Raw genomic sequence first — 288,358 nt, 5'->3', positions numbered from 1 at the left:
ACAGATTTTCTTTGAGACTATTTAAGTTCTGTCTGTCCTTCACCTTCTGTTTGCTCATGAGGGGTTTTCAGTAAAGTTGATTTGGGGCAATGGAGGTCATACACTAGCCCATGCAATATATATCCACTTGTTTTAGTGCTGCTTAATACAATAATTAGGATAAATGAGGCCAAGTTACAGCTAGTAGTTATGATGCTCCTCCCGTAATGCCATTTTTAAAGTCCTCTGCACATTTCCATACATTATATGCTCAGTGAACTTGAAATATCAAAGCAGCCAGTTTACATTTTTAAGTTAATAAGATTAATGTTCAGAGTGGAGTAGATTTGCCTTTTTACAGAGATTTCAGGCGCACACACACACACACACACACACACACACACACACACATTTTTTCTGTTTCTCTCTTTCTCTTCTTCTCTCTTTCTGTCTATCTATCTATTGTGCTGTGCGCATTGCACTTGCTTGCCCTCATGCGCACCCCCGGCATGTCACTATTTGTATGAGCCAAGTCATAAAACATTATGATAGCTTTGAACACTATTGATTTTATCCCAACATAGAGATGAGAAAAAGACTGTTTTAAGACAGCCATTCTGACCACTTCACACCAAATGATCGAGATGACATAACCCAGAATAACTCTTGCAAGACTGATTTTATTTTGATATTGCAAATTTTTCTGTGACAGTGAAATTGCTTGAAATATTGTTTGGTGTAAGGCTGGCATAAGTGAAAATAAGTTGCACATCCGCTACAGAGAATACACATCTGCACATTTTAATGCACAATTACTGTTTAATTAACTGTTAAATTAAAGCTTTACATTAAGTTAGGTCAAACCCAGCAAATATATACACATAGTGCACACAAGTATTTACTTACCCATCCAAATAATTGAATTTAGGTGTTCCAATCACCCTCTCCATGGATCACCACCTTATCGTTGTGGAGGGGTTTGTGTGCTTGAATGATCATAGGAGCTATGTTGTCTGGAGCAAAAGCTCCTGGTAGGGTCTCCCATGGCAAACTGGTCCTAGGTGACAGGCCAGACAAAGTGTGATCCATAATCACCCCTATGAAAATAAGAAAGCAGGACTTGTGTACCCTGCCCGGATCAGGGTTACCGGGACCCACCCTGGGACTCGCCAGCGAGCGTCTGGTGGCCGGGCATTCACTCATGGTGCCCGACCGGGCCCAGCCCGAAGGAGCTACATGAGTCCCCCCTCCCATCGACCCACCACCGATGGGAGGGGCAGTAGTAGGGGTTCGGTGCATTGTGGATCGGGCAGTGTCCAAAGGCATGGGCCTTGCCGTTCTGATCTTCGGTTGCTGAAACTGGCTTTTGTAACTTGGAATGTTACCTCACTGATGGGGAAGGAGCCTGAGTTGGTGCGCAAGGTTGAGAGATAGCGGCTAGATATAGTCTAGATTGTGAGCAGGCTGTAGCTGTGGTCACAAGGTAGTTGGTGCCTGTCAGGGTGGTAATCCTCGAACCCGGTGGTGGACACCCCAGGTGAGAGATGCTGTCAAGCTGAAGAAGGAGTCCTACCGGGCATGGTTGGCCTATGGGACACCAGAGGCAGCTGGCAGGTATCGACAGGCCAAGTGATCTGCGGCTTCAGTTGTTGCCAAGGCAAAAATCCGGGTGTGGAAAGAGTTCAGTGAGGCCTTGGTAAGTGACTAAGTCGGCTCTAAAAAGATTCTGGCAAACCGTCAGGCGACTCAGAAGGGGAAAGGAGTGTGCCACTAGCACTGTATATAGTGGAGATGGTGTGAGGCTGACTTCGACTGAAGACGCCATTGGGTGGTGGAAGGAATACTTTGAGGACCTTCTCAATCCCACCAACACGTTCTCCAGTGAGGAGGCAGAGTCTAGGGACACAGGAATAGGCTTGTCCATTACTGAGGCCAAAGTCGCTATGGTAGTTAAAAAGCTTCTTGGCGGCAGGTATCCAGGGGTGGATGTGATCCATCCCGAGTTCCTCAAGGCTCTGGATGTTGTAGGGCTGTCTTGGCTGACATGCCTTTTCAACATTGCATGGACATCAGGGACGGTGCCACTGGATTGGCAGACTGGGGTGGTGGTGTCTCTTTTTAAAAAGGGGGACCGGAGGGTGTGTTCCAACTACAGGGGAATTACACTCCTCAGCCTCCCTGGTAAGGTCTATGCAGGGGTACTGGAGAAGAGAGTCCAGCTTATAGTCGAACCTCGGATTCAGGAGGAGCAGTGCGGGTTCCACCCTGGTCGTGGAACACTGGACCAACTCTTTACCCTCTCCAGGATTCTGGAGGGTTCATGGGAGTTTGCCCAACCAGTCCACATGTGCTTTGTGGATTTGGAGAAGGCATTCGACTGTGTTCCCCGGGGTATTCTGTGGGAGGTGCTTCGGGAGTACGGGGTACATGGCTCTTTGCTACGACCAATTCAGGCCCTGTACAAACAAAGCAGGAGTTTGGTTCGCATGGCCGGCAGTAAGTCAGACTTGTTCCCAGTGAGAGTTGGGCTCCGTCAGGGCTGCCCTTTGTCACAGATTCTATTCATAATTTTTATGGATAGAATTTCTAGGCGCAGTCAGGGGATGGAGGGTGTCCGGTTTGGTGACCTCAAGGTCACATCGCTGCTGTTTGATGTGGTCCTATTGGGGACATCAGGCCGTGAACTTCAGCTTTCGCTGGATTGGTTTGCAGCCGAGTGTGAAGTGGCTGGGATGAGGATCAGTACTTCCAAATCCGAGGCCATGGTTCTCAGGCGGGAAAGGGTGGAGAGCCCTCTCTGGGTCGGGGATGAGCTCTTGCCTCAAGTGGAGGAGTTTAAGTATCTCGGGGTCTTGTTCACGAGTGATGGTACAAGGGAGTGGGAGATTGACAGTCGGATTGGTGCTGGGTCAGCAGTGATGCGGGCTCTTTACCGGTCTGTTGTGGTAAAGAAAGAGCTGAGCCATAAGGCAAGGCTCTCGATTTACTTGGTCGATCTACGTTCCCACCCTCACCTATAGTCATAAGGTTTGGGTAATGACCAAAAAAACGAGATCGCGAATACAAGCGGCCGAAATGAGTTTCCTCCGCAGGGTGTCTGGACTCTCCCTTAGTGATAGGGTGAGAAGTTCGGTCATCCAGCAGGGACTCTGAATAGAGCCGCTGCTTCTCCATGTCGAGAGGAGCCAGCTGAAGTGGTTCGGGCATCTTGTTAGGATGCCTCCTGGACGCCTCCCCGGGGAAGACCCAGGACACGCTGGCGTGACTATATCGCCCAGCCAGCCTGGGAGCGCCTCGGAATCCCCCCCAGGGAGCTAGTGGAAGAGGCTGGGGAAAGGGAGGTCTGGGCCTCATTGCTTAGGATACTGCCCCCGCGACCCGAACCCCGGAGAAGCGGAAGATGATGGATGGATGGATGGATGGATGGATGGATGGATGGATGGATGGATGGATGGATGTTCCAATCACTTCCATGGCCAGAGGTGTATAAAACCAAGCAACTGCGCATGCAGACTGCCTCTACAAACATTTGTGAAAGAATGGGTCGCTCTCAGGAGCTCAGTGAATTCCAGCATGGTACCTTGATAGGACGCCACCTGTGCAACAAGTCCAGTCATGAAATTTCCTCACTACTAAATATTCCACAGTCAACTGGCAGTAGTATTATAACAAAGTGGAAGCAGTTGGGAACAACAGCATATATATATATATATATATATATATATATATATATATATATATATATATATATATATATATATATATATATGCTGTGTATATGTGTATGTATATATATATATATATATATGCTGTGTATATATAATATAAACATGCATACATATACACCCCATCATACACAAAGTTTTCATGATAATAACACATTATTTACAAACTTAAATATAGCATTTTCTACTTTGACCTAACTTAATGTAAGGCTTTAATTTATAATTGATATATCCATCTGTTCAGACAGCAGCCATTTAGACCACCCAATCACAGTGAAGATTCACACTAAAGTTAGAAGATGAGCTATGTTTCAGCCCAGACTGCATTTTTAAAGCGACAGAATACAGGGCAATCAACCAGAAGATAATCTATTAACATAAAAAACAGCCTGTTTAATTCAAAGGGATAAAGAGAAGTTGGAAAATGGTAATATATTATCACTGTTATTGTTTGCTTGCATTATATGAAAAAAAAATTGGGACATACCTCATAATCATTGAATCTGAGTGTTTCATTTAGTTACATTGCCACATGTGTATAAGATCAAGCACTTAGTCATGCAGTCTGCCTTTACAAATGTTTGCAAAAGAAGGAGACATTCAAAAGAGCTCACTGAATTTGAGCGTACTGCTGTAATAGCAGGCCACCATTGCAATAAGTAATTTCCTGACATTTCTTCCCTCCTAGATATTCCACAATCACCTCTGAGTGGTTCTATTGAAAAGTTTTAGTGTTAGTAGTGGTAGTGTTTAGGAACCACAGCAACTCAGCAATGAAGTGGCAGACAACGTAAAGTTACAGAAGGTCACTGAGTGCTGAGGCACATAGTGCATAAAAGTCGCCTAACCACCTCTGGCATTAACATTAGCACAAAAGCGTTGTGATGGGTTCTTAGTGGCTTAGTGGCTCATGTTTCCATGGCATTACAGCTGCATGGAAGCTTCACATCACCAAGTGCAATCATGAGAGATGAAGGGGTGTAAAGCACATGGCCACTGGAATCTGGAGCAGTGGAAACATATTCTGTGGAATGGTGAAACACACTTTTTATCTGGAAGTCTGATGGACAAGTCTGGGTTTGGCAAATGCCAGGAGAATGTTACCTGCCTGACTGCATTGAAAACTGCAACTTTAAAGTTTGGTGGAGGAAGGATAATACTATGGGGTTCTTTTTCAGGGTTCCAGTAAAAGAAAATCTCAGTGCTTCACCATACCAAAACATTTTGAGTTTGCATCTCTCCAACCTTGTACGAACAGTCTGGGCAAGGCCCTTTTCTGTTCCAGCCTGACTGTGCCCTAGCGCAAAAAACAAGGTCCATAAAGGCCTGCACAGACCCTGACCTCAACCGTATCGAACACCTTTGGGATGAACTAGAACAGAGATTGTGAGCCAGGTCGTCTCACCCAACATCAGCATCTGACAAAAGCTCTCTAGATAAATGGGCAAAAATTCCCACAAACAATCTTGTAAAAAGCCTTCTGTCACGCATTCAGCTGTCTCAGACGAAGAAACTGACTTCATCTCCCAGAATGCTCTGGGAGATCACATGACAGATCATGTGCCTTTGGACTCCATCTTACCGAACTCAAACTCCCAAGAATCCATGGAAGATCACGTGTTTCCCCAACGGTCCTATCAGCAATCTCAGTCACCTGATTACTGACTCACTACACCTGTAAACATTAGTCTGTTTAGAGTATTTAAGCCCGAGCTTCAGATAGACACATTGCAACGAATTGCTATGCGATCACCAAGTGTTTACATTCTGTCTTGTTTGCATTTCCTGTGTTTAGACCCTTTGCCACGTTTATCTCATTTTCGATTCTTGCCTAGCCCTCTTTTACTGTTGCTTGTTTGTACTGATCTGTGTATGACCTATTTGGATTGGACTTTGATTTCTGTTTTGCCCCTTTTTGGATCATCTCATTATCTGGTGACTAAACTCTATCTCCCTTTCATCTGCAAGTGTCTGGTACTCTGTCCCACGATTACACCTTCCTAGAGTGTAAGCTGTAATATGTACAAAGGGGAGACCAACTTCATATGAATGCCTATAGATTTAGAATGGGATGTCATAAAAGCTCCTAGAGGTGCAATGTGCAGGTGTCCCAGTACTTTCATCCATGTAGTGTATATCATAAGCAGTCTTAAAAAAAAAAGAAAAAGAAAAAAAAGGGGTATACACAAAAAAGTACCAAACTGTAAGTGGGGTGATACCCTCAAGATTATGTCTTGTAAGTAACATAATTTTATATCACTGCAGTTCTATAATTTTAAGTTGTTACGTTGATTCTATACATCCTGTCTTGACTTAAGCACTTTTTATTATTATATTTTAAGTTATGAAATGTCACAAAAATTAAGTTATGTTATTAAATGGCACAAATTGGGAAATTAATGCTCTCTTTAATGTTAAACCAAAACATTGACAAAGAGCTTGAGGATTCCATTTTTTTTAGGTAACCTGTAGACTATAGACTGCTTAGGAATCATAAACATCCCTGTTCAAACTGTCCAGTTTCTTGGAGGAAAAGTATACAATTATGTTTGCACAACTTTCTCAGGGGACCTTCCTCTTAATTTGATGGTATTGGTTTTTCGAGGGATCTTTTTGTTGGTCCAGTGATTTGTGAAACTGCACCAGGGACACAGAGCTCTGTTCCTTTTCCCTTTGAGGGTGCATGACAATAGATTGTCCTCCAGAGAGGCAGAACAGCTCACAATGTGCAAATGAACTTGCAGTCCAAGGTCCGGGGTGAAGCTAGTCTGAGTCCTGGCCTGGAGGCTATGGGCATCAGGCAATCAGGAGGATGGACAGTTTTAACGTGGACAGTTTTAGCCTCCTGGCTCTGCAAAAACATTGTGACCCAAGGCAAAGCTCTGAATACTTCACACTGCTGCTCGTAATTCAAGAGAGCACACTATAGAAATTTGTTTTAGTGCTGCTTAGTGGAATAAATGTTTTTTAACACTTCACACCAACAAACTCAAAGCAAGATGAGTAGTGAAACTGACATTTTTATTTAACATTTAACTTTCTGTTTACTGTCTGTGTGTTAAGATTTATACTATAGTACATTGAAAAAAAAGCATATTGTTACTACATAAAGGCAATGAAGGGAGTACTAGGTGTGCAGTTACCCTGAAACATGAATAATCCTTCACCAAGTTTTAACATTGAGTAATATTTTAATGTGATCACAATCATCAGTCCCATCTGCTCTGTGAAGGCGTCAGAATCAAACCAAAGTACCCATGTCTGAATTTTTTCATGTTCATACAGTGGCCCCAAAATGTATTTGGACATATCACACGTCACGTTGACCATCGGGTTGTACCCTATCTGTCCAGAGTGACTTTGTGAAGAGTTGAGCAATGATTCAGCACCCTTCTGTTCCTCACCCTTCTGTTCCTGCATTTACCTCCATTTAAATGACCATTTAAATGGCTAACTGCATGTGTACAACCTAAAGGTTTCCCTCATGTCTATAAAATTAATGTTTAGCTCTGTCTTTCAGTTTACATTGATTGTGAATATTAAAATTTTGCAGGCGCTAGGTACATTTTGGATCAAAAATGAACCCAAATTCATAAAGATCTAAAATTTATGTTAGCATTTACATGTCAAATAATGCCATATCTGAGTAGCCCATGATCTCCAGAAAATAACAACATATGGCGTGGGTCATTGTCTCATGTAAATACTTTATAAGTCAGTTGTAACTGACCCAAACAATTACCCTAAATTACCGTGGGCTTCTAAGATTTAATCAATGGTAAACTTTGAAGTTCTGTAGGTTATTTTATAAGATGTTTAACAAAATATTTGTTTCATAATACTTATTACTTTGAGCATCAGTCTGATGTTAGGTTCACTGATAGTATGGAGAAATTCTGGAGCGGAATTCCAACTGGGCTGAACTAAGAAAACTGGAAAGCACAGTGGTGGAAACATCAAAGACTGGGGCTGTTTTTCTTTTAGCTGTGTTGGTGAGCTTGTGTTCATAAATGAGGTCATAAATTCACAATTGTATTAAGACATTTTGGATGCAAGCCTGCAGAGGTTTGCAAAGAAACAACTCAAACCATAACAATCTGAAACACAAGTCTCTATGCTGAGCCAATTTTTAAAAGAATACTTTGCTGGAAAGAAAATGACAGCGTTGGAATGCTCTGTTTAAGATTTATATGACTTGGTTTGACATTTTCTTAATACAATGAATGTATTTAAGTATGGCACATGTGTCCAAGTACTTTTTGGGGCCACTGTATCTGTAAATGTAGTAATTGGGACTTCAGTTTACAAATACAGCAAAATAAAATGGAGACAGCACAATACACCTGAATCTGTATTCTTGGGGAATAAAATAAATGCAGATTTCATATCAGTTTTCAAAATGTATTTTATCTAAATGTGTCTGATGCTGATATGCTTTCTTAAACAATTATCTGCTCATGCCAATGATCAGACATCATTGTATATCTCTTTAGCTGGTGCATTTTGGTTTGAGTGGTACATTGTTCAAGACCAACTAAACCAGTGATTCATGAGCAGCATTAAAAGCTGTTTTTCTTTGCCTGACTGTGTAACATATTGGTGATCACTCTCATTTGGCCTGTAAGATAATCTTTCAGTTTGTAATTTGTCAAACTGTTCATTATAGTTCAGGCTCAATCTGTGTGTTTTGTTTGTCTATTTGTCTGCACCATTTTTTTCTACATTCAGTTCATACAAATGTGGTCAATGCATTAGCTTCTGCTGTAGATAGCTGAGTGTCCTCACAGCACCAGCAAAAGCATCACCCTGCCAACACCACTGCATAAGACTCGTTTGAAAGGATTTATGGAGAATGAACTGGAAAATCCCACCACTGTGCTGTACCAACAAGACCAAACAGTAAAAGTAAAAGTTTGTGGGCTTCCAGGGACTAAAAGTAACAGCTGTGCTATAACTGTTCAATGTATCAAAGCCACACAGCCTGTAACAAATCTCCTGTACAGTTATATTCCTAATCATAGATTTGGGTTTCAGGTACTTATAGCTGTGTTGTAAGCAATTCAGTCAAAACAGACATAAAGTCCTTTCTATGGCTCCAAAACTCAACAAAGCTTTAATGAATCTGTGTTCTCTAACCAGTGCAGTCTAACTACAGATGGGCGACATCCATTTTCATCCATCCTATAACTCTGCAGCAGTGTGTTCCTCAGCCACTGACCATTAGAGAACAGGGAAAGGTCATCACTCTGTCACATCTCTTCTAGGTGGCCTAACCTTTGGTTGGCATTGTCTAATCCAGTAAACCTCTACATCACTCCTATGTACTGTATATTCTCTCTCTCCATCTCCATCTCCATCTCTCTCTCTCTCTCTCTCTCTCTCGCTCTCTCTCTCTCTCTCTAACCCTGTTTTTCACACACACTTTCATTCTCATTCTTTCTTTTCATCTCTTTTTCTCTCATTTCACTTTCACTCATCTCTTTCTCTCTCATTCCCTTTTCCCTTATATTTCTCTTTAGCTCTCTTTCTCTCCCTCTTTTTACTTTGTTTTTCATTTATTATCACTTCATTTCTCTTTTTCATCTCGTTCTTTCTTCCTCTCTCTCTGACTTCCTTTCCCTCGCTGTCTTTCTTCCCCTCCTCTCTTTCTCTCTCTTCCCCTCCATGTTTTGCTTGCTCGCTTGCTCTTCTCTTTTTTGTTAGTCTTTTTGCACTCCCTCTTCCAATTTAACTTCCAGTCTCTCTCTTTTATCTCTTTCTGTTTCACTCACGCTCTCTCCCTCCCGCTCTCTTTCACTTATTTTTTCACTTACGTTTTTTTCGCTCTTTGTCCTTTGCTCTCTTTCTCTTTTGTGTGCTTTTGCTCTTCGCTTTCTTTTTGCTAGCTATCTATTGCTCTTCCTCTTGTTCTGTTTCTCTGTTATCATCTTTGTTCTTCTCTCTTTCCTTTGCCCTTTTTATCTTCATTCTTTCATTCTCTTTTGGATTTCTCTCTCTCTCTCTCTCTCTCTCTCTCTCTCTCTCTCTCTCTCTCTCTCTCTCTCTCTCTCTCTGTCTATCTTTTCAGTCTCGCTCTTTCTATGTCTCTCTTTCCCTACCTCCCTCTTTTAACCACTCTCTCTTTATTTCTATATCTTTCTTTTGCTCTTGCAACTCTCTTTTGCTTCTTCTCTTTTACCTTCTCATTTTCTCATATGATTTCCCTCTCTCCTTTTTCTCTCAATATCTATCTTTGTCCTCTTCCTCTCTTTCACCCATTCTCTTTTGCATTCTATCCATCTTTCTCGTTTTTCTCTCTCTCTCTCTTCTCCTCTCCCTATAGTTCCTATATGATTTTTCTCTCTCTGTCTCTCTCTCAGTGTCCATGCCCTCTCTCTGACTCTTTCTCTCTTCTTCCTGCTCTCTATGTGTTCTGGCATGTGAACAAACCTGTCATTAGCAGCAGGTGTCCAGGAGTGGACGTCTGGCTCAGTTGGCATGCATCTGCACACAGAGGACAAACTGGACACAGACTCAAACAGGAACCGGAGCGGTGCTGAGCTGTCTCAGCGTTTAGCTCTGGAGCGCGAGCGATGATGTCAGAAACCTCACTGTAACCTCTTGCTTTAACGTTAGCAGCACACAAACATTAGCAATATCGCAACACTTCAGAACACTGCAGGCAAGGAAAGGACAAAAGTTTTCTCTTGTCTTCCACTCGAATCTCTCCCTACAGCAAATGAGTGGGGTTGGCTTAGTTGAGTAGGTGGATTAGGCAGAAATCATAAGAGCACTGTTTTTGAACTGTTATGATTTCTCATTCATATTTCATGCCACAGCTCCTCAATAAATAATAACTTTCAATGCTCATCACCTTCTCCGTTTTTCATGTACAAACATTACACGTTCCTGCATGCTGTGAAGTTCCCACCTATGTGGTCAGTCCATGCATTAATATTCACATCACACCTATAGAGACAGCTGCAAAGCATTTAAACACATTCATTTAAAATATCTGTTTTACATTCCATTTCCAGAGCAAATTATTGGCATAACGAAAGGACATAATTCATAATAAAGCTCAGTAATGGCCAAGAGAAGTAAAGCAGAAGACTGGCACAGCATTACAATACTTTCCAAAGCAAAGTTTACTGTGGGCACTATCTATTCTGGTAGGTAGTGATCTTCTGCGTCCAGCAACCCAGTTTTGCCCAGCAGATTGAAAGATAGTGAATCATGATTCATTGCTCCAGAAAACACATTTACACAAAGCCTAGTGGTGACAATCTCTAAACCATTTCAGGCAATGTTTGGCATTGTGAGTAGTGTTTGTATGATTGTGTGATTGTGTGCAGTTGCACAATCATGTTAAAGTTGCTTCTATAGGCAGTTAGGGGTGCCATAGTGAGTGATGGACATTTTTACAGGGTATGTTGTTCAGCGCTTGGCAGCATTGCTTTGTGAATTTGGATGGCCTACCATTTCATGGCAGAGCTGTTGTTTCTTCTATACACTTTTTACAATATAGCACTTACAGTTGACTTGGACAAATTTAGCATGGTAGAAAATTCACAACCTGACTTGTGAAGGTGAAATGGCCACTGCAGAAAGAGGCAAAGTAAAATGTAAAAAACTAACTAATGTAACAAGTGCATATTTACATACTTTAACACTGAACACAGAGGTTCGACTTTTAACTGACTTGGACTTCAGGCTAAAATTTTTTGCTTTGAGTGACCCTTATTGTATTAAAATAAAAGATTGAACATTAAATTTTTCACTACCACAACAATAACAGCACTAATAAAACTTTACCAAATGCACGACAACACAGCGTTGAGCAGTTGTACACACATAAAATCAAATTTTTCATTAAAACACTGAAAAGATTTCTTAATTGTGGAAATGTTTTTCAGTAATGACAGTTCTAAAATCTTACACACAGATTTCCAGACTTCAAAACAAGGAAATCTAACTCTTACTTCTAAGTCTTACTTCTGGCTCTAAAATGCAGGGGTGTGAAATTAAGGCTTTGCCCATTAACTTAGACTCTTTGTTAAACTTGAGATAAACTAAAATCTTGTAACTTTCCTTGAATAAAGAAATAAAAGATATAGAAAACATAGAAATTCAAAAAAGGAAAAAAAGAAAAAACTAAAAAAAATAGCATTAGGAATTTTTTTTCCTTTTTTTCATGATTTTCAAGTATTTTTGGGGTTAATTCCTGAAAATATTTTTTCTAGTGCTGTTTGTTTTAATGATTTTTGGGGCACAGACTCCTCCCAATCAAAAGTACCTTATAATTGATTATTTTGATTACAATTGCTTACTGTTGTCTTATTTAATGCCCTAGGGTTTAAATAAATCAGAACGTAATCTTTGTAAATACCAATGGTCTGAATACTTTATTGTTTTTCAAAATAGTTTACTTACTATAGGACCACGAGCACTTAGCAGAGTCTTTGTAGCAGATAAATGTATGTGCCACAAGTAGATACATTTCTTCTCATTTTTATGGGATTATATGATAACTGGCCACCACATGATTCTCTTGCCTTATTGCTATGTTTTGCTCTCAGAGGCACAACCATGCACCATTGTACTGGCAGAAGAATAATTCTCTTCATGCTCTCACCTATGGAATGTTTTGCAGTGGGTGGAGGGATTTGGTGTGCAGCACTGCAGTGGTACTGTCTGCTGCAGTGATAAGGTGTGCATGTGCTGCTCTGGGTTTGGGGCATAATAACATAAGCTCTCATGATTTTATACAGCACGGGCCCAGCTCTGTGCTGCAGGCCCCTGCTTCTGAGCACTGGTTGCCATGGTTACAGTTGCCCGCAGCGGATGATAGCAGCACAAGCGGTTATGCTGTGCGGACTGGACGCAGTACTGACTTCACATACCTACGCTGTAAACCATAGAATATTAGTTCATTACAGTACTGTAAAAGTCACCAGTCATTCAGTAAAAGTCATTTAAAAAAAAGTCAAACAAAAAGTCAAAGTAAAAAAAAAACATATTTAACAGAAAATTACAACAACTATATATAATACAATTTTTAATGGTTTGTAATGTTTTCATAATTTCTGGGAGACTTGCTTTCAATTTTACAAAGAACGGGATACTTTTCTATACTTGCGTCGTTCAGTCTTAGAAGTTCCATTTTCTGCTTCTCATGGTTTAAATAATCTCAAAGTAATTCCAGTAATGTTGAGGTGTGTTCAGTCCATTGTTCTGAGAACCAGTGGTGGACAGTAACTAAGTAAATGTAATTCGTTACTGTACTTAAGTAGTTTTTTTGTATATCTGTATTTTACTTAAGTGTTTCCATTTTGAGTGACTTTTTACTTTCACTCCACTACATTTCAAAGTCAAATATCTTACTTTTTACTCCACTACATTTTGAGAAATCTGTCGTTCCTTTTGGTTTTGTGTGTATAAAAACGTAACATGTCAAAACAAAAGAAGTGCAAAGCAAGAACACCAATCAGGGCACAGCGGTCACTTTGTTCTGAGCTTGTTTTGACCTGTTGGTCATACCAACCCAGTGCAAGAACACGGTTCAATGTCAGTGCAGCAGCATAAAAATTTGGGAGCAGGTACGTCTCCCTAAATGATGGAACTAACCTAACTTTGTGTAAATAGATCACAATATAGAAATATGTACACATATGCAGTTGTGATTGGCATGTTTCTTTTTGTCTGAATTCATACAAACACTTTCATTTTATAGTAAATTATTGAACTGAAAACAAATAACTAAAGCTCAGGGCTGTTTCCTCTGGGGTCTTTTCAAATTAAACTTTGAAACCCACTGTCACTTGGAGACTAAATATTATGAATAGATATCTAAATGAAGCTGTAATCCTGTTTGCAGCTTTCCTCTCTTTAATCTGATACCCAGCACTCAGTAGCTACAAAACCAGCTTTCTTGTTGGGTGAATCAAAGATCTGATCATTCAAAACCACTTTAAAAATTACTAAGTTTAAAATTAGCTATTTATATTCAAAGCACTTAACATGAGCATCTAAAAGTAGTTTATCATGCTCAAACCACTCAACCAATTACTACCCTACAGGAATAAAAACATAGCTTATAACTTCACACCACACAATGTCAGTGTGGGTTATTTCAGACAAGATTTGTTACAGGATTTGATCAGATTCTTTTCCTCCCATATCTGATCCAGCATTGGTCCAATACTAATACCTGTACTCTCAATTTCTAGTTTCTCTCAATACTGTAATTCTCCTTTTAACTTGAAATGCCAAGCAGTAAATAGTACTGAAAAGTAATACTAGGAAAGTTGGCTTGTAGTGGAGCAATCTTCAAAAAAAAAAAAAAAAGGTTATATATAACTCTGCTGTCATTACAAGCCTAGTCACGAGTCTTATGATCAGAAGTAATGTAGAACTGACAGCCCAACTATTAAAATACTACTTATTGCTGCTTTAATGCCATGCAGTGGTTTTTGGCGTGTGTTCTGAGCTGGAGCTGGAATCCAGAGGAGACTGGAGGATTTGTGCTGGATGTAGAAGGTGAAAGTCTCTCTCTCCAGCAGAGAGAGAGCGCTCACTCAGCCTGCTGCAGACAGTAAGCTGACAGGCAGCAGTGATGGGGGAGGAGGGGGATGTAGCGCACTAAAGCTCATTCTAAGAGCAGGAGAGGGGTCCACATCATCTCAACCAGCCTAAACCTTCTCTGTCAGCTTTACCGGAGGAGAGAGAGAGAGAGAGAGAGAGAGAGAGAGAGAGAGAGAATAGACAGACAGAGAAACGCTACACACAGTTTGGGTGAAACTCAGAAAGGAAATCCAGAAAGGATTTGGTAAAAATCTACAGCTTTGTTTTAGATAAACTCCAGTCTGAGCTGTGATGAAATACTTCTTTACTTTTTTTTTTGGCTTGGCAGGAAATTCTTTGCAAGACTTCACAGGAAAATCTTTTGACTTAAGATATGTTTGCAGGGAAATATAGGGATGTATCTTGCTCTAAATGGCATAAACAGTTGGCTGGCCTCTCTGATTTGTAGTATTTGTAGTATTTGTGTTTTGTTTTCATGTTAAAGTAAATAAAATTTATTGTTTTTTACTTGAGGTTGAATTAAGCATTTATGATATTTCATTTTTAAGTGTTGATTTCCCAAATTCTTAAGACTGATATGTGTAAATGAGGCCTGTCCTGATTGGTTGCTTTGTGCTTCATTCGCAAAGCAGTGAGGGCTGAAACACTCCACATTCTCCTTATGAGATCACATCTGGTCCTGATAGCATGTTGCTTAGGATGTTGCCCCAGATGTTAAAATATTACCCTGGGCTAACATCTAAACAGGATCTGATGCAATATAGTGGAATGATGTTGAAGGCAGCCTCACTTTTTGCATTTGTCCTGTGGATGTTTGTACAGGTCACTCTTCATTGCCTCCATGCTGGCTGGAAATCAGTGGCCAGTAATGTTGTTGTTTGGAATGCTCTCACAGATCTGCCCTTCCTCAGCTTTCTGACACATGATCTTCACAAGCAAAAGTGACCTCCTGAACATTGGGGTCACAACCTGAGAAGAGGTGATATTACATCAACTCTGAAACTACTACAGTGCAAGATTACATGCCATCCCATCCCCTTTCTCTGTGTATGAGCGACTGAAATAAGGTCAGAGTTTGAAATAAATAACTCTAATCAAATTAATTATGTGATTGCTTATGCAATTCCCATTTTTGGATAATGAGGGCAGGGGTTATTTAAAGTCCCAGGAATTCATAGAAGTGAGAGAGAGCACAAGGGAGAGAATAAAGAAAGGGACTGAGGGGAGAAAAGCCCTAGGCTTTTTGTCATGGCTAACAGTCGTATGAAATATTAACATGTCACCAAGAACAGAGAGCAGTACTGTTATACTTTTAATAAGGGCTGAAGGTAGGGACATTGTTATTGTGTCTAAGAAAAGGGCAGTGGCTTTGCTCCAGGCTTTCCTTCTCCACTGTTCTGTAGACAGTATCCACAACCCAGTGGGGCAACAACTATTGCCCTGCCAAAACTCCTAAATAATACACCTCTGCTAAAATAATACACCTCTGCTTTTAGCCATCTGTACAGGGGAATTCCACAGATTTTACCAAATGTATGTGCAATTTAATTGTTTAAATGTGAACACAGTCATTCAGGGTGGCTGGATATAAAACATTCTGTTTTAGCAAAAATTGCCAAGTTAGACCTTTTCAAAATGGGGGGGCTTGTAACTAAACCAAGTTCTGGTAAGTGTGACACCAATGGATCTTATTATTTTCACCTCAAATTTGAGACAGAATTAAACAATTTCAGTTTGACTAAGAGTAATAGAATTGTAATTATTATGGCCTGCTGCTACTTACATGGACTATCTAAAGGAAAAAAATCTTCTGACAGTGGCCCTGGACTGCTGGAGGCCATGGTGAGACTAGCCAGGACTGTGGTAGCAACCGTGTGCCAGACACAATATCAGCTCTTCATGGTGATGTATGCTTGTTTAAAATGGAGATTAGTGACACTATTAATAGAAGGTTCAAACAGTTCTCAGCAAGACCTGGCCACTCTTAAGACCAAGACTAATGCCATAATCTCCACCCTGAAAAATGCCCAAGGACCACCAAGCTAACACTTGAACTAATTGAGCTTGAAAGCAGTTCATCAGACACGTCAGACTGAACTGCAGGAAAGAAAGGAAGTGGCTGACCAGCATAGACTTACATTTAGCATAGACTTACATAGACTTACATACTCAACTTTAAGCAGGGTGCCGAAAAGGACAACTTTTGCTGGAAATTATGCTTAGACTCCACTGCTGTCACGAATAGAAAGACATCAAGGTAGCACAAATGAATCGATCACCTTCAGTGGACGAAGAATTATGATCTTCCCTGACTATCCTCCTCACTGTAGCTAAACAACAACCCCACATCAACTGAGCCAGGGAACTGCTATGAGGCAAGCCCAAAGTTCGATATGGCTTTCAGTACCAAGCAAAATTTTGGATTACTCACATTGGCAAGGAGCATTACTGCAGCAATACCAGGGAAGATTGTGAATGTGCAGGGTGCCATTTTGGTGCTGGTAATATAAATTGACTCTAACCCTTGGGTGAGATCAACTGAGTGAGTTGAGTGAGTTTTACTCATTTCTTATTCTGTTGGCATGACACTCTTATTTCTATGTTGATGCAGAATGGCTAAAAAAGGTTTTAGCTAGGCACCAACTAAGCCCAGTTGTGGGCTGCTAATCCTTAAACCCACACAATTTAAACTGAGTAGCTTTTGGGACATTGTCTGAGGCACAGTAATTTCCTTTTTTCTTTAAGACTTTGTTGCAGATCTATCAACGTAACTATCAATATGGAGATTTAACCCCTAGATGCTAGAGGATTCAAAGTTTTGTGAGATTACTCCACTTTTGCATCCTTCACTGTCCCTCTGATCTGCTCATTTCTAATCTTGCCCATCCTTGACACTTCCAACGAAAATCTCAGCATCTTCATCTCTGATACTTCCAGCTCAGCCTCCTGTCTTTTAGACAGAGCCACAGTCTCCAAACCATACATCATAGCAGGATGCACTACTGTCTTGTCAACCTTCCCTTTCCCTCTTGCTGCTATCCTTCTGTCACACATCAGCCCTGACACCCGTCTCCACCCACTCCATCCTGCCTGCACCCTCTTCTTCACCTCTTTTCTACACTGTCCATTGCTCTGGATGGTTGACCCAAGATATTTGAAGTCATCCACCTTTACGACCTCTACTCCTTGCATCTTCACCTTTCCACCTGCCTCCCTCTCATTCACACACATGTATTCCATCTTGTCTCTACTGACCTTCATTCCTCTCCTCTCCAGTGCAAACCTCCACCTCTCCAGATTCTCTTCCACCTGCTCTCTATTCTCACCACAGATTACAATGTCATCTGCAAACATCATGGTCCATGGAGCCTCCTGCCTGACCTCATCTGTCAACCTGTCCATCACCATTGCAAACAAGAAGGGGCTCAAAGCTGATCCCTGATGTAACCCTACCTTCACCTTGAAACCATTTGTCACTCCAACTGCACACCTCACCACTGTCTCACTATCCTCATACATGTCCTGCACCACCCTAACATACTTTTCAGCTACACCTGACTTCCTCATACAGTACCACAGTTCCTGTCTTGGCACCCTATCATATGCCTTCTCTAGATCCACAAAGACACAATGTTAGCTCCTTCTGACCTTCTCTGTACTTCTCTACCAACACTCTCAACGCAAAAATTGCATCTGTGGTACTCTTTCTGGGCATGAAACCAAACTGCTGCTCACTGATCTGAACCTCTCGCCTTAGCCTTGCTTCATCAACTCTTTCCCATACCTTCATGGTGTGGCTCATCAACTTTATACCTCTGTAGTTACTGCAGCTCTGCACATCACTTGTTCTTAAAAATGGGGACCAGTACACTGCTTCTCCACTCATCAGGCATCCTCTCAGGACAACCACCCTATGCTGCCTTGCTACACTTTCCCCTGGTACCACTTCACAGTCTCCAATCTCCTTTAGGTGGCATCTCCTGCTAAGGATATAATCCACCTGTGTGCACCTCCCTCCACTCTTGTATGTCACCCTGTGTTCTACCCTCTTCTGAAAATACGTGTTCACCACAGCCATTTCCATTCTCTTTGCAAAATCTACAACCATCTGACCTTCTGCATTTCTGTCTTTCACACCATACATACCCAGCACCTCTTCATCCCCTCTGTTCCCTTCACCAACATGTCCATTGAAGTCTGTACCAATCGCTAATCTCTCCTCTCTAGGGACACCATCTACCACTTCGTCCATCTTACTCCAAAATTCCTCTTTCTCCTCTAACTGACTTGGACACACAGAATATCTACCTTCCTTCTCTCCCTCATGTCATGTCATCATTGTCCCTATGTTCAGAGTCCCTACTCTAACCTCCACACTCCTGCCTTTCCTTCTCTCTCGCTGCCTTCTAACCCACCTTCCTCCTCTCCTCTTTGATGGTCTTCGACCTACAGTAGTCCAATTTCCACTGGCACCCTGCTGGTCAACAGCACCGGGCGGTCGTTGTTAACCTGGGCCTCGACTGATCCGGTATGGCAATCATATTTGTGATCCGCCTGATAGTTATGGCACAAGTTTTATGCCGGATGCCCTTCCTGACGCAACCCTCACCATTTATCCGGGCTTGGGACCGGCACCAGAAGTACACAAAGTACACCCCTAATGGCTGGTTTGAGAGTCTGCACAATCAAATTGTAGTATTTTTAGAAGCAAATGAAAAACGTAACACATCTCCCTCACTAATATAGAACACTCTAAAAGCTTATATTAGAGACTGTTATTTCTTTTAAAATAAATTGAATAGAGCTGTTTTGCAGGAGTTGCAGAGAACCATACATCAATTGGATAATAAAAGTACTACTGCTCCCTCCTTACAATTGCATAGAAAAACATTAAAGCTCAGATATCAGTAAAATCAGACTACCTCTAAGAAAATCTTCAAATTATTCTTACATGCTAAAGTATTTTGACTTTGGCAATAAGCCTCATAAGCTACTTGTTAGATCACTGAAGGGTGGGAGGACTCCTAATCCTGATGGACTACCCAGTGAATTAGACAAAACCTTTAATGATTTACTCTCTCCTCTTCTGCTTAGGATGTTTACAAAAACCTTAGATAATGAGTCTTTCCCAAACCCTTAATGAACCAGTTATTGCAGCCCTCCAAAAACAAAGACGTTAAGAGGGTAGGAGAATTTAGGCCAATCTCTCTATCTCTTTGTCAATCACAAAATTCCAGCTAATAGGCTGTGATGTTTATGCCAAATTAGTTCAGCCAGAACAGACTGGTTTTACTTTGCTGCCATTCATTTCACAATTATAGGCACTTATTTTAATATAATACAACTTATTCCTCTCTGACTATGTCCCTTTACTCTAAAGAAGCCTCTGACCAGGTAGAATGTCTGTTTGCAGTCTAGCAGAGGCTTGGTATTGGAGATAGATTAATAGCCTGCATTAAACTTTTGTTTAATGACCCTCACACATAGTTGTTCACAAACAGAATACTGTCCTTTCCTTTTCGCCTATACAGAGGCACTCAGCATGCACCATCGTTCTTCCCTTTTGTTTGCTGTAGCCAGAGATCCACTAGCAGAAGCTGTTCATTCTGATGAGACAATAGATGGTTTCTTCACAATCTTTTATATATAACTAAACCTCATTTAAACATCCCTGAAATTTTAGATAAAATAGAAACTTTTGCCTCCTTTTCAGTTTTCAAGATCAATTGGAGCAAAAGTGAATTAATGCTAGCTGGATTTAAATATTATGCTAAGTTCTTATATTTTCCCTTTAGAATGTCCATGGAAAAATTTACTTACCTTGGGATTAAAGAGACTAGATTGCCAGGATCTCTCTATTTATACAGAAAACTATCCCTTTTATATATATAAATTGCAAGTAAATATAAATTTTTGGAAGAATTAATTCCATTAAAATAATTTTTCTCTCACATTTTCTAAACCCCTTTTAAAACCTTCCTGTATATCTTCGCAAATCCTTCTTTTATCAAATAGACTCAATTATTCTACATTTTCTATGGAATTCTTATAATTCTATGGAATTATAAAGGTTGCAGGATTACGTTCACACTTGTAATATCAAGGGCTGTCTCTCCCAGTTGTCCAACTTTACTATTGGGCCTCTAATATCAGAATTATGTCATTATGGTTGAATTATTCAAGAGTACCTGGGAAATAGTTGAACCTAGAACAAGAGGAGTGAATGCCAGTGTGCAAAATACACCTTGATATTCAGGGTGTCCAATTGGGCAGCTGCTAACTCACTCATCATAGCAGCGCTGATACTTTAATGGGAGTAAAATGTCTGTTTTAAGAATTATTTTGGAAATGCTCTATTCTACTTTGGTAATGGGGTCTTCCATACATTAATTGAGATCTCATATATCTCCTATTTTGTCTGAGGTTTGAGAAATTAGTAATAATTCACTCTTTTTACCAGCTCTTGGGAAATTGGGCAACATTTCAGTTTTGCAAATATTCATCGGTATATTATAATGTTTTTCAGAGGTATTCTGGGCGTAGTTACAAGGCTATAAAGGACTGACTGGATGAACCAATTTGTAACAGCGCCACCCTGAGTCAGACCAGTGCTGCATCTATAGTTAATTTATTATTTATCTATATTATCTATATTATTTATACAGTATGTTTTTTTTTTTTTAATTACATGCAAATTTCTGGAAAAAGACACTATCTATTATCTGTAATTAAATAAGTACCACATAATATAAAGGTTTATGTCCATAACAATTTAATGTTTTTCATTGTATTTTAAAGGTAAATCTTATTAGTTTAATATTTTGTATAATTTTTCATTCAAACTCTGTAATAGATACAAACTTAACAAACATGTTTCATTAAATCAAATAATGAAATGCAGTCTTATTTAAATAATGCTGTCTTTTTTAAAAAGTACAAAGCCACAATGTTCTCAAGTTTGCAACTTTCTGGTCACACCCAGCCAGTGATGCGAAGGTGAGTTTGAGCATATATATGCCAATTAATCTGAAAAAAGTAAAATGAGCAACGCCAAAGTCAGAAAAACAAGGCATTGCAATAGTCCAGGCAGGAAGCAGGAATGACAAACTCCAAGTCCTTTAGAACAGTAACATGCTACAAAGTTTAAACCTCAAGGCAGCAGTGAATTTTTTTCACATATTTACTGTGAACTTATTATCAGTTTCTGCTTGTTGATGGTAAAACTTGATTACCGGTGAGCTGAAAAAACATTGATCACTGCAAAGCAAAAGGGTAAGAGTGGGTTAATATTTATTAAGTCTAATATATCTTTAAAATAATTTCTTTTCAGTGTGTTGCATTAAACTGGAATCTGCAGTTAAAAAAATCGAAAATGACAATGCTATGATTTCCACACTCCAGGACTTGAGAGTAAAAGTGTTTTAAATGTTTTTGCTATTTTGTATTAGTAAAGTTAAGTCATCAGTTTTACTTATATAGCACTTTAAACACAACAAGGTTGATCCACAGTCCTCTACAGAGGAAATGGTGAACAGAAATGAGAACATTTTTATTCATACACTGCAATTAAAACCTTATTTCAACAATTAGTCAAATAAAAACGAAATACGCTTATTTTTTACTTATCTTTTCGAAGTCGTATTTTCCTACGGTTGCTATGCTACCACGCTGTAACAGTTGCCATTGGCTGTCTCACCGCGTTTCTTTGAGCATGATTGGCTATTCTGACTGTCATCCAGGAAACTGGCCAATCACAGCAGAGCGCGTCAAATATGTAAATCCGTTAGAGCTGCTGCCCCACTCGGTTTATCAGTCGTTTATCAGTGAAAGCCGTGTACTCATAATATTTGTCGTGAACCGAAAAGCGCCAGGTCATTTAGCTCGCGGCTAATCGACGTAGCTGGCTAGGTTAGGGGTCTAGTTTAGTGCTGGATTCCTCAGAAGCAGATTCTCAACACGACGAACCAGCAAAGCGGATCGGTAAACTAGCGAACATCCACCCCCTAACCACCGCAGCTCGGTCGGAGCACAGCAGTCTGAAACACGCTAACGATACTCGTTTGAACCACAGCGATTTTACTGCTCTATTTAATGTCATTTACAGCGAATAAACCCCCAGAACGCAGATGAACAGTAAAGTAACTAATTTCTAAAGTAGTTAACTTCTGCAGATAAAGTGGAACTGAATCAGGAAGTGGAATCTTGACTAAAAAAAAGAAAATTGACTAAAACTCATGTCAGTCTAGGGCACAGCATTGAGATTGGTTTAGATCCGTATAATTTCAGTAAATTTAAATATTTGGTCAGCAAACAGATTGACATCAGGAGGGACTGCATCCTAAAAAGTCTTGTCATGTATTTGAACGCAGATCAGTCTTTTTTCAAGCAATAGTTGGTCCATTTATTATAATACAATTTACATTCAAGATTCAAGAGCTTTATTGTCATGCGCACAGCAGAACAGGCAGTTGCACTGTACAATGAAATTCTTACTTTGCTGTTCCTCCATTCACCATATATACTCTTAAGAGAATAAAAAAAAAGAGAAAATATAAGAATAACTCTAAAAAACCATAGTAAAAGGTAAAAGCAAAAAGTGTACAGTATGTGCAAAGTTGAAATAAAATTAAAAGTTACACGTGCGTATGTGCAAATAAGTGTAGCAGCTGTTCATAAAGTGCATGTACATGTGTTTATTATAATACAGTTTACGTGTACAATTTGTCTGAAGTTATTAGGCATAACTAGATATTCAGGATATCTCAAGATACCCATGAAAATTACATCGTGCTATTTACAGATTAGTGGTAAAATTGCTGCATGTCATGAAATTGGGGAGATTAATAATTTACCAAAAGATGCACTTTCACTGAATCTGTACAGTCAATTAAAGCAGTAGTTTCATGAAGGTGGTGCTGTACAAGCTTTAGAACTGACAAACCGATTTAATGATTCAGCACTTATTCAGCTTTATTAATTGCCATGATTAGATATAACCAGGAGGAGCCTTTCCTTTACTGACTTGAATAGTCTCTGAATTTTACAGGTAGAACACATAGCGCTGATGCTGAAATAGCATCTCAAATGTCTAGAGCCATAAATACGTAGTGTACTTAAGGTTTTCAGAGGCACTCAGATGAGGTTAACATGCCAGTACATGAAAGTGCTTTAAAAATGATCATTTGATGGAGTGCCTGCATGTTCAGCTTATCGGAGTCCCACTGGAATTTGAGATGCTACTTCAACATCAGCAATATGCATTGTACCTGCAGTTGATTCAGAATCTAAATCTTATCTAAAGATGGATTACTTTAGGGTTATTGTTGGCAATTACATCAGTAAATTAGCACTTTAAATTTCTAATATTATTGGTACAAAATGCACATCAGCTAACATCTGATTTTGATTGAATTTGAGCCTTGAAAATGCAGACTTCTGCTTGTCCACTTCTCTGACCTGACAAGGATTGTGTTTGTATTTATGTTCAGGTCAGTCATTGGTGATGCAGAGAAGGACATGTGAGTGAACACTGAGGATTTGCACAATTTGAAGAGACAACAGTGAGGATGATGCTGAGCTATGGGACAGTGCCGTTGTGATAGAGGTTTGGAAACAAGTTTGGAAATGTATTCATCATGGTATTTGGACTCCTTTATGTCTTTGTTTTCAGCTTTCTGACAACTTGAATTTGTCCAGAATACCTTGATGAATTTGGATGGACACGAGCTAAACAGAAAAAGTTTTACATGTGTTGGAAAGTAAGTTCCTTTAGATTTTCTGGTGTTACAGCTCAGGTTAAATTTTTACCAGATAAACTGCTTTGAGTCTTTATGCTCATGTTGCTTTTTGAAATTGTAGTTGTCTTCATGCTGGTATTTGAAATGGTATTTTAACGGAATTGGTTTTGCACTATAAATTCTTGACTATGCTTAAGGTTAAATGTTAGTGTTTATCAAACCCCTCACCTTTGTAACACATTACAAGCTACTGTATTAACCTTCTCACAGCAATTTCAATTAGAGCAAACTGGGAGAATCCGTTAGGAATTATGATACCTGATGAAATCTGGGAAAACGGCTTGAAAGAACTAAACTGACGCTCTTTAAACTCCAGGCGCTGTCTTTTTCAGTTCAATATTATCCACAGATTCCACTGCTCAAAGACTAGAATAAAATATTCTCAGATGTCTCGCTTATCTGTGATGAGTGTCATGCAGCAGAGGCTACTTAAATCCATAGTTATACATTCTGACATACACTACAGGTTTACTGGCATGACATTTTCAAAGTCTTCTCAGAAGTCCTTAAGTGTCAGATTGAACCAGCCCAATGCCTAATAGTGCTTGGAGTTTCAGAGCACTCAGCTGGGTTACAGTTCAATAGCGATTTCTTTCATATGCATTAATGAAATCCAGAAAGCTTACTTTAACCCTTTTGGAAGAAGAAGGAGTTTCCCATACTCATGTTATGGCTCACTGAATGAACAAATACATAATAGATGATAACAAAATCTTGAATGAATATGATTTTGATATTTAATGATATGAGTATTCCTCTAGTAAGAGGTAGAGGATGATGTTTTGACAACATTGGCTTCCCTTTATCTGATACAGTAAGACTGTATGAAGTAAAAGTGATGTCTTCCTCCCTCTCAGTGTTGTACTAACAAGCGAAGGGGCTGGGGATTGTTATAGTGTTTTTTTTTCTTCTTTTTTCCTTTCCTTCTTTTTGCTTTGTTTTATGTGTTGCATGTTCTGGGGAGAACAAAACATGGATACAGTAACACTCATGTCAATACTCCTGTTCCAAGAATTCTTCAATAAAACTTGAATTGAACCAGAATTGTTCAGAGTGGTGGTGATAGGAATCAGAGATCTAAAGTGGTTAATGCCTCTAAAAAAACTACATTAGTATATATAATAGTAGTATATTAGTAAATACACTGGCTTTGGCCTAAAATGTGTTTTTTAAAAAGCATTCATGATGGAGAAGTACATGCAGGACATTGTAAGACAAAATAATAATACCCACAGAAAGCTCTTTTTACCAGATTAGCATTAGTGACATTAAACACTAAGATGACATGTGTAGGTTCACTGGTTGTTGTAATAGTAAATAAAATGGCTATATTTGTGTAGTAGATATTGCACTCCCTGGTTCCTCTCAGCCAAGTTGAGAAGTTTGTCTACAATGCAGCATTTCTTGCCAAACCACTCTGGACAAATTTGTTTACATGTCAGTTATTTAATTGCACAAAAATCACAGACATTCCTTTTTAAACTCTTAAATGATGGACGTTTGACCACAAAAGGAGCAATTTACAGGACTTCACATGGAAAGGTCAGTGTTGAACGCACATTCCTATGACTTCATTTGCCCAAATTAACTTGCCCTCTTACAGTTGAGACCAAGTGGGTTATCAGCGCTCCACCCACCAACGCGTTCCGTCAGATCAACTGTAGGCTGAAATTCCACCAGAGCTTAATGAGAAATGTAGCAAGCTTTAGCCCTATCTGAGCTCCATGGGTAGGTGCTATAATTTGAGTGATCACCGCAGAGGCCTGTGATTTTAATACAGTACAAATTATCCAATGTCTGGAGTTTTTACACATCTGCTAAATATTAATTCCGGAGTTAATTACCTTCTATAGTTTGCAGAACTTCTGAGCTCCTGGAGTAACAGTAGTCCTGTTTGAATCGACATCACAGTAATGTAATAATAAAACCAGGGAATAGGTTTTTTTTTACCTAAACACAAAATGGAGCTTGACTTGACCCAATCCCTATTGTTAAAATTCTACAACTTTCAATTATTTTATGAAAGATTTAATGAAAACAGTCCTAAATTTCCAAAGTCGTCTCAGGTGTTTGGGCCCCACTGTATATCTGCACTCAACATCTTGTGAAGCCAGTTTATTTTTAGGTACAGTGATTTAACTCCTCTACAATGCTTTAACTCTTTTGCAAATAGTGAATGTGAATTGGTCAGATCAGGTTGGTGTTTAAGGCAAAAGGGGAAATGGGTAATGCTCAGGAAAAGGAGACCAAAACTGAAAAATAAATGTGTTGATCAGAATTTGGTTTTTCTTTAAAAGAAAACAAGCTGTTTAATATATTCATAGTGTTTTTGTTTTTTTTTGCAACGTGCTTTTACACGCATGGCTCATAAGCCTCAGTCACCTCGGTATGTGACAGCTCACAGTTAGAAATGATAAGATGATTTCTGAGCAATTTAATTTGGCTCATTTTCTGCATTTGTGGATTAGCATTAAATTATTTTTCTCCAAAAAACAGTTCCAGTTTTCCCCGGAGGGTGACAGAATAATTGACTAAGACTTTCTTAATAACGATAATATCAGATTTAATTCTGCTTTAAAATTACATGCAAAAATAGGTATGCGTTCTTATCACGGAATCACCTGTGTGCTCTTCCCTCCACGTTTGTGAATTAACATGCTCACAAAAAAGATGTGAAAACCAGGTTCTAATTAAGCCTTCAACCAATCAGCATTCTAACTAAAACTGACCTTTCCCCTGCCTAACGCTTCTAGAGCTGACGCCCAAAACTGAAGACAGCTGAGGTCGCATGCAATTAAAAAAGGTACTAATTGTGCATTTATCCACTCTGTTCTGTCTCATGCAGATACCTGTTGACCTCAAGCTGGAGATTAAAATTCAAATCGATCTTACCAAATGAATCAAACATAGATTATTTTTGCAAGGTTTCATATTCTGAACCAGTGGACACATACAGGAGTCATAATAGCATTTCACAGTACAGCCCTGCTAGCTTCGTTTTAGTAATTTGAACTTATTGAGCAACGTGTCTTCAGTTTGCTTCTATGTGTGCAAGGCTTACAATTTCCTGTGATAATTCCAGAGAGCCACCATTTTTCCACTTAAATGTCACTGAAAATCAAGAGTGAAATTGAATGCACTTTCCACTGCACATATCCATTACGCTACTCAATGAAGTGAGACCTATTTGTTTTGCAATGTTTAGAGTTTCATGTCTCATGTCCCTTTTGATGGGATGCTGAACCCTTTTTGGGTAACGGTCTGTCTGTGAAGTAATAACAGTGGTGATTCCAGTAGAGGTCTTTTATGTGTCAACATAAAATTTTCACTTCCTTCCCTGGTTTTGAATTTATAGTGGATGAAACTCATGGAAAATGCTTTCTTCTTTTCTACCGACAGACCATTAAAGAACCTGTGGAACAACAATGTTATGGGTACATTTAAAGAGATTGTCTTGAAATGTGGACATGCCATAGCAGGCAACATAAAGAGATTTTTTGGCATTTGATAAACCACATAAAAAATAGGAATAATGTTACAAAACTCACTTTTTTAATAAAGAGGTTTGACGTATTATGTAAACATTGTTTTGAATTCATCACTTCTGTGATGTCATGAGAACTAACTCAATTACATACATCCACCAAGTCAGCCTAGGGCAATATAGCTCTGCCTACTCATGTTGAAGCTCTAGAGAGTGTTTCAACTCTGAGTGCTTTATGAATGAGGCGCAATACAAGACAGCCAATCAGAACAAAGCTCAGTCATCTTATATTAGTCTTAAAGGCATAGTAGCAAAAACAGCCTGTTTAATTCTAAGGGATAAAATGGTCATGTAAAAATGAATTGTGACCATTATTGGTTGGTAAAACCATACAAGTGTTATAAGTAGAACTGATGGCTACAAATGTAGGCTATTTTATCTTCTATAAAATGGGAGGTGGGAGGGGCAAGTGAAACATGAGAATATTGGTTAATATTATTTTCCCCACCAGCTGGTGCAAAATAATGTAATCAAAAGTCAGAAGATGTTTCAGAGGTGGGTAAAAGTCTGTAGTCTGGACAATTATAGATGCAGTTGTAAGTTTAAGAACCCTTATGTTGATTTTCTAAGGAAAAATAAGTTAACACATTCTCCAAAATTTCTGCAAATTGTGCTGCGCAATTTTTGTTTATTTGCTGAGTTTACAATATAAGAAAAAAGAAAACATCACATTAAATGTGCCATAAGTAAGTTTACTAATAGCTGTAGTTGAATCACAGCACCACGAAATAGCTGTTATTGAATTGCTAATGACAGCAAACAAAAAAAAAGTATATCTCGGCAAGAGTAATCATCTTAAATCTAGTCAGTAAATCTAATACTTGTCATTGAAAGAATCTTCTAAGAATATGTTGAGATTTCAATACAACTGTTCTTACTTTAAATAACTTTATCTAGTAAAATGATCTTATATTTGCGGAATGTTTTGCTTCTTTCTAGCAAAGCTCATTTAATTTGCCAAGATTCCTTCAAGATTCATTCCTTTCCTTCTGATTGTCAAATATCAAAAGATCAGCCTGTGTCATGGGCTGATGATGTAAATGAATTTAACATGCATGTTTTACATATTTGTACTGTTATTTATATACATTGTCTGAACTGCTAGAGAAAGAGAAGGAGAACATTACAATCTGTGGAATGAGTCATACACTGTAAGCCTTACACTGGGGGAAGGGTGGTTGGTAAGGTACAAAGGAGATCTAATATAATCAATATTATTGAAACTCCATAGATCCTGTTCATTATTAGGTTAATTTAGCTTATATATATTAACCTTGATTACTCCCAGTGCCATGCAGGTCAGAAACAAATAAGCATTTGATTCCCAATAGGGTACCAAGGTTTTGCCTTTGAATAACTATGGCCTACTTACAGTCAAAGACAAAGGTCTTCTGTGGCTCATGTTAGGAAATGAAGCAGCCTGCTTTGATCAGGTTTGATAGTAGGGAGAGATGTGCTGGTATGAGAAGCAAAGGATGTATTTGTGAGTGAAAGTGCTTCGTCTCTCTCTTTTTCTCTCTCTCTCACAACAGGGCGCGATCATGACGACAGCTTTATTAATCACATCAATCATCCTCCATGCTACGGCAGCCACAGGGAACTCTAATCGCGTCTCAGTGTGCCACCATTTCTCTCCTTAAGCTCACGCTCCCCTCCACATTAGCTTTAACCCTTACAATTCAAGAGCTATTACTTTTGTTTCTATTAGTTAAATGTAGTTATGTAGTTATATACGTTACATACGTAATTACATAGATAAATAGTTAATACGTTACAATTACATGTGGTTTATATTCTATGTCAACAGATTTGAGTCTGCACTCAAAACACACAATAAGCAGAATACACAATAAAACACACTCTAAACATGCAATAAACATAGAATAAGCATTCTCAACAGAAATCCAAATTCCATTCATTGTTGTGCAAAAGATTTTTGAAGTATTCCTGTCCATGCCACAGCTAGGATCTTATGGCCCTCAGTGCAAAAATAGTCAATGCCCACCAATGAAAATTATACAGCGTAATTGGCGTGTGGATTCTTATTACTGTGTCTCAAAGGAGTTGATGCTCTCAAGGTATAACTTGGGATAACTTCTCAAATATGCATCGTGTGTTTCCTTGTTTATCCTCTGACCTGCAAGTCAATACTTGGCAGGTGCATCCCTGCATACATATATATGTATATAAGTTCGCCAGACAAAAAACATTGTTGCATGCATCATTTATTTTCTAATATTTTGTTACGTGTCTTCTTGCTTTGATAACATTACCAATCCTGTCAGATAAGGATTACACCACACTCTTGAGTTCCCATTCCTGAGTATTTGAACATGTATGCTTATTGTAGCTTTTAACCTGCTGTTCCACACTGAAAACTAGTATTGAGGTCTGGTGCTTTTTCTGGTCAATCTGTGTCCCACTGTTTCATCATGTCTGTTGAACTAGTCACATACAGACACCCTACAGTTGACATCTTGGAATGTGGGAATGTCAGTTTTGTATTCTGCTTGGACATGAAATGTAAAGTTAGTGGAAGAGTGGGCTAAAATGAATAGGTGCAGACCTACACTTATAGGATTGGTGGGGTTATTAACGCAAGGGTATATGTAACAAATATTAGAAAAGAAATGATGCATGCGACAGATTTTTTGTCAGTTGTCCACAAGTATTGAATGTGGTCAAGATCCATCTCTGACCACCTTTGAATGTGGTTTGTGATCTGATTATATTCCAATCTCAGTGTGTCCTGACTGCGTGTATACTTGTGTATACACATGCGGTCAAGTGAAATCTGAATCTGAAAGGTGTATACAGCCACTTTGAGGGTTCAACAGTTTCAGTTATATTGAGGCACAAAAAAGAAATAATTAGGTCACAGCTTTAGCTTTGCATGTTTTTGTTGTGACTGGCAGCTTCTAATGGTTAAGAATAGTGTACTTTGAAAATGCTAAGAACCACCTGGAAATGGGTTTAAACATTGTTTATTTAACTGTATTCAACCACCTGAATTAAAAATGTATATTACATCAGTACAGTTATTGCCAAAGTGAGTAAAGAGAAAAACAAAATTGTGTGGATGTAAAATATTTTATTTATGAGGAAATGATGCCCGCACTTGAATCAAGTGAATTCAGTGCATCACTTTTTTTTCTTCCCAGTGTGCAATGATCTAGAGATCACCCTATAGAGTATATCATTAGCCTGCTTTGCATGGTGGGATATCCAGTGGAGAAGTGCTGCAGGCCAATTCATTTAACATCACATTATAGGCATTCCTCATTTCGTGTTTCATTTCAGCTGAAGAAGCACATGGCTCATCATTTCTTCAGAAGAGACCTGATATAAGACATGGGGTTACAGTGCTTTTACTCTGGCTACTTTCTCAGATAAACTATTCTCTGAAGATAGAAGTGAAACACAGAAGTGACACACTGAAGTTCCAAAGAGACACTGAGGGTTCTTTACATATGTACTATAGAGAATCAGTTACCAAACTTTCCTTTAAAGAGTTTCTTTGCTAGTAATTGAGGCATGTACAGTAGCTCAGTAAACTCTGCTTTCCCTCAGGGATGGAGAAAGCAAGTTTCAAAGCTACTCACCCATTAAGGGTGCACTGGTTTTGACAGTAAGAAAACACAGAGGTCTATGAGTGCCAGATAACTGTGTATATACACTGATTGCCTTTTAGACTTTGCACACATATTCTCAGTAAACAACAAAGAGCGAGAAAGCAAGCAAAGAATAGATCCATAAATTCTGCTGAACAGTAATTACCAACAGTCTTATGGCCTATTATGATAAGACAGCAGAGAGAGGATGTTTTTCTGTAAGGACGAGCAAATTTCTAACATAAAAGTTACAGTCAATTAAGAAAAGCATTGACAGTCAATTCATGCTTCTATGTGCGAGTGTGTGCATGTGAACTCACTTGCACACACTCTGAATGCTTCCATAATAATAAAAAAAAAAAATCATCACACTGTGCTGAGTTTTGTTTGGCTTTTTACTCCAAATTCAGTTTCATTAGAAAAAAGGTGTCACTCACCAGTTTTAAGCTACTGCAGAACTAGAGTTGTACTGGCACATATTTTCAGGGCTCATACAATTCTGAGGTCTGTATTCAATAACTTGCTTCCTTTATTTGGCACATTAAACTGAATAAACTAAAGTTATTTCCAGCCACTGCAATGCCGTGAGAATACATACTGCTGATACTGGCAATATCAGTAATTCATCAGACTACAGTCAATGAGCAGCAAACTACCAAAGGCAACAGTAAAGTAAAAAAATCTCCAGTTAAGAGGTTTACAGTTACTGAGGAGTTGAAATATTTTGCTCTCACTGGATGTCAGTCCCTTCCTGGATCGGGGCCTTGTCGTGGCGGAAGGGCTTGTGTGGTCTAGGGATCTTCAGAGCTAAGTCGTCGGCAATATGCTCCTGGTAGGGTCTCCCAGGGCGAACAGGTCTGGAGTGAAGACCCAGACTAACACGATCCAAAGTTTATTCTCCATGAATATGGTACATAAAAAATCATGTACCCTGCCCGGGAAAGGCCGGGCAGCCCACGTAATCCGGCCGGGCTCAGCCCGAAGAGGCAACGTGGGGAGGCCATGTGGGCCCACCACCCGCAAGGTCCAGCATGGGGGAGCGGTGCAGTGCCATATTGGCAGTGGGAGATGGCGAGGAGGCCCTAGTTGGCCTAGGTCCCTGCAGGAGAAACTAGCTCTTGGTACATGGAACGTAACCTCACTGGGGGGGAAGGAGCCGGAACTTGTGCAGGAGGTTGAGAGGTACCAACTAGATATAGTTGGGCTCACCTCCACCCACAGTGTCGGCTCTGGAACCAAACTCCTGGATAGGGGTTGGTCTCTCTCCTACTCAGGGGTTGCACAGGGTGAGAGGCGCTGGGCGGGTGTGGGGATACTCACAATTCCCCGGCTGATGACCAGGCAGTTGGAGTTTGTCCCGGTGGACGAGAGGGTCGCCTCAATGCGAATTAAAATTGCAGAGAGGAAAACTTTGACTGTTGTCTGTGCGTATGCACCAAACAACAGGTCAGAGTATTCGGCCTTCCTGGAGCGAGTGGGTGGGGTTCTGGAAAGGGTCCCGCCTACAGACTCCATAGTCCTACTGGGAGACTTCAATGCTCACGTTGGCAATGACTGGGAGACCTGGAGAGGCGTGATTGGGAAGAACGGCCTGTCCGATCTAAACCCGAATGGTGAGTTGTTATTGGACTTCTGTGGGTCAAAGGTCAATGATCGACTTTGTTGTCGTTTCATCTGACTTGGGACCATATGTTCTGGACACTAGGGTGAAGAGAGGTGCTGAGCTGTCAACTGATCACCATCTGGTGGTGAGTTGGATCAGATGGCAGGGAAGACTGATGGTCAGACCCGGTAGGCCCAAGCGAATAGTGAGGGTGTGCTGGGAACGACTTTCAGAGGCCCCTGTTCGGAATGATTTCAACTCCCACCTCCGGGAGAGCTTTTCTCACGTCCCGGAGGAGGTAGGGGACATGGAGTCTGAATGGACCCTGTTCAAAACCTCCATTGTGGAAGCTGCCAGGTGTAGCTGTGGCCAAAAGCTTGTGGGTGCCTGTCGGGGCGGTAACCCAAGAACCTCCCGGTGGACACCGGTGGTGAGGGAGGCCGTCAAGCTGAAGAAAGAGGCCTTTAGGAACTGGTTGGCCCGAAGGACTCCCGATTCAGCAGATAGGTACCGACAGGCAAAAAAGGTGGCAGCTGCAACTGTGGCAGAAGCAAAATCCAGGGCATGGGAGGAGTTTGGTGAGGCCTTGGAAAAAGACTTTCGTTCGGCCTCAAAGAGGTTCTGGACAACTGTCCGGCGACTCAGGAGGGGTCGGGGTGGCTGCGCCCAAGCTGTATTCGGCAAGGGTGGAGAAACTCTGACTTCAAATGAGGATATTGTCGGTCGGTGGAAGGAGCACTTTGAGGAACTTCTTAATCCGGGAGACGTGCCTCCCTCACGGGAGTCAGGGCCAGAGGCTTCTGGGGTGTCAAGTTCCATTTCCCTGGTGGAGATCACTGAGGTAGTTGGTAAGCTCCTCAGTGGTAAGGCACCGGGGGTGGATGAGATTCGTCCAGAAATGCTTAAGGCTCTGGATATTGTGGGGCTGTCATGGCTAACACGCCTTTGCAATATTGCATGGACCTCGGGAACAGTACCCTTGGACTGGCAGACTGGCGTGGTGGTCCCTATTTTTAAAAAGGGGGACCGGAGGGTGTGTGCCAATTATCGGGGTATCACACTGCTCAGCCTCCCTGGGAAAGTCTATGCAAAGGTGCTGGAAAGGAGACTCCGACCGATAGTTGAACCTCAGATTGAGGAGGAACAATGTGGATTCCGTCCCGGCCGTGGAACAATGGATCAGCTTTTCACCCTCTCACAGATTGTTGAGGGGGCATGGGAGTTTGCCAACCCAGTCTACATGTGTTTTGTGGACTTGGAGAAGGCTTATGACCGTGTTCCTCGAGATATCTTGTGGGAGGTCCTCTGGGAGTATGGGGTGCCGGGGCTACTACTCCGGGCTATCCAATCTCTGTACTCCCGGAGTGAGAGCTGTGTCCGTATACTCGGCATTAAGTCAGACTCTTTCAGGGTTAGCGTTGGACTTCGCCAGGGTTGTGCTCTGTCTCCACTCTCGTTCATGATATTCATGGACAGAGTGTCCGGGCGTAGCCGGGGTCAGGAGGGCATTATGTGTGGAGGCCGGAGGGTGGCGTCTCTGCTATTTGCAGATGATGTTGTTCTTTTGGCGGAATCACATGGATGCCTCCAACGCTCGCTGGAGCGGTTTGCAGCTGAGTGTGATTCGGTTGGTATGCGGATCAGCACCTCCAAGTCTGAGTCCATGGTCTTGGCCCGGAAAAGGATGGCATGCCCTCTCCAAGTAAGGGGAAAGGACCTGCCCCAGGTGGAGGAGTTTAAGTATCTTGGGGTCTTGTTCACGAGTGACGGGAAGAGGTATCGTGAGATCGGCCGTAGGCTGGGACAGGCGGCAGCAGTAATGCGATCACTGTACCAGACTGTATTGGTGAAGAGGGAGTTGAGCCAAAAGGCGAAGCTCTCTGTTTACCGGTCGATCTACATCCCAACCCTCACCTATGGTCATGAGCTGTGGGTAATGACCGAAAGAACGAGATCGCGAATACAAGCGGCGGAAATGAGCTTTCTTCGTCGGGTGGTGGGCTACACGCTCTGCGATAGAGTGAGAAGCTCGGTCATCCGGAAGGAGCTCAGAGTAGAGCCGCTACTCCTCCGCATTGAGAGGAGCCAGTTGAGGTGGTTCGGGCATCTGATCCGGATGCCCCCTGGACACCTCCGGGGGGGGTGTTCCAGGCACGGCCTACCGGGACAAGATCCCGGGGCCGCGCTAGGACCCGCTGGAGGGATTATGTCTCCAAGTTGGCCTGGGAGCGGCTTGGGGTCCCCGGGAATGAGCTGGAGGAAGTTGCGGGGGACAGGGTCATCTGGGATTCTCTGCTCTCCCAACTGCTACCGTGACCCTGTTTGGACTAGCGGGCAACGATGATGATGACGATGATGATGGATGTCAGTGATGAAAACTATTTACCCTGTCTCCATGTTCATCCTGTATTCACATGATTTCCATGCTTAAATGTGAATCTTGCATTCGCCTGATGAAAATATTACTGAATCATCCATCCATCCATTTTCTAAGCCGCTTCTCCGTCAGGGTCGCGGGGGGATGCTGGAGCCTATCCCAGCAGTCTTCGGGCGGAAGGCAGGACACCCTGGACAGGTCGCCAGTCCATCGCAGGGCAGACAGACAGACACAGACAGTCACTCACACACTCACACCTAGGGGCAATCTAACATGTCCAATTGGCCTGACTGCATGTCTTTGGACTGTGGGAGGAAACCGGAGAACCCGGAGGAAACCCACGCAGACACGGGGAGAACATGCAAACTCCACACAGAGAGGACCCTGATCACCCGGCTGGGGAATCGAACCCAGGCCCTCCTCGCTGTAAGGCGACAGTGCTACCCACCACGCCATCGTGCCGCCCATTACTGAATTAGTCATTGAAAATTATATATGTATCTACATTTGTGCCGATTTTTCTATATCATTTGAACACAGCTATAACATAATATATTATCATGCTATAGCTGTAATATATTTAACTATATTAAAAATTAAGGATGTTTTTGCCCTGTCCTGTAAGGTGGCAATATTTATTCTCATGAAGCTTATTTTTTCACTCAAATAGCTAAGACAAGAAATTGCTTTTTTGAGCAAATAAGACCAATGCAATTCATTCCAATTAACTACACAAAACAATGCCATTAATCATAATTTATTGTTTGAAAGCCTTATTAAAAACTGGATTGAAAGGCTGCATGTTCTTTTGCAAAATATTAATCTAACAAAACATCCAGGTACCTAGTTTTGATCATTTACACTGGTTTTCAAAAACGTCAAATGAGACACCCTCAGAAAAGACCAGGGGGTGTATATGGTTTTACATTTTCATAAATGAACACCTAAAACAGAAGCAAAACCCATGTAAAAAATAGCACAAGTGTCTGTGTGTGTAACTGTTTGTGTCAGGGGGTGGGTGTGTTCTTGTGCCCGTGGGGCTGCCCTGGGCATCTGGTAAATAGATGTCCATCTGTGTGGCCACTCTACACACTGCATGCGCTGTCACCTACTCCCAAAGTGATTTCTTTCTGAAACATTGCAAAACTGTAAAAGACACTTTCTATGAAGAGTACAAAAACTTTGTGTTTCCTTTTTCTGAGGGTCATCAAGTGCTCGCAGTTTTCAAATTTAAATTTTTACAGACAATATCTGTGATTTGAATCTAATATCTGCAGTGTTCATAGTTTTATATGTAATCCTTATAAATGACCTATATTTCACAGAATCAGGATCTCCTTTAGTTATAGTAAGCCTGTTCGAATCAGCCTCCCAGTATTGCCGGTTAATAAACACACACCATATTGTTATTGACAGTGGTGGACAGTAACTAAGTAAATATATTTAGTTATTGTAGTTAAGTAATTTTCATGTGTCTGTACTTTACTGAAGTATTTTCGTTTTGATAGACTTTATTTTCACTTCACATCACCAAAAGCAAGGCAAAGCATCAAATACAGTGGTGTAAAGCACCACCACTGGACTCTAGAGCAGTGGAGATGTGTTCTCTGAAGTCATGAATCACGCTTCTCCGTCTGGCAATCTGATGGATGACTCTGGCTTTGACAGTTGCCAGGAGAATGGTACTTGTCTGACTGCATTGTGCCAGGTGTAAAGTTTGGTGGAGGGGGGATTATGGTGTGGGGTTGTTTTTTCTGGAGTTGGGCTGGGCCCCGTTTGGGGAGTGCCCCTTCCTGTTCCAACATGATTTTGCACCAGTGCACAAAGCAAGGTCCATAAAGACATGGATGAGTGAGTTTGGTGTGGAAGAACTTGACTGGTCTGAGTCCTGACCTCAACCCGTTAGAACACCTTTGGTGTGAATTAGAGCAGAGACTGTGAGCCAGGCCTTCTCGTCCAACATCAGTTTCTGGCCTCACGAATGTGCTTCTGGAAGAATGGCCAAAAATTCCCATAAACACTCCTAAACCTTGTGGAAATCCTTCCCAGAAGAGTCCAAAGGGCCAGTTGCACACCTTGCAAATTACAATACAGAACCTCTGGTAAAACTCATCTAGCTTGAATAGTGCTTTTGATCACTCTGTTTTATGCATAGTGTTAAAGGATCAAACTGTATATTGTTGTCATTTGGGTTTATAGACATTAATGTATTTAATCTGTTTCTCTCCCCGTATGCAAACCCAGCTGTGCCTTGTGCTCTTCAGTCACTGCAGACGGCCCTCAGACCTCCCTGCCCCTGGTGCTTTTCCGACCTGCCTTCCACCATATGTTCATTTTCTGGCCAAAGGGATTTTCTCTCCTGGAGATGGTCCATTTTGGAAATGTCATATCAACTCCCATCTAAACAAGTGGCGTCATTTTAAAGCACAGTGTGCCTCTGGTTATTTGAACAACATCTCTCTCTTTCTCACACTCTCTCTTTCTGTTTCCTATTCTACCAGTGTCCCACACTAGAAGCATCACTTAAAGCCAGAGCACCACTGTATATCTCTTTACTGGTCCGGAATAGCTGTGTTGCTTATGACATGCCTCCTGCATTGTGAAGCATCAGTCGCTTCCAAGTCCGCTGCCCCACTCGTGTCCACACCCTGAGTTATGACAGAATTGTGTGGAGCGTAACTGTCATGTCCTCTTCAGGCTGCTTTTTAATGGGGTGCACCCTCCTCATTTGTTGGAGATAGGGGAGGATTCTAATAACAGCCTTATCTCTTTGCTGCTGCAATTTGTCTTCGTCCCTCTCCCTGCAGGTGCTCGGACTCTATCTGGCGACAAGCTTTGTCCAATTTGACACAGCCAACTGACAGTGGCTAATGAAGGTTAGGGGGGCCAGTCTCTCTCTCTCCTCTGGCTAATTCACACGAAGCCTCAGTTCCCCACCAACCGTTCACTGCCTTCAATAGTGCAGATAACTTCCACTTTTATTACTTTCATATGCAAGACAATACTAATGCATGTGAATATTACTTAATTCCTGTGTCAACCCTCTCCAGCTCTAATTTGATACCGCAGAAAGCTCACACTGTTTCCAAATATCCTTAACAGATGAAGTTTATATTAGCTTTGTTACTGGAGGGGTTAAGCAATATTGCTTTGCCATCTCACTCTAAAGCTGTTTTCACAGTGCATTTAGAACATTATTGCAGGGCTAATATAATCTGATTGCTATAATTCATTCTCCATGGTGTGGATATGGCATCGCATTCTGGTTCCTTTAATTGTTGTATTACAGATGTGAGCAGTGATTAAACAATGCTAATGAGGCTTTGTTGGGATACTGCCGTGTCATTGCTGCTCCCAGCGTAACGGAAGAGGCAATGACGTCTCCACCATTTCCATTTAGCATTTGAGGCAAAATCTATTTCCTATTAACACTTGTTTGACCTTTTCTGTCCTTGGTGGTTGTCAGCGCTCCTAGATGAGTTGAGAAGACAGGCCTCTATAGCTGAATCTGTGTAGTTCTCTCTGGCTAAAGAGCCACTTATTTCTATAAACATAAATGTGTAAAAAGTGAGTGGTATCCTCTGGAGAAAGAAAGCTAGATGGGTCACCCACCTTTTCCTCAAGGGGCTACCAAGGAAACTTTTGTAGACGAAGTTTGTTGTTTGTATAATGGAGTTGGGATGTAATATAATCTGAGTACTTTCCTTTACATTTGAAGGACATGTGTTTAAATCTGTCTTAATTAAAGCCAGTAGGAAAATGACTTCAACAATATAGCTTTGACTTAATCCCAACACACAGGAAAAACACACTGTTAAAAGAAAACATGCACAAAATAATATTATTTGACATATTATAGGTGACATTATCTTCTGCACTTTGTGTGTTGGTTACATCCATGAATAATCCATCCATTCTGAGCTGTCATGAAATATTTCAGGGGGTTAATTGGGTATTCAAATGCATGTGTAGTCTGAATGAATGGAGGAAGCAGCTGATACTGAGTCTATACAAATGAGCATTTATCTTATTTGACTATAGCAAATGTATAAATGCAAATTTAAGTCGAACAAAAAGACAAGTGTAAGTTTACAGTGCTGTAAAAAAGTATTTGCTCCTCACCCAATGTCTTATATTTTTGCTAATATGTCACATTTAAATGTTTCAGATCATCCAACTAATAATTGTTATATTCGATACAGACAACAGAGTAAACGCAAAATACCGCTTTATCATTTACCTTTGGCATTGCAGTCAAACGCTTGTGATAACTTGCATGAATTGCCGGTTTAAGGTCTTGCCACAGCATCTCAATGGGGTTCAAGTCAGGACTTTGACTCGGCCACTCCAAAAACTTTTTTTTTTTTTGAACCATTCAGTTTTATGAAAAAACGCTAGTAGCTGTAGTGCCTACAAATTTTTTGTGTAGCTATAGCGATAATTTTCACTACAATTTCGCTACAGGCTTCAGACAATCATAAAACATGGTCGTTTACTGGGCTGATGGCAACTGTGCAATCCTGACTGAGATGCAGACAGTTCGAGCAAACGGGCACCCCTTAGTAAGCTTAGCTCAGGGGTCGCAACTGAAATGTTAAGAAGAGCCATTTTGTCCTTTCAACAAAAATGTAACCACCTTGGGAGCCACATTTCATGTTGTGTCCATTGAACCATATTGGCTGTAAATATGTGTCAGTATGTGCAGATGGTCTAGTACAGGCTAAATGTATAAACGAAGCGCAGAGTCACTTTGCTCTGTTTTAACCTTTAGCTCAGCTGTAGCCACTTCGTAGAGTCAGGGTCACTGATGAGAATTTTGAGGCTAAAGTGTTGCTGAAGTTTATCAAAGGACTCTAAATGTCATGTCTGTATAGGTCTTGCTAAAATGTTTAAATTGGAGTAGTTTCATTTCAACAGTTGAAGCTTTGCACAAAGTTGTTTGGTTTGTATTCAGTTATTTTTGTTGATTTTTGTTAGGAAAAAACTGGAATGATTGACTTTGCCTTTAATCTATATTCTTGTTGGATATCATGCCTTTGGGCTTGTAAGTTTGATTGTTGGTAACACTTTTTGGTGATCTTTTTGTATATATGCAGCTTTTTAATTGTGTGTTTCTTTCTAGCACATGATTGAATGCAGTGTCTTGTTCACAAGTTCACATTGGCTTGTTTGGTGTGTCAGATGGAGATTCACAAACATTCTGACAGTTGTGCTTTGAAAGTAGCTAAAAAGTAGCCACTACATTTTCTGGAAAAGTAGTTAAATTGCAGTTTGCCACAAATTTTGGGAAAGTAGCAAGAAAGTAGATAGCTATTAATTATTCAGTAGTTATCCCAAACCTGCTCAAATATTGTGTACCTTTAAATTTTCACAATTTATGTTCTTCCTATTTTGATAAATTTATGATTACGTGGACTGTGTGTATTTGAAATTAGCTTACTACTGCTTACTGTTGCACCAAGCTAACAATGGTGCACATTCACTTTCTGAGACTTGGTTTAATGCTATGGCAGCTCTAATTAGTATTCATGTAAAAAAATGAAAAAAATTAATCTAACCTATTATATTTCAGAGTACATTTGGCATTAAACCCCTTGACACATTCATTTTTACCACCATCACTAGTGTTTTGGTCCAGTCTGTTCCATTTATATTTACTGCTTATAATGAGCTTCTACCACTGAGTGGATGCAAGTTTCAGCTAGAAGTGCTGCCAGCATTTATGTTTGTAAGCATTCTGTCTTGATGTATGGTTTTGGTATGTCATATCACATTTATCTAATACACCAATACATAAAGATCTTCATAAACATATGCAGTTAAAGTTTGAAACCATACTAAACATACCCCAAGCAAGAGCATGATTTTGTTTAACATCTAAGCCAGCTTGGCAAATGCTTTGTGTGGTTACTATCTATTTCTTTGATTACATAACACCATTACATGTTTTCTGTTACTTTCAGAATCTGGTTATAATACATGGCCACAGGTTTAAACTGTTAAATGTCTAATACAGAAGCATTTTCACCTGTTGAAAGAAAAAGCAGATTTTTCTTCCTTCCTGAGTTGCAGAGCTGTCTGATATTTCAAACACTCCTATTATATAGCGTCCACCCAAGCTGAGAGAAAAGAAATATATTAGCTAAACAAATCAATAGTGCATTAAGGACTCAGGGTAGCTGCCTGAAGAAAAGCAATGTTGAAACCGGCCATGAGACCCGGCCAGCACAGGCAATGGCTGCCGCTCTTGAAATCGGATAAAGTCTGGAGATGATCCATTACAGGGCTGATGGAAGATTTTATTTTCAGAGAAATGAAAGAGAGGGGGCACACCGGGCCAGATGTGCCATTGTATGAGAATATAATGACTCAGGTTTTGTATTAAATGAAATGCCGATCTTTAAAAATTCTTTTGGTGCAGGAAGTAGGACATTCCGCCCCAAAGTCATTAAAAAGTCCAAACAAACCGGCTGGAAATATTACACTCATTTCCCATTTGTGCTGAATTGATCTTAAAGATTTTCTCCCAGTTCTGGTTGTTTTTAATGTAAATCTTGATTTAATACTGGGGTTTTTATTAGTCCAATCTGTGCCTTGTTATTCAGATTTGTTGAATAACTGAGCTTGTTTTAACCTTGTTTTTTTAAATGCTAGATATTATATGGGTTTATTACTCATGTGAAATGAAGATTGACTCCATTAGCTTTAATCTCACAACCCACAGGCTTGGAAAAATGCTAAAGGGCTAAAATGATGTGGATAATTACAGAAAAGTTCATGTCAGTGGCAAAGGAATATAATGAAGTGTCACTCCATCTGTGGACAGGTTCACTGGATGACTGTCCTGGGATGACTTAACTAATTCCTCAGAACTTAAGAGCACTTGAAAGGCCTTTTTTCCTATAAATCAATCAAGCAAGTTTAGTTTAGCCTATTCTAAAAACAGTAGACTCTATAATACTCACTTCATCAGAATCACCTATGCTCTAGGTTCACCTTGCTGGTGTACAGTTAGACAGTGGACAGTGTTGGGATAGCTACTGCAAGATTAGTAGTTAGCTACTTTTTAGCTACTTTTCCAGAAAAAGTAGTGGCTACTTTTAGCTAATTTGTGAAAAGCAGTCACTATTTTTTAGCTACTTTCAAAGCGCAACTGTCAGAATGTTTGTGAAACTCCACCTGACACACCAAACAAGCCCAACTGACAATGTGTACAAGACACTGCATTTAATCATGTGCCAGAAAGAAACATACAAAAAATATACATGAAAAGCTGCAAATATACAAAATGATCACCAAAAAGTGTAACCAACTATCAAACTTACACAACCAAATGTGTGATATCCAAAAAAATGTAGAATAAGCAAAGGAAACGTCAATCATTCCAGATTTTGCCTAACAAAAATCAACAAAAATAACTGAATACAAACCAAACAATTTTGTGCAAAGCATTGTCAACTGTTGAAATAAAACTGCCCCAATATAAACATTTCAGCAAGATACAGACATGACATTCAGAGTCATTTAAACTCCAGCAACACTTCAGCCTCAAAATTTTCATCAGTGACTCTGGCTCTGTTTGGGTGAGAATCAGGCCTGAAATATCTCTCCATTGCTGCAGAGCTGCTGCAGCTGCACAGCAGAACTAGATTTTTAGGTAAAATAACACAATTGTCCTTTGCTGTAAAATCATTATAACACACAGTTCTAATACAGTTTTCACAATAAATGGTCTTAAACATTGGCATTAACAAATAACTGCTAATTCACCAACCTTTAATGCTGAAGACTGTCACGATTGGCCCCTCCCAGTCCTGTCCATGTGTTCGTGTTGTGTTTTGGTTTAGCCCATGTGTTTTTGTTTTTGTTTTTAGTCCAGCCCCTTGTTTCGTGACCCCACCCCTGATTGTTCCCAACTGTGTTTCCCCCTGTGTTGTGATCCTTTGTTAGCCCTTGTGTATATAAGCCCTGTGTTTGCCTTGGTCTGTGTTGGTCTTTGTTGTTTGTTGGATGTACTGTTTGATTGTGTTTGACGTGCTGTTTCATTCTTGTTTGAGGTTCTGTGTTTCTGTTCGTCATGTCTGTCCCACAATGTCTCTGTGTTGGTTCTATGACCCTGGACTGTTCCGACCCTGACCCTGGATTTGCCCGAAATAAATCTCGCTTGACTCCGCACATGCGTCCACCTCCTCACTCCATGTCACAAAGACTGACGTGCAGACTGCTGGTCACATATCAAAGCAGATGAAGAAATGGCAGAGAGAAAGATTTAGGACAAACATCAATAATTTGGAGATGGATGGACTTATTTGCATCTGCAACAAAGCTGAAAAACTGAAGTTGCTTCTCATTTTCCAGCTTCTTGTTCAAATCATCCTGTTCCACCTTAAATGGTGCACCTGAGGCACCAGATTGTACTGCAGTGGCACAAGAGAGCTTGAACGAGAAGCCAAGGAATGAGAAACAACTTCAGCCTCGTAGAAATAAAACATTGAGAGATATTTTACAAGAAAGTCATGGAGACGTTTGCTGAGGTGCGAGAAAAGCAGCTATAGTTGAGTTAAAGGTTAAAGAACGTTAAAGTGAATCTGTGTTTTTGTTTATATTATATTTTTAGCCTGTATTAGGACATTAGCATATACTGAGATGTTTATAGCCAAGATGGTAAAACGAATATAAAATGATGTGCCTCCCAAGGTAGTTTTGGTTGCGACCCCTTTGTCGGCACTACAACTATTAGCTACATTTCATAAAACTGTAGTGACTACAGCTATTAGCTACAGAAATTTGTAGTTAGCTGATAAACATAGTACGCTACTTAGCTACTCCCCATCCCTGAAAATGAATCATCTGTTTTGTTAGCCATTCTCTAACACTTCACCAGTGGTTAGTTTCTGATAACAGAACTTATCAACTTGTAAGTCTGTAAAATGCCATAATTGTAATCCATTACAGTGACAGAAAAAAGTAATCAGATTGCGATTACTGGCAGGGCTATTATCACTTACACACCAAACAGGATTTTCCAGATGGCAAAAAAATGGCTATTTTTATTTGTCCTTTGGCTTTCACATGTGACATTTGCTCTACCAGAGCTTCACCTGTTGGCTCTGTGTTTGGCAAGCTTACTGGAGTTATAGCTTTTAACAAAAATAAGTTTGTCTTCTGCCTCGTCATATATATGTACATCTCCAGAATCAGCTCAAATTGGGTTACAGACATCTGAGCTAAGAGGAAGTGTCCATGATGCTTTTCCAAAATGGAAATTAGTCAGGCCTTTTTTTGACATTTTTGTGAGGAACAATGGATGTCTTTGTCTTTTGAAGACATTCTTTTGTTTGTGTCTTTTTATGGTGATAACAACATGGCAGAATTAAATATTTTGCATCCTTGTGTCTTTCAAGCGAAATATAGTGACTACTAAAGCAGATACTATGTTCATAGTAACATTTACATTTATGTTGAATATGGCCATTCATGAGGCAGGGAACAATACCTTTTCCAACAGCAGCTTGTAAACATCAGCATTACCCTGCTCCACTGTTGAAGTAGGCTTGTTGACTAGTTGTTTGTTGTCAAACTCCCTGTAACAATGTCTCTGGGTAATGCTCGTCACATACAATATACCATCTAGTTTCATAAAAATAGCTTTTGCATTTGCCCTGTTTAATGATATTTAATATTTTATTGAAACTGAGATTTGATCTCATCTTCATGTAAAATGGCTTAAAAAGTTCCAAAGTAATCAGAAAGAAACAAAAGCTGATCAGATTGCATTACTTTAATATAGAAATCATTAGGATTGGGTGTAATAGTGGAGACATTCAAAACAGCAGTTAATATATCTGAGGAGATTGGATGTAAGATAATCCATGTATATGAGGAAGAGAAAAGTCAAAGGGAAATGCTCCGTGATCTGATAGACCACCAAAACTGTCACCATCAGATTAACAGTATTTAAAGCTTTCATATTTGAAAGATAGAACAAAATCAACGCTGGGGGTCTAAAAGAATGTGTAGGTGTTAAGAAGTTATTCATTCAGAAAATGTAATGGACAAAAGAGATAAAAATATGTAAATCAAAGATGCTGCTGGTAATGTCAGAACAATGGATTGGCTACCCCAAAGCCTAGTCCTCAATAATATTGAATGTGTTTGGGATTATTTGGATCCAATGCTACCAACTTCTAGGACAGAACTTTAGAGGTGTGGAAAAATATCCCTGCAGATTTCTTAGGAAAACTGAAAACAAGTCTCCCATGAAATGGAGGCTGTAATAAAGGCACATTCAATACTGAAAAAGTAATGTTCTGTGTAGTTTAGAGGCTTCTGTGCATTTTTCTGCTAAATAATAGCTTTCTGCTTTTTTCTTGATTCTGAAAAATGAATAACTTGTATTTAATGCCTGTTTTGACTGGAAGTGAAATAAATGAGGGATAGTCTCTAACTTTTGCATGGAACTGTATATAGTGGATCTATAAGATGGATGGACCCCATAAAGTGTGAAGCTAGTGGAGGTATTGGGTACATACTTCTAGTTTCAGGTTTATTTGTCATTTGCACAACATGATATATATATCCACCAAGACATAGAGACAGTATTCATTTTAAAGTGAGTGGCCATGTTGTTGTTCTTTAAAGTGGCTTAGTGTTAAGATTATTGTCCATAGCAGAGATGATATGATAATAATACTGACAGAGTGATTGAGTGAAATGGCAGTTGGGGAAGGACCCACAGCTTCACAGCTTGTTCAGAAGCCTCACAACCTGTGGGTAGAAACTGTTCATTACCTGGGTTGTTCTAGCCTGGATGCTGCTGAATCTCCTGTCTGATGGCAGGATGGTGAACAGGCCATGTGCTGGGTGGCTGCTGTCTGATCGGATCTGAGGCGGTGGAACTGGTACATGTCCTGTAAGGCTGGTAGTCTGTTGCCTATGATGGCTTCTGCAGTGCAGCTGCTGTACCAGACAGTGCATGCAGCCCATGAGCCGACCAAACTTCCTGAGCCTACGCAGGAAGAAGAGATGCTGACGGTCAGATCTCACAATAGTGTTGGTGTGGTGGGTCCAGGTGAGGTCATGAGTGAGGCCGAGAAACTTCACACTGCTGAGTCCACTTCAGCTCCGTTGATGAATAAGGGAGAGTGACCACCCCTCTGCTGTTTTCTGTAGTCCTCAATCATCTCCTTTGTTATTCTGATGTTGAGACAGAGATTGCTGTCATGGCTCCATTCTGACAGAGTGCTGACCTTGTCTCTGTAGGCTGTTTCATCTCCGTCAGTGATGAGGTCTAGGATGGTGGTGTCATCAGCAAACTTGAAGATGATGTTAGACGTGTGTTTGGCTACACAGTCATGTGTATACAGGGAGTACAGGAGGGGGCTGAGCACACATCCCTGGGGAGCTCCTGTGCTCAGAGTCAGTGTGGAAGAGAAGCTGTTCCCAACTTTCACCACCTGGGATCTGCTCATCAGGAAGTTGATGAGAGTTCAAAGCCAAGTCTGTGAGCTTAGGAATGAGTTTGGCAGGGATGATTGTGTTGAATGCTGAGCTGTAGTCTGTGAAAAGCATTCGTACGTATGTGTTCTTTCTGTCCAGGTGTGTGAGATAGCGTTGATAGCGTCGTCTGTGGATCTGTTGGAGCGGTATGCAAATTGGTGATGGTCCATGGTGGCTGGAAGTTTTGAGCAGATGTGAGCTTTGACCAGCCGCTCGAAGCATTTCATAACTGTAAATGTTAGTGCAACGGGGCGGTAGTCATTCAGGCAGGTGACAGACGATTTCTTGGGGACTGGAACAATTGTGGTTTCCTTAAAGCACTTGTGAATCACTGACAGTCTTAAGGACAGGTTAAATACATCAGTGAAAACCTCAGCCAGCTGGTTGGCACATGCTATTTGGGTTCCTTGTGTGGGTTAACTGCCCTGAAGGATCTTCAGCTCACCTCAGACAAAGGAGAGTGCAGCTCTCCTTATCTACTGGGAGTTTCTCAGCAGGTGAGGTGTTAGTTGCCTCAAAACAAGCATAATGAGCATTGAGTTCATCCTCAAGTGAGGAGGAAGAGCCTCTATCACAGATCACACCTACTTTGTAGTCAGTGATGGTGTGCAGGCCACTCCACATTCGTCTGAGATCAGAGCCAAGATAGTTAGATTCCACTCTGTCCCTGTAGCTCCTTTTTCTTGGCCAGCTTGATGGTCCTTTGAAGGTCGTATCTGGCCTTCTTGTAGCTAGCCGGGTCACTGTAGTTATAGGCAGCAGCCAGAGCTCTTAGTTTGGCTCGAACCTCAGCATTGATACAGGGTTTTGGGTTGAGAAATGATCTGACTTTGATTTTTGGTGCAGTGTCTTCAGTGCATTTATTGATGTAGCTTGTGATGGAGTCAGTGTGTTCATTAATGTCTGTGCCAGCCGCATCACGGAATATCATCCAGTCTGTGGATTCAAAGCAGTCTTGAAGTGTGAAGATAGCCTCCTCACTCCATTGATAGACTGAGAACTGGTTTTGCCTGTTTAAGTCTTTGTTTGTATGCAGGCAGGAGAAGAATAGAAGTGTGATCATCTTTGCCGAAGGCAGGGCGGGGGAGGGGTTTGTAACGTCCTTGATTGCGGTGTAGCAGTGGTCAAGAGTCTGTTCACCTTGGGTGGGAAATTTAATATGCTGGTAGTATTTGGGCAGACCTTTCTTCAAGTTTGCCCTGTTAAAGTCCCCAACCACAAAAAAGTAGCTTCAGGGTGAACATTCTCAAGTCCATTAATAGTCGTGTACAAAATCCCCAATGCATGTGACTTATCTGCCTGAGGTGGGATGTAGATGTTAGTGAGGATAACAGAGCTAAAGTCCCTGGGCAAAAAAGGGTCTAATATCACAGATAGTGAGTATAAATAACCCTACAGTTATTTTAGTGCAAGCAATATCCCCATATTCTCATAAATGTTTTGCATTGACTTCTGATTTATTCTCTTCTGTTCTGGACAGAATACACAGTGTATGAGGGATTAAATGTCTGCACCAAAGCTCTAGTGGCTAAGATCAACACAATCTTTTTTTTATTTGTTTTATTGCAGCACTCACAAGCCAGCGAGCACGCTCGTGCACCATTAGTCCTGCCTAATCCATTGCCACTGAGGATTGTACAGTGTGGGAATGCCTGATCTTAGTGCTCGTAATTATCTCATTTGTCCTCAGTTCCCCTGACTGTCTCAAGAGGAACTTCTTTCCACTGTAAAAGGACAATTAATTTTGGGTCATAGCTGTGGGCCACAATGAAATTAAAACCGTCTCCCTTGGATTGTTCCAGAGTGTTTTTTTTTCCACTCCTCATTGTAAAAGGGAGAAAAAAAGCCTGATTGTTCCCAGTAGAATAACAAATTCTTAACTCGTTTCTTTAACCTTTGTGACATTGGTGGGTAATAGTGTATTCTGCATGGCCTGCTGTGTTATCGCTGTCGTACATGGTTATTTAATGACCATTTTGCAGCCTCTTTCTCTGGAGTGATCTGCTCCAGCCATTGGGCCCCAGCAGGTTGCTGTATTTAAGGGCTTATCTGAACGTTGTGCATGCAAAGCTCACACTGTGAACTTTCTTGTCAGTTGAATTTATAATATTGGCAAATCATAGAGTCAGCAGCCAGGTCAAGTATGGCTGGACAATTTCTTTGTTCGACTCCAAGCACACTGCCATTATGTAATAGAGCACCTCTCATGCTAATAAAGAATACTGAGCTGCTCTTTTTCATATGACATGGCAATTTCAAGCCTAGCCATGTATTTCCTGGCTAAAAGTATGGGCACAAAGTCCTCCATATGTTATTTTGTGCATCCTCAATGTGTTTACAGTGGCAGTGGAAGTGGCATGCGAGACTGCAGAAGTCCCCCCTTCTGTAATTACACTCGTGTCAGAGGAGCATTGCCCTTGGCACGGAAGGGGATTCCTCTGTGACCTCGCATGAAATATTTACCTGTGAGTTATTTTAAACTCTGGATTGTGGTTTACACTCAGCACAGGCCTTTTGTGTACTACAGTCAGAGTTACAGCAAGGAACTCCAATGGATCACTTTAGACTGTGTAATTGACCTGTAAATAGCCAGGAATTCTATACATGGGTTGAATGTAAAACCACCTACTGAGCTCCTTGTGACTGAAACCCATGGCAATTCAATCAGAACCTAAGATTTCCATTGTACTGTATATGTCCTATTAAAATGAGCTATATTTCTGCCTCCTGTAATATCTTTGTAGCACTATATAATTTGTAAAACTGTGTATTTAGTCAAAATACTGTCTAAACATACTGAAAGATTCTTACTGGTAATTTTTAATATTACTTTTTTCATGAGGGACAGTATCACACTCAGTTTAGTGTTCTGATGAAACATCCAAGCTACCATTTGTAAGTTTTGGGTATTTGGAGACCTCTTTGGTGGAAATATGTAATTGCATGTAACATGCAGGAGAGCATTTTGTAACTTTGCTTGTGCTTCAGAAACCTTCCCCAAGCAGATGAATCTGATGATTGCGAAAGCATTGAAGAAGTATTCAAAATATCTACTATTATCATCATATCTTCATTAGCATAATGTTGATTTTACATTTGAGACAAACATTGAGCTGAACTTTCTTTTTAGTCTCTATAGGTGACATAAGTAAAAACATTTGCCATGGTTCGAAACCTCTGACATTTAAATTTATTTCAGGCTAAGTTCGATCCATCTGTAGGCGGTTGTAGAAAGACAGCACAATTGGCCTCGCTCTCTGAGTGGGTAGGATGGCACCCCATCACTCAACCCAATGCTAGTCATCGCAGATGTCTGTTAGCTGATGTAATAGATCTGGCAGTTGACGCTTTCCTCCAAGCACGTTCAGCTATCCAATGACATTTCGTGAGCGGCAGTTTGAAAAGATGCAGGTCTCAGAGGAAGCCTGTGTTAGCTTTCACCCTCCTAGCATTGATAGCACTGTGTGATTGGGGGAGTCCTAACTAGCGGGTAGAATTGGAGATGATTAAATTGGGGAGAAAATTGGCTGTGTGTATATATATATATATATATATATATATATATATATATATATATATATATATATAAAATAAAATTAAATATTTCAGGCTGTTTGGGGAGATTCAGCAGCAGAGCACACCCAAGATATGTTAGCATGTTTTCTTATCCTGACTCAGCAATGCTACTTCTTTCAATTTTAACAAAAATCTTAGTGCAGGTTTAACCCAGACAGCATATCTTTGCTGTCATGACAAAACCTCAATCTCTAAATTGGTAACATTACAGGAGAAAGAAAAAACATTCTTCACATTTAATGGACAATTTGGAGCATTGAAACGTTTAACAGATTGCAAAGGTCAGTTGGCATTTTCAAATTATGTTAAAAAAAAAGAAAAACAAAAAAATATACAAGGCTTTGTTCTGACAGCGAGGATATACTCACATGTACACAGTAAACCTATTGTAATACGTTCACATTGGTGGAGAACCCTCAGAGCCTTTAGGTCTTCACTGAGGGCCTAATAATTTCTGGGAATTAAACGGTAGTTCCCAAAATTAAAAATGCCTTTTTAGTTCATTTCTAATTAATACAATCATAATTTCATTCTATTTAAACTCTGCATGCATTGTTAGAAGACATAATTTTTTGCGTGGTATCTATATTTAATCACATTTAATCTACAATGGCCAAAAAAACGTTATTTGTAAATCTGTGTTAGCTTAGTACTAGCTTGCTTTTGACATGTATAGCATGATGTGAAGGCCTAGCTACAACAATCGCAGTTCATCACTGATATATGTATACATATACACATATACACAATATAACAGGGAACCGGTATTTTCAAATAGGAAAAAAAAGAGTTATAAAGTTATGATAGATTGTGATCTTGAACTGTGTAAAATCCTATAGCATAGTGATACACAATGTTATTTACCCTGACTGTACTGTTATTGTACATGTGAAGTAAGCCTGTCACATGTAACATCTAAAAAAAATAATCTAAAACCAGATTTCTAAAGGAGAATGCCCTGTAACTTTGTCCACAAATAAGCATAATCTGACCATTAAAGAAAGCCAGCTAAAAGGGTAAATACAGAGGTTGAGATGAATCTCTGGGTTCGTCAGGGGACCCTCTTTGACAAAACCACTCACTACAAAATTTGTTCATGTTTTCTCATTAATTCAAAAATTCAAAATAGTTCTCTGTTCATGACTAATCTGAGAAACCATGTAAGAGATCGGCACCCTTCTGTAAAGCGAGGACAAAGTCTGCCTTGGGCAGTGCTCATCTATTTGTGACCATTGTGATGACAGACAGGCACTCCTGGCTCAACTTCTTTGTTTCTTGTGCATAAGTAAACACCCATTATGCATTCTTCCATGCTTTTGTCCCCTTGCATGATTAAAATAAACAAAAATATATAAACAAATAAAATAAATAAAATAAATAAAATTATTAGGAAGGCTTGCCCTGTTGTAGGAGTCAAGCTGGACTCTTTGGAGGTTGTGGCAGAACAGAGGATGCTCAACAAGCTGTTGGCCATAATGGATAACACCTCACTCCCCCTGCTACACTGGATAAACAGAGAAGCACATTCAATGACAGACTGTTACAGCTGCCCTGTGTTGAACAGCGTTGTGTGAGATCTTTCTTATCTACTGCTATAAGGCTCTACAATGAGTCTCCTTCCTGCAGAGACGGTACTGATCCTCTGCTGTCTGAACTGTGCTGAACCAAATCACTGTATCTCCTCTCCAATTAATACACACTGTGCAATATACACTGTAATATTTATGAGTTAGTTATGTTTATAATATGTGCTTTTAGTTTACCTCATACCACTCAGTGCCTGCTGTCACGTAAATACAACATATCTATCTATCTATCTATCTATCTATCTATCTATCTATCTATCTATCTATCTATCTATCGGGTTCTTTGTATCATGAAAGGGTTCTTCAGACTGATGGAGAATGTGCTGTAGATGGTTCTATATAGAATATAAAAAACAATCCTTTCATGATGCAAAGAACCCTTTATTCATGCATAAGAATCATTCATGTTCATGGTTCTTTATAAAACCGTTGTCTTTATTAAAGAACCTGTGAAGCACCATCTTTTTAAAGTGTGTAGCAGAGCATGATTCCTGGCCTTCGCTCCTTGTTCACACTGACTCATATTAGATCCTCCACTCCAGCAGGTGAGATTTTGATGTGCTGGCAGCCAGTGTTCCGAAGATAATGGAATCACGGGCTCAAAGAGAAGAATGAAAAATATCAAGATAAGTATTCCAATCTAGCTATCACACATTTAATTAAACCAGTCCCATTTTGATCTGGTGGCTGGGCTTTTTGGTCTAAATGAGGGTAAAATATTCAGCAAGGTCAGTCTGACTTCCAAGACCCATCAGCAAAATCTCATTATGGAGAAGCTCTTATTTAAGGAGTCTGCGGTTCAACCAGAGAAAAAGAGCTGTATCTTCCTACAGATGAGAATGTGATTGGGCAGTAACCTTCTGCCCCTGTCAAAGAGATGTAATAAACAGAGACTAGACATGTAGTCCCTTTGTGTAATGTAATGAGGAGGACCAGGGTCAAATACTTTTGAAGAAATGCTCTATGCTCTTAAAATTTGGTTTATGACTTGGCCCGTTCCTCATTGCTTTCAGCATGCATTATGCAAATACATCATACAACCACTGGGAATCCCTGCACTGTCAACTAGTCCTCTACTACTAACATAGCAACTGATCTACATGCAAACAAATATAACCAAGCTAGGGGCTTGTCATGGGCTGGAGGTTAGGGATCCAGCCTCGTGACTGGAAGATCTCATATTAGAGACCACAGTGCCACAGCTCTGGCAAGTAAACATGTTAACAGCAGACATAGAAATGGTTACATTTTTTATTTTGAGCTCAAACGCTGTTGACAAAATCCATCATTAAGTTGCAAAGACAGGAACCCTAAAATGAATGAGTGCGATGCACATACTATCATCACATGATCATTGTGCTAGGATGTTTTAGAAACCCAAAATCAGCATCAACACTTGGTCATATAAGGATCTAAGGCAGGGGTTGGCAACATTTGGCTCTGTTACTGTTCTTTTGCATGTCCACCACAAAATTTGATTTTTTAGGTAAAAGTAAATTAATGGGAGTTAACGTAGCCTATGTCTGCTAATTCACCCTTGACCCCTGAAGATTGGCATGCAGACTGTTGGTCACTATAGCAATGCAGACAACAGTCTCACCTAGCTAGTCAATAACAAAAAAGGCAAAGAGAGATTTAAGATGAACATCAATGACTTGGAGATTAATGGATTAATGGACGTATTTGCAATATAATCACTCCAGCTGGTTTCCTGATATGTTTAATTTGCAATGAGAAGCTAAAAGTAAAAGTAAAAAGTCACAAAGCTGAAGTCACTTTCTCATTTGCCAACTTCTTTTTCAAATTTTCCCATTCTACCTTAAATGGTGCAACAGTTATGTTCTGACACATCAGGCACGATTTAAGGTGGACCAGGAAAATTTGAACAAGAAGCTGGTGAATGAGAAGCTGACTTCAACATTATCAAAAATGAACATTGAGAGACATTTTAAAGAAACTATTGTACTTTTGATGAAAGATATCCTACCGGAGATGCGAGAAAAGTGGCTGTAACCAAGTTAAAGCTTATAAGTGAAAAGTAGTCGCGTTTTCATTTATATTTTCTAGCCTATACTAATGTACTAGTATGCTAGCATATACTGAGACATATTTACAGCCAAGATGGTAAAATGTTACTTCAATAAAATGAAGTTTGACTTTTATTGAAAGACAAAATGGCTCTTCTCAACATTTGGGTTGTTGACCCCAATCTGAGGGATGAAATGAGTGTACACATGTTTTTTCATCAATGATTATGAATATCATAAATAATACCTAAAGCCTAATAAAACAAAGAGTACACAATAGCTTGCATTCTTTTCATTATTCCCTGCATGTTAGAACAGCAGCAGATTTTCCGTTTTTTCTCAGAAGCCACGTTAGTTTGTTGAATCTAAAGGGAAACAAATCATGTGATAATTTTTAATGGCATAAGCAAACAGGAAAAGGACCCAAAAATATTTCAGAATTTTGAATGGCAGAATTTCTACAGTATATCTGAATCACTTTCCATTTATTCCTCTCACATGAATTAGGTATAATGCATATTGGGAAAAAAAGAGAGCTCTTTTTGCAGCCAACACTCATTTCCAATTCCTCATGGTTGCTGGTATGTTTGGATGTTTGGATGGTGAAAGGCATAAGTATCCATCATGGCTCCCATCAGAGCAGTTAATAGTGAGCAACAGTAATGGGGTCCAGGTCCCTTCAGAGTTCAACAACTGTGCAGGTGCTACTCCCCTCTAATTGAACAGACTGGAAGCGGCATGGAGGGGCATTAATGAACGAACTACTCCAGCCCCGCTTCTCAGAGAGTGAGAGGGTAGAGCCTGCTGCCCTGCCCCCATTCAGACCACTGAGACGTGCTGACTTTCATCCTAAAGCAACATGCCTGCCAAGACCCCAGTAAATAATTCAGCCTCCTTCTGTACTGTTAATTATTCTACCATGCTCGGCTGCAGGCCAAAGCCATGGGGTGCAGACATAACTGTCCACTTGTTACTCACTTTTGTCAACTTTGTTGTCACCCCAGCTTGTTAGCCTTCATCATTTATCGCGTTGGCACTCTTAATATTGTCTGTAATAGATATTTAGTCCAGAAGTCAAACACTTCTGGGAACACTTTACTTGAACCCTGCTACATAATATTGAAGTAATCATGCCATAAACATGTCACAGCAGATGTCATATGTTGTCATAACAGCTTTTGTTCACTAATATAATGCTGTTAAGTTGCCATTACCAATAATTGTCATGATGTCATTAGCTACACGCTAATGTTGCAAAGTGCACTTTAGTTAGCCATCATGGCACCACACATTATGGCTCCAGCACCCCCTTGACCCAGAAGGTTAAGCGGTTTTGAAAGTGTGTGAGTGTGTGTGTGTGTGTGTGTGTGTGTGTGTGTGTGTGTATACAATGGTGGCAATGGGAACCAGAGACCACAATGCCTACAAGGCAAATATGGCCATTTTGTTTGTTATCCGAACCTACACGTCTCCTGAGTTTTATGTGTGACATTGATAATGATAAAATAATGGTAAATATTTAGCACATAGGTACTTAGCCATATGTTTCTCAGGATGGCATGTGTACATATGTCTTTGCTTACTTCAACCCCAATTCCAATGAAGTTGGGACGCTGTGTAAAACAAATAAAAACAGAATACGATGATTTGCAAATCCTTTTCAATCTAGGAAGGTTCAAGGAAGCTTGCAGTTGAAATGTTTGAACAGCAGCTATCTGTACTTTGTAGCGCTAGTACTGCAAGTGCTGTGTCTTCTCATGGTAAAACTAATTCTGCATCACTGCTGTTATGGTAACGTAACATTACTCCATGCATTATGTAACGTTGTTATTTAGTTGATTTATATTTATCCATTTACCTCAATGGTTGCATATGGGCAAGAGAATAGCCTAACCTAAAATCATAGCCTGTACATTGTTCATTTTCCTTCCTCTACACAATACATTTGCCAGTGATTACCTTAACTACATATTACCCCAGTGATGAAATAATTCCAACTTATAACCAGGTCTAGTATACAGATAATGCTAATGCTAACATTCACACTGGAGTGGAGGAGTCTCTGGGGGAGTCTAATGGCTGACGACAAAATAGAATAGTGCCATCTAGCAGAGTTAAACTGCAGCACAAAAGGCGCTGTTTGTCACTAATCTCGCATGTAAAATTATTAAAGATCAATATTTTGTTTTTGAGAATCGATAGTATCGCGGAACATATCGCAATTTTTAAGTGTATTGATATTTTCTTACCCCCCTACCATTTAATCTCTGCATATTTCAATTAAGATGCATATTTTATGTACATATCGAAATTGTCCAATCACCCAACCCTAATGTGCACCTGTGTTTGAGGGAAAAGCCCATACTGTACTCACCAGGCATGTTGGAAAAAGCTGCTTTGAATTCTCATGGACAAATATGGGTAGACCTTCCAAAGCTGGTCTCTTTCGATGCAGTGCTATGTCAGACGTCTGTAAATCAGAAAAAATGAAACAGACTAATACACAAGTACTCAATAGGTGGACTCCAATCCAGGTCCAGACCGAAATAAATTTTATTGCGGACAGAGTACACAGTCCGAATAAACTTCACTGGAGGAGTTGGCTGAAATACTATGTTTATACTACCTAAGAGAAGAACAAAGCTTGTGTGCTTACTTTGTAATAAAACATTCAGAAGAAACAACAAACAGACAGGTGCCCCAGTATAATGACAATAGTGTAGTTCTGGACATTTGAGGACTATACTTTCGGCCATCAGCTTTGTTGTACATGAGAAACAGGGGATTTATATTGCTTGGTTGTGCTCTATGGAGATTCAACCCAGTGGAACCCAGTGGAAATTGTGTAACAGGACCTGTAAGATACATATTTGAGTATCCCTGTCCTATCACAGCAGTGATAGAAAGCTATTCTTGGCATATTTGACGTTCTCTGCCATGGTGGTGACTGGCAAATTCAACCATTCTGCAGTGGAATATATGGAACAGCAGAGACGACCTGTAGAGAGACTATCAAACTACACACTGAATTATTTTGAATGGTGGGGGATATGGTGGCACACCTTCCCAATCACAAACAGTGATTTTTAACCCTTTAATCACTATTTAATGTTCAACTTTATCCACATGATCCAGCCTATTTTTTTTTACAGTTTGCCATTATTCCTTCAAAAAACAAATACAATGTGTAACAGGTAAGTGTACCTGTTCGTCAAGCTTTTCCAAGAGGCTGTCCATGTCTTGACTGAAGTATCCCTTTCTTGCACAGAACAGTCCAAGCAGTCGAGGCGAGTACTTGTCTAAGGCTGCTCTAAAGGTCCACAAGAGGTCATTGGTTGTGACATGACAGAACTCCTCACAAATCTGCAGCACAAATACAAAAGCACAAAAACATTTAATGATTGAGTTACTCATTTTGAGATTTTACAAGTTTGTACCTTAAATATTAAACCCTTAGGCACAGTTTCCCCAGACATGGAATTAAACCTAGTCTTTGATGACACAGCAAAGAAAAATTTTTTTATGGTGAAAAAATCTGAAATAAGGAGAAAAATATATAAATGGCATAAGATTCCATTAATAAGAAAATATTAATATTACAACAACATTGGCATGTAGTCAGCAAATATTTTAAACATTATTTAATTAAACATTAACATTTAGCTCAATTTAATACTAAGTGTTGATTCTTGACTTGAAAAGCACACAGAAACACTACTAAATATTGCAGATAAAAAAAGGCCTTACTTGTTCTTCAAGAAATAGAGCAGGCCATCTCTCCTGGACTTCCAAGACCATGGGCTCAACCTCCACAATCTCCTTTCGCCTAAGGGAGAACATGAGATCCATCTTCTGTCTGATGAATTTCATATCTTTCTTCTTTTTCTTCATTGCATCCACCAATCCACATCTTTGTTCTTCTAGTGAATCATCATCAAAGTTTTCTGGATGATCAGGAACATGATTGACCGGACGACGCTTTGGTTTTTTCTAAATTGACCTCCATCAAGCCTCTCTGATCTGAACCCGAGAGGTGTTCAGTTTTTGGACTTCTGTGCAAACCACAGTTTGTCCATAACGAACACCATGTTTGAACACAAGGATGTCCATAAGTGCACATGGCACCAGGACACCCTAGGCCGCAGTTCAATGATTGACTTTGTAGTCGTGTCAGCGGACTTGCGGCCATGTGTACTGGACACTCGGGTAAAGAGAGGAGCTGAGCTGTCAACTGATCACCACCTGGTGGTGAGTTGGATCAGGTGGTGGGGGAAGATGCCAGTCAGACCAGGCAAACCCAAACGTATAGTGAGGGTTTGCTGGGAACGTCTGGCAGAAGAACCTGTCAGATTGATCTTCAACTCACACCTCCGTCAGAACTTTGACCAGATATCGGGGGAGGTGGGGGACATTGACTCAGAATGGGCCATGTTCCGCTCCTCCATTGTTGAAGCGGCTGACTGTAGCTGTGGTCGCAAGGTAGTTGGTGCCTGTCGGGGCGGTAATCCTCGAACCCGGTGGTGGACACCCCAGGTGAGAGATGCCGTCAAGATGAAGAAGGAGTCCTACCGGACATGGTTGGCCTGTAGGACACCAGAGGCAGCTGGCAGGTATCGACAGGCCAAGCGATCTGCGGCTTCAGTCATTGCCAAGGCAAAAACCCGGGTGTGGGAAGAGTTCGGTGAGGCCTTGGAAAGTGACTTTAAGTCGGCTCCGAAAAGATTCTGGCAAACCTTCAGGCGACTCAGAAGGGGAAAGCAGTGTGCCACTAGCACTGTATATAGTGGAGATGGTGTGCTGCTGACTTCGACTGAAGACGTCATTGGGCGGTGGAAGGAATACTTTGAGGACCTTCTCAATCCCACCAACATGTTCTCCAGTGAGGAGGCAGAGTCTGGGGACACGGGAATAGGCTTGTCCATTACTGAGGCCGAAGTCGCTAAGGTAGTTAAAAAGCTCCTTGGCGGCAGGGCTCCAGGGGTGGATGAGATCCGTCCCGAGTTCCTCAAGGCTCTGGATGTTGTGGGGCTGTCTTGGCTGACACGCCTTTTCAACATTGCATGGACATCGGGGGTGGTGCCACTTGATTGGCAGACTGGGGTGGTGGTGCCTCTTTTTAAAAAGGGGGACCGGAGGGTGTGTTCCAACTACAGGGGAATCACACTCCTCAGCCTCCCTGGTAAGGTCTATGCAAGGGTACTGGAGAAGAGAGTCCGGCTTATAGTCGAACCTCGGATTCAGGAGGAGCAGTGCGGGTTCCGCCCTGGTCGTGGAACACTGGACCAACTCTTTACCCTCTCCAGGATTCTCGAGGATTCATGGGAGTTTGCCCAACCAGTCCACATGTGCTTTGTGGATTTGGAGAAGGCATTCGACTGTGTTCCCCGGGGTATTCTGTGGGAGGTGCTTCGGGAGTACGGGGTACATGGCTCTTTGCTACGAGCCATTCAGGCCCTGTACAAACAAAGCAGGAGCTTGGTTCGCATGGCCGGCAGTAAGTCAGACTTTTTCCCAGTGAGAGTTGGACTCCGTCAGGGCTGCCCTTTGTCACCGATTCTATTCATAATTTTTATGGATAGAATTTCTAGGCGCAGTCAGGGGATGGAGGGTGTCCGGTTTGGTGACCTCAGGGTCACATCGCTGCTGTTCGCAGATGATGTGGTCCTATTGGGGACATCAGGCCGTGAACTTCAGCTTGCACTGGATCGGTTTGCAGCCGAGTGTGAAGCGGCCGGGATGAGGATCAGTACCTCCAAATCCGAGGCCATGGTTCTCACGCGGGAAAGGGTGGAGAGCCCTCTCTGGGTCGGGGATGAGCTCTTGCCTCAAGTGGAGGAGTTTAAGTATCTTGGGGTCTTGTTCACGAGTGATGGTACAAGGGAGCGGGAGATTGACAGGCGGATTGGTGCTGGGTCAGCAGTGATGCGGGCTCTTTACCGGTCTGTTGTGGTAAAGAAAGAGCTGAGCCATAAGGCAAGGCTCTCGATTTACTGGTCGATCTATGTTCCCACCCTCACCTATGGTCATGAGCTTTGGGTAATGACCGAAAGAACGAGATCGCGAATACAAGCGGCTGAAATGAGTTTCCTCCGCAGGGTGGCTGGACTCTCCCTTAGAGATAGGGTGAGAAGTTCGGTCATCCGGGAGGGACTCGGAGTAGAGCCGCTGCTTCTTCACGTCGAGAGGAGCCAGTTGAGGTGGTTCGGGCATCTTGTTAGGATGCCTCCTGGACGCCTCCCTTGGGAGGTGTCACAGGCAAGTCCACCGGGGAGGAGACCCCGGGGAAGACCCAGGACACGCTGGCGTGACTATATCGCCCAGCTGGCCTGGGAGCGCCTCGGAATCCCTCCCAGGGAGCTAGTGGAAGTGGCTGGGGAAAGGGAGGTCTGGGCTTCATTGCTCAGGATGCTGCCCCCGCGACCCGAACCCCGGAGAAGCGGAAGATGATGGATGGATGGATGGATGGATGGACCTCCATCAACATTTTCATCCCTTCCTCTTTTCCTATTTACAACAATCTCGTTAGAGCCAGCCTGCCGTAGCTTTGCTCGGTAGTTTCCGAGCTTGTACCTTATGCTTGTTGTCCAGCCATCATATCCTGTGCCACAACCCGGCTCCTTAAGGCATGGATGTTTCCTGACAAGTTCCGAGGCAACAGATTCCATTACATATTTCTCAGGGTAGGCTTTCAGAGCACATATTTCTTGTGCCAGCTTGTCCAGAATTTCCACCTTCAAGTCTCGTTACACTCAGACATGTTCCAGTTTTCTCATGTACATCATTTCCCTTATGGAGCTTTAACTCAACATCATATGAAAAAGGAGGGATTGGAAATGGAGAAGGCCACTTCGAAATGTTTCGCAGATAGGTCTGAACAACCAAAGATGTGCTGTGTGAAGAGGCCGGCGAACTAACGCTGGAAGAGACGGAGAAGAGACGAGACGGAGGACACGGACAGCATTTGAGAGTGTGGTGGTGATGGTGTTTCTTCATTATTCCAAACAATGTGCAAAACAGCCCTTTCTGCAGGCAACTCTGCAATGTCCGTTAATTTACAAAGGGCTTCACCAAAATCTGGGTCTTCATACTGTACAAAGAATTCACCTTCCAGTGCAAGTCTTTCTTGTAGTTCATCCTGCAGTTGCTCCACAGATTCCGGGGTCTTGGTCAACTTGATTTTCCGGATGAGTTTTGGGTTTATGTGAACTCGCAATAACAAAGCCTATGAAAGCAAACATAAAATAAGAAGAATTATGCAGGGCAGAATTGTGCAGGATTTAAGTGATCGTGGGCAAACAGAGACAATATACAACATGATCAAGTTCAATCAAACCTTGTATATCCAATGCGATAAATGGAAAACAAAAAAGAAAAAAAAATAGGCAAAAAGATATAAAATAAAATCCACATATCCTCAAAATTACCAGTATAACAAAATGTGTGTTTTAAAAACACTACTGTGCCTGAACACATACTTACACACCACCACCACCACCACCATGCCAGTGTCACTGCAGTGCTGAGAATGAACATAATACCTGCTCTGTGGTGGTCCTGAGGGGTCCTGACCATTGTTGAACAGGGTAAAAGGAGGCTAACAAAGTATGCAAAGAAACAGATCGACTACTGACTGTAATTAGAGAACTATGAAGTGCTTTTGATAAGTGAAGTTGATAAAATGGACAATAACTGTAGAAATTAGGAGGCGGTATTAATGGTTGATCGGTACAGCACATATAAATATACTTGACACACACGTCATACACACACATACACACATTATATATATATATATATATATATATATATATATATATATATATATATATAAACACAGCAATGTGTGTACAAGCCCACACACAAACAACTACTACTATTATATTAACAACCACACGCATTAAAAAAGTAAACCATCACAGATTAATTCTGAAATCATGTACATCCATAGTATTTACCATTATAATCAAAGCAGCAGGCACGTCCTGGGGTCACCATCAACGTTCCTGCTACTGGGTATGCAGCCAATGGGTGGTAATCATTCAAGGTCTCTGGGTCCAGGATTTCTATATCTGTGTAGCTGCTTTCAATAAGCTGATAAGACTGTAATGTTCCATAAACCAAGATGAGAGCTTTACAGCGACAAAGGACACCTTTGCAAAGTCCACCAATATGTTCTGCATTGCCCAGCAGAAATGACCATGCCCTTTACATACTGCGTCCCATACAAACAAACATCTTTGGCAAGGGACACAGTTTCTTGATTGGGACACCTCTTTTTTCTGCCCTCAGTTTTTCTTCTAAAGATGAAATTTTGATTGTGTCAACATTCCCAACGTACAATTTTGGTTTGAACAGATTTTGGCCATCTAGGTAGTATGCCATCATTTGTTGATGTTTAGAAGAGAGCGTTAGAAGCACATTTTTGAAGGTGAGAGCATTATGCACCCCTTGTTTGAAGAAGTTATGCTTTGATTCAAACCAAATGGTCCACAGGTCCACTAGAGGTCCATAGCAGCGTACAAGATGTACATAATGTTCAATAAAGTGATGTAATGGACGCAACTTAAAGTCAGGAAAAGTATCAAGAAGCAACTTTCGATGGTCAGATATTTTACTCTCCAAGTAACACAGTATTTCCTCTGATAGTGTAGTAGAGACAGCAATCTCAACAATCTCTTTAAGGTCCATCAATATTTCCCATGAGGGTTCCTGTTCTGGAATAGTGCTCCCAATCATAAGAGGTAGTAAACGCAAGAGCCACTGATTCTTCCCACTCCAAAGCTGGCTTCTGTAATTTGTTGTGGCTTGCTAAGCTTATCAGAAAATATGTAAGGGAATGATTTTATTCTGTCTCTTGAATCCTGACTTGAAACACTTTGTAATGTCTCTACCTCAACAGAGATATCCATTGGCTGGTCAATGGTCTCAACAGCAGAGATTTCATTTTCAGTAGGCTCTCTAGACATGTTCTAATCTCCTTTGAATTTTTGTGCTTTCTACTTCTGTGTGAACTAAAAGTTTTTATATTGTTAGTTACAAACTTGCACCGCAGGAAGGGTCTCTTGACTTTTTAAATGATGTCCAAGGTGCATGAAAAAGGTGCGTTGAGTGAAAATTTCTCTAAATTCACACAAATCACAAAAAAAGGTCAAAGTCTCCTGCCATTTTACAGTCCTGCAATGTGACCTGTTGTGATGTGATCGTAATGCTCCATGTCTTTTGAAGGTACACACACAGTCACTGTAGACACAGGGCCAGTGAGCTCCTCTTCTGTGTCTAAATCGATGGTGCCTCAATAGACCTTCTTGACTTGAGCTGACAAAACCGCAAAACTTGCACTTCATTCAATAACTGCAACGAGAATGAGAAATAAGGTTTAAAAAATTACACACATACATCCTTTTTTAAAAAAGTTCATTTTTCATGTCCACGTGTTTTTGGGCGCGCTTTTCCAAAGTTCGGTAACACTTTATTTGAAGGCTACCTACATAAGGGCTTTATGACGCATTCATAAGCACTGAATAATATGTTTATGAAGCACTACTTGAACATTTATTAAGTGCTTATGTTGGTTCTCGCAACCTGACATAGGATGTTTTATGAAATAAGCTTATGCCCGTATTCACAACATGACATAGGATGTTTTATGAAATAAGCTTATGCCCGTATTCACAACATGACATAGGATGTTTTATGAAATAAGCTTATGCCCGTATTCACAACATGACATAGGATGTTTTATGAAATAAATTACATTTTATTGGCATGATATGAATAAGTGTTGAACATATTTAAAGCACTATACATAATTATCTCTGTCAGCATTCTCAAGATATCATTGTATTGACATTTGGTAAAATATGCATGGAAACCATCCCCTCTTCCCTTCATGGTATGTAATACATAAAGGTTGCTTTTTTACAGTTTATATATGAATTTGAACTTAACATTATTCTTTTTCCCTCTTAAACCAGGTACATGTAGTCTTGGTCTCATAGTAGTGTCACCAGGACAGCGCTTACCTGTTACGAAGTACGTTTGATGGCTTCATGAAGGAATTTGATGCCCTTAAACTAAAGTGATGGATATTTACTTCATTTATAACACTGTTATGAAGTATGATTCCCACAGGACGTAGAGTTTATAAGACAGATGGCTATTTATGAACACTACATATCTGTTCTATGAATGATTTTAAGGCCCTCAAACTAAAGTGGTAACACATTTTCCATTCATAACACCTTTATTAAGAAGAATTCACTAGACATGATGACTGTGAAAATGAAGATAATGTTAAAATGAAAAAGAAAAAAGACAACAAATGGAATGCTACAACTTTGTTTATATCAAACAGATAAATGTCACAAATACAGCTCCAAGTCACATCCTTATCCATATTACTGACTACAATGGGCATCAAAATACACACAATGTGACTTAGAAAACAAATATATGCACCTTATACATTTTTGCCTGTATATTTCTGACCTTTGCAACAACAACAACAACAAAAATAAAACCAGCAGCATCAAGCTCACAACTGGTACCTTTTACTGGTTATAATAACTGGTTAATTTGTTTGATACCATGAAAGAGCCGTCCTAATACATAATGACGATGACTTTTGGCCAGTGGTGCCACTCAACAACCTTCAAGTGGTCTTTCAAGAGGGCTGTTGTTCTATTCCCTCTATGCCGCCAGACCTCCACTTTAAATGTACCTTATGCCCGTTCAATGCTGGGTGTGGGCTCCAGTATCAGGGTCAGCAAAGACATTTTTGTGGCGTACAGTGTAGTGTCTGTAGCCAGCTCTATCTAGTTGTCCTGCATATGCACGCCATTCATCGCTTATTATAGCTGTCCTTCTTCTCACATGGGTCCTGATGTGGTGCATTAGGACTGCTCTCGAGTGGGTGCGCACTAACTTCAAAATGGGACGGCTATTTGTTGGGCTGACTTCTAAGACCCACTGTCGATTCCTTCGCCAAGTGTTGCCACACCGTCAACGATTGTACTAGTGAAGATAAATTATCAGAATACAAACATTTAGTCATCAACAATATCAACAATATTCTGAGAGCGTATGACCAAAGGATACTGATATTCTCATTCAGGTTTTACAGAATGTTTGAATGTATTCTTGTACAGAATTCAATAACATTTGGAGACTTGTGTTAATAAACTTTACAAGAAGAAATTAGAAACTGAAAAAAGAACCATTAATCCAATGAAATATAACAATAACAACAAAAATCATAATTATTAGCCAAAGATATTAACCTTTCTCTTGTGAGTGAACTTGCTCTCATCAATGACAACAAAGGTCCCAGGGCCACCCATTTTCATTCCTCTCTGTTTCATGCGAGTGTGAGCTGTAATACAAACCTTCAAATAACAGTGCTACACTTAGTAACACTTCAAGTGGTCTTTAGTCATAGTAATTCAGCATACAGTTGACAACAAAAATATGTGAGGCAGTCAGACAGGTATATAGATGTTATGTATCAATTTTGTATAATAAAAGAATGTTATCACACTAGGAGTGTGGATACATGTTAACCTGATAAATTATGTCACAGTATGTTTTTGTGAGCGCATTGTGTATATCGTTAGCGATTAAAGAACAATGGTCATGTTCTTTTTACAAGTAGAACATAATTAATCCTGTTTAATTAGATTTAGCACAGTAATCACTGTATTTATAGTATTTTTTATGTGGCTCTTCTGGACCATTTTTCTCTTTCAAAAAAAACTAAAAAAGTAATGCACATCAAGTGTCTTTAAAATGTCTTTTTATATTGTGATATTATATTTAAGACAGATCAACCACCTCTTGATCACACTGTCATAGCTGCAGTTTGTGTTCCATTGAAATCTGTGTGTGTTTTAACTTATTTATGGTCAGAAATGCTTCACATATACCTTTCTCATGATCTGTGCCATTCTTGTCAAAGTAACAGAGCTTCCAGCAATTCCATCACTTATCATGTCCAGTTGACGAAGGCGAAGTCCTTGTGAAAACCTAATGACAAAATATTAAAAGAGAACTGTTCTACACCATCAGGACCTTGGCCTCTAAGACATGGTGTTCTGACATCCCTTGTCACCACCAAAAGCAGTATATGTTGTGTTTTAGATGCTGGTCAACCAGCATGACTATGCTCAGTAATCAGATAAACCAGCACTAGATCAGCGTACACTAACTTATAGAATTCATGCTGGTCTAAGCTGTTTTCAACAGAGATCTCTTAAGGGGAAGCAGATGAGTCAATGACAAATATGTACACTGCTATTTCCAATTAGTCAGCAAATGACAGTTAAGTTAAAAAAAAGTCAAAAGTCACTTTGTAACTAAAATATGAAATGTAAGTGAACAGGACAAAGTGAGAATAAAATTATGAAATCGAACCTGTAAATGAACTGCATCCATTTTTTCAAACTTGAGTGTGATTTGTAGAAAATGGAGTTCTGTCGTACAGACTTTTTCACTTTTTTGTGGAACTTGGTGCATGTCCTAGAAAGGAAATAAAACCATTTTTAGTTATACCTAGGCTCAGCAGGCTATGCTACGTAAACAACTAGATTTTGCTATTACCAGCATAATCCATCAGCAGTCCTGCACTTCTCAAGCCTCATATGCAGCTCCACACTTCATGGTCTTTTTTAGAATACCTTTATGTTGCATCCATCTCACCAGTTTTCTTTTAGACACGTACATTGGCCTCAAAAATTCGTTGTTAAGATTAGTCATTGTACATGCTGAGGTTTAAAAAAAGGTAACTAATTTAGTGACGTCACAGCAGTAAAGATGAGCAATAAACCTATATTTCTAATACAATCATTAATTAATCAAATACATCAATACAAGTGTCTAAACAGCATTTTTAAAGATACTTAAGACACTTGAGAAAAAGTTAATGCTGTACAAGGCATTTGCACTTTTACCGACGCCACCCACCCACGCAGTCTTTACCAGCCTGCAGCAACAAGCACCCTCCATCCTGAAAAGGCACGAAAAAAGACCCTAAAGATGTAAGTATGCTATGCATTACACTTATTCAGCTGTTTTACACTTTTATTTGCTGTTTGATTAATTTGATGTTATTATGCTTGAACACGTATTCGAATAATTGAGCTGATTAGCTAGCTAGCAAGCGTTAACCAACTAACGTTAGGTTAACTAGCTTGTCATGCATGCCGGAGGAAAATGCCAAGCATTGCCTGTAATGTTCCATTGAGCAAATAACCTATCTGCAGAAACAGAGTTATTAGTTATATACCTTGCTAATTTAAATGTGTATCTCTGGCTTAACTTTTAACTTCATTAACTGATGTTAGCTAACCTAGGTTTGAATATACTTTTAAGTGTTTGGCTATGTATATCCCAGTTAGCACCATATTATTTCATAGCTAAACTTTTCAAAGAATCCTTATTAACGTTAAACAACGTGTTTATTTCAAAGAGCAGTCGAAGATGGATACCCGAAAGCGTCGCTACGTAAGGTCCACCACAGCTCTGGCTGAGCCTGAGGCTGAACCGAGAGCTGCAGCGGGAGCAAGTTCCACCGCCTCAGACCAGTCATTTGCTAAAACTAAAGCTTTGTGTGCTGAAAATAACAAAATTACTCTGCTCTCTGTCCCATTTATTAGTCTTTCTAGTAAATATCAGTTTAAAAATTTATATTTATTAACACTGCAGTCCAGAAATGCCTTAACCAACAGCTTTTTAACTTTTGCCTTTAGTGCTATGGGCATTTCACTGAGCTTGGCACCATGTGTTAGCCTGGTTATCTGATGTTCTTATTTCTAATTTGTTGATTGGCAGTGTCTTTTCACATTATTACCTACTTTTACGAGTATTTTCCCCATGTCAGATTCTCCATCTGCAGTTTTGGAGCTGCAAAAAGTGAAGGCCCAGCTCCAGATTGAAAAGACAAAGTGTTCTTTTCTTGAAGAGAAGGTTAAAGAGCTTCAAGCTGATAAAGCCTTCCTACAGAGCCAGCTGACATCACAAGGGAAAGGCCAGTCTTCAAGTTCAGGTATGCCGAGTCTTTTATTTGTTTAAAAATTCCAGTACTACATTGATTCCATTTAGGAGACAAGTTGTGTGGATTTTATTTAAACAGTTTATTTTCGTTTAGTTTAAAGCACCAAACCCATTGTATTGTGTTTTTATGCTAAATATTGAAACTAAAGATGGTACATGATAGGGTGCCAAGACAGGAACTGTGGTACTGTATGAGGAAGTCAGGTGTAGCTGAAAAGTATGTTAGGGTGGTGCAGGACATGTATGAGGATAGTGAGACAGTGGTGAGGTGTGCAGTTGGAGTGGCAAATGGTTTCAAGGTGAAGGTAGGGTTACATCAGGGATCAGCTTTGAGCCCCTTCTTGTTTGCAATGGTGATGGAACGGCTGACAGATGAAGTCAGGCAGGAGGCTCCATGGACCATGATGTTTGCAGATGACATTGTAATCTGTGGTGAGAGTCGAGAGCAGGTGGAAGAGAATCTGGAAAGGTGGAGGTTTGCACTGGAGAGGAGAGGAATGAAGGTCAGTAGAGAGAAGACGGAATACATGTGTGTGAATGAGAGGGAGGCAGGTGGAAAGGTGAAGATGCAAGGAGTAGAGGTCGTAAAGGTTGATGACTTCAAATCTCTTGGGTCAACCATCCAGAGCAATGGATAGTGTAGAAAAGAGGTGAAGAAGAGGGTGCAGGAGTGGGTGGAGATGGGTGTCAGGGCTGATGTGTGACAGAAGGATAGCAGTAAGAGTGAAAGGGAAGGTTTACAAGGTAGTAGTGCGTCCTGCTATGATGTACGGTTTGGAGACTGTGGCTCTGTCTAAAAGACAGGAGGCTGAGCTGGATGTGGCGGAGATGAAGATGCTGAGATTTTCGTTGGGAGTGACAAGGGTGGACAAGATTAGAAATGAGCAGATCAGAGGGACAGTGAAGGTGGAGCAGTTTGGAGATAAAGCCAGAGAGGCCAGGTTGAGATGGTTTGGACATTTGTTGAGGAGGAATAGTGGATATATTGGTCAAAGATTGTTGGAGATGGAGCTGCCGGGTAGAAGGAGAAGAGGTAGACCCCAGAGAAGGTTTATGGATGTAGTGAACGTGGACATGGAGATGGTTGGTGTGAAAGTAGAGTAGGCAGTGGATAGGGCAAGATGGAGGCAGGTGATCTGCTGTGGTGACCTCTAAAGGGAGCAGCCAAAAGAAGAAGATTGAAACTAAAGATGGGTTATACTAGGAATGTCCTGATAAATAGTTATTCAATATATAAAATATTCTGGCCTTAAACACTTGCCTTAAAGTCCTCCAATAATATTTTTAATTATTAAATCAAATAATATTTTTTATTTTATTTCCTACTCAACAGATCACATTTATAATGCAGCATTATGACAGTGTTATATTTGACATATTTATTTACTTTAATAAAATTAACTTTTATATAAAAAGGTTCACCAATCTCAGCAATGGAAAGTTGTCATTACGTGCATTTTATCATCATAAGGTCAAGTAAACTTATTCAATACAATACGCTTCTATCCAAAAAGCTAATTTTGCCTTCTCCTTTGGAATACATGGATGAAAGAGAGATAATAATAAATATAGATTAGAATCATATAGGGGATTAGTGTCATATTTTACTAGAGAATTGTTCAATTGCTTGTTAACACAAATAGCTAATCAGCCAATCACACGGCTGCAACTCAATGCATTTAGGCATGTAGAGGTGGTCAAGACAACTTGCTGAAGTGCAGGCCGAGCATCAGAATGGGGAAGAAAGGGGATTTAAGTGACTTTGAACGTGGCGTGGTTGTTGGTGCCAGACGGGCTGGTCTGAGTATTTCAGAAACTGCTGATCTACTGGGATTTTCACACACAACCATCTCTAGGGTTTACAGAGAACGGTCAGAAAAAGAGGAAATATCCAGTGAGCGGTCAGTTGTGTGAACAAAAATGCCTTGTTGATGTGAGAGGTCAGAGGAGAATGGGCAGACTGGTTCCAGATGATAGAAAGGCAACAGGAACTCAAATAACCAACCAGAATTTCTGAGGAATGTTTCCAACACCTTGTTGAAAGTCTGCCACAAAGAATTAAAGCACTTCTGAAGGCAAAAGTGGGTCCAACCTTTTACTAGCAAGGTGTACCAAGTAAAGTGGCCGGTGAGTGTAGTTGTAACAGATATGCATATGTTGTACAGTATAATTTTCTGTATGTTTGTGCTTAGTTGTATGTATATTATACATGTATAACATTTTGTCCTTGACACAAAAAGTTCTAAAGTCATCTAAAGTTATTTTTTGTTGCTGTTTGCACAGACATATCACTGATCCACTGCTTTCAACAGATGAATGTAGTGTCAAACAGATACAGGTCATGTACACATTTATATGTAGAAGGTTTAACAAAGTAATTAGCTAAACATACTATGTTACACAGGAAATCTGCTAGACCTACTACACTAGCTAGCTAGCGGTTGTTAACAGCTGCAGCATTTGTTTTGCCTAGGGGAGGACTACAACTTGCATTGCACTGAAAGAAATATTCATGACAATAAATTGGAAAGTAGTTGCACACAAATAAAATATCTTACATCAACGCAATTTCTCTATTTTATTTTGCTTGAAGTGGTACAGAATTACCTGGTACAAAACAGTTTTGCCTTTTGTAAAGTTACTGTTTTGGAAATACATATTTTTTCTTTCTTTTCTTTATCACATAATAATAATAATAATAATAATAATAATTAATTAACACAACAATTATTGATTCTGTTGTCTATGCTATAGCCATGTCTTCCAGCATAAAGATATCTTCTGACTCAGAGTCTGCTGGGTCCTTCAACTTTTCGCTGCCATCTGATGAAGAGGCTAAACCACGTGTGAAAAATGAGAAGTCATCCCACTACGACAACCCACGGATGAGAAGTGAGTTTGAGTAGTTTGTCCATAATGTACATGGTGACATGCTTTAGATTTTATGTACAGCATTCTCTTTCATAGCTTCTTGCTGGCTGCAAATTGGTGATGGCCATAAACTGGTGTTGTAAACTTATCAAACTAAGATGATGATAAAAAGCCTAAATATTTGTGTATCAGTTTTCATGCAAACTAATATGTTTGATATCAGAATGACATTAGATGGCTGATAAAATACAGGAAAGCCACCAATCCCCTATAGCCTATAAGCTCATTTCCAATGCTATAATACTTAATATTTCAATAAGCATTTTCTTATTATGTTCTGAGGCAAAATAATTCTTTTTAACTCTTCTTCTCTCGTAGCTAACGTAGCTACGCGTTGCCGCTAGCTAGCCCGCGCGCGGGGGCATATCTAGCCCGTTAGCAAGCTACCTAGCGTCACTTAGCTACACGAGAGAAGAACTTTGGCATTAGCCTACTGATGACCAGAATGCGGTCGTTGGAACGATATATCATCGGTATCACCGCTTACCGGTGTCAATTCAATAAATAAACGTTAGCAAAGTGCTGAAGTTTACTGCTTAACAAGAGGTTATGTAGCTAGCTAGGTAGATATATATATAAATGAGCTAACTGGCTGTTGGGCTGGCTGGTACAACGCTGTGTAGTATATCCAAAAAAGAATATATTGTACAAATTTCAGCATGTAACTAAAACAAAGGTAGTATTTCAACCAAAATACTCACATTTGGACGTTAATATTCAGTTCAGAGTAGCCCAAGTCGCTGCTTGCCGCAGGTGAAATCCATTTCAAGATGGCCGGAGTCAAATTCTGGCAGAAATCGCAAACCCGCCCCGTTTCTCAACTAAGGAGTCAAAGAGGAGTTGGCCTGGCCTTAAGTAGGGTTCAACTACAGTTTGTATATTTTGACAATGCAGGTTGTAAGGTCATATCAACTTTTAACATGAAACTCAATAAAGTTAGCTGATCCAATTACTTTGTTATAGTTTATGGTGCAATTAAATATTTAAAAAAATTTGAACATTAAATATCTTGTCTTTGTAGTGTATTCAATTGAATATAGGTTGAAAAGAATTTGCAAATCATTGTATTCTGTTTTTATTTATGTTTTACACAACGTCCCAAGTTCATTGGAACTGGGGTTGTATTCTCCTACAACTGTTGGAGTTGCTCTTTCTGCATAAGAAAACACTTAAATAGGTCAATATGTGTGATAGGCTGCACAAGCTCCATTCACAATCTATTATCTGCTGACCCTGTTGATATCCACTGTACATTCAGTCAGTGTAGTGGAGTATATTCTTTTACTGTCATTTCAAGCTATTATATCCCATTTTTATGTTCCTACACCACCCTGACCTGGTCTCCCCATTGGTCACTGCCTTGGTTAAGGGCAGTTAAGTGTTTCCCTGCAGAGGGTGGTGACGCACGTTGCCTTGGAAACATGACCACAGCTTGTACGTCATCCCATTTGTGGCTGTATGTTTTGTCACTTGTGTCATGCTGGGTCTGAGACCAAGGCTTTAGAACAGGCTTTGGAACACTCCAAACAACCCTTCAAAAACAGTTGTAATTGCGAGGACATTTCAGACAAGTCAATTAGTTGACCGGATTTCATGGCTCTCCACGAATGCTTATTAGGATAATAGCACAGTCATTACTAGCATTAGTCGTGGCTCAATTAAAAGGCTGCCCCAGTTAAACATAACAGTTCTCTAAAACAGAAAAAAAATTATCCTTGATGCACAAGGTTGCTGAATACCTATCATGCAGTTCCCATGACACAAAATAACGGCAAGAACAGAAAGTTTGAAACGTATATAACGTAATGTTTTATATGATTTTTGCTTTCGACTAGGAGTATCAAACTCAAATCAACTGTAGGCCAGGTGGTCTTCTCCATTGAGGGTTGTTTGAAAAAAATTTGGGCTAAAAATTGTGTCCCAGACTTTTAGCATTACTTTTTAAAAGCATAATATATTCTCAGGGAATTGCAAATTAATTAATGTTTTTTAGTAATTCGTCTGTCACTGCAAAATACAAGATAGTACTACTATTACTACTAATAATACTCATTGTAATTATAAAAATAATAAAAACATAAAGTATTAGTATAGTAGTATTAGTAGCAGTAGAATGAACACATGGAATAATAATTCAATTAAATCAAGTAAATTTACATTTAACACAATTATACAGGACTTTTATTGTGATAGCACTGGTGATCCATCAAAACTTGAGTGAAGTGTTGGCCAAACTAAAGTGATTAATTCTGTGTCCTGAGTGGATTCATTTCCTAATTCCGACAAAAAACAGCTTTGATATGATATTAAAAAATCTAAGTGATAGGAATAACTGGAATAATAGCAGCATTCAGTGTGCTGCCTCAGGTTTTTTTGTTCAGTTGGTTCCTCTGGTTGGCAGCATTTTTGGTTTTAACATCATAATCATCAGTCTGTGCTGATATTATATAGTTTATATTGGGAAACCAGCCACAGTGTTTGCAGTGTAAAGCCAATTTACCTAACAGATAATAGAATATTCATTCATTCATTCATCATCATTAACTGCTTAATCCAGATAAGGTCACAGTAGCAAATGGGAGAGGAGAGAATCCCAGATGAGCCTGTCCCCTGCAACTTCCTTCAGCTCATTCCCGGGGACCCCAAGCCGCTCCCAGACCAACTTGGACATATAATTCCTCCAGCGGGTCCTAGGACGACCTTGGGTTCTTGTCCCCATAGGCCGTGCCTGGTACACCCCCTATCAGGAGGCATCCAAGGGGCATCCGGATCAGATGCCGAACCACCTCAACTGGCTCTTCTCAATGCATTGGAGTAGAGGCTCAACTCTGAGCTGCTCTTGGATGACCACCCTAGAAAAGGCATCAACCTTGGCAGAGTCCAATGCTAACACTGAAAGAGTCTGATTTAATGCCAAGTATACAAACACAGCTCTCACTCCAGGAGTACAGGGACTGAATGGCCTGGAGTAGTAGCCCTGGCACCCCATACTCCTGGAGAACCTCCCACAAGATATCGGGGTCGTAAGCCTTCTCCAAGTCCCCAAAACACATGTAGACTGGGTTGACAAACTCCCATGCGCACTCAACAATCCATGAGAGGGTGAAAAGCTGGACTGTTGTTCCACAGAATCTGTATTGTTCCTCCTCAATCTGATGTTCAACTATTAGTCAGAGTCTCCTTTTGAGCACCTTGGCATATATAACCCCAATTCCAATGAAGTTGGGACGTTGTGTAAAACATAAATAAAAACAGAATACGATGATTTGCATATCATTTTCAACCTATATTCAATTGAATACACTACAAAGACAAGATATTTATTGTTCAAACGGATAAACTTTATTGTTTTTTGCAAATTTTCACTCATTTTGAATTTGATGCCTGCAACACGTTCCAAAGAAGTTGGGACAGGGGCAACAAAAGACTGGGAAAGTTGAGGAATGCTCAAAAAACACCTGTTTGGAACATTCCACAGGTGAATAGGTTAATTGGAAACAGGTGAGTGTCATGATTGGGTATAAAGGGAGCATCCCTGAAAGGCTCAGTTGTTCACAAGCAAGGATGGGGCGAGGTTCACCACTTTGTGAACAGTTACGTGAGCAAATAGTCCAACAGTTTAAGAACAATGTTTCTCAATGTGCAACTGCAAGGAATTTAGGGATTTCATCATCTACAGTCCCTTATGTCATCAAAAGATTCAGAGAATCTGGAGAAAACTCTTATTTATGTTTTACACAACATCCCAACTTCATTCAAATTGGGGTTGTACTTTCCCAGGGAGGCTAAGCAGTGTGGTACCCTGGTAGTTGGTACACACCCTCCGGTCCTCTTTCTTAAAAATATGGACCACCACCCTGGTCTGCCAGTCCAAGCGTACTGTACTGTTCCTGAGGTCCATGCAATATTAGAATTTTGCCAACTGTGTTTTGCACATTGTGGAATTAGACCTCCGCATTTAACCCATCCGTGAAACACCCACATGCATGCACACTAGTGAACACACACACTAGGGGGCAGTGAGCACACTTGCCCAGAGCAGTGGGCAGCCCTATCCATTGCACCCAGGGAGCAACTGGGGGATAGGTGCCTTGCTCAAGGGCACTTCAGTTATGGGCCGAGGGGATCAAACCAGTGACCTTTCGGTCACAGGGCTGGTTCCCTAACCTCCAGCCCATGACTGCCCCTTTGAGGAGGAGTGTCAGCCATGACAGTCCCACAATATCACCCCTGGTGCCTTGCCACTGAGGAGTCTGATATGCTGAAAACCTCTGGCTCTGACTCCCATGGGGGAGGCATGTCTCTCAGATTAAGGAGTTCCTCAGTGCTCCATCCACCGACTGACAATATCCCCATTTGAAGTCAGAGTTTCTCCACCCCTGCCAAATAAAGCTTGGGTGAAGTCACCCCGGCCACTCCTGAGTCACCAGACAGTTGTCCAGAACCTCCTTGAGGTCCACTGAAAGTATTTTTCCATGGCCTCACCAAACTCCTCCCATGCCCTGGATTTTGCTTACATGAGAAAAGCTCTGTTAGAGGTGGGAGTTGAAATCTTTCAATCTTTCAAAATAGATGTTCCCAGCATACCCTCACTATTCGCTTGGGTCTACCGAGTCTGACCATCAGTCTTCCCTGCCATCTGATCCAACTCACCACCAGGAGGTGCTCAGTACCTCTCTTCACCTAAGTGTCCAGTACATATGGGCCCAGTCCCATTTCATCCCTTGCGCCTACCACTTAGCCCTTAGCTTTGCGCGTTCATGTCTAGGGTGAGTGTCTCCCAATTTTTGTTGAGAGAGAGGGGTAGTGCAAAGTGTTAGGCCACATGGCCACCCAAACAGAGGTTTTTCAGAGGCACACTCCAAACGGAGTGTTATGAAAAAAAAAAACAAAAAAAAAAAAACGGCAAGATGGCTGCACAAGGGACCAGAGAAACCCACAAATATAAGTATATTTTCAGATACCATAAAGTATTAGGGGCAGTCCTGGGCTGGAGTATATGGAACCAGCCCTGTGACCAGAAGATTGCCAGTTCGATCCTCTTGCCAGTCCATGACTGAAGTGCCCTTGAGCAAAGCACCTAAATCCCAAATGCTCCCCCGGGCGCCGTGGATAGGGCTGCCCACTGCCCCAGGCAAGTGTGCTCACTGCCCCCTAGTGTATTCAGTAGCATGCATGTATGTGGTTGTTTCACTGCATGCGTGGGTTAAATGCAGAGGTCTAATTTCACAGTGTGCAAACACAGTGACAAATGGTTGTCAATTCAATAATGAATTACGATAACTATTATCTTAGTTTAACGTTGTTTAAATGTATTATGGTCGTTTTCTTCATAACAAGCACAAAAAATTGCTAATAGCATGCTAATGTCTTGGTAGCTAGCTAGCTAACTTTCCCATTCCACCTTAAAGAGTCCCAGCAGTATTGATGCCTGAAGCACCAGAATGTAACTGCTGCACCTTTTAAGGTGTAAGAGGAAAATTCGAATAAGAAGCTGATGAATAGCTGACTTCAGCTTTGTATCACCAAAGAATTAGGAGTGGGTGATAATAAATAATTGTCTTAAACCCCCTCTTTGAAAGCATATGATGCCCTAAATATAACTAAAGGCCAGCACAGAGGTCGCTGAACTTTTCCCTTCTCTGCTACCACTGAAGATGGGCAGGATCACCTGCAGAGCAGTGCTAGTAGCCTGTTAATGAAGCAGTGTTGTTGTTTTTTTTTCCTTTAATTTGAGGTTTGTCCCATTTTGTAGGGCAAGATTTCAACCACTACCCCTTGTAACTCAGTTCCAAGGGGTTAGGGTGACACTCGAAAATAAGGGGTAGGGGTAAAAAGAAGAAATGGGATTGGGCCATGGTCCCAAGTAAGATGAAACAACAACAAAGTCGATCATTGACCTTTGACCTAAGGAGCTCTGGGACCATGTACATTTATGAACATCTTTATGTTCAAACTTGGTGTTCATTATGGACAATCAATGCCTAGCACAGAAGTCCAATAACAATTCACCATTTGTGTTTAGATAGGTCGTTCTTCCCAATCACATCTCTCAAAGTCTCTCAGTCTCTTTCCAACATGAACATTGAAGTTTCCCAGCAAGACTATGGAGACTCAAGACTCACTCTAAGAAGACTGAATACTCCAACCTGTTGTTTGGTGCATAAGCACGCAGAACAGATAGTTTTCCTCTCTGCGATTTTAATTCGTGTTGAGATGACCCTCTTGTCCACCAGGAAGTATCTCCACCTCTCACCCTGTGCAACTTCAGAGTAGGCGAGGGACCAACCCCTATCAAGGAGTTATGTTTGGGTGGAGGTGAGCCCAACTATATTTGTTTGCTTAGGAACACTACCCCCAGGCCTGGCTCCAGGGGTAGGTTCTGGTAACCCTCTCCTGGGCAGGGTACACAGTTTTCTTCATTCCTTTATCATGGAGGATTTTTGGATCGAGTTAGTCTGGGTCTTCAGTCCAGACCTGTTTGCCTTGCGAGGCCCTATGAGCAGCATATTGCTCCATATGACTTAGCTCTGAAGATCCTTAGACATTGCAAGCCCTTCTGCCATGGGAAGGCCCCAATCCAGGAAGTGTAAATGAAAAAAAAGAAAATTTGAATATATAATATTTTGCCATCATAAACGCTGTCTCCAGGACCAGGGAACCCACAATAACCTGAAATATTTGCCCTATTGCCAATGCCTTGTTCCGACATCATTTTCCAAATATGTTTCAGGCTCAAGTTAGGTACCAAGCAAGCAAGCAAGCAAGCAAGCAAAATGTATTTATATAGTGCTTTTTACAACAGATGTTGTCAAAAAGCAGCTTTAAAGAACAATCAGTATTACAGAAAGTAAAGAGAAGAAAAGAAAATCGGGTCCAAGCCCCCATGAGCAAGCCAGCAGCGACGGTGGCAAGGAAAAACTCCCTAAAGAGGAAGAAACCTTGAGAGGAACCAAGACTCAGAAGGGGAACCCATCCTCTTAAGGTCGACACCGGATAGCAAACATTATTCGTATAAAGTATTATAGTACAAAGTGTGAAAAAGAAAAGATCTGAGGGTGAGGATTGCATAGCGTTGTAAAGCAAGAAGCTCAGGTCTGGCTGCCTCCCAGTTTAACAGATTATTAGTTTAATAGTTGGCTTAATACTTTAATAGTTTAGTTTTTCTCCTTACTTCATTCTTCCTCCATAATTTCATTACAGACAAACAACTTTTAATCTAGCAGGCTGTAGTCACCCACTTATGTGCAATGATTTTAGCATCGTAGTCCACGAAGTCCAAGCTTGTGAGAAAATAAATGTGCAGTGAATAAACTGCCAATTGATTACGGATAGTACAGTTTGGTGCGGCCAAAAGGACAAACTTAACAAGAGAAGTCTAAAACTTTTAATGTATTGCTTTTATGTACTTTTAATGTCTAAGCTCAAGGGTCTCACTAAGTCTAATCTATTAGTACTAGCTAATAGATAATCCTTATCTGCTAAATACCATATATAAATGGAAATGGAAAAGTGAATCTCAAATAATACGACTGCATGATATTAGTATTCCCAATTTGTAAAGATCCCTTCCTGCCGTATTTGTCACGCTCCAGCAGACCTGCTGTGCTTTCTGAGACAGGGAGAGATGGTGTGAGGGAGGTATGAGGTGAGAGTTTAGGTGGTGTTGACTCAGACCTGAGCACAAGCAGAAAATAACTAAAGGACTGCAGGAAAAGGAAAGGACAGAGACTGACGGAAGGAAGGGAAAAGACTTTATTACTGAAACTCCAGGCCGTCGGGCAGGGCGAACTGCTGTATGACTCACACACATCGCTCACTCTGAACAAATAACATTGGAGACTATGCATCACGCAGACGCACGCACAAATATATCTGAAAACACACAAAGGCAAGTGCTCAGAGGGGAGGTCGTATTTGTGATTCACATGCATAATTATATGAATTCTAAAAGGAATTTGCACCTTTGAGATTCTGCAGCTTGAGACATGCCATATAAAGGAATCATAGGATGCACTTGTTGTATTCCTGTTATAAAATGAGCATCTCCTTGCATCTTGAGTCTTGCAACAATTTCCATGTGACTGTCAATGTATACAATACCTCTGTGGAGAAGAAAACTCCACTGAGTTTTATAAGCCTGCATCTCCTGTGCCTCACTAGCACTACTAACACAGGTAATAAGTGATACAAAGAAAAAGCCAGAAACCATAGAGAATTACTCATCCCGTGTTATGCCAGCCCTGTCCATATTAGGGGTGCAGTGCAGTGCTCAAAATATCTGTATTTGTCTTCCGATTTAAACTGGACATTTGTGCGTAACTGACAGCGTCCAATGTGCCCTATGCACACACAAACCCTGAAAAACAGCCCCAGATAATCCTCCCCCACCAAACTTTACTGTTGGTACTACACATTTTAGTAGGTAGCATTCTACTAGATTCACTAATTAGAATGGCAGATAGTGAATGTGATTCATCACTGCAGAGTCTACTGCTTCAGAGTTCAGTGGCGGTATGCCTTACACCACTTCAGCTGATGCTTGGCATTGTGCATAAGTAATCTTAGGCTTAGCTGCTCAGCCATGGAAACTCATTTCATGAGGCTCCTGGCACACAATACTTATGTTGATGTTTCTTCCAGGGGCAGCTTGGAATGCTGTATAAAGTAAACTGCAATGAACTAAATAATAAGGAGGGGTGTCCCCATATACATTTTGGCTATGTAGTGCAGCAAGTTGGTATGCTGAGTTTTGTGCATATACTTGTGATAATTTGCTCAAGCAAGAAAAAAACCCAATGCATAGAAGGTTTTTGTGAATTTCTTTTTCACCATTTAGGAGAAGGTTCCATTTCAGTGAACTGAAAAATATATGTATTTAATTTTTAGTTCATGTATGTTTCATATGATCATCGTGTTGGTCAACTCTGTCAGTACTGTAGTAATGCCCTTATTTCTTTCTTAAGCTTTGGTTGGAAACAAAAGGTTAAGATCTTGACAGAAAATTTTCCAATCAGGATTATTCCCATGGTATCTTGGTAGAAATAGCCTATTGAACTCTCCTATTGTTTAGGACTTCAGGAGCTGGGGAGAAGGTCTGAAATGTCTGACTAGTGTCATTCTAATTAGGGAGTGACAGATGTTTAAACCAATCACATTTTGAAAGTGGGCAAGGGTTTCTTTTATATTGCTGATTAAATCTCCTTGATCTGGTATCCCTTCGGATCCACACACTAGACAGCTCTGTGGGTATATTTGGTGAGGTTATGAGAAACAGATTAGGCTAAATCCTAATAAACATAGGAAGGAAAGTTAACTAATTGGCTGCAGACTAGGGCTTCTGGACTGTGATTGAGACATAGTTTTATCAGATTTTTTGTTAGTTGTTAGAAATGGAAAACAACAGCTCTCTGTAGGGGCTCCTTACCTGAAATATTAATTTCGAAACTGTCATGTACAAGGTAAAATATATGTTCATATCTATTACAAGCTTCAAATAAAATATATGGAATGTTTTTTACAAGCTTCAAATGTTCATATTTAATCTAGGGTGGCCAAAAAGCAGCAGGCAAATCCCATAGGAGTGCTTGCATAAATTATTATAATTTTTAAGGTGGGTTTTTTGCATTCTTTGAGAGTTTTTAATAGTCTTGATTTTCCACAGAATAGAACCATAACATTAATTTGTTGATTAATAAAGCTGTTGGCAGGACAGAGATCATGCTAGCATAGAAAAAGACTGAAGAATGATGAATTTGCAGTGTCTTGCATGGGGATCCATTCATTTTTTGCATTTAAGTCTATAATATTCCTGTATCTGTATTCATATCTGTTTAAAATGCATGTGTGTAATATTTGTATTCAGTTACAGCCATAGTCCATATGCAGCATGAGCATGCCAAGATGGATTTCTGTGATGACATATATGGCGAGGCTCTGTGAGTTTTGGCTGGGCCGCTGGAGAGCAGCTGACCCGTGGCAGACGGCCCCTGGAGCAAACAGCAGCAGCTCCCAGATGCATGGCCTCAGGCAGCTGGAGGAGAGGCCAGCCCCTGCTCTTCGCTGTCAGCCAAGACCAGAGGATAAGATCCATCCATCATGCTTATGCCATCATCATAACAAATGTGCTCTCATTTATCCCTTGTTTTCCCCACCAGTGCTTTTTCTTTCTCACTTTGTCTATGCAGGAGGATGGGGCGAGAGCCCAAATAAAAAGGGGGAAAAAAAGAAACTGAAGGGAGTTTTTAAGTATGTTATAGAGCACACTGTCTCTAGTTATTTAGCCTATATAATATTATTAATAATCCTATTTAGTTCTGTTGGTAACCTATAGATCATATTCTCTATCATCACCATTGTAAGAAACCGTCATCTTTACAATAGTAACTTTGTAAGTTACTTACTTCATAAGTCTTTTTGAACCATTTTTATTGCTCCATTTATGATCAAATCTTCACACAACATAAAGGGCAGCTCGTGTTCAAATGGTGTAATCTTTAGACAGTGATGATATGGAAAGACATTCAAATAGGACATTTTCTCTGGAGGCAGTATGAATCGCATTTGGCAAGCCTCAGCCCAGCTGTCCAATAAGAGTAATGGCATCATGTTTCACACGGAAACTGTGACATGACACGTTCACCTTCACTGGCCCTGGTCTAAAGTCACTAGGCTGTGTCTGGCTCTATGGCTCAGCACACAATGTAGCCTGGGACATTGCTTTTACAGTGAACTGCAGAAAGTGCAGCAAGGTTGGCCAGAGTTCACACCAGCCTGCTGGACATGTTGACCAGTCAGAGTGCTGAGCAAGGAGGACAGAGTGGTAAATGTTTAATGTGAATCACCAAGCGCTATTGTGTAGGATCATCAGCATCATCATTCTGGCTCCATTTGAAAGCAACACATTAACTGCTGTTCTTGATGGGCCTTATTTACTGCAGCCTCTTAAAACAAAGGTGCCAAAAAGACTTATTTGGAGTAATGCCATTAAAGAACCACTTTGGGTTCCCTAAAGAACTGTTTACCGGAAGAAACCACTTTTATAAATGAGTTGTTCAAGTGTGAAAAGCCTTTTTAAAATTTAAAGAACCTCCATAACATTGAAAGGTTATATACAGGTTCAAAGGTTTTTCCTTGAACCAGATGTCCAGGGAAGTGTAGGTGTTTTGTGTCTAGTGTTGTAGTTCTGTCAAGTCTCTGACTCGAGTCTGGACACAACACATCTTGTTGTATGTACAGTTTTATTTTGAAGAAGAAACCTCCTTTACTTTTTGCAATATTGTTTCAATTCCTGACATCAAAGATTCCATACTAACAATACAGAATATGAATTTAATGCATTCCCTGACATTCCTCACACTAAAGATTTTAAGCTGAATATAAATTGAATAGAATTACTGACATTACAGCCACTGAAGACTGGAAACTGATAGCACAGAATACAAACTAGATCTTGACTTGATTTAGTCATAGTCTTGGACTCGACAAAGGCCGTCTTAACTACAGCCCCATTAGCACAAAAATGCTTTCTGTACTTCATTTCTTTTGGCACACAGAATGGAATTTCTGAGTAAAAATCATTGCAAATCATCACAGGTTGAAAGAGGCAATCAATGTCATGCACCAAGGCAACCGTTTTTTTTTTTTTCATTTGATGAATGCTTGTTTTCTGTTATACAGCATCATCAGTTCATTTTCTTTTTCAAAAAAGTGCTCTTTTGTTTGGAGAAATTAGTTTTCACACAAAAATACCAGCAAATGATGCATATAGATGCACCCTGATTGCAAGAAACTTGCACAAAGTAGCATGCTGTACTTTAAATGTCACCTTGTACTGCTAGACATTTGATCGGAGTAGATAAGGAAACAGATACATAATATTCACTGCTTAGACATGAAAGAAAAGATTGGTGAAGGTGCACTACACAGGATATATACTTGGTACTCAAATTTACATTTCTTTTAAAGGCAGTCCAATAGCTGTCAAAATGTAGTATATATTAAAAGAGCTTAATTACTGACAGTCTAGCAACACTTTGCACCACTGCAAATTCATAGTTATTTACATAATAAATGCAATACAATCAAATTGTTTGTATGAAAGCCTATTTCCACCAGACAGCAGAGAAAGGTTGCACACTCTACAGCATGAAATAGTGTGTAAAAATAGTGTTAGAAGTGCATTTATAAGTGTAGTAAGTAATATATGTGGTTTTGGGACCAATGCAAACAATTTAATCAAGTAATGAGTAATTTTCCCAACTAGGAAAAACAGCACAGACTGGCATAGCTATAAATCAGCAAAGCTAACATATGTTTAAGTAAGTGAACATGAGAAGGATCACGAAATAACGTCAGGCTGTGATTTGTACACCATAGATCATCACAGCTGTGATGTTATAGCAATAACACTTGACATTGAGTGTTCTGTTGCTTTTATACAACAGTTAAATAAATAAAATAATAAATAAATAAACTGCTGTGAACGTCTCATTTAATACGTTTTCATGTTCGCAGTTCCTTGCACCAAATTATATTTCCTCAACAAGCAGCTTGTTGTGACGTCAGAGTAACGAGCTCCGCCCACGTAGTTCGTTCTCCAGCTCTTTACTCAGAACAACTGACAGTCTGGGAGTTTATTGTAGTCTCTTCAGTTTCAACATTTGATATATAGTCTTTGTACTATTTTCAGTTAAATATTGGATTAAAATGATTTGCACATCATTGCATTTCATTTTGCACAGCATTCCAATTATTTTGGAAACAGGGTTGTAAAATGAAAGTCATTTCAGTTTCAGCCACCCTGAATTGACAAACTATTTCATATTATCAGCATTATCTCACTGTGACATTCAATGAGTTACAAAGTCTGTCATTTCACCTCAGAAAGTGTTATGACTCAAGCTAATGCTAAAAAACCTGTATCTGAAATACATCAACTGGCCGCTTGACTAAGTACACCCCCCTGTTTCTCCACTCATTGTCCAGTGTCACTGCAGTGCTGAGTATAACCCACCATTAAAATGATACCTGCTTTGTGGTGGTCCTGCAGCATCCTGACCATTGAAGAGCAGGGTAAAATGTGGATAACAAATTATGCAGTGAAACACATCTGTAACACATACAGTGAACTACAATTTGTAATTGGTAAGTGGAGTTCATTAAATGGACAATGAGTGTAGATACAAGGGGGTGTAAATAAGTGGCTGTTCGGTGTAGATGTTATGTCAACTTGGCATCAAAGTCACATATGGTAATATCCTATTAGACTAACTGTATATATTCATGTTGGTCTATATGAGTTGTCATGAAGAGCTCATATGAGTGTCATGTAGACTTAAGTCTTTTTAAATGAGAGCCTGTAAGCTACATCTTGCACTGAGCTGCTGAGTAGAGTCTCTTTTACTGACCTCATTAACTCAAGCACATGCACCCACACGCACATATACATCCAGTCAGGAAGAGCGAGGGAATGTGTCTTACACTAGCACGGGGGAGAGAAACAGAGAACGACTCCGTGCACATTAAAAGAGTAATCAAAGGTGGGGAAATTGGCTGTCTCTGTGGCTAATATTAAAGTGAAAAGTCGTCCCTTTCTTGTCCTTGCGCAGTTGTAACGTGCTGGATAAATAATGCAGAGCATCAGCATTCGCTTTCACAAAAACAAACTCTGTGGCGTAACGGCTGATTTAAAGAGGAGGAAGTTATTAGCATGCGCAGTGTAGCATCACTCTGAATGAAGCTGCGTTTTAGCCGGTCAAAGAAAAGCGATCACAAGCACACAAGCTTGCATTAGCATGTGTCTTGTCTCTGTGCTTCTGATAAGCTGTGGCACAAGACAATATGCAAAACAGTAACAGCTTCATGTGATCTTCACTGTAAAGTGTTCTTCATGTGATCTTCACTGTAAAGAACAGACAGAAGCACAAAGGGCCTGAAAAACTGCTGGAAAACTGGGATGAGGTGTATTTTTGTATGTTTATCTGAAACGCCTGGATGCAGTAACAAGATAGGAGTCAATCCATCATCATTAGGAATCACCATCAACTTGTTAGAGGAGTATTTGCAGCAGCTGTGTTCATACATACTTAAAAGACAAATTTGCAACAGCAATATGAAGATTCCAGTCTAAATTTCATGCTGATTATGTTGTTTACTGCCACCGAACTGCGTTTCCTGTTGATTGAGGCAAAAGCAGAATTATTCATTTGTTGCACAGAGTTTTGGCCTGTGTATAGTCTGTGCCAGGGTTGGACTGGCCACTGGGAGGCTCAGGACAATTCCTGGCATACTGCCATGTGTGCGGATTGCGGAGAGAGTAAGAAAGAAAGATATGCATGGTCTCTAATGTAGCCCTATATTAAATTAACGGAGACCGCCTGATCGTCTACTGGACTGCACATATTAGGGGCCCACTGTATTCTCATTGTGTGACCATTTGTGGATTTTGAGGATTGTGGTGGTAGTGAGGTCACTGTAGTTGGTGTGGGTTGGTCTGGGTGTAGGGTTGTCCAGGCCTCTGTTTAGTCTCCAGTCCTGCCCTGGTCTAAGCCTGTGTCCATGCAGGTATGAGACACCCAGAGCTGGACAGAATGCTTCATGGACAGTGATGGCTATATAGTGAATACCCTGTCCTGAATATATTCAGTAATGCTCTGTCCTGTTACAATGACATTAAAATGATCTTATTTAGAAGACATTTAGATCACATGTATAATACATTTAGAATACATTTAAAGCATATTTAGAATATACACTGTATGTCAAAAGTTTGTAGACACCTTCTAGTCCAACATTTTTTCTGAAATCAATAGAGCGTTTGTTCCCTCTTTGCTGCAGTAAGTGCCTCTGCTCTTCTGGGGAGGCTTTAAACTAGAGTGTAAACAAAATAAGTAATTTTACTTATACTATAAAATGTACTATAAAATGAAATGCTCTAATGAAGTTTAAATCCAGCAACCCATATATCTACTATATTTAAGGCAAAAGAGGCAGTCTTTCTAATAAATGATATGACTGTAATTTTACAGGTTTTTACCATCTTTGAGAAAGCATAGTTTTACTCTGTATTAACAGGTTTGGTCTGGTAGCCTTGCTGCCAGATTTTAACTTTTTTTACCATTTGGTCTTTATATCCCTCTAGCCTTTTAATGGGGTCTGGAGATGGTGACCTTAGCACCTAAAGCATCTTATTCTGTTAGCAGTTCTTTTCTATTGAGATTACACAAGCTGTTTGTGTGTTATTGAACATCTGTGTCACCAGTGGATGCAGCCTAAAGTAGCTTAAGTAAAGACAAGTGATTATAAAATATTTAATAAACAAGTATTGATGATGTTTCAAAGATGTTTTGTTTAATAGTAACTGTATTCTGAATACTGCTGTTTCAAATGTCTAAATACAGATGCTTCTAATCTGTATTACAAATACAGATTCCAATTGTTTATATACCATTCTCAACCCTGGAGAGACCACTTTGACCTATCCATGATCTGCCTGCAAATGTACCCTGCCATAGCAATTATATTGGACAAGCTTAACATAACACTGGCATTCGTATTCAGCCTAAGAAGATTTGTTATGTAATGTTGCATTTCCAGTTTAAAATGCTACAGTTCCAAACTAGACTATGTTGTTGTATTTCAAAATATCCATACAGACTGAAACTGACAATGAATTTGCCACCATTCTAACAGTAGCTTGATTACCCATCAGAAAACAATGTAACCTTTTACATGCACAAAGTACATTATTTTTAATTTAATAATGCACAGAAAATGTCTGTCCAGAGTTGTGCACTCTAATTTCTCATTAGGTTGAATAAGATTTTTGCCAATATTCTGCAAAACTTGTTTTTCCCATGTCAGACGCTGTGAAAGATGACTTGGGAAATGTTTCAGGGCAAATTCGTTTTAATGAAAGATTTTAGGATGTTTTGGTTTTGGAATTTTATCCATCATCTCTTTACATTGACAAGTTTGTGCATTGTGTTGTGCCATCTTTCTCTTTTAATAAGACTTTCTGATTCTTTGTTGACTTCAGACAAAAGCCTAAATCAATTTTCCATGACTCAGTCCGGAGGGTACTATCAGTGCCCTTTGTGGGGGGTCTGCACGTCACCGGTGACATTGTATGGATGAGGCTTCGGTGCATCACTGTTCACTAATGTCTCACTTGCTTCACGTCACCGACGTCTATTTGTCAGGGCTGACAGGCTGTGGCAGCAGCATCAATCCAGCCTTTATCCTGGTTTGGCCTCCAGGACAGATGCCAGCACAGCTCAACTCATATACCCAGTATTTTAAATGTAGCTGCAATAACACCAGTACAGCAAGCCTAGTTTGAGTGGCAATGTTATGTTCTTTCTGCTGGCTCATTAACCATAACATAGGCAATTACAGAAGGGTGATGTAATTTGACAGGGATTATTTCTCACTTGTAGGTGATTGGAACATGCTGTAAATGTGAGGATTCTAAACTGTCAATTGATACCACATTTTTGTATATAGAAGAGATGCTGCATTATGATCTGAATTTGATGAAAGTCATTGTGAATATAGTCTTGTTTCACTGGAAAAAAAAGCACTGTTTACATTTTTGGCCCATGTTTGTCGAAAGAAACAGGAAGAAGTCTACAAAGACTTAAAGTGGACCTATTAAGTTTTCCATTTACTTTAGCGTGATATGTAGCTTTTCTTGCATATAAATGGTCAACAAAGCTCAGTGTACACCCCAGAGGGACCAACTCTTTCCCACTTTGGTCAGCTGTCTGAAAGGCCTCATTGGAATTCCATTCCTTTTTCTTTTGTACAAGATAACATAATCTTAGAGCACACAGTAGGTGAGTTGACCAATCAGAGGCCACTGGGCTCGTCCTCAAGGAGGGCTTAAAGACACAGGAGCTCTAACAGTGTTTTAGAAAGAAGGAGAATAGAGATGTTCAGTATGAGATAACAATGTTGAATGTACTGTAACAAGTGCAAATATTATTCATTCCTTAACACATTGCATTGATTACGTATTTAAATTTAGGCTGTCAAACAGTGAAAATAATGAAGCATGATTAACTGCATTAGTTTGTGCAATTAATTGTAATTATTTAGATTTGCCTTATTTGCTCAAAAGTGAAAGTTGTTTTTTTTTTTCATTTTAAAAGCAGTGCTTTTTGTTATAACTGTATGAGTGGATAAAGTAAGCTTAATTAAAATGCATTTACTACTTTGAATAATTCAGTAATTCACATGAACCTGAATATGAATATTGGATGTTAAAGAAATTATAATTGTAATTATAATAGGACTGCAAACAGAATCGTGGCATCAGTAAAGAAGACATGGAAAACACTGCACTTTAAAGGTGAAAGCTCTTTTATTGAAAAGAAAGCAAGAGGAAATTGCTACTTGGCACTGCTGAAAAGGGCTGAGATCACAGGCAGTTTACTTTTAGCCTTAGACTTTCTCATGACAGGAGGCACTAATACTGCACTAAGTAGCCCACAGCCCAGCACAGAACAGCACAAATAACACATGCACATCATCAAGCCAACAACAGCATCGTATTTACAATAAATGTCTCTCCTACTGTGAGTGCAAAGCCTCATGGGAGCCTGTGTGCCTCCTGCATTCCCATAGCAATGTGAGCCAATAGCAAGATGCTACATTATATTTGCAATATTACACTAGGATATGACAATTTGAGCAAGATTATGTCCCACCCTCATTTGTTTGGATTGCAATGCACATGTCAGTTATTCTTTCCCTTTCAGCACAAAATTAACCCCTGCAAATGTGTCCCACATGACCATCATTGCTGTTTCTGTTTCTCTTCACTCAGTGCCTTGCAACATCATTGTATCTTAGCTGATTCCCATAACAAAGACATGGTACAGGAGAGAGATGCAGGCAGTGTTCTGTTTCTTCTCCACTGTCCAGTACAATACAAGGGTCATGTTCCTCACTTAAATATTCCCTGACAGGGACAGAGCCATAATCCCCAGAGCCTCTTCCTCTTTTTAATCATGTACCCAGAGACCTGTGCCAAATATTCATACAAAATGAAGACAGCCTCATTGTCATAGAAGCCTTACATGAGGTAAAGCTGGATAAATACACAAAAAGTGGCCTACTTCAACACATGTATCGACATGTTGACCTATGCATTAGGGGCACTCGGAAAGCATTTTCCTAGAACATACTGTACTAGCAGCTCCACCTAATGTCTTTAATCTTTACTGAAGCTGTTTGTCAAAATGATGAGGAGAATTTGACAGGGCAGGCTGCTTTGACAGTCTTCTTGAGTAATCCCGTTTTGGATGAGGTGCTCCTTGACAGAGGCCACTGCCAGAGTCCTGGGTGCATGCATGATTGTGCAAAGACAGGTAAAGCGTTTTAAGATTGAGCGCTGTGGGAGAATTCGGCCTTGATAATCGCACAGCAAGCAAGCTTTCAGAAGACATCTGCTCTAATCTTGCAGAGTCAGCTGGGTTAGGCCACCATGTGTGAAGACAAGACAAGACAAGACGAGGGAAGACAAATTATAAAAATTCATTCACATCACTCAAATCCTCCTTAAAGAGTCCATATCATAGAAAATCTAGATTTCCTTACATTTACTCTGTAAATAAAAGAGTCTGGTGTAGTATGTAAACATTGTCATTATTTCCAAACATACACATAAACTCTGGATGAAAAAACGGCCCATTTTTAATTTGTTGTTTTGTGACTTTGCATGTACTTGTCTATTCAGCCAACAGTGGTTCAGCCAACCAATCAGTACAGAGGGCTTGTACACAAGCACTGTGCAAAAGTCAGTCAAATTCAGTCATTTAATTTACAGTCAAAATGGCCATGAAAGACAAGTTTTTCATTTTTCAAGCATCTGGAAAAAATAACAACTAGATTTTCAAGATGATGGAAGAAATTAAAGCAATGATTATAAAGACAGTTTACAACTTAACAGCAAATATCCAAACAAAACAAAAACAAACAAGTACAAAAAAAATGTACATAATGTTCACAGTTCACTTTATATCAATCTGTTACATGGCAGTCATGTCCAGTTCTTTTGCAGTGCTCCACTTTAGGCTTTACATTATATCAAAGTGCACCACATTGAATTGTCCCATCAGTCAGCAAGTTCCCCCTTTTCAAGAACATTCAGGAACACCTCCCATATATTTCTGAATTCATTCATTTTACCCTTGATAAAATATGTTATTTTTTCCAATGCAAGACTTGGTAATTCCTTTTATCCACTGTGATAGACTAGGGGCTTCTTCCTTTTTCCAGGATCAAGCTATTACACGTTTAACTTCAAGGAGACACAGGTTAATCAAGGGGCATTCTTTTTTATGGATTTTAAGTTCATCTGGGAATATTTGAAAAATGCACAGCTTAGGACTAAGAGGAACATCCTTGTCAATAATCAATGACACTACATGGATTACCCTTTTCCAGAGATCCTGTATTACCGAGTATTCCCACATACAGTGGAACAGTGTACCTCTACTCTGTACTCTACTCTGCACTTAATACAAGTATCTGGAATATTTGAATTAATTTGGTGTAGTCTGAATGGTGTGATGTACCATCTGCCTAGCCATTTTTATTGAAGAAGCTTCGAATTAGTATTTAATGTTTGTGTCTGGGCCTTCTCATTCTTCCTCAGATATTTCCTCATTTAGGTTAGTCTTCCAGGCTTGAAGTTTACAGTTAGAAGATTCTTTTGATTTTCCTACCATAAAACTACAGAGAATGGAAATCTGGCCTTCTGAATGGTCTAGAGTTATTTTTTCTAATGAAGATAGTGGTGATATATCAAGAGATTTGTGCCTCAAATGAATAAAGCTTCTTACTTGAAGGTATTTATAAAAATGCTTTTGAGGGATATTATACACGTTCCTGAGCTCCTCAAATGTCATCATTTTTGCATCTTTGTAAAGATCCAAAACACTGCTTATGCCTTGTCTTGACCATGTCCTAAAACCTAGATCAGAATTCCCAGGACAAAAGTTATTATTACCAAAAAGTGGACTGAAGCATGAAAAATGTGATGTCTCTCCAAGGTAGCAGAGAACTTCATACCACACAGATATTATATTTTTGAGAGAGAGTTTTTTTGTTTGTTTTTTTAAGGGTTGTACATTCAGATGAGAAGAGATACAGCTTTAATGGGAGATTCTTTATATCATGTGATTCAATTAACATCCATGCTGGTGGTAAAACACTGTGGCACATATTTGAGCTGCCCAGTAATACCACTTAAAATTGGGTAACATCAGCCCTCCTCTATCATATGGTAGGTAAAGTAGAGAATATCTCAACCTGGGACGTTTACCGTTCCATATGAAGTGTGTGATTGTTTTTTTGAGAAGGTTAAATAGAGACGGTGGTGGTTGAAGAGGAATTGCACCAGCGACTTCTTTGTTTGAATTGTTCATTTTCTTCTTTATTGTATATTGTCTGTTCTCAGTAAGGGCTTCTTTTCAGACTTATAGTGGTGAGTTCTCTTCCCACAGTGGAAGGATTGACATAAACACCTGGGGATTTTTTCAGCTCTAAAGCAACAGTGAATCTTGATTATCTGCTCTCCCAAAGATGAAAGCTTGAGGTTCTGGTCATCTGATGGTGACTAATTTGGTGGTCATCCGGGTCTTGCATAGTTGTGAGGATTCCCATTTTCTCTATATCTTTTAATCATTTTAACTCCAGTTGGGGAAAAGTTGTGTTTTCCCTTATTTTCCCTTGACTTTTCTCTTCCTTGTGCAAGTGGTTTATTTTATCTCTAATCTCTTCAGAAATGTCTCTTGAAAAATGAATAACTTGTACTTGATGGCTATTTTGACTGGAAACTACATAAATGAAGGGTGGTCCTGACTTTTGCATATTAAAGTATATCAGTCTTAATATCTGTTTTATTCTAAGGAATAAAGAGAATTCAAAAGTTAATCTCATTGGGAAAGAAATTAAATATGAGAAAAAATAAGGATGTGAGCCTTTTACAAGTAACAGACCTCAGACAGACAGAATTCAGTATGAGGAAGGACCTTGGTGTATTGTCAGACTGAGTTACACATAGGATTGATCTCAAAAAGGGAAGTTAGAGTCCAGCAGCCAGGAGTTGTTCAGTTTCTATTCAGTCCAAATCTCTGCTGCCAGAGCAGCATGGACACAATGTGTCCTTTAATTCCCCAGTCAATTTAACCTCAGATGACTTGTGATCAGAAATTATGCAGCAAAGATAAATCTGATGTCAGAAATCCTTAACAGATCTGACAGTAATGTAAAAAAGTATAGTAACACGACACTGGGCTCTCTCTTCGGGTGGAATACATCCATAACATTATTGGTTTGAATGTAAAGTACCTGCTGAGAAATGTTATATAAAATACACAGATTAAGCACAACTCCAGTAACTGGAGATTATACATGTCGTTTATGTGCGATTGAACACCTGTATTAGCAATGAGCTTATCTTAAGGTAGCTGAACTAATTAGAAGGAGCATTTGGATACTTTTGAACATGTATATGTTGCCTATATACCACTGAATTTGTATAAGACATTTTACATCATAAATGAATACATGCCACAACAAAATGTTTTCATGATTTATGCAATACAGAGTTCTCTACTGAAATAGAAAGGGTTCTACACTGGACAATGTCTCTCTTTCCAGACTTTCTTGCTGCATGACTTTGTTAAAGCTGATGATCTCTAAATTTCTAAAGTTTAGCATCTCTTTCTATAAAATCTGACTGGTCCAATATAGAGTTAAGATTCTAGCAGTGTAAGGCCTGGTTACAGTAGTTCATCAGACAGTTGCAGTACTCTAGCACTGCTTGTGCAACTAATGCGTCAGTGGTTGCTGAAACAGCTGACCATTCTATGGATTCTATATAACATCATAAAATGGGCTATAACTATGTTAGTGTCCCTCCGGTTAGTGGGAACAATGGGATCAGTCTCACATCACAGCCAGAAAAAAAATACAGCAACTTTACTGGTCTCACTCAATACTAAGTGGTAAAATATCTGTATTTTGTCAGAAGCTATGACTCACAGTTTCCCACTGAACCTAATAAGCACATCAGCAGTTGCTGAAAATAAAGAAGAAGAGAAAAAGATTGAAGATAATGTTTTCTTTTTTGTGGTGTTAACACAGTGCAAACTACAGCACTCTGGAAATAACCCTACAAAATGAACCAACAGACTTAACAAGCAAAAAAAATAGCCCAGCAGTTTTTAGAGTGTAGTATCTTATGGTGGGGGGGAGACCTAGCTAGCCGGTGGAACTGGCAATGATTAAATTGGGAAGAAAAATGTGTTGGTTGGATTGATTGCTTTAGTACTATTTAATATTATATTGTCTATTTATTTAATAGATTTTTTTGTTTGTGTGTTTTGTTTGTACACCAACCTCTTCCTCAGCTCCTTCATTATAGAATGAATGACAAAGGTGCCTTACATTTGCATGCATTGTCAGGTGCTAAAAGTTAATTAGAGGGTCCATCAGAGTGAAGACTTAACTGATATACAGCATGTGAGTGTACTGTGCAGCCCATTATCCTAAGTAAACTTCCCATGGCTAAAAGGCATTGGACAAAAGCTCTCCATTAGGGTTTTGTGAGTCACTGCACTGACTGGACTGCTCTTTAAGTAGGGTCAACTTGTTAGCCTATCATGAAAAACACTCATAGGAGGAAAGGAGGTAGGCCCAGAGTTGAACAAAGTACACAAATCATGTACTTGAGTTAAAGTAGAGACCTCAACTTGAGTAAAAGTACAAAAGTATTTGCCTTCAAATGTACTTAAGTATCGAAAGTAAAAGTACTAAAAGATTAATTATGGCTCTGATGTCCTGTTATCATTTTTGTAACAAGACTCGCTTCATGAACTCATTTTAGGTGAAAATACTCCAGCGTCTCTCTTGGTAAACCAGTCTTTTAGTAGAATGTCATTAATTAGTGACGCTGACATCTATTAAAATGATCATAAGCACAAAAGGCACTGAAAGCAAACAATTTCCATCAGGTAGAATCAAATGGCTCTGAAATCACTTTTACAAACAAGCAAAGTTTCAGTTTAAGATTACTTTGTAACTTAGTTACATGTTGAATAAAAACTTGCTTTAAACTCAGGATCACAAATATGTTTTCCTTTACTTTATTGATCTGTAGGTCTCTGTTCATAAACATAAACTAACCCAAACTAATTTACTGTAAAGATAAAGTGTTTGTATGAATTCAGAAAAAAATAAACATTCCAGTCACAACTGGGTATGTGTACATATATTTATATTGTGATCTATTTACACAAAGTTAGGTTAGTTCCATCATTTAGGTAGAAGTATGTGCTCCCAAATTTTTACCCTGCTGCACTGACGTTGAACCTTAGTGCTTGCACTGGGTTGGTATGACCAACAGGTCAAAACAAGCTCAGAACAAAGTGACCGCTGTGCCCTGATTGGTGTTCTTGCTTTGCACTTCTTTTGTTTTGACATGTTACGTTTTTATACACACAAAAACCAAAAGGAACAACAGATTTCTCAAAATGTAGTGGAGTAAAAAGTAAGATTTTTGACTTTGAAATGTAGTGGAGTGAAAGTAAAAAGTGTCCAAAATGGAAATACTTAAGAAAAGTACAGATACACGAAAAAACTACTTAAGTACAGTAACAAATTACATTTACTTAGTTACTGTCCACCACTGGGTAGGCCTAACCACTCCCCCACCCCCAGAGCAGTTGAAGTGAAGTGTATTTTTTATTTGTACTTCAATATATTGTGATTTGTGAACCTCAGATGCACTCCAGCACAAACGTCTTCACAATTTCTTTTCACCCTGCAAGAATCTCAGACAGAAACACAGTGACAATAGTCAGAGTCAATTTTGTATCATGGCAGCCTGCCGTAAGATGATGGATGAAGATATGAATTCAGCTGCGCACAGTACACATTGGCCCAGCTACATGTATATGTTTAACCTACAGTGCACAATAAATCCAGCACCAACTTATTCGTACATACCAGCACGGTTGTGTAGTGTGATGAGGATTGCCTTCAAGTCTGTCCTGTTATTTTTTCATTCTTCAGAAACACAGAAAATCAGATTGTAGGACATGGAGGGGCGAGTGAGGTGTCAGAGGAGGCAGGAACAGCTCACAGAGTGACGACGAGAGTGGCACTCATAAATCACATGTGACAGGCACAGCAGAGTGGAATCCAGGCCAGCCTCACACCAAACACACAGCAAGACGAGCAGAATGTGTTCTCTTGTAGTGGAACAACAACACAAGACCTCATTAAAGAGAGGTGTACAGTAGATAATACAACCTCATTTCCCCCAAAAATGGGATGCTGTTCAAAAATGGAAATTAAAAACACAATTCAGTGATGTTAATCATTGATCATTTAAATAATTTAAACCATATATTTAATTGGAAATAGTACAAAGACAACAAATTAAAAGTGCAAACTGAGAAATTGTATTTCAACAGTTGCTCAAGAGTTCAGGGTCTCTTTTGTCATATTTTTAATTTTATAATGTTTTCTTATGCCAAATGTTTTCAATGGTGAGTTTAGCACCTGGACTCTTTTAGTACAGAGCCATGCTGTTGTAATACATATGTACAGAATGTGGTTTGACACTGTCTTGCTGAAATAGGAAAGGCCTTCCCTGAATAAGACATCATCTGAATGGCAGCATATGTTGCCAAAGCCTGTATATATATATATTAGCAAGACACACCCAATAAAGGAGTGGTTCTGGAGGTGGGGACCACAGACCACTTCTCAGTACCTTTCTGCTTTCTGGCTGATGCTTTGGTCACTTTTGAATGTTGGTGGTGCTTTCACACTCGTGGTAGCATGAGACGGACTCTACAACCCACACAAGTGGCTCAGGTAGTGCAGCTCATCCAGGATGGCACATCAATGCAAGCTGTGGCAAGAAGGTTTGCTGTGTCTGTCAGCGTGATGTCCAGAGCCTGGAGGTGCTACCAGGAGACAGTTTAGTACACCAGTAGACATGGAAGAGGCCGTAGGAATGCAACAACCCCATCAGCAGGACCGCTACCTCCACCTTTGTGCAAGGAGGAACAGGAGGAGCACTGCCAGAGCCCTGCAAAATGACCTCCAGCAGGCCACAAATGTGCATGTGTCTGCATAAACGGTTAGAAACCGACTCCATGAGGATGGTATGAGGGCCCGACATCCACAGACGTGGGTTGTGCTCACACCATGCAGGACGCTTGGCATTTGCCAGAGAACACCAGGATTGGCAAATTCGCCACTGGCGCCCTGTGCTCTTCACAGATGAAAGCTGGTTCACACTGAGCACATGTGACAGACGTGACAGAGTCTGGAGATGCCGTGGAGAGCGATCTGCTGCCTGCAACATCCTTCAGCATGACCGGTTTGGCAGTGGGTCAGTAATGGCTCCATTTCTTTGGAGGGGCGCACAGCCCTCCATGTGCTCGCCAGAGGTAGCCTGACTGCCATTAGGTACCGAGATGAGATCCTCAGACCCCTTGTGAGACCAAATGCTGGTGCGGTTTGCCCTGGGTTCCTCCTAATGCAGGACAATGCTTGACCTCATGTCGCTGGAGTGTGTCAGCAGTTCCTGCAAGATGAAGGCATTGAAGCTATGGACTTGCCCGCCCATTCCCCAGACCTGAATCCGATTGAGCACATCTGGGACATCATGTCTCGCTCCATCCACCAACGCCACGTTGCACCACAGACTGTCCAGGAGTTGGCGGATGCTTTAGTCCAGGTCTGGGAGGAGATCCCTCAGGAGACCATCCGCCACCTCATCAGGAGCATGCCCAGGCGTTGTAGGGAGGTCATACAGGCACGTGGAGGCCACACACAATACTGAGCCTCATTTTGACCTGTTTTAAGGACATTACATCAAAGTTGGATCAGCCTGTAGTGTGTTTTTCCACTTTAATTTTGTGTGTGACTCCAAATCCAGGCCTCTGTTGGTTAATAAATTTGATTTCCATTGATGATTTTTGTGTGATTTTGTTGTCAGCACATTCATCTTTATACAGAACGAAGTATTCAATGAGAATATTTCATTCATTCAGATCTAGGATGTGTTATTTGAGTGTTCCCTTTATTTCTTTGAGTAGTGTATATATATATATATATATATATATATATATATATATATATATATATATATATATATATATATATATATATATATATCATTCAGCATTAATGGTGCCTTTACAGATGAGACAGGAACCCATGCCATGTACACTAATGCACCCCTATACCATCATGAATACTGGCTTTTGAACTGTGTAATGATAACAAGCTGCATGTTCTTTAGCCTGGAGGACATAGCGACCATGATTTCCAAACATAATTTCAAATGTTGATTTGTTGATCTACAGGACACTTTTCCACTTTTAAGAGCTCAGGCCAGGAGAGGTGGCGTATGCCTTCTTTTTTACATTTAAGAGTTTTAACTAGCATTTGTGGATGAGGTGATGAACTAGTTTCATAGACAGTGTTTGTCAGAAGTGTTTCTGAGCCCCTGCAGTGATTTCCACTTTTTAATGCACTGCCGCCTGAGGGCCCAAAGATCATGGCCAACAAATACTGTATTTTGGGCTTTGCCATTACATACAGCTATTTCTCCAGATTCTCTGAACTTTTTATGTTATTATGTGCCATAGATGATGAAAAGTAAAAGTACATTGCTATTTTGTGTTGAGAAACTTTATTCTTGAACTGTTGCATTTGATCGTGCAGTGTTTCATAGAGTGGTGAACACTCTCTGGTATGCTCATTTTATACCCATAGATAATTTCCACTATTGAAACTTTGGATATCCCTCCATCTACAGTAAATAATATGATCAAAAGAGAATTCTGAGAATCTGAAAAAATCTCTGTACACAAAGGACACGGCCAATAGGCCAATATTGGATACTCGTGATCTTCGGGCCCTCAGGCAGCACTGCATTAGAAACAGGTATGATTTTATACTGAAAATCACTGCATGGGCTCAGAAACATTTCCAAAAATCATTGTCTGTGAACACATTTTGTCAACCAATCCACAAATGCAAGTTAAAACTGTATCATGAAAAGAAGAAACCATATGTCAACACGTTCCAGAAATGCCACTCTCTTCTCTGGGCCAAAGCTCATTTAAAATGGACTGAGGCCAAAAGGAAAAATTTGACATTCCTTTTGGAAACCACAGATTCTGTGTCATGCAGACTCAGAAATAGAGAGACCATCCAGCCTGTTATCAGCGCACAGTTCAAAAACATGTATCTCTGATGGTATGGGGTTGCATTAGTGCCTATGGAGTGGTCAGCTTACACATCTGGAAAGGCTCTATCAGTGCTCAACAGTATATAGAGATTTTATATGCTCCCATCCAGACAACATCTCTTTCAGGGAAGGCCTTGCATATTTCAGCAAGACTACATACTAAACTACATACTGCATCCATCACAACAATATGGCTTGGCAGAAGAAGAGTCCAGGTGCTGAACTGACCTGCTTGCAGTCTAGAACTTTCACCAATAGAAAACATGGCATATCATGAAATGAATATCTAGCAAAGAAGACGCTGGACTGTTGAGCAGCTAAAATCCTACATCAGACAAGACAACATTCTTCTCCTGAAACTCCAGCAACAGATCTCCTCACTTCCCAGATGTTTACAGACAGTTTTTAAAAGAAGAGGAGATGCTACACAATGGCAGACATGGCCCTGTCCCAACTTTTTTGAGATGTGTTGCTACCATCAAGTTCTAAATGAGTTAAGATTTTTCTGAAATGTTAAAATGTCTCAGTCAAAATATACGTTATCTAGAATAAAATGTTAATACACTGGCTTACATTAAATGTTAAGAATGTTTTGCTCTCTCTTGTAAAGCTGAAAAATTACCATTATAAAGATTTATGCCTGTTTTTTGTTTGCTTGGACAGTGCCAAAATGATATGGTTATTGCTAATTTTTGTGCCTTGTACATGTTTATTTTTATAGTCTACCTGAATAAATAAACAGAGAAACATGAGGAGTGCAGACGCTTTCAGACAGGTGTGCTGCATAACACATTTAAAACAATTAACATCCCACTGTGCTCTATGGAAAGCATAAAAATACTGAGCAGGCCTTCAATTTTGGATCAATATGGCAAAAGTAAAACATCCGAGTGACTGGAGAGTATATTTTTGGAGCACAGACAGCGGGAGTTTGTCACAAAGCCTGACTAGCATTTCAGTATGATTCCTCCAGTACACATTAACAGGGACAACAGATGAGAATAAGAAGTTTGCAAAGTCTGGCACATTTACATCATAAAATAATGATGCTGGTTGGTGGGTAGTGCCTGTTAAATGAACAAATTAAGTCCATTCATATAAGAAACACCGTACCACCATGAGTTTTACTAACATCATAAGCCCAGTACATAACTACACATTTATGCAGCCTCGCTATTCCTTTGACCATTTCTAGCAAAATCTCTTCAAATTGGAGGCTTTTGGAAGGTCTCCAAATGTTTGTACAGAAATATCACCACAAATGTTTATGAGGTCTCAGCAGCGCAAAATAATGACAAATGTGGAGTTGGATTGATGTAAAAAACGCATGAATTCTGATCTGGCTGTTCAGACTGAGCATTGCTGCAGATCGGATACAGATTGGAATTCAGTACCACATATGAATGCATCTCAAATCGGAATTGAAATTGTCAGATTCAATGCATTTTTTGCTGTTTACACAGCCACACAGATGAAGGAAAAAATCGGATTTGGGCCACTTTTACCTGCAGTGTAAGCATAGTCTTATTGTCATCCACTTTCCAACCACAACACTAAACATATGACCACTGTTGACCAGGTTTTATTTGGATGGGACAACAGTTACAGGCACTGTGATGGAACTAATGTGCTGTTTACACATCTCTCCCTCTCTGTGTCTCTGCTGGGTTGAAAGTTGTCTACTACTCAAAATTATCCAGTCAAGCACATCTTTGTGTCAGAAACTGACCACTGAGGAATGACGAGAGGATGCCGAACACAAATTATGTATGGCAACAGTCTCTATTTATACACCATCAAGGTGAACCAGAGGTCACTATTAGGTGGACCGCGGTCCGAGTCCAGACCCAGACGCTGTAACGGACCTATAACTGATAAACTAAGGAGAATTATTTAATTTCGACAAGCTTCTCCTATTTTGAGCGGCGTAGCTTTTCTAGCTTTTACAGTACCACTTTAGTGGTCCAGTAAATTTACAGACCAATAACATGTTTTGTAAATATCACAAGTGACGCTACACAGCCAATCAGATCTGTGCATTACGATGAGCACTGAGACTTGAGTGAGTGACGGAGGAGTCGGAGAAGAAAGTGAGCCAGAGGAAAGTTGGCGTGGCCTAAAAAGAGAAAGCTGACAATAAATGTTGTTGAAATACAACTGAATTGTACTTTATTTGATTTGATATTCAGTTGTTGACTACATCAGATGTTGATAACTACTAGGCTACTTCAGTAAACAGTATATGGCACTGAATCATAATGCAAGGTAGACGTTATGATGTTCCGGACATTTGCTTGAGGAAATTTTCTATAACTGGACCTTATTGAATTTTAAGAGCACTGCTGTATACAGTACATATTGTATATGTGCGCTCAGTATGGTGGCCAAAGCCTAACCATTCATCCCAGTTTAACCTTTCCACATGCTATCGCAAATTCAAACGCTTTCTCTCCACTGCAAGCTTGATTGAATTAGTCATTTTCTTGCTCTTTTCTTTCCCTCAGTCTTTGTCTGTTTGCCATTGTTCTTTTCTATTCCCTGCCTCCTGATTCTTGTGCTACCCATCACAATTTTGGCCCAATTTATTTATTATATTATTATCTTTTTCTCCCTCTTGCTCTTTCCTGCTGAGTAATCCCTTTATCTTGCTTCTGTCATCCCTCACTCTCTCTTCTGTGTTTCTTGGGGTATCCTTTCCGGAACTAATTTCCATTGGCGGTCGTTGCCTTTGAGAAAACTTTGTTTTTCATGCTCATTTCTTTGCTGTATGCCACATAGCTTGGCTGTCAGTAGACTTTGCAGTATTCAGCACTATTCTGATATGGCAAAGGCTTAAGCTTTGCATGGCAGAGCTGCCCTTGTGGCTTAATATGTCTGTAATGCTCAGGCCCAGTCCTGAGGGACTACTGTGCTGCACAGTTTAGCATTTTCTCTGTATCACACCTGACTGAACAAATTAAGTGCCTGCTGATTAGCTAATGACTTTAATAAAACTTGTTAGAACAGAGGACACTTGATTGTGCGGTGGAGGGGACTCTTAGGACCTAAAGTAAGAATCACTGTCATATACTTGTACAGGTACATCTGAGAGATGAGGGGCATACACTTTTGACACGTTTCATTCAGACTTCTTTGCTTCTCTGTCTCTTTTTAGCAGCAGAATTGTAAGAGAAAGATCAGTCAATCTTGCTATCTGAAGGGGTTTCTCAGGGGCAGAATCATATCATCAGTAGTCAGAAAAACTGCCTTTGTTTAAATGAAGCATTTTAAAGTGAACCCAACAGGCTTCATGCTCTTGGAGAAAGACTTTTCTGTGTTAGAAATAAGTGAGACAGTCTTAAACCTTTGGCTTTTTGAGTCCTTGTGAATGAGAAGAGGTTTCAAAACAGTTCAAAGTTGCAGTTCTGTGCTTCATCATATGTAGGTTTCAGTTGGCACCAATTACATATGCTTATGTATAGAGTAATATAAGTGTTTTATTCCTGTGTATATCTGACAAATATTTTTTGAGAACAACAGGAAGAAGTGATCACAGATTAATCTTCTTCTTTCTCAGCACTCCAATCATTGTTTAGCACCACCAATGTTTGAATTTAAAGCTCCAGTTGTGATTTTAAAATGTAACTGAGGATGTTTGTCATTAAATCTTGTCAAAAACACATTTAAAAACATTGTTGCCATCAACCTTCTTTTTTTCAGAAGTTGGTATTTGCAATGCTCTTTTACTACAAAAAAGGCTGAAATTAACTTGGTGAAAAGGTCAAACATCAAATGTTACTTCAGTACATCAAGTCATCACAGGTAAGGCATAAAGGGACCAAACATTTATAATGCTGGCTATGGCTGTATGCTTTTGCCTAATCTGATTAGGTTTAGGGTTTTACATTTGCTGTTTTATTTTTCCTCATCTTTATACATCACAGTTTGCTGATTTGATCTCAGTTATGTTGGCTTCCTTGGGCCTGTTCTGAAGCAAGGTTCAAGTAAAGTATTACTGATTAATTTTATGCTTCTATATAGCATAACATATCTAATTTATGAAAGGGGCATCACATTTGCACAGAAGCTAAAAGTCAGATCAATGAATATCTGGACATCATGTTATTGTTGTGAATGTGATGAAGGGAAGAGGGAAGTATTGAGAAGTGAAGGAACTGCTCATGATCCAAAGCATAGTACCTCATCTGTCACACATGGTGGAGGTAGTGTTATGGTGTGGAGTAGTAGGAGAATTTTGACGTGTATATGGCTGTATTATCTGTTCACATTCAGACAAATGTTTCAAGGCTTATTGGATTGGAAAACATACTGGGAATGCCACCCATGACTTTTTTAAATCAGAGAAATCAATGGCCAATTACCTGACCTCAATCCAATCATGCATGCATTTCTATTACTGAAGGCAAAACTGAAGCAACCCAAGAACAAGCAGGAACTGAATACAGCTGCAGTAAAGGCCTGGCAGAGCATCAATAGGCAAGAAAGCATCTGGTGAGGTCTCCAGATATCATGCAGTCATTGACAACCTATACAATGACAATTTCATTAATGGTTATAATAATTTATCCAATTACTTGTAATCTCCTAAAAATACCAACCACCTAAACCCTCTCCCTAACAGTAAGTTCAGTCCCCTTTTCCAAGGTCTCTCTCATGTGTATTCAAATCAGAATGCTTCTGATTGGATGCCCTACTATTCACACAGTCCTGATATTGGATGTTGAAAACAGTCAACAATATCTATTTATTCTGGTTGACTGCATTTTTTCATTGTAAAACATAAGGTGATATCTTGATATGCTATCAGGCGAAAGAGCTGATGGAAAGTGTGAAGTGTGGGCCATAAATTTTAGTTTTGCTTGAGGGATTCTGTCTGAGACACTGCGAGCATGTGGTTCTCTAAGCCTTACCGTATGACCTAGTATTTGATGATGAGTCTCAGCAAAACCTCCACGCCGGACTTCAGCCTCCAGAGCCCTGTAAACTTGTGTTGTGGAACCCTGATCAAGATAAGGCATGCAGTTTCACTGCCAAATGCAGAGCAGAGAGTGGAGTCTACTCCAGTGCTCCATACTCTACATGTGATTTGGGTTCCAGTGTCAGTTTGATGAATACTTTGATAGTAAATGTTTTTCTGCAGCCATTATGTGTAGGGAATTCATTTTTCAGTATCTGGAACAAAGCAGAAAACATAACTGACAGAAAAAAAACAAGATAAATGTAATATAAAATTTTTGTGTCCACTTTTTGATTTTATTGCAGTTTCCATTCTTTTCTGAGAAAACATTTTCAGTTTTTTTTCAAAGAAAGACATATTTGAATGCCTTCAAAGTTCAGTCTAAGAAGTTGGTCACATGGTCCAGGGTGGTCTGTCCATTGTTCTGAGAACAAGAGGCTTTTTGATTTTTTTTCTCAGTAGCAGCTTCTTGACAGCTATATTTTCACACCCATAGTGTTGAAGGTGTCTTCTCACAGTTTGGTTTTCTCCACTCTCTCAAAGATCTTACTACACTGTATGCCCAATTATTAGGCAAGTCTTATTTTTGAGGATTATTTTTATTAATGACCAACTACAGTGCTCTCAGTTAATCCAAAATGTTAATAAACCTCAAACATGAATGTTTAAGAAAGTAAAAGTGAAGTTTTGGCTTTCTTATGAGAATATCTATATGTGCACATTTATTGGGCAACTATAATGGTGCAGAATTATTACGCAGCTAAATAAAACACACATTTTCCCATCTCACTTTTTTATTTTCATCTGTTCAAGTGAGAATTATAAACAAACAACTCAAAGCTTTCCAATGAACATTTCTGAGAAATAAAAAAAATAGTGACCAATATAGCCACCCTTCTTTTCAGTAACAGTGATAAGCCTTCCATTCATGCAGTCTGTCAGTGTCTTGATCTGTTGACAATCAACTTTTTGTGCAGCAGCAACCACAGCCTCCCAGACACTGTTCAGAGAGGTGTACTGTTTTCCTTCACTGTAAATCTCCCGTTTAAGAATTGCCCACAAGTTCTCAATTGGGTTCAGGTCAGGTGAGGAAGGTTGGCCATGTCATAAGTTTTTCATCTTTAACACCTTTACTGGCGAGCCATGCAGAGGAGTACTTGGAGGCATGTGATGGAGCATTGTCCTGCGTGAAAATCATTGTCTTTTTGAAAGATGCAGATTCTTCCTGTATCACTGCTTAAAGAAAGTGTCTTCTAAAAACTATCAGTATACTTGGGAGTTTTTGTGCCCATCTTCAACCCGAAAAGGTTCAACCAGCTCATCTTTAATCATACCGGTACCCCACCTCCACCTTGCTGGCGTCTCACTCTGTCCGTTACTGATCCAGCCATGGGCCCATCCATCTGGTCCGTCAAGAGTCACTCTCATTTAATCAGTCCATAAAACCTTTGAAAAATCTGTCTTCAGATTCTTCTTGGACCAGTCTAGACACTTCAGCTTATGTGTCTTGCTCAGTGGTGGTCGGGTTTCAGCCTTCCTTACCTTGGCCATGTCTCTGAGCGCTGAACATCTTGTACTTCTTGATACTCCAGCTAGGCTGCAGTTCTGGAATATGACAGAATTGGAAGATTATAGGTTCCTGGTAGCTTCACGCTTGATTCTTCTCAAATCCTTGGCAGTTAATTTGCGTCTTTTTTCTCAGCACGTTTCTTGCGACCCTGTTGACTATTTGCAACAAAACGTTTGATGGTTCTGTGATCACGCCCCAATAGCTTAGCAATTTCAAGAGTTCTGCATCCCTCTGAGAGACTTTTGGTCTTTTTTAACTTTTCAGTGTCAGTTAAATCTCTTTTTTGGCCCATTTTGCCTAAAGAAAAAAGCTTACAAATGATAATATGGTCAAAATACTCACTTGCCTAATAATTGTGCACACAGTGTAAAGTACTTTATGCTAAGAGTTTTGGTGGTCTACTAGGTCTTGCATGTTTGTTAAGAGTCCCATTTTCTTTAAATATTTAAATATTTTTTAACTCCAGTTTTAGAAAAAAAAAAGACAAAAAAAAGAAATAAATAATTTAGCTTCACAACTGTCAAGAGCTCAAAAAATTATTAAAAGAAATAAAGAAAATGGAACTCCTAACAACTGCACAAAAGCTGGTAGACCACCAAAACTGTCAGCATCAGATAAATGATAGTTAAAGCATTCATTTTTTGAGAGAAAATCAAGCTCCACTCTTGCTTCAGATCTGAAAAAATGTACATATGTTTTTGTCCATTCTTCCACTGTGAGAAGACAACTGAACACTGTGAGTCTGAAAGGATGTGTAGTTGACAAGAAGCTGTTACAAAACAAAAACTATATAACACAAAGCCAAAATTGCAAATGATTCAAAGAAGCTGCTGATGTTCATCCCACAGTCCAGACCTCAACTTCATTGAATGTGTTTGGGATTACATGGATCATGAGAAGCAGAAAATACAACCAACTCCTAAGACTGAGATTTGGAAGTGTGGAAAATTTCCCTTTGAAAAAATGAAAGCAAGCCTCACAAAAAGAATAGAAGTTGGTAATAATGGAAAAGGGCAGACATTCTACTTACTGGAAAAAAAAGATATTATATTTAGGTGTTGTTGAGGTGGTCTTCTGTTAAACTGTTTCTGCTTTGTTCAGAACTGTATGCCTATCATTAAATATTGCATATCTTACTAAAAAGTGTCTTGATGTGCTACTGTATTTAGGCACACAGAGTCCAGTTAATGTTCAGCCCCTCTTTGGAGATGTAAATATAGATAAGCTGTGTACAGAAAAAGACGACTGGCCAAAAGTGTGATGTTGATTTGTTATGTATTACCTATTTATACTTTCACAAGAGAAGCTGTTTGTGAAGTTACTCTTGTGTCAAACCAGTGAGTTTAAAATTTAATACTATTAGGCAATCAGCCACCTTTTTATAGGGTCAGAAATAAATTCAGCAGGACAAAGTGGCCCAGTGTTGATGAATAACAGACAACTCAGACAACTGTATGGTGTTTTTCTTGATACGTGTTTGTGACGAGGCTACAGACCAATTTTCTCTTTGTGAGATAAGAAAGAAGAAACAAAGAATAAAGGCAACTTGCTGACGTCACGCTACGTGTAATCTCAGCCTCAGGGGGTCCACCCACAGAAGTAAAGACTGATTGATGTCTATTACATGTTAAGCTGGCCACAGCGATTAGATTTTTTGTAAGCTGCACTCTGAAAGCAGTATGTGTGTATATCTTTGCAAATGAAATCATAAATCTTCAATAATTATTTAACTTATTTCTAGACATCAATAATTAAGTGAAATGATCTCACTATTCATAGTATTTGAATAGGTCATTAAGAAGACCATGTTGCGATGTTGGTAGGCAAGCTGATCTCATCATCTCATCACCATTAACTGCACGAGGTGGATTAAAAACCAAGCAAAATAGGACAGAATAACCACAAAAAAGATGTGTAGGTGCTATAGATGCAGTCTCCAGAAAATGCGACCAGGATAAGATTAGCTAACCTGATGGACTGGATCCATATAACCTGCATATCTCCAGAGAACATTCCAGTGTGTTACATTTTATAAAAACGAATAAAAGTGGTTAACAAAACCATCATCAGCTTTCCTCAATAACTGCATCAGTGTACCTCAACAAATGTATCCTTAATCAACAAACCTTTGCTTGGAGATTGTGGCATGCGCCCGGCCCCGGGCCCCATGACGATGACGGCCGAGAGAGCCGGCAGAAAGGCGGGGCCCGAGCACTCAGCTCGGCGAGGACGCCAGGGAGAGAGCCGCGAGTGCGGAGGGGGCGGAGGGCAGAGCCCGCGCTACCCCGATGGACGCGAGTCACAGGAGGGACAGCAGGAGGAGGGGGACGACGCTGGTGCTGGATACGAGAGGCACCAGAGGGAAGAGCGAGTCCTGAGCTCCGCCGCCCGGGCCTTGCCCCCTGTTACGCAGTGAGGCCGCTACGTTTGACCCAGGCGGTCAAGCTGCCAGTGGGGGGTGGTGACGAGGAGGTGGAGCAGCGAGCTCTCGTTCCCTCTTTGTGGACGCATGCCACAGAGATGTTTACTAACAAACAGCACAATGAAGCTCATCATTAGCTGCTTAACACGTCTTACTGGCTGATCTAATGTCACGTCCCAAACCATATACACTTCTACTACACCTACTGCATTAATGAGTGCTCTTCTAATGGTACATGCACTATTTTTTGCATACTATTTAGCGTACTGTAATGTGGTTTGGGATGTGAACATTAATATTAATTAATTCATTAATAATTATATTAATATAGAGGGAAATTTAGAGTGTGGCTTTCATTTGTTATCACTATAGCAACAAATCAAATAAAATCAAGTTAATACATTCAAATACACTGGTAAATACACTTTAAAATGAGAGAAAAATATGTTTTGCTGCCTTTGCTGACTTTATTTCATTACAAACAGCCACAGCTCTGCTGAATGAACTTGATGTTGCCTACCATAACGGCAGCGCGATTGTGATGTCATCAGAATACTATCAAAATTTGCTAGATCATGTGGATGTTTTGAGGAGTAATGCTAGAAACAAGCAACATTTGGTCCAGAACAGCAACATTACTTGTTTACTTGTTTTAGTAATAAGTAACATAATCATTAAATTTTAGAAATGTAATTTGTAACTTATAATAGATTACTCTTTTTGAGTAACAACATGGAATAGTCCATTAGAATCATGACTGGAGGAGGGTGGGGGATTGGGGTGAGGCTGCGTTAAAATAACTGAAAATAATTGCTACACTCACAAATAAAAGCTTTTTTTTGAATGGCTGTGTTTTTTAGAAAACACTATATATAACATATAATATGCCAAGGACCTATTGTTGCCTTGTGTAAAGACCACCCCTGCCTGCGCTACCCATGACAGGTCTACTATAGAGCTGCTGCTGCTGAGGCCTAGGCTGAGGCCAATTTCTCATGAACTTGTTCCAGCCTAATGGAAATCAAAACATGATTGGTTGATTTTTTCTGTCACTTCATAATTATACTCATATCCTGTGAAATTTTGCAGCAACTCACCACAAAATGTACCACACTGACTGACATGTTAAAATCCAGCCTAGCTCTGCTTACAGAAGATAATATTAGTCACATTAAAATATCGCAGAAAATCTCCGTTTTGGGGTTTTTGACATAATTTAAAAATGCCTGTTGTCCTTAACATTGTTTGTAAATTTCATGAAGAGTGGATCAAAAGAAAATGACGTGGAAAAACGTCTGGTGCCAGGTCTGGTGCCTTCTCCTAAAAAGTTACTATTTTGGAGAAGCAAGGTTTTCTTCTGACAGCAGCAATATGCTCCCTACACATTCTATTAGCATAATAAAGTGACCTCTATTGCATTCATTATATTTGCTTATGTAACCTGATTGTTAGGTTTTTCATTTTTCAACACAAGTGCTTTAAGCAACACAGACATTTGAGCTATTACTTTGGGCATAGAAAGAAGAAAGATCTTTGAAACACTTGGGGGGAAAAACTTTCCAAAAGCTATGGTTCAGGAAAGTCAAATTAGTAGACAGTTATGCCTTTGATTAATAATTAAACACTTGAGGGCTTTTTCATATTTTTGTTCTCTTTTCCACCCTGCAGAACGCAAACAAATGACCCAGGCATTAGATAAATGGTCTTTTGATGTAATCTCAGCATTTAGCACAATTCAGAGAAGGAGTGTTAGTTATGCAATCCATGAATCATCTCCAGTTAAAATGTCTTCAGTTCATGACAAATGGATAAGAAATTCATAATCATTTTTAGTCACTTGGGTGATGGTGAACAGCACCACTAAGTGCACAGAGGGCCAATGGAATAACAGGGGTTGATTAATGGCTGTCCCGTCTTGAGGCTGGAAGGTGGCAGGTTTCTAATACTCAGAGGAGGGTGCCATTGATGCCTGTGCTGATATTTCCGCCAAATTATTCACCTCTACATTACAGCTGTTATGATTTTTAGATTATACCACAACACTTAAATTGGATTCTGTCAGAGGACTGAGATGAATTCCAGACTGATCACATTTCTTATGCTCAGGCAGTCACACTGATTCATAAACAAAGGTCATTTATCTTTTCCACCCACCCCACTTATATCAAATGTGTGTCAGATTTACTGTAAAACGCGTTCAAAAAAGGGAGCTGTTGCTCTTAATCTAGAATGATATCAGCCATTCAGTCTATTTTACTGACTGTAATTACAGAAGCATTACACTAAATTTGTTTCCCTGTATGAGAGTAATGAAACTAACCGTTTGTGCAGACACATGCACATTTGTGCTCCTCCTGTTCCTCCTTGCACAAAGGTGGAGGTAGCGGTCCTGCTGCTGGGTTGTTGCCCTCCTATGGCCTCCTCCACGTCTCCTGGTGTACTGGCCTGTCTCCTCGTAGCACCTCCAGGCTCTGGACACTAAACTGACAGACACAGCAAACCTTCTTGCCACAGCTCGCATTGATGTGCCATCCTGGATGAGCTGCACTACCTGAGCCACTTGTGTGGGTTGTAGAGTCCGTCTCATGCTACCACGAGTGTGAAAGCACCACCAACATTCAAAAGTGACCAAAGCATCAGCCAGAAAGCAGAAAGGTACTGAGAAGTGGTCTGTGGTCCCCACCTGCAGAACCACTCCTTTATTGAGTGTGTCTTGCTAATTGGCAATAATTTCCACCTGCTGTCTATTCCATTTGCACAACAGCTGTGAAATTGATTGTCAATCAGTGTTGCTTCCTAAGTGGACAGTTTGATTTCACAGAAGTTTGATTTACTTGGAGTTATATTGTGTTTAAGTGTTCCCTTTATTTTTTTGAGCAGTGTGTATATATATATATATATATATATATATATATATATATATATATATTATAACCAAAATAATAATTTGTGACGGCACAACACAAAATAGGTAGGGGGAAGGTTGCACTTGTCAACACTTTCTGATGGGCAACAACCTTGCTGTTAGCCCCAGTAGTTTTAGAAGAGATTACTAGACAAGTTATAAAAATTCTAAAAGCAGATGTATGTGGCCTCTGTCTGCAAAAACTTTTGCTTTATACATTCTATTTGCTCACCAAAGTACCACCACAAGTCTTTTTAGCACCAATTTTTTGTGCTGGGTCTGAATCACAAATGTCGCTCTGTTCCCTACATAGTGCACTGTGCAGAAATTGAAATAATGGTAAGTAATAGTCGTGAGCCACATTCTTACTCAATAAATGATGCACTGTAGGCTGTAGATGCTAGAATTTCTACACTTCTGACACTAGTACACTATTTATGGAATACATTGGACTTTATTTATATTTATTGGACTTTAGCCTGAGTTTGACGCTACTTCTGACTGAACACAGACATTTAAAGCATGTAATCCAATCATTTTTTTACACTACAAGCCTGTGATGTTAATGATGGAGCTGTTTAGCCTGTTAGCCATCTGACCAGCCTAGTTCTAGTTAAGAATGTAAGTCTCCAGCCTCTCAGTTTAAACGAAAAAAGGTTTATTAATTGATCAATATACTTGGTGGTCCATACAAGCAGTCAATTATTCCATTAACAGCAAAAAATTTTGTTTTTGTGTAGCACCAGAGTAATACACAATTCAGTTGTTGTGAGGTGATTATAGGTGTATGTATATTGTGGATTTTTCAACAGATTCAAATACAGCTCAGCCAAAAGGATTTTAGGACTGTAACTATCCATTTTATAAAATAAATTTTATAACAGTAGTGTGGTGCTTTGCAGAATCACTAATGATAATGCAAATTTGATTGAATTTGTTTCCCATTATGAGAATACTGAAAAACAGATGCTAAATGCATTTCTCTTGCTGGCATTAGTATAATGCTCTACCTTTCTCTTTTCCTCTATAAAGACAGACCTCACTTTTCCAGCTGCCAGAAGATGGATGGACCTTTGCCTGCTGGCCTGGCAGGTGCAATATAAAGAACTGTGACTCTCTGAAAAGACAAAGACTGCAAGGGGTTAATGAGCAAGGGAAATAGCGGCCATGACAAGAGAGGGTCCATTATCGTGCTGCTGAGATGGATATTAAATTGAGTCATTTTTCCCTAGTCCAGCTGGTAGGTTGTGATAAGGCCCGTTCCACTGAACCTCTGAACCCTTCAGTATACATCAACCACAGTGCCTGGCTCTTTAAACACAGCACACACCTTTTCCAGGGCGACTCCCCAACACTTCAGCATATGCTAGGAGTGCAGGTCTGGGTTAATCTACAGTGCTTTGGCCTCCACAAGCTTCAGATACAGTATCTCTGCTGAAGAAAGCTCCTACATGATTTACAAAGCCTGTAAAAGAGCAAAGAGTGATTAATGACATCACACAGGACTGTGCCTGGTCCCTGACTGACCTTGCAAAAATGAGCTGTCCTTTGTTTACAGACAAAACTGTCTTGTACATATTTTGACGTTGTTAGGCCACTCCTGAGCTCAAAGGGTCTGATGTTATGACAGCAAACGCTTGTATGTGTTAGACACTGTCTCATCTTTTTTGCGCCTCGGCAGCTGCAGAGCACAGCAGAGGTGAAATATCTTCTCAGAGATCACAAGCGTAATCAGTAAGTTGCCATAAAATGCAATTTAGTGTCCAATTAAAAAACATCCCAAATCATCACTGGTTTCCGTTCATTACTGTATTTCCACTCTCTGCTGGGTCAACAGCCCGAGTGTTTAGTTAATCATAACAGTGCACGCCATGCACATTTTTGCCAACATGGTAATTACCACAACTGGCACCAAAGACAGAGAGGCAATAAACCCCTGTGCCAATGAGGAGACAAAACTGCAAATTAGTCCCACTTTGTGCTGCAACAGATAAAGAAGAGCTTACTATACTGTGGAAGCTCAAATCAAATATTAGCATCAAATTATGCTGTTTTTACAGGAAGACTATGTGCCTGCATGTGTGTTCTGTATGTGTTATAATGTAGGCAAGTGGTAAATCACAATTAATCAGCTGGCTCAGAAAATTCTAAGGGCTTAGGCCTTCAATAGTAGACACATACATCACTCACTCTCCCCCTGCAGCTCAGGCCAAGATGAACCCTCACATCCACTCCTGATTTATAGCACCTCTTAAAGCCTTGTGATCCATGACACTCATGATTTACACAAAATGCCAGCTTACACAGGGCTTGACTGTAAACTAGTCAGCAAAGTTTTATCGCAGTATGAAAAATTGTAACTGGACTGCAAGTGGATCATTTTAATTGTGCGTTTTTTTATACACAAATATGACTTTTGTTGATTTTCTAAGTGAAATGGTGGAGGATCCAAGATGGCGCCACGTACGGCTGCCCTGGCGTTCGGGTGCTCTTGTTTTGTTTGTTTTTGTGCGTTATTCGTGTGTCTTCGTGCTCCTACAGCCGCGAGGAGCTACTAAACATCAGAACAACAACCCCTACAGACATTTCACCAGTTTTTCTAGTGCCTGCTGCATTATTAGTGCACTTTTGTGTGGTATACTGGGGCCACTGCCAGGGACAGACAGGCATTGTGCGCTCCGCTGAGAAGGTGATAGGCTGCAGCCTCCCATCTCTCCAAGACCTGTACATCTCCAGGACTGTGGGGAGAGCGGATCGTATTATAGCAGACCCTTCTCACCCCGCACACGGACTATTTGATCCACTCCCCTCGGGCAGGAGGCTTCGGTCTGTTTGGACCAGAACCTCCCGCCACAGGAACAGTTTCTTCCCCTCTGCCATTGGCATGTGTATAATCACATCACTTACCTCTTTATAACCCTGCCTTGGTCACTTTACTTGAATTGCAATACTCCACCTGCATTGTTGTTTATAGTACTGTTGTACATGCCTTTTGTATTTTTATTTTTATTCATTCTATCTATATATGTGCATAGAGTATTTATTTATGTGGACTTAATTTTGCATGCCTATTACTACTTGTTTTTATGTTGCACCTTCATGCCGAAGCAAATTCCTAGTCTGTGAATCCTGTTCATTGACAATGGCAATAAAACTTCTTCTGATTCTGATTCTGAAATATGTTTATTTTCTCGGAATGTAGTGCACCATTTCTATTTATGTGCCAAGTTTCAAGTCATACTGTTATTATTATATATGGAAACTAAAGTGGCAAAACAGTCCATTTTCAATTCACTTTGCATTGCCCCACCCGTTCACTTTGCTAAAAGTAGTGTTCCACCCCAGACTGCTTTCTGAATGAGACACAACATACAGGGCAGCCAATCAGAACAGAGGTTTATTTATATTTGCATATCAGTAAAGACAGGATGAAAAATTACTGTATTTCTGTATGTTATTTTTGGCCATGTTACTTTTGGCACTTAAAACTACACAATTGTCAAAACTGGATGAACTTTTATTTTGCACTATAGCATTTCTTCAAGATCACATAACCTAAAGATTGCTAAGGGTGAAACATCAGCAATGCTTAGAAAATGCCTATGTTGAATGACGAGTGAAAATCTGTCGAGTGAAAAATAACTGGCAAATATTCCATTCACAGTTAATGATAAACCAGAATAGGCAGCTGTGCCCTATATAAAAGTGGCCTATACCTTTTTGGGGTTTTTTTTTTTGGTGAACGTGCATTAACCTGTGTTCTTCCTTGCTCACCAACAGGACTAATAAGTGTAGATGGCTTTGATGCTTCACTGCTGAAGGATCTGTGAGTGCCGTGCACTAGTCAGCACTGAAGGAAGTGAGAGGACAGTTAAGTGACACCTCAGTGTTGTGAACGGCTTCAGCATGCATTACCATGTCGAAGCCTAATACCTGGTGTCTGGTCAAAAGAAAACATGTCTGCTCAGGGAAGCAAACAGGTCAGATTTGGTTTAAATTCTGTGTTTTATTGCCTTTGTTTAATGTGCATAATTTCTTTCTTCAGTTGGAATCTACAGGTGTATGCATTTGAATGTCCCTGAACAAATTCTATGTTTTAGTGATTTTCCGAGTGACACATCATCTACAGGGAACACACTTCTGCACTTTTTAATACATGGTTACTGTTTATTTGCTGAATTAATCACAATAATATAGTAACATAATAATAACACAGGAACACATCAAATGTGGCCTGTGCAAATAAAACATTTATTTTCTTTTCTAATGTTCATCTAATGTTTTCCTATGTTAAACTCAATGATTGTGCCCTAACACTAGTGGAAAATGTCACATTTACATGTGTTCTCCGTAGAGCATGTGTTAACTTATTTTCAATCAGACAATAAACAAAATGTCATTTGGCAGGGTGTGTTCAAACTTGTGCATTCAACTGAAATGTATGTGTTGGTAAATGTGTTATTTGATGTTAGGCTTGAGATAATGGTGTGTTATTAATGTTTTTATATAGTGCACAGCTAGACAGAAATTCAAATCTAACAATGAAATGGAGGATATCTTAAAATACCTTAGTTTGCTGGAATTGGCGTTTAAGGTAAACACAGAGTTTCTAAATACTTAAAAGTGTTATCTTAGGGCCATTTTAGTCTGTTATCTTGTCAGTATGTCAACATGATAAGGCCCTGGTTCACCAAGAATAGAGCTGGCCATGCTGTGTTTCTCTCCTGCTAATGTTCAATTAACTGTGGGAATCTTATGTGAACATGACTTAGATAGTTAGTGTTCTCATCCAGGAGCATTTAGCTGCTCAATGATGCTTTGAAAAGATGCTGTGGCAGGTTTAGCACTGCGGATGTAGATATATGAGCAGTTACCCCACAGATCACAGATCCAATCAATGGCCAATGTTACAACTGAGACGATGTATGAAAGGGAATAAAAATGAATAAAACTAAATAATACATTTAGAAAGTAATGGCATTTTTAATGGCATTATGGCATAATTTACATATTAGTTACAAATTTAATTAAAGCAGTTACTGAATACTGACTGGCGACCTGTCCAGGGTATATTCTGCCTTCTGCCCGATGACTGCTGGGATAGGCTCCGGCACCCCCCCCCAACCCTGAGGGAGAAGCAGCTTAGAAAATGGATGGACATTTACTGAATAGTAAGTCTTAGGATTAATGACTGAATAATAAAATTAGGGCTCAAGTGGTGAAAAGCATGTGGTATGAACATATAAATGAATATGTGGTGAATGAACATACTGCAAACATAAGCGAATGAAAGAATGATAAGAAAAGGGAATTTTTAAAAGCTTTTTCTTTTATTGTTTAAAAGATTTGTCAGTTAGCTTTAGAAAAAGTTTCCCATCATGAAACAGAAATAAAAGATTAATGTAAATGTTTGATTCCTACAGCTCTAAAGCTGTAGAAGGTTCATGCAAGTGACTGGAGATCTGTGGGGAAAGAATAAAAAGGGCCTTTGATTGCCACAGATGACTTTTGTATCCACTAAAAATTGCTTTATACTGCTTTATGATACTGTATTTATGCTATGTCACGAACTGGGTATGTGTTTTTGGCCCTATTAGCGATTTCACAGTCCTGTGCTATTACCCTAACCTCCACCGCACTTATGACTAAGTGCTTGGAAGTCATACATCAAAAGCTTGCATTTGTTTTCATTTGTTTTAGCTGCGTTCTCCAACTGCTCATCAACTCTTCAACATGATCTGCTACTGTGTGCCAAAATTCTGAGCGCTGTTAATGATTCACTTGAGCTTCTGTTTTAGTCTGCAGTGTTGGCTCCAAAAAGTGCTGTTGAAAAGTAGAGAAGGGATAAACAGTAATGATCTAGCAATAATCATCCATTAGCATATTTGTTTAAAAGATATGTAATTTATTCATCAATTTTCCATTAGAGTGAAACTCCAGCCACAATGAACAATTTAACAATCTATGCTACGTCTGTAAACATGCCTACTCACATCATACAGTGATGAGTCAGTAGGCCCTCGCGTGAGATTTTAAGATTTATAGACAAAAAAAACTTTTGTTGATGCATCTTGAAGAATTCTTAGCACTAAGCTAAAGGCGATTCACACGAACACTTGGAGCTGAAGTTAGCTTCTGATTTGAATTTTCCATTATGCCTTAAACAGTGCAGCACAGTTAGCACATTTAAACAGCAGAATATTAATACTGCACTGTTTAAAGTGGACTGGAAAATCAGATTAAGGCCGTTCTAGATTAAACAGATATCTGAAGCTTCTAAAAGACATTACATGTTTTACTTGGAGCTTGTGACAAGCATATTAGCATATAGTTTACCTTGTAGCAGTTTCAGTTTGATTCCTTCAGTAGAGAGCTCTGTCATACAGCTGTGGCGTCTGTTGTGCATCTCTGACAACCCACTGATTAAGATGAAGCAAAGAGTGGTGGTTTTGGTCCCACCTATTGAAATCAAAACGTAATCAGCTGATACTGCTGCATGCTAGCAAAATCTTGACATTCTAACCAGTTGGAGAACTGTATCCACCAAGATGCCATGGGAAAAAAACAAACTCCTGATTGGCCAATTTTCTGAGCTGTGTTTCAGGAATTTCACTCTTTTGTTCCGATCCTATACTTTACAATCAAACAAGAGTAGTGCTGCAATCAAGGGCATAGGAGTGAGTTTGAGATTGGGTGGTGGGGGAGGGGGTGGGTTCATTTGCTGCTATGAATCTGTCATTGCCGAGCAAACACACGACACTGAGTGCATTTACATGCACTTAATAATCAGATTTTGTCCGTAATCTGATCAACACGTTTACATGCACTTGAGTAATCACATAGATTTTTTTACAATGGTTGAGAAAAAAATGAATGAGATTGGGAGATAACTACATTGTAAGTTTTTATAACAACATTACACCATGTTCGGGCACCCAGCCTATAACTCCTGCTTGCGTGTTAACGACACGCTTTCTAAATGGCCAGCTGGCAAGGGATGCAATTCACTTAAAAGGCAGCATTTAAAAAAACTATAAAAGGCACTGATACTGCAGATTTTGAACATATAAACACAACATAAAAATACAGCTTCAACCTGCAAAAAAACAAACAATAGCAGTACTTTTATCTAAAAGAAGTTGCTGCATATATAATTACCAGGTTATGAAAAATAAATATATTTCTTTCTGTTGGTGCGCTCATATAATCAGAACACTAATATGCATGTTACATTATTGGGCATCCTTCTGTCCCTTTTCTCCTCTGCTGTTTCTGTTGCTTGTAAGGTCAGTTCGGCCGCTTTTGAGTTAAGCTACTGTCCAGCCTCTTGTTTTTATGTTGAGTTGAGTCAAAAGTTCTCATTCGTTTTTTAGTTATCTCAATTAGATAAATAAAACAGAGACTTTTTATACTCAACTAGCCAGGACTCTTTTCATCACACAGTCCTGCTAGACATTTTTTCTTCATGGGTGAAAACACATGGATGGCATTGTTGGGGCTCGACTCCAGTTAGGGGTGACAACTTAGTCCACTGCACCACTCACAAACATGAAGCAACTCAGATTTTGTGTCTACAAATGTTTAATACACTGGAGAAAATATTTGCTGTTTTAACATTGCATTATCTCGTCTTGTGTGGTGCAACAGCTTAATAGTTAATCCCAACATCAGGAGATTGTGAGTTTGAATCCCAGCAATACCTCCATATGCATGAAGCCAAGGTTTCATCATTTCAAAACTTAAGTTAGCATGAAATTGAACATAAAGTTCAAACACAGCCTCATGGCTCTAATGGTATGCTTAGTTATTGTTCTGCAACCTTGAAAAGGATTTGGTAAGTGAGTCCATGTATTCACTCTAATCCAAAGCAAGCTTATGTTTAAACAGCTCGCCCTCTGCACCAGACGAGATGAGCTGTTTTTCAGCTGCCAAACATGCGATACAGCAGCGATAAACGCTTGTAAGTGTTTCTCTGCACACTTCTGACCTCGATAAGCCACTGAGCACCCAAGCTGGATCTGGTTGTATGGAAAAGTTTAAAGAGGGCCTTATCTGAGCACATGACTGACTGAGTGACTGACTGACTGAGTGCTGATATAGAATGAACTGGCTGAGGAAGAGAGCATGGATCAGTGACTAAACCTGCCATCAAAAGAGCTTTGCTCTCCTGGATTATTTTTTGGGGGAAAGCTAAGGCAGTCTGCTCTGGGAGAGGCATACAAAGGCAGCCAAAAAAGGGTCATTGAGAATATGGAAATGACTGGAAATGCCACACAGCACTGGCTTTACAGTTCAGGATGGCATTGTTGTGGTTGTCTGTGATGCTGACATTAAGTGGCATTTTAGAGGGAATACAAATAACAGTACTTTGGCAGACATAATTAAGCGTTATATATTAAGCTGTGTATATCTGGTGAATAGCAAATAGCTGTATTCACTCAAAATGAGAACCAAGGGGGCTGTTAGACTCACAAACTAAAAATATGTTTATTGCTGAGTTAGAACCTTAAAAATAAAGGTGCCAAAAAGGGTTCTTTGAAGTGATACTTTTAAACTTTCAGCTTCTCTAAAAAAATATTTGAGTGAAAAAATTTTGGAGATCTATCCACTGAAGGTTCTTTAGGGACTCAAAAGTGGTTCATCTATAGCATTTTTGCCACCTTTATTTTTAAAGGGTCCATATCATGGAAAACAAAAGGCTCCTAATTTTATCATATTAAAATGCAGAGATCTATGAATATGGACGATTATGCAAACTGTAAATGCTCCCTTGAACTGGCATGGTTGTGTAAAGCTTAGGCCTTTTCACTAGGCTAGTGCTAGCTTCTAAAAAACTTGGTGAAATATAGAGGGCAGAAGTAGATTAGGCTAACATGTCCACACTCAAATATACAGATTCCTCATTCACGTTTAAGTTTTCATGATCAAAATTTGTGTTTGTGAGCCTTTAATAAGCTTGACTGAACCTGTGCTGTAATGAAACTGTGGCATGCTAAGCTGCTGCAGTAGAATTGCTACATGGCACTACAACAGGCAGTCCCTGAGTTCCAAGAGCCAACAAGAGCTGCAGGAAGCAGCATGAGTCTTGTGATTGATTCCTAGCCTCGCTTCATGTCTAGCCATGTGGCCAGTGGACCATGCCCTTAAATATGATCATTGTGGCATTGCCATGGGATGTGAGAACTGAGGCAACAGGGGATTGAGGAACAAGTTAGTTCTTTCTCTCCTCTCAGGTCAGGTGCTCATGCTTCCAGCTGATGCTGGTTTGGCAACAGCAACACAGGCTCATAATGTTTCCTGCAGTTTTTGCAATGGCTTCGTGCTGCCTTTTGCAGCTCTCACCAGTGTCTGATACATCCTCTCATTAGCGAATGAGCTTGAATCATGACATGTTCAAGGTAATTTGTGACATACAAATCTAAGCTGCTATGGATTGCCTCACAAATCACTTTTTGGATATCATGAGAAAAAGCCTTTTTATATATACATTTTTGGGGGTGGAAAAAAGGGTGAGATTTTTCAAAACAAGGGACCTTCACATCAAGTGTGAGTGCTGTTTGTTATTTGTGTTAAAACCCTGAAAACACAATAAGATGAAAGATAAAGAAGAATACATTCCTTGAGCAGCTGCAAAGATTAATTTAGCATTTTTCTTTATACTGCAACTAAATAACACACAGTAGGTACACTCCACTGTATAGAAAAGAAACCAGCATGGGGAGTTGGTGACTCATACAAGAGCTAGGTACTTCCATATTTCACTGGGGGAATTTGAGGCTCTGCTTCTGCTTGTTGCTTATCTCATTAAAAAGCATTGTTCATTAGTGAGGAAAGCTTACAGTCACTGGTATTTTATAGGCAAGGTTCACTTAGATTAACTAAAACATGGCTTTATACAGTTGTTTTAACATTCTTGCCATCGTTCCCCGGCCTTTCACATATGGTCCATCATATATTTTCTTTAACCTCTGCACTTTTATTGTCAGCTTTTCATAGCTTTTCACTCCAGCATCCTGATGCACATTAGTTTGGGCTGCAACCATGACAATGGAGCTCTGATTGGTCAGCCTAGTTTTTCAACACAGTCATACATTAAATGATCATAACAACCCATCCAAGAGCAGCTAACAATTTAATGAAAACACATTTTTGAGTGCAGGAGGAATTTAAATTTTCAACATAACTGTCCCATTTATATACAGTGCTGTGAAAAGGTATTTGCCCCACACTCGATTTCTTTGTCACATTTAAATGATTCAGATCATCTAACTAATTTTAATATAAGATAAATTCAACATGAATACATATAAAATGCAGCTTTTATATGATCATTCCATTTACTGAAGATAAAGATTTATTCAAAACTCATATAACCCATGTGAAAAAGCAAGTGCCCCCTTAACCTAATAACTGCATGTGCTACCCTTGGTAGTAACAACTGCAATTAAACGTTTCATCAGTCCACAGATAATTATTCCCAAAAGTCTTGAGGGTAATCTGGATGTTTTTTGGTAAATGTGAAACAAGCCTTTGTGGTCTTGTTGGTCAGCGTTTGTTTGAGCCTTGCAACTGTCCCATGGGTGCCATTTTTGCCCAGTGTCTTTCTTATTCTGGAATTATGTACATTGACCTTAATGGAGGCACGTGAGGTCTGCAGTTCTTTAGATGTTCGTCTGGGTTCTTCTGTGGCTTTGTGGATGAGTTGTTGATGTGCTCTTGAAGAAATTTTGGTAGGCCGGCCAGTCCTGGAAAGGTTCACCACTGTTGCAAATACTCTTCATTTGTGGACAGTAATAATAAAATAAATGAAATCATCATTAAAAACAGCATTGGGTGTTTACTTGAGTTATTCTGGTCTTGTATTAAATGTAGTGTGATGATCTGAAACATTCAAGTGTAACAAATATGTAAAAATAAGTAGAAGTAGAGAAGGGTGTACATACTTTTTCACAGCTCTGTAATCCATATACGGAAGCTATGCTAAACAGCCCAATTTGTTGTTTTTTGTGCAGTCATGTAAACTAAAACATTTGCATAACCCTATAGCAGTTTAACTCTGTTCAACCACATAGAATTTACAAGGAGTGTCTCAGCCTTTTGAAAGAGGCTCAATGCAGATGGCAATTAAAACAGAGATAATATATATGCACACATCAGGCATTGCATCATTCTACAGGAAAACAGACATGTAAAAACAATATATTACAAAATAAATTACAAGAAAATTAGTCCTTTCGAAAGAATGGTGTGGTGACATGAAGTTCATACACAGGTCTGGGAGCTTTTAGTGTTTGAAAAGTTTGACTCAAGGATCAATTGATAGTTATGTAACATGTGGACTTTTAAAAAGGCTGTGTGCAAATCTGCTCAGCCTCGCTTGAAAAAGCAGGACAAACCGTATTCAGAGAGTAGCTGCACACTGTCTCTCCAAGGCACAATTACAAAGGTGTCAGGTGAGGAGCAGTGACCCGCTTCACACACACCGCTGCGTGCATGTGTGAATGTGTCTGCTGGCTGACGCTACCTTCGGGCTCAGGTGTGAGGAGGCACATCGGCGGGACAAGGCTGCGGCCCTTCTCCATCAAAAAGCAGGTACAGTAGAAAGATGGCCCTCAACACTGAAATTGAACTGACCTGCTTCTAAACTACTACCTGTTCTGATAACCCATCTGACAGAATCCATACATAAACATCTAATCCATCCGGTTGAATTGGCTCAGATCCACCTTTCATGCCTTTCATTATGTAGAATGATACATTTAACAGCACGAAGCTTCCACAAAGCAATGCACAAATCTTGTGCATCAGTAAATGAGATTCGTTTGAGCAATTTCATCTTCAGAAAGCATTCGTCTGCAATTTCACCTGATTTTTATCTAATTTATGAGGCTGACGGCATCAGCTCAACGGTAATGCGGCAAGCAGCCATTAGAAAATCACCTGAGATAAATGAGATAAAAAAAATGTAAAAAGCAAATCTTGAGTATGGCCTGCATTAGAGTTCCATCAGACAAACTCAAGCACATTACTCATTGTCAAATCTCCAATGATTCAGCGTGCTATGCATAATGCATCAGTGGATGCACTCCTCACTGTAGGTTAATCTATCCTCTACTCACCAACAAATGCGAGAAAGCTGTTGCTTCTGTATGAATGTCGCCCTCCCTCTAAATCACACATGGTGCATGCTAAAGTAGCCGCATGCTCAATCAAGGGCACATGTGGCTATTTTTCAGCCCTAGCAAACTAATCATTCATTGGCGTTTAAATGCCACAGACATGTTTGTTTTTGTGTGTTTTCACTACTGCATATTTTTCTCTGCTTTTTTTTTTTTTTTACAAGTTGCCATGGGCCTCTGAGCCACTGAGGCTTGCTAATGGATCATCACAATTATTCAAAGCTTTGGGGGGTAATTTGAAACAGTATCACAGATGTAGTGGGTGCCTGATTGTTCTTCAGCCTGGCAATCAGAGATTTTCTTAGGAAGATGCTATTCTTTTTTTCCCCTCTCCCCCCTGCTGACGAACTGGGGCTTCATTCTGGGCTCCTGAAGTAGAAGCGAGAGCTTTGCTGTCCTCCAGGGTGAGAGCTATCATCAGCTCCTCTCTCTCCTCTCCATGTGCTTCTCTGCTTTCGAATGAGTTCCCCCTGAACTGCCATCCTTCACTTTTATTCTTCCTCCTCGGCCTCCGGGATGGCTGAGAGGGGAATCAGAGACAGAAGAGGGGTGACTGAGTCTGAGCAATAACAATAAAAAACTTCTGGAGAAGGAGAAGGAGAGCAATAGGCCTAGAAACACTACACAGCCCTGGTGAGCCTGCGGGCCTTGAGACGCCCGAGAAGCAGCCCATCTGCCACCACCCCACTGTTATTACCGAAATGATGAGAGAATCAAAGAATTAAAAAGGATATGGCTGCTAATTGGTCTTGAAATCTTTGGCTCTGGAGTACCCAGCAGCTTTCAGCTTTGTGCGCTGTAAAATGGTTTGTGTCTGCAATCTCTCTCCAGTGTAACGGAGAGGCGCCATAAGTTTGGTGGTCTCTTGTCTATTGGGCACATATGCTCATGCATATTATTCTACTAAGTAATGGCACATGTGAGATTTCTGGAGTTTATTTATTTAACGCATCTCTTTCACTCGCAGTATTGGCAGTTCCTCTAGATCTGTTCTCTACGCTGCTGGTTATGCACACAGTATCTGGTCCAAAATTACATTTCTCTTTTTCAGAGTAGTATTTTGGAGGAAGTTCCTCAGGTGATTTTTTTTCTTTAGCAACATTGATGGAAATGTGTTTACTTTGCAAAACTGCAAGGGAACTACATTTCTGTATTTGCAGGTAAGCAAGCAGATTAACATTTATAAAGTCCTCAGCCCTCAAGCTGCCAAGGGTGTGAAGATACGTATTGTTATTTTTACATCATGATATGAAACATGCCCTGTGATGGACTGGTGACACGTCCAGGGTGTATCCTGCCTTCTGCCCAATGACTGCTGGGATAGACTCTAGCTCCCCCCGTGACCCAGAAGGATAAGCGGCTTAGAAAATGTGTGTGTGTGTGTGTGTGTGTGTGTGTGTGTGTGTGTGAGTGTGTGTGTGTGTGTGTGCGTGCGTGTGTGTGTGTGTGTGTGTGTGTGTGTGTGTGTGTGTGTGTGTGTGTGTGTGTGTGTGATATAAAAACATTTTTCAGATAATTAAAAAAGGAATGCTAACATTACTTCAGCATTCATACTTATTTACTTTCAGTAATTCCCAAAATATTTTAAGTTAAATTTAAAAGAATATAAACAAACAATAGCTCGGGTGAGCCTTGGGAGCAGCCGAGAGGGTCTTGTTTCTGTTTGTTCCTCCAGGTTAGTACAGCAGTCCGTACCTGGTTTTGTGCATGCCGCCCAAGTTCCTGATTCTATGGCCGCACCCAATGGCACACCCGTTCCCGTGGCCGCACACGACTCTGGACCTGCCGCCTGTCACCACACCTGCCTCCGAGGACATCACTGCAGGCCCATCTGCCTCAGAGGATGTCGCTGCAGGCCCACCTGGCTCCGAGGACATCGCTGCAGGCTCCTGTTCTGCCTGTGTCTGCTGTTCCCCCTGGGCCTCCTGTTCCGCCTGTGTCTGCTGTTCCCCCTGGGCCTCCTGTTCCGCCTGTGTCTGCTATTCGCTTTGGGCCTCCTGTTCCGCCTGTGTCTGCTGCTCCTCGCCTTCCTCTGTTCCTGGTGTGGTTTTGTTCCCTACTGTTGTGTCTGTGCCCGTGCCTGTTCCTGGTGTGGTTCCTGTTCTTGTCTCTCCTTCTTTTTCTGTCCCGGTGTCTGTTTGTGTGTCCGTTTCTGTGCCTGTCTGTTTTGTTTCCTGTTCCCTTGTCTTTTCTCTGGCCTGTCTTACATTGTTGTTTTCCTCGTTCTGTTGTGCCTCTGGTCATCCCTCGTTAGGTGTTTTCTGTTGTTCCTCCTCGTCCTCCCTCCCAGCCTTTGTTTTGTCCTCGGTCTGTTTCTGTTCCATCTGTTCCATGTTCTGCGCCTGTTTCTGCTCCTGTTTCTGTGTCTGTGCCTTCGGCTCTTGTTCCATGTTCTCCTGTGTCTGCTCCTCGTCCTGCCTTGTCTTCTTTCTTGTCCTCTGTTTTGCCTGCCCTGTTTCCTGGGTTTTTCATCTTGTGTTTCTCGTGTTTTGTGACCTGTCTTGGTTTTGTTTTGTTTTTTTTTTCTTTTGTTGTTTGGCATGCTTTGGTGCTGTGCTTTTGTTTTGATTTTTGTCTTGTCCATGTGCTTTTTGTTTTTCATTAATGTACTCGACTGGGAAACCTTGCCATTTCAAACAGCTTGGCTAATCAGCCATCCAAGGAAGGCTAACCAAACCATTTTTTTCTTTTTTTTTTTATCTTTTCTAGGAATAATATGTATTGTGAACTATACAAACTATTCCCATTATGCTTTTTGTAGCATGAAGAATCATTAATGATGTACCCATGAAGGCTCTATGTTCAACAGTTTTGACTGAAAATGTCTTATACTTAAGGCAGACCACTTCAAAACTTCAAAACATAATGTTAGATAAAAATAGAAAAGTGTTTTCCTGAAGAAAATGCCGTGTGATTGCTCCACGCAGTAACTATGATATTTTAGGAGAATGCTAGGTTGTTACTAGTGAGTTGCAATGTTGTTCTATGTGGTTGCTATAGGGTACCAGTGTTCACTAGGGTTTTGCTTTTGTATTTTAAGTGGTTGCAAGGATATTACTAATTAGTCTGCATGGTATCTCTGAGGGTTGCTAGGGTGTTGCTAGATGGTTGTAATGATTTCCTAGGTGGTTGTTAGGATGTTGCTTAATGGATTGCTATGGTATCACTTGTGTTTTTTTTTTATGTATTTATTTATACGATTTTCATATTATATGCTTCCATAATATTAACAATGATTCAGCATTTTTAAAGATAAAAAAAATAAAAAAATAAAATAAAATAACAGACACAATAAAAAGCAAGGGGCACAGTACAGTAGGCTCACAAACATCCTCAGAATCAACTGAGCAGTGGTAATAAATAAGATAGATTAAATAATAGGTAAATAAAGCAGCTACGGTGAAACACCTAGTGGTTATGCGCATTGGCTAAGTACTCCAAAAAAGGGTTCCATATTGTACAAAACTTTTCCAAACTACCAGACAACACTTATCTGAGCCTCTCAACATGGAACACATTTACTACTTCTGTCAGCCACATTTTAAATGTAGGTGGGATGGACGACTTCCACAGCCTTAAAATGATCTTCTTAGCAACTATCATACCATATGTTATAGCAGATTGTATGCAATTATCAAAATTTTGAAATGCCATGGAATAACCAAACAAAGCCATTTCAGGGTCAGGAGACAACATTAGACCATATACTTCCCTATAGAATCCAAATATATCACCCCAATAGGAATCATGTTTAGGACACATCCAAAAAAGATGAGCAAGGGAACCCTCTGCTTCTTTACATCTGTCACATAATGGCATCACAGAAGGAAAAATACGATGAAGTTTTGTTTTAGAATAATGGAGTCTATGTATGACTTTGAATTGCAAAAGCTGATGTCTGGCATTGACTGAACAAAACTTTATTCTGGCAAGACTTTTTTCCCAGACACTATTATATATCTCAATACACAGTTCTTTCTCCCATGCAACCCTCAGATGATTTGTAGAGAAACTTAACAAGGCAAGTGACCATTTGCCTTGCCTCAGGGTGTTCAGCCAAAATTTGCAAAACAGGATCCTCAGAGGAGAGGGATTATAAAGTTGTTGTTGGTAGTTCCTATGGTATCTCTGGGGTTGTCAGGGTGCTGCTAGGTGATTGCTCTGGTATTCCAGGTGGCTGCTAGGGTATTACTAAGTGTTTTTTATGGTATGTCAGATGGCTGTTATGGTTTTCCTGGGGCTTGCTAGGATCTTGCTAGATGGATCCTATGGTAACCCTGGTGGCTTCTCTGGTATCACAGGTTGTTAATAGGGTATTGCTACATGGTTGCTAAGTGATATCTAAGGTGGTTGCTAAACTATTGGTAGGTAGTTGCAATGGAATCCCACATGGATGCTAGGTTGTAGCAGTGGAACGTTGTAATATCACAGTCTAAGCGGGGCAAACATACTTTTGCCTACACATTTCTACCTTTTGTTTCTGCTGGAAAAAAAAACCTTCAGTTAACCATCATTGCAAATATGCCCAAACAAAAAGCAGTACACACGCTGTTGATTTCTCGAAGGTGTTGATTACAGGACAGGTTAGCAAACCAACATACAGCAAATCCAAAAATAGGATAAAAGAGCAATTACAATGCATAGTCACTAATTTATTACAGCTTTAAATTAATTAATCATAAAAAAAAAAACTCTTTGACTGTCTGATAATGAATGTGATGGTGTCCATTATTAAAAAATGCAGAACCACTGCTTCTTGGGTCCTCACTTTCTGAGGGCCCACATCTACCCACCCAGCCCACACTGTTTATCAACCTCAATGCCATAACACCAGCTCCCAGTGAAAGCTGCAGGAAACGTAATGGCTTCAAAGAGTTCCTTGTTGTTACCATGGCAACTGAAATAAAAGCAATTAAAGGTGACATAGGGGGATGGAAGAGCCTATCATTTCCTGAATGGCCCTCAAAATTCCATCACAGTTGTCACTCTGCCTGGTCGTCTCACGCTATCAGGTATGGCCAATTTTTGCCAGGCCAATTTCTCCCTCTTCCTCTTATCTCCTCCATCGAGACAGAGAGCAGCAGCCATTTTTGATGCATTAGTGCATTAGTGAGCATTTGCATAATGGCTTCAGGCCTCATTAGGGCCATGTAAAGGTGCAGTAGGGAGGGCCTTTTTGTGAATGTGCTAATGCTCTGATACTGCTGTTTCTTACCTCCCTGGACCTTCCTCTGCAAATGAATCCAGCATGTGAGCAAATGACAGTGGGAGCCATCCATCAGACCCCATCACTTTCTTTATACATCTTCCTCCACACTTAAAAGATTGTCATGTAAGTTTTCCACTTAGCTCCTCTGCGGCTTATCCAGTGCTCCTGCTCCATAATCACAACCACTTGTGTTGTGTCCTTGGTGTGACCTTGAGGCTTTCATTCACAGTTTCTGAGCCCTGCTTGAGTGGTAGAGCTTCGCAATGGCTTGTTTTACTGCAAAGCAGATGGGTGATGGAATAGTGTATTATGTCAATCAGCATTTTTCCACATGCTCAGACATAGGATTATTACAGACTTACCTTTGCAATTCAAGTTACCAAAGCCACAATTCTCTGACCTGACTTTTAAGCTCAGACTGTACCAGGTGTATAAAGAAGAGCGAATACAATGAAATGACATTGGAGGCGGACTTTTTTGTAACCATGCATGTCGTGTAGCAAAGTATTGAAGGGGGAAAAAAGAAACTGGGAAAAAAATCTATATCTTCCTCTATTTTTCTTTTGTCAGATTCTCTCACTTTTCTCTCCCACTCAGTTATACACTGAGCGTAACGGAGGCAGCTCTCTGACAGATGCTGGTGCTTTGCTGTGTTTGCTGCCCACGCCTGATCCAGGGATGAATTCATTTTGCAGCAATTAGGAGCCTCTCCACAAGCCAGGAACACGCAGGATCTCCTGCAAGGGGAGCATCAAAGGATCATAATTCATCACATGAGGTGTGCTCAAGGGGAACACGCTCCGAAGTTGTCAACAGTGTGTAGACAAATGGGCGAAAATTAGAATCAATATAAATGCATGGAAGGAACACGTATGCATGACCTTCTCCATGGTAAACACCCTGGTTTTGAGAGGTAGCTGTTTATTCTCATACCAGTGTTCTTCACATCAAAGCTTCGACCCGAGCCAGATTTGGTTTATTTGATTAATAAGTGTCCTTGGAAGCCTGCATATTGTATGTATGTAAAGTCTTTTCTCTTCTTAATGCCTTTTTCATCCCCCAGTGTTAAAACCTATTTCAGGACTAGCATGCCAGCATAAGTAAGGTTTTCCTCACAAACAGAATAGGAAAATACCTGCCTCATTGCTTGTTTTGTTTTTGGAAATACCTGCTGCATACATGCTTATATTTCACAATATGCCATGATTTTAAAGGGGAATTCCACTGACCTTTAAAAATCCAAGAAATGAAATCACTGAGATGAATGAACAAAGTCATTCAAAATGTTTTGATGTCAAAGTGATAGGAACCAGGAGTCACTACACAAGTATAGATATTTTATTTGCAATCCAAAATGACCACTGAATCTATACATATCTTCTGAGGTTTTATCTGTAATGTTAATAATGGTAAAATGATAATACTTATTTTTTGGGTGCTATTTTTCCCTGCTAGACCCTGCATGTACATCTCTGCCATGCAGGTTTTCTAAAATGATGTTTTAAGCCAAAATATGTTAAAACTATCATAAAATAATGTTTAAGAAACATATTTGTAAAACCAAGTAATTTGTGAATGACTTTGTTTACATCTTTGATTAAAGACTGAATTACGCAGAAGTGTTGTATAATCTGTAGAATACTTCTTTAAGGTGTTTTTTAAACAGGAACCACAGTGTTATTTGCCATAATCCCAGCACATATATGGTTATCCTATCAACAACTGTGATTTACCCCAAAATACACTATATGGCCAAAACCATGCAGACACCCTCCTAAATTATTGAGTTCAGGTGTTTCAGACACACTCATTGCTAAGAGGTCTATAAAGTCAAGCTCATAGCCGTGCAATCTCCTGAGGCAATCATTGGCAGTAGAAAAAATTACAGAATCAAAAGCTCATTAGAGACTTTAAATGTGGCACTGTCATTGGATGCCACTATTGCTATTATTGTGAATAGGAAGCATCTAAGAGCAACAAGTATCCTCTGTTACATTATGTATTATAGAATTCTAAAGTATGTCTGGAAGCAACATCAGGACAAGATCTGTATGTCAGGAGCTTCATGAAATGTGTTTCCGGGGCCAATCGGTTGCACACAAGCCCAAAATCCTTATGCACAATGCCAAGTTACGAGCTAGAGTGGTGTAAAGCAATGCACCACTGGACTATGGAGCAGTGTAACTGTGTTCTCTTGAGTGATAAATCACCCTTAACTACTATAGTACCAACAGTAAAGTTTAAAGAAGGAGGTATAAAGGTCTGGGGCAGTTTTTCAGGGTTTTGGCCCATCAGTTCTAGTAAAGGGTAATGCTACAGCATACTAAGACATTCAAAACAATTACAATACCATTTCCAAAAAATTTGGGACACTGTGCAAAATGTAAATAAAAACAAAATTTGATGATGTGCAAATCATTTAAACCCTATATTTCACTGAAAATGGTACAAAGACAACAAATCAAATGTTGAAACTGAGAAATTTTATTGTTCTTTGAAAAAGCACAAGCACAAGCGCTAAGTGGTCTTAGCCTGGAGGACATAGTGTCCATGACTTCCAAAAATAAATACAAATGTTGATTCGTTGGACCACAGGAGACTTTCCCATTTCCTCTCAGTCCATTTTAAGCTCATGCCCAGGGAAGGTGGCAGCATTCTTGGATCCTGTTTATATACAGTTTCTTCTTCTTTTAATTAGCATTTGTGGATGTAGCGCTGAACTGTTTCCCTGGACAGTGGTTTTCAGATGGGTTCCTGGTGCTATGCAGTGATTTCCTCTATAGAATCATGTCTATTTTTAAAGCAGTGCCATCTGAAGGCCCAAAAATGGCCTTTTTGGCCCTGTCCCTTGCATACAGAGACTTCTCCAGATTCTCCGAATCATTTAATGTTATTATATACCATAGATGATGAAAAGCAAAAATTCTTTGCTATTTTATGTTAAGAAACTTTATTCTTGAATTGTTGCACTATTTGATCATGCAGTCTTTCACAGAGTGGTGAACCCCTCTTCATCTTTAGTTCTGAAAGACTCAGCCTCTCTGGGATGCTCTTTGTATACCCAATCATGTTATTGACCTGTTGCCACTTAACCACCTGGTGTGTTTTTAAGCATTACACAACTTTACCAGCCTTTTTTGTCTTGTTCTACAGCCCTGTTTTAAAAAAATTAGGACACTCTTCAAAAATTAAATAAAAACCAAATGCAATGATGTGCAAATCATTTAAACCCTATATATAATTAGAAATAGCTTATCATTGTGCCAAATGTTTTTAGTCGTGGCAGGTCTGGACTGCAGGCAAGTCTATTGTGGAGCAATGCTGTTGTACTATGTGCAGAATGTGGTTTGACATTTTCTTGCTGAAATAAGAAAGGCCTTCCTTGAAAAAGACATCACCTGGATGGTAGCATAGGTTACTCCAAAACCAGTATATATCATTTAACATTAATGGTGCCTTCACAGATGTGTAAGTCACCCATGCCATGAGCACAAGTGCACACCTATACCACCACAGATGCTGGATTTTCAACTGTGCGCTGATAAAAAACAGATAGTCCCTCTACTCTTTAGCCCGCTGATGACAGAGTCCATGATTTTCTAAAAGGATTTCAAATTTTGATTCATTGGACACTTTTAAATGATCTTGGGCCCAGAGAAGGATCCTGTTTATATGTGGTTTCCTCTTCTGCATGGTACAATTTGAACTTGCATTTGTAGATACAGTGACAAACTGTGTTCAAATGATTTTTAGAAGTGTTTCTGAGCCCATGCAGTGATTTCCACTCCAGAATCAAGTCTGTTTTTAATGCAGTGCTGCCTGAGGGCCTGAAGGTCACTGCCAGCCAAACCGGTTTTCTGCCATGTCCTATACATACAGAAATTTATCCAGATTCTCTGAATCCTTTAATGATATCATGTATCGTAGACGATGAAAGGTCTTTTGCTATCTTGCATTGAGAATCGCTATTCTTGAATTGTTGCACTATTTACCTGTGTAGTAAAGACTCAGCCTCTCTAGGATTCTCATTTTATTAATTAATTGTGAGATGTTCCACCAAGTGTTTTTTTACATTATGAATTTATGAATCTTTTGTTGTAAACCACGCCTTCTTGTCCAATATCTGCGACTTGACCTCACGAATGCTCTTTTGACTAAATGGGCAACAATTCCCACAGACATGCTCCAAAATGTTGTAGAAAGCCTTCCCAAAAGAGAGGTGGCTATTATGGCTGCAAAGGGGGAACTCCATATTAATGCTCATGATTTTACAACAGGATGTCCAACTCATATGCCCATATAGGTGTATTATGAGTGGTTTAACCTTTTATTTAGTGTCCTGCACATTTTCCGCAAACCCATTTTGCTAGTCTGATTTGGTTCCATTGAAACCCACACCAAAAAGGCCAGTCTTAGCATACAAATCACATTCAATTGAAGTCCATTAACCCCTTAATGGTCACTGTGGGCAAATGTTTAATTATCTGCAATGATCTATTTTAATATTCCATTTGCTATTTGCCTGATTATCCTCAAATATGAAGGATCATCCTGAATGGTGAGCAAACACAGGATGTTCAGTTTTATATAAAGCACGTAAGCGTGTAATACATGGTTGCAAATCAAATATTTGCAAAGCCATTTTCTTTAAGTGTGCCTGAGCACAAGAGGCAGCGAGCAGGTGTTTCTGTGATAGACCTCCTTATATCTCATCCAACTGTTCCATATGATGAAAAGTGTGATCACTGAGCGAGCTGACTGAGCGAGCTAACTGCATATCCCTCTGAGGAAGGCAAAAAGGGGTCCTCCTCTTCTCTCCGCTGTCTTTGACGGCACTGTAGCAGCTCCCCCATGCACACTGAACAGAGCTGAGTCTTCAAAGAGTTGCAGTCCTTCATTTGCATTTTAAGTGCTAATGAAAGCACTGAGAGATGGCTGTTCTCCCTATCATCTCCACCCTCCGCCCCCCTGCTAACAGTCTCCCACCGCACCCACATCCCCACCACCATCCCTTCTCCTCAACATATGTTGTATACATTCAGATCACAAATCTTATTGCTGATTTTAGATTTTTTGCTGAGATTCAATATTTCTCTTTGGAAGTGGCCTGTATCTGTCAGTGTGAGCACATTTCTGCCCCTAAAATTACCCACATGTGCATATTTTAGAATGGTTTTTGTTAGCCTCTACTACATACATGGTGGATGACATTGACAAACACGATATGCACATGCAGGCAAAGTTTTCATGCAGGTTTTCATGCAAGCATGAAAACTGTTTATTATGCAAGCATGAAAAAGACTAAAGTAAGTTGTGCAAATAAAATAAATCACATTGTGTAAGCAATCTTACTATCAATGAATGATTAAAATAGCTATATATATAGCTATTTTAATCATTCATTGAATGATTAAATATATATATATATATCCATCCATCCATCCATCCATCACCTTCCGCTTCTCCGGGGTTCGGGTTGCAGGGGCAGCATCCTAAGCAATGAGGCCCAGACCTCCTTTTCCCCAGCCACTTCCACTAGCTCTCCGGGGCGGATTCCGAGGCGCTCCCAGGTCAGCTGGGCGATATAGTCACGCCAGCGTGTCCTGGGTCTTCCCCGGGGTCTCCTCCCGGGTGGACTTGCCTGTGACACCTCCCAAGGGAGGCGTCCAGGAGGCATCCTAACAAGATGCCCGAACCACCTCAACTGGCTCCTCTCGACGTGAAGAAGCAGCGTCTCTACTCTGAGTGCCTCACGGATGACCGAACTTCTCACCCTTTCTCTAAGGGAGAGTCCAGACACCCTGCGGAGGAAACTCATTTCGGCCGCTTGTATTCGTGATCTTGTTCGTCTGGTCATTACCCAAAGCTCATGACCATAGGTGAGGGTGGGAATGTAGATCGACCAGTAAATCAAGAGCCTTGCATTATGGCTCAGCTCTTTCTTTACCACAACAGACCGGTAAAGAGCTTGCATCACTGCTGACCCAGCACCAATCTGCCTGTCAATCTGCCGCTCCCTTGTACCATCACTCGTGAACAAGACCCCGAGATACTTAAACTCCTCCACTTGAGGCAAGAGCTCATCCCCGACCCAGAGAGGGCTCTCCATCCTTTCCTGCCTGAGAACCATGGCCTCGGATTTGGAGGTACTGATCCTCATCCCGGCTGCAAACCGATCCAGCGAAAGCTGAAGTTCATGGCCTGATGTCCCCAATAGGACCACATCATCTGCAAACAGCAGCCTTGTGACCTTGAGGTCACCAAACCGGACACGCCAATGAGCTTTTTAACTACCTTAGTGACTTCGGCCTCAGTAATGGACAAGCCTATTCCCGTGTCCCCAGCCTCCTCACTGGAGAACGTGTTGGTGGGATTGAGAAGGTCCTCAAAGTATTCCTTCCACCACCCAATGACGTCTTCAGTCGAAGTCAGCAGCACACCATCTCCACTATATACAGTGCTAGTGGCACACTGCTTTCCCCTTCTGAGTTGCCTGACGGTTTGCCAGAATTTTTTCGGAGCCGACTTAAAGTCACTTTCTAAGGTCTCACCGAACTCTTCCCACACCCGGGTTTTTGCCTTGGCCACGACTGAAGCCGCAGATCGCTTGGCCTGTCAATACCTGCCAGCTGCCTCTGGTGTCCTACAGGCCAACCATACCCGGTAGGACTCCTTCTTCAGCTTGACAGCATCTCTCACCTGGGGTGTCCACCACCGGGTTCGAGGATTACCGCCCCGACAGGCACCAACTACCTTGCGACCACAGCTACAGTCAGCCGCTTCAACAATGGAGGAGTGGAACATGGCCCATTCTGAGTCAATGTCCCTCACCTCCCCCGATATCTGGTCAAAGTTCTGACGGAGGTGTGAGTTGAAGATCAATCTGACAGGTTCTTCTGCCAGACGTTCCCAGCAAACCCTCACTATACGTTTGGGTTTGCCTGGTCTGACCGGCATCTTCCCCCACCACCTGATCCAACTCACCACCAGGTGGTGATCAGTTGACAGCTCAGCTCAATGCACCGAACCCCTACTACTGCCCCTCCCATCGGTGGTGGGTCGATGAGAGGGGGGGACTTATGTAGCTTCTTCGGGCTGGGCCCGGCCGGGCACCATGAGTGAATGCCCGGCCACCAGACGCTCGCTGGAGAGCCCCTCCCCCAGGCCCCGGTAACCCTGATCCGGGCAGGGTACACAAGTCCTGCTTTCTTGTTTTCATAGGGGTGATTATGGATCACACTTTGTCTGGCCTGTCACCTAGGACCAGTTTGCCATGGGAGACCCTACCAGGAGCTTTTGCTCCAGACAACATAGCTCCTAGGATCATTCAAGCACACAAACATCTCCACCACGATAATGTGTATATATATATATATATGAAAGATATAATAAAATATTTATATGTATATTTTGTATATTAGATCAGACACATAATAATGATCTACCACCCAAATAATACCTGCTCAAAAATCTGCTTATTTGTATAAGGTTTGTCCTGTAAGACAGAGCAGAAAAAGGATGTGCTTCAGTGGTTTGATGTGTCAGTTATATTTATATATTGCTATCCTTGGCTTAATATAGCATGCTGTGACACATACTGTTAGGTGTAAATTATCAAAAAAAATGCATTTAGCTTTGCATAATGTCATTCATATCACATATGTGCTCAAAATCTCAACAATGTGTAGCCATGTCAGCAGTGATGGTGAAATGCATTATAAAGTAAATAGTTACAGTAATGTAATTGTAAACAAGTAGTGCAATGCATTGGAGTTTACGTGTTTGTAGTCCCAACTTAGTTATTGACATTGTAAGAATTTTGCTACTAGTGTTACTCATATGTCTCTAAGAGAGCAATATTAATTTTTGAGATATGTAAAAAATTTGAACCACATGGGAAAGTTGTTCAAATCGCATTTTTGTGCCCTGTAATGTGTAATCTCTCTCTTTCTCTCTCCCTCTCTCTCTCTCTCTCTCTCCTTCTCCTGCAGTCTGCTAAATTCCACACCTCAGCACCATCTTCCCCAGGGCATCATCATGGTTGGGACTCCTTTACCTGTAGTCACAAAGCCGGGGGAGCCCCTGGATGCCTCACTAATTGGGTCAGCAAACAAAAGATGCCAGCCCACAGCACACCCCAAGGAGGCTTGATAGGCCTAGGTGAAGAAATGAGGACCTGAAAGGTCTAGGCATTCTTTCCTTTCCTGATGGAAAACCCACATCTGCAATCCACATTTGTTCTCTCAAACCGACAGCTGCCATTACCCTCTGCTGGCGGTTCATACACAAAGCAGAAGCTTTTGAACAGCGGCCAACCTCATCCCTGTTGCCATAGTTGCATTTTCACTCGCTCATAGGCCTTATCCCACCTAAAGTCTGCTGAAGTGAAAGGGAAAGCAGCATGATGTCAGAGGTGGAGAAAGAATGGGAAGAAAGAGAGAGAGAGCGAGAGAGAGAGAGAGAGAGAGAGAGAGAGAGAGATATGGAGATATGGATTGTCCTTAGGGAAAAGTGTGGCTTTCCTCTTTGTCAGTCTCCTGCAGTGAACACATTATTCACCTTCTGGAGCACACTGTGCTGATGTTTACAGAACACATCTTTGTTTCTAATAATTTACTAAAAGACAGGTGTGCCTTTATATATATCACCGTAATGCACCCTATATGATTTGAGAAAGGCATTTAAATTTGAGGCCGATCAGCTGAAAAAGGTTTCTGCCTCCTTGTGGACGACATAGCTCGATCGAACATAATAAGGATCAATAACATGAAGCCAGATTGCTCAGTGATGCTGACAAATGGAGCTCTCGTAGCAGACATTAGGCTCACAGGCACATGGCGGCAGTCCGGGGCCTGACTGGGGATAGATTGAGGATGACATACTTCTGAGTCACTGATGCGTGCACAACGAGAAAAGGCTGCACTGAGTAAGCCGAGCCGGCACTCCGCTGCATGTCCTGCGTGCTTCTGCAGGGTCTGACAGTTTCTCCACTGTGCTGGGTCTATTCCCTCTTAACAATTCTCACCTGTTTGCTGATGTTTGACACAGGTGTGACCAAGAACTGCTGACTTTGACAGGAAGGGGCCATTTGACTGTGTAATGAGCGCAAAAACAATCTACATGAGAGTGTCAGTGTAACTAGGCAGAATATCTAAGCATGAGAATATGCCACTTAAATACTGATGATTTAATTCATTATTACAAAGCCAGTTCCAAAAAAGTTGTGACAGTAGGTAAAATGCAATACAAAAGAAGATATTCATGAATTTACTTTGACCTGGATTTTGAGAAAAACAGTACAAAGACAAGATACGAAATGTTTTACCATGTCCGCTTCATTGATTTGTGTAAAAGGGGCAATTACAGACTAAAAACATTGGGAAATATTCAAAAACATCTTAAACAGGTCATGAAATCATGCTTGGGTATAAAAGGAGCGCAGAAGAAAGGCCTAGTCCTTCATAAGCAAGGATGGGTCAAGACTCATCATTTTGACAAACATGCTCGTCAATCAAGGATTGCAAGGATTTTAGACATTTCATTCTCTATGCTGCATAATATAATCAATTCAGGGAATCTTGAGAAATCTCTGTGCATGAAGGAAAAGGCCAAAAAACACAGATAAATGCCCATGAACCTTGACTCCTCAGATGACACTGTATCAAAAACTCCTATGTTTCTGTGATGGATATCATTGTATGGGCTTAAGAATGCTTTGGAAAAATGTTATCTTCTTCTTCTTCCGGCTGCTCCCTTTAGGGGTCGCCACAGCGGATCATCTGCCTCCATCTTGCCCTATCCACTGCCTCCTCTACTTTCACACCAACCATCTCCATGTCCACCTTTACTACATTCATAAACCTTCTCTGAGGTCTACCTCTTCTCCTTCTACCCGGCAGCTCCATCTCCAACATTCTTTGCCCAATATATCCACTATTCCTCCTCAACACATGTCCAAACCATCTCAACCTGGCCTCTCTGGCTTTATCTCCAAACTGCTCCACCTTCACTGTCCCTCTGATCTGCTCGTTTCTAATCTTGTCCATCCTTGTCACTCCCAACGAAAATCTCAGCATCTTCATCTCCGCCACCTCCACCTCAGCCTCCTGTCTTTTAGACAGAGCCACAGTGTCGCTGCATACACAAATTTACATTACCACTGTTCTACTGTACCACTCACAGCAGAAGTTATATGGGGCAATCATGGGCTGGAGGTTAGGGAACCAGCCTTGTGACTCCAAGGTTGCCGATTCAATCCCATGAGCCGCATGATGTGACTAAAGTGCCCCCCATCTGCTCCTGGGGGTGCTCATACCTCCAGGTATGTGTGCTCAATGCCCCTTATTGTTTGTGTGTTCACTAGTGCATACATGGTGTTTCACTGCATGAATGGGTTAGAATTCTGAGGTGAAATTTCCCCATTGTGGGACTAATAAGCATGACTTAACTTAAAATCCAGAAACACCGCCAACTTTTCTGGTTTTGAGCTACTCTGAAATGAACTGATGCATAGTGAAAATGTGTTGTGGTCTGATGAGTCAACCTTTCAGATTTTTTATGGAATTAATGGATGTCATGTTCTCTGGACCAGAGATTATCAGAGTGTTACCAGTGTAAATTTCAAAAGCCAGGGACTATCATGGTGTGAAGAATTATTAGTGGGTAACTTGCACTGTGAAAGCACCATTAACACATTTTGGAGCTACTTGTACAGTCTTCTAGAGCTACATTCTGCCCATGTACAATGGCACGACTCTGAAATTAGAGCGTGATGGTGTAAGACTGGTTTGCCTGAAGTCCATATGTCTCTCTTTGAAAAAAAGGGGTATTTTTAAGCTAAAAAATGACAACAAAGGCCCTGCATGTCTGCACAGCTGAAGACTTGTATAAGTGAAGAATGGCAAAAAAATTGCTTTCGAAATTGCATCAGTTGGTGTCTTTAGTCCCTAAAGCATCAAACTGAAATAAGTATATTTGCATATATTATATTTACAAATATATTTACAAATAAATATAAGGTTTATAAGGTAAAATCTCAAATAGTGTGTGTTTATACCATTTTAACATTAAAATCAATCAAACACAATTATTTCCTTACATGTGCAAGCAACCCAGTCACAAGCTCCACTCTATGACTATGAATTTTTTGTATTTGTGTTTTTTCTAACCATATGTTGTTATTCTAAATAAGGCTGTTTTTAAAAAGTAGTTGCTTGTTTTGCCTTCACCAGTTTTTGTTTGTGAACATAGTTTTTGCCAGACAGATACTGTATATAGATATCTTTTTTCTTGTAAATGTATACCCAACCCCCATCCCAAACCCCCCCTCCCCCCGGAACTCACACCATCACCACCACCATCTATGTTCTGTCTCATTCTGACCATCATGTGCCTGGGTAATACGGTTCACTGACAAAAGGAGGTCAATAAAACTCAAAAAAAAATTTCAATGGGGAGAAATGGGTTTTTTGTGGCGGCGTGCATACACTATGATCACCAACAACTGGGGACTTGAATGCTGACCTTTTGCCATACACGGCTCCCCTACTGCCATTTGAAAGGTTTACAGGAGGCCCTATATGACACACTCAAGGAGCGGCAAATTTTCCAAGGTGCCCTTTGAAGCAATCACTGCATGAAGCATAGCAGGGTGACAAAAGCTTTTATGTGGGTCTCCTGTAATAAGCACATCTATACTTTTACAGAGCCAGATTTTCACCATCATATGGATGTGAATTTTTATAGTCTCTTAAAACAGAACAGTTGTGTTAAAAACATGGTTTGTTATAGGTAACATCTCTGTGAGTCCTGTTAAGCACAATTAAAAAACATACAATCATTGAAGGCCATATGCAGGCCACCCATTCTGCCAGCAAAAGGCAAATAGAAATATTCCTTCCCTGCAATTCTATTATCAGGCTAACTGGGACTTTAATGTTTATCTGTGTTTATCTGTGTAATGTTGTGCCTGTGTTTTGACCAGCTAGGGAGCAATGAAGGATGAAAGTGGAGGTGTGAGAACCCCCTGCTATAACAAAACAATCCATACCTCTGCACAAAGATGGCTGTATGAGATGAAATAGATAACACAAATGCAGATTTCTTGATCTCAAAAATCTTGTACCCTATCAAAAGAAAAGTTTGGTGGAGGAGCGATAAATGTCTGGGGCTGTTGTAGTTGTACTGAAGGGTAATGTTAATGCTCCAGCATTCAAAGACAATTTGTGTTCAAACACATTTTGATGTCAACAAAGACATGGTTTGATGAGTGTGGTGTGGAGTAACCCCAGTGGCCTGCACAAAGCCCTGACCTCAACCCCACTGAACATCTTTGAGATTGCGTGGAATGTTGGCGGCAAGCCAGGTCTTTTCACCCAACACCAGGGCCTGACCTTTTGACTGAATGGCCACAAATTCCCACAGACACACAATATAGTGGCCATATAGTATATTTGTAAGATGTGAAGTTACATGAAGTCACATGTTCAAAAGGTAGTGTATTCTAGTTATTTGATTGTTTTGATGAAGAGTTCCTATTAAGGACATTTCCAACTGTGGTGTTACTCAGCATGTCATTGTTGATAATGCATATGTCTATCAATTTAAGTATGAATCCCATTTGTTTAGTCTGAGACTAAGTTGTTTAACCATCTTGAGAACGAACTGGATTCCGTATAGCCGCGGGCTCACTGGGGGAGCCTATAGAGTTGTGACAGCCATCATGGCAGGAGTCATCAGCAGTGAGTCACTGATATTTGGCATTGTGTGCATTATACGAGCCAACACATGATCTGAAAGGCAGTCATTGGAGTCCTCAGGTGCTTTGCCTGATAACACAGAATGCAAACCCATATCACTACGGATGTTCCTCTCATATTAAACCACCTGCTTATTCATAAAGCCTGTGCTTGTGTGTACATAAGCGAATTTGTAAAGATGCATTATGTGCGACCTGGTTGAATTATTCTAATGAAGGCAGAGCTGATGCATTCCGGCGTACGCACTGAAGATTATTTCCGAATTCTCCAAAGAGCTTTTTTTTACATCACACTCTCATATAGAATGTAGGCCACTGGGAAGACAAAGAGCATTGTGGGCCGCCTCTGTGCTGTTAAAATGATTTCTGCTCTTTCGCTCTTGCTTTGTAAGTCTCAGGAAGCAACGGAGCGATGTCTTTGTAAGATAAATAAGTAAACAGTGTTTAGATGCTTGATGCTTTTGTACAGCAAGGGTTTGATCAAGGACAATTTCGTTTGAAGTTTACTTCCTTGGGTAAGTTTGGCTCTGTTCATCTGCATTATTAACCACACTGTGCAGCAGTTGGTTTCAGAACAGAGGTTTCAGAAAAAGACTGGTGAATTGAATCATTGTACTAAATACCTTGGTTGAAGTTGATGTGTACAAATTCCTTGTTTGTTTTAGAAACAGGGTTTATTTGGTGCAAATGCACCAAACACATTCTTCTTGTAGATGATTTGTTGTCCATTCACAGCCCACATTATTTTCCCCATTACACCCTGTGGCTATTGCGTGGTGATGGGCAGTACTGTTCATTTTGATTTACACATACAATTAAAAGTGAAAGTCCAGACTGTCAGCTGTTTTGCGTGGAGCTGGAGAGCGAACTGCGGGCTGTGCAGCGAGTGGGCGGAGCTCGTTACTCTGACGTAGCAACAGGCTGCTTATTAAGGAGCTATAACTTGGCGGAAGGAATCGCTAACATTAAAACATTAAATGAAACGTTCACGGCCCAGTTTATCTATTTATTATTTTTATTTATTTAACTGTATAACAGCAATAAACACTCGAGGCCGTGTGTTATCGCTATAACCTCGCCTTCGGCTCGTGCCTGCGACCAAACCACAGCCGTGATGTTATTTCGCGATAACTCACTGCTTCTCGATTTGCTTATATGTACATCGCCAGCCCCACTGGGGTGCTTAAATTCATCAAGCAATGCTTCACTGCTGACCCTGTCCACCTTTCCATCTTCCCTTTTTCATGTGTCACTCTCTCTTTGTGGGGAACGTTTCAGTCAGATGGATCACGAGGAGGGTTTTCGGAGCAGGAAGCACTCGTGGCAGCCGTGAGGCGCTGATTTCCACTTGGCCCACATCCCTGCTGTCCATCTTAGCTCATGTGGCTGTGAATGTGCTGCCGCTGCATAAATGTTCGCGTGAGGCGTGATGCAGTCATTCCTCAGTGCTGAGAAAACCAGGCTGCTTACCTCGCAGAGGCCTCACGCCAGAGCGACTCCTCTGTCACGTCAAGTAAGTTGCTTGGCAGTCGCTAGCAAGAACAAACGAGATGTCTCAGCAGCGTTTGAAATCAGAAGTGATTTCCGAGGCACATCACAGAAAAAGGATGTAGGTCTACCTCTTGTCATTTTCTGGTGAGTAAATCTGTACAGCAGAAAGCCACAGGTGTGAGATTTGCTCTCACTCTAGTGCTATCTGTCAATCATACGTGTGTCTTCCTACACACTAGGGTCAGCATGATTGTGAAGGATGATTGGCAGCAATGAGTGGTGAGTGGCGTCCATTAATAGTCTAGTGACTGCTCTCCTGCAGTGCCCCAACTCATTTAGCCAGAGCCAGTAATCACTGTCAGTGTCTAATTTGTTTTGATTGATTTTTAATGCTCGTCTAATCGTCGTATCAGGCTTGATGAAGCACCAGCACTGGCGATGTTTGCTTTGTTCAGCCCTCCACATCCCCACACATCATCGATCATATTTCTTCCCCAATTTCCTCAAGTCCTGTCAATAGATAATACCTTTGAAGACTCCTTAATGAATATATAATGTTATTTTTAAGGCTTAACTGAATTCAGTTTCCCTGTGGCTGCATTTTCATTATAACCAAACACGAGCACACCTCATGCAACTCACTAATAGGGAGATTAAACCAATAGTAGGGAATAGGTCACAACAGTAGTGGCATTTATAAATGAGAATGTAAGGAAAGTTCTCATAAACCCTGCTGAAACAAGGTTTTTTTTATTTCCCTTTTTGTCAGTTTTTGACATAATTTGAAAGTACCTGCTGGCCTTTACATTATCTGCAGATTTCAAGAAGAATGGACCAAAAGTCTGCTTACATTGACTTCCATTAAAGTAACGTATGTTTTTTCCTCCTCATGTGTAGTTATCATGTGGGAGGTATAGGGTTTTTGTTCTGACAGCAGTGATTACTTTTGATCAGTATGATAACTTCCATTGCTGCTGACCAGCACTCCAGCATCTAAAACATAACATATTCTGGTTTTGTTGGTGACCAACTAAGCTGTTTTGCTGGGGGGGGGTTGCTTGTTTTTTTTTGTATGTTTGTTTGTTTGTTTTTTTTGTTTTTAACAGGGATGTAGAAGGCTCACTTAATTTTATGTAGTTCTTAAACCTTGTGTGGTGTCCACATCTGTGGGACACATTTTCTATGATTATCAAAGGCAACAAAAGATGTGATTTACTGTTACCTACCTCAGAACCTTGGCCATATAAATAACACATTTTCAGTGCCTTCATACTGTTCATGTGGTGTTGGGGTGAACCTCCTGGGAATAAAAGTGTGGAGGTGCTGTGTCCCTTCACTCTGTGTGTGTGTGTGTGTGTGTGTGTGTGTGTGTCAGGGTGGACAATATGGACATGGCTACAGCTGCTAAAGGAGAACCCTACACTGACCACTTGTGATATTTTAAACCTTTTCTTTTCTTTTTTTTTTTTTACAAAAATTGTTTATGGCTGTATTGATTAAAAAAAAAAAAACAATATGGTGGGTCCACCAGACCACTGAGAAACAAAAACATTAACACCACACAAGGTTTAGGGTATTTACCTCAAACTTTCATGAAAGATGTTTCTCATTTGGTGGAGACATTTTTCAGAGAGCAAAGAGAGCAAGCATTTCTTGAATTTACCTTCAAGCATTACCTGCTAATCTCATGAAATGTTACTAAACGTGTGATTTTGTGAGTCAAATTAAGATTAAGTCAGTTTTACTTGTCTTTTATAAACCTATTCATGAACTGTGTTTTTGACACTGTGTTTCAATGGGTTCACCCTCAGGTAGCAAACTTTGCTAGCTAACATCTCTGAAGAATATCAGGTTTTTATACCTAGTTCATTTTCTAAAGTCCACATCAGAGGATGGATGTGACGGAGACCTTAGTGTAGTGGAAAAAAATATTGAAATTGACATTTAGTAAATAACATAGTGAAATAACAAACGTAATGCATTAGCTAATAGTGCAGTAAAAAAAAACATCCATATGAAGTAAGTGAGCTGCAGCACAGGGTTTAACAGTTTGGGAAATGTCACACACCCTCAGCTGAAATAAGGATTTTGAATGGTTTGACCTGCTGTCTGTTCGAGTCTATAGGTTCGCGCTCTGTGTGGTTTAGGGAGAGAGGAGATTTTTTTTCTTTTGCAATGTCAGTGAAAAGTCATGTCAGAAAGTAATGAGTTGTTGCCCCAGTACTTCAAAAGTGGTTTGCCCATAACCTGCTCACCCCTGTGGTCCTGGTGGCCCTAAACGCCATGCAGATCACGCACACATTTTACACAGTCCACCTACAGATGTTTTCCCTACAGATATTTATCTGTAGTGTGACTTACCTGTGTCCCTTAATGATCAGTATCAAATATGTGTCATCTCTCTCTGCACTACCTTTCAGTGTTTACAGATATGAAATTCAACCTTGTTGAACCTAATATCTCTCTCTCTCTCTCTCTCTCTCTCTCTCGCGCTCTCTCTCTCTCTCTCTCGCGCTCGCGCTCTCTCTCTCTCTCTCTCTCTCTCGCTCTCTCTCTCGCTCTCGCTCTCTCTCTCTCTCTCTCTCTCTCTCTCTCTCTCTCTCTCTCTCTCGCGCTGTCTTTCAGAATCAGAATCCATATTCCCATTACCTCAGAGTGGTGTCCTTCTTGTCTTGTTGCCTCCCCTGTTCTGAATCCCTAAAAGCAGCACAACACATGGCCGACGCTGTGGCACACGAGTTCATAGGTATTCACAATATTTCCGTTTGCCCAGAGGGAATTCATCATGAGGCCGGCGATTATAATTTGTTCCCCCCGAAATTTGTCATGTCTCTGTGCGGGGGTGCTTGATGTTGTGGAACCAGGCGAAGTATCGACTCCATCAATCAGCATTACCGTGGTAACATTCTGAGAGCCCTACATCCCGCCGTAGGCAGCAGAATGGAAAGGCAATTACGCAAGGAGCATGGGGGAGAGAGAGTTAGGACAGACAGAGAGAGAGAGAGAAATGGACAAGACCTGGATATGCACGTGTGAAATAACATTTTATTGCTTTTTTCATCAGCTTGCATATGTGTACGAATTAATATGCGTGCGCGTGTGTGTGTGTGTAGCTTATTTGTTGCTGCAGTTTGTGTTACTCACCCTTTAGCCCAGTCTATGCAACATAACCGCTAATACTACCATGTCAATGTCACTGCAGTGATGACAATCTGTGGTGAACAAAGGAGGCTGGGGGGGTTAACTAAAACTACAAAGTTCACCTATACGGAAAGTGGACCTGATAAAATGGACAATAAGTATGCATGTATATATGTGTGCATGTCTTTCAGTTGGTAGTTTTTAATAATTAAATCTAAAGCTAAGTGCCAGTCACTGACAGATTGGCTCAAAAATCTGCTCTCTCTGATATATTGTTTTCTGGCCTAAATTAATATCATTAATACAATTATAAAACCACTTTACATAGACATGGCCACAACGTAAAACCCATCTCTCGTACCAGTTTCGCATGTCCTTGAGCAACAGCCTGTAACTAAATGCCAGTTTGTTTATTTGGAGCCAGTTGTGGCTCTGGGTAAAAGCACTCTCCTGCTTTATCTATGGAGGGAAAAAAGGGCTGCAATCGATCACAAAGACGACTAATTAAGCCGCACGTCAATGGAACATCACAATTAAGACACAGAGTTGAAAATTAAGCATGCGTCCCTGTTTCGCATTGATTTCCAGCATCCAGGCATCAGTCCAATGAGGCGCCTGGTGCCAGCTCACTGACTGTCAGTCAACAAGTGCTGCTGCAGTAAGCCCAAGAGGAAATGATGAAATATCTAATAGCGTTGTGTGTTGGTCCATCTTAATGTACATCAAACATGAATCTTCCTTTTTATGTAAGCTGTAGGAGGTAAATAATCTTTCATTTCATGTTCTCCTGCTTCACCTGCTTCTTCCCTTGTGAGCAAAATGATCACTTATAAGCTACAATTGGAATTCCAGCAGGGCATAATGTGACTGATTTGAAATTTTTCATCTTTATATGATTAATGAAAGACATTGATGATGAAAATCTAAATATAGTCCACACTAATAGCCATATAGTGAGATATGAGTAAGGCTGTATTGGCATATTTTATTTCAGGTTCATCAATGCAGTATGTTCATGTCTTACTTAAATGACAGACTGTTATAGCTTAGAGCAAAAACTTAGAGCTGGCACATGACTGATAATGTTCCAAGAATCAGCTCACTAAGCAGGGAATTAGGCTTTTGGTTCCGTGACAGCAGTTAACATCCTTTGGTGGTAGCATTAATAATGTAGCTGAGCAGAGAACATGCAGCACAGTCTTCATGGAGAGAACATGAAGCATGTACATTATGCAGAATGTGTTAGGAAAGATATCTAGTCTCAGTTTGCAATTCCCAAGATACACGGTTTCCCCACATAAATCCCAGTGGTACAGCTTCTCCATCTGAATGGAACAAGCCTTGATATTATAACTGAAATTCTGAGAGTAGATGAGAATAGATCTCCCCCCCTCCATACTCAGTTTAAAATGAGTAACAGACACCTTGCTTCTGATTGCTGCCAATACACTCTACCTCTACATGCATGTGTAGAGATTGCATTTCTGATTTGGTCGTACCATTAACGATTATTTTAATTAACAATTTTAGGAGTTAATTAAGGTTACAAGCAAGGTAGAGTAATTTTGTGAGATTGATTTATATCATAGCTGTTCGCCTAAAATCTTGTACATCCATAATGGTAACTTTACAAGAGAAAGAACTAAAAACACAGTTTTAACTTTCAATGGAAGTTAATATAAGGGACTTATATTAATATAAGGGACACGTAATTTTGGACCATTTTTATTGGTCCAGCATCATGAAATTTTCACACAATGTAAACAGCAGCTGATATTTTCAAATTATGTCAAATGAATACAAAATTATACAAGGTTTGGTTCAGCAGTGCTGATAATTCATTCATTTATGAGAGTTCTATATAAATTTGATACCAGTTACTAATATAATCAGTGCCACTCACCAACATCAATTGGCTATAGCCTACCTACAATACTAGCACCACATAAAACTTAAAGATTTCTTTAGTAACTTGGCATTCTTTGTTTACCTTTATATGTCTACATTAACCCCTAAAAGGCCAAGGCCCACCAGCGGGCCCAAAGTTTTATTAAACACCTCTATAACCTAAGAATATCTCTGCCAGATTACATTGAAGCACCTACAGCTACTGAATCATAAGCCTTAGTATGTCTAAACCTGGGATTTTAAGGAGTTAAAATATAAAAGCAAACAATATCATTAACAGGTCTTACATATGTGGTTATTTAGTGTAGGTATATAATAATCGTGTAACATTGTACAATCAAAAGGTAGTCATTATAGCTGTTAGGCATCCTACAGCCCAAAACCTGAAATATATAAAAAACAGAAATATACTGGTAAATTTTCTTAGATTTTTTTAATGGAGTAGATCCTTCTACTTTGTAAACTTAAAGAAGTTCTTGTAGAAATTATTTGAAACATGTTTCATGTTTTATTTTTAGCTGTTCAGCTCCATTTACCACCTTCACTAATAGGGAGTGATTAGATGGCCAAATTCAGGTGCTGAGCCCATCAGGCCCATTTCATGGCCCACCCCATTTTCCCTCGCCCTCCAATCCAATCATCTGCTGCTAGAGTCTTTTCAGCACTTTAGCAGCACACACAGATATATTTTTGTCAAAAGATGTCCCTGGGTGATTTTTAAAAGATACCCGATTCCATAACAGAGTAGAGGGTGTTGTTTTTTACCCATCTCTGAAGACAAAAGCTGTCAGATACGTGTTTGTCTGTGTGGTAAACTTATGTGTTTTCCAAAGACACCTGTTTCCAACATTTGCTAAAAGGTCAGTAATTATGATCACATTCATATTTATTAACATGAGTTAGTTGACATTAGTGGTGTGACTCCACATGTGATGCTGTGCGGATTGTTAGGCTGAGACCAACTTGAGTAAGTTACTGTTTTAACCACGTTATCTATGTAGTAAGTTAACTTTAGTAAATATAAATATTGAAAAAACAGCAAACTTAAAAACCCAAACTGTAAAGCATCCTAACTAAAGCATACTGCCACAGCAGGCATGGAAAAAAATGTTCTACCATTTATGTCTTACTTCTGACAATAATTCACAGGTCACTGATGATAAGCACGATGCAACTTTCTTATTTGTTTTTGGTGGCTGACATTTCATATTTGCTTTTGGAAATAGGCATCCTCTACTCCACCAAAGTACTGGGTCTCACTTTTACAGACCTTCCCAGCACAACTTTTGTGGTTCATTGCATTCAAAATACATTCAAAGAAATGCAAGCTTGTTGCTGAAAACCTGAAAGCTTGACCAAAGTAATGGAATGATTGATGAGCAGTGATAAGTGGAGAAAATGAAGATACAGAGAGCATCATTAATATGATCAGCCATAACACCACAACAAATTATTTTTTTTTCCTTGTGCCGCTAGTTAAGTTCCCAGCATGTGTCAAAACAGCCATTTAGATTCTCTCCTAATTAATCGTGGGAGCCCCCTAATGGCTCAGATCCCTGAGCTCATGCCCATAAGACCAATCGGATGCTCCAGGCCTGCCCAGCAGTTACGTCAGTGATTGCATCCTCCTGAAATGACTGTGTTGCATTTTGGGATGCAGTGTACCACAAAAATAGCTCTGGTTGTGTAAAGGCATATTTGTCCAGTATATCGTCTTAATATCTTCTACATACTAGAGACATTCATGTTGGTCACATTCTGCATACTACCTACTATTGTTGGGCACAGTCAATGCATGAGCAGTATGTAGTCAGTTATTTCTAACACCATTGCCCTCTGCATCAGCACACTGATGACATCACAGTCTTGGAGGAGCACTGCAAGGCTTGGAGTGCCATTGGGACAGGGTTAATGTCTCATGCAGCAATACATGACAGTACAGAAAGAAAGTGCGTTATGATTATTAATTCAGGTTACTTTACTGCGCTGTGTGGAAACTCATGTTTATACTACTACTCTTGTTTATACTACTCACAAGCATATACTACTCTCCTTGTTTCAGACCCACATGCTATTTTCCACACATTAATCCAGAGTTCTCTTCATAATTCCACAGTAATGTTTGTAATCCACCTCCTCTCCTCTCAAGGAGTCACTGCGGACTGCCATTATCTGTGGTTCGTCATCCGTGCCCTGTGCCTCCTAAATTGAAAACACAAGTAAAACACTTCTTTCCCCCACTCTGCATGCCTGTAATCGCTTAAATTTCATTGTCTGCGAAAATATGCTAATGCACTTCGCTGTTTTGCGTGAAACAATAATAAGGAGAAAAGCAATTTTACCATTAGCCAGAGGAACGAAATTGCCTGAGTCTGATAAATGAGCTTATCCTTAATCCTAATTGTGTCAAAGGCAGGATTTACTACCTCCCTCCACAAACAAGTGTGGAGGTTTTATATCGTAATGTGGATTGCAATTACTCCCACGTGCAAATCAGAGGTTCAGCACAACCTTATAGTTGAACTCCTGAAGCAGTGTTACTATGTGTGTTCCTGAGGGGGATAATTGCAAAAGCACTACACAGCATGGCTTAATGCTGAATGATAATCCATGGCCATGTACTTTCAGTGGCAGTTCATGGCAGCAACATTTCAATGGGATTATGTACAGTATTTCCTGCAGTCCTGCTACCTACACATGCTTTTGCTGATGTGACAAATGCTCACCCACATTTAATACTTGCTATTTGGTGACATAAGGTCTGTAGCTGGCATACTTTCCGCTGGAACTGGTGCATAATCTAAATCACACTGAAATTGCGCTGGTGCATTAATCATTTACATTTACATTTACAGCATTTAGCAGACGCTCTTATCCAGAGCAACTTACAAGAAGTACCTTGTCTATCTAGAGAAAATATCTTTGCTAGTTACCAATAGGTTAGAGAGAAAGACAGTCCTGAGCTCAGATACTGCTAGAAACAAAAAGTCACTGTTTTCTACACAGAGAAAAAGAACAGAGTTGAACACAGAACTCTGAGCTCAGATACTGCTAGAAACAAAAAGTCACTGTTTTCTGCACAGAGAAAAAGAACAGTGTTGAACACAGAACTCTGAGCTCAGATACTGCTAGAAGCAAAAAGTCACTGTTTGTTTTCTACACAGAGAAAAAGAACAGAGTTGAACACAGAACTCTGTACAATATAATACAATACAATACACTACAATAAAAAACTACAATACACAGTGTAATACAATAAAATACAATATATAAGTGCAGCACAATATATTGCAATCGATACTTAATTAAATGCTCATTTAAGTGCTGTGTAAAGAAGGATCAGGCGCGTGGAAGACAATCGGGTCAAGCCGAGCTGTACTCGAAGCTCGAAGGGCTCGTGGTACAGTTTGAGATTTCACCATTGCCATCAAGTAGGTAGGGGCTGGTCCATTTTGGCTTTGTAGGCAAGCATTAGGGTTTTAAATCTATTATGTGCAGCTACAGGAAGCCAGTGAAGGGAAAGCAACAGTGGGGTGACGTGGCTGAACTTGGGGAGATTGAATATGAGCCATGCTGCCGCATTCTGGATGACTTGCAGAGGCTTGATGGCCTGCATGGGAAGACCAGCCAAGAGCGAGTTGCAGTAGTCAAGCCTTGAGATGACAAGAGACTGCACTAACACCTGGGTCGGCCTCTCAGATGAGGAAGGGTCAGATCCTACAGCTGTTGTACATCTACATGTGTAGATATCTGTATGACCGAGTTAGGTTTGTGATGTGAGTCGAGAACGATAACTGGCCGTCCAGAATCACCACAAGACTTCTTGCCTCTACAGATGGAACAATCAGAGAGTTCTCGAATGAGATGGCAAGTTTATGATGAGGACCTGTAGTTGCAGGGATGAATATCAGCTCAGTCTTTATAGGATTGAGCTCAGGTGGTGAGCTGCCATCCATGAAGAGATGTCAGACAGACATGCCGAGATGTGACTAGAAACCTGTGTGTCAGAGGGTGAGAAAGAAAGCATTAGTTGAGTGTCATCAGCATAAGTGATAAGAGAAGCCATGAGAAGATATTACATCACCAAGAGAGCTAGTGTAAAGAGAAAAGAGAAGAGGACTCAGCACCGAGCCTTGTGGGACACCAGTGGAGAGCCTGCATGGAGAGGTGGTGAGCCCTCTCCACGTTAGCTGATAAGAACGATCCTCCAGATAGGACTTGAACCACTTCCATGCATAGCCAGTAATTCCAAGGTTGGTGAGGACATCCAGAAGGATTGTGTGGTTGACCATGTCAAAAGCTGCTGAGAGATCAAGAAGAATCAGGACAGATGACATGATCTTGCTGATTGGAGCTTCTCTGTCACTGCTATGAGAACAGTTTCCATACATATTCAACAAATATATTTAGCAAGTGAAGGAGAAATGCCACAGAACTTGTTCTGATTGATCAAATGTGATGCAAATTTGTATAGTTATATCTTTGAAGACTGCTAGGATAGGCTCCAGAATGATAAACGGCTTAGAAGGTGTTTGTGTGGGATGCACATGTAACAGTAAAATAAAATCAAATTGTAATCAGATTTTCTACTGTTCTATTAAACATCGATGTGAGCCATGAGGCCTCTTTCTGTTATTATGCTTCTAAACTGTGTCATTTCTTCTTTTTATTAGACATTCAAGATTATTGCACATTTAAAAAAAAAAAACATTTGAAAAAATATCTCTAATTCAGCTTTTTAATTAAAATTCTACCTTTTTTGTATGTCTTTTTAAAATTTTGTCTGTTATTGTCAGTATAATTTAATGAAAACTTTTAGCTTTCATTTATTCTACTCTTTTATTCTTATTTCTTAGCTTATTCCTTTATCAGTTTTGCTAGTTAGTTGTATTATTATTACTGTTATTCTTATTCTTCTTATTATGTGATAATATTTTATAGATTTTTGCTCAGGTAATTTCAGTAAACATATTTGTGGACCAAAAATTAAACTCAGAAATTAAAAATCAGAAATCTTGACACATTTTCCTTCGGCAGACATTTTGCAGGGTGGGTCTCTGAGCACTTTCATTCAATGAGAGTTGGGGGTGGTGGGAATAGGAGGGGAAAAAATAACTGATAAGAAAATAATAATTTTATTCTTTTAAATGATATGATATAAAGAATGATGTGAAATATGACCAGGGCCATTTTCTAAAAAATTCATTTTCATTTCATGTTGATTTTAAAACATCAGATAAGGGCATTAACTGTTGGTGCTGTGCCTATAGCGTACATTCACTCTGTCATGGCCATACATTTCTGGGAGCTAATAGTACTACATTTTCTGTGAAGACTAGTGAGATAACCATATCACACTTTTCTTTTTGCAGAGTAAATCTTTGCTCTTTTCCCCACAAAACATTATCTAGCTTACTTTCAGTGATGACTACATCTGGCTTACTGTTGATATCCATGATAACAAATGAGTCATCCATAACCACTAAACACAGTTAAATTCCCAGTGCTGAACTGACACCTACAATGTTTACATAAGTCCAAATGAACACTGTGGGCTAAGAGTCAATTCAACACTGTAGGTGTTCATTCAACACGGGGGGATTTTGCTGTGTACACTCAGCCTCCGGTTAGAGCTGCAGAGATCTGCTGAAGTTGGAGGTGGAACGGAGCACTGAGACGCTGAGACAGATCTGCTAGCCTGTATTGTGAAAAACAAATTAGATGTCAAAAGGGGTTGGTGAACCCCTTTTAAAGTCCCATGTTTGGTGTCTCCTGACTCTCAAGACACTGTTTAACTATATATCAGCAAATACTTGTGTTATAAAGATATTACATCTGAACAGAAGGTCCACATGCAGCACAGAACTTCCAGCATGGTGAACATGTGCAGGCCATGCACAATCAATCCTGCAGTCCAAAAAGTGCTGTAAATTGTAGACTGTGTCTGATATTCTCATGAAAGTACATTCGGAACGATTTTGAAACGGCAAATTGTAGCTGAAATGATATAAGGGTAAAATAAAAAATAGCATTAATACATAATAACGTGGGAAAGGTTTTCAATCTGAAAAACTGTGATTTCTGTCCACTTATTATTTATATACACATATTATATATTTATATGAATCCAGAGCTATTTATGCCCTTGCTATAACACATGCATGTAACAAAGTTAGTATAAGAAGTGTAAGTCCCGAGTAAGAAAACAAAAACCCCTTGCATTTGTACTTTGTGCAAACCAAAAATATGTTGGTTAGGAATAAGTAACGTTTTAAAAGAATGCAAATGTGTCGAGTTATCAATGACGGTATGTGTACATTTATAATACAGCACCTTTCTACCAACAACTTTGCTGCTTTTTACAGTATACGACATAATAATAATAACAGTATAAGAGAAAAGGCATGTCATGCTATTGGTTGAGTTCGGGGGGGAGCGGGGGGGCGGTTGTTGGAGGTGGGGGGGGGACAATATCCTTTTTTTTCACGCGATACTGCGCCCTATGTCGACTGTGTCCGGATGCGCGCGCGTGCGGAGCGGAGCTGCTGTGGAGGAGGCAGGGCTGCAGGAGCGCATGAGCAGCGCGCGGCGCGCACGAGGCTTCAGCTGCTTCTCTCGCTCCTCCTGCACACACCGCGCTGATGCTGCTGGGAGAGCGCTGAGCACGCGAGCTTCGGAGGGCGAGATTTCGTGAAGCACGCGCGACACTCGTACACCCATGCTTGGGACCTGGCCGCGTCTGCCTTCGCCAATGCAAAAGGAAATATGCGGCGAAGCCTCGCTCTGCTGTGCACCGGCTTCCTGGGACTGTGCCTCGCCTCCAGCTTCCCGAGCAATATCAACATAGGTGAGTGAGTGACCGAGTGAGCGGAAGGTCCGAGTTTCTAAAGAGCAGCGTCCATCTGGCTCGTTGAAAGGCTCAGCGGTGTCAGCGGGACACCGTTAAACCCAGCGTCGCGCGTAATAGCTTCATTTTTCTTTGTCGATCTCTCTTTCCCACGCAGGTGGATTGTTCCCTACCGAATCCCACGAATATGAAGTGTTCCGGTTCGCGCTCTCGCACCACCAGGATATTCCCAAACTGGTGCCGCAGGTGGACATGGTGAAGACGGGCAACAGCTTCTCCATGACTTACGCCTGTGAGTACGCGCTGCTTTTGCTTCGAGAACGCGCACGACTGAAAGACTGCGCTACATGCCCTCGCGCTGCTGCTGCGCGAGCAGTTCAAACTTTAGCTGCGCTCCCTGTTGCACATCCTCGGGCTTGCTGTGGTGACCAGTGGGTGCACAAAGCTTCCTTGAGATATAACATAGCAGTGTCCAGGCAGAGGCTAGCCCACCTGTCTGTGGGGGGTTTGTGTGGAAAGAGAAGGTTGTACGAGGCTGAAGTTCCTTTTCTTAGCTTCTTGTTCGAGTATTCCCGTTCCACCTTAAATTTCCAAGGGGCCTGAATGTAACTGCTGCGCCATTTAAGGTGGAACGGGGAAATTTGAATATGAAGCTCACTTGTTTGGAACTGTGAAAGGAAAGTTGCCGTCTAAATGCAAGCGTCTGAACATGACGCAAAAGTGCCTGATGAGTGGAGGCTGGTCTGTTTGTGCTGTGGGGGTCTTTGCAGAGCCGCTTTGTTCAGCCGGTCATTATTCAGCGATTACACTCTGGGCTGCGGTACAGGCGCCTCACTTGGCTCGCATTGTGGCGGTTGAGGCTCCTGATGGCTTTGCTGGAGTAAGATTTCGATTATTGACTCCTTATTGCGGCGGAAGCCGCTGTTCTCCAGCGCTTTGCGGATGGATCAGTTCAGAGCGACTTAAAAGCACCTTCGTGCGTTTGAGGTCAGAGTTAAAACGCCAGCGTGGTGAGATTCATCTTCACAGAGCAGCGCAGATGCGTTAAAGAGGACTTGCTGCTCTCTTAGATCCTTTTTCGGAGCCTACACAGGCTTCTCGCCCTTTTCCTACCTGTTCACCAAGCAGGAGTGTGAGGTCAGTGGGTCTGTGTGGACAAATGATCCAATAAATTGAATAGTCGAGCGCTGTTTTTTTCCCTGTGACTTCAAAATCCAGAGGTTTTGCTCATCCGCATGACGTATATGGCGCAGAAATGCTTTACCTCTGGAGCAGATTCAGAAGAGAAAATCTCAAATTAGGTTTAATCCCCCAACCTTCTCTCTCTCTCTCTCTCTCTCTCTCTCTCTCTCTCTCTCTCTCTCTCTCTCTCTCTTTCTTGCTGTCTCTCTTGCTCTAGCTTTTGCTTGCTCTTTCTTTTTTGCTCTCTCTCTTTCTTGCTCTCTCTTTCTCTGCTCTGTCTTTATTGCTTGCTCGCTTTCACTCTCTTTCTAGCTCTTTCTCCTTTCCTTCTGTCTTCCTTGCTCTCTCTCTCTTGCTCTAGCTTTTTTCTTGCTCTGTCTTTTTTGCGCTCTCTCTCTCTCTCTGTCTCTCTCACTGTACAGTTTGTACATTGTGTGTTAAGATTGATTGATTGTGAAATTAAAAGGAATAGGATAGTTTTGTTGGTGTGGCTGTATTCAGTACAACATTGCCAACAAAAACAACACTGACAGGAAAACTCAATAACAATAAGGACATCAGAACAACAGTAACAAGAGTTGGAAAATCTCACTCTAATTTTCTCTGTCTCTGCTTCTCTGTGTCCTTCAATTTCTCTTTCTCTTTATCCTCTACTTCTTTACTTTCTCATTCTCTGTCTCCTACTCTCTCTCTCTGTATCTCTTCCCAACACTTCTGAGCAACTCAGTTTGAGGTGAAAATGTGGCTGGTTCAACCTTTGCAGAAATGATGAAATTGAAGTGCATGAAAATCTCTTTGAAAAAATATTTTTATTTCTCCATGCTGTGAAAAGAGAGCTCATCAAAGTAGTCGGGAGCTAAACTGTGTGAGTCTTCATGCAGGCCAGTCCCCTGTGTTTATTGCATTAACGCTGTTTAAGGCAGAAAGATCCCGATTTCAGAACACAGCTCGCAGTGTGATGCAGTGTTTAGTGACTAATACAGTGCGTGGACTGTGCTTTTTTTTCTCAAAAGATTCATGAGCTTCTCATGCACAAGCACAGTGACGTAATGGGTTCTATTACTGGGGGGAATAAAAATATAAAGAACTTTAAAGGCCACAGATGTTTATACCCACAGCAATGAAAGAACTGAGCTGATTTTGGTCTTTCAATATTGAAGTGGTTTATTTTTCTTTTTATCTGGAAGCTAGAAAAGCCTGAGCTCTCCGACCTAGTAGCTGTTTGAACGAAACACCCCTAATGCTGTCCTCTCAGTTAAACTAGACAGCTTGGTGCTCATTAAGAAAGCAGTGGTGGTCTGATTCGGTCCTCTTGCTCACCCCCATCCTCACTTTCTTTTCTCTTTGAGAGATATCCTAATTCACTAACCCATTACGCAGTATTGGTTGTGCCCAGAACAATAATGGCATGGAGTTTATAGAGACAATTTGGGGGTCCTTTGCGCTGATGCCATGATTATTTGGGTTGTGACTGGGTGAGCACGGAGTGCTGTGAAGGCATTGACTTTGTTTAGGAGCTGAATGGCCTCTTGTGCCAGGAGCTGAATGCGTGTGTGAAGGCTCCTCTCAGCTGTGAGGGAATTACTCCGCTGAGGAAGGCCGCCTCATCAGCACCTGGCGGGGGACACCAGAGGAGGAAGGGTGAAGGTTATATTAACAGGAGACCAGGAATCCCTGGTTAGCACCTTTTTTCGCTGAAAGACTGGATGTGTGAAAAATGATGGCTGATCTCTGCTTAAAGAGATAGTTAGGCATAAGAAAATCTAATTTAAACTGTTTCACCCTTCTTTTAAATGTCCTCAACCAGCCAAGATATGTTTACTTCTTCAGTTTTGCACTGGAACTATGAGGCTAATGTACATCTGTTTTATATATATATATATATATATATATATATATATATATATATATATTTTTTTTTTTTAGTATACTTATATTTTTAGTATAATATACCTATATTTGCACTAATTTGGATACTTTATTTATTGGTCTCTATATCAGAGTGTGTCATTATTGCCATGGGGGATTGCTAATTGTTTACATATTGCATGCTGGGTATTGTAGTGAGAGAACATTGATGGATTAAAATGTGAAAAGAACATTACAGAATAAGAACACAACAAATAACATATGAAATTTCATTATATGTTTTAGACTAGAATGCTTCTTAATTGTACACCTTGTTTGGAAATGTTTGTTGCTGATATTTAATGTAATGTAAAGTTGTGTGAACACAAGGTCAGTAAGCTTAGTTTCCAGAAAGTTGACTTTTTAATATCAAGGGTTCCTTCCCAGTATGTTACTTGTTGAACTGAATCACTCACTCCAACCCACCATGGTTCATATCTTTAGACAGAGCTGTGATCGAAAACCTTATGCATGTGGAGAGAAAATATTAGTTGTAATATCCCACAGAGAACAGTCACATTATCCTAATTTGCCACAGAGTGTAATTAAAAAGGCAACTTCATAACCAGCAGTCTCTAATTTCATCCAAGTATCGGAAATTGCCTAATTTGCAGTAGAACTGGCATCACAGTGGCTTAGTTAAGGACTCATGTCAGATCTAGAGACCTAATACTTAGAGAGTAGGTACGCAAACCAAAGGGATTAACTGAATGTTCTTGATATGAATATGAACATAATTTCCTTGTGATGAAAATATTAAATTAGCGCACTTTTTTGCTATAATCTAAAAAAGAATGTAATGTAATTCAAGTAAATTCATGCATCACTTTTTTTGGTGAAAAGATTCTTGCAAAGCTTATTACAATGGCGTAAATGTGAAAAGCTGTAATTTATTCAGCACTATCAACTACCTTGTTGACATTTGGAGGTGTTGCAGGTTTAATGAGGAATGCTCATACTGGATAGATGAGATGCATTAGAGCTGATCAATAGGCTGACCCCTCACAGTAGCTCTCCAGTCAATATCAACTACTCATTCCAAACAGTGACTCAAGTGGACATCTCAGTAGACACACGAGTAGGTATCTGAATAGATCCACAAGTAGGTATCAGAGTAGCTGCCTTCAGGTGCTTTCATATATTGGAGCCTGGATAATAAGCTGTAATATTGGACTATTGCAGAAAGCTTCTTAGTCCAAATTGTCATCATCGTGTGCACATAATAAGGTGGCTTCATCTGAGAAATCAGTTTTAAATCTGTTCTATTGTTTCTCATCTTTTAGCGCCCCATGATGCTAATTGGCTAATTCTCTCTGCCGTTAAGCACTGCATTTGCTTTCCGGAACGTCTAAACCAGTCATTGCACCCACTCACATTGTGAGCACCCGTTTTTGCTTACTTATAACTTCAATTAAGTGATAAACCTTCACGCTCTCCTGCGGTGTCATCTGACATGCTGAGATTGAAGGAAATTGCAAGTAATCACAAGACCCAAACCACCTACCTTCTTTCAGGCGCAGTTCTGAAGAGGTCTCGTGATACTTTGTGGGACTCTTTTTTTTAGTTTATTTTTTTCTAAAAGATCGTTTTAAATATGTATATAACTAGACAAAACCTGCTCTGCTGCTTTTCTCTCCTGTTTCCGTCTTCATCCTAGTAATTTTTCCACTCTGATGTCTCCTGGCTTCTTCTAGTGTTTTGTGTAGGCTTAGACCTGTAGGCCCATTAGCCTTTCGAACTGGTTGGGTGGGCATTAATTGTTTGGGGTGAGGGTGGGAAGATGCTGCAGCACTCTCAGTAATGGGAAATTTGAAATGTGTCATGGGATTTTGATCTGTCGGGCGGCACGGTGATGCGGTGGGTAGCGTTGTTGCCTCACAGCGAGGAGGGCCTGGGTTCGAGTCCCCGGCCAGGTGACCAGGGTCCTCTCTGTGTGGAGTTTGCATGTTCTCCTCGTGTCTGTGTGGGTTTCCTCCAGGTTCTCTGGTTTCCTCCCACAGTCCAAAGACTGCCCAGAGTAAATGTTTTGGTATGTGCATTTCTAGAATATGATTGTTAAATAGCAACAGCTACACATCATCGGCAGGACGGTATGGGGAATCAGCAAGCTACATGTACTATATCATATTGTGGTTCTTGTGGTATTTTTGTAACGGTCCACACATTATGACTTTCAATGCTTGTTTTCAATGAAACTGACAAATAAAGATATAAATAACAGGATGATGATAATAATGAGAGAAAAGAGTTGAAGGAGTGTGTTTTTTGTGACGTAATGTAATGTAGAATTATAATACTTTAATAAACAGAAAATGGAAGCATTAACATATTAATATGAGTCACATTTTAGCCAGATATTAATTTTGCTGTAGCGAAAAGCAGAATCAAGGCTGCGTGTACTGAATTCTGAATTTTGAATACTAGCAGGTACTGTCTACTATTAAATCAAGATAGCTCAATACTCCACATCTTCTGAATTGTCCCATAAAAGCAGCTGAACTGTCCTGCAACTGAACTTTTTAGAACTGCTGACCCTGTGATACATCAGTGTATATAAAATAGTTCTTTTGTTCACTGGGTGTTTTTTTGCCTTCTGGATATTGGATGTGTTGCAGTAAGTTTGCACCTTCACTTTGGATATGATTTGCTCTGGGGAAAGAGATCAAAATGTAGTGGAATTACTGCAAGAACACCAGTGCTTTCTGTGATCAAAGCAAGTATTATAGACGGTTGAATTTAAAAGCAGGATATTAGTAATCTCAGTGTGTGCTGCTTTTCGGAATGAATGTGCGATGGCGGTTGTGCTTGTGTCTGTGTGCGTGTGTGTGTGTGTGTGTGTGTGTCATGCTTGGACTGAGTATGTAGGAGTTGCTGTGGGGGTGTTGTATTACTGTGTCAGAGGAGTCTTTGGGAAAGGCAGTGCCCACAGCAATGCCAGTGCAGGTTTTAAAGGTTTAAAGCTGCTCCATGAGCAACACTCTTAACTGAGGGCCTTCACGCCACAGGCAGAAGAGCAGGAGAGCATGAGGACCAGGCTGGATTTACCCCAAACAAATACACATGCACACCACCAACCAGCCCCTTCTAAAACCCAATCACAGCCCTGCACACCAACAACCAGCAAAAGTACTTGTACAGACCATGATGCAACTAAAGCCAAGTCCAGCCAAGTGTTGAGTGAGGAACAAATTAACCCTTACCTGCCTTACCTGATGTGTCATCTGTGGTACATACAGAGACTTCTTTGAGCTTGTGCACATATTCAGTGCAGATTTAAGATCATTGATTTATTTAATCAGAGTAATGATGAAAGGAAACTAAAGTGTGAAATATACAGTCATCCAGGTACCCCTGTCAAACTATCTGTTTTGTCGATTTTCTAAGTGAAAATAAATGAACATGCCCTCTACAGAGAACATACTTCCGCACATCTTAATGCACAAATGCTGTTTATTTGCAAAATTTAACATATTGGAAACATGTGGCCTGTTCAAAAGTTATAGCACATTGTATTGTTAATGTTTTATTTTTTCCAACAAGTTTAACTTAACAAAGAAATAGAAATATGCACTGCAATTTGTGGGAAAATGCCATCCTAATGATGTTTTTGCAACAAAAAAGCTGTAAGACAATGCAAAACTAATTTAAATGTTTTTTTTTGTTTGTTTTTCTTTCCCAAAAAAGGACTGCAGTTCCAATAATTCATTAAAAAGTCAAACAGGGCAGTGCAGTTTGATTATGATGTTACCCCAAAAACCTTGCATCTCCATTTCTGCCTGTTTTTTGGCAACATTTGAAAAGTCCACTTACCCTTTGCCTTGTGATAAAATTTCATGATGAACCACTTCCTGTTACATTAACTTCCATTACAAGGTACAAACATTTTGTTCTGTAAGTTCATCACAGAACACAGCCTCATTCTGTTCTCTCTCATGATTTCTCTGATGGCCTTTGTGTTTATGTATGTTTAAATGTGAGAGAGATTGTTCATTATGTCTGATACTGTATGAAGTAATCAATATTATTACCAGCTGAATTTGTCACAATGACGAGTAAATACATAATGTGCTTTAGTTGCCAGTGTTTTAGTGGTAGAAAATTGCAATGTATATGTATGGGTGAATATGAGTTGCTGCCTGTAGAGGTTGATGCTTATGCAAATCTTCATGATTACATGACAAAAATAACGATTATGATTTCTGATTCAGGTTATGCTAGGTTGTGGATATAGATCTGACAGAGCATCGGGATTAGGGCTGGGCTACACATGTAATTGCGATTTTTCTGACGGGTAGTGTTACTGTGATGTAAATTGTGTTTATTTTCTATAAATTAAGGTCAGGCCTGTTTCTTTGACCAAGAAGACCAGGTTATCCATTTTTTCTGGATTAAGACTGAACATAGTGGGACAGACTGGCAATTAGTTGTGATTGTGTTGCACATGGCACTTTTGTGGTGGATTGCTACTTATTGATCACCTATAAGCATTTCACAAGCTCACTGTTAAAGGACAAATTGTTGATAATGTTATCAGAATCGGATGCATGGCCCAAGCTGACTTCACAGTCTATGAATATACAATATAAGGTCAACTGTTATTAATATAAGGTCAACTGTGATTCAAATAGTGTTATGTGTGACATTCTAAATAACAGCAAATCAAATGTAATTCCAAAGAGGTGACTAGGGGGCAGTATTTGCTACTTGGTTAAGATTTTGAGCAAAAAGAAAACTCAGAAATGCTCAGTATATGTCTCAGTGTGTGCTAATGTGTTAGTATAGGTTAAAATTATAATTAAATTTTTTATAATTTAAACGAAAAATGCAGGCTTATTTTGCTCTGCTTTAAGTTTTAGCTCAGTTATTCTCGCATCTCCAGCAGGAAACATTTCCAAAAGTAGAGTAGTTCTTTGTAAAATGTCTCTCAATGTTAAATTTTTACTAGGCTCAAGTCAGCTTATCATTCGCCAGCTTCTTGTTTGAATTTTCTGGTGCCACCTTAAATGGTGCAGCAGGCGTTATCTACTAGCTAGCTACTAGCTTGACAAGACTAGTTTATGCGTTGCTATGGTGAGCAGCAGTCTGAGCGACAACCTTCAGGGTTAAAGGGTGAATTAGTACAACCCCAATTCCAATGAAGTTGGGACGTTGTGTAAAACATAAATAAAAACAGAATACAATGATTTGAAAATCCTTTTCAACCTATATTCAATTGAATACACTACAAAGACAAGATATTTAATGTTCAAATGGATAAACTTTATTGTTTTTTGGAAATATTCACTCATTTTGAATTTGATGCCTGCAAAACATTCCAGAGAAGTTGGGATGGGACAACAAAAGGCTGGGAAAGTTGAGGAATGCTCAAAAAACACCTGTTTGGAACATTCCACAGGTGAAAGGTTAATTGGAAACAGGTGACAACAGGCTACAGTAACCGTTGTTACTTAACACAGCTTTAGCAATGTTATCATTTTAACAAAAAGGTGATATACAAGCTGTTAAAGTCCTGTGTATTTACGCTATCAACACAGCTGATTGTGTCAGTAAATTGTAGCAGCCTTGCTATGTTTGTGTTGCACTTTGTTCTTGATTCTCTCCAACTTTCTTAGTCATTTTAGAAGCAGCTTCAGCTTTGTTCATCTAAAAATCCCTCAAATTCATATTTCACAGCTTTCTAGCTCCCTATGAATTATTTTAATCCTCAGAGCTCACTCAAGATTAGCACATTAACATAATTGTATACATTTATATGCTATTACAGTATTGAGACCATTCCAAACTTTCAGACAGTAGAGCATGTGAGGGGTTTGAAGTGGGAGTCTTCCATGGCTGCTACCTTTTCTGATGGTTGAAGCAGGACAGGCTACAAGCCGAGCTGCTGGCTGTGTGTGTATGAGGGTGGAGGATGGTAGAGGACCTGTCATGTCTCCATCTGAGAGACATAGTGAGGCTCCTTCCTCCGTACAGCACTTTACATTAATGAGAGAGAAAAGAGTGTGTGCAGTCACTCTTCACTGTTGTCCTTGCCTCCAGAACATGACAGCTGGGGTTTTCTTGCCGCTGGTGCGTTCTTTAATAAAGTAAAATGCAAGAACAAAGGGTGTAAAGGACTGGGAAAAAGCTGAGGGGATTCTTTTGTCTGACAAGCATGTTGACAGGGAATAATCTGTGTAACAGACTGAAATGTGCACACACGCTCCTGCACACGCAGGAATAAAGTGGAACAAGGTCATCTATCAGCTGCTTGATACTGACTTGGCTTTGCTATCTAGTCCAAAGGACTACTTGACATGTTGCCATGTTAAGTTGCTCAAGTAGCCCAATTAGGATCTCATAAAGAGTCTGCCCCATATAGCCTGAGCGCTCTCTCTCTCACTCTCTCACTCTGATAATGAGGACACATGCGTCGCTCTTGGCAGCCTTCACTATAGGACGACATGAGAATGAGTCTTTAACCCCTACCCCTGCAGATTATCCTGCATATGGAACAGTAATTGTGGGCCCTGCTCCCTGCAGAAGCAAAGTGCTGTCTTCTCTAGTTTTTTTGGGATTGTGAATATTTATGCGTTTGTTTGACCAATTAAAAAAATTTGTGGCCAATTTGAATGTCGTAGGACTGAACTTTCTGATAACCCACAATATTCAACAGTTCAGTTCATTTTCCTCTTACCTGAGATGTAGTTTATTAGCCAAGACATGTTTGGTGTCCATATTTTGCTTCTCTAGTTTAGCGTTGGAGCTAAGAGACTAGAAGACTAGAAGACAATAGTCACCTACATCTTTTCATCTTTTATGTAAATTCATGCCCAAAATTCTCTCAAACTGCTTAAACCTCACCCAGCTCTTCATTAAGATTACGCAGGCTTGCTAATGTGTTTTTGGACTCAAACTGGTAAATAAACATACTTCATTGGCTGATCACTGCCCACAAAAAAAATTATGCAAAGAAAAGTCATGACAATTAAAATGAAGAAAAAAAACCAAATTCTTTATTATTTCTAGGTCACTATTCAAATTAAAGCAAAATTGTGAAATGCACCATGTTAATGTCTAAGTGAAAAGTTTTTGTAGTCTTTTTCCTTCCGTTGAGACCCCTGTTCCCAACTCTCAGATCAGAAGGTTTTGTACAAGCTTATGTGAGTGCGTGAGTGCACACTGTCATTAAAGCGAAAGTAATTCTGAAATTCATGTAAACATTCAAAGATTCTACTGTTCCCTCAAATTGTTACACTGATAGTGTTGTTTGTAATGGAAACCTTCGTAGTAAATTAGAAAGGAATGCAACATAGAAGCATTTTACCAGTGGACCCCATTGTATGTTTTTTAAGAAGGATTGTATTGATGTAATGCGTTCTGATTGTGTGACATTTGAACTAGGTACATTCAAAGCATCAATTTTTTTTACGGTTGAATTTTTCACAAACCATTTGTGTTTGGTAAAGCTAATGTTTAGGATTAGCATAGAATATTCTAATATACACTAAACATATACACTTACAAATAAGAGTGTTACAAATAATAGAGGTCTTTGGAGTGATGGTGTAGTACTTTCATTTTTGGTTCCCTAAAGCAAGATTTCTAAAACTGATATTTTATGGAGTCATAAACATCTCATGAAATCATTCCTTAAGCTTTCAGACTTTGACTAAGTATAGTATTCTTTAGATTTACTACACAACCACAGGAGCATAACTTGAAGAAAAAAAAAAAACAGAAAATGCATATTTGTCACTATTACATATAATAAAAACAAAAATAATAAAATACAACAATGTTTGAGAGCTTTACCACTGTGATAAGCCATAGCAGGGAGTGGATGCTGCTAGGGTGGCATGCATATAATACTTTAAATATTGGTTCAATACTAATACTGTAACATAAAAAGAAGTCCTATAGCTTTTCTTAGTTTAACTACAGTTGTCATTGAATATGAAATGTCAATAACACAAACTGAGCTAAATGTGAACGTTTCTGCTACACTGGTTGCAAGTGACTGACAGAAATACTTTGCAGACCAGTAGAACGTGGCTCATTACCAGTAGCAGACAAATAGTCTCAAAACTTTACATGATGCGACTATGGGTCCTTCCGTCATCATTCACATGACACTCATGTATGTTGGAACACTTTGCATGCCAAAGCCATGTGGTACACTTGTCCCTAAAAATACAAACTTCTAGTGTCCACTCACAATTTGAAAACCTGTCTGAGAATTTGTAGCTTTAAGAACTTTCACATAATGTAAAGATTATATACCAAATAAAGTTTTTTTTTCCTCAGCCATTTAAAGCAAGGCAATTTATATTCCAGGTAGTTGGGTTTGTGTAATATATGTGGAACATATTGTAAGTATCCAAGGAAAAACAAGTATCTCCAAAATGGCAACTTTACAGGAGAGGGCAAAACAGTCCTTTACTTTTAATGTAAGTTAATGTAAAGAGATTTAATTCCAACCAATTTTGGAGCATTTATATTGGTCTACACACATGTATCAGATGTGGACTGAATAAAGAATGAAATGTTTCTGATGTGATTTGCAAGTCCTTAGTGATTTCCTGAGTGCCCATTGGTCAGTTTCATACCGATTGTAGACGGACACATGAATTCATCAATTACACACTGTGAGAGGCAGATGACATGTACCTTAACCCCTCTTCAAGGTGGAATTGAAAGGGCGACTCTACACATTCAGGAAATGTTTGAACCGTATTTCTGTGGATTACTATTGCAAAGATAGAGAAATATACAGAAACATCGCAGACGGTTAAACCTGTTTGTCTGCTCACGAGAGTGTGTGTATGTGTGACTGGAATCTCCAAGCAGACAGCGCAGTGGTCATGCTGCATGTGTAGCTGAAATGCGTGTAGTGAGTGGATAGGGGCCTGGCTCTCTCCATTACTGGCTTAATTAGCCGTTGAGACAGCATTGTTCTATTACACTGGTGAGAAGTGAAGAGAGCGCGAGAGTAGCCAGCTCCACTGCTTAACTTCGGCTGACATCTGCTTCCTTTGTTCCCAACTGCGGTCTATCCAGCCTGCTTTATCCAAACACCTGCACTAATGTGCGCTGGTGCTGTCCATAAGTGAGAAACTGTTGCCATTTTGCTAGACCCAGCACACAGATATTTAACACTCACAGAATGTGTGATTCTCTTATTTGCTCACAGCACACACCTAGTGGTGGGAGCAGAAAGCCTTTATCAGTTTTGTCTTTTTGTACATGATCCTTTGTGTGCTGACTGGACTTGTATAAGTGTATGTGATATCACAGTATCAGAAGATATTTAGGTTGCTATTAAAGCTAATGAACACATTTTAATCCCAGGCGATGCCACAGCTGTGAGAGCATAGTTAGCCTTGCTCTCTCTGCGTTGATCTTCGCTCCCGTATTATTACTCAGTGTGATGTAACTGACGTAACAGTACTGGCAGTTAGTGTTCTCCAAGTGTGTTGAGCTGTTCAGTGATGATGCGTTAGTGGCAGGCTGAAAAGTTGTGGTGGCTGGCTTCATGAGCACTTGTCCACCCAGATTGGTAGCATTGTGTAATGGGGGGAGACCTAGCTAGAGGGAACTGTCCACAACTAAGTTTAGGAGAAAATTAGCTGAAAATCCAAAGCAAATGCATACAATTACACTGAAGAGAACTTTTATAGTGTTGCAAACATTAACCAGACAAAAGAGATTTCCAAAAAGGAAACCCTACATTTATTGAATTTCCAGTCAAAACAGACACTAAATACTAAGTTATTCATGTTTCAGAAATTCCAGTGCAATTCCAATTTTACAGAAGGTAAAAATAAAAAAAACGAAAGGCCCTCAAAACTACCCAAGCCTTTAAATAGCGAACATAATTAAGCTGGAGTTGCCTTCTTATTGGTCTTGCTTCTTATTTGGTGTATTAGTATTTAGTGTATCCACTCTTGCCTTTATTACAACTTACATTATTTTCAAGAGTTTTCAAAGAAGTCTTCTTAAGTATTGTGTATCTGATGTCCAGTGGTCTATCATGTCTTGCATGGTTGTTAGAAGTTCCATCTTCTCTAGATCTTCTGATCATATTTTGTTTTGGAAACTGGGTTTTTTCTGTTATTTTTCTTTGACTTTCTCCTCACTTATGCAAGTGGATTATCTTTCTAATCTTCTCAGAAATACCCCCTGAAATGAATAACATGTACTTCATGGCTTTTTTGACTGGAAATTAAATAAATAAAAAGTGGTTTCTGCTAAAACTAAAAATCAATATTGTTATTTGACATCAATACTGGTATTTTAGCACTGCTCTGGGTGGTTGATGGTGAGGGATTTGAAAAACTGATTACTTTTCTTTGTGCTGTAGTCCCTGGAGAGCGGAGATACAGCTGGACACACATCTTTATTTGGTATGCACATAGTGTGTGTGTGTGTGTGTGTGTGTGTGTGTGTGTGTGTGTGTGTGTGTACAGTATATGTGCCATCCCACATCTACTTTCACTGGAGCTCAGAGGCAGCTTTAAGCTTCCAGGCTGATTCCCACTCATGTGTTTCCCTTCTGAGCTGACACACATCACTGTATGTGGGTTTGCCTTCAGGTCTCCTCTGCTTGTATTGCATGCATTGACGCCAAAGGGCTTGGTGGAAACCCATCCACCTGACTAAAATATTCTCTAGTCTAGCATCAAATGTGTTTAGAAACTAGTTTCATTTACTCAGTAATGTATCTCATATCTTACACTAAATTCAGCAAATGCTAATATCGAGTATTTGACTGCATCACTTGAGAATGCCTTGCTGCCATTTTGTCTCTTGTCACTGCTGCCGCAGCTGCAACCCTGTAGGTGAATGAAGAATGAAGACCAAAAAATACAGACCAGAAAAAGATGAAAAGGTCTTTGGACACTTCAGATACAGTCTCCAGAAAGTTTAGTTCTGTTGGTGGACTGGATCCCTAACCTGCACACCTCTCAAGTCCAGAAAATTCTAATGGATGTTTTTTTTTTTCTTTTCAGAAACAATGGTTCTTAAAACTACCCAAGCTCTAAAATAATAAACACAGTTATGCTGGATTTAGCTTCTTCTTCACCAGCTTCTTATTTGAATTTTCTGTTTCACCTTGAGTGGTGTATCTTTTGCATTCAGAAGACTTATATATAGAATTCTGAAAAAGAAACTGCCAAATAAGAAGCCAACATCATGTCACAGACAAAGTTGTACACATCCAGTTTATCTCAATAGATGCATCCTTAATCCAGAAATACCTTAAGCTTTTCTTAGAGATTTTGGCTGATGTAATGCTGCATTTCTATACTTCACTCACTACACTTGTAAGTGTATTTCTAAGGGTACTGCACTCTTTTTAAATAGTATGTAGTTGGGTGTGGAGCAGAAGTGCACCATGTAGATGTCAACTTTCATTTATCACTATAGCAGTAAATCAAATTAAAATGACTATGCTCAAATATATTGGTTAATGCACTTTAAATTAATTTTAGTGTCTAAGTATTCCTAAAAAAACATGTTTTGCTGCCTTTGGATCATTTAAGGCTTTATCATCTTATAACCAACTGCCACCATGCTGCAAATGAGCTTGTCTAGTAAAATGCTGGCGGTGCGTTTACATGATGTCATTGGAATACTGTGAGTTGTGCATTAAAATGTGCATAATTCTAAGTGTCACTGTAGATGCTGTGTACTTATTTTGTTTAGAAAATCAACAAAACATGTAATTTGACCTGGGTTGCCCAAACCTTTGCATACAACTGTATGTAAGTAATAATTTTAGAGATACAGTACCCTGTCTTGTTAAGACAGTGATGATGAATTTAATGAAAATGTGATGGATTTGTACTTTTCAGATTGTAATACTTTTAAGTTCTCAAGTATGTGTAGGAAAGTAATCCGCTATTTACCCAAATCCACTTTAGCCATTCAAGCTGAAAACTAATTCAGTTTTTGTGTTTAATTTGTTTCTGTTCTGTTGATTCAGGACCTGTACTGCTTCTGTTGCTACTGCTAGCCTCAGCATTTTTATTTAACCACTTAAATGTCCAGGACCTATCAGAGAGCCTAAACCTCACTTACTCACCCCTGTAAATTAATATTGTACTCCATTTAACTCAACCTTAGGACTTTATGGTGTTAAACCAAAAGGATCCCAGAAGAGAAGAATAGGGTCTGATAAATGTCCTCCTGTGCTAGTAGATGCTGAATGTAGTAAGAGGTTGTACTGCAGTTCACATTTGTACCTGTACTCAAGTTGTGTTTACTTCACTCTATATTTATAACTGAGGCATGTAAAGGACCTTCAGTATTAATGCTGCTGCTACTGGAACTCGGTTTCAGGCTTATTATTCAGCAAGCATAGAAGGAGTCGAGACTTCAGATCTATTAAAGGCAAATAACACTCTTACTGTATGTCGTTATGCCAGTGGAGGACAGCATCTATAGGTAGCAATCCTCTTGCACTGATTTCTGTCTGGAATCTAATATATTCACCTGTGGCTATTAAAGGAGTGTCTGGCAAGTCTAACTTTTCAGCATTCATATTGTTACCCAACAAGGTAATTTAGCTGCTTCGAAAAATGACAGAAAGATTACACCTGAGTCGAAGCTATTTCTCAGCAAGGTAATTCTGTTCTGCCACAGCAGAAATATGACAGTCTACCAGAGACAGTGTACTAAGACTATTTGCTATGTTTGTGTAATGGAAAAAAGAGACATTTGTTTGGGATAGCTTATAGGGCTAAACCAGCTTGTTGTTTTGTGGCAGGAGTGGCAGCAGTAGAAACATTTGTCCTGTGGTGGAGGAAAAGAGGACTTAATATGGTTTCAGTCGGAGCGTCAATACCTAAGATAAGCCAGGGGGTTCACATTTAAAGACTCCGTTTTAAGTGCTGTCTCAGGAAAGGACTGGGACAATTTTCTCTTCACCTTAAATGTAGTTGGTCAGGCTAAAATGTCTGATATTTGCTTCTTTAGTTTTGCATTGGAGCTACAAGAAAAAACAGCACAGACCAGCATGCATTCAATTCTGGTCTAACCTGGTTTATGCAGGTCTGGTGCTGGTTTACCTGGTCAGCCAGAATGGCCACACTGGTTGATGCCAAAACACAACTTATGCTAGTTTTACTGATGACTAGCTTATCACCTTCCATTGCTGCTGACCCACATATTAGCAACAAAAACACAACATATGTCGGTTTTGCTGGTGTTCAACTATTCATGTTTGTGCTGTTTTTTTTTCTAGCAGGGCAGCTAAGAAGTTATGAGAGCTTACTCCTATTAAAACTGCATACCTAAATCATCGCACAGTTGCTTCAAGCTGGGTCAAGTTGTTAAGTAATCTCCTGTAGGCTTGCTTATGTGGTTTTCAACATTGTATGACATACTGTTATCTGTGGACATAAAAACAGACCAAATTCATGCTTCAATTTGGCTGCAACTGCTGTTTTTAGCTATGCAACATACTTATTTCATTCTAATAGATAACAGTGTCTCATATGGCTATTTTGGCTAAATTATTGCTTTACCATGATTTCAGGTAATAAATACGTTTTTGACCACAACTACTGAAAGATGGCTCACTATTCTGACTAATGCAGATGCTTTAAGGTACTCTTTTCAGGATTGTGGCATTACAACTATGATAGCAAGATCAATTTCAGTGGTTTTATTCCCCTTTTAAGACCACGCTGTAGCAAAAAATAATACTTTTTCAAATGTGGAGTGTATGAATGTGTTTATGTATTTAGACCACTATGAGAGTAGCATGATCCTTGCACATTGTTTTTAGGGTGTTTGAATTCATCAGTTTTACTGCTTTCCAGCGTCACTGGTGAGTTTGTTGTCACAGGACTGCTGTGAGCTGGATAGTTTTGGGTGACGGACTGACAAAGACAATGTTATAAGGTCCAGGGCATTAAAATTTATCAGAGCAAACATGAAATAACTTACTATCATTAGGCCACATTGTAATGCTACATTTTGACTAGAGCACAAAACAAACCTACGCTCTTTAAAAAGACGGTTCCTCAAGGGTTGTTGAGTAAAGAAAATGATTCTGTCTAGAACCATATGCACCTAAAGAACCCTTTGCATGATTAAAGGATTCATTGTGAAAGAGTTCTTCAGTCTGATGGAGAATGTGCTGTAGATGGCTCTTTATAGAATGTTTGGAAAAGGGCCAAAAAGCACCAAAAAGGTTCTACTGTTATAAGCTCATATCACAACAATAACAGAACCCTTTTTGTTGCTACATAGAACCCTTTTCAAAAATAGAATGGTTCTATATAGATCCATTCTCTTTACTGAAGAACCCTTTAAAGAGCTATCTTTTTTAAGAGTGAGAACAGCTAAACTTGCTTTCATTGTAGAGACATGAGCACAAAGCAGCCAGCAGTCACTGAAGTAAGTGCTTTGCTTCGCTGTAATGTAAATGCACCATGATTCATTGTCAAATCAGGTGCTCAGATTCAGAAACTGTGACAGAAAATAAGTCAGTAATAAGAAGATAATTAAATTTTGGAGGAGGAACCTGACTGTGCTCTGGCCCCTGTACCACATGTATGTCTGCGACGGTTATGATTTATTAGAAATTGCGTATTATGTATGGCTGACCTAGAACTGTCCGCTCAGGTTGTGGCTGTGGCTGAACTTGGGCTTTTATTACTACATGTTCCCCTGAGTGCTCAAGGCAATACGCTCCACTGTGTAATGTAATGACATGCAACTCCCAGGAGTTCTGTGTGTGTGTGTGTGTGTGTGTGTGTGTGTGTGTGTAGCAAAGCAAGCCGAAATTCCCATGAGTGTGTTTTGTTTCCTATGTGAGCAGCTATGCATGCTGATTTTGTTTATGTGTGTGTGTGTGTGTATGTGAGTGTATGCAGCTGTCAGGGGACCGGGGGTGGGGTGTGGGGGGCTTTGAGAAGAGAGCAGAAAGACAGAGCAGAGAATAGAGGATGAAGATTTGAGGGGTGGGGGCCATCCTGCTGCACTCTGTGCAAATCATCTCCATTCACAGGCAAGCAGATTATCCTCCATCAGCATGCACCACAAAACAGAGCCTGAAAAGCCACCTGGGGCCTTGAATAATCCCCAGGTTCCTCACACAGGAGACGAGGGATGAGAAATAAAATAGAGGGAGAGAAAGAGAGAAAAAGAAAAGGGGAAAAGTAGTTAAGCTCTGAAATTCTCCCCAGAGGCCTCTATCTGAAACTGCTGGAAGTGCCGTCTAAAGCAGGTTTAGATGCGTCCTCGGCCTGGCAGGAAATCTTTCACATGTGCGGTCAATCGAAGAGATTTCCCTCATGCCGATAAAACTCATGCCAGTGAAATCGAGAGTGGGAACAGGCTGAGAGACTGCGAAAAGTAGGTGGACAAAGCCTGCCATCACTCGGGAAATGCAATTTACGAGAGCAGATTCAGTGGAACAAGCCTAAACGCTTCTGTGTGCCTTCATATCTGCACCCAGCACACAAAGAGGAGGCAACAGCTTTTAAGATTTGCTGAGATGCTGAAAAGTGCTGAGTCTGAACAGTGCATGGATAGGTCAGTTCTTCCTGATGAAATTGTGGATGTGATGCCATGAGGCTCTTTCTTTGTAGCTGTAATACTTAAGCTCTTGTGTACCATGGTTAAAACTCAAGATGATCCAAATAGCAGAATAATACAGACGTTTTACCTACATATTATATCAGAACTTGACCAAACCAGCCTGTAAGTTTTGAGAATCCAAAGAATTGCAGCTTTAAAGCCATGGACAAAATGAGCACTTGGCTAAGCAACTTTCCGGTCAGTCTTCAGAGATTTGTCAAGCCGCTGAGAAGCGTACGAGTCTGGACGGTGGGTGTCTGCAGAAGCCGCCAGCCAAGCCATCGCCATGGCAGCACTCACAGGCCAGACGGCCGGCAGCTCAGCCTCGGCCAGCCTGGAGAAACAGCACATGTAGCAGCAGCCGGCTGTGTTATAATCAGCTAGGCTAAAAGGCTTTAACAATTACCTCTCCACTGTGTGTCATTTGTGAGGAAAAAAGACATCTCTCCCAACTAGGTGGGAAAATACAAAGCCTATATTGCAATAAAAGCTGTAACGAAGCATGCCAAAAGCAATACTGATTCAGATCAAGATAAAACCATTGAAAGTGACTACTGTTTATACCCTTAAATGTTACGGTTTGCTATTGTAATTGAAGCTGTGATCCTGATGTAAATTAAATCACTGCATTTTTACCGAAGATATTTCTTGACTGCCCACTATCATGTATCATTCTGTAATTGTTGGCCATCATTCAGAATTTAACTGAGCTATACATGCTCCAATTAGAAGAGTGTTCTTCCATAGCAGCTGTTGCTAGGTTGAACAACATAATGTGAGCAAAAATCCCACTCAACTTTATATGGTTGTGCATTACATGACATAAAATCCTTTCAAAACTATTCAAATGGAGAGCATCACAAACTTCATTAGTCGTTCAACAGAAAGAGAATGAGGGCAGGGCAGACACACTACGCAATAAGGCAAAGAGAAAGTATAATGCACAGTGTGCATCGCCTATGAAAAAGCTCAAAATCCCAGAGCTCTCCTTTTTTAACGTGACACAAACAAAACTAACATGGACAGGACCTGTTCTTGCTTTTATGTGTAGTGAAAATGCAAACTGAGGATAATTTTGTGGTTGAGATACGCAAAGATCACTGTTAGAGCCATTTCACTAGAACATTTCACTACAAACTGGCAGCTGAATTGAAATTGGAAAGAAAGTGACCTGACGTCTGGTTATAAGGTTATAAACCTTATAATGGCTCTTATAATGGTGTTAAAGAAGCAACTCCTATATCTCTTTTGTACAGGCTGTGTGCATATGTCTCCTTGCCTTTGTTCTTTTTGTCCTTGCTCTCTCATTTGCTCTTGCCTGAATCACTTCTTGAGTACATTGTTGACCATTAAACACTGCAGGAATCATAAATGTTTGGTAAATATCAAAGATGTTTGAAAATATTGGAGGGCATGCATTCACACCAGAGCTTAATCAGAGGGCTACAGAGTAACTTATTGGTTTTCTCACACGACCAGATCAGCTGTGCCACCAGTCATTCCCAGTCAAACTCCTGACCTGGAAAATCACTTAGATTGTGAAAATTTGTTGGAAGTTAAATCGAGGGTAAAACTGAGCTAAAGGTTCATGTGGACTTGGATTTGATGAGGAATTTTAGTGTTCAGAGTACAAAATGTTGAGTTTCCAGCGGCATTGAGCTGAACCTCTTTGTTTTAGCTGATTGAAGCTGTGCTAGTTAGAAATAACAATCAAATATTCCAACATGCCAATGTTGCTTTTTAGATACCCTAAACGTCATTACACACCAATAGCAATGTGACACAAAAATGAAAAAAACATTTTTGCTTATATTCTATATGTACAGAACACAACGTGAGTAAACGTTTTATATTTAAACATGATTTTTTTGCATTAAAACTTTTGACAATTTTACCATGTTTGCTTTTAAAAAAACCCGAAAAACAGACTGAATGTCAAAAAACAAAACAGCAGACTTTTAAATTTTTCAAAAGTGGTTTCATTCAGGAGCTGAAACTTTTTTCTTCACACAGGTTTGAAGAACATAATCCAGTTTGAGCTGCTTTTGGGGATGTGGCACCACCAGTGACAAACTAGAAGACAAACAGATCTTTTTGATGTTTGTCAAATAGTCCTGGCTGCTGGGACACAAACAAGTTATTGTCTTGGTTGTCATGTAAGAGACTGTGAATGGTTGAGTGAGGGTGAATGAAAGATTGTTAGGTTTGGTGTGCTTGTGTGGTGTTCAGGATATTACCAGTTATGCATGTGCTTGAAGTCATTTATTGGTGTTTGAATAAATTGCACAAACAGGATTATTTAACTGTATGATGTTTTACATGCGTACATTCTCATAATAAAAAGTTATTTAACTTTTTTTATTCAACTGTCAGTGGGCAGTTATGTTGCCTTGACTCCATATGCCTTGGCTTGATTCCAGGCTTTTTGTGATATTGTTCTGTCTTAAAATGTTAGCTTATGAAAAGGTACAAATATGTACCTTTACATTGTTGGACCTCTGAGGGTACATTTACATTGTTTATACCTGCACTAAACAAAAATGTACCAGCACCATTTATCTGACAGTGTACAGAATAAACAGAAATTGAAATTAATACAAGACCCTTAATGGAATTTCACAGATATTGAGAAGCAGTCTCATTAGGTTAAGAGTGATTTTTGATCCTGTAACAGTTACTACCAAAGACCACGATTGAAGGTGGTGCATGAAAGGATCAGCTGTTGTTCCAAATCTGAACGTTTCCTGCCTCAAATATAGCAGCAATGCTATAGATGTGGACCTTTCTTTGTAACTGTGATAATGAAGATAATGAAGAGCATTGTGGTTAACTCAATCAGATCACATCCAATCTGTGTTTAAATTGTGAAGCAGAGTAATACTTTAATGGCTTAGATATTATAGAACATTATATGTAACATTTATGAAACAAAACCAGAATTCAGAGTGTCTAGACATTCGCAGCCTTGTGGCAAATTAACAACTATCCTAACAGTCTTCAGTTGAATAGGCCAGTCTGGCACTGGGGGAGCTGTGGAGGAACGAGGCCAGCCTGTGACAGCCAGGGCAGATGCTGGCAGGGATGGAGCTGTGTGCTCTATTGGAGGGGCCAGAGTTGGTCTTACAACTCCTGCTGCAACCCCCTCCAAGTCCACTTTGCTAACACAAACAACTGCAGGCGGCCAGCCTCCTCCTGTCACTACAAGGGCTGATGACATGGCCATGTGTTGCCTGTAGGGAGGGGCTTTCCAAAACAGCAGATGTGAAGGAGAGAGAACTGCAGAGGTCTGCTGTAATCTTATTGCCATTTATTACAGATTCTGGGGTTGGGGTTAGCGTGCCCGGCTAAAAGTAAACAGGGCCAAATAATCAGGATGTTTTTAATCTGTTTTTTCTCTAACTGTCCGCTCTGACAAAGTCATTCAGGGCTCGGCGTGCCTCCAAGATTTAATCAGAATGCTTTGGGAATCAGTGCTTCTTGAGCTTATATAAGCTTGTTGTGGGCTTGAGGTAGCTCTCATTTGTCAAAGCAGATAGGTATTGGCTTATCAGGTTGCAACAGAAGTGACACCATCTTTTATTTGTGTGTGCTGAGCAGATTTCAGGTGATGATTATCTTACCGATGATTTTTTACAGTAAAAGGTCATTGGGCACAAAACTTGCTCCTGGAGATCTAACTTCCTTCAGATTTTACCTCCAGCCCTATTTCACCCCACCTGATCCATCTAATTATTATCTTCAGAAGCCCTTGACTGGTTGAATGAAGTGTGTTAGATTTGGGTTGGTGGTGAAACCTACTGGAAGGCCAATCTCAAGCAGGACCAAGGTCTCAAGGATGGTGACCACCAGTGCATATAGATTGAGTAGTGTGACGTACATCAGTGTACACGTAACTTGTCCCTAGACACATCCCAATTGTGACTTTGAAAGGGAATTCCAACAAATTTACGAATCTTGTTCATAATTAAATGGGTAAGATGTAAACAAAGTAATTTATAGTGGTTGTTAGCTTGAGATCTTTTTATCTCAAAATAACAATACAGAACATTAGAGCAACAGCTCATGGCCTCTCCAGAAATCTGTAGTTATGAAATATGTTGCCTGATGTCTGAGACTTTGGTTTATGGTAGTTTTGTGGTAAAGTTGTGGCCTAAAACATTTTGTAATCCATTTATTTTAATCCATTCATGGCAGAGAGATACATGCAGGGTGTTCTAAGGCAAAATAGTCCTCCCAAAAACCTTTTTTTCAGATTGAAGTATCATAAACATTACATATAAAAACTCAGAAGACATGTGTCGCTACTGGTTATGGATGGTAAATAAAATGGCTTTGTTTTGTAGACATGGTTCATATCATCGCTACTTTAAAGAAATCTGAGTCCATTTTGCATCAAACCACTCTGAATGACATTGTATACACTGCAATGACATAATTATGCCACATTTCAATAAGTACATGATCAAAAAATGATCAACATCCACTTGCCAATGTTTTCTAACCTTGTATTTTGATAAAAATTTGCCGATTAAATGGCAGATTGTGTTGGTGTAGCCAGGCTTAGACTAGTCATCAGTAGACAACTAAATAGTGGATTTCAGAGTTCAACAGGAATATGTGAGATGGTAAGCCTGTGATGTGAGGAGGTGCCTGTGATGTGAGGTTTGGTGGTTCAGCTTTGGCATTCTGAGCTAAGCTTTTGGATTGTAGGCTGTGGATCAGTTATTTGCAGTGCTGGGCAGCCATGCAACATTTGGCATCTTTAAATGTGTCCTAATTATCTCTGTGCTGTTGTCAATTGATTACTGTTAGCAGCCAAGCATTTTAGTAGTACAAGGAAAGTACATTGAGACAGGTTACTAGCTTATAGACTTGAATGAAGTTTAGAAAAAGTGACATTGCAATATTTTAGTTTTGCGATAAAGGTTAAGGTGTTTGAAAAACCAAAAAAGGGTTAAAAATATTGTCCACTGAGTGGAAAAATGTATGTAAGACAAAATGTATTGAGTTGAAACCTTTTTTGCACCACAGGGCATGATAGTGGCAGTTTTCAAGAATCCCATTTCTTTTTTTATCAAAGCAAAATCCAGCTTCGATTTAGAGTTTCTACAACCCTGTTTTCAAAAATGTTAGGATGCTGTGCCCAATGTAATGTATTCAACATATAAAATGTACTTTTTTTTGTTTTTTTTGTAAATATATGTCCATTTTGAATTTGATGCCAGCAACATATTTCAAAAACATTGTGTAGTAGCACTTCTTTTTTAACAACACTATATGAGCATTTGGACACTGAGGAAACCAGCTGCTATGATTTTGAAAGTGAAATGTTTCCCATTCTTGCTTGATGCAGGATTTCAGCTGCTCAAGTTCAGGCAGGCAGGCCAGTTTAGCACGGAAGCTCTTTTACTATGAAGCCTTGCTGTTGTAATGCATGCAGAGTGTGGTTTGGCAGTGTCTTGCTGAAATAAGCAAGGCCTTCCCTGAAAAAGATGCCATCTGCATGGTAGCACAGGCTGCGTCAAAGCCTGTATTTATTGTTCAGCATTAATGGTGCCTTCACAGATGTGCCAATCACCCATGCCTAATGCATTAATGCACACCTATACCATCACAGTGGCTGGCTTTTGAACTGTGTGCTGAGAACAAGCCAGTTTGTCCCTGTCCTCTTTTAGCCCAGAGGATGCAGCGTCCATAATTTCCAAAAAAATTTCAAATTTTGATTTATTGGACCACAGGACACTTTTCCTTTTTACTTTACCTCAGTCCATCTCAAATCAGTTTGGGCCCAGAGAAGGCAGAAGGGTTTCTAGATTCTGTTTATACATGTTTTTTTCTTTGCTTGATAGAGTTTTAACTTGCATTGATAGATGCAGCGATGAACTGTGTTTATAGACTGTGGTTTTCAGAAGTGTTCCTGAGCCCATGCAGTGATTTCCACTACAGAATCATGTCTGTTTTTAATGCAGTGCTGCCTGCGGGCCTGAAGATCATGGCCAGTCAATATTAGTTTTCAGCCTTGTTCCATGCACACAGAAATTTCCCTGGATTCTCTGAATCTTTTAATGATGTCACATACCATAGAGGATGAAATCCCCAGGTTCTTTTTTTATTTTACACTGAGAAAGTTAGGAGTGGTGAATCCCTCATCTTTTGAAAGACTCTCTGTGATGCTCTTTTTATACTCAGTCATGCTGCTGACCCATCCCAACTTTTTTGAAATTAGTTGGTGGCATGAAATTTAAAATAGGCATATATTTTTCAAAAAACAATAAACATTTCTTAGTGTCAACATTTGATATGTTGTCTTTATACTATTTTCAATTAAATATAGGACTTAAATGATTTACACATAATTGCATTGTTTTAATTTACTTTTTTATTTAATTTTGAATTTCTTTGGGTTGTAATATGGGCGTGGCACTGATTACAAAATGACGACACAACTTTAGAGGTCTATTAGGGCTGTTAAAGTTAAATATTTGTTAAATCCAATAAAAAAAAAATCACATTTGAATGTTTAAAGATACCTCTGTTGTGGCTCCTAGTGTTTTCCATGCCCATTAGTTAATGACACGTCACACGACGACTACCAATTGGTGGGACGTACATTGCAAACAAGCAGTGGTTTATTTTGGCTTCAGTTAGAACTGTGCAGGGATATTTGATATTTAGCCACGCAATCATTCTGAGTGAAGCTTTAAGTTTACTATCAGAATAACACACAAGCAGAAAGTAAGCTGCTAGTTTAGCTGGGTGGTGATAGGAACCAGGGATCACAATGTCTACAGTGCAAATGTAGCCATGTTATTCTATCCAAAACAATCAGTGAACCTAGTGAATATGTCTGCTGAGATTTTAGGTTTAATGTTAGTAATGATGAGATGTCAGTAAAAAGTACTTTGCCTCACAATGCCCTGCATGAGTTTAGTTTTTAGGCCAAAATAATATCTCAGAAATATCATAAAACAATGCCTTAAGTGTCAGGCAACATATTTCCAACTATGTTATGTAACACCTTCTGTGAGGCAGCGTCTAATTTTCCTTTAATACAGTTCTTTCAGAAACCTTCAGAGGTTAGCTAATTTGCATATTGCGCATTTCTGCGATATCAGCTCTGTAACGATAAAAATTAAGACACAATATATTGTGCAGCCCATCCAGCCTGTGGTATAAATCAGCCAAAAGTATGAACTGTATAAAGCCATTTCAAGTTAGGCACACATGGCATATGGTAATGTGTGGAGACTGATCTGATGTGCCATATGTCTTCAGTAATAGCTAAATCAGAGGGAGGCAGGCTCTATCTTTCTCTCTATCTCTCTCCCCACACCCTCTCTCCCTCTCCTTCTCTCTCTCTCTCTCTCTCTCTCTCTCTCAGCCCAAACAGAATTATAGTAAGAGTCATCATCAGCTGCAGGGAAACAGTTCTGTATGATAAGATCACATCCTATATTACCTCTGAGCTCACTGCAGCTCCTGTCACCAGCGTCAGACACTTTAATACACACCGACTCAGCAGCGCATGCGCAACTGTCAATATTGCACAGAAAGAGTAGCTGAAAATAAAGCTTTTGTGTAGTGTTCCACTATTCCACTGCCAATTAATGTAGTCAGTTCAGCTCTTTGATGAACTCTATTGTTCAGCCTTTCATTGGTGGGTGTGTGTCTGTGTGTAGTTGAAAGACTCCATTTAGCTTGTTCCTAGGTTAGATTCGCCGCTGAGTAGCAAAAAATATTGCACAGCATGTACACACAACCCATATTTACACAGTGTGATTTTTCTGATCATTTTTGTAACTGAGATTTAAATTGAATTTGTTTTATGTAGATTAGGGTCCAGGCCTGTTTATTGGCCATGAAGACCAGCTTATTTACTCTTTTAGCGTGAAGCTTGAACTATGAATGTAGTGGAACAGGCTACCAGTTAATGGGCTGTGGTTGAGATGTCAGTGGGTTGTGGGTGTGACGCTGACTGGCCACTTCTTTAAGTACACTTACCTTGTACCTGTACTCATTGTCCATTTTATCAGTTACTTTACCATATTAGTGAACTTTGAAGTTCTACAGTTACAGACTGTAGTCCATCTGTTTCTCTGCATACTTTTACCCTGTTCTTCAATGCCCAGCACCCCCACCATCATAGAGCAGGTATTATTTGGAAGGTGTATCATTCTCAGTACTGCACTGACATGGCAGTGGTGTGTTAGTGTGTGTTGTGCTGGTATGAGTGGATCAGAAGAGCAGTGCTGCTGAAGTTTTTAAACACTTTCCACTCACTCTCCACTCTATTAGACACTCCCCCCTATTTGGTCCATCTTGCTTATATACAGCTAGAGACTGTAGCTCATCTGTTGCTGCACAGTTTGTGTCCTCATGTCCTTCATCAGTGGTCACAGGACGTTGCCTACATGTTGCCTATACTATTTTGTGCTTGATTCCTGCTGCTTTGTTTGTGGTTAATGTTGTTCTGTCAGTACAATGTAGTCTATCCTTAGCACAATGTAGGCAGTCACTGATGCATGAATGAAAGGAAAGAGAAAAAAGAAATAAGATACAGAGCATGAGGAGCACACGTGGGCATGTGCTGGACAGCAGTTCCTGCCCTGCTCATGGTGGGATGGGCTTTTTGCTGGACACTGGCCATGCTTGTCTGTCCTGCAGCCCCTGTGGCCCCTCAGGCAGCCCCTGCTGAGCCCTGGACCCTGAGCAGTGAACAGACTGCAACTTCAATCTGTTTTGGTGAAACGTGAGGCTCATGGCTGGAGTAAAAAATAACCCCTCGCCGGGGCAAAGATAGCAACGAGGAGCGACATTGCCGCATTCAAAATGGACCTGGTGGGAAACCGGTTAAGGAAATAGGTTTGAAAACAGATGGTGTCCATTTTGCCTGGAGTGGGGGGAGGGCAGAGACAGAGATATCGAACAGAGAGGGAGATAGAAAGGGAGTGATGATGGGGCAGAGAGAGGGAGAAAAAGAAAGAAAAGCATCCTGCTGTTAGGAAAATGTCAATGAAATCCTCCTCTGTGCGTATTGATTAATGTCCCCCTTTGCGTATCCCCCAGCCCCACAAATGCACAGCATGAACCACTTGACACTCACACAGATGCCATGTTATTGCTTTTTTCGGTTTATTCCCATTGAAATGACGTTCACTTGTTTTGAGCGGCCTGCATTGCTGATAAGACTGTAGCTGACAAGTGTCTTTGTTTCAACAATTGAAGCAATAGTTCAAAACAATCAATGTAGAGAATGAAAGATGAAAAAATAAATCAATTAAAATGTGCATTTGTAATAAATAGACTTAGTGGGTTGTTCACATTTTGAGTGATAAGGTATTATCAGGTCATAAAGCTGTGTTTAGCAGGTTCTCCACAAGGGGGAGAACTCAATGAAGCACACAAAAGCAATTTGAGTGCAATTTGCACTCAAATTGCTTTTGTGTGCTTCATTGAAAAAGAGGAAATCCACACCAGCACACAAAATCATACATGTTTTACAAATTGTGAGTATATGAAGGGAAAGTGTACATGGAGCAAAATGCATTGTTTAACTAGATTTGCGCTGAAGAGCTTAGCCTACAGGCTAACAGACTACTCCAGTAATCTTTAATATGAAAAACTGTTCACTCAGTGGGCATCTTGGCAACAGCTCAGACAGCTATTCCCAGTCATACAAGTCTTGGCTCTTATCTTTTTGAAAATGTGGAGATATAAACCAGATACTGAAAGCCATATTGATAGTTCAAAAGCATATTTAAAATCACTGGTAAAGTCAGAACAATATAAAATATAAAATTATTAAAATTAAATAAAAATATAAAATTAAATAAATAGGAAAAAACATTTTAAAATAATGCACAATAATATGTGAATTTTTCAGTTTTTTTCATTCTTTTATCCTATTCATGTGTATATCTCCACTATAAGCAAAGGGCTTTTCCCACTTACACCAACAAGGCATAAACCCCTGGGGAAGGTGAATGTACACCACCTTGTACATTCTGTATAGGCGAGGTATATTTTTAAGCAGTGATTATATATACTGGCATGGGCAGACATGTACATGAAAAATCTCAGATACAGTATTTGCATTGACCCACAGTTCCCATATCGGTGCATCCTGACTGATTACTTGATTAATTGTCAAAATAATCTGTGAATTACTAATATAGTTTACAGTGAGAGCCTTGAACTTAACTCAGCAATGATGTGAAAGTTCCAGTACTTCTTTGCTATATTAGATTCATAGCTCATAGCTGAGCAAAACTAAAGAAGCAAACTGTAGACACCAACACATCTATATACATTAGGGAAAGGGTGCCTGTTTTTCTCACATACCTTACATCTCTTCTGTTGCAGTCTGTTCGCAGTTTGCGAAAGGCGTGTATGCCATCATCGGAGTGTACGACAGGAAGACGGTGAACATGCTGATGTCATTCTGCGGCGCGCTGCACGTCTGCTTCGTCACACCGAGCTTCCCCATCGAAACATCCAACCAGTTTGTGATTCAGCTGCGGCCTGAGCTGCAGGATGCCCTGGTGGGCGTTATCGAGCACTACAAGTGGAGCAAGTTTGTCTACATCTACAGCTCAGACTCAGGTAGGCACTGAAGTGATGAGCCCTTCTCATCTTAGCTGTGTATGGTGGGTTAAATTTAAAGAAATGTCTTAAAGAAACTTTGCACTCTATTAATTTTTTTTCTTCAGTTGCCTTTTTCATTATGTACAATTTATGACAAATTAACCAAGAGATGTTTTTTAAAATATATTTTTGAAGTTATATTAACAGATATTATTATAAGAACATTTGTTTGCTTATGACGTTACCATTTCAGAGCTATGAGGACTTGTTATGACAGCAACATCTTTATTCCCATAAAATGGCTTATTTGACGTTGCAGTTTTCCTCACACTGTATTAGTGAACAGGTTTAACCGTAATAAGTGTGACAGTGTGACTCAGCTGTGCGTGTGTGTGTGTGTGTGTGTGTGTGCGTGCGCGCATTGAGGAACAGCATGCTGTAGTGAGTTCACGCAGAGTGAGTTCACCACTCCCTGCTCTCTGAGCTTGTTTATGCATTTGCTCTGTAACCAGTTTGTCGCTCTGTTTGGTGACAGTGAAATTGTCTTTCCCTGAAAACAGTGTCAGCCTGAGACAGTGCACACAACAGTGAGTCCTAATCCTAATCCAAACCTCAGCGCAAAGGTCCTTTACCTTTATGTCAGTGAAAACTCTCAAGCAAAACTCTGTTTGCCCTGATGAATGGTTATCTATTGCAAACTTCTGGAACAAATTAATTTTGCAAATTCATATAATTTACCAATAGCCCAACTGCTTTGACCGCACTGTCCTTGAAGGGGATTTCTCCGTAGAGCAGCACTGAAGATCCAAAATGGAAACAGGCCTGATCATAGCAGTGTCTAAACACATAACATTACTTTCCAACCAGCTATAAATTGAAGAGGGATTCCACCAATTTTCCAAACTTCTTGCATAATTCACTTAAAATTGTGAAGTTACTCAAAGTAGTGAGTATGAAATGCCCCATTTTAAATGAAGGTATGTGGTCAGAATATCTCACTGTAGTTGCAATATGAGCTGGAATTGCTCACTTACTTATTTACTGTTATCTGGCATGCTTGTCTAGTATGTGCTTCTTGGGTAGTATGTCCTTCTTGTATGTACAGTACCTCCCTCCCCTATTTCCTCCCGTGTACTTCTCTTTATATTTATTTAGGAGCATGCTACTGTGGTGTAAGCCTTACGCTGAATTTTTGTATTCTAAATACATATGACAATAAATCAGCAATCTTCAATCAAATCTGAAGTATTTAAGCATGTTAAGGCAAAATAGTATAGTGCTGTGAAAAAAAATTGATCCCTTCCCTTTTTTTTGCACATTTGTTACACTTGAATGTTTCAGATCATCAAAGTACTTTTAATATTAGACAGTGATAACCCAAGTAAACACACAATACTGTTTTTAAATGATGATATAATTTTTGAGGGAAAATTGTTGTTCAGTGCTACCTGGCCCTATGTGAAAAAGTAATTAACCCCCTTGGCTACTAAATCATCTAGTTAAGCAAATTCAACTGACTATTGGGATTAATTTCACTGGCCACACCCGGACATGATTACGGCCAGACCTGTTGAATTTGAGCATCACTTAAATAGAGCATGTCTTGCATTGTGAAGCAGGCTAGAGTGTCTCCAAAAGCAGCACATGATACCACATTTGAAAGTGAGAGCCATTATCCACAAATGGAGAAAACTTGGAATAATGGTGAACATTCTCCCTGCAAACCTCACTTGCCTCAGTTAAGGTTAGAGTACAGGATTCCACAGTGAGAGAGACACTGGGCAAAATGGCATCCTTGGGAGAGTTGAAAGGTGCAAACTACTGCAAAAGGAACACAAAGGCATATAGCTGACCACCAAGAATTTTAGGATAATATTCTGTGGACTGATGAGTCAAAGGTGGAAGTTTTTGGAAAACATGGATCCCATTACATTTGGGCCAAAATTCCTCTCTAGTGATGTAAAAGACTCATCACAAGTTATTACAAATGTGTGATTGCAGTTGTTACTGCCAAGGGTAACACAACCTGTTATTAAGTTAAGGTGAGCAACTTTTTTGAGTGTGAAATAAATCTTTATCTTCAATAAATGGAATCATAATTGAAAAACTGCGTTTTACATTTACATGTGATGTCTTTATCTTATATTAAATTTAGTTGGATGATCTGAAATGTTTAAATGTGACAAATAAGCAAAAACAAACTAAAACAGGTGGGGGCAATACATTTTCACACCTCTGTACAGTAAGAATAAATATTATTTTGGATTTGTTTTTTTTTACCATTATCAACATTACATAAGTCAGGGGACACAAGTAGGTTCACTGGTCATTTTGGATAGTAAATATTAATTTATAGTTAGGACTAAAAGATTACATATTGAAATTTTCAAGAGCTGCAGTTTTTTTATAGCCCACATTATTAACAATGTTGTCTTAACAAGTTTTAAGTCGGGAAATTTAACCTAATAACAGTGCCTGTTAACACCCATGCACTGTGACATCACAATCACAAATAACAGGCAGTAAGCCACACTACATTAATCGGTCAAGCTGCAAGCCAAAGAAGTGGAGGAGCTAGTGAGATAGCTAGCTCGCTACAACAAATGTGTACATTTTTTTTCATCAATCTTCTCATTTTCTTAAAACCACACTCCTATAGTTCCCTTTGGTATTCCCACAGAAAAAAAAACATTCAAAGCTGCCCCCTCAGTGGCCAATTTATTTGTTTTCTGCATAGAAAAGAATCCCTAAAAGTGCACCTGTGCTGGACAGTGGCAGGCAGCCTCTGCTGTGCTGTGCTCCTCCTCATGCAGGTACATTTTGACACACCTGTCAGCACCAGGTGTGCTGGACCCCCCCAGCTCCCCCATAGCTGATCAGCTGCAGCAGCCCCATAATGCTGCCATCTGTCACAGGCTTTCGGCTCGGCCGACCATGACTGGAGTTGGATGCTGCCTGCATACTGCAGGGCTTCTTTGAGACAGAGAGAGAGATCCAGATAAGAGAGAACCCTCTCTCTCTCTCTCTCTCTCTCTCTCTCTCTCTCTCTCTCTCTCTCTCTCTCTCTCTCTCTCTAGGTCTCTCTCCCGCTCTGTCAGCCTCCGTTATTGTCCTGTACTCACAATAGGATCGTGTCAGCGCTGGGCTATCTCAGTGGTTGGGGGTTTTGATGTATGTCTCTGCACAGGCCACGGGTGTCTGGTTGATGGTTTTATCTGCTGGAAGCTGCGAGGGCTCTGGGTTAGGACTGTAGGGCCATTAACTCTCTGTGACTGAGTGGAACCATATTGCCGGAATCCATATTGCCAGCCTCCTGTTGCCTGGATACGGTGCTGCAATGTCCATGGGGTTATTTTAAGCCTTTTAAGGAAATGCTTGTTTGTGTAGAGGTCTGTACGTGCTCGAGGCTGTCGAGTGCACGTGTAAATGTGACACAGATGCGAATTCTCTCACATACAGTAGTGTCTCCTATAGAGTGTGAGTTTATCTCTTGTAGGGAATAGGTCATGCTTTCTCATTGTCAGGCAAGGAAAGACATATGCTGTAGCTAACATGGTTATTTGGTGCTATGTAATCTTGTCTGCTTTGTGCGTGCATATGTACTTGACATGAAAAGTAAATATTTGTCTATTGCCTCTAATGCACAAGGGATACATTCAGATTTAGGAAAGTTCTGCTTCTTTCATGAGCGCCAATAATGTTGTTCATGTGTTATTCTCACTCTTGAGACTGACACTTGACACTTTAAAAACTGACTTGACGCTTAAAAAAACTAAGTGTTTTGTTTTGAAACTTGTCCTCTGTTGTGTACTAAATAACATAACACATGAATTATTTATTTTGTTTAATGGGAAACATAATATTCAGTGTCCACTATACTGAACATTTAGATTTTGGCACAGAAAATGTGAGAGTTTTTGAAAAATGAATAAAATCATTGTCATCAACATTACTGAGTCTTGTTAACATTTCACGTTTTCTGTTTTTGTTGTATGTTTGATTTCAGTAAAAAAGTTTCTGAAGTCTTGGAACTACCTAGACATCTGTATGATATATATTATGATAATTGTTATATCATAATAATAGAAGAGCTTATTAACACAAAGCAAATAGACTGATTTACATTACTATATCTAAAATTAATAAATGACTGAAACGGTCAAGGTCATTGATGAATAAAAGTTAGATCATCTGTGTTTTTAATATATATATATATATATATATATATATATATATATATATATACATATATATATATATATATATATACACTAGCCCAATATCATAGACAGAAATAAATAAATAACATTTCTGAAACATAGGAAATGTTTGGTTGTTTTGTTTGGGTTTGTTATCCTGATGATAACAAATATGTTACATTTTCAAAACCTTGCAGATTTCATGTGCTTAATTCCAGTGTCCAGTATATTGGACAGGAAATCTATTTACATCATTGAAAAGCAATATAATCCCCAAACTAATATAATTGAATAGAATCACCTACTGTCACTTCTCAATGAACAGAAGATTCTACTAATGGTTGTTTGTAATGTGTAAGTCTATATTGAGTCCAGATTACTAGATTTAGTTTACCTCAAATTTAATTAAAATTGACTAAATTAAGATTTATCCCAAAATTTGTGTATGTAGAAATAAATTTCTGCTTTTTCCATTTTTACCTCTCACAAGAGAGACCTTCTAGAAGGACATGCATACAAAAACATTTTAGGTTTCATTTGGACAATGACATCTCACCAGCTGCCATAAATGAAACAGTAAATTATCAACCAACACTAAGACTGAGTTCTGTAGAAACACGTCCAAGGGAGTGTAGTGCTTCTATAGAGTTAGATATCTGGGAAAAAAGACCAATAGACTAGACGTTTGTAAGTATGAGACTGTTATGAGGAGGACCAAAAGTCAGGTGAGTAATTTAGCTGGTTAACTTTTTATTTCAACTTCAACTTTGATTGACAAGCAACAGAGGAATGTTACTCTGTTTAGTACTTTTCAGAAAGAAGAAGTGACGGCTCATCTTGTTTCTTAGCCTCTGAGGTTCTCAAATTTACGGCGTCAAAGTTCATTTAGATGAACTCGACACAAAGCGAATTCATTCAATTTTTTTTTTTGCCTAGCAGATGTTATTGTGTTTGGTGTCATCGTGGCTTAAGAGTTGATGAACAGATATTTGGTTAACTATGGGGGAAGAAAAAAGTCTGATATTAACATAAGGCTTTATGTTTATTATTTTAGAAGTTTTATTACTCAACCATAGACAGTGTTTTCCTGTCAGATGAGTAAAAGAGGGTGTCACTTCAGAGGAGCTAATGAGCTAACACTAGAGCTGGATGCTGATGAAGATGCAGTATCTTCTACACAAGCTATTTTGAACAATGTGTCAGTGTATGCAAGTTCTGGACATAGCTAACATTGGCTAGAGTAGTTCTGTATTAACTGTGGACAGTTTGATTATGTAAGTAGGGGTGTGGCCCAAAGAACAATTGTTCTACGAAAATTTGGCCACAGGTCAAATTTATTTGATGACCCCTGCCTAGGGGTGGGCGATATGGTATTACACATTATTTGCATTTTCAGCAACTCAACGCAGTTTTTGCATGACATTACATACACTGGGTGGCCAAAAATATGTGGACATCCCTGTTAATTGTGGAGTTCTGTTCTTTTAGCTGTATCCATTACTAACGTGTATAAAATCAAGCACATAGCTATGCCGTGTTGATAGACAAACTCTGGCAATTGATTGTGTTGTACTGAAGAGCTCAGTAACTGTAAACAGCTGCACTGCCATAGGATGCCACCTTTGCCTCAAGTCAATTTGAGAAATTTCTGCCCTGCTTGGTCTGCCCCAGTCAACTGTAACTGCTATTATGAAACGGAAGCACCTAGGAGTAACAACAGTTTTGTTTCTATCTTTTATATTTTTACAGTAATTTATACTGGAAGGAGATACTAATAAAAACGTCTTGAAGAGGGCTTGGTGCCTTTGATTTTTGTCTTAAGTCTGACTCGACTAGTCTTGGTCTTGGACTTTGACAAGGGTGGTCCTGACTACAGACCTGATGAGAAGCTATACACATGCCTAAGATCATTGAGCGCAATGCAGAGAGTCAGTTGGAGTGATGTGTAGCACACCACTACTGGACTTTGGTACACTGTTCTTTGGAGTGATGAATTGTGGTTCACTATGTGGGACTCTGATGTACGAATTTGGGTTTGGTGGATGCCAGGAAAAGCTACATATATATGATGCATAGTTCTAAGAGTAATGTTTGGTGGAGGAGGAATATTGGTTTGGGGTGATTTTTCAGGGTTTGTTCCTTTTCCAGCGTATTAAGATATTTTATATCTTTGACCTTCTCATCCCACATCAGTGCCTGACCTCATAAGCACTCTTCTGACTAAATGGACACAAATTCCCACTCCAAAATCTTGCAAAATATAGCCACAAAGTGAGGCAGCTCAATATTATTGTCCATGGTTTTTGAATGGGATGTGCAACAAACTTATGTGTGAACCCCACCTTTAAGCCTTACTTTAGGCTTATATTTTATATATTTTTAAGTGTCTCTGTATGTTCTAATATATTGTCTGCTGTATATCATATTGCATCTTGTACGTGTGGAGTATCTTTCTTCTTATGCTATTCACATAAACTAACGTTGTTGGTATGGTGTAGTAACACCGCTGCTTTCTACACTGTAGACTGGGGCTTGATCCATGCCTGGGCCCTACACTATACCAATAAGAGTCCTTGGGCAAGACTCCTAACACTACCTTTGTCTACCTGCGTAAAATGATTAAAATTGTAAGGCACTGGATAAGGGTGTCTTGCAAATGCCATAAATACAATGTCACTGCTCATTCATTTATGCAGTGCCGCACACATGTGCCCCAGAGCCACAGTGCTAAGACATTTCATTCACTTTGCCAAAAAAGGTTTGGCTCTCACCCGCACCCTTGAACTCTCTTGACATTTCGAATATCAGGAGGTTCTCTGAAACATTCTGCCACGATTTGAACATTTATACCTGCTTTTCAATGTCCGAGCACATTTAGTGTCTGATCATTTAGATCTTTAATGCCGGCTGTGAATGGGACATAATTGTACTCCATGTTTGAAGTTAGCTGTGTGTAAACTCATCGGTTTTTATGTACATGTACAGGATTAAGCTATGTCATGACCACAGAATGAACACTGCCAACAGTTCAAATCAGAGACAAACTCCATCTATTGAGAAGAAATTAAATTTCCTTTTCTCCTCCTCTCAATGCCACGCTCTTTTATTGGAGAGTTATTTTGTATTTGTGACCCAGATTTTCTTTGTGGTTTTAATATTTTTTTTAGTAAATGCATTTGCGACTGCCTGGTGTTGATTAACTGTTCTTTTTCATTTTATGGCTGTTGTCGTGAGCTTAAGGCCTTTATTTAACAAACATGGCTACAGTATTCTTTCTCTGCATGGTGGTCCCTTTTATGTCCCTAACAATAAATGAGACATTTACTCCTGCTTACACTGAAGGGTATAATAAATTATAGCAGATCTATTCTTCCTGTAGCTGTGGTTTTAACGCTGGCTCTTGCAACAGCTGTTTCTGTTTGGCTTTAAACAAAGGCTGTTAAATTCAAGTACGGTTCCTTTTATTTTGGGTGCCGTTTCAAACATAAAACAATCTTGAAAAGTCCATTAAACCTTTCATAAACAATCCCACCATAAATGCCCACTGAGGCTTATTAATGTCTCCCTGTAGTCCTCACTCAGCCGCAGCGTAACTGCTTGCAGAAAGGCGATAACTTTCCTCTCGCTGCTTTGTTGACGGCTGTGTTGACTCTGCGGATATTAGCGGGGCTCAGAGTTTGTTTCTTTTTGTAGATTCTGGACTTGTGGATGAATTAGACTGTGAATCACACACAGAGACAGTGCTATTCTGAAAGGGCAAAATGGGCGTCTCAGGCTGAAGTACGGGAGCTGGCCGTGGTGCTGAAGTACTCTGACTAAAGGCTTTTAAACTGGAGAGTTTATAGGAAGCACATGTCTGTGATTATGATTAACATTGGAGCTGTTCTTTTAGTTGGTAATGTTTATGCTACCCTGCTCACATCAACATTACAGCACTGTATTAGATAAGTGTATACACACACACACACACACACACACACATATATATATATGTGTGTGTGTGTGTGTGTGTGTGTGTGTGTGTGTGTGTGTATTGAATGAAAGATCAGCCCTGCAAATACAAATTAGATTTTATGATGTCTATGAAGCAATGTGCACCTCAACTTAAAAATACTAGTCTGTGCAACACACTTTGTCTTTTAAACTGTGTGTTTAAGCTGAACAACCATCAACTTTAGTGCTGAGCACCCAAGAAAGAGCGCCACGTCATCCACAGCTGACCAGTCTATACTGAGGTTCAGTTTCTAGAAGCCTGCTCATTCATTTCTTCTGAAAAGGATAGTGATAGGAAGTTTGTCTCTCCTTTGCTGCAGTAACAGCCTTTACCCTTCTATGAAGGCTTTACAGATTTAAGGATTTGACTGCATTCAGCTACTGCAGCATTAGTGTGGTCAGGTACTAATGTTGGATGATTAGTTTACAATCACAAATACCACTCTAACACATTCCAGAGATACTGGATGGATCTCCATCACTCCAAAGAATGCTGTGCCTCTGCTCTCTAGCTGGTGCTGGGCATGGTGACCCTAGGCTATTGTGCATCTGCTATTCTACTGAGATTACACAAGCAGTGTGTGAGTAGTAACACCTGTGTTAGTAATGGGTTCACATTAAAGTAGATAAGTTTACTAATTATAGGGGATGTCTGCAAACGTTTATCACCACTACTGTGTGCATTAGCGTGTTTTACATCAAACCACTCTGAATGACTTTGTTTGCATATTAATGATTTAATAATTAAGAAATTAGAAAAAATCACACCAACCTAGAGGTGGGCAATATACTGACACATTATTATTATTGTGACAAATCACAACACACTTTTCAGAGCACATCATGTTTACATCTTAGTTATTTAATTATGAAAAAAAAAAAATTTGGTGGAATTCCCCTTTAATACTGACCTAGGGGTGGACAATATGTCTACATATTGTTGCACAGAAAATCTGAAGATTTGTCATAAAGTTGAAGAGAAAGCTGTCCCTGGTTTTAAGATGCTGTATACCATATTGCCAAAGTTACTTCACAAAAAGACTAGAAGTGAAGCTTTGAATTTCAGACTTCACCCAACATGAACAGATTATACAAACAAATTTGGAGCTTCAGTGTTATCCTTCTGAAGCTCAATGGAAGTCGTTAGTCCTTCTGTTTCATGCATGGCATGGTCCCAAGCTCTCGATTTGAGAGCAGTGTTGTTTCTCTATTTGCGAGTTGAAATGAGGACAGTAAACACTGCCAGCATTATCCCTCAGCGGTTCTTACTTGTATGTAAAAGATTTTGTTTGGAGCTGTACCTGTGCTCTTATAGTAATCAGCAGCTAATCATTCAGTGCTTTAATAGCTGTGTTGCAGCTGCTGAGAGCATTGTTAGTGGTGTGAAATAATTGTGGCCAGTCTCAAGAGAGAACTGATTGGTCTGGTGCTGGCTGAATGTGGCTCCTCTCTCTGCCCGTAAATCTAATGCCAGAATCAATGGCCTCACTAATCAGGCCCACTTTCCTTTAAGTAATTAAACAGACTCTCGCTCCCCTTCTGTCCACTTCTGCTGTTCTGCTGTACTGTCTTCACTGTATTAAGTATGTATAAGTATTCATATTATATATATATATATTTTATTGTGTGTGTGTATGTATGTGTGTGTGTGTGTGCGTGCATTTGTGTGTGCATAAAAAGAGTGCGATTTTGAATGCTTTTAATGACATATGGATCAATATGCGTGTGGTTCATGAAACCTTCAGATGGGGACAAGCGGAGATTTGAGCACAAATGATGGATCAGCTTTGGTTCACAGCCTGATTCATGCAGATGTTTCAGTTAGCAGCCATTAAACAGCATTCAGCAGCTCCTAAGCTCATCGCTGTTCTAGTAGGTGGAGTTTGAGGTCAAACTGTACTGTCCGCTGTGTACCGACAAAACTTTAAAGAGTTCAAGTTAAAACATCTGTAATGAGTCAAATGTGCACTAAGCAAAGCATCTCAGTTGTTTAAAGAGTGTAGAATTATGTGATTGTGTAGTGTGATAATTTAAATAACATATTCAAACTCTCTACTGTTGCTGTGTATGAGATGCTTCTGCACTAGCTGTGTTTTATTTCTTTTTTGGTGATGTCAGTATTCAAATCAAAAGCACAGGGTAATAAAATGGATCATGGAGTAGTTGCAGTATTTATTTATACAAATACACGTAAATAAGTACTTCCACTTTTGTACCGGATTGCTATTTGCATAAGTTATTAGTATTATTGTTGTTTTCTAATTTTAATCTCATTATTGGTGTTATAGATGATATTGGTAATTGTTTTGATTAGTTACCCACAAATCAAGCAGAGTCCCCAATGATACTTTCTGATGCCCTGTCAGTCTGTGATTGGCTCGATGGTTGCTGTGTAAAACTGGATCATTAGGCTCTATGGCAGGTAGAATTTCTTCTACTGTCACAGGAAGAACAGTCTGCGCTGTGTTGTCTTGGCTAGGATGACAGTGTTCCTCTCCCACTTCAGGTCCCTGCATATGGTGGTGCCCAAGAAGTAGAGTGTCCCAACTGTGGAAACTACAGAGCCATTGCTATGCCATGGGAGGGGCGAGGTTCAGCAGGTGGTTGGCTGTTAGTTGGTTGCTGAAGATAAGCAGCTGTGTCGTCTTTCTGGGGAAAAAATAAAGCAAATAGAAGAACTGATCCTTAGTCAACATAATGTTGCTTGTCGCTCAAACTTAGCTGTTCACTGAACTGTTCACTACCATATTTGCCTGATTTTTGCTCTACCCTGTTGAATAAAACAGTAAGGTGAAAGTCCATTGTGACTGCAGCTTCTGGCAAATGATGGCTTAAGCTCATTTCACACCAGACATAATAACCGGCCGCATGGTGCACTGTGCTGCATGCAGAGTGCTCCTGTGTTAATCACTGTAGACATTCACACCAGCCACGCGCATCACATGACAAGCACAAAAAATTGGCCTGTTTTTTACATTTTACATGTGGCATGCTAGCAGTTTCTAGGTAGAAACAACAAGGAAATGCAATGTTCTTGCTACATTGTGCAATATAGGCCAGCACACAAAGAACAAATGCAGTTTTAACTCTTTGACAGCACAAAGTGCCTTACAGACATGCATCTCCCCTTCTACATTTAGTTATACATCACATGGTAAGAAAGCTAGCAGTTGTCATGGCAGTAAGTCAGGTTTTTCATTGAAGTCAAAGGCATAAACAAAAAGACAAATAAAAAACTGTATTTTTGTAGTTTAGGCTTTCATGATCTACCATGTGGGCAAAAAGAATGGACAGGATAAAATATTCCCACTTTTGTTTGAGTCACTGCAAAAAATAGGCTGTACTTTGAATGAGACCTGTTATTCTGTTTATGCTGGAGAGTTTGGTCGTTTGCTCAAAATGATCTTGTTTTGCTGGGTTTAAATGATGTAAAGACGTGCATCTTTTATGACTAGGCAGCTTATTGCATATTGAATATTTTTTGAAGACCTGCTATGTTGTTCTTGGCTTAGTATTTTAGTGATGCGTTTGATCTCATAACTTATCTTAGATTGCATTATAAAGTTTTAAGAATTAAGTATTATGAGTTGGTGGGGATGGTGCACCATAACTGTACTGCCCAGGGGCATCTGATATCCCTGCAAATGTGTCCTGAATTTAAATTTGTTCTGGTTTCAGTCAAGATTTCTGCGCCATTTCTTTGTCGTGTAACTCAAACACCAAACATGTCTTGGCTGATAACCTACATTTGCAGCAGTGTGAAAATAGTACAAAGATGATTTCACTTACAAACCGTAAACAGACAATGAAAAAGTCTGCAGTCTGACGAGTGTTTCTTATAGAGGCCTTCTGACCTTAAGGTGGTATTTGTAAATTACATTCAGAAAGCATCCCAAAATGTAATGGCATATATTTCACTATGCACATTTGTCTCTTGCCTTTATTGCAGGACTGACGGTTCTGCAGAAGGTTCTGGACACAGCGGCCGAGCGGAACTGGCTGGTGACCTCGGTGAACGTGGAGACCATGACCGAAGCATCCTTCCTCAAAGTCTTCCAGGACCTGGACAAGAGGAAGGAGGGCCAGATCATCATCGATTGTGAACTGGAGCGCCTCACCTCCATCCTGAAGAAGGTAACCAGCTGTTTAGCTTCTCCCTGGGCTTGGTGAAAAATCTTGCTCTGGCTGTAATTGCATAGCTTCTTCAGCATTCTTTCCATCTCACAGCTAGTCTGGTAAAGGTCACTTCCTAAAAACAGCCTCAACACATATTCTAAGGGACACATCTAGTGCGTTAGTCACCCCCTGCTTGTGCCAAGTGGCAGGCTATGAAAATATCTCCTCCTTCACCGGTAGGCCTGGGTGACTCAACTTTAAAACGCAATCCAGAGCATTCAGACAGAGCCTGTGGCTGCAGTTATCGCATCGAGGGCAGACTGCTCACTCACACAAAGCATCAAGGACAGGGGGAGATAAATAACATGCCAACATTCAGAGCTGGTAGCAGCAATAAGACATTCACTCTGTCACATCTACCGTCCTCAGAGAAGCTTCCTGCAATCAGAATTACCTCTGCTAGGTCTTGCATGGTGTATACTCCTTCATGCACCTCTTCTTACATTTTGTTTAATTATTGCTCATCTCTAACTCATTGAAAGGAGGAGGAATTCAGGCAAATGTCTGGATTCTAAACTTTCAATCTATACCACATGTGTTTGATGTTTATTTTAATATGATGCAACATTAAAGTCACTCTTATAGGCTTGTTTTGTGGAAAGAAAAAACATCCTTTACATGTTTGACATGTTTTAATTCATTCTTGAAATGTTGAAAAAATGTGAAAGGTCAGTAGTTACTAAAGCTTGTCAATGCAGAATGGAAACGTGATTCAGTAAATAACTTGTAAATATGCAATTATTAGAGATGCACATTTTGACCAATAATTGACCATCATTAGTCACCAATTAATCATTAACCAGCAAGATTGAAATCAAGGACACCATCCTTTTAAATATCTGTTATAATATCAAGCTGAGCTGCGTTCAAAGCCATTGTAAATTCTTCACATATATACCGTATTCTGTATTAATGCACAGAGATATTAAAGAGTATTCCTTTTATGGACAGTGAAATGTAGTACTGACAGGCGGGACAAGGCATAAGCATGTATATGAAGTAACAAAGACAAAAACATATTTAACATACTCTGCATAAAAATGCTGATTTGTTTACACCCAGGGGCTGATAACTACAGTTGTGTGTAAAAGTTTGAACAACCCTGGTCAGATGAAATGTTTGTTGGTTTTCTAAGTCAAAATAATTTAACATCCTCTACAGGGAACAAACCTTAATATGGCATTGTTTTTAGTTTCTTTTTCTACTTTTTTATTAGTTTTCACAATTTCATTTTTTTGCTGAGGTTAATCAATTGGAAAAATGTTATTTTAATAGTAGATTAAGTTCAGAAAACAGTAATTGTGCATGATAATGCGCAGAAATGTGTTCTCTGTAGAGGATGTGTACTAATTGTCACTTTGAAAATCATACGACTGTACTTGTTTATTATTATTTGAACAAAAGCCTAAAACTGTTGGGCTACTGAAAGCTCTGTATCAGGGGTACACAACTCCAGTCCTGGAGGGCAGATGTCCAGCACAGTTTGATGATTTACCTGCTCAAACATGCTTGAATGCACTCAGCTGTTAATTGCCAGCTTTACTGGCGGTGTTTGAGTGGGGTAACGACAAACAAATTGTTGCTGTTGGACAAACAAATTGTTGCTGTTGGACAAACATCCTGCATCTCCAAAAACACAAATTTTACAGTAGAAAGAAAAAACTTCCTAAACTTTTAATGAAAGTCAGTGTAAAAAGATTTTATTTTAAGTAATTTTGCATTATTTCTGTTGGTCTGTTGATCATATAATTTTCACACAACATTAAGAGTAGCTGGTATTCAGATTATGTCAAAAAATGAAAAATGGAGATACAAGGTTTTGTTCAGATAGTGACAATGTTCTTGTTAAGTTGTTTACTACTCATTACTAGCCCAGGTTCAAACAGACATAGAGGCCTTGACTGGTGCTTGATTTAGCTCAGTGTACTTCAGTAGTTCTTGAAAGCTGTCGCTGTCCACTGTGTCCTTAATTTTGCACACCTGTGTGTGTTTCCTCACACCACTGGGCATCACACTCAGGGAACAATGATGAAATAGTTATCATTTGTGGATGGATGCTTTAATATGGTACAAATTGTATTTGTGCTATCATCTCCTTGAAAAGTTGTCATTATTATTCAGTATTTTTGCTTCATTTCTTAGCAGCCCTATCAAGCAGTGCCTATTCAAAAACTTTCCTCAACTGAATGATGAACCCAATAGTTGTTCATTGGAAATTAAATTAATTGAACATTGTTTAACCAGGCGATGGTTGATGGTTAATCGGCCATTGTATACAACTAAGTTTGTAATTAAAATTAATGTATAGCAAAAAAACAATAGTAACTCTTTTCCTCTAAGGGTTAATGAATACTCACCTTTTGAGGTTCTAGCACTGCTTCCTCTTCTTCTTCACTAGCTCAGTCTGTGATATGATATGATATGATATGATATATGATATGATATGATATGATCACTGCCCTCTGCCTGGTTATTGATGACCTACTGTCTTCAGTTAAGCTTATTGCACCAGTTTATGGGAGTTTCTTTTCCCATTGAGCTCTCCCAGTTGTCATCCATCACGCTGCATTCACCAATCTACTGTGCTGGAAAACAACATAAAGGCCATTTTTTCTTATAGTGTTTTTGTTTGTATATTTGTTGTTTTATTTCTTTTAGCTCGGTTGTTTGAGGATAGCTCTTTATGTGGTTATACAACAGTGGCTGCCAGTTTCTGTAAGCAACTTTTTAAGGACATTTTTAAAGTGGAAAGGCCGCTCCAATGAGGTTGCTTTAGAAGAGCTTCTTTTCCACTCCGTTTCACTGGGGTGTATGTGTGTGTGTGTTTATCACATGAGGAGGGTATGTTGGGTCTCAGCCATTTATTTTCCTTGCCTGGAGCTGCCCTGTTGGGGGAGTCTGTATTTGGGGGTCAGTGTTAATAACTTATGCCACTGTCTGTCACACCCGCGAGCTAACGTCTGCTTACTGCATCAGCTAAAACACAACAATGTTGTTGGAATCTGACTTACACGTACAACACACACACACACACACACACACACACACACACACACACACACACACACACACACACACATTTTTCTCTTACACTTATAGTACTGTGCAAAACTCAGAGATCATCCTTCCAGTCAAAACAGCCATTAAGTATTTATTTAATACTTTATTCATTGTCCAGTGTTAGAAAAAAGAAAAAAAATTACAGTTACAAAAAGATGTTTATGTCTAAAGCCACTCAAGTCTCATTAATAGAAGTATTAATTTGGAGCTTTAACTTAAGTAGAAACATATAGAACTGAAGTGTGGTGTACTTAACTAGGCCTCTGCTTTATAAGCTCCCTTTCTTGGGAATGATACTTCATGAGATTGTTATAAATTGCTATACACTTTAGTTTAAGCTCCCTTATATCAATACAATGTCATTTACTTTATAGAACATTTCCTCCTGCAATTACTGACCTAAACTGTTTATACATGTTCTGGGAATCATTTATAAATACATAATTTGGTGCAGCTTGTGGCAGGTGTTATGTCCTTCTGTGTAGGTTGCCTTCAACGGTTACCAAATTTACCAAACAGAGTCACAAAAGTCAGATATATTTTGTTGGTCTTGTCAACACATGCTGGCGCTGTTTTTCTCTGATTTTCCTAGAAAGCCTGAAAATGTACATCACACATGCACACACACATCAACACACCTACACCCATACCCACACACACAGGCACTCGCACATATTCACTCAGATCATGGCTCTGCTCTGCATTGCTCAGAGTGGAGCTGAGGCAGGGCAGATTGAAAGATTTGGAGTGTTAACGTGTTCCTCCTCCATCATTGCATGACTCATTGTTTTCAGCTCTGTTGCTGTCACTGTGTGAGCTCAGGCTTTGTTAACACTACTGTTTCTCTCCAATGAACCAATGAGAACTCTTTAGTCATTACAACCCTGCTCTGTAATGGCAAATTATACTCCTGCGTTGAAATAACAATTAGAAGTCAAAAGTTATTACATCTTTATTTTAGTTATTACATTTTACTACATTTTACAATTTTTTCATTCAACCTCAAATGGTGGAGCAGTAACATTCTGGTGCCTGTACAAACCATTGCATTTAAGGTAGAACGGAACATTCAATTAAAAAGCTGGTGAATAGGAAGCCAACTTCAGCCTTGTTTAAAGATGAACATCAGCCACGCCCACTGACACCTGTGAAAAGTGCCGACATCCCCTTCACAGCCTGTAACGTACATTTCTTCTGCAATTTTCTTTCTTTTTTTTTTTTTTTTTGCTCTGTTGTCGTTTCACTGGACTACAATATGGTATGCACGTTAGGTAGTTGTACTTATACACGGGTACAACAATAACCTGACCTCTTTTTTCCTGAAGTCTTTTGCTTTTGCTGTAAAAATGTAAGAAGAATGAAAGCAGTGTGGATGCTTAAAGGCTAGCATGCTAACAGCATTTCGCTATGTCTATGATTTATGAAATATACATAAAATGCATACTAAAATATTACAAGCTTTTTTAGAAGCTATAGAAAATGCACAAAATACTGGAGTACATTTTTGATAAAATTTTTATATTTGGCTTTTCTACAGACAAGAGAGATTCTGCTGACTGTCAGTGTTTGGCTTATTTTGGAATACCCACACACTCCAATCATATCCTGAAGAAAAAAACATGCCCTGCCCACAGTTAATTCCCACCTGAATGTCCAGTTTCACTGGGAAATACGTCACATCAAGGAAGAATTTTTTTCTGACTTCCAATTCACATTGACTTTAATGTTATTTGGTAGGGGTGTGACATCGTATTGGGGACATCTCAGTGTAAATAAAATGACAATGTGCCTTGTGGAAATTTGACAATACATATAATAGTAGAATGGACTTTTTTCATTAATTATTACATCTAATGCACTTCTGTTGATTGAACACCAAAGTCTGTAAACAGTCAACAGCAGCAGCAATTCACTCCAGCACTGCTCCTGCCTCCCAGCTCTAGCGTCATGTCTAAGTTGTGCAACAAGATAATTATATATAGCGGGCAAATCTAGCCAAAAAAGAAACTGTAATTAAAACAATAAATGAAAATGCAAACCTTTATTGACATTTCTTTTTCAAAACATCTGCACAATTATGAAATGAGATATCTAGATTTGCAATTGAATTTTTCATTTGTGACAAAAGTATAAATAAATTTAAAACAGCTATTTGTCAGTTCATTTTATTCCTTATTCTGGTACTTCATGGCTATATCTAAAATAGAAAAGTTAATAGAGAAAAGAAACACAAGCTTCACTTTGGCTTTGCCTTTTTTCATGAATTTCATAATACATGTCAAAAATAAAATTAATTACACTTTGTGCATTTTCTATAGTTTCTGAAACATGACTCCTTATTTGGAATCAATGTTTACATTGTTATTTCTTTTTCATAGCAATACCCTACATATCTGACAAAATGAAAATGCTATGTGGATAAATCAACGGCAAAGTGACAGTTTGCGATTCAGTGGTCATCAGGCTTCTTCAGTTACATTTTTTCAAAATATCGTGATAGTACAAAATTGTGAACCTGTGAATCAAACTGAATCGTGGACTGAGTATATCATTACAGCCCATTGTTTAACTGACTGTTTAAAATGAATCTAGTTTTCTGTCAGTTTTCTTTCGCACCAGGGTTATTATCACCTTTGAAGCAGCTCATTTGATGATTGCTGACATCTGATTACCACAGCCTATTGCCCAGCCCTACTCCTATGTAGAATTAAAGAAAAGGACTAGCTGTTGCACTCATTAAAATGATACAAAGACTTCAAGCAGCACTTGAAAAGAAGAAATAATCATCTGGAATGGTCAGGAGTCACTTGAACAGGAACAAATATACATGGTTACAGTTCACGAACTGCTAGAAGGTTTATATTTGTGATAAATTAGGGCTGCTTGTCTGATGCTGACTAACCATTCCCATCTTGTATTGCTGTTTTGTTTCTGTTTGGATTGCAGCGCAGTCATTATGGCTTCCCATGAGTGAGCTTGTCAATGTCTATCCAAACTCAAACAACATATTACTCCACCTACTGCTCCTCCCGCTTCAAATAACCAAGCAGATAATAGAGCAGTAATAACAGAGCAGCTGAACCTCAGGCTTTGGGTTGTTTGGAAGGAGTACTCATATCTGATTTCTGATCTGAGATCTGTGGGTTCAGAGGTGCTCTCAGTATGCAAAATATCTGTGCTGCTACATTTGACAATCTCACCAATAATTTGCAGGAACTTGGTATAAGTTCATATGAGTGAAGTCAGAGGAGCTATGATAAGCAAACTAGCCTTAATTTTAAAGTGAGTAGGAAATCATATCGCATTTTCCTCACATACCATGATGTATTTCTAAGTGAATCACAGTAGGTTAGTACTTGATTGACATCATACTTGTTGCCGCAGCCATAATATTGACAAACCATACTATTGGAGTGGTACCAGGGTACTACCATTTGAATACCAGTAGTCAATAAAGCACTATTTAATCCTGATGGATTAAGTATAATGTGCTGTGCTGATACAAGTTCAGTACAAGATCAGACTGAAGTTTATCAAAACCTCAGTAATATTCAGCCAGCAGCGACCTCTGTGCAGCGTCCTGTATCCACTGTGCAATAGATGAGCTACTGTCTCTGACTCTGCATTTACAAGGTGCACTAACTAGGTATGTGTGTCTAACAGAGTGGACAATGAGGGAACCAAAAAGGGTTCTTCTATTGTTATAAGCTTGACATTGTAATAACAGCAGAACCCTTTTTTCATGCTATGTGGAAAGATTCTCAAAAAGGTTCTGTATTGAACCATGTACAACACTTTCTCAATCAATGTAAAGATCCTTTTTAGTATGCAAAGTATTTAAGCATTAAATGGTTCTATATAGAACTTATCTTTTGAAGAACCAGCTTTTTATTTGTGCAGAGTATTCAAATATTTCAAATAATATTCAGTAGAATGTTCAAAAAATGAAAATATTTTGAGAGGTGGGCTTTAACACTCAGGAGTTGTTGCAGTCATTTTTGCTTTACTACTGAAATGCAAAACAAGACTGTGTGCACAGCAATGTCTTTGAATCAAATTCAAAAAAAGATCTTTTTTCTTAAAGATTTGTTGTCGCTCCACATGTTTCAGTGAGCTGCAAGTAAGAACCAGTAGTAATGAGTTACATCCTCTCTTTTGCTATTGCTTGTGATAACTGGGGTTTTGTGCTTGTTCCTTTAAATTTGATTTGTACACCTAATTGTTGAGGACACAAAGTGATCCAAGCTGCTGGGAGTCTGATTAGTCACTGCTTTGATTGTATTACTTTGTACAACCATTAACCCGTTTGTTAATTGCTCTTAACTACTTTAACTGCCTGTAATGACTACCTTTTGAAAAAAAACCTTTGTTTCTCCCTGTTCTCTCTTCTAGATTGTGGAACTAGGAAAGAATGTGAAGAGCTATCACTACATATTGGCAAACCTGGTAAGTACTGAATGAATGCATTGAGCTCATTAACATGAACGTTCCAATTCATCTAATTTCATCAAAGGTAATAGGCTTCATTTATCACCTGATCCAACTGGAAAGGGATGGAAGCTCAATTATTGAGCCTTTTTGACACTGTAACTGTGCTTAAGCCACTCAGGGCCACCAGTGTAGAAAAGGTGCAGCACACTAGCGAGTATTTCCATTTGTCTTTGTGTGTGCATGCAGTAGGAAACTACCTGCAGAGTCTATTTGAAGATACCCTCAAGTGTGACAATGAAACAGCAAATTGATTTAAATTGAAACGACAATAATTACAGCATTAATATGCCAGCGCTTGCTCATGGATGGTGCACTGCTGGGGATTTTAAATTAGTGCAGACCGGCCAGTTTGTTAGATGTAATTGTAAATGATAAACGATAAAGCTTGCGAAGCAATAAAGAAAGATTTGCGAGCGGCTGCTATTTTCATAATGGCTGAATTTTTCCGAAGCCAGAATTACGGTGTCCTGGCTCGGCAAACTCAATTTCTGTTCACATTCTCGGAGCGCTGTGTGTGTGCACACTTGCGTCTGGCTAGATGTTCATATGAAAAGCCTTCTTCTCTGGGTCCAAGAGCCTTACAGGTGATGTCTGGTTTCTATAGTAACATCCCCGGCTCGCTGCACCACATTTACGGGGACACAGAGCGGAAAAAGATACAACTCCATCCATCCACTCAGCTGAGAGATATGGGCACCTGCTAGAGCAGGTACATTAGAGGGTGGGGGGGAGCGATGGAGTGCAAAAGGTTTTAGCGCTTGTGCCACCTCTCATCTTTAAACCTCTGCTCAGGGTAAGCTGACATAAAAACACTCTTACTCGCATAATCCTGACAGGCTGTTTGAGTCGCCTCGGAAGAAAACAAGCATCAGCATCATTCAATCTCTGCTTTTTCTCTCCTCTGAGTTGCAGCTGATGTGTCCAGCTTAACCCTTAAGATATGAGCCTGAAAGTGGCTGCCCAGCCATATTTTTTAGCCATAATTACATAGCCAGAACAGTATTAGCAGTGCTGTACTTTTATCTCAATATAGTCACTGCCAGTTTATTAGCTAGACCTCCCCCCATGACATGATGTTAACAAGCTGGGAACTTTTCACATATTCCAAACAAAAATATTTAAAGAATCAATTCAGAATCACTTTATTTTACTAAGTATATTACACATACACAGAATTTGTCTTGGTGAGTGCACATAACACACTGAACAGATTTGAAAAGCATACAGCCTGCTAATAAGTTTTAAATTATGGGACAAATCAAAGTCACCCCTTGGTGGGCTTTATGGTACAGCTAGGTCTTTCAAAAGCAATCTTGAGGATGCGCCCGTCTACCCATGAAGCAGTCATTGTTTCTCAAGCCGAGCATAACCCAAATGAAATAAAACACAGCATTGAGTACCTAAGACTTAGCTTCATGTGTGTGAGAACTAAAAACGAGCAACTACCACTCAGTTCTGTTTACTCAGTTGTCTTTTCAGATGCAGCTTTGAAACCTTTGAAACCAACTAAAAAGGTGTGAATGTCTGCACATACGCTTATCTGAATATCTATACATATGCAGGTCTGAGGAGACATAATATTTATGTACAGTTAAGTCTAAAATTATTCGTGACCATGTCAAATTTTAATTTATAGTGAATTTTTTTATTTGATCAATAGGTTTCTTCTGGCTGAAAATGACATAAACAAGTGACAAAAGATGGTAATACATTATGCTAGAGATGTTAATGATAATTTTGAACTATTTCTGTCTTTTTTTTTTTTTTTACATTTTTACAAAAAATTCCATGTACAAAGTTATTCATACCCCCTGAAATTGTCACAAATATTTGAGACAATCCCAAGTTTTTGTACCATCCCAAATGGTCTTGGTCATTTCTGTCATATTCTAGAGCGTTCTAATCAAATATAAACAGCTGATGCAGTAGTTCTCTGTTTGGTTACTAGTCAATTGCAAGCCATGTCTAAATCCAAAGAACTTAGTGAGGACCTCCAGTTGTGCATTGTGGCTGCTCACAAGATGGGGAAAAGACTATAAAACCATATCCAAGTGCCTGTAGCCATACTTCAAAGCAAAATCAAATATACAGTGAGTTCCACACTGTGAAAAATCTCAAAGAGCATGGTAGGAAGCTAAAAGAGACCCCTGTGCTAGCATGAATTGTAGTGCGAGAGGCCAACAAGAATCCAAGGATCATCAACAAGGCCGTTCTCATGAATCTAAGCAATTCTGATACCAACATCTCAAGGCAAACACTCCAGTGGACACCGCACAAGGCCTTCATGGACCCAACCAAGAAGGATTCCACTTCTCCAAGACAGGCACAGAAAAGCGTGCCTGGCTTTTGCAAAAGGTCATTTGGACAAAGAGGACAGCTTCTGACTTTTGGAAAAGAATGACTTTCGGTCATCAATTCTGTGGTTGGATGGGATGAAAATGGAGTTGCTTGGACACAGGAGCATGCCTTTTGTTGGGCAAAATGCATTGAAATGCATTCAACCCCAAAAGCTCCATCTCCATGGTCAAAGATGGTGTTGGGAATATAATGCTTTAGGGATGTTTTTCAGCCAATGGGCAACAAAGCCTTATCGAAATAAATGGCTTCATGAGTAAAGAAAACTACAATACGATTCTGGAGGAAAACATCAGGTAGTCTGCAGAAAAACTTGGCCGTGGGCAGCACTGGACATGCAAACAAGCCAATGATCCAAAACATTCAGCCGAAGTCATCAAGAAATTGTTAACAGAAAACAGTATTTTTATTTTTATTGTGGTTGGTTAGTGTAGTGGTTAACACCTTTGCCTTCTACGCTGTAGACTGGGGTAAGACTTAAGTTAATGGTCTTAACAAGAAATACATTAAAACAAATACAGCAACATAATATGACATAGCTTTTCCCTATTGCTGAGCTAGTTTGTAGTTAAGGTGAGACAAAATATTCTCTATCTGGTTTAAATCTGTACTTTGACCAGCTCAAAACCATCAGTAAAAAACTTTTCTTGCCCATAAGTGTATATTGCAGGATGAAATGAACATTTGTAAAAAATAATGAACCTACAATTGGGCAAAGAAACATAATGTTACAGAGGAGTTATATTGTAAAGGCGTTGTACAGTAAAGGAGGTTTGATGGTTTCAGTTAAAATTTTAATTACAGGCCTAAAGGTGTCCACTGTAGTTAATAAGCGCTCCAGCTCTGGGGAAAATTTTTTTGTCATGTCTGGTTGTGCTGATTTTGATGGCCTTCTCCTGATGATTGTTGTGTAGAACTCATCAGCCTCTGCCTCAGGTTGAATTTTTTCAGCTGGTTGTACACAGTTTAATACAGCTTCAGTATAAAGTTGCTAAACATTGTATAAAGTTGCAACATTTTTATAAGTTTAACCCTATAACACCAGACGGCTTACCAGCAGTACATTCTGAGATTTTGCTGATTTAACATGCCTGTCCATTTTGGCCATTTTAAAATTAAGCATCATGTGGAACTAGAGTTTTCTGTGTGTTACTTTGTAACAATATATAAAAGAATCACCTTTATTGTAAGATGCACTGATTTTTAAATTCAAAGTGCATATGATTTGTTTAATCAGAGCAAAGATAAATGTGACTATGAAGTGTGTTATTATTGATGTTTTTATTGTTCTAAATGATAATATGTGACAAACAAATTGTAAAAATGAGCTTTGTTAAATCAAGTTTGGCATACAGCAACAGTCTGTCATGTTATTAAAGCAGAAGAGTAGATAAAACAGATAAATAGCTGCTTTTGCTTGAGCTAAGAAGTTTAATATCAAAGGGTTGATCCAAAAGCACAGTGGGAAACCAGAAATCCAAAAGCAAAAGCGCAAGGCAACAATCAAAATCATAAATGAGGTACAGGTCATGCACAAAAAGGAGAAAATAGGCATCAGAGAATTGCTCTGTACACTTAACAGGGAGATGGAACTTCACAAAGAGTCCTCACAAACAAGCAGACTATATACTGGGGAAAACAGGTGTGAGTGATTACAAGTCTGGTGATGCAGAGCATTGATCAGTTGGATCAGTTAGAGTTCTGACTCATGTGACGAAGAAAGGGGTCCTGGGAACTGTAGTGTGAGGTGGCTGCATTGCTGTAGTTTCAGCTAGGCCGGAGGAAGGAAACAGCAATAACAGACCATGAATGGACAAAGTTATGTCCATTTGGAAATTAGTAGAATGAGTTGTAATCTGATGGGGTATGTGGTTCTAGATAACAGTTGTAATAACCTTCATCTTACACTGTAAACATGCACCTTCATTAAGTACACCTCCTTGTATCTGCTCTGTGTCCATTTTATCAGCTCCACTTGTCGCATGGGTTCACTTAGTAGTTCTACAGTAATAGACTGTAGTCCATCTGTTTCTCTACACACTTTGATAGCCCCCTTCACCCTGTTCTTTAATGGTCAGGACCACCACAGGACCACCACAGAGCTGGTATTATTCGGGTGGCTGATCATTCTCAGCACTGCGGTGACATTGATGTAGTATGAGTGTGTTAGTGTGTGTGTTAGTGGGTCAGATACAGCAGTGCTGTTGGAAAAAAGAAAACACAAATGAGTGGCTATACTTGATTCCTTCATACTGGATGCTTTAAAATGTGAAGATTCAAACTCAAAAAGTCCACTTCACCAAAAAAAAAAATAAAAACAAAAATAGAAATTAACTTCCCATATTCTTACTGGGATAATGTTCACAAAAAAAAAAACAGCCATCGGTCTGTATCTTCTTAGACTGGTCCTGGAGCCTATCCCAGCAGTCATTGGACGGAAGGCAATCTCCATGTATAGTACAGAAAATCACATCACTTAAATGGCAGAAGGTTCAACTTCTTTGCTTTTATTTTCAATTTGAAGTGTTTTGATGTGTCAAAGTATTGTAAAGTTATTCAAGGTTAGAGCTAATGTGTCACAGCCCTGGCCTTTGGAGGCTGTAATGAAGTGACCTGGTTGCTGAATGTCTAGACAGCAAAGCTGTTTCTTCTTGCTAGCCACTTACTCTACATTTTGCTGCTGTCTGTTGCCCTTAGGCACAGTTTAAGCAGGACGTGAGAAATCTTAGGTCAGCTAAAGCCCAGGCAGTGACAATGACAAGTCTTCTGTAGGCATGTAATGCCTGGTTGCTTCTGTTAGTGTGCTATAGAGCTGCTTCTGCAAAAGCCCTGATCTCACAAGGCAGATCTGACTTGATTAGGCATGATTGGGTACATCATGAAATAACAAGCCTGTATTCTCTGCATTTTTACAGTTGAAGGACGTTCTTTGCCTACAGTAGGAAATGAGAGAGCTAGCACAGCATCACAGCAGGATAAACCTTCAGTTAAAAGATGCATTCACAGAGATGGGATGATCCACCTTGAGGCATCCTGACCATCTTCTGATTTTCAAGCACCATTCTTCATGCGCGTATATAGCATACTTTCTTTGTAGTATAAGGACACAGCTGAACTTTAGACAGATGTGTTAAAAGCAATAGTTCAGTAATAAAAATCAAATGTACTGAAATTCCCCTTATCCTGATATATCCGATCAGCTAAGGCTTTGGTTCTGCACTAGGGCTGTAAGAAGTTAACAGTAAAGGGAGTTTATAGCCGAATAATTAACATTGTTGAAGCCTAAATTACATGACAAAAATCAGAAACTATGGAAGCAAGTGTATTATTTTATACTTCAAATTATGCAATATTTGATAATGTTAATTATTGGCCCAAGACTACAAAGTAAATATGGAAGAGGGTGGAATTTGAAGTTAGATTAGATTAGATTAGATTAGATTAGATTAGATTAGATTAGATTAGATTAGATTCGATTCGATTAGATTCGATTAGATTAGATTAGATTAGATTAGATTAGATTAGATTAGATTAGATTGGATTCAACTTCCGCGACCCTGATGGAGAACCGGCTTAGAAAATGGATGGATGGATGGATGGATAGATTCAACTTTTTTATTGTGCAGAGTACAGGTACAGAGCCCATGAAATGCAGTAAGGAATGAAGTGTTTTTCAGGTTGGAATGGATGTAAAATATTATTTTTGTTTATCTAACCTCAAACTTTGCATTGCATTGTTTCATTCAAAGTATTGAATTAAATCAGTGAACTTAAACTGAAATTAAAACTGAAAGTTAAGGCACAATCAGCTGAAAAGAATGAAAAACTGAAAATACATCAGAACAGTTTACATAAAATAAACTTAAGTAATTATTACACTATGTAGGCTGCAATATGTACCCCAGTGTCCGAGAGCAGAGAATGATTGGTCATCCAAGGCAACACATGTCATTATTTTTTAGCTGTACTTTGCATTTTGGCACTGTCATGTGTGATTTCTTTCAGCATTTCAAAAATGGAGGCTACAGATGGTACATTGGTGTTCGCAGTAGCAGTCTTCTATTGTTTTGCAGTGTTTTGCATACTGAGCGAGGTGTTTTCCAATCTGTAATGGAGAAGTTATTCAGTGCTGAGTCTCATCTCAATATGATTGTAATTCGAGATCATAAATTACTTGTCTAATGTCATAATTATTTGTACCACAGCAGAGAGTAATTGAAATAACAAATCATGTTGTTGTATTGGGATATGTCATTAGAAATGCAATAATGATAGATTACTAATTCACAACTTAGGTTATATAGTTCATATTCATAGCGTTTTTCTGTATTAGAAGGACTGGATTTCAAATGAATTACTTTCACTTGTGAACACAAACAACAGTAAAACATAAAAGTAACCATGTTCAGCACTGCACTGTCATAGTCTCAGCTCAAGTCAAAACATTGCGTTCCATTTATTTTATTTGCACAGCTTTATGCCATATTTGTTGGGTTTTTATGCCATAGCCTGGATTGTCTGGCTTGTCCAGTTCTATTGCTGTTGTTTTCTACTGTTTTGGATTGTACTTTAAAAACTGTTTGTCAGTTCTTTCCAGATCTTGTGTGAGGTAAAAATGATAAGGCGAGTAGGCTGCAGAACAACTGCTACTAAAAATACCTGCATGCTGGAAAAAAAGCCCACAGAAATGAAACGCAGCGCAATGTGTAAGGTCAAAATGACCACTGTGGTGTCTCAAGGTAGAAATACTCAGATGAAGTGAGTAGGCTACTGAATAAGCACTGCCGAAATAACTTCCCACTTGTTGGAACTGGAGCGTAAATAAAGAGCTATTGTGTAAAATTTGCGCTAATTTACTAAAAGTCAGGGAACAGTAGACAGGGGGGACATAATTTTTTGTCAAAAATATCACATCTTAAAAATTTAAAACAAAATGACTGTTGTCATTTTATCTCTTTTGGCCAGAAACATGCCACCTTTTACCATTTTTGACTGAGTTTTTTTGGGGGACGGAATTTCAGTGCCTGCCTGATTTTTAGTTTTTTTTTAAACCCCCAGTGCAAACACCAACACCAGAAATCCTCGCTAGTTGACTACATTTGAGTAAAGAGGAAAACTGAATTTCATCTTTTGCCATACTATCCCTTTAAGTATGCATGCTGCCTTGAGGTGATACATTCAAGAGCCCACAGCTAATGTGTACGAGAGGAGAACTATGAAGGCATCATTAGTAGATGTGAATACCGCTGCCTGCTTGAGAGAGAATGCCAAAAAAGATCAGCGCTCACTGCCTGCCCCAGCCACGGAGAGCACATGTGCGGATCAAACGGCAGCTGCGGTGGCAGCGGTTCAAAAATAAAAGAGAAAAAGCAGCACGTCATTATAATCAGAGAGATACGAAATGACTCTGCTCTGCTTCTCCTCCATATTCTCTCGCTCTCTCAGCAGCGTGCTCCCAGAGCTATGATTCACCATGCAGGCAGATTACCTGCTGCGCTCTCCACGATCCCCTCCAAAGACGAGCTTCAGCAGCTCTTTAATTCCTCTCTTGCTCCTCATTCTCATTTTTTCCCTCTCTCTACAAATTACCTGATCAAAGCTGCCACTATAACCAGAGACCCTCTTGCCAGCTGTAGCATAAGCATGTGCGTTTGATGTCTTTTTCCCGTATGTTTCTGTGTATGCGTTTGTGTGTTAATGAGAAAAGCCGCACGCTTTTTTCTTTTTCACCTTTTCCGTGGAAAAGCTATTTTATTGTTTATGAAGCTCATCGTTATTTCCTGAAAGCTCCATCCTGCCTGAGATGGAAATGCTTTCACTTCTGCCTGGCCCACAGACAGCTTCTCATGATGCTTCAATAAAAGAATGAGTTTGCTGGCTGCGTCATTGTGAACAGACTGAATTTTTCACATGTGGCCTGAAGATTTGTGTCATCTTCCTCCGCCTTGCTGCCAACACTGCTTATATTTGCCTGCAGGCGGTTACAGAAAGATTGTGCTGCTGGGGTGCTGTAGAACTTACACAAGAAATGAATGATGATAAGAGAATATGAGCATTTTGTTTTTTTGGTTGTCTCTTTTCATCTAGACAGTTGACCTGGGAAAATATAAATAATGGAACAGTAATGCTGCGTTTGACAACTTGGACAAGTTGGAGCTCAGTTTTATGTCATTTTCAATTGTTTGAGCTACCAAAAAAAATACATGTAGCCAGAGATGTTCACAAGTTGCTTCAGATGGGTTCAAGTCCTGAGTCTCTGGGGCACGAGTCTGAGTACTTTTAAGTCATTAAGAGGACCACGGCTGTTCCAGTATGATCTCTCTCTCTCTCTCTCTCTCTCTCTCTCTCTCTCTTTTTAATAAAATGGGTTTTTCATATGGTGTTTCTATTATTTGTACATATATTCCATTATGTAGTCTTTTTATATGTGTCTTTATATGTATCTTGTTGATCAGCAGATGCTCTCAGAACTGCACAATCACTTACACTCACACCTTAGAAGCACTCTTACAGCTTCAACTCTCCCTCTCTCTCTTGCTCTCTCTCTTTCTTTTGCTCTCTTTCTCTCTCTCTCTCTCTCACTTGCTGTCTCTCATTTTCTTGCTCTCTTTCTCTTGCTCTCTCACTCTCTGTCTCTCTCTGTCTCTCTCACTCTCTGTCGCTCTCTCTCTCTCTCTCTCTCTCTTATGCTTTCCCTCTTACTCGCTCCCACTCTCTCTCACTCTCTGTGTCAGTCTGTCACTCTTACTAGTTTTTTAGTTAAGAAAGAAAGCAAATATCCTCAAAGTGTTTGTTAACATGTGCGTCTGTTTCCTGATACTTTCACTATATTCTGCAAATCTCAGCTTTATGATTATCAAAGTGTCTTCCTATGAATAACAAGGGTGGAAGAGTACAGAGAAGCTTTACTTCTGTGAAAGTGTATTTTGTCTTATTCAGAAAGTAGCTACATTAATCATAATCAAGTAAATAATCAAGTATTAATTTAACAGATAATATGAAGTCGTATTTGAATAAAAACACATTAAAAAGCAGTACTCTGAGTCCTCTGAAGGCCTGAATGAAAATGTGTAAATGTAAGTGTGAGTGTTATATTAGTATTCAGTTTTGGTAATACTTGAGTAAAGTACAGATCTTCCAAAACAATACCTAGGTACAGTAAGGGAATACTGTCACGTAATGTTTTCCTCTCTTGCTAAATAATGATGGCTTGAAATTGCTTGAAATTCATACTGAAAATCTTTCATCCAAAAAAAAAAAAAAACACCTAAGAATGTGGTATATGCATAAAAACAAATGTACCAAAAAAGGTTCTTTAGATCACTGCTGTGGAACAACCATTTTTGGTTCACTAAAAAGCATTTTAGTCAATAGAACAATGGAAGAACCATTTTTAAAATGAGATGTGTGGGTTTTTTTAAAGTTTAACAAACTTGAATGTAAAGGTTCCAATCCAAGAAGGATTCAGGAGTCTATGTATTTTTAAAAACATTACAAGTTCTGTGCCCTCAAATGTTTGACAGGCAGTGTAGTATTTTTTAGAAGCGTGTAGATGGAGTGTTATTTGTGTCCTGTGTTGATGTATATTTCACAAAGACAGTACCAAAAAAAGCATCTAGCTCACATCATCCCACTGCATTCCTACCACAAAAAGTCACACGGAGCAGTGGCTCAAATCTTATTCTCACACTTTCTGCCTCCGATGTTTTTTTTTGCTGCCAAGATGTTAGCTTCAGCTACCACTGAACAGGCAGGCTAATCCATGGCTGCTTCCAGGTGTATTTATATCTCAGTGGCATAACAAACAAACAAACACACTCACACATGGTTGTATGTATTGAACATTTGCAGTGATGCTGATGCATTGTGTGTGCCAAAGTTGATTTAATAAAGGGCATTTTTCCAAATTTCTGCATAATTAGTTGATTAAGATGCAAACAGAGTAATTCAGAGTGATGTGAAATGCTTTGTTGTAGAGAAACTCAGTCAGAATTGTTCTCCATGTTGGTGATTGAAACCAGACATCCACAGTGTTGATTCCATCACTGAATTCCCTCACTGAAAGTTATTACAGAAATGGTTATGAATATCCTGCCTGATACTTGAGAAATTGTTTTACAATAGTTTTAAGAAGGTTTTGGCTTAAAGCAGATTTTTCAAAAAAAGAGTCATGCTAGAAGGTTACATGCAGGGCAGTGTGGGGCAAAATAGTGCCCAAAGAAAATGGATGTTCTCAAGTTTACTGCCATTTTACTATTATAAACATTATATATAAAAACTCTGAAGACTTCTGTAGTTTTACTGTGTGTTGTACACATTGCAACCCCTGCTTTGAATCTCCTGTTTTTTTAAACAGATGTGTTAAAATTGAAAGAAGTAGCATAACTAAGTGAAACACATTAAAGCATGGTGTGCATGTGCTGCTGTGAGTCACCCTGCACAGCCTGAAATAGTTATTTAAAAGTCAGAGGTGTGGGGTTGGATTATAGAGGAGCTTTTAAGACCAGCATACATCTTTACCTGTTAATGTCACATGCATGGAATGAAAAGAAAGCTGGTATCAATGCTTATGGTTCAAAATGCGAAAATCAACATTATACCAATAAAGCTATGCTGACAGTAGTAGTCCATTTGCTTACATCCTCAAAAGAAAGGTCCTTCACCAAGGGCTCTCTTTGAATGTGAGTGAGCTCACAATCATCAGATTCATCTGCTCAGGGAAGGAATCTGAAGCACAACCAGATATGGATATGCATTATAGAGCATGTGGCATTGCTGGGGTGCAAAACTAGTGGAATGATTAGGGATGATAGGGATGATTAGTTGTGGTTCCATGAACTTTGTAGGTGCATAATATCCTAACACTTGTCAGTTTTAACAGGTTTAAGGTATTTGCTATGACTTTTTAGCTTTTTCCATTGGAGTGTTGTTTAATTTCTCTTCAACATTGCATGGACATCGGGGGCGGTGCCACTGGATTGGCAGACTGGGGTGGTGGTGCCTCTTTTTAAAAAGGGGGACCGGAGGTGTGTTCCAACTACAGGGGAATCACACTCCTCAGCCTCCCTGGTAAGGTCTATGCAGGGGTACTGGAGAAGAGAGGCCGGCTTATAGTCGAACCTCTGGAGGAGCAGTGTGGGTTCCGCCCTGGTCATGGAACACTGGACCAACTCTTCACCCTCTCCAGGATTCTGGAGGGCTCATGGGAGTTTGCCCAACCAGTCCACATGTGCTTTGTGGATCTGGAGAAGGCATTCGACTGTGTTCCCCGGGGTATTCTGTGGGCGGTGCTTTGGGAGTACGGGGTACACGGCTCTTTGCTACGAGCCATTCAGGCCCTGTACAAACAAAGCAGGAGCTTGGTTCGCATGGCCGGCAGTAAGTCAGACTTGTTCCCAGTGAGAGTTAGACACCGTCAGGGCTGCCCTTTGTCACCAATTCTATTCATAATTTTTATGGATAGAATTTCTAGGCGCAGTCAGGGGACGGAGGGTGTTTCCGGTTTGGTGACGTCAAGGTCACATCGCTGCTGTTTGCAGATGATGTGGTCCTATTGGGGACATCAGGCCGTGAACTTCAGCTTTCGCCGGATCAGTTTGAAGCCGAGTGTGAAGCGGCCGGGATGAGAATCAGTACCTCTAAATCCGAGACCAAATTTCTCAGGCAGAAAAGGGTGGAGAGCCCTCTCTGGGTCTGGGATGCTCTTGCCTCAAGTGGAGTCTTGTTCACGAGTGATTGTACAAGGGAGCGATTGACAGTCGGATTGGTGCTGGGTCAGCAGTGATGCGGGCTCTTTACCGGTCTGTTGTGGTAAAGAAAGAGCTGAGCCACAAGGCAAAGCTCTCGATTTACCGGTCCATCTACGTTCCTACCCTCACCTATGGTCATGAGCTTTGGGTAATGACCGAAAGAATAAGATCGCGAATACAAGTGGCCGAAATGAGTTTCCTCCGCAGGGTGTCTGGACTCTCCCTTAGAGATAAGGTGAGAAGTTCGGTCATTTACAGCATTTGGCTGACGCTCTTATCCAGAGCGACTTACAATTTGATCATTTTACACAGGTAGGCCAAGGTGGTGTTAGGAGTCTTGCCCAAGGACCCTTATTGGTATAGTGTAGGGTGCTTGCCCTGGTCGGGGATTGAACCCCAGTCTACAGCGTAGAAGGCAAAGGTGTTAACCACTACACTAGCCAACCACCACGGTCATCTGGGAGGGACTCGGAGTAGAGCCGCTGTTTCTTCACATCGAGAGAAGCCAGTTGAGGTGGTTCGGGCATCTTGTTAGGATGCCTCCTGGACGCCTCCCTTGTGAGGTGTCACAGGCAAGTCCACCAGGGAGGAGACCCAGGGGAAGACCCAGGACACGCTGGCATGACTATATTGCCCAGCAGGCCTGGGAGCGCCTCAGAATCCCCCCCAGAGAGCTAGTGGAATGGCTGGGGAAAGGGAGGTCTGGGCCTCATTGCTTAAGATGCTGCCCCTGCGACCCGAACCCCGGAGAAGCGGGAGATGTCAAGTTCCATTTACCTGGTGGAGATCACTGAGATAGTTGGTAAGCTCCTCAGTGGCAAGGCACCAGGGGTGGATGAGATTCGTCCAGAGATGCTTAAGGCTCTGGATAATGTGGGGCTGCCGTGGCTAACACACCTCTGCAATATTGCATGGACCTCGGGAACAGTACCCTTGGACTGGCAGACCGGGGTGGTGGTCCCTATTTTTAAAAAGGGGGACCGGAGGGTGTGTGACAACTATTGGGGTTTCATACTGCTCAGCCTCCCTGGGAAAGTCTATGCAAAGTGCTGGAAAGGAGACTCTGACCGATAGTTTAACCTCAGATTGAGGAGGAACAATGCAGATTCCATCCAGGCCATGGAACAATGGACCAGCTTTTTACTCTCTCACAGATTGTTGAGGGGACATGGGAGTTTGCCAACACAGTCTACATGTGTTTTGTGGAATTGGAGAAGGCTTTTGACTATGTTCCCTGAGATATAATGTAGGAGGACCTCCAGGAGTATAGGGTGCTGGGGCTACTACTCCGGGCCATCCATTTTCTGTACTTCCGGAGTGAGAGCTGTGTCCGTATACTCGGCATTAAGTCAGACTCTTTCAGTGTTAGCGTTGGACTCCGCCAGGGTTGTGTCCTGTCTCCACTCCTGTCCATGATATTCATGGACAGAGTGTCAGGGAGTAGCCAGGGTCAGGAGGGCATTATGTGTGGAGGCCAGAACAGCGTCTCTGCTATTTACAGATGATGTTCTTTTGGCTGAATCACATGGGTGCCTCCAGTGCTCGCTGGAGCGGTTTGCAGCTGAGTGTGAAGCGGGTGGTATGTGGATGAGCACCTCCAAGTCTGAGTCCATGGTCTTAGCCCAGAAAAGGATGGCATGCCCACTTCAGGTAAGGGGAAAGGACCTGCCCCAGGTGGAGGAGTTTAAGTATCTTGGGGTCTTGTTCACGAGTGACAGGAAGAGAGATTGTGAGATCGGTCGCATGCTGGGACAGGCAGCAGCAGTAATGCGGTCACTGTACCGGACTGTAGTGGTGAAGAGGGAGCTGAGCCATAAGGCAAAGCTCTCTGTTTACCGGTTGGTCTACATCCCAACCCTCATCTATGGTCATGAGCTGTGGGTAATTCCCAAAATAACAAGTCATCCAGGAGGAGCTCAGAGTAGAGTGGCTACTCCTCCAGCATTGAAAGGAGCAAGCTGAGGTGGTTTGGGCATCTGATCCGGAGTGGGGGTGTTCCAGGCATGGCCTACCGGGACAAGACCCCGGGGTCGTTCTAGGACCGACTGGAGGGTTTATATCTCCAAGTTGGCCTGGAAGCGGCTTGGGGTCCCCGGAAATGAGCTGGAGGAAGTTGCGGGGGACAGGGTCATCTGGGATTCTCTGCTCTCTCAACTGCTACCACGACCCTATCTGGACTAGCAGTCGATGATGATGATGATGATGATGAATTTTGGAACTCTTTAATCTTCACCATGACTGCTGCATGTTTGGAATTTATTTCCACCAATGGCAGTGTGTTTTGTATTGACACCAAGAGCAATTTGAACTAAAAAAAATATATTTTTGCAGCATTAATATGTAGAACATTTTTATAACATATCTTTTCTTGCTTATGGATGAATGTTTTTTTGTTCACATTTACAATTGCAGAAGTAAAAAGACATTCTATGTAAATGAAATGGGTATATATACTGGTCAAATAAAAAAATACAAACAAGTGTCTGAATGCTTGTTTCCCTCACTGTATATAATTTTAAGCAATGCATATTTTAAATGACAACATTTTAGTCTTTTAGTTATATAGCCATACAAATATTGCACAAAGATAATATTTTAAGTTTCTCCAATTAATCTTTTAAATGCAGGACATTGTTATGGTTATGTTTTTTTTGTGAATATTGACATTGATTTCACAGAATACTTGTCTTTTTGAGACTCACCTCCATCGTTCGTTCTAGTGCTAAATACAGTGGCCCTTCTTTGTCACAGTTGTGAAAGAAGTGCAGATTTGACTGCCTTTAAGGACATACAAACTGTGCTGCGTGATTCATGAAACTTTTGGATAGCATGGAAATGACAGAGATTTGAGTGCAAATGATGAATCAGCTTCAGCAAGCATCATACTATCAGCACCTAATTTACATAACATTTAAATGAAGCACACCCTAATTTATGCAGACGTTTTGGTAGGGAGCCAATATTGTATGATCAGATTTGACTATATGCAGCTTTCATGAATAGGACAGTCTGACATATCCTGAGTGGATGTGTATATTAGCACCTGCCATTAAATTTTTTCATGTTAATGTCATTTAAACAGCAGGTCATGGTAGATCAATTTCAAAAGTAAAGTCAGGTGTGTTTGCTAAATTTATCATACTCTGAACGTTTTGCATGCTTCTTAGTAAATACTGTTTAAACTGCTGAGTATACCGTTCTTCAAACTGAGCACACATGCTGACCTGTGTGAACTGAATATTATAATCTAAGCACATGGAGGGTCTGGGGGAACGACCTTACAGAATGGAGCCATGACATAAGGCTATGTAAATCCACACCTCATTAATAAGCGTGGCAGCCACGGTTCACTCTCCACAGAGCACCGTACAGGGAATCTTCATAGAAGAGGCTGTTAAAAGGCTGAGGTAGTGAGCCGGTGGGCTGTGGCATTCAGGAGCCGTACTGCCAGGCTGATTAGATTGCACCGAAGCACTTAGATTAACAATAACTATGGGATTAGAGTCAACCCTCCAGCAACCTCTCCTGATGTGCTCCTGTTGTTTCCTCCCTCTTAAATTCGCGTTCACCAGCCCTGCTTTCACCAGCTCTGTGGAGAATAAGTTCTGAGCTTCGTCGGATAAGCAATCTTAAATGAATGAAAGGGATTAGCCTTTTTTCATTAAGGGACTGGCCAGCTATTCTTTCGGCTTTAACCCGAAGCTCGCCATTGCATTCCACAGCCCCCTCCTCCACAGGCCTGCACTCTATTTTCAGAGCTTTTCATTGTTTAAGGCTAAAATTACTCCCTCTGCTGCAAATAAGCTCCAAATCCGGAGGCAATATGTAGGAATTTCAACATTGGTGGAGATATTTTATCCTTAACGTCAGTGGGAGCTCCCTCATCCTCTCATTATGTTTCTCAGGACGTGCAGCCACTACCTAGCAGTCCGTTTTGAAGGTTACACATCATGCATTTCCACTTATATACCCCGTCTGTGTTAGAAGTAGTAACCTAATCACAATTCTCAACACTAGAGAAATGTACCTCACTTCTAAGGAATGGAACTGATGTTGATTCAAGTACATACATTTGTGTACCATGTATGTTTTCTCATTCTGGAACAGCAGGAAGTAGATACTTCAGGTATTGATACTTCAAAGCAGGGATTGATATTACAGATCCTCACTTTTTCTTTTGATAACTGCTCCTTAGATATAAATATTAAATGTGTTTGCTTTAAATAGTAATTTGAATATTTTTGTATTTGAACTATATATAGATCATTCTACTGAATTGGTGCCAACCGTTTTGTCACTATTAACTCATAAACACTAGCCAGTACATGACTAGCTAACACAGCTTTTGCTGTTGTACACGCAGCATTTTATTAAAGTTCAAAAAAGTTTATTTGATTGCAGAAATTTGTGTTTCTGTGTTGATGATTCATAAGGTTGCATGCTGATTTCCAGACTTTGGGGCACACTTCCTTAAAAAATGGGGTATAATTGTTCACCATGAGGCCATGAGGGATAGGGATGCAGTCTCACTTCCTGCTCTGTTCAGTAATTTGAAGCATTCTGCCCACGTGTAATATGCTAAACTGCCGCACAAGTGTATACACAGTTTCTGTGCAGTGCACATGGAAAAACACAAAATGGGCTTCTGTAACTCATGCATATGCAATTGAGAGAGAGCTGTGTACCATATGTGAAGATCATGTAAAAAGGTGAAGAAAGTGGTAGTACAGCTGATTATATGTTCCACTGAATTAATTAAAGTTTGACAACTTGACGGCTCCATTATTTCACAGCAACTTTTAAATGCAGTTAGTGTGCGGGTCTGTGCGTGGTTTGTGTGAGAAGCTGCTTCCTTTGTAATTCAAACATTAAATTCAGGTGCATTATGGGCACATACTGTGGTCATGTTAATGCACATACTGCACACAGGCATAAAAATGCCCTTTGTGTTTCAGTAGTGGCATAAAAACATGGGATGGCATTTTTTACTTTATTTTCTTATTTAAAAATTCAACTTGATAAGTCTTAATCTTTCATCTTCATTTTAAAAGAAATCAAAAGGATCTTAAAAAATACCAGTAAATGTAAAATGTACGTATTATTGAAATGTAGGGGATAGGGTTTGGGACAGCCACCTCCTAATAAAAAAGTAGCCTAAATTATAATTTAGTATAGATTTAGCTTATTTGTATCTCAGCTAATGCCTTGGATTTAAATAGATGATAAAATAATCTTTGTAAAAATCTTTTAAAAAATTTTTAAAAATTTTTAAAAATTTAACTTCACATTTTATAAAAGCCAAAAATATGATAGAGATAAGTCATCTTTTCACAAGATCAGGAAAATTCACTCTAGAGGTGGCCCTACTGTGTCCAATCAGCATATAGAGTATTGCATGTGATGTAAATCTTATGGCCGTTCCAGCGTACAGACAAAATGCTGAGTTAGAATAACTTTATACTATTTTCTTTCTGAATGTAATTCTATATAAATATTTCTATATCTAAATATTTTTTTCTACAGAATGTCTGTGTTTGGTGTTTTTCCCCCCAAACTATTTGTTATCCCTATAAAGTTAACAATTTAGATGTACTTTGTTCTTGGGTTTTTTCTTTTAGTTTTTATGAGTATTTTGAATATTTATGCTTTTCTTTTGTGAAGCTGTTATATGCAAGGATTTCCTTCTGTTATTCTCTCTTGTAGGGGTTTCTGGACATTGATCTGACCGAGTTTAAGAAAGGAGAGGCCAATGTGACAGGCTTCCAGTTAGTGAACTATGATGATCCGAACGTGAGCCGGATAGTGCAGCAGTGGATGGACTTTGACAATAAAGACCCAAAAGTTCCAAAGAGAGGACTGAAGGTAAGGGCTGTCAATAGACCTGTCATGTTGCACAAATGAGCTGCACTCATTAACAAAGATGGAGAGTCGCCCAGATTTGAAGTGGGTGGTACAGAAAAAAAGACACTGCACAAACATGAGGCAATTTTGGAGTGAATCAGAAATGACGCCAATTACTACAGCGTTTATAGAGAGGGAGGAGAGGCGTCGCCTCAGAATTCAATTTAGCAATGGCATGCTGCTGTTTTTCTCTGACATATCAGCCTGTTTATGAGAGGATACTCATTAGCTGACACACATTTGCGCACATTTGCTCACTCTTTTACAGCAAAGCATGAAAACAGTCTGCATCATTTTAGGGCTGTCATGATTACTTGATTAAACTCTACACTCTCTGTAACTGAAGGCATTTGTAGGTAGGCTGTGTTTGATGAATATCTTTCATAGGGCCAATCAAAAACTCATAGTGATCACAGGCAGTGGTCAGTACACAAAGCAAGGATGAGTCAGAGAAACACCAAACAAGGAAGATGATAGCTGAGAACACACAGGAGTGCATGTATGGGCTGTTACTGACCAGCCTCAGGTGTGTGTAATGACTAGGGAAGAGTGATGCTAGAGTGACCCACTCTAGACCAGGCAGGTCCAGCTAAAGTTTTCCAGAGGGGAAAGACATGTGACATATCTTCCACAAGTGTTTCTCAACCCTGGTCCTGTAGAGCCTCTGCTCTGCAGTTTTAATGTTTACCCCCTTCCAACACATCTGATCCTGCTAATCAGCTCATTAACAGCTATTATTGGGTTAGAGTGGCAGGCAAATCACTATTATGTGGGCTTTCAGGAGCAGGCTGAGAAATACTGATATAGAGAGTATATTCTAATGTGTGTACAGCAAAGCTGATCCTCCTAATGAAATAAACAGAAAGCTCACGAAAGTTTTAATTAACTGTTTAAAAACCTGGTCATCACTTTAGGTAAAGCATATTGGCCATACCATACAAAGGTTGTAATAGTATTTTGAGTTACGATTTCAAAGGAGCTGGCACTTTTACAGTGGATGAAGTTGTTCCTCACACCATTCAATTCACTGGCTGGCTACAGCAAAAGTTCAGCTTTCAGATACGTTTGTAGAGTTTTTCTGTTGGTGCTTTGTTGTTGTTTGTTTTTCTGTCTGCTTAGTAACAAAACAAAGTACATGAAAGCATATCTGTGATAATCCATCTCTGTTAAGCAAGGAATACCTTTCATGTTCTTTGGAGGCAATTCATACTGCATGTATGAATCATCCAATGTGTACAGCCTCTAATTTATGTACTCACACTGTACTGACACAATTGGTCAGATTGACATGCCGCAATGTGGGGGCTAACACTAAACGTGAAAATGCGACCTCTAAACAGAGTTCTGTCTATGGACAATTTCTAGTAGCTGTTTAGTTCAAAACAACATGCAATGCATCAGAGTACCAAGTAAACCCAAGAAACCAAACTACAGCAGGTTTGCTGAACTGTGCATGGAAGCTAAAACCAGGATGTACATATGTAGGACAATATAGCCACAATTAAAAAAAATTCACTGTGTTAGTGTTTACCTTGTAATTCAAAGCAGTCAAACAAGTAAAGTCAACATATATGCAAATGTGACTGTAATTGAAGATAAATTTGTAAAATCTGCTCAAACTTCAAAACAGGCAATCAAAATTTCTGGGATGATAGATGGGTTATTTAGGTATGGATAGTAAATGCCCTCCCTATCCATTCATCCCACTACTCAGTTGGAGTTCGTTTGGGCAGTTAATTAGGCATGTCTTCCCCCTCACGCTACACGTCGAACAACAGACAATGAAGCTGAAACTCAAGCCGAACCTGAAATTTAGTCAGGAACGACCAAAACTGGCTTAAATACAGGCTGCAATTGCACAGTGTTTGCCTGGCTTTAGTGCATGGGGTGTTCAGGTCAGGATTTAGGTTTACCAGTCATTCCTGGTTGGGTCAGGTTTCAAAGTTGCAGGTAAGGGTCGGGGCCAGGCTTCTTGCCCAAACAGATCTCTAATCTACAGTAAGAACCAGAGCCTGATAGACACATCTGTTTAGATGGATTTAGATGCACAAGTCCTTTGTTCATCTCTTTCCTATAAAGCATTTTGGAATCTTTGAAAGGATGTGCATGGTTTGTTATTGTTCAGTTAAAGGAATAGTTCTGAAACTCGATGCCTTGCTGCCTGTGCTATCTCGTAAGTCAGTGCCTTAGAAGGCAGTGTTGAGATGAAGGTCTCTGCAGCTGTTGCCAAGTTACGATAGCTCACTGCTAGATGTTAGCATTAGATGCAAGCATGCTGAACTTTTTATAACCAAAGTAAAAAGTTTTGTATTTGTATACAAACCAGTCTCTCTCCTTCACTATGCCAGTACTGGTGTCCTCTGTTATTTTTTCCTTACTGCATCAGTGCTGAGGATTACACATAGAGGGACGTGTAAGGAGTGTAGGTGTATTCTTCACTGCCTTATACATCTAAAAAATAGCCGAACACAGGAACTTCAGCAGCAGTGTTTTAAAAATATTTGGAAAGACTGGGTTCCTTCTTACCTCAGAATACTTTCAGAGAAGGCAACATCCATGATTCTCCACTTACTCTAAGTGCAGCTGATGAGCCAAGACATGTTTGTTTTTCTCCTTCTTTAGTTTATAAGTGGCATTGTTTATCTTTATTTTATATGCGATATGATTCTATTTCTCTTACAGTGAGCAAGACTAACACTATGTACCTGCTGAGCGACATTTTACAACACAGTGCGCTACAGCCTCCGAGAGTTTGAAAGTGTGGAAAGCAGGAAGTTACACTGATAATATTGTAGTTCCAGTTTAAGCTTAAATGCAAGGTGCAAATGACAGGGAGGCCCAATTGAGCCAGCCCCCCTTTATTAACCTCTTGGACCCCCTGAATATCTCAAAATCAAAATTTGGGGGTCCCTGAAAATAAGCTTAGTTTGAAGCTATTCATTAGGGACAAATAGACACTCAAATACAAATTCAGGAAAATGTCATTGTTTGGCTGCTTCACCAATGAGTCTCTGTCTTTAATATTTTTAACTAGCTAACTAGAGATGCAGCACTGGTCTGCCTCAGAGTGGTGCTGTAGAAGACCCAGTCTTCTTAGCCTAGCAGCTGTAACTATACCTGGGATACCTCTTAAAATCTTTACAGTATTCCATAGTATATGTGTAAACCTAAAATATTTCCCAAGAGACTGGTAGACAGAGTGAATTATTAGTGATTTCTCAAACCAAAGACCAAACATTAAACATTTTGTTGCCACTGAAGGCATTTGCTTCTTTGGCGGCTATAGCAGCCTGCCATTGCTGGAGTAGCCAGCCAGCATGGGACCCCCTGAATAGCAAGAGGTATTTCGCAAACTGCTTAAATCTATGAATGAGGTGTATCCATGCCGTTTATCTAAATCTTTTTTTAATGTGCTTGAATACCTTCTCAACATAATTTGAAGCAAGTATATGAAAATTTTGATATTTGTGGAAACAGCTTTTGTGACTACTGATACTCCAGCACTTGTAGGCTGCTATAGCTGCCAAAGGAGCAAATGCCTTCAGTGGCAACAAAATGTTTAATTTAACCATTCTTCTTCTGGAAATGCCATTTTCTACTTTAAAAATGGGCTCTTCCACACATTCACTGAGATCTTACACATCTCTTTGGAAAGTCATGTGAGTTTGATCTTTCACTGATCTGTTTCTTCCATTTTAATTGTTTCTAGTCTGTACATTACTTGATAACTATTATTGTTAAAAGTGACAGCCATACATCAAATATAGTACTCTCCTCTATTTCTTGTTCTTTCTCTTGTGTGTCCAGTACACCGGAGCCCTCACGTACGATGGAGTAAAAGTGATGTCCACAGCCTTCCAAAACCTCCGCAGGCAGAGGATTGACATATCTCGTCGTGGCAATGCAGGCGAATGCCTAGCCAACCCGCCGGCTCCCTGGGGCCAAGGCATCGACATTCAGAGAGCGCTACAGCAGGTATTCTACCTGAAGTGATATATGCAAATAGAGTCATATGCAAATAGAGACTTATGCATGCACACGCACACAGACACACACACACACACACACACACACACACACACACACACACACACACACACACCCCTATACACACACAGATACATACACACGCCCACAGAGAACAATTCATTGTAACGCATAAACTAACTCACACACATGACTGACATAGATTTTGATCTATTTTGAGAGGCCTGAATAGAGCACCAAGAAACAAATTACATCTCTATTCTGCCTCATAAAGTTCAGGCTGATTGGCCAAAGAGACTAGAGCAATCGAATGTGACACGACAGATAGTAAACAAACACAGTTGGCAATAAACCTTTATGTTGGTCATAATCTCATATGACAAGATATATTTATAAATAGATAAAAGAGAGAATGAACACCTGACTTCGTTTTGCTAGCCGGAGGCAGCTTTATGTCTCTGTGCTGGTGGCGTCTTATGAAAATACCAACACAGAAGATTCAAGCTGGCAGGCAGTATGCCATGAACAGAAAACCTACTATGACTTGAAACCCTCCATAGGGAAGTACTTGCTTTCTGTTTAAAAGGATCATGAAGAGGAAAACAAATGCTTGTCTTGTCTGGAAGCATATATAGTGTTTCAGGCCTTGTGATTCACAAAATTCTTAATTCACTTCGATACAATACAGTGATGTATTGATTCATTACATTTTGTGATATAGGAAAACAAGGAGATCCTGAAACAAATGTGTCTCAAGTTAATATGTTACATGTAATATATTAATGTTTCCTTTTTTTATTACAGCATTGTAGAAGTGTAATATTTGAGGCTTTTACAGTGGCACATTGGGATTTTGCCTGGTCTATTCAGACCTCGTACCTGATATGACCTAGAATTAACATCTGTCTGATCAGTCTGATGGCTGCAACAACTAATTAGCAGGAATAAAGAATAAAGGAATAAAGGCAATGAGCTGCAGTTTGAAACTGTTGGTCTAAATTGTACTATGCACTATACACTGACTGGCCACTTCATTAAGTACAGCTACCTTGTTTATATATTCTTTGTCCATTTTATCAGCTCCATTTACCATATAGGTGCATTTTAGCTCTACAATTACAGACTAAAATCCATCCATTTCTCTGCATTATTTGTTATCCCGATTTTACTCTGTTCTTAAATGGTCAGGATTCCCTCAGGACCACCACAAAGCATGCATTATTTGGTGGTGGATCATTCTCCACACTGTAGTGATACTGATTTGGTGATGGTGTGTTAGTATGTGTTGTGGTGGTCTGAGTGCATCAGACATAGCAGTGCTGCTGGAGCTTTTAAACACTGTCCACTCACTGTCCACTCTATTAGACACACCCACCTTGTTGGTCCACCTTAGAGATGTGGCATCAGAGACAGTAGCTCATCTGTTTCTGCACAGTTTGCTTTAGTCATCTTCAAGTCCTTCATCTGTGATCTCAGGATGCTAGCTGGGTAGTTTTTAGTTGATGGACCATTCTCAGTCCAACAGAGATACTGAGGCATTATCACTGAGGTGGGTATTTTCCTCATGGCTTGGCTGAGGTTTAACATTTTTGGTCCAAATTGAAAGCCTAGCCCTATAATCACAGTTTTCCACTGCTATGCTACATATCATCACTATCGGACTAAAACCTTGGATCTCCAAAATGGCAGCTTTACTATATTTTATCATTGCTATTATTATTATTTATTAACTTATATTAGAAGTTAATGTAACAAGTTTTCTGCGATGGACTGGTGACCTGTCCAGGGTGCATCCTGCCTTCTGCCCATTGACCGCTTTGATAGGCTCCAGCACCCGCCGCGACCCAGAAGGAGAAGCGACTTAGGTGTGTGTGTGTGTGTGTGTGTGTGTGTGTGTGTGTGTGTGTGTGTGTGTATGTAACAAGTTTTTTTAAAGTAATTTTAGACAATTTCTATTAGCCTATTCATGATGAATTTTTAACATACTGCAAATTATATGAAAATAAATTATAAATATATACATATAAGTAATAAATAAAAATGGAGATACGTTTGTGCATGACAGCAATGATAAATTGCACTTGCAAACGCTTGATGATGTATATGAGAAAGTCCCTGGTGTGGTGCTGTATTCGGCGGGTAAAGTGTTCCAGACGGAGGCAGGCTTTCTCAGACTAGCCTGAGGCTGTGTGTGTGTGTGTGACGTGAGTGGAGAAGGCTGGAGTGAGGGAATTCAGCCCGTTTGTTGAGAGGCAGGCTGTTGAAGTTGTTGAAGCAGATGCTGAGCTGGGTCAGTTAACCCCATCATGCAGACCGAAATCGCCCTCTGCTGCACACAGGGGAGCGCACTGAGCGAAAAATACACTTCCCACAAATGCATCAGAGAGCGAGAGGGGGAAAAAAAAGTAATGGCGCTCGAGCACTTTCATCTTTGTCTCACTAAAGCTTCCTCTCGGGGCTTTTGTCTTAGGTGCGGATCGAGGGCTTAACGGGACACATCCAGTTTAACGAGAAAGGCCGACGGACCAACTACACGGTCAGCGTGATGGAGCTCAAACCCACAGGGCCAAAGAAAGTAAGTCCAGACATTTCAACTGAATTAACCTCTGCTTAAGCTAAAGACACAGCTTTCTGTGAGGGTGAGTTAACCTGTTAATGTAGAAGCAGCTATTTCTGCTTTTTATTCACATTTAATATAGTGATTTCACATTTATTCTGACACGTGAAGAACATGATCTACTAAAGCCAAATGGTTTATATCTTGTTAGTGTCACAAGCGCACATAAAAAAGTATATACTAAGAATACATTACCTTACAATAGTGTGCAAAAGTCAGAGACCACACTTCATTTATTTCATTTCTAGCTAAAACAATCATTAAACAGAAGTGATTCATTTTTTCATGAGATATTTCTAAGAGGATTAGATATTAATATTAATAATGCATTATTATGAATTAGATATAAGATGACCTGCTTACATGAGGAAGGCAAGGTCGTGAGAAAACAGCCCCTAACGAGACCTGGTAGACCAGCAAAACTGTCACCATCAGATAAACATTATTTAGTTTTCACCATTGAGAGAGAGGAGAAAATCAAGCTACCAAATCAAATCAGATCAACTCTTGCTTCTGATTTTAAAAACCCACAGGTGTGGATCCATTGTGAGAAACCAACTCAGCGCTATGGGTCTGAGAAGGCAGTATCACAGCAAATGTAATTGACATAAAACAACTTTTCATTTTCACAGAGGAGCTAAAAACATACCTCACACTTCAGTCATTTTTAATTCTGACTGAGCAAATTAATAATAAACCCTTAGCACTGTGTTTCTTTTATACAGTGATAGAAAAAGCAGTTGCACACAGAAATCTCCAGTTCAACTTGTAGATATATTTTGTGCACATCCCAACTGCTCCTATGGCAGATTTTGATGAGTTAAAGACCTCCTGCACACAAAAATGTGTTTTTAAAATGGTTACCTCCTCTTGTATAACTTATCGTGATTTGTAGACTCATATTTGTACCAGATGTTACCACAGTGCAGAGCTCACATTTTCCCAGTGAGAGCACAGGCTCACATCTGAGCAATGCTTGTTAGCATTGGAGGCTAGTATTAGTTTAGCAAGAAAGCCTAACCAGCTTTACAAACAACCAAGTAGGTTCATTCCAGTTAACTGAAGCCTCACTGAGGCAAATTTAAAGAATACAGACTCAAACCTGAGTAAGTGAAACTGAGTGACTGGTGCAAGAGTGGCATAAAAACTTACAGTGGGAGTTAATGCCGTTACACGCCGAATGCACACCAGATCTTCACAGATTGGGCAAATGCTGACATTGGGCTTCAGTCCATTGTTGAAAAAAGAGATGTAACTCAGTGTTTGTAGCCCAGTTTGAGGTCCATTTGAGCTACTTTTAGATATTCTTATCCTTTTAGTACTTGTGAAAATGTTATAGTTCTAGCCAGTTCATCATCTTAGTTGTCATCATGCCAATGCCAGAGGTGACCATATTTGGTCAGCGAGTTCTTGATACTCGTGACAGTTCACAGAAAAGGAACATGGCACAAGATATCGTCAGATGCACACATGCTCAGGGAACATTTATGATTTTTGCAGTTTGCACATAGACAATTTAAACATAGGTTGTTCTTTTTTTTGCGTTTTAAATTATGACTTTAGGTGTACTTTAAAGGTGATGTGGCCCTTGAGCTGAATTTATCGCTGATGATACTGACAAGATGTTAAAAGACACTGGTTGCAATACTGTCACTTTGTAAAGAAATATTTTGTGGAGGTTTGTGATTTCATTCCTCATTTCTTTCCTGTGATTTCTTGATTTGTTCTTAGGTGGGTTACTGGAACGAGGATGAGAAGTTTGTGAGCACAGCGGCTTTCACTCCAGGCAGCAATGAAACCTACGGATTTCACAACCGCACATACATCGTCACCACGATCCTGGTACGGCTTCTGTATTGCGGCTTTAGCTCACACTCAAGCGCAAAAATGGGTTTAAAGGCCTGGCGCCTCGGATGAAAATATGGATTTTACAGCCGAAGTTCAAAGCTTCTGTGTATTAAGAATTCATTGTCGTGTTGTTCTCAGTAGGAAGACGTTGTTTTTCTGTTGTCTTCTAAATATGGAAAAGAGGATGCCGCATTTTGCTCCTGTGCTGCTGGTTTCCACAGCCTGTAGATGTGCGTTTTTCCCTGGCCCTCTGTGAGATGATGATAGTGGCGTGTGGTACAGATAAAAGTGCAAAGCCACTGTTGCACTGGATCAGTGAATGAGACATTACTCCTGCTCTCCCAGCCGAGTGTTTTCATCTTATTCTTAAAGGCGGGGCTGGAATTGAATTCCCAGCAGAAGCCAAAAATTCATTTTCCTCTTCTACCCCCTCTGTTCTCTCATTCTGCTCTGAGCTCCTCACCCTCACCATATGTTTTAGTAATTCCTTCACATCCGTGGCTTCACAGGGCATTTATTCACCTTTGATATGTGGCCTGTCCATCTATTGGCTGGATGGGGAAAAGGGCAGAGTGGGTAGGCAGACCTGCTGAAGGAGGGACGTGGGGGGAATGGACGATGGAACTGAAGAGAAGGTGCAGCGTAGAAGCTAAATTCTCACTTGGGAGCTGAACAGAGAGCAGGAGTCACTCTAAAATATACAGTGTGTCCTACAAGGCCTCTCTTGGCAAAGAAACTGAATGACTGCATAGGTCAGGGTGCTGTTTTATAGGTGGTGGTTTTCTGGGAAGGTTTAATTCCTGGCGCCACAGACAATATATAAGTTGGATTGCTGTGTTTGTCCAGTGCACATATCACAAAGCATTTAGCTTTTATACTCATCAAAAGTTTTGAGACACCCTTGTCTTATTTAGGAATTTGCAGTGATTTTTTTCTCATTCCCTATTGCTCACAGCAGAATGTCATAATATTAGTATCCTTTCTAATTTTCTAAATATACTGGCCTAATTTCACAAAATAGTGACAGCTTTTCACAAAATATTTATATTTTTCTCAATATAATCACTTATTAATCAATTTCAGGAACACATAATAAAAGTATTTGAGATACTAAGTCATTATTTCAACATTGTAAGTCATTATTAGGGGATATTAAGTAATTATGTTGACTTGCCCAAGGAGACAGTACTGTTGGCTCTGGGGATCGAACCTGTGACCTTCAGGTCACAGGGCTGGTTCCATAACCTCCAGCCCATGACTGTCCCAATATACTAGTCAGGCCACAAAAGAATCTGTGAAGATATAGAAACAGAATAGGTATCAGTAATATACAAAGTATTTAGCATCTTTCAGTATATTTAGAGTCCAGTTTGTTTGATTGTTCTTTCTTTCTTTCTTTTTCTTTCTTTCTTTCCCGTTTGTTTGTATATATTACAAACAAAATAACTGGACTGGAATATACTGAAAGAGGCTAAATATATTACTGATAAATGATCTGTTTATATTTTTTTATACATGCATTTATTTTACGGCCTGACCAGTATATCAGTTCACTGAAAAATATTGGTCAAGAATAGTGGTCCACAGTATTTCTAGTATCAGCCATTAATATAATCCATATTGTGATGAAAATAAGGGTTTTTGTGGCACTGCTGAGAATTAATTACTATGAGTTTTTTCTCCTATAAACTTTTTTGAAGAAATCTCATCTCAATCCTATTAGACTGGTATGGGTATTTTCTAGATGCACCAAACAGTTTATACACCAGTGCATGGAGTGGCAAGATTTTTTTGTTTGTTTTTCTCCAGCAGTGACCAGTTTGTCAAATTATAATAAGAAGGATTTATCTAGTTATGTGCTAATTGATTAGTCAACATCAATACTGCTCCTCACAAAGGACAGCTGTTGTGATTCAGTTCACTCTCTTCTTGGTGGGTTATAGTTTTGGGGTGAAGGAGGTAGAACAAACCACTCCAGTTTCTGATTGGTTTCAAAGTAAGTAGCACCAGAGAGAACCGGCTTTCCCACCCATTTCCTTTGAGACAGAGAGATGTTTTCAAATTATGGCTACAAGTGGTTCAGCACCCTTGTGCTGATGCTGATGCTGAGTTAATGTGAAAATATCATTGAGGATATGCAGCGATCACTTCTTGGCAGAGGCTCACTAGGGAACTGTCTAAGGCTTTCCCATGGTCTGAGTTACAGTCTGAGGAGGTATATTTATACTTGAGTGACTTTATGAAATTATTTTGCCTTCATACTCTTTGGCAGATGACAGCAACTAGGAAAGTAGCACCACAGTCAGGAACACATGTCTGAGAAGTACTCCCAGCACAGCAAATGAATACAAAAGTGATACTGAAGCATACAAAGGCAGATAAAAGCTAGATGTTTTATTAGCCTCCTGTGATATCTTGTTGTTTGTACAATGTGTGATGTGTACTTTGGCGTTGAATAGAGTTCTGTGAGCTTGGGTGGGTGGGGCTTTAGGGGGAGGTCCATCTTAACATATTATTGAATCAGTTAATATAAAAACTATCTAAGGTAACTTAGCAGGGCTCAAATGTGACATAAATTTCACTTGAAAATACACACAGTGGTACACAATTTGTTTTCCATTTTTCACACCTTATTCAAGTATCTAATCCACTTAGCAAATACTTGGATAAGTTCAGATATCTGTACATTAGATTGAGCTCCTACTATTGTGATATCAGTGTGGTAGTGGTACTCAACTGTCTCCAACTGTCTAGGAATCTCCATACGTGATGCTGAAGAAGAACCATGAGCAGCTGGTAGGAAACGATAAGTATGAGGGCTACTGTGTGGAGCTGGCGGCAGAGATAGCTAAACACGTGGGATACCAATATAAGCTCAAGATCGTGTCTGATGGCAAGTATGGAGCAAGGGATCCAGAAACCAAGATGTGGAATGGGATGGTGGGAGAACTGGTGTATGGAGTAAGTATTTTAATGACTGTTTATTTACGCTACCATTTATTAAGTCATTTAGCACAAGCATCCCACTTATCATGCCATAACGTTATTTCTCACTTTCATATCAGCCCTAAATTGTCTTTATCAGTGCCTCCAGATTCAGCAGTATAATTATCATCATGTTCAGGAGACCATTACTCATTTACAATGGCGGGTTTAATCATTTTATGGTGTGGCCTGTCACTTCATTATTTATTTCTTCAAAGACAGTGATTCAGTTGAATGAGGTCCCCAGAGAGGAGTGTTGAAGGAGAGAGTTAGAGGAGAGGTTAGAGAAGGTCAGCTCTATTTACTTTCTCAGATAAACAGCTTCAGACTCCCCTGTCCAGTTTCTTTCACCCACATATTCGCATCAGTGTGTGGTGTGCTTTGTCATGCCTTTACATCTGAATTTTGAATAACGTGGACAGATTTCTCATTAAGGCTCCATTTTGCAGGAGGTGGAATGGGAGAATTGAAAGCTTCTTCCAAACATTTTGCAGCCGTATTAGGAGAATACTGGTATTTAATAAAAATGTAATGATTTTTTTACTGTGAGAGGGTTTTGAGCTGCTCCAGAGCACCTAAATACACTGTTCTTACCATATTCCTACACTGAGAAAACCTAACGCATTGAATTCGACTGTGTAAATCATTTCCACATGAATAAAAATAAATGAAAATCTAGAGTTCACTTACTTTTGGCAGTGATTGTGTTGATCTAATATCTTTCATTTATATGAAAGTGATGTACAGCACTGTGTAAAAATCTGAGACCTCCATTCATTTATTTACCTTCTAGTCAAAACATCCATTAAGAACAATTTATTTATTGTCAAGAGACGTTTCGGAGGGGCATTGAATGATGCTTCTGCATAAGAAACGGGAAATATTCACTTGAAATAAGTGAAAAAAACAGGTTTAGAATTCAACCTGGAATTCAAAAAATTATTTAGAAAATATAGAGAAAATGAGGCTCCACTCTTGCTTCAGGGCTGAAAAACAAAAGTGTTTTTCAACATTATGGGTCTGAAAGGATGAGTAGCTGGCAAGACACCCTTACTGAAAAAAAACTCCAAATCAAACAAAGAAGCTGAAGGTGGTACAGAGTACATAAACATCAATGAATGTGTTTGGAATTATTTGGATCATGAGAAGCAGAAAAGACTTGACTTTGGAGGTATGGAAATACTGAAAAGCAAGTCTCCCAAATTACAGAAACTGTAATAAAGACAAATAGTGGACACAATAATACTGAGAAACTCATAATATTGCTACTGTTGGAACAAAACCTTTTATCTCCATTTTCATAATTTTTCAGTTTTTGACAGTCTAAAAGTGCCTTTTGCTCTTTGCATTGTGTGTAAATTTCATGATGAATGTGTAATAATAGTGGAAAAATTCTGGTTCCACTGACTTACATTAAGAGTAAAGTATGTTTTTGCTTCTCCTGTAAAGTTTCTATTTTAGAGATATGAGGTTTTTTTCTGAAAGCAGCAATATATTTAGTTGTTGAGGCTTCTGTGTAATTTTCTGTTAATGTTGTTAATTTATTGGTCATGTTAACTGTAAATTAAGTAAATGAAGGTTGAAAGTCTCTGACTTTTTCCTAATACTGTCCAGATCTGAATCAAAGCAGAATGTAGTGCATTACTTTTACAATGTTATTACTGAATTCTTACTTGCCTTATTATTAGCAGCTGAGCCTCCTCTGTATCCTGTCTACCGCAGAAAGCTGATATTGCTGTGGCGCCGCTGACAATCACCCTGGTAAGAGAGGAAGTCATCGACTTCTCCAAACCTTTCATGAGCCTGGGCATCTCCATCATGATCAAGAAGCCCACCAAGTCCAAGCCTGGCGTCTTCTCCTTCCTGGATCCTCTGGCCTATGAGATCTGGATGTGTATAGTGTTTGCCTACATTGGCGTGAGTGTGGTGCTCTTCCTGGTCAGCCGCTTCAGCCCATACGAGTGGCACGCCGAGGACTATGAGGAGAATGCTGAGGCCAACCCCAACCAGCCTTCATCATCAACGGGCCAGACAGGCCAAGGTGGACAGAACCAGCCTCAGCAGAGCCCGGAGCAGACCAACGAGTTTGGTATCTTCAACAGCCTGTGGTTTTCTCTGGGAGCTTTCATGCAGCAAGGCTGCGATATCTCTCCCAGGTATGATGGCGATTGTGATGACGGCTTCTGTTCACTTGTTAGGGCAGAATTGATAGTCAGCTTTGAAGTCAGTGTATTTGGATTGGGGCAATCAGGTTATGAAGAAAACATCTACAGCCATATGGTGTTCTTCTGATCTTGTTAGGCTTGTCAGTGGGTGCTAATAATCTGTTAGCGTTCCATAGCTGTTAATGAATTGGCACCACTCCATACGGATTGCTGTCTTCTGTAGCTAATGACTGTTTAATCTGTGTTGGTGGTTCCTCAGGTGTTTGTATCAGGTTCGTTTATGCATGCTGTTCAGTTTAATTTGAGTTGTTTTACTCATTTCTCCTCAGCACTGCGAGTCTATGGCACATACAGAGTTACAGGATAGGGCAAGACAGCTGTGAGCACTTCAGCACGGACTGGACTCGGCCCACTGTTCCAGCTCTAATGAGAGGGGCAAAGCCACTCTTTGAAATTTAGAGATAAAAGCTGCAGAAGTGCTTTATTCAATCCATTGTCACAAAGCTCAGTGAGAGAGGGCAAGAGAGAGTGCAGAGTCTTTGCATGGCTGCCTGGCTCTCAAAGGTCACCAATTAAAAATCTAATTTAATGGGGATGAAATTAGCAACATGAAGAGAATGGCACTTGGTGGAAGGGCACAGAGAGGTATGTCCACAGCAGCATGGCTCTGAGAGAGGAGGAATGTCAGGGCCTGAACCCTGGAGCCGTCACTACATTAGCCTTTACAAGCAGGGCAGCCCAAGAGAATACAAAAGTACAGACAGCAGGATTTCTCAGGAAAACAGAAATGTGGATTAGGAATGTTTACAGCTACTTAATTTATGCTAGAACTATGCCATCCATTCCAGGAGCCAGAATCCTGAAATCTCCATTTGTTACGCTAAATCATCTAAAGGAAAAAATACTCAGGCATTAAGTTTTATCAGGGCTGTAAAGTTCGCTCATATTTGCTACATTACATTAGGATTTGCCTTTTAAGAACAACACAAAACAGTGGCTATTATCTGCTAACCTATCTACTATTTTGTTCTGTCAAATAGAGAATAATAAAAAACAGTCCAAGTTGTGCTCTGAATTGAACTCTTGCGTTCGCTCTGAAAAGAATACAGTGCATCCAACAAGATGCATCTTTTATACAGTGATGGAAACACTGTAGCCGATTCTACACACTTAAAGTGATAAAATGATTTTACTGTTGCCAGCAGCTGTTTAAAGGAGGGGCATTCCCCTGCCTTGTTTTAAACCAGGTACCAGGCTCTTCAGAATCATGTGGTAATGTTGTCAAGGATGGGATAGACAATGTAGAAAAGGCAATTGTAACTACTCAAGCATTAGCCACTGTTTGAAAGAAAAAAAAATAATGAAAAGGTAATTTTCAGTGTTACATTGACAGTCATCCAGGTGTAGAAGTCCATGAGTCATCACTATCTAACCCCTGCACTGATTTGCTCTAGTGTTGGCATTAACTAATTAACTTTTTTTAAATTAATTATTTTTTTGAATAACAAAATTTTTTAGTTAGCTGCCAAATGTACGGTCGTGTTACTGATATGTTTATCCTGCTAGTGGACCAGTTTATCATTTTTGTTTATGATTATATACTAATATTAGGCGGAAAGACTATTTTTGTTCTTCCTTGTGGTTAACTGGATATCCTTTTGTTAACTCGTATCCACACGAATATAAAAACTAGAACTGTGGTTGTTTTGGCTATTTTTGTTATTATGGTTGTCTTTTTGTTATTATGGTTGTCACTTTGCAATAAAACCACCAACCTAAAGTAACCAGTAAAACTACTAACCTAACCTTAACCTTTAGAATTTGTGAGTTATTACTCACACTTGCTTTACTTTAATAGCATTTTGTATCGGGTCTACATGACATGAAGCACAAAGTGAAATCGAATGAAAATTTTAAATCAGCACTTTCAATAGAATTCTTCTGCTTTGTATCACAGAGAGTGACAAATAATTCTTATGGAATTATACCATCATTCTGATATTGTCTGGAACAAATGCCAAAGGTTAATAAGCCAAGGCATGTTTAATTGCCTGTGCTTAATATTATGCTTGTTTGGTGAAATTCTTTAGCACTTGGCTCTTTGCATCCTGCGTAAGTCATTTAATCGATACAGTATTGATTTCTGTTTTTTTGCTAGTGTCAGCCTAATTACAAACAAGTCATAAAATGACACAACTTGATGACAAAATCAATCCCCTTGACTTTGTTTCCATCTCACCAAACACCCCCTCCCACCCAGCCTCCCCTAGTCCCCCCACATCATTTTAGTTCCTAGCATTTCAGTACCCTCATTTCAGAACAGTCTGGCAGAACGGAAAACGTAGGCGATATATAAGGCTGCAATAAGGATTGAATGTGTTGTCTTGACAAAGGAGCTAAAATGTCAGCAGTCTTGTCGGGGAGGGGGGGGGGGTGGGGGGGGCATTATGTGTGTGAGGTGCTGAGCTCCCCTGTGAGGTACCCTAGTGTTGGGGAGTAGTGAGGTTTCAGAGGATGTTAATTAGATTCTGTCATTTCTCCCATCACATCGCGGTGTGACTCATAAGCCAGCGAAAGGAACCGAGAGTTGTGTGGTGATTATGACGAAAACTTCAGCGTCAGTGAAGAGTAAAAGTGTAAAAACAGGTAGCCGTGCAGCCTGTCAACAGTGTCACCAGTGTTAACGCTGGATGTGCTGTGCTGTCGTTGCCTTGTAATCACACCTTTGTAGGGAATCTCCTGAAGTGATTCTTCTGCAACACATACCACAATGCAGGGTGAGAGCGGAGGAGTGAGAGGAGAAATGCAGCGCTGCTCGATGCTCTAATCAGCATTATCCCACTTTGCATTTCTCCATGTGATCAGCCAAAGGGGATTACAAAACTCATGAATTTACATGGCCTCACCTCCCACTTAATGAACCCTGATAGGCTGAGTGGCGAGGGGCTACCACGGCTCTATGGTAACAGTCGATAGGGTGTTGCATATCTGCTCCTGCCTGGTGTGTGTTTATTCCCTCTAAACGCCCTGTTTACTTCTCTAGCTGCTCAAATGTCAGACCTGTCACTCAGAGACCTCTCCGTCATCAGGCTTAATGCATGCCAGCCACTCCACTTCTGTTTATCTACCGGCACAGGTGGCTCTTCCTATACCAGGATCTCAAATCACACATTCAGGCTCTGCTTTCTGCCCTCCCAGCTCTCAATCCTGCCTTTATAGTGCAGAAAACGTCCATTTACACTGACTGCAGTTGCACTTTTTAGCCAAAATTCAGGCATGCTCAATCTGACCCTTTCCTTTTTCTTTATTTGATCTGCAGGGCAAACATATTAAGGCAAGCAATGATGGTTTCAAAATTCTACTGAATTATAAAATTGACAGTAAACTATTTAAATAGTCAGAATCCAAACATTTCTTATACACTATTACAGCTGCATGCAACACCCCCTGGTTAGTTAAAAATGAACACATCTTCTATAGAGAACACACTTTAATATGGCAAATTTAAGTGCAGAATTTCAGTTTAACTGATGTTAACATGCTGGTCAAGAATAATTACATAAAAAGTGCTATACTGTTTGCAGACATTTTTTTTTCAGTATGGTAAATACAGCAAATAAACAAACTGTGCACTGAAACATGCAAAAGTGTGTTATCTGTAGATGATGATGACATTATCAATTAGAAAATCAACAAAACATGCTACAGTACCTGACATTTTGCATGCAGCTGTATAATTTAAGAATAGTTCCACCAGTTTGCTTTGTTTTTCATGTAGTTATAATTTTATTAGTCTTATATTTACATTCCATGCATTCACACTTGCTGTCAGACACTGCTGGAATTTGGTAAATATTATGTTATTCATGGTGTTGGTACCAGCTGGTCTAGATAATCCATTTGGGTAGCATGATGACAAGTTCTAATGCAGTTTACTAAAATACACTGAAATGCCCAAGAGGTTTTAGATATTAACGGAGTAAGTGTGGGGTAAAATTTACAAAGTGCTCTGTAATTATTTTTGTAAAATGATGATGCCAAGACAGTCAAGCTGAGAGGTTCAAGTTGCTAAGCTGATAAAGGGCATAGTGAAATACATGAGTTATTTGGAGTAACAAGTAAAATACTTGGTTTTAAACATTTACATCAGGGGTGCCTAGTCCTGGTCCTGGAGATCTACCATCCTGCAGAGTTTAGCTCCAACCCTAATCTAACACACCAGATCCAGGTGATCATGGCCCTCAGAGGCATCTGACTATATGAGCCAAGAACTCTTCAGTATGGCAGATTTCAAGGACCAGAATTGAGCACCCCTGACTTACAAGGTGTTTCGTATAATAATGCAAAATTGCACTATATTTTTAACCCGAAAAATAAATCATAAGGACTTTGAAGTTACATGGCATAAAATGATGGCACAGCATTTATTTATTTATTTGTTTGTTTATTTTGCAGTAGATGGTAAAGACTCAGTAAAACCGCAGTAATAATTGTTTCTACAGCAGCTCAGATTCAGTTGGTTTAGAGATACTAGGCAGCTACAGACCTCTTCATAATTTTTTCATGTACAATCTTTTTTACTTCCTGCTATAATTACCTGGTGCTTTTTACCCAAAATAATTACACAGTAGTGTGGAGTTTGTACCTCACAGCTAGAACATGTGGGGCATTTCAGTGTAATTTAGCTAGACTGCCTTGGTGACCATCTTATTACCCAAAATAATTTGCACAACCTTTGCAGGATTTGGCAGAATTTTCATTTGCGTTACATGACTGTAGCATGGCATGTGCTACCCCCGTGCTCAAGGAGGACGCTGGAGGCAGGGTTCAGGGTTGCAGCAGCCATATATTTAATTCTCACCCAGATAAACACAAAGCAAACACAACCAAACCTAAACTAAAGATACACTGGCCACTTTTCAGTGGCTTCAGCCAGCTAGACTTTTCAGTCTTTTATCACTTCAGCTTTTAAGCTCTTCATAGTCTCTGATGCTGCTGCTCGTCTCACTCACTCGGTTCCCTCTCAGCTCTTTTTTTAAAGGTGATCACGCAGCCAGATCAGCGTCAGTTGGCTCTCAGTAAGGGCAGTGTGAGCACCGAGCCGAGAGGAAACGAGAGCTCGCTGCTCTGGCCTATCGTCACTGCCTCCAGCTGGCAGCTCAGCTGCCCGGGTCGAACATGAGGTGTAGTGAAGCGGCCTCACTGTGTAACGGGGCGCGGCCCGGGCCCGGGCCGTGGAGCTTGGGACTTTCTCCTTTCCCTTGTGCCTCTTGTTGCTGGCACCATTGTTGTCCTCCTCCTCCCGCCATCACTCGCCTTACTTGGAGCTCGGGCTTTGCGCTCCGTCCCCCACCCACTCGCAGCTCTCTCCCCGCCGTCCTTGCCGGCTTCGTTGCTGCTCGATGTTCGGGGGTGGGCGCATGCCACAGTGACATATAAGAAATCTACACACACTGCTTTGGAAACACTGTTTTCAATCATATAAATCCAATTTTGTTACAGGTATGTAAAATATCCATCCATCCATTTTCTAAGCCGCTTCTCCGTCAGGGTCGCGGGGGGTGCTGGAGCCTATCCCAGCAGTCTTCGGGCGGAAGGCAAGATACACCCTGGACAGGTCGCCAGTCCATCGCAGGGCAGACAGACAGACACAGTCACTCACACACTCACACCTAGGGGCAATTTAGCATGTCCAATTGGCCTGACCGCATGTCTTTGGACTGTGGGAGGAAACCGGAATATGATGTTAATATTCTACAAAAAGACTATAATGTTTGAGAAAACTGTAACTTTAATAAAATTATTATCTAGGATGATTTCATTTGAAAAGCTGTGAATATCTCACTCAAGTACCTATTATTAGTAATTTTATGAGAAGAAACTGTTATAAATAAATTTAGAGTTTAGAGTTTATTACTGTTTTTAACACATCACAAATTCCTGTCGTTCACATTTTTGGGTGTAGTTGATAACATCTCGCTCTATACTGTATGAGCTATTATTGAATAACAGTTATTAATAGGACAAGTAATCATATTTTTTGGATTGGTAGTGTAAGGCTACTGCTGTCGTTTTACATCAGGCTTCATGTGTAGACTTTGGCTGCCAACCCTTTGGTTGTGTATTAATAAACATATTACTGGCAATTATCTTTTGAATAAATGCACTAGTAGTGCCAGATTAATAACACATGAAGAACAATGGTTTTTATTTAGCATTTTACTCACTGCACTGCACTAAATCCAGATAAACAGACATATTTCTGCTCTCTTAGTATTGATACATACATACATATCGTCACATTGCCCACCTCTAGTCACTAGTGTAACATTCTGCGTCCCACTGCTTTGTAATCACCGTACTCATCAGTTCCATTATGTACTCTGGCAAAGAACACTACGCAAACCTCAGGTCTACTCTTGTCCAAGACGCCCCACCCCCAACCTGTTCTCCAAAACACCACTTCCTCTTCCACCCTTCAGCTGTTTCCTTATCTCTCCCTGTGGTGCTGTGCCAGTCCTTCCTCTCACATGGCCACTGAACTCTGATGGCTTTGGCGGTTCTGGCAAACGGGTGAGCTTGTGGGGCATGTCTCCTTTCCATCACACGGCCGTTACGCTGATGATAGCTCTCACAGAGAGGGGATCTTTTTCATATACCCGACCACCGTGGCGTGTCAAAAGCAATCTGCTATCGTCGCGCAAGCACACTCTGGCCTGCCAAAACCAACAGAGCTTGCTGACGCTGATTAACTTTTAATATAAAGGATTAGAAAATTACTGCGCTTGTCTTTGCGCACATGCTTCTGTCTGTTTTCTCCTGCTATATTTGAATGACCACACTGATATGCCCTGCTGCTTGGAAAAATAAATCACCGTTGACATGTGTACTGTACACTCCTACCTGCCTGAACGCCAATTTTACAGCTCAGCAGTCAAAATAATTCACCAATGAATTATGTATTTTGTCACCCATTCTGGTTCAGGCACTTAATGATTTAGGAACTGTGCAGATTTTGTCTTGCATTTTATGACCCTAACTGTCTAGAACATTGTAAGAACTTCTCAGTGCAAATCTGTGTTTCGAATTCTGTGAATAGTTCTGTGTTGTTACCCTATAAAGCAATTTGCACTGCAGTTTTTACAGTGTTGCTTATAGTCATATGCTAAAATTTGAACATCCCCAGATGATTTTATAAGTGATGCATAATGCAATATCCACAAATTTTAGTGCACAATTTATGTCTATTTGCTAAGTTTAACCTGTTGGAACAAAGAAAAACCGTAAAATATAAAACATGTCAAAACCTTTGCAAAGGCTACATTTTATATTTTGTTTTTATACATTTTGTGTTTTACTTTTCTGTTTTATTTATGCTTTGTCTTATTTTTACATAGAAACCCAGAAAAACCTGTCACTTGAACAGGTGCCCAAACTTTTGCATGCAACTGTAATAATGAAGAAATGGCCTCAAGTAGATTGTGAGGAGAGCAGCCAAAAATTGTATTTTAGTGCATGTAATGTAACTTTAAAGCAGCACCAAGTATGTTTTGGGGGGTTGGAGACTCTGGTATAAATAACTGGCCACAACACATGGATTAACATTATGTAATGTCAGTTGTGCTTCGAACCTCTTCCCAGAGCTGATGAATCTGATGATTGAAAGTATGTTGAAAAAAGAATTCTAAGAGAACTCAGTCAAAGCTTGGTGAAGCATGTGTCCGAGGATGTAAGTGCCGTATTTCATTTCTGTGTGTGTGACGTTAATACATAAAGATGCATGACATGGACCGAATTCCTACCACAAAATCTGACCCAAAACATCAGATTTACAGAGCCACTATTAGGCTTTACTGCAGTGTACTCACACCATATTGTAGTATTTTTTCTCCCAAGTTTGTTAATGCAACCTACATAGTTCAGCTTTAAGTAAATGCAATGAAGTAAATGTAAAGTGGACAGGTCAGCGCTGAAGCTGGACTGTTCCAATTGCAACTTCTTACTGAGGAAATGAACAGCAGAAGCTTTTTCATTTTTTTAATATTATTTCCCCATTGAATCAATCCTTCAGGGGCTTTATTTAGCTCTTACTTTGCAATTCTCTAGATGTTTCTAGATAACTATATCTGGTAAAATGCCTCTGTAGACTATAGTACTTCTGTTGAATTGCCTTAATCAGTGTACTGTGTCAAGACTGTATCCATGCACACTGTTGCACTAATAATGCACTTTCTAATATATTTAAATCCAATCCAATATGCTAAATTTATTTTATGATATAATAATGTAGTAGGTCCTTTTTTCAATAATTGTCCTGTATTTTATCATTCATGTTTATCTTTCAGAATCTAAAGCTCTGCTGTAGTATGTAGCTGTTTATTGAGCACCTTCTAATCCAAGATAAACACTCACATATACCAGTTGGCCTCTATCTAATTATATCAGATCTTTTTATCCCAGGGGAAATCAGTTGAAGGCCTATATAAGACTTCTATTGAACGTCTCAGTCGGCTACATTACCCCTTAATAACATGTGTATCATTTGGCACAAGATTGCATCACTCACAGCATACTGAGTCAGGTAGAGCTAGATAGCACACGAGGGTTTTTGAGAGAGAATAGCTTAAATATACTCCATATCAATAATAATATTAAAAATACTTCCTTGGTTCTGTGCTCACTGTTCATTTTATCAGCTCCACTTACCATATAGGTATACTTCTAAAATTACAGACTGTAGTCCATCTGGTTTTCTGCATAATTTGTTACCCCCCTTGCACCCTGTTCTTCAATATCTATAGGACCACTACAGAGCAGTTTTTTTGGATAGTGGATCATTCTCAGCACTGCATTGACACTAACATGGTGGTGGTGTGTTAGTGTTTGTCGGGCTAGTACGAGTGGATCAGACTGCAGTGTTTATACTGTGTCCACTCACCGTCCACTCTATTAGACACTCCAATCTTGATGGCCCGCCTTGTAGATATTAAGTCAGAGACAATAGCTCTGCTGCTGCACAATTTGTGTTAGTCATACTCAAGTCTTCATCAGTGGTCACAGGGTGCTGTTGGCTGGATATTTTTGGTTGATGGATTATTTGTAGTCCAGCAGTGACACTGAAGTGTTTAAAAATTCAATACACTCCTACCAGTTCAAAACACCCTAGCACACCACCACCAGATAAGTGCCAGTGCATTGCTGAGAATGATCCACCACCCAAATAATACCTGCTCTGTACATTAGCAGTTATGTTGTGAGCAGTTATGACACTGATCAGTCGTAAGTGCTGTTGATCCAGCCAAGTCATCTGGGCAGGTGAAGAGAATGAGATGAAAAGAACAAATGGCTGGTTTGACTCGGTTGTGTTTGTTAGTGCTGCAGGCTCTGACAAGCAGAGAGCGACTCAGGGACAAAACCTAACTCTCTGCTGATCAGCATCCTGTTTGGAGAGCTGAAACTGCTGCCATGGCAACGCAGGAAGACACGGGTATTTCCTCTGGAGTGGCACGGCTCGCAGTGTGAGAGCACTGCTGACTGAGTACCATTATCAGCCCCACTGAGTGCGAGTGTGTGTGCTGGCAGTGTATGTGTGTTTGCTGCCTCAGTCTCTGTTTAGCCTTTTGTAGATCCATATTTATGTTGTACAGCTTATGTGAGGCTATATACTGTTTAGCTGTCACTATTTATCTGGAATTTGGTGCATTGACAAGCCTGACTAATGCTGTTCCTGTGTACTATATGTACAGTGTGGGTGGATGCAGACAGGGCCTATGGCCTAAGATATCTGGACTGCTGTCAGGAGAGAATAATTGGAGTTTACAGCAGGGAGGAGTGTAGCTATGATTATGACTTATATATAAAAGTGAACAGTGTTTCTTTCTGTACAGGAAAAAAAGTTACTCTTATATATCTGCTGTTTTAACCACCAAGATAGACACTTTCAGGTTTTTAACTGAAAATGAAAAAATTGAATGAATAATTTTGTGGTTTCTATAAGAGACATTAGGCAAATGTTTTGTAATTGTTGTTCATCTCATGGTTTCAGTGCACATTTTTACCATACTGAATTACTTGCAGAGAATTAAGTAGTTAGTGTAAATGAGTGCAGTGTACCTTAACAGTTAGCTAATGTCCATTATGTTTCATAGTTTTGTTCTCTAATCTGTCTCTTTTGACAACTGTCTCTGTAGCACAGTGACAGCAGGAATAACATCCGAGGCCAACACATCCAAGGAGCTCAGTTGTGGAGTTTTACGTATGAAGGCTTTTATTTGGCTGGTTGAGCTGTAGTTGAATGTCCTCTAAAGCCACACAAACACTGTGTGATTTCAGAAATATTGTTCTTTGGTGACTCACACTGTACATTTAAAAAATGCATCATGTACAGACAAAACATACCATTTATATGCTCTCACTGTATCCATGTATCTCACTAAATCCATGCTATATGAAACACAATGTCCACGAACAATTTCAATAAACCTATTTCTTTCAAACTAACACACTGCATGCCCAATACTGAGCAAGGAGAAACTGAGCAGCACTGCTAACACTGTGACCAGTGACTTTGTGTCTAACCTCCACAGAGTCCATCACGTCTCTCTGTGAGCACAGCCTCATTCACTCATTCACATTCTGTTCTACTGGTTTGATACCACGGTTTGAAAACAACATCCCACAATACAGCAAAACAGAAGCAGAAAAGAAAGTCTGCAAGCACACTAACACCTTCTATACCCTCAGCCATTAAAACTGAGAAAAAAGTCCAGAAACGACAGTGCCAAAGATCAAAGAATAATGAAAAAATAATGGAATTCATTGCCTTGAATGACCAACTGTTCTGTGTTTTTAAGAGCTTTGGATTTTTTGGCACATACTGTAATCACTTTAGGAAGTTTATTTTATGTAATTATTTACATTTTTTTCTTGTCAGCTAATTTTTTGTCCTGTTGAAAGCCAGTTAGATTAATCATAGTAAAATGTATTTAATTCTTTCTCTTGTGTTTTCTTTTCTGTTTTTGACCAGTTGTGTGAATTTCACTTTTTGGTACATCACTATCTTTTCAGTTATTAATAGATTCACTGTTCAGTAATTACTGTAAATGATTTGTAACTACTACAAACAGATTTAGGTTATGTGATGTCCTTGCATTCAAGGGGTTACATACAAGCTTTTTTTTAACTTAACTCTTTAATGCAGATGCAAAAAGTAGATATTTTTGCCTTTTAATGTATTCAAGTACTTCAACTGATCAGTGATTTCTCAGTGCTGGTGTCTCATTTATTTTGATAGGAAGCACATAACAGGACTAGGTAGATTTTTATTTTGTGTTGCAAACTACTGTTCAGAGCAAGAAAACAGACGAGTAGAATACTTCACACATCTGACTTTTATTGCTACTATGATGAATCAAAACATCTGTAAACACTTAATGACCTAAATTCTGTTCTGAATTAACAAAGTGTATCACTGATAATACTGTATGTTAGGTAAGGCAGAGATAAAAACAGTAGTTTGATTATTCCCATAATAGTGTTTTGTATGCATACGTATGGTAAAGTGGCAAACCATGACTGTTACAGCTAGACCTTCATGTTGGGCCATACATGTCAAAGAATAAGGAAAAAAAATCACCTCTGTCATAATACTAATCTCTGCTGGTATATTTCTAATAGTATGTGGCTAGTCTTGGTGCACATGCAGGCTTTTTTGACAAACATGTACATTTGTAGCTTGTATAAGTCATTGTTTGTTTTATTTAAAGCTTGCAACAGATATTAAAATGTTTTACCTTTTATTTTGCCATTTTAAGGTGACTCTTTCTGTGAAGAGCCCTGGCATAGATCTGCCACCACTTGATAGCAATTGACTGAAACTGGGTTAGGGTACTGCTCATATTTGCAGTCAGGACTTACAGAAGGCCTAGCGTGATATTTTTCATTTCAAGTTGGTCCCACTTTTTTAATTATGTTGGTGGTTCATAAAACATGTGAGGCCTTCTGTTCAGCTCCTGAAGGCCTAATCAGTGGAAGAGCTTGGCAGTATCTACCAAGATACCACATTGAAAAAAAATCTTATTCTTTACTTCTCCATAGGCCATTTCAAGATTTTAACCTTTTTAAAACATAGCAGTGAAGTGTTACCACAGATTTCAGAGTTGTTCAGAGTGCAAGTACGATTGGCATGATCGTCATCGTCATCATCATCATCATTGTTGACCGCTAGTCCAGATAGGGTCACGGTAGCAGTTGAGAGAGCAGAATCCCAGTTGACCCTGTCCCCCGCAACTTCCTCCAGCTTATTCCCGGGGACCCCAAGCCGCTCCCAGGCCAACTCCCAGATGATCGAGCTCCTCACTCTATCACATAGCGTATAGCCCGCCACCCGACGAAGAAAGCTCATTTCCGTTAGTTGTGTTCGCGATATCGTTCTTTCGGTCATTATCCGGTTGGCATGATGATACTGTTAAATAAAAATGAATGAAAGATTACAGAACATGTATGCCACACGCACCTTTAGACCTTTTTTGAAAACCTAGAAGTCCCAGAGTGTTCTCCACTCATCTTTATTCACTGTTTAAGTTAATGTTTGAGCTTATGGCGTAAAAATTTACCCAGCCTCAAAATGCTGTAGCCTCAAAACATCATTAACCATACATTAACCTGTTACAAAAAAGAGCAGTGAGCATTTAGACAGCAGATTGTGAAGTGTGACTAAGAATGGGTTCAGTGTGTCACTGTAACACTGCCTAAAATCTGACCAGCCAAAGCAGTCAAACAACATCAGAGCACCGAGCTGAAATATTCTCCTGCCTGCCCTGCTCCACATATCTGCTGCTCAAGACTGTGCTGTGATGACATACCGCCAGCATGATGACACCTTTAGGGTTTGGCTTGTTTCCAGCACTTCTACCATTGTTACTTCGGATTGCACATCAGGGCTTATAAATAAGCTTTGCAAATAGCAAATCAGGATGTGAAATTAACATGTAAAGCCAAGTATTGCTGTCATATTTAAACTATTATGCAAGAGACTGATATATTATTCAAATAACTGAAAGACATGAGCTGAATATTTGTGTGTGAGGGTATTTGTCTTGCGTGCTTTCAACTGATTAGCGGTGTTCGCTGAAATCTTTGTGAGGCTGCTGAGGTGACTTCTTAAGAAATGTTTGTCAGACCACCGTTCTCCTTTTGCTCTTGTCAGATGCCACAGGGTGCTTTCAGAAAAGTGCATTATGTGCAATAAGTCATGCTGATTTCAGGTCATCATCTGTCACTCCTTCATTTTCATCAGCACATCACACTGTGCACACTTTTCTCGCTCATCCTGTGTCTCTGCCTGGTTTCTTCCCAACACTGAGATATATATGGCTTCTCTGAGCTGCCTTCTGAGCTGTCGTCCCCACAGTCAATCCCCATAATGGCCCACTGAAAGTCTATTCTTGGCCTATTTTGTGGTTGCTTGAAGAAGGGCAAAGTCCTGCCTAATTACACTCAATTTTCTTCTCATTTGAACTTTTTTTCTATGTAACTTTGGCTCCTCTCTAATATGGATATTAATAGCCATTTTTTTTAATACTTGCCAAAGTCATTAGCCATGCAAATTACTATATCTAGTGGAGAAGGAGGGTCTAGGGGAATCAAATGAAATTAGACACCAGCTGATTTTTTTCTGCTTTGAGCAAGATACATTAAGTCCTGAATTCCACAGTTTCGGGGTTGCATAATCTCACATTTTAATTCCGATTTAATAGCATGCATATTCTCACATCTATTATAATACTTAGTATAATACTATTGAAAGGGCAACAGTGAATACACAGTTCATATGTGTGTATATAATCTTGTGCTCCCTTCTTTCATAACCATATGTCCTTGTTTTTTTTTTTTTTTTGAGAATGTAGTTTAAATATAAAGGTGCTGAAAAGGGTTCTTTGGAGCAATAAATAAATAAATAAATTGATACTATAAAGAATAATTTTGTAAGTATGATGTGAAAGTGTGAAAATGTTTCTCCCCAATTTAGACATATCCAATTCTACCCATTGGTTAGGACCTCCAGCTCTAAGAGGGCAAGAGCTAGCACAAGCTTCCTGTAAGACCTGTGAAGTGCCACCACATTTTTTCGAACTGCCGCTAACATAAAATCATTGGATAGTTGAATGCGTTTTAAGGATGGCTCCCACCGCCATTTACCTTCAGCTAACAGACACCTGCGTTGGCTACCATCACACTGGGTGATGCTGGGGAGGGGGGCGGGGGATGGGGTGTCGGTTGGGGGGGTGGGTGGCATTAAACCCACCCAGAGAGATCAAGGCCAATTATGGGTGTAGTAATACAAGGAATCTAACTCACGATCTCCTGATGACAGGGTCAACAATTAGACAGTTGCACTGCTCGGGATCCCTGAGAACTGAGATTTAACAGAAAGCTGCTCAGAAGCTTCAAAAACTATATGTCAGCTTTTTCAGTTTGGCTTTATTCCTTCTTCCATTCTTTTCAGGAGTTTTGGTGGTCTAACAGGTCTTGCACTGTTGTTAGGGGTCCCATTTTCTTTGTACCTTTTAATATATATTTTTTTAACTTTGAACTTTTAAACAGTGGCAGATTTTTTCACTTATTTTCCAATGATGTTCCATTTCCTCACGCAAGTAGATTCATTTATATCTCCGCAGAAATGTCTTGAATGTGAATGTTTCTATGAAGGAGAATGTAATGTCAGTGACACTTTTTGTTGAGAAAAAATAGCAGTCGGGTGGACAAACTAAACATGGATTAAAATTATGGGACCTGCTGTTTTCTGGCACCTTAAAAAAAAACATGCACTTCATGGCCTTCTTGACTGGAAATTGAATGAACGAAAGGTTGGTCTATAACAAAAGTGTATATAAAGGATAGGCAACCATTTACTGATGAGTGGTTTCCTGATTAATCAGACTCTCAGTGTTTTTGTCAGTTATGTTTTACCTGGGTTTTGTAGAACACATCCCATGGTTATGATTTAAGCTGTAAATCCAGTAAAATTCTCATGTACAGTCTCACTAATACTGGGACTGACATGAATATTTCAGTGACTTGAACTCATGTATGAAATCATGTAGCCTGTGTGCAGTTCAGTGCAGTGTTTCAGTAATGAGGAGCTCTAAACTGTAGTCTGGAAAGGGAGGCAGGATTGAAGGACATTGCTGTGCGCATGTAACTACGTCCCACACATGAACACACATACACAGCTCACTACCGACTCTGTGTGAATCTTTTCCAGGTCACTTTTGACCTACTTTCATTCTCCTTCCTGTATCTCAATATATGTCACCTTACTGTCCCAAGGCAACTCTACAAATTACAATAACCATAGCAAGACTGTACATATATATGCAAAAGTTTGAACAAAATGACAGATTTTATTCATAGGTTAATGTATCCTCTACAGGCAACAAACTTATATATGGCATTTTTCTGGAACGTTTAACTGCACAGTTTATAATTACAATATTTGCTGAGTTTAACTTATTAAAAATTAAACACAAAATATAAAAATGGTATGAATATAAAAATGTGTGCATGTGTGTGTGTGTGTGTGTGTGGTTACTTTCAAAGTAATTGAAAAATATTCAACAAATATTTTAACTTATAATTTGCAAAAGTATTATTTAACATTATCTGGCATTGTCTATAAACAACATTAACATTTTGTCAACACCGCAGTGTTCCAGCATTACTTAATTAATTATTGTGAAACACTAAATAACAGTGTTACAGTGCAGTGTAGTGTGCTGGAGTGTGTTCTCTGTAGAGGTTCACTTATTTTCACTTAGAAAATCTACAAAACATGGAATCTGACTAGGGTACCCAAACTTTTGCATATGACTGTGTTATACAGTATGTAGTTTATAATTAGAAGTTAGCCAGAATCATTGGTTCACTAGACCAAACTGCAGATTCTAAACTTTCAACTGGTACTACGTTTGTGTTTGTAAGGAGACTTTATTGTCATTTGAATTTGATGGAAATTTATCGGTGATGCAACGTGTACAGGCTTGTTTTGTGGAAAGAAAAAGTTCTTATATTTTTTCATTGTTTGACAAGCAGGAAAAGGTTGGAAATTTTGATTCACACTTGTGGAATGTAAATTAAATGCAGGCATAAATATAAGTTTTGTAATTCGTTATGTTAATATAATTGTAATGAGCTATGTATTCAGGTTTATAATTATGGGGATACATTTAAACAGCAAACAGAGCAAAATGACAGTAACTCTGTTACTGTTATCAAGCAGTTGTGTCAGTCTGAACATTGATATTCAGAATATTGATATTGATGTAGCTATATCAATATAAAGCATGAATGTATTGCAGCTTTATAGCTTCATAGTTGCTGGCAATAAAACTCAGCACTCTCAGCAAAGCTGCATTTCGGAGCGGTGGTTCAGCTGTGCAGCAAATACACGCAGAACAGTCTGTTTGGCACAAATCTGTTTCCCCATTCAAGGGTCAGGGAAGGGACGTTAGCCACAGTGGCAGCTCATTTAAGGGAAATGGACAAAGCGTAAGAATTGCTCATTCACAAACAGGTTTTTGCATGGGCCTGAATGGAGCCCGTTGGCCGGTCCCTGTGAACGGAGGCTTCACACTGTCACGACTCACCTCAGCCATGGCTCCAGCAGAGAGAGGCAGGATTAGCCAGAGCAGCCGCTAACTGCGGGGTTTGTTTACGTTCCTGCAGGTACAGTCCTCCAGAACTCCCTCAGTGTTTTAAACTGATCACATATGTCAGTCTGAACTGCAGAGGTGCCAGGGGATTAGGTCTGCCTCGCAGGTGTGGCTGAAAAGTTAAATAATATCACAAGCTTTGTTTCATGCATTACAGATTGGCCAGGGGTGCAAGCAGTCTGATACAGGAGCTTCTGTGTTTCACTGCTGTTGTCACTGTGATGCAATGCTGTAGAAAAACTTCTTCTGTTTTTGCATATTATTTCAGATTTTCAAAGACAACTTAAATAAGCACAAAATACAGTTTTTCAAATGATCATTACATTTATTGAAGGAAAAAATGTTATCCAACACCCGTTTGCCCTGTGTGAAAAAGTAAGTAGTTGGGATCATTGGGATCTATTAATTGAGAGCTATTAATTCCCGATGGAGAAAACTTCCAGCAAGTCACAAAAGAACCCTAATGAACATCTAAGTAGCTGCAGGCCTTGTTCACCTCAGATAAGTTCAGCATTCATGATTCCACCACCACCATTAGCCATTTGCAAGGCAAAAAACAGTGTTCACCAAAAGTAACGAGTAGGCTCATCCTATGTTTGCCAAAAAACACTTTGGTGACACTCAAACCTTTTGATGAGTTAAAAGTGGAACCTTTTTGAAGCCAAGGGTCCCATTATATCTTGTGTTATATCTAACACAGCATTCCACAATGAGAGCATCTTACCAGCAGTCGACCATGGTGGTGGTAGCATGTGCATCTGATTTTGAGTGAAAGTTAATATGCTAAAATGTGTTAACTATCAAACTTTTCTCAATTATAATCATCATACAGGCATGTGTTTAAGGTGTAACAATAAAGACCAGTGGAGGTACAGTTGCATTCAGACATCCTATGGGATGCAGACTGCACTGGTAGTCAGTGTACAGCTTGTGTAGCAGTACAGCCTCACAGTGAACATGTCGAAATTGTGCTCAAAGTGTCAATATGTTGTGTGACCACCATTATTATCTAGCACTGCCTTAACTCTCTTGGGCATGGAATTCCAGAACTGCACAGGTTGCTACTGGAATCCTCTTTCACTCCTCCATGATAACTTCATGGAGCTGGTGGATGTTAGACACCTTGCGCTCCTCCTCCTTCTGCTTGAGGATGCCCCACAGGTCCTCAATTGGGTTTGGGTCTGGAGACATACTTGGCCAGTCCATCACCTTTACCTTTAGCAAGGCGGTTGTCATCTCGAAGATGTGTTTGGGGTCGTTAACAAGTTAACAACAGCTTCAGAATGTCACAGTACATGTTGGAATTCATGTTTCCCTCAATGAACCGCAGCTCCCCAGTGCTGGCAGCACTCATGCAACTCCTTACCATGATGCTACCACCACCATGTATGACTATAGACAAGAAACAGTTGTCTTGGTACTTCTCACCAGGGCGCCACCACACATGCTGGACACCATCTGAGCCAAACAAGTTTGGTTTCGTCAGACCACAGGACATGGTTCCAGTAATCTATGTTCTTGGACTGCTTGTCTTCAGCAAACTGTTCCCAGGCTTTTCTGTGCCTCAGCTTCAGAAGAGGCTTCCTTCTGGGATGATGGCCATTGCAGACCAAGTTGATGCATTGCGTGGCATATGGTCTGATCACTGACAGGCTGACGTCCCTCTTCTTCAACCTCTGCAGCAATGCTGGTAGCACTCATGCGTGTATGTTTTTGAAGCCAACCTCTGGATATGATGCTGAATACGTGGACACGTGGACTTCTTTGGTCGACCCTGGTGAAGCCTGTTTAGTGTGGGACCTGTCCTGGAAAACCACTGTATGACCTTGGCCACCATGCTATAGCTCAGTTTCAGGGTGTTCACAATCTTCTTATAGCTTAGGCCATCTTTGTGGAGAGCAACAGCTATTTCTCACATTCTCAGAGAGTTCTTTGCCATGAGGTGCCTTGTTGAATATCCAGTGGCCAGTATGAGGGAATTGTACCCAAAACACCAAATTTAACAGCCCCGCTCCCCATTCTATCAAGTCACATGACACCAGGGAGGGACAACAACAAAATTGGGCACAATTCGGACATGTTCACTATAAGGTGTACTCACTTGTGTTGCCAGCTATTTAGACATTAATGGCTGTGTGTTGAATTATTTTCAGAGGACAGTAAATCTGTACTGCTATACAAGCTGTTCACTGACTACTTTAAGTCAGTGATTTTCAACCACTGTGCCGCGGCACACTGGTTGATCGTTAGGTGTGCCATAGGAAATTGTACAGTTTTACTTTATTGGTCAAAAAATATTTAGTCACTATAAATGATTTGGCGTTGTTGAGTGTTTGTGCCTGTGCCCAAGTGTTGGCTGACTAATTAATTAAACACCCATCACAGCTGCACTGTGTGAGGTAATAGGCAAACATTTGAAAAATTTTGAGGAGAAGTTATCATTTTATTTCCCCTCAACCTTCACTGAATCCCTTGACTGGTTTAGGGACCCATACAGCTCAGCTGCAGTCTTTGGAAAGGACATGACCTTGCAGGAGCAGGAGGAACTAACTGAACTGAGACAAGACCACAGTTTAAAGCTAAGCTTTGCTGATCTGTCTTTGGACAGTTTTTGGTTGACTGCTGCTAAAGAGTTTCCCATTCTGGCAAACAGAGCTTTTTCAACATTGCTCCCATTTTCCACAACATATCTATGTGAGCTGGGCTTTTTAAGCATGACTGCTATAAAAATTAAAAGCAGAGAGAGACTGAGAGCAGTTGAGGAAGAGCTTTGTGTGTGCCTGTCTTCAATCCCTGTCAGGATATCAGCTTTGTGTTCATCTAAACAGACACTAGACATCTATCTATTTATCTATTTATTTATTTATTTATTTATGTGTGTATGTATGTATATATGTATACCAGCATTCAGCCCTGTAGTTAATGAATAAGCTTTACTTTGCTAATATATTTGATAGTAATTTTCCAGATGAATCACCACCTTCAAATCAGTGCATCCTGTTTCAATGATTTGTTTTTACACCCCATTTTTTTACTGTTTTTCACCATTTTAAAAAAATTATTATTATTATTATTTTGCCCTCTGAAAGTCAACTTATTCAGAGCCTTCGTTCCGCACCACTCCTTTTATTTTCGGATTGTTTCAACCTTGTCATCCTTTCATCATGCTCGTTTTATGTCTCTCGCAGCTTATAAGTGATTATGCTTTGTTTTTGTTCTTGCGTTTTATCAGACCTGTTCTGCCAGTAACCTTTCAAGCTCCTTTTGCCTTTCTGTTATGGTTGCCGCACTTCTATTGTTGATGCACTCAGATATTGTGACACACACACCTACACACCTGCATTCACATGCTCACACACACACACACACACACATGCATACTTTAGTTGTGTATGATCTACATACACTTGGGAGAGATAATGCTCCTGAGGGATTTCGACACCAATTATTTTTTTCCTGCAAAGTGCAATTACAGTGGAGTCTAAACGCTCCTGGTTCGATTAATCCCAGGCAATTAATATGCATATGTTCATTAAACATACTGGCACCGTTCTGAAAGTGAGATTAATGAGTGGTTGCAGGGTTCTATTGTGATAGGTCTTATCATGGTTTAACACATTTTAGTGAGAGGAAAGAGCTGAGCAGATATAGAGCAGTGTATCACACACAATGCATCTGAGCAGTGTAAACATCAGCCGGAAGCCAGCCGAGGTATGTGGGGTGTAGCTTTTCGGAGATGTGGGTGAAGTGAATAAAGTACCAGGTGCTCTAGTGTTTGAACTGTATTCTAGGGTTCTTAATATGGACAATATACCACCTTGCAGTATATTGTGATTGGGATATGCCTTGAAGTATATTAACAGGGACAGGGACAAATGTAGAGTGGCACTTGAGGAAGGGTGGCAAAATGTATCAAAATATTCTGTCATGAGGAATTTGATCATAGAACACATAATTTTGCTCAGCTTTACGTGAGTGCATTTCATAAGATGTGCTCCCTGGGAATGCCCTGTTTGACTGAGGAGTGTGTCAGTCATTGCTCTGTTCAAGTTAGTTGCAGTGACCAGGAGGAAGCTTCACAGTACTGCATGTGGTTTTGTGGATTTTTGTTAATTTGCATGTATTTTTTAATCTGCAGTTGTTTACCATGTTATATTGATCCTGTTTGTCATTGCAGAAATGTTGGCGTTTATCCTTTAGTGTTATATTTGTGATATTTGCTCATTGCCACCTTTGCGACTGTCATAAGCGCATGTAACTGCTGCAATGTGATGCGCAGGTCATGATTTTTATATGTTCACCTACATAGTGCAGCCACACTGAGGCCCTCAGACAGCTGTGGGTGAACATCAGAGCCCTGATGAGCCCCTGAAAGAGAATGAGTAAAACTGATATTGGTGACAGCCCCTAATAGCCTAGTCACTGTTTGCTAGCTTAGCTAACACTGAAAGAATTTAACAATGAGCCTTCACATTTTGACTAAACCTGTAGTCTTTAGCTTCTTTATTTCCATCCTTAGGCTGCTGAGAGATCATGTTATGTGTGTATTGCTCCATTTTCTTAACAAAGGGTCAGTTCACATAAATGGTAAGAGAATTCATGAAGGGTTTATCTGGCTAATAGCAACATGCACCTGCGGCACTGGTATAAAGTGCTGTGTTTGAATCCAGCATATTGGAGTGGTTACACTAAGATTACTTTGGAGTGTTATTTATATACTGAACCATCGCAAATTTTACAGGACTGAAACTGGTCACTATGTCTTGCTTACATGTACACAAAACTAGCCTCACAAAAATGTTTCCGTGTAAATGTCTTGATTCATCAGAACACCCAGAGAAATGCATCTGTGCCATGTGACAGGACACTCACAGCGCACAATGAATCTTATTTTGGATTTAACAACCCTCTGTTATAAATTCAGACCTCAACAGTACCTGCTTTAACTCAACTGCCCCCTGAGTTGTTGAAAGGTGTGCGCATTGAGAGTAATAAAATCTATCAGCATATGGAATTGGAGATTTCTGTTTGTGTTTTATATCACTCTATATAAGAAGCGTGATGCTGTCTTTATTGCTGAATGCACTGCAGTAGTTTTTAAGCAGACTTTCAGAACAGAATTCATATTACTTAAGGCTTATTACTGATTTGGTTATTTAGTGTAGCAATAAAAGTGTGAAGTCTTAGAAATAGATTTTGATTCTTGTTCAAAATGTTTGACATGAAATAAACAATTCTCAGCTTTGTAAGATCATGTAACTCATACTAAACTAAATAAGTAACAACAGTGCTCTTAAACAGAAGAGCAGGTATGGCGTAAAAGGGTTAATGGGCTCGTTTCCATACTTCTTATTTGTTGTAATATCCAGTCAACAAACACATCGTGCATGCCTGCTATGAATTATGCAACCTGATGGTGTATTAAAAAGGGTTTAAAAGGCAAGGTTTCAAAAGTTATGCATTATTCAATAATTGAAATGTAAATGAATGAAAGTCATTCAGAGTGGTCTGATGTGAAGTGGTGCATTTTAAAGAAACTTACCGACTCTGATATTCTCTACACTGATGGTGATAGGAACCAGTCTACAATGTCTACAACGCAAAACAATATTTATTATATACAATATGTATAATCGAAAATTAACAGTATAATATATAATCTACATGAGTTTTATATATGTAAGGTAATGTAGTGCCAAATTCACTATGAATGTATGTATATATATATATCCACATATGTTTTAGGACCTTATCTCAAAACTATCATATAAGGTAGCAAGGTTACACCATGCAAACATCTGGTTTGTATTACGACCACTGGGAACAATTCAGACTTTTTAAGTTTCTCTAGATGGTACATTTTATATCAAACCACTCTGAATGTTTATATCTGAACAACTCAGTTACGCAGAAGTTATGAGAAAACTTCCCTTAACCTATAAAACAGGATTTCTCTTATTCTCAACAGATATCATTTGCATGTCTTCATGTGTGTTTGTTTTATATGCAGGTCCCTCTCAGGCCGCATTGTGGGTGGCGTCTGGTGGTTCTTCACCCTCATCATCATTTCCTCCTACACGGCTAACCTGGCAGCCTTCCTCACAGTGGAGAGAATGGTGTCTCCTATAGAGAGTGCTGAAGACCTGGCCAAGCAGACAGAGATCGCTTATGGCACGCTGGACGCTGGTTCCACCAAAGAGTTCTTCAGGGTGAGGGGGTCAACGGGTTGTAAAGACTGTAATTCAGAAATGTTTTGTAGTGCTTTATTTGTAAGTCACAAGGTGCTGGAGCACCAACAGTAATGTAACTGCTGAGGCGTCGGGGGAGACAATCACTTTCTGGACATAAAGTTTTTATTGCGCCCCTCTTTGGCTTAAATGTACTCCCATGTCTCACTATAACACCTAACTTTGTACAAGTAACAGTGTTATACACATGTATTTTTACTTTGGTAGTGTGGTTTGAATTTGAGCTCTCAAACCTCAAAATAAATCACTGTATGAACTAAATTCCACTTGTTTCCATTTAATCTAACAGAGCAGATTCAGCATAAAAGGACTTTGTAGCATAAAATTCAGTTGTTGATGGAACAAAACTAAAATATTTGAGTACAATTTATTCTCTTTGGCTCAACATAAACCATTTTCATTAATTAATATGCTCTTTAATGCACTTTTATCCATTTTACATAAACCAGGTTCTGAAACACAACAAAATTAATGTATTTATTGTCAACGTAATTTCAGTTTGGAAGTCCAAGTCCAATTTTTTGAGCACAGTTCAGTTTGAGCAGCATAACTTAGCTAGTTACTAATCTAACTAGTTCCAAAGAGTGCCTGGTTACAGTTACACTAGTGAGTCATATAATGTTTTATGATATTATAATATATAAAGAGATGAGTATTCTACATAACAAGCTGTGTGCGGACGAGGTGACTCAAAGTGCAGACATTAAGTTAGCTGAAATTTTTCAAGAAATACGGTCATAAATGACTATATAGATTTTACTAATTTCAATGGTTGATATTTAAGTAAAAGAAAGAAAGAATCCAGCTTGTGTCTTCATTTTCAACATTTTAAACTCCATTTGCCAGAAATTCTAGATACTTCTGTCAGTTATAAACACTTTAGTTCACTGTTATTCTCCTATAATATATCCTACATATATATATATATATATATATATATATATATATAAGGATGTTTATGTTTCACATTCTTCTTTTCTACAGAGACTCATTTCCATTTCAGCTTGCATATGGTGCCAGTGGTGTCTAGTGTTTTGCCACTTTGTATTAAAAGCTTTTCTTTTTTTTATTTGTTTGTAGAAAAAATACATATTTTAGGCAAATATGGAGGTCCCGCAACACAGCTGGAGGTCCTGGAACACAGGTGTCTCAAAATCAGAGGTGCTAGAGCTGAGCTCTGGCACAAATTAAGCGCTTGTGTTTTAATAAATGTTGAAATATTTAAATGGGATATGATTTATTTAGAATAGACTTTGATTGCCAGGTTTAATTAAACTGAAGCCGCTGCCTCCCTGACAATGTAGCTATAAAATGTCAATGGCCTTTTTCCTGCGTGTAAAAGCTCCTTCCTTTATGTTATGTTTGTCTTCCACAGAGGTCAAAGATTGCTGTGTTTGAGAAGATGTGGTCCTACATGAAGTCAGCAGACCCCTCAGTGTTTGTAAAGACCACAGACGAAGGAGTGATGAGGGTGAGGAAGTCGAAAGGGAAGTATGCCTACCTGCTGGAGTCCACCATGAATGAGTACATCGAACAGCGCAAACCCTGCGACACCATGAAGGTGGGCGGAAACCTGGACTCTAAGGGTTACGGAGTCGCTACCCCAAAAGGATCATCACTCAGGTAAAGCACGGCACCCTCTGCTGTCCCATCCTGTGCTTCGCATGACTGGATTCTATACAAGTTAGTTGTGGAAGTAAATAAAGTTGGTGGTTCACTGGTAATGGAGGCTTTGTGCTGTTTTTGAGGGAATCAGTTGGGCCTGCTCATTTGCAATTTGCATGGACTCTTATTATCAACACACATTTTGCCACCAAGAGCTTGCAAATTTTGTTTTGTAAATGGTTTGTGAAAGCTCATCCTAAAATTTCACTTTATAGTACACAAGCTACAGTTTTCTTTCCTATGAGTGGAAAAACAGACAGTACCATGTAGCCTCCATTGCCACGCAGTGCAGTGGTGTGTGTGTGTGTGTGCGCGTATCTGTGATGGGGTGTGTTGTTGCACATGAATCAGCCCAGAGCTCCTTGCAGCTCTCACCGAGAGCAGAGATTTTTCGGCTGATTTTATCTCGAGTGCTTGCGTAAGAAATGGTGGAAAAATGGCACGCTCTTCAGAAAGCGCTTGTGTTCAGCACCCTGTCATTGAACAGTAGAGTATGTGCTTAAGCTCAATGACACCTTGGACATCACTTTGTCTAAAACTGCCGGCTACCTTTACCCTCAAGTCTCATTGTTGTTTGTGGAGGTATTTGCCACTTATGATACACAGGGGTCTAATCATACTTATATTTTCAGGTTCGATATAACGTGTTACAAATGTCTTTAAACATAATTAAAACTGTTCTATTTGAGCTTAGTTCTTCACACACCAACACTTAATGTAATTGAACAACACCAAAATGCATACAAAACTAAACCCAGAGGACATAGTTTTTTGTCACCTTTTTGTTTATGGCCCAAACAATGGACAGAAAGTCTTGAAGTGCAGAAAGGTATGCTTTGTTCTAGGGGTGCAGAATTATAACTGGCCACATTTCTAACATTTGCAATCAGACGATTTATTTAGATCAATTTAGCTGTTCTACGACCTTGTTTCCCTGTGCTGTGCAAAATGTAAATAAAAACCGAATTATGTAAACCCTAAAATTAATGGACAGTATTACACAGACAACAGATCAAATGCTAAAACTGAGAAATTTGAGGTATAGGTGTGCAGTAGTGCACACGGCATAGGTGACTTGCACATCTGTGAAGGCCCCATTAATGCTGATTGTTATATACAGGTTTTGGCAACATATGCTGCCATCCAGATGACGTCTTTTTCAGGGAAGGTTTTACTTATTCAGCAAGACAATGTCAAACCACATTCTGACACTTTATGAAAGCTTTCACATATACTACTGATTACCTTAACTTTGGTTGTTGCCAATGCCAATGCCACAAACAGTAGTGATTAGTTGAGTGAGTTCATTTCGCCTACGAAAGTTTGCAAAAATCTAAAAATAATGAATAAAATATTCTGGCTGTCTAAATAAAATATGTTCCACTGTTTGGTGTGCAAGATATCATAAGTTGTACATATGTTTAGATAAATGTATCGACATCCAAATAAAATGCTGGGTGTGTAAAGGCCTGCAGATTTAAGATTTTATTCGTAGTTCATATGAGTTGTCAGATAGAACTTCTTCGATGCCTAACAAAAAAGACCCAAAAAACCATAACCCCTAGAATTTATCAGCAATTCAAAAAAAAAGTCTGTAGGTGCATGGGTGCATGTCTACTTCCTCAACTTCCCTACCCTCTTTACTGATAGGATGCACCCATATGCATTGTTTTGATCTTTGGCAACAGAAGACCCTCTCATGTTGATTAAGTATAGATTTTTTCAATATTGTAACAAAAACATTGTTACACTATTAGTATAAAATGAACACAGCAATATTAAAAGCCTGCTGTATTTCCATTTCAATTGTATGCAAGTCACTGCAATGAATGTCAAGGTGAATTGTGTGGTTCGTTTTGATTTTGTGGTATAGCTGTTGTATTTCCTACACTATGGTGCCTTCATCAATGATATTAATGTCGTCAGTGCTAACCCTTACAACTAACACACCACTGCACATGTGATACTACAGTGCAAAAGGGGCTCAGAAGGGCAATTCAGAGCTGCTGGAATAACCTCAATAAACTCCATCTCCCTCTAATAAGCTAAGCTCCTTGGGGGGAAGACCTGCTAGCAATTGTACTGTCATTTTGTGGGTCACCTTATAGCAATGTGATCATGGAGGGAAAGAAAGAGAGTGAGGGGGGGGGGGGAGACATTGGCTACATTGGCTTTCAACATGCCTCGCCTCCTAAGGCAAGAGTCAAATTAAATTCAGTACTCTGCAGTTGTCCCTGTGTCAGTGAGAGGGAAAAGGAAATGAATTGGCCTGAGCGCTTCTTTGCCTCCACATGGTGCTTGCGAGAGATGGAGAGAGACAGTCAGCATGCTCTTTCTAAGCAAACAATTTAACTAAATTACGTCCTGTGTGACACACATTCACTGTGCTGGACCTTTATTGCTCTCTGATAAACCCTGAGAGAGGGACTCCTTTACGAGTGACCTGTTTAGATCTATTGAAGAGTTAGGCACTGTAGTAGAACCCTGTTTCACCTGTATACCTTTGTACTAGTTTACAGCCTAACACAGAAAATTACAAAGACATCAGGAGTCTCTGGCAAGATGAGCAATTAGGGTCTTATGCACAGAGACAGAATGTTATTTGTTATGGTTATGCCATCTATGTGTGCAGCACAGCGGTCAAAATGCACAGTACTGCTCCAAAGCATGTTCTTATCTAAATGATTTGACTTTGAATTGCTTTTTTTAGTTGACTCTTTTTCATTTTGTAGGAGAATTTGCCATATCACTGCTGTATGCAACTACACATATATATCAAATATAGCTTACAGACATACAAATATGTCTAACTATATCATGCCTTACAAGGGAGTTTTCACTTGGGATGTTCATTCTGACCAGTTTTCATATTTGAGCATCCATAAGACCTCATGAAAGTATACTAGGTTAACAATAGCAAAGAAAAAAGTAAACTTATTTAACCTTATTTGTTAAAAAGTAACATTAAAAGCTGAAATTAACATAGGGCACTAGGCATTTTTTGATGTTTGGTAGGGGTGCAACAATGTACAAATTCCACGATGCGATATATATATTTATTTATTTATACGTATTTATTTATTCATTCATGTACACTCCCTGGCCACTTTATTAGAAACACCCCTCTTGTAGCTCCGCCTTGCTGGTGTACAGACACTGAAGCTCATCAGTTAATGCACAGTTTGTGTTCATCTATGGTCAGTTTCAGACCACAGAGCTGCTCTTGGCTGGATATATTTGGCTGGTGGACAACTGTCAAGTAGGTGGTAACGATGTAGCTCATAAGAGCAGTTGAGTGAAAGTACACATTATGGGTTTCTAATAAAGTGGCCAGTGAGTGGAAGTACAAGGCAGGTGTTTCTAATAAAGTGGCCTGTTGAGGAAATACAAAGGGTTTCTAATAAAGTGTCCAGTGAGTGGAAGTACAAAGTAGGCATTTATCGTAACACCCCTAGCATTAGAAGGCTAAAAAAGTACATTTGAAAACAGGTTTTATTAGTCATAAATAGCCAAGGGAAAGTTTTTATTGTCATGTTGGATGAGTAACGGAGGCTGCCTCTTCAGATGAGCTAATGAGCTAATACTAAAGCAAACTGGCCCAAAGTTTTATGCTGATCAGGACTAATCATCTTCTGCATGAGGTGGACAGTGTACTACAGTGTGCAACTACAGTTGCTAGTTTGCCTTTTTTTATTTTCTGGACCTAAGCATAAAAAGTAGTTACCCTAATTAGTGACTTTACTGTTATGACCTTACCATATTTAGGGACTTGCATTTTGCAGTAGCAAAGTTTAAATAACACACTTCATTACTTTTAAATGCACACAAAACATCACATTTTACAGCCCAGTTAAAATATAATATGATCATTTCACTATATTGAAAAGATTATAGCATGTATATTTCCTGTAATGAAAAGTAGCAAATACTAAAAAAAATTTCCATACTCAAATACTAGTACCTCAGATGATTAGATGAGCACTCGCTTACCCACATGCGCATCCTTAGCTGTCATTTGCCCCATGTGAGTGGAATTCCTGATTGATCAGATATAACCTCTAGGAATATCCTGATATGACTGACTTTCAGGATGATCCCTGCATTTCAAATTCTGCTATTAAATCTTGGTATTTACCTTGATTGATGGCTTATATTCAGATCTAAGTTCTGATAGTTCAGTGAAAACTGACAAAAGTTTGAGTAAAAATCTGGGTTCTAGGTGGCTGCTTATGACTTTTTAAGTCATCTGATGCCAGAAATCAGAAAAGGAAGTCTAATTGACCTCAGCTTAACAACTCAGGGTGGTTTGGGGTGTTTGGGGTGTTGATATAATGATGGCTGTAAACCAATGGAAAACTAAAGAAGCAAACATGAGTCATCAAATGTTCTCAGTCTCAGCTGATTGATTACATTTGGCGTGAGGGAGGAATTATGTACATTTGATTTGTCACTGAACTATCACTTTAAGGTCTTGTACCTAAAAAGATCAATTAAGTGAATCACAGATCGATGCATTTTGACCGCTATTGCAAATTTGCATTGTCCCCTTTCAGAGTTGTGCCCTGAGCTAGATTGTATAGTGGTGAAGTAACTCTAGCTGACCGCTGTGTCTTGCCCTTTTCCCCTTATCCATCTGCTCCCATTTCCCACCGCGCTCAGTCAAAAAAATCATCTCACCAACAGCACTGCCGCCTCCTAAAGCATATTCTCATCAGACTGAATGTAGGTGTCTGTACCTCATGAATACTTTACCTCTCTCTCTCTCTCTCTCTCTCTCTCTCTCTCTCTCTCTCTCTCTCTCCTCTCTCTCTCTCGCTCACCTCTCTCTCTCTTATTTCTTTTGATCTTGCTCTTCCGGGTTAGAAAGAGCTCCTTGGGTTTTACTGAGTGGCCATATCACTCCCTGCAGGTGCAGGGGTATAGACCATGTTTGTTTGCATTGCTGACCAGCCCACTGTGCAAGATGCTGTGCAATCAAATGTGTGGCTGTGCCTTTAAACTGTGGGTGGTGTGCAGGACTTAAAGGTAAAGGTGTGGGTAACAGAAGAATGCCTCAGACATGTTTACAGAATGCATGGTGTTTTCCCTTTGATGGTGCAATGTATATTACACAGTTGAAATTAAGCTAGAATGTTTTATTCAACCCTGGGTGTGAGATTTGAGGAACAATATGCAGTTCTGAGATTGTCTAACCCTTAGAAGTCTAGAGTTATTTTCCCTTTGCTAAACCATTCCAATGTAATTAAATAATTATACTATTATTACACAGGAATTTACATAATGAATTAATTTTACATTCAATTTACCCTCTGTATTGAGGCAAATGTGATATTGACTGTTGGAAGTCTGCAGGTTTGACTGAATTTCTTATTTCAGTGAGCTGTGCTGTGCAGAAGTCAGAGAGCACCTTTCATTTATTTCAATGCCAGTTGAAATGTTGAGTACCAGTTATTAATTCTTCAAGACATATTTCTGAGGAGATTAGATGAGATAATTAACTTGTGTAAGGAAGGACAAAGTCACAGTAAAATGGCTGGAAAAAGCTCAAGTTTGAAAAATGATGAAAATATACAGCAAATAGGAATTCTAACAGCCGGGCAAGACGTGCGGGACCACCAAACCTGTATCTGTCAGATAAACAGTACTTATAGCTGCACAGCTGTTTCTGTCCATCATTCCACTGTAAGACAACTGAACACTATGGCTGTGTTCACATAGTAGGTAAAAGCGGGCCAAATCTGATTTTCTCACCAAATCTGTTTCTTTTGTTTGGCTGTTTACATTATCTTTTAAATATGACCTGAACAGATCAGCTCCTAAACCGACCCACATGCACAGAAGAACAGTGCTTCATGTTGCTTGACGTGGCTCATCCAGAGGTAAACAATCACCGTCAATGAATGCCAGTCGCTCCTGGAGCTTTCAGTTTCATTTTTGGCAGCATCACAGGAGCCATCATGAAGCTTTACTAACTGACAGCTGGCCTAATCACCCAGAATGTGTTCAATCTCGCCATAAAAAAGGCACATTATTCGTCCATGGTCACTTCTTTGGTTCATGTCCTCAGATTCTTTAAACTTTGCTTTCAGACTTTTTAAGTGTTCTTTGACACTGCAGCCTCGTTCTGCCATGGCCACATTTGGCGATTTCTTTCAAAATGTCTTTGAACACTGAAAGGTTGTGATATGTGCCTTCTATTTTTTTGTATAGGAACATCATCCCAAATATTTGAGTCTCAGCAGTGCAAAATTATGACAAATGTTGAGTTGGGTTAACATAAAAGGCACATGAGTTCTGATCTGGCTGTTCAGACTGAGTCGTATTGCCGCATATTGGATATAGTCGGCTTTCAGTACCATATATGAATGCATTTCAAATCAGAATTGAAAATGTCAGTTTCATTGGGTTTTTTTTTGTTGTTTTTTTTTTGCTGTTCATACTGACACACAGTTGACGCATCTGTGTTACATATGAAGAAAAAGATGTATTTGGGCCACTTTTATCTGCTGTGTGAACATGAATCTGAAGAGATATGTAGCTGCCACTTGAAAAACATGTTAGGGTTAGATACGTTATACAATACAATACGTTATTTTAACAGTTACTTCTTCTTGATGCATCAATTTAGCAATATTTAAATAAATTATACAGAATTACAAGCACCACAGAAGTGCTCGTCCCCACCGTCATGTGTAAAGGGTGAGGCCATATTTTTAGGTAAAAAACACATTTTTCTGAAATTTTAAATACAATGAGCTATACATGACTATGAAATATATTAATTAAATGACATAAAGAAACAAATGCAAAACAAACATTATATACTGAAAGTTGTGGTCCCCAGGAGTCGTGTCACTGGTGTTACTGCGTAACAAAATATGTCTTATTTTGAAATAAAAATCACACTGATGATATCACTTGACTTCCTTTTACCCATTTTATGACGATCTATGAAGAAAAGCACAAGGTAAGTCCACTGTGTGTTTGTTATCAGAGATTTTCTCATTTAGCTCATGATTTTGTTCAACAAAGGGTGTGTTTACATGCATGCAATATTCCAATAACTGCAGAAAATCAGATTTTGTCAGTAATCCGATCAAAGCTTTTGTATGCACTTGAGTAATCAGATAATGGGGAAGCTCCAGGTCTACATGAGTCAAATTAGATTTCTGCTTTGCAACCACCAATAAACTCACACAAGAACATGTGGTGTAAACGGATCGTAGAATCAAACTTCCCACAGCTTTTCTTTAAAAAAGAACATCACTCCACTTTTCCTGAAAATATGAACATACATCAATCTGGAAGATAAAGAATATTTAAATCCTTCATTTCGTTGAGAATGTAGCTGGTTTCAGCGTTGCTCCACTAAAATTTGGAGGTGTGGAAAATATCTCTGTAAATTTCTTTGAAAAACTGAAAGCAAGTCTCTATAACAAAGACAAAAGGTGGACACACTAAATACTGACAAAAACATTGCTAGCTCATGAAAAAAGAATAAATTGTACTTAATGGGCATTTGGGATTCATGGGAAATTAAGTGTGGTCTCTGGCTTTTGTACAGTACATTATAAGTGAGAAGCAAGTTGATTAATATCAAATTACAGCAAATGCTGTGTTTTACTGTGACTTTTAAGGGTTAACACATACCTTAACTTCTTAGGTTAGCCACTGTATTTTTGTAACTCATAAAAGGGGAAATATCATGAATGATGTACTGTAAGCACATCTAAGACAGACCTGATATCTCCTTTTATCCCCTGAGGTTCTGCCCACTGCTTGGTAAAACCCATCTTTCGCGATAGGCTACTAACAAAAGCATTGTTCTCCATGAAACGATTCCTTAACATACACATTACGCAGGCTCAGCTCAACGCTACTGCTTCATGCATTAACCTCTCAAACTCTCGCTAAGCTCAAGACAAGACCTGAAACTGCCACTGACCACACTATTGTCTCATTATCGTTTCAAGAAACCCAGTAAACCTGGCAGTGTTAAAACTGAACGAGCAGGGCCTGTTGGACAAATTGAAAAACAAATGGTGGTACGACAAGGGCGAGTGCGGCAGCGGGGGAGGTGATTCCAAGGTCAGCCCCCATGTGACAAACCCAGCGGGTAAAGATCCAGCACCACGGGGTGGGTAACCGGCAACTCCACGCTGACCAAACACTCTGGCCAAAACTGCAAAAAAAAAGCCACGGTATGGAATGAGTAAGAGTTTGATCTAAACTCTTTTTGGAGATTGGTTTCTGGATGCCTCATACAGCAAATAAAGTCCCTTTTGGATAGAAAAGCCACAGCAGAGTGTTTTCAGCCTGCCGGTTACCCAAAGTGATATAGTAATACACATCTCGCAGCAGGGAGCAAGGCAACATGGCTAGATGGAGTATTAATGCATATCACTTTCACTATGAACTGTCAAAATGTCTTTTTTTCTGATGTGATTGAGAGTGGAGCTAAAATGTAAAAAGAACGCTTGAGATGATGCAGATGGGTGTGTGTGTGTGTGTGTGTGTGTGTGTGTATATATATATGTGTGTGTGTGTTTGACTGTGTGCCAAATAACATAAAATAACATGCGGCATGTTATTTATGTTATTTCCCTGGTTGAAGAATCCCCATAAACCTAGCGGTGTTGAAACACAATGAGCAAGCCGTCTTAGACAAACTGAAAAACAAATGGTGGTACGATAAAGGCGAGTGTGGAAGCACCGACTCCGGACGAAAGGTCAGTTCACACGTTGACCCTGTGCTGTAAACTGTAAATCAGTTAACCCCCCACACCCCCCCTTGGGCCCCCCCCCCCTCACACTGAGCTATGGGCCATTTTTACTGTATCTCTTTCTCTCTTTTCACGGGCCATTCTTAATGTCTCTCTCTCCAGTCTCACATTTACTTTGTTTACATTTGGGCCTTAACCTTATTTTACATTATGTCATCAGTTATACTGAGTGAAGACCCCCTTGAGCAGTGGTCACCATCCCTTCTCCTGAAGATCTGCTTTCCTGCTAGGTTTAGTTCCAACATGCATCTTAAAAACTGCCACCCCTCTTACTTAACATCAATGCATCTGATCTAACCAATCAAGGACTTTTGAGTAAGTTATGTAGCTGGCAGATTGTGGTTGGAGGTAGACTCACAGAAAGGACAGTCGCAATTATTACGTAATCACATTACCAGAATTGTTTGAGCTTATCACAATTTTTCTCCATACTTATATGAACTTTCACAGTTATATGAACACATTGCAACAAACAGAATGTGAATTGGGTGCATTTTTATCTGTGCTGTTGTTTCAGGCAAATGCATGCAAATAATAGAAAGCGTAAAATATGTTTACTGAAACATCTTTCAAAAACAACAACAATTCAAAGCATATGTTGACTGACTTAAACAAATCTCTTATAAACATAGAGAAGTGGTTCAGTACTATTGACTTTGTGAGCAACCATGTTTATCTGAAGTATTACACTGAGTTAAGATTTCTCGGTTGAGATCCTGTTTCCTTGTATTATTCTTTGGTGGTGGTGCTAAATTTAGAGTTGCCAGGTTAGTCCAATGCAGCATAAGTATTAACAGCTAGGAAGCAAGCAGTTTGGCCACTTTAGGCTTGGGTTTTATCAGTTGCATCCAAAAAAACATACAGAAAAATACTATGAAATCATATTATATATATGTCATAAAATCCTGAAGTAAACATCGATTGTGGCAGGCCTATCTCCAGGACCAGGGTTGGTGACCACTGACCAAGAGACTTCAGTGAAGTTCCCATCCCCAGAAGTTGGGATGTGAGCTTGTCTACATTCAGCATAGTAAAATGAATGGTATCATCTGTGTTACCCTGTTTTCACTTCATTAAGCAGCATGATGCTGCCTTTATTGCTGGATGCACTGTGATAGTTGTGAAGTGCTTTTCGTTTGGTAGTGATTTGTTTCAGCAAAGTAATCGTAATAGCTTAAAACTGAAAGGTGTATTATATTCTTGTAGTATATTCATGCATTATCTCATTCAGAATGGTAGTTTTTGACACAAAAACAATAAAAATGAATGATTTTTTTTATCTTTGTTAGATCATTTTCTTTACATATCATAAAAATTCAACAACATTATTAAGAAATTTTGTCATTAAAAGAGTAGATAAAAAGTTAGAAATGATAAAACACTACAGTATGTTCCATTAGCCTGAAACATCTACCTGATCTCGTGAGGCATGATGAGCTGCACAGCTAATGCAGTGCCTCGAAGGAGAACATTTATGCATGCTTTTACATAGATTTATGTTAATTGTGTTTGGTTTTGATTAGTAGTACATAATATACTACATTTCCAAAGTTCTTTTTGGACCACTCCAGTGGTCTAATTAGCAGTAAAGTGCCCCACATCCCTCCTGCACTGTGTGCACTATGTTTCTCAGGGGCAGTGGAGATTGTAATTTGAGCTTAATAAAGTTATCTTTACTGAATCATATGTAAATAATGATCTAATTAGGCAGGAGTCATGAAGAGAAAGCCCATTATACCGACTCCTGTGGGGTAAGTGTATCAAGACAGCTCTGTCCAGACTAGCCCAGTGGAGTGGACTAAATGTGAGTGTGGAGAGAGTGGGCAGGTGTGACTGCAGTGTTCACACGCTCAGTAAGAGATGGGCCCCTTCCCATTGCAAGTCTGTCTGTCGTCTCCTCTTTGTATGCCCATGGAGTGTGCATGCGTTTGGGATGCGACCAGGGTTGCCAACCTTAAGGATGTTTGTTTTACTGACTTGACTGACTAATTTGGACAGTTTATTGACAGTTCTTGAACTGTCTTTGTAAGTTTGCCCAGTTACACTTGTTTTTTGGGAAAAAAAGTTTGAAGACTTTATGAAATTTCTTCTCCTTTTCCGTTTTTGCATTGGCTTGTTGCATCAAGCTACATTTTTAGACATACTTAAATTTTAATTTTTCACAACAAGTGAAAATCTTATGAGATTCTTTAACAGAGAAATTAGGACACAGGCTTTAGCAGTTGCATTATGCTTCACAGCATTAGCATGGCTCTGCCCATCCCTCAATCTGCCTGAAGCAATAGAATTTTATTTTTTTTTGCAGCATATGCAGTATACAATTTTACTATTATCTCTGTCCACACATATCTGTTGCAAAGAGTCCCTTGTCCAGACCCATTACAATGAGTGCAATCTAACTCACAATCAAACATCTCTTAAAGTTTGTGCACCATTTTTAAAGTGCAAAAAGTAAACCTCTGCAGCAGACTATTTTGAAAAATAATATTTTCTGCAAATGTGAGTGTGCAGTTAATTTCTAGTCGATTAACATAAAAAATGACACGGTAATTGTGATATGTGCAAAGGTTTAGAAACTCCTCCAGGTGTAAAATCTGTAAAGGATGTAATTAACTTGTTAGGCCTTAAATGACTCAATAGCACTGTTTACGCAGGTCAAGAATTGTGATTAGGCATCGTCAGCTGATGGCAATTCCATAATACAGAAACCAGGAAAGAAAGCAAGGATCAACCACAGGAAATTAAAAAAAGAAAAACAACTCAGAACTCAAGTAAATAATGCAGAGACTTTGTAAAGCCTGAAACCAAACACAGGCATACGTGGGGGAAGTAACAAGTCACAGGTATGCGAAAGTGAGAATGTGGAGCCAGGGGGTAGCTGAAGCTGAATAGAGCCAATACCAAAATGGAGAGTTTATATGCTATGATGGGTGGAACTGGATTGAGTCAGAGAAGAACAGGGCAGGTCCAGAGGGAAGAAACCGTGTGACAGTATTGATTAATAGGGTGTCAAAACTTTACACAGACTTTAAGTTTCAGAACATTTTTATTTTTAAAAACATTTTGCTGCAGAGGTTCTGTTTACTACTTTCATCTATTACTACTACATCATTTGGTCAGGGGTGCCCAAACATTTGAATATGATGTATCTTTGACTGACATGCGAACTGACCTAGGCTTTGAAACTTATGCTCATAAATGCTCATAACAAGGAGGAACATTTGGTGGCAGTCAGAACTTCAGAATACACTATTAGGTTAGTAATGAGACCGTTTTCACAGGCAGCCATACATTTTTACAACATCTGTCCATAATTTTATGAACAGCTGGCAACCCTGGATGTGACCTGTGTTTAAGGCCCTGTCCACTAGCCTCATCACACACACATGCATGACACACACAGGAGACCCTGCTGCCCGCTGTAATGTTATAACCAAGCAAGGATCTGATGAGTTAGCCCCCCCCCCCCCCCCCCAACCCCCCCATAGCTGACAGATTCTCACTATGCAAAAATGGCACTATGTTGTAACTTCCCCAACAACTTAATCTAAGACCCTTCCCTCTGACCGTCCACAACCGGATTTTTCCTATGAGTCACACTCTGACCTGCATGGGTACCCACCACTGAAATTACTAGTCATGTGACCCCGTCAGTTGTTATACTGTATGTTTTGTTTTAATCAAGTGTGGCTTGTGTTGACAAAGATGTAAAAGAGAAGCATAGATGATGTGAAGTTGCTTATGATGTACATCTTGAGGTTAGCTCAGATTCTCTGCTTGTATTAGTGCATGAATGCATGTTTGGATTTGTCTAATAATGATATTGATCACAATGTATTCTGGTAAGGTTTGATAATCAATTTGCATTGTAGTATGTGATAATGGTTCACCAAAATGTGATCTCAAAAACAGAAAATGTTATGAAGTAATGTTTATACCTTAGAAATCACTCTGAAATAAATTAAATATACATTAAAACGTTTTTTTTTATTTTAAGAATATAGGGTGTTGATTCATGTCCACTACATGAATCAACAGAACGGTTCCAGTTCTAGTTCATTTATTTTCCACTTCAGAAAGCTGGAATCATAATACCCATGATTATGTTAGTATTTCTTTAGGTCTAAAAGATGATTTAGTTGTCTTTTTGGAAATTTTATGCCACTTGGCTAATTAGCTACCTTTCATGCTAGTTAGCTTAACCCAATGGCTGATATAATGTAGTCTGTCTGTGCAGAAATATCTGTGTCCTAGATATTTCAATGAAAAAATAAAGGGCCTAGGCAACATGGATCCCTGGGAACATGTAAATGACCCCAAATAATTTGCTATTAGTCGTTGGCTTTAGCAGCAGGTGTTGACAAAGATAGATGTCGAACAAAAACCATAAGGCTGGAATCTTCAGTAGTGGACCAATGTCCAGTGATAAAAGCATAGATCTGATTTCTGGTTTCCAGTACTTTGTGGAGTGGAAAAACATCAGTAGAGGTCACATTTCAACAGTTCACAAAAGATTGCATTTGCTAGAATGATGTGTTTAAGGATTTCTGAGTTCTGTGTTCTTTCTGGGTCTGTTTTAGCGAATGTCTGTATTGTGCATTTCTGTGCGTATTAGTGATATTTGAGCAAACAAGTGTGGATTTGTCCATCTGTGTCCTGCCCAGTCTGTGGATGAGTGCTTTATTAAGCCAAGTGTATTTAAGTGAATGAGTGTGTCTGTGTGAGCGTTTGAGTGTTAGTCTGCGTTTTTTTTTTCTTTGTTGTTGTGTTTTTTGAATGTCTAGTACGTAGAGTATCTGTGTGTATCGTCTTCAGTGCCTTTCTCTGACGTGCCTTTGTCTCCTCCTGTAGGACAAGACAAGCGCTCTGAGCCTCAGTAACGTGGCCGGTGTTTTCTACATCCTGATTGGCGGTCTGGGTCTGGCCATGCTGGTGGCGCTGGTGGAGTTCTGCTATAAGTCCAGGACTGAGTCTCGCAGGATGAAGGTGGCTGTGCCTCCTCAGGCCTTTCAATGCACAGCTTTAGAGAGCAGTTACACAGAGCTGCAGAGTTACAGCCTGTACAGTGGCCACACAGTTAAGATATGAAGCACTCTGGGGTAGGAGCTATGAGACCGGACCTTTAGTCCCCATCCCATCCTAACCTGACCCATCCAACTGCAATCACCTAAACCAAGCTTACGCTGGACCCACACACTGACCCGTTGCTCTTTTTAATTCCTTTTGCCAGTGGTTCTTTCCGTCTTCTTTCTTCTTTTCTTCTTCTTTCTCCGTCTTTTTTTCTCCACTTCCTCTCTCTCTCTAGTCTTGTTCCCTCTGTCTCCATTTCTTCTCTCTCTCAGGGCCAGATATACAAACGTAGAAAGGGACAGCAAAAAAATGCGTGTTGGCGATAAGCATTTGCAGTGCGTCTGAAATTAACATCGTTTACTAACGCTGTAGCTAATCATGCAAACTGCAAATAAGACCCATTACACTAAAGATGCCATATAATGTACATAAAGTTTATAACCAATGAAAAAAAGTGTAGAATTGTATGTCTAATCCAAAAACCAGGAACATTTACTTTTAAGGCTGTATTAATTGTACTATGCATATTATGCTCAGGTGAAACCATTCACCCATTCCAGTACTCATTTTGACATGCCCTCATCAACTTAGCCTCATCTTTTCCCTATGGGGGAATCCCCAATGCAACCTTAAGGGCCGTTCCTGTACTTGCATATGTCAATTATCTTGACTAAATTGTCCAACACATTTCCCTATTTGAACCCCCAAAAATGGTGGAAAAACTTTATCAAAACTATAACAAAAAAACATACTTCAAAATACTTCAAAATTCAGAACTACAACATTAAGTTTGCTATGTTTCAACTGGGATTTATGTATCCCTGTTATACTTGCTGATTGCTGATATAATTTCATTACCTTACTCTGCTAACTTGCTGGTTAGCAAGCTAAGGTCTACACAGCCAGCAACAGCAAAAAAAAAGGAAATACACCACCGTTTTAAACCTCATAGCCAGCCAAGCATTTATTCACTAATGTTATGTACATGATATTCAAACGTCACAGCAAAAGTTATGCATATACACCATTTGCAGGGCAAGTAGGGCTCTGTACGCTGATGAATTTTGATATTCAAGTACCTGCAAGAGTTATCCAGCAGGTACTTTGGCCAAAGTTAATGTACGACTGTAGCTGGAGGCTTTCTCTTTTGGCTGATAGGGTTGGAAGGATAGGTGTTAAGAGGCTAAAAAAAGTCAGCAGTGCAAAATTTCAGCAGCAAGCAGAGGAGTATATTTAAAAATGTTATGGTATTCATAAAAAACCCAGGGAAATCTGTAGCTTTCGCTTTGGATTTGTAACGCTAACAGAGGCTGCGTCTTGAGATGTGAGCTACAACTACAGCTGAGTGGATGCAGATAGGGAGTCTTACACAAGGTTTTTCTCCTCAGTAAACAAGGTGCTAACATATTAGATGAACATATTTTCACTGTTTCTGGACTGAGATATCATCTGAGTTCTGAAATAGTCTTACTCTGTTGACTAATAGTCTTTCAGCACCTCTTCAAGGCATGTACCTGCTACTGCTGCCACCATAACCATCAACATACTTTTGAGACACTACGGCTAAATTATGCCTGTTTTAAAGGGGTGGAGAAGATGGCATTTGAAACTTGCTCTAGTTTGTTACCCCAACTTTACATATATACAAAATACACATATTTCTGTTGCATTTCTAATATGCTAAAATCCAGTATTCACTGAAGACCATCAGTGAAAATGCTTCTGTTTTATATTCTTCTTTAATTTAATACAAAGTTTTTACAAATGACATTATCAGCATAACAATCTGAGTGAACTGTAGAATCCTTGAAATTTGAACATAAATTCCAGAATTTCTCAGTGTTTAATGACCGCGTACATTCAAGCTGGCATGGACTCCAATCACTAATGGTGATGAAAGGCTCTGAGGAATAGATCAAATCCACCTGATGTTCTCTAAACATGGGCTTGGAGTCTGGCCATGCTGGTGGCGCTGGTGGAGTTCTGCTATAAGTCCAGGATTGAGTCTTGCAGGATGAAGGTGGCTGTGCCTCCTCAGGCCTTTCAATGCACAGCTTTAGAGGGCAGTTACACAGAGCTGCAGAGTTACAGCCTGTACAGTGGCCACACAGTTAAGCTTGTTACCCCAACTTTACATCTATTCAAAATACACATATTTCTGTTGCATTTCTAATATGCTAATATCCAGTATTCACTGAAAACCATCAGTGAAAATGCTTGTTTTATATTCTTCTTTAATTTAATACAAAGTTTTTGTTACAAATGATATTATCAGCATAACAATCTGAGTGAACTGTAGAATCCTTGAGGTTTGACCATAAATTCCAGAATTTCTCAGTGTAATGACTGCATGCGTTCGAGCTGGCGTGGACTCGTGGACTAGTGGTGATGAAAGGCTCTGAGAATTAGATCAAATTCACCTGATGTTCTCCTAACACGGGTTTCAGTGAAAAGAGAAAGACTTAAAATACAAAATCTGATCTGTCAATTGCCTTACATGGTTAATTTCACAAAGATTTGTTTAAATTTGCATAGTGATTTAGAAATAGCGCATAATTTAAATTATTTCTTTTTTTACTTATCATAACTTCTCTTTGTTTTGAATGTTTCTAAATTCTGAAACAGTGTGCTGTTTATTTGCAGAATTAAATGAAAACAATCCTAGATTTTCAAAGTCTATTTGTCGATGTCGTCACTGATGCCAGTTCATACGTGTTTGGATCGATGTCTCAGAGGGCTCAAATGCAGTACAGCAAATAAAATGCATAGTTCTTATTGTTTTAGCACAGACACCCAGTGTTGCCAGTAGGATTCTGATACCATCATATATCTATAATTCACCCGTGTTTGCCTGATCCTCCCATGTTTTATTCATTCCTCTCTTGATTATATGAAGGAGGGAAAGACATTTTGTTTTCAAGGTTTGTTTTTAGGCTCGCCAGTTTTGTATATGACATGCATGCTTGTTCGAGCGCAATACATCCTGTTTGCACATGCAACCTGACACAAAGGCTTAGTACATCTGGCCCTCAGTTCTCATGCTCCCTCACACACTTTCTCTGTCTCTCTTCTCCTTCCCCCACACTCACTCTATGCCTCTCTTTCCATCTCTCTCTTTCTGTGTCTGTGTCTGCTCTTATTCTGTTTACCTCTGTTTTTTTTCTCCTCCTGTACTCTGGCTGCCCTGCAGAGCTTTGGTTATGCACATTAGCCTCTGTCAGAGCCACAAGTCCCCACAGACACCGCACGTCCATGTTTTCCGCCACCACTGCAAAAATAGTCTGTCTGTCTAGACTGACGATTATGCAAAAAGAAACAGGTCGTCTGCTTCCCCGTAACGTGCCACTCGAAAACATGCTAAATGTGGCATCCACTCTGAAAATCATGCTAAACGCACCTTCTGCTTTTTCACTAATTTGTCAGGATCTAAACTATAATTACTTGAGACCTGATTTAAGCTCTGTTTACTTTAATTGAGCTTAATCTACAGATGAGTGCGGAAGCATCTTGTAACAAATCAAATGCCTCCATCCTCTTGGCAGCTCGTCGTGTGAACATCCCAAAACACTGCTTTCACCTGCAGATCCCTCTGTGCTTTCTCGTGATCAATATCTCTATGACAGGCAATTACCCAAAGCAGCGCTCTTAACAGAGTTAGACAGGAATTATACACTGGTGTAACACCATAATAGAACAGATTTAAGTGGATTTGCTTTGTTAATTCAATTGACAAGAGTTACATTTCACAGCTGTCCGTTTTTCATATTAGTAAAGTGAGACTGCTCCTCTCCGGGCGAGCTAATTAGTCTACATCAGGCGTATAACTTAATCCTCCCAGCACATTGGAGTGTAGTGAAGATTGAAGATATGCAAGTCAAATGCACGCATCGTTAGCTGGCTTCAAGTCCACTAGCTTTGATTGTAATAGACTGATGCATGGCTAATTTAAGCAATAAAAGAGTTCAGTTTCTCACAAAGCCCCTGGGGCCTCGCACCACTGTAGCAAACTGAGGAAATGCTTCACACTTTTCAACAGCTGTTCAACCCCCTGACCAGTGCTGTTGTGTGGTGTCAGATTGGTTGTGAGTGTACAATGGAGTCAGGTATAAAGGAGGACTTCTAATATGATCTCCAAAACAAGTTCACATCACATATACAGTACATTCATGGACTCCCTCATTAGGTACACTTATATATAGTTTTAATTTTGCATTTTTTTTATTTGTTAGTATTCTGATGAACTCTGTCATTATAGGTATTTGAGATGGGTAGAATAGCATTGCCACAGCAGTAGACCGAGCTCAGCTCAGCTCCAGCTTTATATAAAGACAGCCAAACGCAGAAGGGATACACTTATAAGCTCTCATTCAAGCAATGAAAAAACTAAAGATTTTTTTTCTCCATAATTTCGTTTTAGTAGGTTTTGCAGTTTTTATTTTTGTTACAGTAAACCAACATGTTTTTTCACTGCTTGTTTTTGTTTTAGTAAAGGTTTTAGTTAACTTTAGTATATTACTGCCATAATCAAAAGGTAGTGCTCCAGACAAAACAGCAAAAATATCAATGTCTCCCCAAATTCCAAGTGACAAAATACACTGCATACAAAGAAAACGACTGCACTGAATGCTTAAGTCATATGGCTAGTTTCAGGAAAGCTTAAAGAATGCTGTAAGTATAAAAGAACTGAAGGGAAGACTTTTGACTGAAATACTGAAGGGCAGGAACTGCTCTCATCATCCAAATTAAAGTGCCCAAAAGTCGGTGCTTGTCTTCGAAATGGTAGTTGTAAGCGGTTTAGTTTAATGTAATTAGATTTTATTACAGGGGAGGTGAATTCCAGCTGTTTCTGACTTCCTTTTCAAACAGCTGATTCAGGTTTAGGTTGTGTGCTAGAGCAGGAAAAACATCAGACTATGCTCGACTCAGGCCCTCTGTTCCCCCTGCTTTATTGCAAGTAATTTTTGTCCCATTTTTAGTGGTCCATTCATCATGAAATGTTCACACAATGTAAAAGGTTGCTGGCATTTTCAAAAAGCATAAAAAGAGCTTTTGACACCAGGGAGCATTATGTATGTTCAGCCTGCCAGACGGCTGGTATCATGCAATAAAGGGATAGATATAGCAAAATGAATTGGGAGTTTAAAGCTGCTAGATTTATTGCAAGAGACAGCATTGTTAAAACCTCTCCTCACTGACTACTCAAACATCATGTTCTCCAGCATTTTATGTCAAACATGAACTCTTGCATCACTCTGACCCAACTGCTGGAGATCTACCAAACTGCAGAGTGTAGAGCTAAGCCTAGTTTGCCATACTTGATGCTTCTAATAACCTCAGAAGCTCTTCATTAACTGAATGAGATGTGTTTGGGTTGGACTAGGAAGGTGGACCTCCATGACTATCAGCTTGAATCATCTCTTTATGTCCTTTACTAAAACCAGCATCTTTCAAGCACTTCTGCCCTCGCATCCATTGCTGTGTCCTAACTTTGCCATTGTCTTCATCCCAGCAATCCATTAACGATGCCATGCGCTGCTCCACGCTGACGCGGATGAGTGGCAATGGCAGTGGCGGGGAGAACGGCCGCATCATCGCCCACGACTTCCCCAAAGCCGTGCAGACGTTACCGTGCATGAGCCACACAGCCGCCATGGGCCTGGGCGCCTCAGGCATGTGAGCAGGTCCACTGGTGTCCGAGTATGGAAACCCCACCCCCACCCCTTCCCACCCTGAACATGTCTGCCCACACGTCCGACTGCCCGGCCCCCTCCTCCCGCAGCGGACACACCGTACTGCCAAAACACACTCTCGGGCTGCTCTCGGCAAAAAATGGCCACTCTGAAACTCTTTTCTAATGAAAAATGAAAATATATCAAAAAGAAAGAAAAGAATGCAGGAGAGGAAGACAAATGAGATGCAATATAAGGCTGAGAGGGACGCTTTTTTGACAAACAGCAGCAGTCATTCACACGATGGGGTTCAAAACAAAGCAAAACAAAAAAAAAATCGTGTCTAGTTTTGACACCCATGTTGTGCCAGTACGAGAGACCTGTTTACTTCTGTCTTAAGTGTGCAATATTTTGGTTCATATCAGTGTTCTACAGCTGTCGTCTCTTACCCTGTTTTCTTCATGAAAATGGGGTCGCATAAAAGACATGATTGTTTTGCACAGATTGTTACGTGGCTCATAACAATTAATAGAAAGGAGATATGAGAATAAGCAGCCCATCGTATTCATTGAATAAGCAGCCTATCACACTGATGGCGACAGAGAGCCCAGTACTAGCAGACGACATGGATGGTTTGCCCTCCACCATTAACTTCACATAGCCTAATTAAAAAAAGGAAAGAACATATCAATTTGTCAGTCTGTTGATAGTGTAAATACTCTGATGTAAATCGTAACCTGGGCAAGGGGAAAATTTGATTTGTTGTTGATCAGTAGAGCATAGCATATTGAACTTGTTGATTATCTTGCTGTGATTTTTTTTTTCTTTCACCTCAACAACCTTGCATTGCTGCTACGCCTCATTTAAGGTGCCATACCTCATTTGTGGCAAGATTGACTTGGGAGCGTGTTGTCACACGTTGGAATCTGCAGTTTCATTCGGAGCGCTGTCGGAAGGACATCAGTGAAAATGTCACAAGCTACTGTGTTTAAATGTGTTTTAATGAGCTTGTCACTGTTTATTCACCGTCTGGTTATTCACAGTCTGGTCATACGGAGGAGAAGCCACTGAGGAGCTGAAAGTCATTCTTTTGTTTTTCGTATATAGTATTATCTTGGGTTTGTACTGTGTGCTGAGCCAAAGTCGGGCATCCTTTTGATACCGTATTCTTTTTTACATCAACCATCTGTCTATTGGAAATAAATCAACAGGCTTTTTTCTCAACTGCCTTGCATTCATAATATAACATAGATGCATATGTTTCGTATCCATAACATTGCATAATCAAGTGGCCTGAAAGTACATAGCTGACATTTTCTGAAAAGTGTATTGAAAGTGTATATGGACCAAAATGCTGATGTAGATGTTGGCATACCTTCTCTCCACACACACAGTTTGAAGCTGGATTTGTGCTGAATATTTCATCAATCTACAGCGGGGTTCGTTGCTGACCTTTCAGTGCTCCTGTTTTATAGACCATGGCCGCTAGTTTTCCAGGAACAGATTTTGCCAGTTCCTGAATGTTGATGCACTCACAGAGGAATATCAGCATTTGTAGATTATGTGAGCCCACACCTAGGCATAATTAGGGATTGGAAAACCCTGTGAGAAAGCTACAGCCTCAGTCAGGCCTCGGTACTGTGTTTAAATAACAGAGAGAGCCCCAAGACAGACTGTGCTTTATTTCACCCCACACAGCGTGTGAAAAAAAGTGTTTTGTATTTCTCTCGCGCTTTGTTTTTGGTTTCTTTCACGTCTGTTTTCTGAAGGCACAGCACTCTGGGGTCCTCTGTGGCCTTGGGTCAGAGCATCTTTTATAAACTGATACAGATTTGTAAAACACGAGAGAGACGTTTCAACATTTGTAATAATAAGGATTTTTGAAAGCTGTGTGAATCGGTGTTTTCCAAACAAACCAGTATGATGAGACGATGCTTCTTTAACGTAAGGGACGTTGTTTTTTGTAGAGGTTACGAGATTCCGGGAGACCTAGTGAGGATACCTTGTGTTTCTGGTCAAGTGTTAGGCTATTTTTTGTTGTTGTTTTGTTTTTAAGATACTTAAATGCACATGTAATCCTGTGTGCTCATTCATACTTCACAATCTTGTTGTTTGTTTTTGTTTCTTGTTTACTTGTTTGTTTTTGTTTTCTATTGATCATAACAGAGAGGTACAGTTGCATAAAAAATGGAACGGATGGAAAGTACATTCAATCAATAATGAGTACAAATAAAACTTTTCTAACTAAAGCCAATACAGTTTTTAGCAGTGCTTCTTTGATTGATAGATAGATAGATAGATAGATAGATAGATAGATAGATAGATAGATAGATAGATAGATAGATAGATAGATAGATAGATAGAGCTACAAAGGTGACTGCACTGAAGTCATATGTCTAGTTTCTGCGTAGCTTAAACAATGATGTAAGGAAAAAGATCCTACAAATCTCTGGAAGTTAACGGGGGGTTGGGCGGGTGGAATAGTGGAATACCATTCTTCCAAAAGATATTCCCTCAATAGAGGTTTTGACGGTAGAGGTGGAGAAAACAGTGACTGCAAAGGCCATAGTATATGATTTATATCATTTTCATACTCATCAAATCATTCAGTGACCCCTTGTGCCATCTGGATGGGAGCACTATCATGCTGGAAGAGACCACTCCCATCATGGTAGACGTGTTTCATCATAAGACAAAGGTGGTTAGTCAGAATAATGCTGAGTCGCATTGACTAACCACCTTTGTCTTATGATGAAACACGCGAGGGACAATTGGACCCAAACCATGCCAGCCAATCCAGCATAACAACCTCTCACTATTTTGGTCAAGCATTCTGGCATATACTGTTCTCTTCATGTACAGCACACATGCACTCTCCCCCTTGTGGAGAACATTTTGAAGGACCAGTGCCTGTTTTTACACCACTAAACTCTCAAACGTGCATTTGTCTTTGTAATGAGGGGTTCATGCATGGCATCTTGATTAAAGTATTCCTCTCTGTGTAGTTGTGGACGGACTGTTCTTGCTTACACAGTCTGATCATGACCAGCTTCTTCACCTGAGGAACAATTGCTCTTCTGTTTTTCCTTATGTATCACACTAGTGCATGAGCATCACGTCACTGAATATGCACTTTCTAACCCAATTTCCAACCCTGTGTGTTGATGACTTTTCTGTAGCTCTCAATTCTGAAGTCACTTTATTTACTGTTCTTATTGAAACACTAGCCAGTTGATTAATTTTTGTGAATGAAGCTCCTGCCACCTATGTGCCAAAAATGTCACTTCTTCTTCTTGCAGTTTTGATCCAAAAAGTGTAGAGGTCATCTACACCTGCTCAGCATTTTTATACATGCAAGTATATTAATTACTTAATTGTATCAGGCAGTATCATAGTTTTTCCTTTACTTTGTCAGCTGTTTGTAGATCTATAGACTGATTAATCGATAGATAGCCAAAAGAGAAATGAAAAATGTGCCTCAGCTCATGTCCTTTAGGCATGTGGGAAAGTCTTGATTAAGATGCCCAGAGGTCCCTGTTTGGCAAATGTTAACAAAAAGCAATTGCGAAAAGCAGGTGCTCATCCACTCACTGTGGATGTTTGGGAGGATGCCATGCTCTGTATTTCAAATGTAATTAGCAGATGAAGAGAGGGACAAAGGTCTCCGCAGTCACACTGATACAGTACTAGACACAGAGTAAACAGGATGCAGGTGCACGCCATCGAGTACATGACGGTGCTTCAACTTGGCAGGACCGGTATGATAATAAATCATTCAATTCCTCTTCTTTCATTTGAGTAGATGTAATTAAAGTAACAGAGCAGGCTTCACAATTAGGTTTCCTTTAATCTGTAATACTTGGGGGTCAGACATGTTTACATGGCTGGATATAACAGTGAGGTCTGTTTATTCTCAAATCACAGTCAGAACAGGCAGGTTAGTCCAGCTCACAGACTGTCAAGGTTAATGTTAAAGCAATGAGCATAAAGCCAGAACCACTTTGAAAACAGAAAACAAAGGTAAAAGGTATCATACAATAGTCTAGATACACATAAGAAATAGCCTGAATAGAAATAGTTATTATTACCCACTGCTGCAAATGCATTCAAGCCTTATTTAAGGCACACAGACTGGGGTGACCTCACAAATAAAGTGAAGCATGATGACAGTAAGGGGGCAGAGCCAGAAGAAGCAGATTATAGAAAGCATTGGAAGGTTGCACAGGAGGGTTTGTGGTACTGGGCCTCTGGAATACAGGTATGAACATTTTTGTATTCTTCCTATCCTTAAATTTCTCATATTTTTTCCCTCATGAGGTGGGCTCGCATGAGTGGGCCACAGCATATTCATATTCATCAAAAGTGTAACTTAACAGTCATTAAGGAGCTGCATAAAGTCATTTGACTTATTGGTCATTTTTACTTATCTATTGTTATATTATGAGTGCATTCAAATGAACAGATCAGTTGATCTCCCTCACATTGCCAGAGATGGCCACAAGTGTCTTACTTAAAAAAAGTGTCCTATTAATTATTTTAATTAATTATTTGAAACTGAAAATGATATAAGACCTCTCACACTGTCAGATAGTCTCAGTCAGAACCCTTTGCATGATCAAAGGATTTTCTTTCCTTATATTGTTGGAGTATGTGCATGAAGGTTCTATACATGGTTCTATACAGAACCTTTTTTCAAAAAGGTTCTATATAGCACCCAAAAGAGTTCTTCTGTTGTTACAAGCTTTGGCATCGTAACAATAGAAGAACCCTTTTGGGTGCTATGTAGAAGCATCAACGGCACATTCTTCATCAATCTAAAGAACCATTTCACCATGCAAAGAACACTTTCATCATTCAAAGGGTTCTTTTAGTGTTCAAGGTTCTATGTAGAACCATTTTCTTTACTACAGAACCATTGAACAACCATTTTTCATTTTTCAGGAGTGTATTGTAACATTGCTATTATTGTAATGAGCTCTGTCTTTTGGCTGAAACTAACTAACTTTACTTTGAGTCAGTCATTTTGCTGACTGATGCTTACGGTGTTGAAGGTGTCATTATTTTCATTGCACACTGCAGAGGAGTAACACAGGTCAAGAGTGGTTAGTTATCAATCTATCAAATCAAAACATTTTGATCAAGGATTTAAAGTTTAAAGTTTAGCAAAAAATCCAGATTGTAACTCAGTCTTTTAGTGGACACTATCGACAGAAACAGTATTGCCACTGAATAAAACCGGAGTTGAGGCAGGCCGTCTCTAACTAAGGTAGCGTTGAGGAATATGCATAATCTGCTAGAAACAGAGCTCATGTAACAACTTTATAAAGTCTCAGCTCAGCAAAATGAGCTGAAATATACCCAGGTAAATGAGTTCTGCACTCTGCACTGACCTCATAGACACTAGTGTCTGTTAGACTCTCATGGCTTACTGTAGCTGGGCTCACTGGTTGTTTGTGCCATTATCAGTCCAACCACTGCAGTGGTCATTTCTGTATTCCTGGTGGGTAAGTCTGACCTTGTACAGCCTGTGAGTTTGAAGGAGATGCAGAGGACGGGAACAGCACTGTGTGGTGAGTTCCCTGTTCAAATACACCTGGTCCAATTCAGCAGGTCATTATCAGGTTTAGTATGTGTATAGAGCAGGGATATCACCAAACTGTACTGGACTCCTCCATTTACCACTTCCCTCGTCTTTCTTTGTTTTTTCCTCGGTTCCAGAAAGGGCAGGAGGATGCTCAATAGGGCTTCAGGCAGGAACATATTTGTATTTGTACTTTCTCATACTTATTTCATGTCATAAGTGGGCCATGCCTTAGTCAGTGAAGACTTCGTCAACAAACTCATTAATGAGCTCTGTAAAGATGTTCTGTACGCCATCAGTTCACATATAGAAACATTTTTTCACGCAATTTTGCCTAATTAATTAAATGAAGCACTAAAAGTCTGGGATCTTTTACGTCCTTTCGCAGGTTCAGGAGTTGGTATTGTAGTATTAAAGCGGGAGTGTCCGCAAAGGGCCAAAGTGGCTGTAGGTTTTCATTCCAAACATGCAAACCACATCTGGTTTCACTTACTTAATCAACTCCTCAGTCTTCGAAGTGATCCTGTGATCTTTGTTGTATTGAAAACCTGCATCCACACCGGCCCTTTGTGGATAAAATTGAATGACACTGTATTAAATAGTAGCACTAATTGATTTAGAAGTTACTTCTATGTGAAGGATACAGTTCAAATCAAAGGTTATCTTATATTTAACAGACTAATTGTATGCTAGGGCTAACATAGCAGATTTGGACCAATTCTGGACCAAATCTGGATTTATTGCTACTTATGGCAGCACCAGCTTAACATGACAATTGAAGCTTGTAAAAGATGTTCCTATAACATTCTTTACTTTGTATGTTCCAGTGATGCAGTGAATCTTCAGTCAATGTTTCAATTGAAATCATATCTCTGAATATGGTTTAGGAGCCTGTTAGCTAGTAAGCTACACTGTATGTCCAAGAGTTTTCTTCTGAATCAGGGTCATTAATAGGGCGTTTGTCCCTCTGCTGCAGTAACAGTTTGATTGCATTCAGCCACAAGAGCATTACTGAGGTGAGGTACAGATTGAGGAATAGTTCTGGATATGATTAAACATGATTAAAATGTATTTGTGTTGTGGCAGCTTATGAAATCACAGCTGTATCTATTAAATCTCTGAAATTGCTCTAAAAACCTGTTTCATTAAAATGCAGTGATGGCATTTCAAAGTTGCCATGACAGCAATATTGGACAAGTTGAATGCCGCAGTACACAGGAGTACCGAAAACTGACACAGCTCTACTCGAGATGAGGATGGTTCAACAGGACTGTCCTTTAGCGCTTCTCCTTTTGAACAGGCTTGACTGCTTTGTGAAACAGTCAAATAGTGGCTGGTTTTAAAGTCTGCAGCCTTATCTTGAGCTTTAGAAATGGCTGTTGAGTTCATTATTAGATGTGGTCCATTTCTCCATCTGTTTAAGCTCAGAGGAGTGTGGCAATGCTCTCACTGTGATTGGGCCTCATTGGTTGGGTAAGAGCTGTATATAATCAAGGCTGTTGTGTTCCCAGGTGGGGCTGTTTGGTCCTGAAAGCTGACATTCTTTGTTAGTGTTGGCTGTCACATATGCGGCACGGTCTCGTTATCCAAGGTGACTGGAGAAAATGAATTATACGTTCAGGGGAAATTGCTGTTGAGCAAAGAGAGCTGAGTGACTCTCCCATTTCTCCATCACAAGAAAAAACTTTTGTTAGTAGGCTTTTTTCTCAATTTTAGCCAATTGAAAAGCAGTACAAATACAAGGAGAAAACTCCCTGAGTTGTTTTAACTTTTCTTTTTTTATTTTTAAGTCCAAAAGTCAAGAGCCATTGTTGAATATCTCTGTTTTTGGACAAAGTTATGTTTGACATTTGTTGAAATCTGCTGAACAGATTGTACTTTTGCATTGCAAACAGTGTGGAAAACATCCCCCTGGTATTTGGTGGTCCCATTTTGGCTAGCTACTCTAAACATCACTGGATGTGCTGAATTGTGTTGCGCAGCATCCGAAACCATTGTTTTAATGGAAGTACACACAAATAATGCTTTATCATTCCGAGTACTGCATTTTCTCAGGGAGCCACGTAGCATTTTGCCATCACATTAAATTAAATCCATATTAAGATCACAGAAAGCCAAAGTACATCGTTTGGTTTTAAATTTACACAAAGAAAGAAAACAGAAATGGTCTTTCAGATAAACAAGTTATTTCAGCTAACATTACTAGCCTAGTCTTTTTCAGCTCATATCTTTCAGCTCAAAAACAGACAGCTTGTGAAAAGGTAGTGAACTGATACCAAGCATGATAAGTGATGCTGAGCACATTATTTCATTGAATTTATACCAGCAGACTGAAAATAAACTTGAACCTGGTATTTATCGGCTCACCCTGCTGACGTTCCATTGAAGTGCTCTGCTATGTGACGCTATGCAACGGCTGCGTATCTACCGTGATTCTTTTACAGCAGTGTCAGAAAAAACTCCGTAGACACATACGAACCTGAAGTAAACATGTTAGTATTTATAGATAGCAGTTCCATTGTTGCAGTATTTTCTACAATATGATACAATGGAGCTCTCATACAGGCACCTGTAGAGGCACACCTGCTAAGCAAATTTCATTCCTTTTGAATGAAGGGCCGCTAATGGGTCCTAACGAACAGCATAACGTCAAAATAAGTTTAAGTTTTAGGGGATCCTAGAATTTTGATTTTGAGACATTCAGGGTGTCCAAGAGGTTAATTAGGAGATCCTGGACCCCCTAGGACCCTCTGTATTTCATATCTTGATTGCAACTCATTATGCAATGCAAAATGTAGCCAACCTCTCAATTGATGTGAATAGGAAATGAACACATATGTAAGTTGTCCCCAGACATGCGCCGTGTTAGTGTAAATGATCTGGTGCTTTTCCACAAATGTTGAGGCACATAAAACTAGTTCAAGTCATTTAAATATGCATCTTCTTTCAGATGCCTGTTGCCCTGCCAAAAAGGCATTTGCCCTGAGGAATAACATAAGAATTGAGCTGAGATTCCCATTTTCGAAAATGACCTGCACTAAATTTTTAGGAGCCTCATCTTCAAGAGGACACCTGGCAAGCTCTGCCCATTAGGGTTGATTGCTTATTGCCAATAAATTGCACAAAAAATAAAAAAGCTGTCCATTAGGCACCAAATCCATAGGGATAGTAGGCTATTGCACTTGCACTACCTGTGCTTCCTGATTTCTCCCACTGGGACAATAGCTGCAGTGTAATGTGTGTGATTGTGTGGGTCTGAACAGCATACATAATGAAGACACAGTGTGGGGGTGTGAGATTGCAAGAAAGGATCCATGACACCTGCCACTGTGTGCTTACATCCCACTCTCTTTCTTTTCTACCTCCTCCTCCTCTCTTCTCCCATTACAATCGCTCTATGCACAGCCTTCCTCCGTCTCTCAGCTGGCTGCATATTCTTCTTATATCCCACACGATCGCAGCTGCTTCATATGTGAGTCAGAAGAGAGGGCCAGCTTTAGACCACTTGACATCACTTTCAGATTCTCTAGAGAAAAAAAATACCCCTACTCACTCGCACACACATATATACACATGCACATGTGTTACTCCAATGCACTGTATGAAATACAAACAATGACATCCATCACTTTGCCTCCCACTGCAGCCTGACTACCATTGGTCATGAATCAGAAACAGGGTAATGCAGGATCTGTGTCTGATCTGACACATCTGGTGTTTTATCATGTCTGTGCAAGAAATGCTGAGGGATGCATGATGGACACATGCATTTGATGGCAAAATATGCCAGCCTTGACACACGCAGGTCAGTCATCTCCAGTAAATTTCAACATAGTCCTGTCCCTCTCGCTGTCAATTACTGAAAATAAGGCCGCACCTGGACTGCAAAAAGACTGCCATGGCAATAGAAAGCATCATAGCATAAAAGTAGGCAATATGGCAAAACACAGTGTGAATCGCCTCCTCTCTTCTGGGAAGGCTTTCCACAAGATTACAGAGTGTGCCTGTGGGAATTTATACATACATTCAACAGAGCATTTGTGGGGTCAGGCTGATGTTGAATGAGAAGGCCTGGCTAGCAATGAACATACCAATTGATCCCAAAGGTGTTCAGTGGGGTTGAGGTCAGGCTCTTGTTGTGGTGGGGTGGCAGTAAGGGAGGGATATGGCCTGGCAGGACAGACTGCCTGACCTCCAGGCTGTTGCTAAAGTAAGCAGGGTCATCACTTTCAAGCACACCAAAAATTTTGTGTACTATAGGCATTCAATTTTCATTAAATCTTTTTATTTATCAGTTTGCTTGCAGTCATAGTTCAGGCAA

The 288,358-nt window shown here is 39.8% G+C and overlaps 1 protein-coding gene across 5 annotated transcripts; it reads left to right on the top strand.

Moving 5' to 3' along the window:
• Window positions 1–153,197: 153,197 nt before the first annotated feature.
• On the top strand, window positions 153,198–280,710 carry gria1a (glutamate receptor, ionotropic, AMPA 1a). Of its 5 annotated transcripts, none has more exons than XM_037540744.1 (16): window positions 153,198–153,539; window positions 153,697–153,831; window positions 182,562–182,801; window positions 194,925–195,109; window positions 202,604–202,657; window positions 220,510–220,668; window positions 224,515–224,682; window positions 227,165–227,269; window positions 229,043–229,153; window positions 231,914–232,120; window positions 233,867–234,300; window positions 257,032–257,230; window positions 258,645–258,892; window positions 267,549–267,663; window positions 272,569–272,709; window positions 274,793–278,290. In XM_037540744.1, the coding sequence occupies exons 1-16, from the start codon at window positions 153,458–153,460 to the stop codon at window positions 274,958–274,960; spliced, it is 2,751 nt and encodes a 916-aa protein (XP_037396641.1). In that variant the 5' UTR covers window positions 153,198–153,457; the 3' UTR covers window positions 274,961–278,290. The 5 variants fall into 5 exon arrangements, 4 of the variants coding, with proteins under 4 accessions (XP_037396641.1, XP_017553848.1, XP_017553850.1 ...); XM_017698359.2 differs by lacking the exon at window positions 274,793–278,290 and adding an exon at window positions 278,297–280,710 and having other exon boundaries at window positions 153,200–153,539; window positions 272,569–272,703; XM_017698361.2 differs by lacking the exon at window positions 267,549–267,663 and adding an exon at window positions 266,908–267,022 and having other exon boundaries at window positions 153,200–153,539.
• Window positions 280,711–288,358: the final 7,648 nt, after the last annotated feature.

This window comes from Pygocentrus nattereri, chromosome 8 (assembly GCF_015220715.1).
Source record: "Pygocentrus nattereri isolate fPygNat1 chromosome 8, fPygNat1.pri, whole genome shotgun sequence".
NCBI lineage: Eukaryota > Metazoa > Chordata > Actinopteri > Characiformes > Serrasalmidae > Pygocentrus > Pygocentrus nattereri.
Note: the sequence above shows the minus strand (reverse complement) of the source record. Positions and strands in the feature narration are given on the sequence as shown.

Excerpts from the sequence above, each read along its gene's own strand:
- gria1a (XM_037540744.1), top strand. The coding sequence starts at position 153,458 with ATGCGGCGAAGCCTCGCTCTGCTGTGCACCGGCTTCCTGGGACTGTGC. Across the intron at positions 224,683-227,164 it reads TTCAGAGAGCGCTACAGCAG|GTGCGGATCGAGGGCTTAAC; the intron begins GTATTCTACCTG and ends CTTTTGTCTTAG. Across the intron at positions 272,710-274,792 it reads CTCGCAGGATGAAGGTGGCT|TCTTGCAGGATGAAGGTGGC; the intron begins GTGCCTCCTCAG and ends TCCAGGATTGAG.